The following is a 214,689-nucleotide window of genomic DNA, read 5'->3' as shown; positions in this document are numbered from 1 at the left end:
GGTTCTTGTGGTTGTGTGATATTTATATTCCTCCACCTGCTCTCTTCCAGCTCACCTGACTGGACCGATGCATCCTTAGGATTCACTGATCGTGTTTCTGCTGCTACTGAATTAACAGGTTACAAATGTGACCACAACACCTTGGTTATGATTCTACGTCCAGTGTTAGCGGCGCTTTCCTACCTGCTGCTGTTGCGTTTTCCCTTTAATTAGATCATGTAAATTATCGGTTCAAAGAACAATATATCTAATATTTGTTCTTGTATTTTTCTGTTTCTGCAGACAATTAATGCAATATTTTAGATTATTTCACAAATTCCTATAAGAATCAGAGCGTGAGTCTATGTTTTTAGCCTATAACCTGTGTGACCCTTTTAATTTATAACCTGTCTATACAGCTGCATCAAACCTACATCAAAGTAAGTAGAGTATGTTTGCTGTTTTTCTTGGTTTGACAAATAAAACACATGCAGAAATTGGTTTAGCTGATATTTTTTGCTGTTCGTCATTGCCCCCTGGTGGCTGTGTGTGAATTTGCATGTAACTAAAAAGGGCAGTGAGAAATCAGTCTGTTTGTATTTTAGAGTTATTCAAATGTATGCAATAAAAAAGAAAAAAACTAAATGTATATAGCAAGTGCAATACCCAGTTTAGCAGTTTTCTTCCCCACATTATCCACGTATTTCTTGTTTTATCATTTTTAAATGTTCATCTCTGACTAACACGGTTTCGTCTCAACATCTCACAGATGCTTGTGGTTGTTTTCAGCAGCTAAATTAAACCACTGCAGAAAGACCAGCAGAGAAACACATTTGCAGACTCTTTAAAAGAGCACATCTGCAATAGGAAACAATCAATAGATCTAGTGTCGTTTTGTGTGACAACGATAACAGGTGCAAAAGAATCGCCATGCATAGACATCTCTTAGATCCAACGGGAAATATTTTTATGTTTCCTGTTCTTTTCTGCTGCCTCGATGACCCCCAAAGCTGAGCTCATATTTTGACAGAGCAGTCAGCGGACACATCAACATGCCCCAGATGAAAGCCCTTCCTTCCTCCATCCTGACAGCAGCTGCCTTGAAGAGATGCACACATGTAAAAGAAAAAAAAAATGGCATTAATGCTGCCAAAGAGCAGATTTACACACAAACAAGTGTGGTCTGGTGCTTTCCTGGAAATGCCAATGGGGCTGGTATTTCTAAAATAACAGCAAATTCGCTAGAATAAGAGAAAATGTGATGGACTTCCTTCTATTGTTTCAACATTTCTCAGGAAGTTGCAGTAAATGGTATCAGCTTTTTAAGACGTGACAAATAATCCTGCAATGCTGTTGATAAAACTGACTTTGTAGTTTGACAAAGAGCAGAAGGGAAAATTAACATAATCACTGTGCAATGAAACTAATCCCTGTAGCACAAATGTAGATGCTCGACAGCTGTTTGTTCAAACGTGTGGACTGCACCGGATTTCAATCACACCAAACTGATTAAATAATCCTCTCAAGCCCACTCACATGGTCAGTTTCACAAATCCAATTAAATAGGTTGATTTAGTTTGTTTTATTGTGCTGATGCGTTCATCGTTCTCGCCTCTTCTTCTGCCTCCTTCTGCAGGCCCACTTCCACAGCCAAAGAGCGCGTGCACTGTGTGGGTCGGAGTTTCTGTCTTGTACAGTACCCAGCATTAGTCACCCAGGTTGGTAGATGAGGAGAACAAGCAGCTCAGGTGGGTGGAAATGCCCTCATATTGGATCACAGTAAGACCTCAACAAAACACAGAACAACAATGCTTTGGAAATAAGATCAGTTCTCAAAAACGTGGCCTTATAAATAGCTACTAATGCCTCTTAAAGTAGGCCTACATTGAAGTTTTCATCAAGAATAACATAAAAAGTCTTCTAGAAAGTACTATATGTAATTCTGGTGCTTTTTTATTAGACGTTTCTTTGAATTTAAGGGGTGCTTTTACACTCAACAAAAATATAAACGCAACACCTTTGTTTCTGCTCCGATTTTTCATGAGATGACGTAAAGATCTAAAATTCATTCCAGATACACAGTATTACCATTTCTCTCAAACATTGTTCACAAATCAGTCTAAATGTGTGATAGTGAGCACCTGTGCTTTGCTGAGATAATCCATCCCACCTCACAGGTGTGCCACATCAAGATGCTTATCTGACATCATGAGTAGTGCACATGTGTACCTTATACTGCCCACAATAAAAGGCCACCCTGGAATGTGCAGTTTTTTGCTTTATTGGGGGTCGGGGGACTCAGAACCAGTCAGTATCTGGTGTGACCACAATTTGCCTCACGCAGTACAACACATCTTCTTCGCATAAAGTTTATCAGATTGTCAACTGTGGCCTGTGGAATGTTGGTCCACTCCTCTTCAATGGCTGTGTGAAGTTGTTGGATATTAGTGGGAACTGCTAGATGCTGTCGTATACGCCAGTCAAGCACATCCCAAACATGCTCAACGGGTGACATGTCCAGTGAGTATGCTGGCCATGCAAGAACTGGGACATTTTCAGCTTCCAAGAATTGCGTACAGATCCTTGCAACATGGGGCCGTGCATTATCTTGCTGAAACATGAGGTGATGTTCACGGATGTACTGCACAACAATGGGCCTCAGGATCTCATCACGGTATCTCTGTGCATTCAAACTGCCATCAATAAAATGCACCTGTGTTCTTCATCCATAACAGATGCCTGCCCATACCATAACCCCACCACCACCATGGGCCACTCGATCCACAACATTGACATCAGCAAAGCGCTCATCCACACAACACCACACACGCTGTCTGCCATCTGCACTGAAAAATGTATACTGAGATTCATCTGTGAAGAAAACACCTCTCCAATGTGCCAGATGCCATCGAATGTGAGCATTTGCCCACTCAAGTCTGTTATGGCGATGAACTGGAGTCAGGTCAAGACCCCGATGAGGACCACGAGCATGCAGTTGAGCTTCCCTGAGACGGTTTCTGACAGTTTGTGCAGAAATTGTTTGGTTTTGCAAACCAATTGTTTCAGCAGCTGTCTGAGTGGCTGGTCTCAGACGATCTTGGAGGTGAACCTGCTGGATGTGGAGGTCCTGGGCTGGTGTAGTTACACGTCGTCTGCAGTTGTGAGGCCGGTTGGATGTACTGCCATATTCTCTGAAACGCCTCTGGAGATGGCTTATGGTGGAGAAATGAACATTCAATTTACGAGCAACAGATCTGGTTGACATTCCTGCTGTCAGCATGCCAATTGCATGCTCCCTCATTGCTTGTGGCATCTATGGCATTTTGCTGTGAGACAAAACTGCACATTCCAGGGTGGCCTTTTGTTGTGGGCAGTATAAGGTACACCTGTGCACTGCTCATGATGTCGGATTAGCATCTTGATGTGGCACACCTGTGAGGTGGGATGGATTATCTTAGCAAAGCAGATGTGCTCATTATCACACATTTAGACTGATTTGTGAACAATGTTTGAGAGAAATGGTAATATTGTGTATCTGGAATGAATTTTAGATCTTTAAGTCCATCTCATGAAAAATCGGAGCAAAACAAAGGTGTTGCGTTTATATTTTTGTTGAGTGTATGTTGAAAGACATTTTACTTGGAAAAACCAATAAACTTTGGATCAAAACATCTGAAAATCAGTAGATATCAGCTTTTATTTATGCTTTTCAAACAACACGAAGTGCCCCTTTTTAAAAACATATTCAGGAGCGTATTTATTTGAAACTAACTCCAATTTCATCGTTTGTGATTTAAATCAACAAAATTATTGTATGCATTCCTTTCTCCTAAAAAACAAAACAAAACAGGAGAGATCAAATTTAATCTGGAACCACACAATAGATTTCATAACAGATGTAAAAAATATAAAACTTCTAGATAAAAACAGGAGTTCAGTGAAAGGATGTTGGTAATCTAGTTCTGAGTCTACAGCTGAAAACTTCACTTAAATATAGTTTTTCTACTATAGGAATTAGAGAAAATTCCTGGGAGGGGTGAAAGTGATAAATGCGATGGCTCTGTCCAGTCTGACCTTGTGTCGCCATACAAAATCAGCCCTTTCAGGACTTTTCTAAGATGTCAACATTGTTGCGTCCGCTTTGTTGCAGGGTTAGAGTTAGGGTTAGGGGGTGTGTGACACACAAAAATGGCGTTCAATAACCAGAAGAGTCATGGTGCTCTGTAGACCACAGAACAGCGTAAATGGGGTTTATGCCACAAACCCTCATTATGATGTTTCCTGACTATCTAGCCAGGTTGCAATAACGTTTGTGTTCTCTAATGCACTTTAATAAGCGATCGTTGCAGGACCTGATAAGGATAATGATCAACAGGATCATCTGGCTCACCTTTAAGACACATAAAGACAAAGGTTTTAAATAGTAGGTGTCCACCAACATTCATTATGAAGGTGAGTTAACAAACTTCTGCTTTGGGCTGCTAAATAGTGAGCCTAAGTTACGCCCACCTTCTTCCGAACCATGGGTCCCCGGAAGAATGAAAAAAAGGAGTGCGAGTCAATGGGGCAAAAAATGCTATTTTCTAATTCTGCTTGTTATGTGCCATGGATTTCACATATGATGTCCGTCAATTTTAAAGACGCATTTTGATACCAAGAACACACTTATTTTTGAACGGGGGAAACGCTATTTTAGGTTTTATGTGAAAATAAGTCCAGGACTACAAATGCGCATCACGAAAGTGACGTAATCGAACCAGACACAGAGAAAACTGAGGGAAAAGGGCTGTAAGTTCAGCAAAATTCAAATCCTTCCCAAATCTGGCCATGTGGTAAGTAGCAGCTATGCTAGGAGAGAAGAGATTATGTGGTGACGTTACTTATGCGACCTGCCAATGTACTCATGCTAATTGCAAACTTTTACAAGCTGATAAATCTCAAAGTACGTGACTGGCATGGCTGAAATACCCATCATTAGTTTTCATTTAAACTGCAGTACAACATATGTGCGATCCAGGGCGTAAGGCTAAGCGGATTAGAAAATAGCGTTTTTAGTCCCATTGACTTGCATTCATTTTTTTCCTTCTTCCGGGAACCCATGAGCCGACCGGAAAGGGAGGAGACTTAGGCTCCCTATACATACATGCTAGCTCTTTACTAGTCAAAGTTAGCGATAGCATACAAATACCATGAAGAACAATGTGACCCAGAAATTATTCAGCTGGTTAAAATTCAAGGAATTTCAAGCCAGGGGTTTGTGGCATATAGCCACAAACCCCTGCTTCCGCAGCATTTACCAACATATAGAGTTTGGAAATGGTGATTTTTTTTCCTTCCATTTGGCTTCACTAGCCATTCTTCCAATTTAGCAAATGTCGGTTTCTTTGATGGCATTTGACAACCAGTCAACATGAGTTACTAACAAGTCCCGTGTAGCAACTCTACAAGCACTTTCCTTAATACAGGTACTTGGTTGGTTGCTGAAATGACATAGAAAATGGTTCATACAGGCTGGGATGGTGAAATGGAGACAAGCATGTGGTGTGAAGGTCTGGTAAAATTATTCGATAGTGGAAACGGGCCTATAAGTAATGGCTTTTTGTCATTTTTGATTTTAACAAGTCATTGGAAACAAAATAACTCAGAAGCCAATTTTTTTTAGGCTAATTCCATATTAGAGTGAGTTTATGTTCAAAGAGTGCAAGCAACAAAAGACAGGTCCAGCCCATCAGAAGTCCGAGGTTTTGCAGGAGAAACACAACACATGGTCTGTCGGTCTTCACTCGACACATCTCTGGAAGCTGGTGATAGAAAAGAGATGGTAGTAAAACAAAACCTTCAGCTGTTAAACAGTTTGATGGAAGCAAAGTAGAAATTTTTGTTCAATTGGCTCCTTTGAACTCCCTAACTTCACCAAAAACCCACTGGTTCCTCCTTGAGTAGACCTGACAGCTGAATTGGTGAAAAGGTGTTTCTTTCTTAGACAAATCAGGGCTATATTGAGAATTGAACACAAGTCTTGCAAATCCTTTATTTATTTATTTTTTATTTTGATCAAATAAAAAACAAATCAAGACCTGGTAACCCACTGAAGGAAACTGAATCTCTGTAAATGATTAGAGACCCTTTGTAAGCTCTTGTATGCCATTCAGACTTTTTACAGCTGAAGCCCGGGTCATAAGGCAGGATAATCATGCCAATCCATGCCCTTTCTGACTATTTTTAAGATGGCGCACAACTACCGTGATAGCTTTAAAATTAATCTTATCAGATGAGCGTACCTTTTGTGGAGTGGTAAGCCTAATTTATATTTCTTCGTCAGCTCCACGAGGGAGGGACGCACACGCATTGACAGAGACGTTTTGCTTTCAGACTTCTCCGTCAGCTAGGGATTGTTGCAAAACAATTCCGTGCCAGGACAACAGAGGGCGTAGTGCTATTCTGAGATATCCCGCCACCTTTAGAGTCACGTATCAGGTCCACGATGGTTTATTTACTGTTGTGATTACATTGTTTTAATGTATTTCAGAGACTTTTGAAGACGGACAAAGTTGTCCTTCATTCCTATCCACCTCTTTCCCCTCCACCACGTTTTGCGTCTTTTCCACAAATAAAATGCTTGCTACATATCTTTGTACTCTTCTGGCACGGGTGAATAAACGTTCATATTTTCAGACTTTTTCCACAATGCGTTCTTCAATTGTCACGGTATGGAGGGAAAGTGAGGGAGGAAGAGCGGATTATTCAGGCAGGTAAATCAACCCAGGCAAAACAGCAATAGACATTTGGTTCCTCTTTAATGATCAGGAGTGCAGACACAACAGGGTAGACAGATGTGAACACAAACTGACATGTAACGAGCATGAACCGACAAACTCACAAGCAACACACAAGGCTTATATACTAGGCGTTGTATCAGCTAGTCGACTAGTCGACTTCACTGCTCTGTAGTGACTTCTTATGCCTTTCATAGACTAGTCGCTGTCACTTGATAATGATCGACAAGATGCAGTCCTCGGAAAAGACAGCAGGTGATGAGCCCCTGCGCGTTGGGAGGCAACGCGCTGTGCCAGAGCGTCGGTATCTGATGCCCGCCGTAAAACGGACATTTGACCGAATTGTGACCTTTACCCTCTTGGAATGTAACCTTCCCCTCACCCCCATCCTAACCTTAACCAGCTTGCGCATGCAAAGCTCTGATCGGTGACGCGCTCCAGACATCTGCATTTTAAGCACGGCCACAGTAACATTATCAAATTAGGTGTCGCCACCTCAAAAACTAATTTAACACGCGATCGTTCATGTCAGCTCATTTCCTTTTATGTTTTCTGTCTTTTATTTGTGCCTAATGCGTTTCGCTGCTGTGGAGTGGAGCGCATCACCTGTTTTGTCCTCCGGTGATGCACCTCACTGATGCGTCCGGCGCGAACCCTGCTGACTTTGCGGTCGGTAGATCTTTTAGAACTACAGTTCAAAGGTAACTCATAAGGTGAATATATATGAAGTCAGGTAGCAGTTTTTCTTTTGGACTGAGATGAGATGCAGGAAGATAATAAACAGAGACAGGACATAAAAATTGTCAAATAAAAACAAGTTAGTTTTTGTACCTGGTGGTTGCAACAAACAGACACCATTGAACGTAATCAGAAGTGAGGAACAGAAAATGAAATTATTATTTTAACGTTTAGAGCAGCAGGAACTCTGAGAGGCTGCAGGCGCATCAGTGAGTTTGCGGCCGCTGTGCAGGGGGAGGGGGGAGAGGGCTCAAGCAAGATGCAGAAACTACCATTGTTAAAAGAGATGTGTTTAACTTAGAAAATGTGGGCGCAATTTTAATTGTCAAAAACTCCAGCGAAACCTCCCCCACCCCGACCCCACGTCGGAAAAAAACGCTTGGTCACCCATCGTCAGTTTTAGCCGCTTCAGGTGTATGACCTCATCAAGATTAGTCGAAGTCGACTCAATTTTCATTACTTGACGGTTGACTTTAAAAAAAATTAAGTCATGCAACCCCTATTATATACACTGGGGTGGGTAATCAGGTAACAAAAGACAGGTGGACACAATTAAGGTAAAACCCAAGGCACAGGGGAGCAACAATGTGACAAAACCCCCTTCTCAAGGGAGGCTCCTGACGCCCAGCAGCACCCATTCACGGGCAACACACAAAAAATAAGAGTCACTGAGAGTCAGGGGACCAGCATCCAAGGGCGGGGCAAAGCCATGGAGCACAAGGTAGTGATGTGACGTTCACGAAAAAATCAAACCTTTTGAACGGGTTTTCAAAGTGAACGATGAGAGCCAAGTCCCTGTAGGGAGCCGTTCATCTTATCTTCCGGTAACAAACCTCCCCGGAAGTCGGTAAAGCGCACCCACTCAAACCCCACCCACCGCTGTGAAGGAGTAGGAGGAACCCTAACCAACCCTGTGCGCCCTCATGGACACCGCAGGAACACGTTACTCTTAATACCTGCTCACCCCCCACCCCCCAGATTTGTGGCTTCAATCTGTTCTGTGTCAGCCGCTAAACATCTCTGAACGTCCTGACCAATCACAAGCTTGCGTTCTCAGTCTCTTTTGACGGATAGTTAAAAATTGAGGCATGTTTCCGTCTTCCTCTGCGACCCATTTGGCGGGCTCTTGCGTTGAAGCATAATGGCATTGCGCGTCTCCATCCCGATGGAGAAGTATAAATTAGTCTTTACGATTGCCCTGGTCTGCTCAGAAGGTCGTTGGGACCTCTATGATTTTAAATCAAGGCTTTCAAACATTTTCGATTGCCTTATTCTTACTTTGGAGGAGAAACGAACGTTGGATGATACCTGTAGTCAGAATTTTCCACTTCTCCCTATTTATTTACTTTGAAGTCACGATTTACTGTGTGATTTCCCATCTGAGTGGAGAATGCTGTTGAGGGTCTGCCCTCATGAGAAAATTACTATGCAGTAATTTCTTCAAAAGACTGTGTCATCTGCGCTCTGAAAAAGCAGATCAAAAATCAGCGCCAGCAACAACTTCATTTCCCATGAGTCTTTGCACCCGGAAGCAACGTGATGATGTCACCAAAGCGATGCCGAACCCCGGAATGAGCTGGAACCACTCAGAGTCCAGCTCGCCAGACCGCCGAGTCTATAAAAGGGGAGACAAACTGAAACTTAACTCGTCTTTTGTTCAGTTCAACTGGCGTGAAGACGCACCCGTTTGCTACGGCTCCGGACAGCGTGTGCACGAGGCCTGGCGGCTGAAGTGAACGGAATGCCGAGCCGCGGAAAGCAGCGGAAAACCATCAAATCAACGGAGAACGCTGATTGAACACTGAGGGATGCCTTGCTGTTTGCTCGTTCAAAGTTTTCTCTCTCTTTCTCTTCCCGTTTTCTAATATAGTTCAAAATAAGCAATCAGACCGCGCAATTTGCTTTAAAGTAACACCAGGCTCTCCTCCGTACCCAAAAATGCCATTGGATCATCTCAAAGTAAGATCCTTCCTTACATTGTAATATCTAAGTTGTTTTGAGCTGTGGCCACAGCATAAAACAGATCGATAGATATTTAATTTGCCTTTGAGTGATCTTTTGTTTGTTTATTGATTTTTGTGAAGCGGTTTTGAAGTTTAGTGTTAAGTTTTACTGTGATTAAACGTGCTTCGGAAATTTAAAGTGCAAGTTGCCCACACACACACACACACACACACACACACACACACACACACACACACACACACACACACACACACACACACATTCTGGTTTTCCGTGTTTGGGGGGGGGGACACACACATACTTGTTTTTAGTGTTGGTAGGGGACAAGACTAAAACACACACTTATTGGGTCAGATTGTTCTACATTATCATTTCATTGTTTCATTGTTTGTATTCATTTGATAAAATTTGTTGGTTAATATTGATTGGCTAAACGCTTCAGAAGGAGCTGAAGTGAATATATTAGTTAAAAAGGTATTGCCAATTAAGATTTTGTCTCGGGAATTTGTTTGTGTGATATAAATTCATGACTGCTGCTCATTACGATTTCACGGAAAGTTCAGACAAGATTGATAAGAGGTGTGGATTCATTGTTCCCCTGTTAAAGGGGTGGTGCCCCGTGGATATCCTAATATCCTAATGAATTAATAAATCTGTAAATATTTCCATATTTATGAATTTATTGATGAATCCAAAAAGTAAGTAAAAGCTTACAAATTAATTATTCGTTACCATATATTCACAACAATGTCTATGAGGGAAACCATTTTTGTGGAGTGTGTAGTATTTGCAATGAGCTAACTGAGCTCATAACAGAAGTTTGTAGGCGCTTTCAGCCAGAAAAACACGATTTAGTGACTCTTAACGCATGCATTAAGCACGCGCCCTAAACGTGTCAATGGGAACTTGCTCTGTTTTGGAGCCAGCACCTAATGGATGAGGGGGGCACCGTGATTTTTTTCACTTCCACGCTCGTTTCACTTTTGACTGAGGGAGTTTGTCCCTTGAGTGTTTGTCATGTTTCTCCACGACACACACCAAACCTGATATCTGTCACTATGTGTGTCATGTCTCATGCTTAGAAAATTTGCTGACAATTTATAAACCCTGCCACGTGAGCTGAGTTATAGTGAGACAGCAGCTTTAAAAGAGTCCCTTACCATTTCACCTAGGGACAAATAGAGAAATATCCCAGCTGTCACAGAGAAGATCCACTGCTGTACTTCTATGTCTGAGGAAACAAAAAGTCCGATGTAGAGGCCCACGAAGGCTGTCAGCGCACTGAGGAAGTTCATCAACATCGCAGTTTTTACTGAAAGTCCGGAGCTGAGTAACACTGCAAAGTCTCCTAAAAGACAAGAAATAATTTAATTAAAAGAAGACATTGGCATGCATGTCAATAAAAGCTAAAGGATGACTTCTCACCCATCTCATGTGGGATCTCATGGCACAAGATGGCCACAGTGGTTGCCATGCCAGTCTCAGAGGAAGAGGAGAAAGCCACCCCGACAACCAGGCCGTCTGCAAAATTATGAAGACTGTCTCCCACAATTACCATCAGAGCCAGCAGTGGAACCCCTTGTTCTGGACACACAGACCGGGACAATCGCTCTGTTGTGCCAGAAAGCTCATTACAAAACTGTGGAGCTCCTTTTGCTGGAACTGATCAGCTTACTCTGCTGTGGAAGGCTCTTGGAGTTTGTGTGTTCAGGAGGTATTTCTGTGCACTCTAAGTCCTCCACTGCTCCCTTTAAAATAGACACATCTGTTAGTTATCCGTTTCTTACATGTGCCTGTTTTAGGCTTTATAGGTGAGGGTCTTTTGAGACCCATCTTTGTCCAAAAACATCTCATTTTGAAATTTTCATTGAATATAAAACAAGCATTATAGACGGTTTAATCCTCATTCTCCAACATCCTACATGTTTTGTTTCTCTGCTCCCTCCCACGATGCTCATTGTGCGCTGTTATATAACAACAGCGCAGGAAGTGAATTTCAGTGTTTATTGAACATGAATTTTGTATGTTAGTAGGTAGAAGCATGGGTAATCTCTTTATTTGATATGTGGTCTGGTTTTGTTGCTTTTCTGATAATCTTCCAAGAGTGGCCATGCCCATGTTCCCCATTGCCTGTTTGGTAATAATATAAATAGAAGGGATGATGACAGGAATAAGGGGTTTTCTGCCAGGAATATTTAGCAAAAGTTCAACGAGAGTTGTGCGGAGACTCACTAACTGGATGGTGGAAATGGACTTGCCCCTCTGTGACTGACCATTACAGTTTATCTCCAAGGGAAGGTCACTGAAGTCACCCTGTAGACAAAATATCAGTGGACCATTGTTACTCAGTGTGCAATGTCATGATTTAAGTGTTTGTTTTTTCCTCAACACTCTCACAGTATAAAAGATAAAGGAAATCAGCTACAGCTTCACACTTTCCCTCACAAGACTGCAGTCCACTTACATCTGAAGGACAAGGGACACACTTTTGAAGATTACAAACACAGAGGAGATAGTTGGTTTGAGACAGGATTAAAGGAAGCTTTCTATATGAACCTACATCAAACAGAGGAAGAGGGCTCAGGTTTCACCTTTCCAGTACCTACAATGCATCTCTGAACCTATAATTCCCAAACAGTTTCAGTATAGGTCACACCCTCCTACATCTAATAAATACAACAATTCCACACAACAGAGGAAAACGATCCTGACGACTCATCAGGAGGTAGGGAGGAGGGGTGTTTATAAGTAGTTTCTGCTCGTTAAGCAGAAACTCTTAAGAGTAAAACTCTTACATGGTTATGAGAAGGGACTAAAAAAGAAAATATTTTCTCAATGAGAAAAAATCCATAAATCCCAGCTATCAGGCCCAGAATCTTCCACAAATACTCGTCTTCATTGTAGAGCTTGTCGTTGTGACCATGAGGACCATCATGAAGGCCGAGGATCTGTCAAGAAATGAAAGGAAACAAAATTTACTTCAGCAATACATTTGATTTCTTTTATTTATATTTTTTTGTGCTGCAAAGGTGTGTATTGTACCAAAAGGGTCAATTTTCAGCCCTACACTGTAATAAATTGTAGGCCAGAATAACTTCAAAATGAAAGTTCAACAGCTGCCTTAAAAACTTGTCATGTCAACTTAAATGAACACTTTCTTTCAGCTCTATATGCCAAGTTGTACAAATATCGTAAATAATAACTACGCTTTGTTTGAATATTATATTGTGAGTCGAAACAACAAATCTTATACAACAAATCTTATTAGATTACAAAGTGGAAAAATCATTTTATCTTGTTAAACATGCACACAATTCTACATTATGTCAACTTATAAATTAGAGTTAGACATGTATGGTTGTCCATTCAAATGAAAAGTTTTTGTTAACTTAACAAATGGATTAATTGTTTGAACCCGTGTTGTCAAAACGGCAGCTGTCATGCCAAGACAGGCAAACGGTGAAGCAGGAAGCTAACAACACTGAAAAATGCTGACTAACTCACGCCACTTACACAACACAAGGAGTTGACTCCTGAGCATTTAGTGAGAACTACAACTTTATGCAGTGCAGTGGAGTGAAACGGCACAACGTTCTTATTCCTACGACCGCCCTCCTCACTTTCGCTGCCAACATGACAACAACAAATAACTCCACCTTCGGAACACTAAACAAAGCAAAAACTAAGAACAACACAACCGCCCACAATAAATGTGCAGAAACACCTCAAATTTGAACAAAATAACTAAGAACATGACTACCCACAATGCACCTCACCTATTGCAGCTTTCACAGTGGGTGGGTGGGGGTGGGAGTGTCATTTTTTAAATCTATAAATTGCAGTTTTAAGTTGACTGAACACACGAGAATGAGAAAAATATAATCATTTGTTGAAATAACAAGCAATTTTAAGTTTTCAATATCAAAACACATAAAATTGAGTTTAACAATTCAAACTTGATAGGTAGACTTAGGTGAAGTAGGAAAAATAAATTGTAACAACTTTTTGAGGCTGTCTTTTTTTACAATGTATATTGATCAACATATCCTTTCATCCACAAAAATAAATCCACTTTCTATGTGGCCATCTAAATCCAGAAGGTTCTGCTCGGCGCGTGTTGACATTCCATGAAGGTAAATCATTCAAACAAACATTCTCTCCCAAGGTTCCTCGTACTCTCTGTGAACGCCAGACGTCAACATTCTTCACTCTGAATAAGTGAAAACTCCATGATTTTACAGTTATAAGTTAAATAATCATATCTGATGAATGAACAAGATGTTTAAATGAAATGTTTGAATAACCTGTGCTTAAATCAATGAATTTTAAATGAATTTTGTTCTCACAATGATCCATTTATCTCACAAATAAGTATGTTTTGATTTAACAATTTAATCATTGTTTACACTCATACACATTACAGTAAGATACATATTAAGGTCAAGAATTTTGTATCTGAAAGAAGGCGTGGCTTTCTGAGGGATGTTGGTAAATACTCAGAAACGTGTCAAATTCTGATTTGCCAGAATGGCCAGAAATCATAACAAAGTAGTTTAATAAAACAAGAATTACTTCCCGAGTAATTCAGTTTCTCGCTGACCCTCGAGCCGGCCAATTCGGGAAAGAAGCATTTATGAAACCATCTCTCCTTTGACCTCCTGTCAAAGCCTCTCTGCAACAATGCGGCTGATACCAGACAACCGGCTCTTCTAAGAGCCACGCAAACATCAATCTTATACGTAAATAAGCATTCTAGCTTCCTGCCTTCACCTCGAGGGATCTCAGACTGGATGGGTCTAATCGGAGCGGTCTACAGGTTCCTGATATCAGAGGTTCACTCTACCGGCAGTGACCATCGACCCCCCGGATCGAACAAGAACCTCCACACCAAGGGTGCATAGACTTGGCAGGACAGATTGCATCTGATGATGTTTTTAATAAACAACTCTAGTTTAGAACCAAACAACAAATTCTTTTACACCCAGATTTCATGCTTTCTCTCAGATACAAAGAACAGTTGCTACAACATCTAGCTTCCATCACAATACCTCACATCCACCACACAACATCTCATTATTCATATCTTGTCATTTATAAATTATTAGTTTAGGAAAAAGAATTAAATTCATTTTATAAACCATATACCTGACTCTGTCTGAATTAATACGAAGTGTGTTTATGGTCCCTAAAGAAGCAAAGAACCATAGAATCTTCTGATTAAACATTCAAAGATCAATCAGATTGATATTTCATATTTATATGGAATCATCACATCTTATTGGTCATAATTAATATGTATTAATTGCTACAGGTGTACCTGTGGAATGAGGTGCAGGAGAGCGTCTCCTGAGAGAGTCCCCACTGCCAGGCCTACAAAGAGCTGCAGGATGAGTGTGTATGTCTGCTGGCAGGAGTTAAAAAAGACCAGACAGATACCAAACATGGAGCCCACTGTAATGACCAGAACAGCTGCTGTGCTGTAGCCGTACTCTGCAGAAAGGAGGAAACGTCAGAAAAATCAGTTCTCTGTTTAAACTCTTTCTATAAAATTATCTTTTTTCACATCTGAAAACTGACCAAATGTCAGTTGGTAAAATTAGAGATGTCCGATATTAACGGCCTAGCGGGCATTGAAATGTAAAATCAGAGATTATCGGTATCATAAATTAAGTGTTAGACTGTAAAAAATGTCCATAAAAATTACAGTGGATTCCTGTGAAATGGCAACAGTAAATGACCATTAAATCAAAAAGAGTAAAAATTTTTAAAATATGTTAAATTACTGTAAATCAAGAAATGGTAAATTGCTTTAATTATTTACAATGCTATATTGTTAAAAAGGCATTAATTTATCGTAAAATGTCACATTTTTTATTAAGAAAACAGGAAGTTTTCATAACAATATTTGCAATGAAGCACCATAAAATTAACAAAATCCAGTTACAGTTAACTGTATAAAATAATATGGTATTTAATTAAAAATGTAAATATTATGGTGACTATCTGGCAGCTGCGGTTACCGGAAAATCACCGTAATATTTACATTTTTAAATGAATACCATTTGATTTAATGCAGTTTAACTATATTTAACAGTGGCAGTGGTTATTTCTACTTGAATCACATTAAACAGTTTTACAATATTTAATGTAATTCTTAAAAAACAACAGTTCTCTGCTGGGAAATTTATGATTACCAAAATATAGTACTGGTGTTTTCTTTACATTTCCACTGTAATTTTCACAGTGAAATTCTGGCAACCACAGCTGCCAGTTTTTCACCGTAAATGTAAATTTTTTTACAGTGTATGATTAAATCAGATATCAGAAAAAAATATATATAAAAGCTGATTTCGAACATCCCTAGTCAAAATGAGATTTTATAAGTGTGTCTTACTCTCTAAAGCGGTTGGTGGCGACCCTTGTGTTTTTGTCTTTGCTGGTACGCAGGCTTTCCCTAGCAGTTGTTGAATGATGGCTGGGCAAATGTGTCTGAATTGCTCCTTAGAAATAGGAAACTGAGGGTCCAGAGCAAAGATATCCACCAGCTGATTGGCTGAAAAACAAACCTGATTGGGTTAAAAGAAAACGTAAATTGGAATGAGCAAAAAGCTATCAGATTCAGGTTTTGACACACTTACACCTTTTATTCTACATCCTGTTTAAAATTCCTTTACCTGTGCCCAGTTTTCATGCAAATTCTTGGCAAGTTTCTGTGAACTTTCTGTAATCCTCCGCCTATTCCTCTTGTGATGGTGCATTGCTCCTTCGTGTCCTATTCCTAATTGATGAAGCAGCTCCTGCAGGTCTAAGTGGAGAAACAGCCACTTGGTCAGCTCTAATTCTTAAAAGTTTGACAAATGGGATTTATATTGTTAAATCAGGTCTGGGTAGTAAGTATTCATTAATTTTGGGATATTGTCTTCTTGGTCAGGGGGTTTACCTTCTGACATATAATGGAACTCATCTTTTTTGTAACAGGACGTACTTTCTTTTCTACTCACCATTAATCTGCAGGTGATTTGTACAGTTCAAAGACTGAAATATGTAATCTGTAAAGAAAGCAGGGAGTGGGAGGTTCTTCTGTGTGAAACAGTGTCCCAGCAGGATGTGGCTGATTATGGCTGCTGCTACTCTGGGTACTGTAGCACCTGATTTTCCCTCTACATCATCATCTTGTAGAAGATGGGCTGAATCAACACACTGAGGATTCAAACAAAAAAACAAGTTCATGTGTGTGTATGTGTGTGAATAGGAAACATCTGTCTGAAAACACTTCCTTACTTGTGTATCAGAAGCATCCTCTTTGGAGGGGTGATAGTGCTGGTTGATGAGCTGCAGAACACGCTCTGCCTCATTGTGTGACAGGAAGTTATTTTCCTCAGCTGGATGCAGATTTGCGAGGGCCAGAAGGTAGAGCTGCAAGTTCCCAGACGAGGAGGAACGGGATGAAGTTGAGACAGTATTTGAAACGCACAGATCTTCCAAGTTTAATATGTAATATAGCAGAACAGTTGAGATTTGCTGGTAGTCTTCCTCATTGAGGTACATTTTATCATCATCCTCGAGGCCTGAGAGGACTGTGTCGGGTGTCAGGCACTGCAAACAGAGGATCAAGATGTAAAGATTCAACTATTGGACAGATCGGAAAAGACAAAATGTTCTTATGAAAGTCTGTCCCTTCTTTCTTGGAAAAAGGCGAGCTTTGTTGTAACATTTAGACATGAACGTTTAAAAATGTAAAGGTGCGTTATGTAAGAATGAAGTTCGAATGACATCCTATGGTCAAATTTGGGATCTGCAGCCCATTTTTCTAATACATGAGACACTTTCTCTGTCCTGAATTTCACGGCTGTTGCATTTACAGCTCAGCACCAGAACATTCTAGATGGCAAATGGTCTTACACAGTAAGATGATACTTAGATACAGTAAATACATTTCATTTTAATATCGAGTTGAAAAAGTAACTTGAGTTTTAATATATTTATTTTTTGCTAATTCACCGTTAGCATCGATAGCTCAACATTAGCCTTTAGCCTCCTTTATCCATAATTTAGAGTAAAACAAAAAGATGCCGTGCCTTCTTAGGGGTTCAAGAAATGACTTCTGGGTCGCTCCTGTTTTCTGGCTTTGGATTTTAAGCAACTCTGGAGCTTTTTGCTTGCCAGTGTTGATCTACAAATGCCAGTGTAGCAGCGTTAGCTTGCGTAGACTCGGCAATCCTGCAGGCTCACAGATAGTAACCAAAGACGTCTCTTTTTGGCTATTTTGAAAAGAGGAAAACTGACAACCCCCAGCCGGCTGAGAAGGGAATCAATTTCAATGTAGCCTTCCTTCCAACATGATTGAGATGTTGGACGTCGTGATTATTTTGCTGTAGAATTCATTTATGTTGTACCTTTAAGGAACATGTAACATCCTGGTCCTGGTTAAAAAAGTTGCTTTAATGATCTCTACAATTTGCTTTCAAGGCTTGAAGCACATCATCCCATTGACCAGCTACCTAAAAACAAGCTGCACCTTTAATCCACTCTATGGAGTTTATTAATGTCAAACCAAGGGATGTCTAAATCCACTTAACGTGAATAAAGGTCAAGTTTTTAAGCCTACACACACACACACACACACACACACACACGCGCCCACACACACACACACACACACACACACACACACACACACATTCCACTCCCAACAAGTATTTTTAGACAGGACATGAAAATTATAGTCCTTGTCGTACTTATTATGTCTAAATGAATTAATTGTTTACATCAATAATGACATGGGTCTTACTTTTTTACACATGTTCTGAGTCATGCCAGTCCTCTCTGCACAATGTACATCTCGAAGCAGTTTGTTTATCAGGAGGCCAGTTTGGTTCCTCTGGAGTCCAAGCTTGTCGGCTCTCCCCAGGGAAAGGTCCAAGGTCCTGAGGGCTTCCTGCAGATACTCCTGGTCCTGTGCTTCCCCCTCTAGCATACAAAGATGCAGCAGCAGCACCAAACATGGAGCCATGCTCCTAAAGTGCATGTTCCTATCAGCTCTGTCAGACTCCCTCAGACTCCCAGGACTTAGAAAGGGAGAATGCCCGGACAAGAAAATGAAGGAGATTTTAGAAAAGGATAAATGACAACATCAAAAAGCTTCGGAAAGGGAAGAGCAGCGATATATTGTTGCTGAAGGAGGCATCAACAAGGGCTTAGCGATCGGTCCTTGCAGAGTCTAACAGTTAGTGAAAGCCTGGGCCCCTCTGTGCACAACAAAAGGATTAGTTCAGGCAAGTGAAAGAGAACAAGGCTGAAATTGGGGCCCATAAAGAGACGAGACTGAACAGAAATTAATTAGTATTGAGAGAAAACAGAGATAGGGAGAAGCTGTTAATCATATACAGTGATTATTTGGAAGTCCACATGTGACACGTGGATGTAAAAGCCCTGTGCAGGTGACAGGAAGTGCATTCTTTTATTAAAGTTGTTTGATTTTACTGTGAAATGAAAATAATTCTGCAGCAATGACATTTTAAAACTACATGAGCTAGTTTGAATGACTAAATGTTATTTGAGCCTCATTGATGCTCAGATCTCAGCTTTGTTAGTTTGGTTTTACAATCTGTGACTCATCAAGGGTTAAACACACAGAGCAAAACTACCCGAGCTTACCGGTATCTTCATGGGATATCCCGCAGGACAAACTGGCCCAGCAGGAAGAAGATAAAAAATAATCCTGGAAACTGCAGCAGCACCTGATATAGAGTGAGAACACCAGTCTGGTCTAACTGCCTCCCCAATGCCCTTTTCCAGCTGCTAGGTTTGTTTTCCTTTGACGGTTGACCTCAAAGGACAAACAAAAGTTCCAGCTCTTGTTTGGGGAAAATTCTTGAGGATTGATGTTGTTGGTAAAACCTTCTTAAAAGAAAAAAAAGTTTGATTAAGCTCCTACGGATTAGCGGCGACAGCCGGGCTGCTGTTACCATGGAGATCGCAGCTTGATTTTCAAACGCAAGGTGATGGGGGTGGCTACTGGCTAGCCACTAGCTGTCACTTCTACTTGTATCTTGTTTTGGTTGTTTGAGTAGCAATCAGAAGTCCAGGAAAAACGACCTTCTGTTCACTTCTTCTGGTATGACAATGCAGACTTTTAGTCCTAAATAGGCTTTGAGTTAATTGTAAAGTCACATAACACGGACCCATGATCCATTAAAGACCAAGCTCACTAGTTCTTTTGCAGTGGTCTCTAGTCTAAATGCATGTATTGTGAGTCTGAGTCAATCTCTGTGGGGAAAAAAGTTCTGGCGCTGCTGTTTCAGGAACTAGAAGTGAGCCAGAGGAGAGAGAGAGCAGCAGTTTGGTTTTCTGATGCGCATGTAAACACACTGACTGACTCTGCTTTGCAACATTGATGTTTTAACAACTAGCACAAGCCTGAAAGACTTCTCCCGTGTTATGGAGTTGCTGTTGCTAACAGTTAGCTTTTGCTAGCTCTCTCCTGGACACTAAACCAACCTTTGCTGTTGTGAGCCAAGATGGGTGAGTCCATAAATGTTAACATTAATTAATCTAATCCAAAAGTTTCCTCGTCTGTTTTCAAATGCTGGAAATAAAGGTAGAAGACTCAGAGTGACCGATCATTTTTCAAAAATAACAAGTAAAAGCAATAGATAAAGCAGTCATGAAGCTCAATAAACAGTTGTGTCAATAGAAACAGAATTAAACAGACAGATCAATTTATTTTAACTTATTTAACTTTTATTTACAGAATCACCAGGAAATACGAGAGTGGCAAACAGCCCCTTGAGAATATTCACAACACTTTAGTTTTGAAAGATCTGTTGATTTGTAATAAAACAAGCTAACCTTTGGTGAGTTTAAACATGTACACATACGTTCTTGGTTGCACTGATTGAAACAGTCCCAACAAGTTTTTGCTAATTCATTAAACTTATTTTTATTAGTGTGCTTTTAAAAACATCAGTATGTAAAATCTTGTGTTTACTTAAGTACAACGTCAGACTTATAATTTTTATTAACATCTTTTTGCTTCTGAAAAAGATGAAAATAACACTGGAGCATTTCTTTAAGATCTTTTCCAAAGTCTTTTTAGTCTCATGTTTTCTATGCTTGTTCGTTCTGCTCTATGTTGACCACCAAGCCTTTAGTGTCCACAGGAGCTCGGTTTGGATTGTTGAAGTAGAGCTTGTTGTCAAACGTGCACTCTCCCAGGACAGGTGTGGGTATTTGTATTCGATTACGGAACAGGAAGAAGGCCCCAAGTCCAACTAAAGCAATTATAATTAACACTATAGCTACAGGGATGCCCGCCGATCCATGTGAAACCTCTTGAAAAACAGGAGCTAAGGAGACACAAGCAGAACTTCAACTTGAGACATGCCTTGGAATAAATTTGGTTTCATGTACATTTACTTACCAGCAGATGGAGCCTTTTCTGTGGGGTTTATAACTACAAAAATAATGCAAACAGCATAAGAAACTGTTGGGTCAATGAATCAATCAAACTTTTCTATATAAGACCTTCCACTTCCGTTATGGAAGCCCAAGGTGCTGAACAACACATATCCAAAATGACATGTCAAGAGATTAAAGAAGCATTAAAACTAATTAAGATGTGATCAAAAGGCATTAACACAAAAATTAAACATCATTAGTAAAATTAAGATATATTAAAAACAATTAAAATAAAAGTCAGATGCTAAAAATGGGTCTCAAAGACCTACAATGATTGTGACTCATTGCAAAGAGTTGCAGACAGATAAAACCAGGAACCTACTTTTAGGTCTTTTGCAGATGTAAGATTTATATTCGAAGCAGGGTCTTGTGCTCCACTGTCCACTGTCAGAATGGATGGCGACACACATCTCTGACTTTGGAAACCCTGATTTCCAGTTTGTATAGTCCAAAATGCTGTTATCAATCCACATCCAATCACCTGAAACAAAGAAACAGGACTAAACTGAGTAAGACAGTAGCTACATTAAACTTCAGCTCAGAAAATGTACTCTCTTTATTCAAGTACAACAATTAAAGGTGTGGTTCACTGAAAACCCCTTTTTATGATTATTTCTGATTATAATCTGTCACTCTGAGTTTTTCATGCAGGCTGAACATGAAAACAGTCTCCTACACCTATTTCCTGTGTTAGCTTCTGATAGAAAATAGATGGTGAAACTCTAGGATTTGGAAAGCCTGTCCACTTGCATTACTTGGTTCTTTTAAAAAATAGAAAAAAAGTTGTTTTTTATCTTGTTTTGCTAACATTTAGGCTAATTACTATAGCCATCCTCAGAACTACAACAAGCAAACAACAACAGAAAGAAAGAAAATCACAACAAAAACAAGAAACCAGAAATCCAGAAAAACAAGAATCAAAACCAGTGATAACTCTTCCTTACATCAAAGGCATCACAGAAAAAAATAATAGCGACAATGAAAAAACACAACATAAACACACCAACTAAACCCACACTTAATAGTTAGAAAAAGACTAGTACACCCAAAGGACAAGATATCAGCAGGACATAAATCAGTCAGAGTCATATACCAAATACAATGCAAACTGCAATAAAACATACATAGGAGAAACCGGACGGCAACTCAACACATGAACAATAGAACATAGAAAGGAATGTGAGAAGGAAGCACAACCGAAGACACACAAGAGCAGCAAAACAAGAATCAGAAATCACAATAAAGAAATCAGCCGTAACAGACCACTGCACAAGAGAAAATCATTATATGGACTGAGACAAAACAAGGATCATAAACAACAAAAATACAAAAGCTGGATTAAAGAAGCCATAAAAATAAGGACACATGGACCCAGGACCATGAAGAGAGACGATGGAGTCTACACATTAGATCACGCGTGGGACTGTCATTGAGGAGGAGGGTGCGGGCAGCAGAGGGTGACATCGTCCTCTAACGCTTGCGAATAAATGTAGGAGGTGGCTATAGTAATTAACCAAAGTGTTAGCAAAACAAGGTAAAGAACAACTATTTTTTCTGTTATTAAAGAACCAAGTAACGCAAGTTGGCAAAATAACAGAAGCCTGTCCACTCTGTGTCCCGCTGACCCTTTGCTGAAACTTTTATTGCACCGATCTTGACTCACGATGGGGAAGGCTGTTGTTGTTTTAACGTCCGGGAATCAGCAGTGGATGTCTTGCCTAGTAGAAGCTAACCAATAGCATTGGCAACATCACCACACAGCAGAAGCTCCTCCAGGCTTATGTTATTTGTGAAGATAAAACATAAACTTTGCAAGTTAGTGGAAGAGTGTCATTGCTGTTATCCAATCCGAGGCAAGTTGTCCTAATATCAGGAAATAAGACTCCAAAACCTGCCGTCTGAAGCTCAACTGTGATGTGAACAACTTTTAGTTCCAAGAAATGGTGCACTGCTGTATTTTTCCCCCTCGAGTATGATTTACAAGGCGTTCATTACTACTAGAGACCACTGCAAGTACACTGATTAAATTAATGAACCACACCTTTAAAGGAGACATAAAATTATTTTTTTTATTAAGTCTTATGGTCCATACAAAGCGTGTTCATGATGTTCTTTGCACAAGATCAATCATACATTCTGTAAGTGGTTAAAATGACTCGTTTAGTCACAAAATTGATGTTTTGTCTTTGTTATTATTATTTTTTTCCAAATTAGGAGTGCCAATAGAGACAGTAGAGAACCACATGGCAGCTCAAAAGACTGTAAAACTGGAGTTTTGCATATGTCCTCTAAACTTCAATCCAGTATACTCACCATCATAGGACTTGTGCAGACCAATCCAGAAACTTTTTACACCGTCCTGCAGAATGTCCAGATTCTGTTGTATGAATGTCCCCTCAACAGGGTCCTCGATACTCACTAATGATGCACCTGGTAACCGCAGTGACACATTGTTACAGTTCATGCAAACAAAAATGTATCAATAAACCAGCAGTGTTCTTCACAAACATACCCATTCTTATACAAGAAACGGATGCATAGGCCCAGTGTTCTACCATTGAACTAAGAATGGAATAACAATGGCCTCTGAAAGGAATCCAGTTTCTAAAACCCTTTCTCTCTGGACAGTTCCCAGGAAGTTGTGGTGGTTCAGTTGGAGGTACCTCTGAAATAAGAGAAAGACATCCCCCCCAGTGTCATGAACTATAAGTGAACCATGTGCATTATTTGTTCTAAAAGGCAAAAAAGTTACAAAGTGATTGCCTGACCTGGCGACCTTTTGCAAATAGAATAGTAGGTGCTGGTGCATGGCGCTGTCTTCCATGCTTGGTCCACGTCTATGTACACACAGCCATAGTTTCTTTTTGGCTCATTCTCACCCCATTTGGTAGACGTAAGAAGCCAGTTGTCAACCCACTTGAAGCGTCCTCCAGTCTGAAAAAGATACGAGTGACAATTTTTTTATCGTAGAAACCTTTAGAGCTTGATGCTCTTATTTAAAAGCAGATGAGTACCACATTGTTGTTGAGACCAATCCAAATTGGTTCTTTGTGCTTGGAAATCAGCAGAGTGATGAATGCCTGGATCACAGGGTTCAGTATACTGGCCAGATCTGCATCATCTGCCTGGCACTCTCTTCGTGCTTCATCCCATCTCAATTTCTGGGTCACCAGCTTGTAGGAGTCATTGCCAATCTTGTGAAAGGTCTTTGATGACACAGTAGTGGCTGGTACTGCAATCTGGGAGTCTGAGAGGACAAGATTCTGGTACTTTAGTCAGTGTCTAAAGGTCTAGTTGTAGTAAGGCAGTGAAAGAAAAAAAGAAAACATTTATGGTGGCATTAATAACAAACGAGCTATACCTGGCTAGCATTTATTGTAACATGCTTATCATAATGGAGCCTCCGAAGAAACAAAGAAAACATTTATCTGATGAAGCTAAAAAAAAGAACGTCTGACCACATTAGGTGTCAAACAAGAGTAAACATCAGGAGTTTTCTGAATCACTAGAGTTCAGACACACGAGTCCTGCTTGTTTTAGATCGTGAACACTGCTGACTGTGATGAACCGGTCCAGTAGAAACTGATGAAGGCTGAGGAGACATTTCAGCAGTTAGATTAAAAGGGCTTTCCTCATGAGATGAGAGTGAGACACACGCATCTGACCCCTTCACATGCTCTCATGGACAATGGAGTGAGGTGAAATGAGTGTCCCCCCCTTGTTCACGAACAGCAGAGGGTGGTGAATACATGGGTCATCCACCCCCACTCTCCCACATGGAAAGCTGCAAAAGTTGGTAGCTCTGGATGAAAGCATGAAAACATGAGCACACAGGGAGGAGAGTTTCAGGTTCGTTTTTTTGACAGTGAATGCAATGTTTCGCTTTAAAAGAACACTCAGCAATTTTGGCTTGCTTTTAGTAGCCCCTGGAGTCAGTTTTAGTTCACTGTTATAAAAATGATGCTGAACCTCTCTTTCCCACTGTCAGTTTGTGTTTTTAACATCTTAATCTAACAGCTTAAATGTCTCCTCAGCCTTTATTAGTTTCTACAGGAGCGATTCGTCACTAAATCAAACAAACCAGCTGTGTTCACAGTCTAAAGCATGGAGGAATTGTGCTGGAAGCAAACTCCAAAACTAGAATGTTGGCTAGCCACTTTACAATTGACTAACTGAGTAAATATGACAATGATCCTGTGAGGAGGAATCATATGACCACAGGGAAAGGCTGTAGCCTGTCGGCAAACCCAAACACGGAAGTATGAGCGTTGGGTGATCACAAACATTTTCGAAGACATTGATCAATATAAGATGTCCTTGGGCATGTTAGTCTACCAGCTACAAGTGGCTGGTTCATAGGACCATGGGCAAGACTGCTGGCCGGTGGCGTCAGCTGGCTGGCAGCACTGCTCAGCGGTAGCCAGGGTACATGTGGCACGCTTAGGATTCGACAATGTATGATACAAGAACCTCGAGTAGAGATGAGAAAGCATCAACGAATGAGGTAAGAAGAGAGCTTATGTGGGTCTAGGGTGAGTGATTGATCAGTGATGGAACGGGGTGCGGTCACTACCATCTGACAATCATATTTAGCAATAATTACAAACCCAGAGAAAGCTAAAACATGCACAGACAAAACATATTAAAGTTGTATTTTTAAGCACAATAGAATCATCATTAGGTTTGCATCCAATTTGAATCCTTATTTGTCTTTGGGCTCTCGCGATTCAGAAAACTTCTTCATTGACTCTTGTTTGACTCCTATTGTGATCAGATGTTTGTTTTATAGTTTGTTTTAGCTCCATAAGATTGACTCTTCTGAGGCGCCACCATGATAAACATATTACTATAAATGCTAACCAGGTATACACAGAAAGAGACTGAACAAGCTAGTTTAAAAAGGCTAGCTTGGTTCTAGGCTGCCAAGTAGATTCAGTTGAGGAGATGTGTGAAAGGAGGATGCTGGTGAAGATGACCTCCATCTTGGAATACCCCTCCCACCCACTGCATTCCACTTTGGAGACCATGGACAGCTCCTTCGGAGGCAGACTGAGACATCCCTGATGTAAAACAGAATGCTACCGTAGGTCATTCTTCCCCTCTGCAGTAAGAGTGTATAGTTCCTCCGTTTAATTGGTACTGGCGTTATCCTGGTACACAGTAACATCAATGCAATACTCAGTATGTGTTCAATAAATACCTGATTTTAGTATGTCTGTGTTCCTTATGCTGCATAGTTCTGGAAACCCAATTTTTCTTTGTATTTGTTGCTTTTAGTGGTTGAAGTTTATAATGACTCTATTACGCTTATTGCCTTTGTGCGTTTACCTGCAATCTTGTTATTATTTAAGTGATTCCATTTCTCTATATGTGGTGCTGGAGCAAGTGAATTTCACCACTGTGGGATTAATACATTCTATTCTATTCTCTAGCATATCTGTCCTGAGGTGTAAACATGGATTGCTGTAAAGCATTACTGCTTCACGCAAGAAACTGTGAGTTCTCACCAACATTTTTTTTACAAATGAAGCCACGTTTTAGACCACAGTCTTCCACCTTCCACTGTCCTTTCAGTTTATTGGTGCTCCCCACCATGATGACACAGTCAAACACCTGTCAAATACACCATTATTTAAACTTTAAAACTGGTTTAAAATGCACAAAATTGGTCCTTCATAGTTTTTTTATTGATTAACCAGAAGGAAAAGACAAGAAACAACAATAACCTCATTGAAATAACCCCCAACAGGCATTGATGTGGGATGGCCTTTAGCCCAGTTGGTGAATGTGATGGCTTTGCCGTTTGTCCACACAAAATGCATCTCCCGGTTCATATCATTCATGCCAATCCACACATCATCATTGTGATGTAACAACTGGGTTGTTAAGAATGCTGTACAAAAACACAAAAATTGTATTCGTTGTGTGAAATGTAATACATTTTCAAACAACAAAATTTATGAACTTAACAGTAACATGCATCAACATTGATAGTACGTTTGACCTTGCTCCATTTCGTTGGCTATGGACACCAGATTTCCTCCCTCTTGGATGCAATACGTCCTGGCATCCCTCCAGTTCTTGTTGTTATTGCCCGTAAATAATTTGTAGCACTATGTGAAGAAGAAAAATGTATTGTATTAGTTCCCAATGCCCATTAAAGTGTAGAGTATTTCAACACATTTTACTAAGTATAAGAACTGAAGCCAATCTAATCTTTTCTTGGTATTAGCCTTTGATAACGGTGACTAAAGTCACTCATCACTGACTGAGACAATAGGTCTGTTTCCACTTTGACAACTTCCAGATAATTTTACCAAACTTTGTGGTAATGTATATTTCTTCATTTTACCTGACTGGCCTAAAGGGACAACTTTTCCTTTCAGGAGCCAAGTACCTCCCTGAAATAGGAAGCCCAAGTCACGTCTATCTATTTTATATCCTTGGATGTCAAAAAAAAAAAAAAAACAGTAAATGGCCTGTATTTGAAATAGTGCCTTCTAGCATCCAGGAACCCCCCAAGGTGCTTTGCAACACAATCAGTCATTCATCCATTCACACACATGTTCACACCCTGGTGTTGATGAGCTACATTGTAGCCACAGCTGGCCTGGGACATACTGGCAGAGGTGAGTCTGCCGTACACAGGCACCACCAGTCCCTCCGATCACCACCAGCAGGCAAGATGGGTTAAAGGTGGTTTTCCAGGAACGCTACTCAGCCTAAAACAGCTCTGTACAGCGTGGTTTAAATCAGTCCATCTGAGTATAGTTTTGTTCCCATGCCAGCTCCATGACCCAAAGGGGATGCGCCCCTCATAGATGCAGAGGGAGGGGGAGGGGGGGGGGGGGGGGGGATTTTTCGCATGACAAAATAACATGAGGTGATCAGTTAACAGTGTAAGGTAACTTGTATGCTCCACAGAAACACAACTGAGCTGAAAAGTGTTGCTGTTGCTGGACATTTTGCTCAGTTTTATGGCTTTTTGTCACACTCTGAACCAGGAAATGGCTGCAGGCAGAGAAACAGAAAGCAAAAAACTCTGGAGCAACCAGTGACTCTGCCCCCTAGCCAGTCAGCAGCCATAATTACGTTGCCCGCCCTACTCAGCCTTACCAGGTCAACGGAGCAGGGACTTAAAATAGGGGACAAAGTAGAGGGAAAAATACCAAACCGTGCCCTTGGAAACAGTGGTCGGGTCGAGCTGCATCGGTCCAAGTTGCTCTGAGTAGCGTTCCTGGAAAACCACCTTTAGTGTCCCGCTCAAGGACACAACAACAGCGACAGACTGAGTGGGGCTTAAACCAGCAACCTTCCAATTACAGTGGACCACTTAACTCTTTTACCAGCATCGTCCCATGAATGAATGAATAGGATAAAGGTTATTTTCTTATCCTGTTTGATATGTGCCACATGTTTCACATACACTGTATGGCAAAGAAAACGGGGTCACCACCTTGTTTTAACTAACTAAATAGGTACGGGCCTCCTATTGGATAATTACTGCATGGATGATTATCTTTCAGCAGTTATTTAACCCTGACTGGTACAATGAGTTGCTTCTCATTTCTTAAACAACCATGCGGAAAGACACATCTGGTGGCTGTGGAAAAGATGGTCTGTTTGAGAAGAGTCAAATCACTGGCATGCATCAAGCAGAGAGAACATCTAAGGAGATTGCAAAAACTACTGAAGTTGGGTTAAGAACTGTCCAACGCAGTATTACAACCTGGAAGTATAGTAAGTATGGTGAGTAGGTAAAGGGGCATTATGGAAGTTTGACAGCCAAAACATGTATAAAAATAATAAATTTCTTCTTAATACATTCTCCTGCAATGCCCTGGTACTGTAGAATGAGCCCTGGCATTTTTACTGTGATTGCCTGTTTTTCTGTAATCACAGAAAAAGAGAGCTGCTTGGGTCGAGCAAGCTGCTTCATGCGCGTTCACGCTCAGGCATAGCCCTTCGAACCGTTCTTAAAAGGTACAGATACAAGTAATGTCCCTGGCGTGTTAGCTTGCCTAGTTGGATGTGGGACCTTCATGCAGAAGACCCGGGTTCGATTCTAGATGGGATAATAGTTTATTTAGAGTTTCTTTTTTACATGCCCAAATTTTTATTTGAGACTCGCCGAACGGCATTGCATTCACAGATAAAAAAGATGTGGGTTCAACTTTCATTTTGGAACAATTTTTCAAGAGCATGCAGGAGGACTGACCCATCTTAAACCTTTGTTGGCTGTGCTGAGAGAAAGGTACTGAACCAAATTATTTTATTAATTAGCTGCGCGTTCTCCTGTCCTCTGTCCTCTGGGCCACACACACACACACACACACACACACACACACACACACACACACACACACACACACACACACACACACACACACACACACACGGAGCTGACTGTCTCAGCTGTTACATTAAGGAGTGTGCACGTACAGCATGCGCGCCTCGTGCACAAGCCTACTATAGAAGCTGCCATTACGCTTTTGGCCTGAGGGGGCAATCGCGAGCATGAAAATGCAAAACTCCGTAAAGTCCCTGTAAGTACATTTTTAGTGGAAACCTATCGTCTTTGAGGAAGAAAATTGTCAAGAAAAAAACCCTGAATGATTGTGATTGGTGATCACTTAAACGTTTGAAATCAAATAGAAGACAAATCAACAGTAGAACTCAGGGCTATGTTTAATTGTGAAGTAAGAGCATTTCTACACGCACAATGTGAAGGGAACCAAAGGGATTGGGACACATCTGTGTAGCCGTAAGAAAACTGCTGATCAGTGAGGCAAACTAGAAAAGGCTTCAATTAGCTAGGGAGCATAAAGATTGGACACTGGAGCAATGGAAGAAGGTCATGTGGTCTGATGAGTCCAAATGGACCCTGTTCCAGAGTGATGGGTGCATCATGCCTAATGCCTACAGTACAAGCCTGTGGGGACAGTGCCATGATCTGAGGTTGCTGCAGTTGATCAGGTCTAGGTTCAGCAACAGAATGTGCTCCAAGAACTACGTGAGTTCAGATTTTAGAATCTGAGTCCAGATCAGTAAAACTTGGTTTTAAAGTATCAAAAATTAATTGGTCATAAAAATAGGCATGCTGTGCTTGGTGTCCATCTTTGCTGGATGCTTTTGTGTATTACCTTTCGTTGGAAGGAAACCCACTCAGGTGAACATCCTCCTTGAGGGACTGTTGTTGGTGCCATAGTTGTGTTGACAAAATTGTTGCTTCTTTTGCAGATAAAGGGATGCTCTGAACCACAGTTAATGTCGTTCCAGAACCCTAAAGTGTAGTTTAGTTATTAGTTAATACCTACAAAAACAACTGATTATCATAAGTTTCTGTATTAGACCCACCCATGCTCTTGTACATAGTCACACAATTTTCTTCATTGTTGGCAAAGTTGGGCTCATTGCGTTCCCAAGCAGTGTAAGTCACTGGTGTCCCATCCAGCCAACTAGAAATAAGAAAACCTTACAATTTCTACTATGCACACAGACTTGATTGAGACCAAATGCCAGAGGTGGGACATTGTGGCATCATCGAGTCATCTCCATGTCATGTTTTTGTTCTGCTCAGCAATTAAACCAGGTGATTTCAATCAGCACAGTGAATTAACCTGGTTCAGTTGCTGAGCAGAACAAGAACATGGAGATGACTTGATGATGCCACAATGTCACACTTCTGCCAAATACTGAAGACCAATATTCTGAGTTTTTCACTTTAATAATCCTGTTTGACTTACCTGAAAGATTTATCCAGATTCACAATCATGCCAATGTAGTACTGGTTTTCTGCACCTTTGGCTATCTGTATGGACATAAACACAATGGGCTTTACATTTGTTAAAACCCACATGTTAACCATTTGTACCAGTGGGCTTTGGTGTATGAATAGATGCAACATCATTTTGACCTAGTCTGTTTTATAATGAAATGTATTTCTCACTTGTTTCCAGAGGAACCTCCTCTCACTTTCTCCTGTTATGACTGCAAGTTCACCAAAGTTTTTTTTGCAGTAGGTTCTGGCAGCTTCCATTGGTAAGGTGTCAGTACTGATGAGGTAATGACTGTCGTTGTATATGAGCCATCCATCTTCTGTGGTGTTGTACTCTGCAAGGAGAATAAACAGCTGACAGGAAGTCATAACCTATGGGGGGTGAGGGCGGCTCAGGGGTCAGGAGTTTGCCCTGTAATTGGTGGGTTGCCAGCTCAAACCCAGGCTCTGTCAGTATCAGTTGTTGTGTCCTTGCCTGGTGAAAGTGGCTCCTATGTTCGGCAGCGTTGTCTCTGTCAGTGTGCCCCAGTGTAGATGTGGCTGTATTGTAGCCCATCATCACTTGTGCTTGAATGTGGGTGTGAGTGGGTGAATGACTGACTGTATGGTCCTTGCCTTGTTGTGTAAAGCATTTTGGAGTCCTCTGACTGAGCAAAGGCCTATACAAGTCATTTGTCATTAACTATGCCAACGGCTGTCTGGTGTTGAAGTTGGGAACAACATCATAATTGGTAAAATGCTAACACCAGACATTTTTTATTCTCTTCTTGTCTCAGTATTATAGTGGAAAATCATTCAGACCATCACTGAAACCTACCTTCAACAACCAAGGCAGGCTCAGGTTTGGGTGTAACTCCTGAAAACACAAAAACCGTCATCGTTACCAACTCAAACAGAATTTCAAAGTATGTATAAATCACCTCAGTTTGTGGAATTCATTGAGGTTTTACCTTTGCGTATCTGGCAAATCCAGTCATTATAGACCTCACAGTGCCGATCATTCCAGTGACGTCCGTAGAACTTGACTTCTGCACAATGTTCGTTGTCATTGTGGTTGTTTGGTTCTCCGAAGCCCCAATTTTGATAGCCAAACTAGGTCAGAGATTTAGGAAAAGCACATAGTAATGCTTAAGTTTAAAACAAGAAATCAGCAACCAAGTACATTATTTGTGGATTAAAATCAGATGCCACTTACGTTTGAATCATCACTCCAGGCATAACCTTCATTGGTACCCTTTAGTTTGGCACCTATCCATGCTGGGTCAGACATTTGATATCTTTAAGAAAGTAGAAAACACAAAATCACCTAATTTCAGTAACAATGCCTGATAGTAGCTTTGACATATGCAAGATGTTAATGGAAGTAAGCATACGCTAAATATTCCAGGTCCAGCAAACTGTGTATACTCATCAGGTGTCCACCCATGGCCTTGCAGAAGTCTTCTGCTTCCTGCCAAGTCTTCTTGTGTTCTTTCATCTCCCTGTAAAGCTTTTTGATGAATGCGGAAAAAAGGTATTTTTCAGGTTTATAAAACAGTATGCATATCATTTGAAAGCAGTTTGTCCTCCTACTTTGTAGCAGACATTCCTTTTGGCAGCAGGGGTCCATGTAGATGGACAGTTCTGAGCTGGGGTGGTTGGAGGAACTGTGGTTACCGGGGCCCCCTCTGCCAGCTTCTTACAAATATACTTCTGCTTGTTGTTGCAGCTGATAACATCCCATAATCCTGCAAAAATCCCAGTGGTCATGGCAACACATCCCTGTTTCCTGCCTTTAGTTGAACATGTAAAGAAAGAGAGTAAAAAGCACAATACATTAAATAAACTCATTAATGAAGAAGTGAACCACAGTATTTTTGAAGCTGTAGCTAACAGGAGGGATGTTTGCTTTACCTGGCATGCCCACGTTGAAATGAGTGAAGGTGACTTTTCTCATGGTTGTCCATTTGAAAGTATGTATGTCTTCCACGTTGGACAAACCTGTCCAGAAATACTTTTCTGGTCTCAGTCCTACCAAACTGATGAGGAAAGCGTTCTCAAATCTGAACAAAAATAAAGCCTTTGGTTTATTCCTGAGGTCGTTCATTTGTTGTCATTTGCAACCGTTGGTTTGTAGAAAACTGATGTAAACCCTTTAACTCATTACCTATCATTGATGTCCAATAGGTTGGCGCCAGCCACTGAGCATGCCTGCTTCGCCTCTTCAAAGGTTTTTGTTTCAGCTCCTATGTTATAACAATAGGAGCCAAATCGGACAGAACCCTGTAAAAACAAACCACTGTGAACTTCTGAAGCTGATACAGTTTTTATGTTATAGTCCAGTGTTATCAACAGGAAAACAATAACTCACAAGCTTGCATCCTGGGTTGACTTCCTGCTGGGCACCTTCAGATGGTTTAACAGAGGCCTTCTTCTTACAAATGTACCCATACGTCTTCTCACACATGTGGTCCGCCCACTTTCCGTCCTGTTTGAGAGAAATTAGGGAAATTAGAAAAGTAGAGCAGCTGAATTTTTTTGACATTTGAACAACGATGGACGTTACTTTTCCCCGGATGAGGACACAGTCTTCCAGGAAGCTGTTATCATGGGATGGCTCGTCACTCTGCCACTGAGTGAAGGTGACGTGGGAGTGATCGGACCATTCAAACAGCATCTGGTTCTTCTGGTCGTTCAGGCCGATCCAAAGCACATCTGTCTGTACTGAGATGTAAATAATGCAGATGAAAATAAAATGGTTCATCTTTATTCCTACAATAACATTTTCAATTTGTTTTCCTCCTCAACATTTGTTTTCTTTTATTGATCTCAGCATTTCAACTTTATTCAGAAACTAATATTTTTTACATTCTTTTCATCACTTTTACCCCATGTCTCTAATTTTTGGAATAGCATTTGGACTTTTCTCTGGAAATATTATATGGACACTTTTCCTCTACACATTTTCAAATGTTGTCTCATATTTGTTTGGAAATAACTATTTGAAATTTTTAGGGTTAGGGATTTTTTCGGAAACAGATAAATAGCTGTAAAATCTACCGATAACGCCAGGGAAAGGTTCCAGTACGCTGAGATGTATGCCAATTTAAAAGTATCGCACCACATAAAGAGTTGGCTCCTCCCATATTTCTGTCACAGTGGCCTATTGCAAGACAGCAAACCTTGAAACTATAATTCATAGAGAAATTAGCAAACAGAAAACTAGCAAATAATGAAAAGCAATAATTGAACTCCACAGAGGGTCAATGGCATTTTAACTACATACAAAGATAGTTTAAAATAAAGAAACCCTGGTATGTTCGATTGTGGGAATTCGTGTGCTTACGGTAACCAGACTGGGATATGATGAAGCTCTGCTCCTCTATATTGTGTATACTGGCCAAATCTGCTCCATCCTTGTGGCACGCAGCCAAAGCATCCTTCCACATCTTCTTAGTCCTCTCCAGGTAGTAACAGTCTCCTCCATAAGGAACCCAGTGACTGGGACAGAAGCTGGGTCCTTTACCTCCAGGAACAAAATCAGTTAACTATGACCATGACTTTAACGATTAACCAGATTCTTTGCATTTCAAGTGTGAAACTTACTTGGTGGTAGAGGCAATCTGGTTGAGTTTCCTTTCCGACAAATGTAACCAATTCTTTTGTCGCAGGACTTGCTCTCCCATTTTGATGCTTTTGCAGCATTTAGAGCTGCACAGGTGAGCCCAGGTGCTGAGGAGGGATGGCCTGTTGGATTCGTGTAGAACATCTTAACTTCATTTTCTCCTGTGCTAATCAAACATATCATATACTAATGTCCTCACTAACCAGGAGCCCAGTTTAAATATCTGAATGGGTTCCCGTTGCTCCACTGCCACCCGCTCTCAAAATCCAAGCTGTTCAGCCCGATCCAGAGAGAAATTCCCAAATGATTCGTCAACCCTGAATGAACACAAGCATTAAGGAGAAGATCAAATTCAGAAGCATCGTTTATGTAGATGGCAGAAGGTCAGCTCGCTTCTTACCTGAAATGAACGACTGTTCATGGAGCTCTACGATGCTGAGGAGGTCAGCTCCCTGCTGCTGGCAGCTCCTCCGGGCCTGAGACCAGGTCAGAGCTGCTTGTGAGTTCATCTGATACTGAACTCCAGTGACTGGGTCTGTGTTCCAGCCAGTCGATGCTAAAGAATACATAGCATTTACATCCAGTGACACTACATGGTCCTTTTTAACAGCAGACATGTATTTTTTTGATGTAAACTATGTAGGAATTAGAGGTTGAAAAGTTATGTTGCACATACTTTTGGTTGCACAAAACCCCCACTTCTTCTCTTTGTCGTAATCTCTTGTTGTTGCACACCACATCTGTCCATCTGAGTGGCCATCCTTTGTGCATTCAGCGTACCATTTCTCCTGGTACCTAAAGGGGAACTGACAAGGTCTTCCGAATGCGTTCCCCCCAATAGTGAAAACCTCTGAGGAGACAGATTTACAGATGGAAAGAATCATCACAGTTCGTAGGACATTTCTACCTTCATCTTTTGCTTTTATATAGCTTTGCTTTAATTTGACTTCCAGGCTAGTTTTTTACTTTCCCAGCAGATCCTTTTCAGAAATCTTGGAAAGTAAAAAAAAATCAGGAAAGTAGTCTTCATTCTGTTTGTCACTGAAAATAAAGTAAATTTACTATCAGATTGATTCTAAAAGACCTAATTAAATATTAAATACCTTTTAATTAATGTAGAGACATCTTAAAACATTTCCAGATTTGGAAAAACCGAAGGGTCCTCCAGTTTAGCAACCACTGCAGAAGCATAATTCAATTTGTTTATTGCAGACGCAAGACACCTACCTTGAAACCCCTTTGAACAAAGGTCCCCCTGAGAGCCAAAAATCCTCCAGCGACTCCACACCCCCGAGCCTTTATAGATCATTACATTTTTCTCTTTACGGTTGCCATAGTTTAGGTGCAGGTCCTGGTCTTTAAGACCAAAAAGGGTCTCGTTCTTGCATTGCCAGTGCTGAAGAACACTGCTCTCGTTGCACTCGAAGAGGAGAACCTTCACCCAGTCTTTAATCTCTGCGGCGCCCAGACACAATTTGAGGGACAGGCTGAGAAGGCGAGACTCAGAGGCCCAGCGAAACTGCTGCTCCTTGGCGTGGGGATCACATTGATCCAGAGTTACCGATGTGGCGCCCTCTGCTTTTATGCACTTGTTGTGGTCCTGGTTGAAGATGAGGAAGATGCCATTGTCTGGAGAAGAACACAACCAAAGTAATGTACATCACCATTGGAGTAGGAATGTGCTTAAGACACTTACCTATGTCAGCAGAGATGGAGACAAGTTGCAGGAGACAAAGAACCAATGGAAGTTCTGACCTGGATGACATCCTCAGAGTGTTGTTTAGACTTAGTTTGAAGATAGTTTTTCAGTAATGAGAGTATGGGACTGGTGTGTGCAGAGGTGCACAACAGAGAGCGGTAATGACACAAAGTCATGGTGTTTCTCTCCTCTTAACTACAGTGATGGATATCCTGTCACATGGTTAGCTGTGGTTGGTTGGATGTCTACAACTTCCAAGAGCTTTCACTACACTTTTTGGGGAAGAGGAGGAACGACGATTTCACCTCCAAGTCATAAAAGTCAGCTTAGGGTGTTTGGTGGGGGGGAATCCAGAGAAACACAGAAATTTGAGGAGAAATTTCTAAATAACTTTATCGAAGCACTTTTTTCCAGGTTTAAAAATGTTATCAATACGTTATCTGAGATAAACCCAGAAAGCTTACATCATTCAACAAGAACTTTTGTTGTCTTAAAATGTAGCTGTGAGGAGATTAGACAGGATTTTTTTCCAGGACCTGCTCTCAAAACGTGCACCGGGCTCCAGGTTAAGATTAAAATTATTTAAGTCAGTAGGCTGAGAGCTGGAGGAAATCCTGCTTCCTACTGGAGGAAGTGAGTGAAGACCTGACCACTGTCACATTACAGCTGCAGAAAAGCTCCATCTTTGACAAGATCTCCAAAATATATATATTTTTGGGCCTTCAACGCTTTTACATCACCCTGCATCCATGGTCTCTAGGGAATCGCTTTACTGGTGAAGAATAAAGGCACATTTAAAAACATTGATATTTATAAAGCTTTCAACCATCAACCTCTCATTGTTGAGCTTAAATGCTTTGCAGGATCCGTCTGTAAGAGTGGATGTTAGCCGATCTAGAAGGATTTCTGAGTCGCTGCTACTGAACCAGGTTTCTGCTAAAACTAATACCTAATTTTTAGAATGAAATGATGCATTTTAGACCTTAGACATTTGATTATTTAAAGTGTAAAATGCAGATTTTTTTAAATGTGGGGGTAAGCAGTTTGTTTGAATTAGTCATTTTTCAACTTAATAAAAAATATTACAGTACAGAGAAATTGCGTCTTCTGAAGAGTTTTCAGTGGGATGGGAATGTTCTAGAATGACAGGAAACTGTTGTTCCTGGGAGTAGTTTGGAAGAAATGGGATAAATTCCAGTATAACGGTTTTAGTAGAGGTAAAAATATATATATATATATCCACACAAAATTACATTTTCAAAAGAAAAGATTCTTTATTATATAGATATATATTTTTTTAGCAAAATAAACATATCATCAATAAAAATGAGCAGTGTTCTAATCAAGTTAACTTAGCAAAAATAAAAAAAAATATCTCACAAACAACATGGATTTATTATTTTACATATTCACTGAACTTTATAATGGTAGAATAAATGTGCAATTAATGTTAAAGTGACATCACAGGTTTATTCTCAAAGTGCCATTTCTGTTGAGGGTATTTAAAGATAACATTTGTACATAAACATAATGGAAAGTAACGCAAATGTCATTTAACACATACGTTCAATTAGCTAAGAGCTCCTAGTCGGCTTGGGAAAATAATGTTATGTGTTTAAAGATCTTGTAGTTTTTTTTTCTTTTGCAAATTCAAATTTGGTTATATTTCACCGGAAAGCTTTAGTAGCAGTAAGTTAGATCTAAAATGCTTTAATTATTTTGAAAATGAATGTTGGAAATTCTAGGCCTGTTTAAATTGTTTTCATTTATTAATTTTGTAAATTTAAAAATAAAAACACAATCAGAATTTGACATTTTATCATTTTAGGAGGATTTCATAACAAATGTTTGAGATAAACACAGTTGGATGCAAAGGTTTGGGCAGCCTTGTTAACCTTCATTATTTTCCTTTATAAAACTGTTGGTTATTACAATAAAATTTTTAGTTAAATACATCATATAGGAGAGACACACAGTGATATTTGATAAATGAAAGAAAGTTAATAGGATTTAAATTGTGCAATAATTGTTTAAACAAAATTAGGCAGGTGCATAAATGCGGGCACCACAAAAAATAAATTCCTCCTTTTGCAGAAATAACAGTCTCTAAATGCAATGAGAGTCTGGATTCTGGTTGAAGGTATTTTGGACCATTCTTCTTTACAAAACATCTCTAGTTCATTCAGGTTTGATGCTTCTGAGCATGGACAGGTCTTCTTAACTCACACCACAGATTGTCTATAATATTCAGGTCTGGGGACCGAGATGGCCATTCCAGAACGTTCTACTTGTTCCTCTGCATGAACGCCTTAGCAGACTGTGAGCAGTGTTTAGGGTTGTTGACTTGTTGAAAGATCCAGCCCCGGTGCAGCTTCAGTGTTGTCATTGATACCTGGAGTCTCCACAATCTGATAATATTAAGTGGAATCCATGCATCCCTCAACATTAACAAGATTCCCAGACTCTGCCCCTGCCACACAGCCCACAGCATGATGGAACCACCACCGTGTTTTACTGTAGGCAGCAGGTGTTTTTCTTGGCATGCTGTGTTCTTTTTCCTCCATGCATAACATCCCTTGTTATGCCCAAATGACTCAGTTTTAGTTTCATCAGTCCAACACCATCCATCCATCTTCTGGACCTGCTTAGTCCACGTAGGGTCGCAGGGGGGCTGGTGCCTATCTCCAGCAGTCAACGGGCAATTAGGCGGGGTACACCCTGGACAGAGAGCCAGTCCATCTCAAGGCAACACAGAGACACACAGGACAAACAACCATGCACACACACTCACACCTAAGGACAATTTAGACAGACCAATCAACCTAACAGTCATGTTTTTGGACTGTGGGAGGAAGCCGGAGTACCCGGAGAGAACCCACGCATGCACATGGAGAACATGCAAACTCCATGCAGAAAGATCCCAGGCCCAGGACCTTCTTGCTGCAAGGCAACAGCTCTAACCACTGCGCCACTGCGCAGCCCTCAGTCCAACACCTTATTCTAAAATGAAGCTGGCTTGTCCAGATGTGCTTTAACAAACCTCAAGCAGCTCTGTTTGTGCTGTGAGTGGAGAAAAGGCTTCCTTTGCATCACTCTCACATACAGCACCTCCTTGTGTAAAGTAAGGAGAGTTTTCTGTATCCTTCCCCTAAAACATGATGGTGAACAATCTGTTTTCAGCTCATGTGAGTTGTTCTGAGACCCCACGTTGCTACTCCTCAAAGAATATTCAAAGATGAGGAAACTTACAATTGGCCCCTTAAATACTTTTTCTTAACAGTGCCCAAATGTATGCACCTGCCCAATTTTTTTAAACAATTTTTGCACAATTTCTGTAAATCCTATAAACTTTGTTTCACTTCTCAAATATCACTGTGTGTGTCTCCTATATGATTCATTTAACTGAAATATTTTATCTTAATAACCAACGATTTATACTGGAAAATCATGAAAATTTACAAGGCTGCCCAGACTTTTGCATCCCACTGCATTTGGTGATCTCAAGCTGGCCTCTGCAGTTGAAATATTTAGTCAGAATAAAACAGACAGATGAATTTATTTTAACATTTATTTACAGAATCACCAGGAAATACGAGAGTGGCAAACAGCCCCTTGAGAATATTCACAACACTTTAGTTTTTATAGATCTGTCGATTTGTAATAAAACAAGCTAACCTTTGGTGAGTTTAAACATGTACACATACGTTCTTGGTTGCACTGATTGAAACAGTCCCAACAAGTTTGTGCAAATTAATTAAACTTATTTTTATTAATGTGCTTTTAAAAACATCAGTATGTAAAATCTTGTGTTTACTTAAGTACGACGTCAGACTTATAATTTTTATTAACATCTTTTTGCTTCTGAAAAAGATGAAAATAACACTGGAGCATTTCTTTAACATCTTTTCCAAAGTCTTTTTAGTCTCATGTTTTCTATGCTTGTTCGTTCTGCTCTATGTTGACCACCAAGCCTTTAGTGTCCACAGGAGCTCGGTTTGGATTGTTGAAGTAGAGCTTGTTGTCAAACGTGCACTCTCCCAGGACAGGTGTGGGTATTTGTATTCGATTACGGAACAGGAAGAAGGCCCCAAGTCCAACTAAAGCAATTATAATTAACACTATAGCTACAGGGATGCCAGCAGATCCATGTGAAACCTCTTGAAAAACAGGAGCTAAGGAGACACAAGCAGAACTTCAACTTGAGACATGCCTTGGAATAAATTTGGTTTCATGTACATTTACTTACCAGCAGATGGAGCCTTTTCTGTGGGGTTTATAACTACAAAAATAATGCAAACAGCATAAGAAACTGTTGGGTCAATGAATCAATCGAACTTTTCTATATAAGACCTTCCACTTCCGTTATGGAAGCCCAAGGTGCTGAACAACACATATCCAAAATGACATGTCAAGAGATTAAAGAAGCATTAAAACTAATTAAGATGTGATCAAAAGGCATTAACACAAAAATTAAACATCATTAGTAAAATTAAGATATATTAAAAACAATTAAAATAAAAGTCAGATGCTAAAAATGGGTCTCAACGACCTACAATGATTGTGACTCATTGCAAAGAGTTGTAGACAGATAAAACCAGGAACCTACTTTTAGGTCTTTTGCAGATGTAAGATCTATATGTGGTGCAGTCGCTTGTGCTCCACTGTCCACTGTCAGAATGGATGGCGACACACATCTCTGACTTTGGAAACCCTGATTTCCAGTTTGTATAGTCCAAAATGCTGTTATCAATCCACATCCAATCACCTGAAACAAAGAAACAGGACTAAACTGAGTAAGACAGTAGCTACATTAAACTTCAGCTCAGAAAATGTACTCTCTTTATTCAAGTACAACAATTAAAGGTGTGGTTCACTGAAAACCCCTTTTTATGATTACTTCTGATTATAATCTGTCACTCTGAGTTTTTCATGCAGGCTGAACATGAAAACAGTCTCCTACACCTATTTCCTGTGTTAGCTTCTGATAGAAAATAGATGGTGAAACTCTAGGATTTGAAAAGCCCGTCCATTTGCATTACTTGGTTCTTTTAAAACATAGAAAAAAAGTTGTTTTTTATCTTGTTTTGCTAACATTTAGGCTAATTACTATAGCCATCCTCAGAACTACAACAAGCAAACAACAACAGAAAGAAAGAAAATCACAACAAAAACAAGAAACCAGAAATCCAGAAAAACAAGAATCAAAACCAGTGATAACTCTTCCTTACATCAAAGGCATCACAGAAAAAAATAATAGCGATAATGAAAAAACACAACATAAACACACCAACTAAACCCACACTTAACAGTTAGAAAAAGACTAGTACACCCAAAGGACAAGATATCAGCAGGACATAAATCAGTCAGAGTCATATACCAAATACAATGCAAACTGCAATAAAACATACATAGGAGAAACCGGACGGCAACTCAACACATGAACAATAGAACATAGAAAGGAATGTGAGAAGGAAACACAACCGAAGACACACAAGAGCAGCAAAACAAGTCAGAAATCACAATAAAGAAATCAGCCGTAACAGACCACTGCACAAGAGAAAATCATTATATGGACTGAGACAAAACAAGGATCATAAACAACAAAAATACAAAAGCTGGATTAAAGAAGCCATAAAAATAAGGACACATGGACCCAGGACCATGAAGAGAGACGATGGAGTCTACACGTTAGATCACGCGTGGGACTGTCATTGAGGAGGAGGGTGCGGGCAGCAGTGGGCGACATCGTCCTCTAATGCCTGCAAATAAATGTAGGAGGTGGCTATAGTAATTAACCAAAGTGTTAGCAAAACAAGGTAAAGTACAACTATTTTTTCTGTTATTAAAGAACCAAGTAACGCAAGTTGACAAAATAACAGAAGCATGTCCACTCTGCGTCCCGCAGACACTTTGCAGAAACTTTTATTGCACCGATCTTGACTCACGATGGGGAAGGCTGTTGTTGTTTTAACGTCCGGGAATCAGCAGTGGATGTCTTGCCTAGTAGAAGCTAACCATTAGCATTGGCAACATCACCACACAGCAGAAGCTCCTCCAGGCTTATGTTATTTGTGAAGATAAAACATAAACTTTGCAAGTTAGTGGAAGAGTGTCATTGCTGTTATCCAATCCGAGGCAAGTTGTCCTAATATCAGGAAATAAGACTCCAAAACCTGCCGTCTGAAGCTCAGCTGTGATGTGAGCAACTTTTAGTTCCAAGAAATGGTGCACCGTTGTATTTTTTCCCCCTCGAGTATGATTTACAAGGCGTTCATTCCTACTAAAGACCACTGCAAGTACACTGATTAAATTAATGAACCACACCTTTAAAGGAGACATAAAATTATTTTTTTTACTAAGTCTTATCGTCCATACAAAGCGTGTTCATGATGTTCTTTGCACAAGATCAATCATACATAAGTGGTTGAAATGACTCGTTTAAATCAAATCAAATCACTTTTATTGTCACGTCACATGTGCAGGTACACTGGTACAGTACATGCGAGTGAAATTCTTGTGTGCGAGCTTCACAGCAACAGAGTTGTGCAAAAATACAGTAATGTAAAAAGAAGTAAAATATAAAAATGGCTAATCTAAGTAATAATATGTATAAGTTGTAATGTATATACATTACTAAATGTTTATGCAAGTATATTATTTATTTATTTATTTTTTAATTTTTTTACTATTATTTATTTTTTATATATTGTTCTACGTGTGTGCGTGTGAGTGTGTTTGTGTGTGTATAGTGTGTATATACGTGTTTTACAAATGAATAAAGTAAACAATAAAATAAGAGATATAAAATATACAGAGGTTGGTTTGTGCAAAACAGTGCCATTAATGTACAGTATGAAGTGTGTAATGTTGGGAGTTTCAGTAGTGAGGGTGAGGTGTCTGCGCCGTGTTCAGCAGTCTGATGGCCTGATGGAAAAAGCTGTCTCTCAGTCTGCTGGTTCTGGACCGGATGCTGCAGAACCTCCTTCCTGATGGAAGTAGTCTGAACAGTTTATGGCTGGGGTGACTTGAGTCCTTGATGATCCTCCCCGCTTTCCTCAGGCACCGCTTCCTGTAGATGTCTTGGAGGGAGGGAAGCTCACCTCCAATAATCCTTTCAGCACATCGCACTACTCTCTGGAGAGCTTTGCGGTTGTAAGCAGTGCTGTTGCCATACCAGGTGGAGATGCATCCAGTGAGGATGCTCTCAATGGTACAGCGATAGAAGGTCCTGAGGATGCGGTGGCTCATGCCAAATCTTTTCAGACTTCTGAGAAAGAAGAGGCGCTGCTGTGCCTTCTTCACTGTATATTCCGTGTGCACTGACCACGTAAGATCCTCTGCCAGATGAACGCCAAGGAAACGGAAGCTGCTCACCCTCTCCATAGCGTCGCCGTTGATGGTGATGTCGGTGTGTATTCCTCTGCTCCTCCGGAAGTCCACTATCATCTCCTTTGTCTTTGTGATGTTGAGGGTGAGACTGTTGTCCTGACACCAGTGGGTCAGGGCGCTGATCTCCTCCCTGTAGGCCGTCTCATCGTCGTTGGTGATGAGACCCACCACTGTGGTGTCGTCCGCATATTTCACAATGATATTGGAGTTTCTCGTGGCTGTGCAGTCGTAGGTGTAGAGTGAGTACAGGAGAGGGCTCAGCACACACCCCTGCGGAGCACCAGTGTTCAGTGTGACGGGGGATGAGGTGGTGCCGCCCAGTCTGACCACCTGGCGTCTGTCAGACAGAAAGTTAAGGATCCAGCTGCAGAGGGAGCTGCTCAGTCCTAGATCCTGCAGTTTCCTGTCCAGCTTCGAGGGAACAATGGTGTTGAATGCTGAGCTGTAATCTACAAACAGCATTCTCACATACGTGTCCCTCTTCTCCAGGTGTGACAGGGCAGTATGAAGTGTCAGGGCTATAGCATCATCAGTGGACCTATTGTGGCGGTATGCAAACTGTAGAGGGTCCAGTGAATCGGGCAGTGCAGAGCAGATGAAGTCCCTGACCAACTTCTCGAAGCATTTGCTCACGATGGGGGTCAGGGCTACAGGTCGCCAGTCATTCAATGTGGAGATGGTGGAGGATTTGGGTACAGGGACAATGGTGGCCATTTTGAAGCAGGCTGGGACTACAGACAGAGAGAGGGAAAGGTTGAAGATGTGTGTAAACACTCCAGCAAGCTGACCCGCGCATGACCTTAGGACGCGGCCGGGAATCCCGTCCGGACCAGTAGCTTTGCGTGCGTTCACCCTCCTGAAGCACCTCCGCACATCCTCTTCAGACACAGTGTGCGCACTGACGTCATCCGCGGTGCGCTCACTGTCCGGTCTCATGGTGTTCGCTGTGTCGAATCTGGCATAGAATGCGTTTAGATCCTCACACAGAGGCCGTGGTCTGCGGTGTGCTGGTTCTCCCTCTAAAGTCTGTGATTGCGTTTAGTCCCTGCCACATACTCTGGGGGTTGTCAAACTGTTGCTCCACCCTGTCTCTGTACTCACGTTTGGCTGCTTTGATCGTCTTCTGGAGTTGGTAATGTGCGTGTTTGTAGTCTGATGTGTTCGCGGAGGCAAAGGCGGTGTTCCGCGCCGCCAGCGCCATTCGCACACCTCCATTAATCCAGGGTTTTTGATTTGGGAAGGATTTAACTGTTCTGGATGGGACAACATCTTCCACGCATTTCCTGATAAATCCGCAGACTGAGTCTGTGTACTCATCAATGTCTCTAGCAGCCGCGTGAAACATTTCCCAGTCCGCCCGATCAAAACAATCCTGCAGCGCAGACTCCGATTGGTCTGACCAACGATGCACCGCCCTCAAGGTTGGAGCTTCCAGTTTTAGCTTCTGTCTGTAGGCAGGTATAAGCAGGATGGAGCGGTGATCTGATTGGCCGAATGGGGCGCGGGGGAGGGCTTTGTACACATCTCGGAAAGAGGTGTAGCAGTGGTCGAGTATCCGATCTCCACGTGTATTGAAATTGATGTGTGGGTGTAGTTTTGGTGAGACTTTCTTCAGGTTACCCTTATTAAAGTCCCCGATCGTAATAAACGCCGCCTCTGGGTGTACGGTTTCCTCATTGCTGATCGCGCTGTACAGTTCTCTGAGTGCTCGGTCAGTGTCAGGCTTGTGGGGGAATGTAAACAGCTGTAATAATCACTGCTGTGAATTCTCTCGGTAGCCAAAATGGCCGGCACTTAATCATCAGGTACTCAAGGTCCGGAGAGCAGAAGGATTTGACCTGGTGCACGTTCACATAATCACACCAGCTGTTGTTGATCATGAAACACACACCGCCACCTCTGCTTTTCCCAGTAAGCTCCTGTGACCTGTCCGCGTGGTGCACGGAGAACCCCGGTAGTTGTACTGCGGTGTCCGGTACTTTGTCCGATAGCCAGCTTTCTATGAGGCAGATCGCGCTGCAGTCCCGCGTCTCTCGCTGGAATGAGATCCGAGCCCGAAGCTCGCACAGCTTGTTCTCCGGGGACTGCACATTAGCCAGTAGTAAACTGGGTAATGGTGGTCTGTTAGTGCGCCGTCTAAGTCGAACCAGAACGCCAGATCTTCTCCCTCTGCGTCGGCGCTTGCGGCCTCCACGGGCCCAGAACAAAGGCGTCTCAGGTGAGATGAATGGGGGATCTGCAAACGGCGGGTCCGTGATGAAAGACCTGAACTCCGGGAATCAATGAGAAAATCTGTCTTTTATGTCCAGTAGGGTTTGTCGGTCGTACACAAGGATACATGTGCTACTCGTGAAAAAATAAAGAAAAAGAAAAAGTAGTAAACACAAAAAACAGCTGTTGCTTGGTGGAGCTCGCGACGAGCCAGCCATAATCGGTGCCATCTTGTCTCCTTGATTAGTCACAAAATTGATGTTTTGTCTTTGTTATTATTATTTTTTTCCAAATTAGGAGTGCCAATAGAGACAGTAGAGAACCACATGGCAGCTCAAAAGACTGTAAAACTGGAGTTTTGCATATGTCCTCTAAACTTCAATCCAGTATACTCACCATCATAGGACTTGTGCAGACCAATCCAGAAACTTTTTACACCGTCCTGCAGAATGTCCAGATTCTGTTGTATGAATGTCCCCTCAACAGGGTCCTCGATACTCACTAATGATGCACCTGGTAACCGCAGTGACACATTGTTACAGTTCATGCAAACAAAAATGTATCAATAAACCAGCAGTGTTCTTCACAAACATACCCATTCTTATACAAGAAACGGAGGCATAGGCCCAGTTTTCTGCCATTGAAAAAAAAAAGGCATAACAATGGCCTCTGAAAGGAATCCAGTTTCTATAACCCTTTGTCTCTGGACAGTTCCCAGGAAGTTGTGGTGGTTCAGTTGGAGCTACATCTGAAATAAGAGAAAGACATCCCCCCCAGTGTCATGAACTATAAGTGAACCATGTGCATTATTTGTTCTAAAAGGCAAAAAAGTTACAAAGTGATTGCCTGACCTGGCGACCTTTTGCAAATAGAATAGTAGGTGCTGGTGCATGGTGCTGTCTTCCATGCTTGGTCCACGTCTATGTACACACAGCCATAGTTTCTTTTTGGCTCATTCTCACCCCATTTGGTAGACGTAAGAAGCCAGTTGTCAACCCACTTGAAGCGTCCTCCAGTCTGAAAAAGATACGAGTGACAATTTTTTTATCGTAGAAACCTTTAGAGCTTGATGATCTTATTTAAAAGCAGATGAGTACCACATTGTTGTTGAGACCAATCCAAATTGGTTCTTTGTGCTTGGAAATCAGCAGAGTGATGAATGCCTGGCTCACAGGGTTCCGTATACTGGCCAGATCTGCATCATCTGCCTGGCACTCTCTTCGTGCTTCATCCCATCTCAATTTCTGGGTCACCAGCTTGTAGGAGTCATTGCCAATCTTGTGAAAGGTCTTTGATGACACAGTAGTGGCTGGTACTGCAATCTGGGAGTCTGAGAGGACAAGATTCTGGTACTTTAGTCAGTGTCTAAAGACCTAGTTGTAGTAAGGCAGTGAAAGAAAAAAAGAATACATTTATGGTGGCATTAATAACAAACGAGCTATACCTGGCTAGCATTTATTGTAACATGCTTATCATAATGGAGCCTCCGAAGAAACAAAGAAAACATTTATCTGATGAAGCTAAAAAAAAAGAGTATCTGACCACATTAGGTGTCAAGCAAGAGTAAACATCAGGAGTTTTCTGAATCACTAGAGTTCAGACACACGAGTCCTGCTTGTTTTAGATCGTGAACACTGCTGACTGTGATGAACCGGTCCAGTAGAAACTGATGAAGGCTGAGGAGACATTTCAGCAGTTAGATTAAAAGGGCTTTCCTCATGAGATGAGAGTGAGACACACGCATCTGACCCCTTCACATGCTCTCATGGACAATGGAGTGAGGTGAAATGAGTGTCCCCCCCTTGTTCACGAACAGTAGAGAGTGGTGAATACATGGGTCATCCACCCCCACTCTCCCACATGGAAAGCTGCAAAAGTTGGTAGCTCTGGATGAAAGCATGAAAACATGAGCACACAGGGAGGAGGAGAGTTTCAGGTTCGTTTTTTTGACAGTGAATGCAATGTTTCGCTTTAAAAGAACACTCAGCAATTTTGGCTTGCTTTTAGTAGCCCCTGGAGTCAGTTTTAATTCACTGTTATAAAAATGATGCTGAACCTCTCTTTCCCACTGTCAGTTTGTGTTTTTAACATCTTAATCTAACAGCTTAAATGTCTCCTCAGCCTTTATTAGTTTCTACAGGAGCGATTCGTCACTAAATCAAACAAACCAGCTGTGTTCACAGTCTAAAGCATGGAGGAATTGTGCTGGAAGCAAACTCCAAAACTAGAATGTTGGCTAGCCACTTTACAATTGACTAACTGAGTAAATATGACAATGATCCTGTGAGGAGGAATCATATGACCACAGGGAAAGGCTGTAGCCTGTCGGCAAACCCAAACAAGGAAGTATGAGCGTTGGGTGATCACAAACATTTTCGAAGACATTGATCTATATAAGATGTCCTTGGGCATGTTAGTCTACCAGCTACAAGTGGCTGGTTCATAGGACCATGGGCAAGACTGCTGGCCGGTGGCGTCAGCTGGCTGGCAGCACTGCTCAGCGGTAGCCAGGGTACATGTGGCACGCTTAGGATTCGACAATGTATGATACAAGAACCTCGAGTAGAGATGAGAAAGCATCAACGAATGAGGTAAGAAGAGAGCTTATGTGGGTCTAGGGTGAGTGATTGATCAGTGATGGAACGGAATGTGGTCACTACCATCTGACAATCATATTTAGCAATAATTACAAACCCAGAGAAAGCTAAAACATGCACAGACAAAACATATTAAAGTTGTATTTTTAAGCACAATAGAATCATCATTAGGTTTGCATCCAATTTGAATCCTTATTTGTCTTTGGGCTCTCGCGATTCAGAAAACTTCTTCATTGACTCTTGTTTGACTCCTATTGTGATCAGATGTTTGTTTTATAGTTTGTTTTAGCTCCATAAGATTGACTCTTCTGAGGCGCCACCATGATAAACATATTACTATAAATACTATCCAGGTATACACAGACAGAGACTGAACAAGCTAGTTTAAAAAGGCTAGCTTGGTTCTAGGCTGCCAAGTAGATTCAGTTGAGGAGATGTGTAAAAGGAGGATGCTGGTGAAGATGACCTCCATCTTGGAATACCCCTCCCACCCACTGCATTCCACTTTGGAGACCATGGACAGCTCCTTCGGAGACAGACTGAGACATCCCTGATGTAAAACAGAATGCTACCGTAGGTCATTCTTCCCCTCTGCAGTAAGAGTGTATAGTTCCTCCGTTTAATTGGTACTGGCGTTATCCTGGTACACAGTAACATCAATGCAATACTCAGTATGTGTTCAATAAATACCTGATTTTAGTATGTCTGTGTTCCTTATGCTGCATAGTTCTGGAAACCCAATTTTTCTTTGTATTTGTTGCTTTTAGTGGTTGAAGTTTATAATGACTCTATTACGCTTATTGCCTTTGTGCGTTTACCTGCAATCTTGTTATTATTTAAGTGATTCCATTTCTCTATATGTGGTGCTGGAGCAAGTGAATTTCACCACTGTGGGATTAATACATTCTATTCTATTGTCTAGCGCATATCAGTCCTGAGGTGTAAACATGGATTGCTGTAAAGCATTACTGCTTCACACAAGAAACTAAGTTCTCACCAACATTTTTTTTACAGATGAAGCCACGTTTTACAGCACAGTATTCCACCTTCCACTGTCCTTTAAGTTTATTGGTGCTCCCCACCATGATGACACAGTCAAACACCTGTCAAATACACCATTATTTAAACTTTAAAACTGGTTTACAATATGCAAAATTGGTCCTTCATAGTTTTTTTATTGATTAACCAGAAGGAGAAGACAAGAAACAACAATAACCTCATTGAAATATGAGTTGGGATAGCCTTTAGCCCAGTTGGTGAATGTGATGGCTTTGCCGTTTGTCCACACAAAATGCATCTCCCGGTTGATATCATTCATGCCAATCCACACATCATCATTGTGATGTAACAACTGGGTTGTTAAGAATGCTGTACAAAACACAAAAATTGTATTCGTTGTGTGAAATGTAATACATTTTCAAACAACAAAAATTGTGAACTTAATCAACAGTAACATGCATCAACATTGATAGTACGTTTGACCTTGCTCCATTTTGTTGGCTATGGACACCAGATTTCCTCCCTCTTGGACGCAATACGTCCTGGCATCCCACCAGTCCTTGTTATTGCCCGTAAATAATTTGTAGCACTATGTGAAGAAGAAAAATGTATTGTATTAGTTCCCAATGCCCATTAAAGTGTAGAGTATTTCAACACATTTTACTAAGTATAAGAACTGAAGCCAATCTAATCTTTTCTTGGTATTAGCCTTTGATAACGGTGACTAAAGTCACTCATCACTGACTGAGACAATAGGTCTGTTTCCACTATGACAACTTCCAGATAATTTTACCAAACTTTGTGGTAATGTATATTTCTTCATTTTACCTGACTGGCCTAAAGGGACAACTTTTCCTTTCAGGAGCCAAGTACCTCCCTGAAATAGGAAGCCCAAATCACGTCTATCTATTTTATATCCTTGGATGTCAAAAAAAAATTAAACAGTAAATGGCCTGTATTTGAAATAGTGCCTTCTAGCATCCAGGAACCCCCCAAGGTGCTTTACAACACAATCAGTCATTCATCCATTCACACACATGTTCACACCCTGGTGTTGATGAGCTACATTGTAGCCACAGCTGGCCTGGGACATACTGGCAGAGGTGAGTCTGCCGTACACAGGCACCACCAGTCCCTCCGATCACCACCAGCAGGCAAGATGGGTTAAAGGTGGTTTTCCAGGAACGCTACTCAGCCTAAAACAGCTCTGTACAGCGTGGTTTAAATCAGTCCATCTGAGTATAGTTTTGTTCCCATGCCAGCTCCATGACCCAAAGGGGATGCGCCCCTCATAGATGCAGAGGGAGGGGGGGGGGGGGGGATTTTTCGCATGACAAAATAACATGAGGTGATCAGTAAACAGTGTAAGGTAACTTGTATGCTCCACAGAAACACAACTGAGCTGAAAAGTGTTGCTGTTGCTGGACATTTTGCTCAGTTTTATGGTTTTTTGTCACACTCTGAACCAGGAAATGGCTGCAGGCAGAGAAACAGAAAGCAAAAAACTCTGGAGCAACCAGTGACTCTGCCCCCTAGCCAGTCAGCAGCCATAATTACGTTGCCCGCCCTACTCAGCCTTACCAGGTCAACGGAGCAGGGACTTAAAATAGGGGACAAAGTAGAGGGAAAATACCGAACCGTGCCCTTGGAAACAGTGGTCGGGTCGAGCTGCATCGGTCCAAGTTGCTCTGAGTAGCGTTCCTGGAAAACCACCTTTAGTGTCCCGCTCAAGGACACAACAACAGCAACAGACTGAGTGGAGCTTAAACCAGCAACCTTCCAATTACGGTGGACCACTTAACTCTTTTACCAGCATTGTCCCATGAATGAATGAATAGGATAAAGGTTATTTTCTTATCCTGTTTGACATGTGCCACATGTTTCACATACACTCTCTGGCAAAGAAAACGGGGTCACCACCTTGTTTGAACTAACTAAATAGGTACGGGCCTCCTATTGGATAATTACTGCATGGATGATTACCTTTCAGCAGTTATTTAACCCTGACTGGTACAATGAGTTGCTTCTCATTTCTTAAACAACCATGCTGAAAGACACATCTGGTGGCTGTGGAAAAGATGGTCTGTTTGAGAAGAGTCAAATCACTGGCATGCATCAAGCAGAGAGAACATCTAAGGAGATTGCAAAAACTACTGAAGTTGGGGTAAGAACTGTCCAACTCAGTATTACAACCTGGAAGTATAGTAAGTATGGTGAGTAGGTAAAGGGGCATTATGGAAGTTTGACAGCCAAAACATGTATAAAAATAATAAATTTCTTCTTAATACATTCTCCTGCAATGCCCTGGTCCTGTAGAATGAGCCCTGGCATTTTTACTGTGATTGCCTGTTTTTCTGTAAAATCACAGAAAAAGAGAGCTGCTCGGGTCGAGCAAGCTGCTTCATGCGCGTTCACGCTCAGGCATAGCCCTTCGAACCGTTCTTAAAAGGTACAGATACAAGTAATGTCACTGGCGTGTTAGCTTGCCTAGTTGGATGTGGGACCTTCATGCAGAAGACCCGGGTTCGATTCTAGATGGGAAAATAGTTTATTTAGAGTTTCTTTTTTACATTAATGGAATATTTTTTTACAGTAAGATGCCCACATTTTTATTTGAGACTCGCCGAACGGCATTGCATTTACAGATAAAAAAGATGTGGGTTCAACTTTCATTTTGGAACAATTTTTCAACAGCATGCAGGAGGACTGACCCATCTTAAACCTTTGTTGGCTGTGCTGAAGAGAAAGGTACAGAACCAAATTATTTTATTAATTAGCTGCGCATTCTCCTGTCCTCTGGGCCACACACACACACACACACACACACACACACACACACACACACACACACACGGAGCTGACTGTCTCAGCTGTTACATTACGGAGTGTGCACGTACAGCATGCGCGCCTCGTGCACAAGCCTACTATAGAAGCTGCCATTACGCTTTTGGCCTGAGGGGGCAATCGCGAGCATGAAAATTCAAAACTCCGTAAAGTCCCTGTAAGTACATTTTTAGTGGAAACCTATCGTCTTTGAGGAAGAAATGTGTCAAGAAAAAAACCCTGAATGATTGTGATTGGTGATCACTTAAACGTTTGAAATCAAATAGAAGACAAATCAACAGTAGAACTCAGGGCTATGTTTAATTGTGAAGTAAGAGCATTTCTACACGCACAATGTGAAGGGAACCAAAGGGATTGGGACACATCTGTGTAGCCGTAAGAAAACTGCTGATCAGTGAGGCAAACTAGAAAAGGCTTCAATTAGCTAGGGAGCATAAAGATTGGACACTGGAGCAATGGAAGAAGGTCATGTGGTCTGATGAGTCCAAATGGACCCTGTTCCAGAGTGATGGGTGCATCATGCCTAATGCCTACAGTACAAGCCTGTGGGGACAGTGCCATGATCTGGGGTTGCTGCAGTTGATCAGGTCTAGGTTCAGCAACAGAATGTGCTCCAAGAACTACGTGAGTTCAGATTTTAGAATCTGAGTCCCGATCAGTAAAACTTGGTTTTAAAGTATCAAAAATTAATTGGTCATAAAAATAGGCATGCTGTGCTTGGTGTCCATCTTTGCTGGATGCTTTTGTGTATTACCTTTCGTTGGAAGGAAACCCACTCAGGTGAACATCCTCCTTGAGGGACTGTTGTTGGTGCCATAGTTGTGTTGACAAAATTGTTGCTTCTTTTGCAGATAAAGGGAATCTCTGAACCACAGTTAATGTCGTTCCAGAACCCTAAAGTGTAGTTTAGTTATTAGTTAATACCTACAAAAACAACTGATTATCATAAGTTTCTGTATTAGACCCACCCATGCTCTTGTACATAGTCACACAATTTTCTTCATTGTTGGCAAAGTTGGGCTCATTGCGTTCCCAAGCAGTGTAAGTCACTGGTGTCCCATCCAGCCAACTAGAAATAAGAAAACCTTACAATTTCTACTATGCACACAGACTTGATTGAGACCAAATGCCAGAGGTGTGACACTGTGGCATCATCGAGTCATCTCCATGTCATGTTTTTGTTCTGCTCAGCAATTAAACCAGGTGATTTCAATCAGCACAGTGAATTAACCTGGTTCAGTTGCTGAGCAGAACATGAACATGGAGATGACTTGATGATGCCACAATGTCACACTTCTGCCAAATACTGAAGACCAATATTCTGAGTTTTTCACTTTAATAATCCTGTTTGACTTACCTGAAAGATTTATCCAGATTCACAATCATGCCAATGTAGTACTGGTTTTCTGCACCTTTGGCTATCTGTATGGACATAAACACAATGGGCTTTACATTTGTTAAAACCCACATGTTAGCCATTTGTACCAGTGGGCTTTGGTGTATGAATAGATGCAACATCATTTTGACCTAGTCTGTTTTATAATGAAATGTATTTCTCACTTGTTTCCAGAGGAACCTCCTCTCACTTTCTCCTGTTATGACTGCAAGTTCACCAAAGTTTTTTTTGCAGTAGGTTCTGGCAGCTTCCATTGGTAAGGTGTCAGTATTGATGAGGTAATGACTGTCGTTGTATATGAGCCATCCATCTTCTGTGGTGTTGTACTCTGCAAGGAGAATAAACAGCTGACAGGAAGTCATAACCTATGGGGGGTGAGGGCGGCTCAGGGGTCAGGAGTTTGCCCTGTAATTGGTGGGTTGCCAGCTCAAACCCAGGCTCTGTCAGTATCAGTCGTTGTGTCCTTGCCTGGTGAAAGTGGCTCCTATGTTCGGCAGCGTTGTCTCTGTCAGTGTGCCCCAGTGTAGATGTGGCTGTATTGTAGCCCATCATCACTTGTGCTTGAATGTGGGCGTGAGTGGGTGAATGACTGACTGTATGGTCCTTGCCTTGTTGTGTAAAGCATTTTGGAGTCCTCTGACTGAGCCAAGGCCTATACAAGTCATTTGTCATTAACTATGCCAACGGCTGTCTGGTGTTGAAGTTGGGAACAACATCATAATTGGTAAAATGCTAACACCAGACATTTTTTATTCTCTTCTTGTCTCAGTATTATAGTGGAAAATCATTCAGACCATCACTGAAACCTACCTTCAACAACCAAGGCAGGCTCAGGTTTGGGTGTAACTCCTGAAAACACAAAAACCGTCATCGTTACCAACTCAAACAGAATTTCAAAGTATGTATAAATCACCTCAGTTTGTGGAATTCATTGAGGTTTTACCTTTGCGTATCTGGCAAATCCAGTCATTATAGACCTCACAGTGCCGATCATTCCAGTGACGTCCGTAGAAGGCCTGGACTTCTGCACAATGTTCGTTGTCATTGTGGTTGTTTGGTTCTCCGAAGCCCCAATTTTGATAGCCAAACTAGGTCAGAGATTTAGGAAAAGCACATAGTAATGCTTAAGTTTAAAACAAGAAATCAGCAACCTAATACATTATTTGTGGATTAAAATCAGATGCCACTTACGTTTGAATCATCACTCCAGGCATAACCTTCATTGGTACCCTTTAGTTTGGCACCTATCCATGCTGGGTCAGACATTTGGTATCTTTAAGAAAGTAGAAAACACAAAATCACCTAATTTCAGTTACAATGCCTGATAGTAGCTTTGACATATGCAAGATGTTAATGGAAGTAAGCATACGCTAAATATTCCAGGTCCAGCAAACTGTGTATACTCATCAGGTGTCCACCCATGGCCTTGCAGAAGTCTTCTGCTTCCTGCCAAGTCTTCTTGTGTTCTTTCATCTCCCTGTAAAGCTTTTTGATGAATGCGGAAAAAAGGTATTTTTCAGGTTTATAAAACAGTATGCATATCAATTGAAAGCAGTTTGTCCTCCTACTTTGTAGCAGACATTCCTTTTGGCAGCAGGGGTCCATGTAGATGGACAGTTCTGAGCTGGGGTGGTTGGAGGAACTGTGGTTACCGGGGCCCCCTCTGCCAGCTTCTTACAAATATACTTCTGCTTGTTGTTGCAGCTGATAACATCCCATAATCCTGCAAAAATCCCAGTGGTCATGGCAACACATCCCTGTTTCCTGCCTTTAGTTGAACATGTAAAGAAAGAGAGTAAAAAGCACAATACATTAAATAAACTCATTAATGAAGAAGTGAACCACAGTATTTTTGAAGCTGTAGCTAACAGGAGGGATGTTTGCTTTACCTGGCATGCCCACGTTGAAATGAGTGAAGGTGACTTTTCTCATGGTTGTCCATTTGAAAGTATGTATGTCTTCCACGTTGGACAAACCTGTCCAGAAATACTTTTCTGGTCTCAGTCCTACCAAACTGATGAGGAAAGCGTTCTCAAATCTGAACAAAAATAAAGCCTTTGGTTTATTCCTGAGGTCGTTCATTTGTTGTCATTTGCAGCCGTTGGTTTTTAGAAAACTGATGTAAACACTTTAACTCATTACCTATCATTGATGTCCAATAGGTTGGCGCCAGCCACTGAGCATGCCTGCTTCGCCTCTTCAAAGGTTTTTGTTTCAGCTCCTATGTTATAACAATAGGAGCCAAATCGGACAGAACCCTGTAAAAACAAACCACTGTGAACTTCTGAAGCTGATACAGTTTTTATGTTATAGTCCAGTGTTATCAACAGGAAAACAATAACTCACAAGCTTGCATCCTGGGTTGACTTCCTGCTGGGCACCTTCAGATGGTTTAACAGAGGCCTTCTTCTTACAAATGTACCCATACGTCTTCTCACACATGTGGTCCGCCCACTTTCCGTCCTGTTTGAGAGAAATTAGGGAAATTAGAAAAGTAGAGCAGCTGAATTTTTTTGACATTTGAACAACGATGGACGTTACTTTTCCCCGGATGAGGACACAGTCTTCCAGGAAGCTGTTATCATGGGATGGCTCGTCACTCTGCCACTGGGTGAAGGTGACGTGGGAGTGATCGGACCATTCAAAAAGCATCTGGTTCTTCTGGTCGTTCAGGCCGATCCAAAGCACATCTGTCTGTACTGAGATGTAAATAATGCAGATGAAAATAAAATGGTTCATCTTTATTCCTACAATAACATTTTCAATTTGTTTTCCTCCTCAACATTTGTTTTCTTTTATTGATCTCAGCATTTCAACTTTATTCAGAAACTAATATTTTTTACATTCTTTTCATCACTTTTACCCCATGTCTCTAATTTTTGGAATAGCATTTGGACTTTTCTCTGGAAATATTATATGGACACTTTTCCTCTACACATTTTCAAATGTTGTCTCATATTTGTTTGGAAATAACTATTTGAAATTTTTAGGGTTAGGGGTTTTTTCGGAAACAGAGAAATAGCTGTAAAAACTACCGATAACGCCAGGGAAAGGTTCCAGTACGCTGAGATGTATGCCAATTTAAAAGTATCGCACCACATAAAGAGTTGGCTCCTCCCATATTTCTGTCACAGTGGCCTATTGCAAGACAGCAAACCTTGAAACTATAATTCATAGAGAAATTAGCAAACAGAAAACTAGCAAATAATGAAAAGCAATAATTGAACTCCACAGAGGGTCAATGGCATTTTAACTACATACAAAGATAGTTTAAAATAAAGAAACCCTGGTATGTTCGATTGTGGGAATTCGTGTGCTTACGGTAACCAGACTGGGATATGATGAAGCTCTGCTCCTCTATATTGTGTATACTGGCCAAATCTGCTCCATCCTTGTGGCACGCAGCCAAAGCATCCTTCCACATCTTCTTAGTCCTCTCCAGGTAGTAACAGTCTCCTCCATAAGGAACCCAGTGACTGGGACAGAAGCTGGGTCCTTTACCTCCAGGAACAAAATCAGTTAACTATGACCATGACTTTAACGATTAACCAGATTCTTTGCATTTCAAGTGTGAAACTTACTTGGTGGTAGAGGCAATCTGGTTGAGTTTCCTTTCCGACAAATGTAACCAATTCTTTTGTCGCAGGACTTGCTCTCCCATTTTGATGCTTTTGCAGCATTTAGAGCTGCACAGGTGAGCCCAGGTGCTGAGGAGGGATGGCCTGTTGGATTCGTGTAGAACATCTTAACTTCATTTTCTCCTGTGCTAATCAAACATATCATATACTAATGTCCTCACTAACCAGGAGCCCAGTTTAAATATCTGAATGGGTTCCCGTTGCTCCACTGCCACCCGCTCTCAAAATCCAAGCTGTTCAGCCCGATCCAGAGAGAAATTCCCAAATGATTCGTCAACCCTGAATGAACACAAGCATTAAGGAGAAGATCAAATTCAGAAGCATCGTTTATGTAGATGGCAGAAGGTCAGCTCGCTTGTTACCTGAAATGAACGACTGTTCATGGAGCTCTACGATGCTGAGGAGGTCAGCTCCCTGCTGCTGGCAGCTCCTCCGGGCCTGAGACCAGGTCAGAGCTGCTTGTGAGTTCATCTGATACTGAACTCCAGTGACTGGGTCTGTGTTCCAGCCAGTCGATGCTAAATAATACATAGCATTTACATCCAGTGACACTACATGGTCCTTTTTAACAGCAGACATGTATTTTTTTGATGTAAACTATGTAGGAATTAGAGGTTGAAAAGTTATGTTGCACATACTTTTGGTTGCACAAAACCCCCACTTCTTCTCTTTGTCGTAATCTCTTGTTGTTGCACACCACATCTGTCCATCTGAGCGGCCATCCTTTGTGCATTCAGCGTACCATTTCTCCTGGTACCTAAAGGGGAACTGACAAGGTCTTCCGAATGCGTTCCCCCCAATAGTGAAAACCTCTGAGGAGACAGATTTACAGATGGAAAGAATCATCACAGTTCGTAGGACATTTCTACCTTCATCTTTTGCTTTTATATAGCTTTGCTTTAATTTGACTTCCAGGCTAGTTTTTTACTTTCCCAGCAGATCCTTTTCAGAAATCTTGGAAAGTAAAAAAAAATCAGGAAAGTAGTCTTCATTCTGTTTGTCACTGAAAATAAAGTAAATTTACTATCAGATTGATTCTAAAAGACCTAATTAAATATTAAATACCTTTTAATTAATGTAGAAACATCTTAAAACATTTCCAGATTTGGAAAAACCGAAGGGTCCTCCAGTTTAGCAACCACTGCAGAAGCATAATTCAATTTGTTTATTGCAGACGCAAGACACCTACCTTGAAACCCCTTTGAACAAAGGTCCCCCTGAGAGCCAAAAATCCTCCAGCGACTCCACACCCCCGAGCCTTTATAGATCATTACATTTTTCTCTTTACGGTTGCCATAGTTTAGGTGCAGGTCCTGGTCTTTAAGACCAAAAAGGGTCTCGTTCTTGCATTGCCAGTGCTGAAGAACACTGCTCTCGTTGCACTCGAAGAGGAGAACCTTCACCCAGTCTTTAATCTCTGCGGCGCCCAGACACAATTTGAGGGACAGGCTGAGAAGGCGAGACTCAGAGGCCCAGCGAAACTGCTGCTCCTTGGCGTGGGGATCACATTGATCCAGAGTTACCGATGTGGCGCTCTCTGCTTTTATGCACTTGTTGTGGTCCTGGTTGAAGATGAGGAAGATGCCATTGTCTGGAGAAGAACACAACCAAAGTAATGTACATCACCATTGGAGTAGGAATGTGCTTAAGACACTTACCTATGTCAGCAGAGATGGAGACAAGTTGCAGGAGACAAAGAACCAATGGAAGTTCTGACCTGGATAACATCCTCAGAGTGTTGTTTAGACTTAGTTTGAAGATAGTTTTTCAGTAATGAGAGTATGGGACTGGTGTGTGCAGAGGTGCACAACAGAGAGCGGTAATGACACAAAGTCATGGTGTTTCTCTCCTCTTAACTACAGTGATGGATATCCTGTCACATGGTTAGCTGTGGTTGGTTGGATGTCTACAACTTCCAAGAGCTTTCACTACACTTTTTGGGGAAGAGGAGGAACGACGATTTCACCTCCAAGTCATAAAAGTCAGCTTAGGGTGTTTGGTGGGGGGGAATCCAGAGAAACACAGAAATTTGAGGAGAAATTTCTAAATAACTTTATCGAAGCACTTTTTTCCAGGTTTAAAAATGTTATCAATACGTTATCTGAGATAAACCCAGAAAGCTTACATCATTCAACAAGAACTTTTGTTGTCTTAAAATGTAGCTGTGAGGAGATTAGACAGGATTTTTTTTCCAGGACCTGCTCTCAAAACGTGCACCGGGCTCCAGGTTAAGATTAAAATTATTTAAGTCAGTAGGCAGAGAGCTGGAGGAAATCCTGCTTCCTACTGGAGGAAGTGAGTGAAGACCTGACCACTGTCACATTACAGCTGCAGAAAAGCTCCATCTTTGACAAGATCTCCAAAATATATATATTTTTGGGCCTTTAACCCTTTTACATCACCCTGCATCCATGGTCTCTAGGGTATCGCTTTACTGGTGATGAATAAAGGCACATTTAAAAACAATGATATTTATAAAGCTTTTAACCATCAACCTCTCATTGTTGAGCTTAAATGCTTTGCAGGATCCGTCTGTAAGAGCGGATGTTAACCGATCTAGAAGGATTTCTGAGTCCCTGCTACTGAACCAGGTTTCTGCTAAAACTAAAACCTCATTTTAAAAAGGAAATGATGCATTTTAGACCTTAGACATTTGATTATTTTAAGTGTAAAATGCAGATTTTTTTTAATGTGGGGGTAAGCAGTTTGTTTGAATTAGTCATTTTTCAACTTAATAAAAATATTACAGTACAGAGAAATTGCGTCTTCTGAAGAGTTTTCAGTGGGATGGGAATGTTCTAGAATGACAGGAAACTGTTGCTCCTGGGAGTAGTTTGGAAGAAATGGGATAAATTCCAGTATAACGGTTTTAGTAGAGGTAAAAAATATATATATATATCCACACAAAATTACATTTTCAAAAGAAAAGATTCTTTATTATATAGATATTTTTTTTAGCAAAATAAACATATCATCAATAAAAATGAGCAGTGTTCTAATCAAGTTAACTTAGCAAAAATAAAAAAGAATATCTCACAAACAACATGGATTTATTATTTTACATATTCACTGAACTTTATAATGGTAGAATAAATGTGCAATTAATGTTAAAGTGACATCACAGGTTTATTCTCAAAGTGCCATTTCTGTTGAGGGTATTTAAAGATAACATTTGTACATAAACATAATGGAAAGTAACGCAAATGTCATTTAACACATACGTTCAATTAGCTAAGAGCTCCTAGTCGGCTTGGGAAAATAATGTTATGTGTTTAAAGATCTTGTAGTTTTTTTTTCTTTTGCAAATTCAAATTTGGTTTTATTTCACCGGAAAGCTTTAGTAGTAGTAAGTTAGATCTAAAATGCTTTAATTATTTTGAAAATGAATGTTTGAAATTCTAGGCCTGTTTAAATTGTTTTCATTTATTAATTTTGTAAATTAAAAAATAAAAACACAATCAGAATTTTACATTTTATAATTTTAGGAGGATTTCATAACAAATGTTTGAGATAAACACAGTTGGATGCAAAGGTTTGGGCAGCCTTGTTAACCTTCATTATTTTCCTTTATAAAATTGTTGGTTATTACGATAAAATTTTTAGTTAAATACATCATATAGGAGAGACACACAGTGATATTTGATAAATGAAAGAAAGTTAATAGGATTTAAATTGTGCAATAATTGTTTAAACAAAATTAGGCAGGTGCATAAATGCGGGCACCACAAAAAATAAATTCCTCCTTTTGCAGAAATAACAGCCTCTAAATGCAATGAGAGTCTGGATTCTGGTTGAAGGTATTTTGGACCATTCTTCTTTACAAAACATCTCTAGTTCATTCAGGTTTGATGCTTCTGAGCATGGACAGGTCTTCTTAACTCACACCACAGATTGTCTATACTATTCAGGTCTGGGGACCGAGATGGCCATTCCAGAACGTTCTACTTGTTCCTCTGCATGAACACCTTAGCAGACTGTGAGCAGTGTTTAGGGTTGTTGACTTGTTGAAAGATCCAGCCCCGGTGCAGCTTCAGTGTTGTCATTGATACCTGGAGTCTCCACAATCTGCTGATATTAAGTGGAATCCATGCATCCCTCACCTTTAACAAGATTCCCAGACTCTGCACTGGCCACACAGCCCACAGCATGATGGAACCACCACCGTGTTTTACTGTAGGCAGCAGGTGTTTTTCTTGGCATGCTGTGTTCTTTTTCCTCCATGCATAACATCCCTTGTTATGCCCAAATGACTCAGTTTTAGTTTCATCAGTCCAACACCATCCATCCATATTCTGGACCTGCTTAGTCCACGTAGGGTCGCAGGGGGGCTGGTGCCTATCTCCAGCAGTCAACGGGCAATTAGGCGGGGTACACCCTGGACAGAGAGCCAGTCCATCTCAAGGCAACACAGAGACACACAGGACAAACAACCATGCACACACACTCACACCTAAGGACAATTTAGACAGACCAATCAACCTAACAGTCATGTTTTTGGACTGTGGGAGGAAGCTGGAGTACCCGGAGAGAACCCACGCATGCACAGGGAGAACATGCAAACTCCATGCAGAAAGATCCCAGGCCGGGAAGCGAACCCAGGACCTTCTTGCTGCAAGGCAACAGCTCTAACCACTGCACCACTGCGCAGCCCTCAGTCCAACACCTTATTCTAAAATGAAGCTGGCTTGTCCAGATGTGCTTTAACAAACCTCAAGCAGCTCTGTTTGTGCTGTGAGTGGAGAAAAGGCTTCCTCTGCATCACTCTCACATACAGCACCTCTTGTGTAAAGTGCGTCAGCCAAGGAGAGTTTTCTGTATCCTTCCCCTATAACATGATGGTGAACAAACGGTTTTCAGCTCATGTGAGTTGTTCTGAGACCCCACTTTGCTACTCCTCAAAGAATATTCAAAGATGAGGAAACTTACAATTGGCCCCTTAAATACTTTTTCTTAACACAATTTCTGTAAATCCTATAAACTTTGTTTCACTTCTCCAATATCACTGTGTGTGTCTCCTATATGATTCATTTAACTGAAATATTTTATCTTAATAACCAACGATTTATACTGGAAAATCATGAAAATTTACAAGGCTGCCCAGACTTTTGCATCCCACTGCATTTGGTGATCTCAGGCTGGCCTCTGCAGTTGAAATATTTAGTCAGTTTTTTGTTTTTGAAGCACTTTGGGACTGAAAAAAGATTGATGAAAATAAACATGCAGTTGAAAAACGGTCCTTGAATATCCTGACAGTCATCAAATGTAAATATTTATTACCAAAACTTTTGCAGTAACTCATTTATGAGCATTTCATTCCTAGGTCCAGACTCATAATGAGCTGATACCTGCATTTCCAGTGTGTCACCAACTCCTTGTGTGTTGTTTTGTTTGGTCTCAAAAGAACATTCTCTCCGTGTTGAAGACCCTCAGTTTGGTCATGAAGTTGAAATAGACAAAGGCCAGACAGACCAGCAGGTTCTTCATCAGATAGAGGATGGGAGTGACAAAGCCAAAAAAGGCGATGAGACCAACACGAACAAAGAAGAAGGGTAAGTCCTGTAGGGCCACCCCAAGAGAGGAGAGCAGGGGCGTGTGGGGCATGACCACCACACGAAGGCAAGACACGTAGCTGAAGATGTAGATGGGAAACACCCAGCCTGAGTAGTACACCAGAGGATGCCCCGCCACTCTCACCATCTCCACTGTGTCCATCCAGAACATAAAGCTGTCCACAAAAACATCCGCTCGAGCATCACTGACGCACAAGAACCTCAGAGGGCCTGTGTAGGTGTACGGAGATATACGATATGCCGCAGTGCTCGCTGACTGTGAGCTCAATCCAGAAACATTAAATGGTCTGCCGGGGACCGTTGGCATTCCCGGAACTGTACCGTTGGTCTCTGGTCGAGCTCCATTCTGGTTCCTGTCATTGAGTTGGCCTGTTGCACCTGGCTGCAGTGAAGTCGGTACTCCTTGTCCTGGTATATTCTGTCCGGGTACAGCTGGCCCCGAAACAACTGGGGAGATGGGAGTTACTGGTGTTATCTGCTCCACGTGTGTGAGCACATTGGAAGGAATTTCAGCATCTCTTTCTACGGTGTTAACTGGAGAGAGAAGGAAAACAACAAGTAGGTTAAAGGTCTCCTTCACTCGCTTTTTCAATGCATTTGCTGTGGGCTCCTAGCCTGTCAAGCCATCCGACGTATGTGAATTTATAGTTTGGCCCATAGACAGAATTCAGTCGTGGGCAAAAATATACAGTAGTCTTTCAAACTATCTCCGCATGCTATTGGACAACAAACAACGTGATGTACTCTCCACTATGGATGTCAGCCAACAGGGCAGTCTACCATACATTGTAGAAGACATAAATACATCCTTTTTCTAAATAAAGGACTTAATTACCTCTATCTGCTCTCGACTCAAAGTACAGTACAAGTCTAAATAGTCCAAAGTTGATGCCAAAGCCATTTGAAATGAGCCCTCTCCATCTTGTTGTTTACCTCAGTTGCATCATCCTGCCTAACACACCAATATAGCATTGTGACTGGCATAACACAATACTGATCGGGCCAATTGTAGGCCTGCTGAGGCTCCAATGGAGTGTGGCTAGACTATCATGCAGAGCCAAACCATTTTGCTTTGGCTACTGTCTGTCTAGCTGTCTAGGCAAGCTGTGCAAAGACCTAGTTTGGAGGTCCTACAGACATGGTCTGGACCAACGGACTCAATATAGACATGATCTGTACGTCCATGTGACGTTGACTGGTTTGCAGGGAGGGGTCTCTAGTATGAGCACTTAACTTTATTGCAGAACAAAAGATCTCTCATGCCTGTTTCGAGGGATAGAAGTTTGTTGGGGGGGGCAGGATTACAAGTTTTACTCATTGTTATTTATGATATATAAACGACTCGCGTCTAATAGGCTAACAGCAATGCAACTCTTCCTCTACATTCATTCACTCTCTTTTCTTGGGGAAAAATACAACACAGATGTGTTATCGCCTCAAATGACACAAACCAATTTGTGTTCTGCCCTGTTGTACAATTGTTAATTGCTTAGCTTCTACTAGCTGAGATGTATTCTGCTCTCTCCCGGTCATTAAAGCAGTACTGTGTTCTGTGGTCTCAAGGTGGGTCAGTCCATGAATGCTAATGTTCCAGTTGACGTAGGAGACAGATTTTTTCTGACCCAGTCATCATCAGGTATTATGGGTTAAAGAACATTTTCACGTTCAGCATGCATGCAACTCAGAGTGATTCTGAATTTGTATTCCAAAATGAACAAGTATGACAAGCCTTCTCGGAGAACAAGAAATATCATAGGGAAGCGAGCAGAGTAGCACAAACTATCAAAATCTCATCATCTAAAATGTTGAAATAAGGGTACTTGGTACTGAAAAAGTGTTTTATTATTAACACTAGTTTCAGATCTTTGTCAGTGAGTGGTGATGCGTTTGTAGACACCCTCACCCTGGCCAGTCAGTCGACAGTGGCGCATCCTCTCCACAACATCAATGCAGATTAGTGTAAAGAAGACCAAGGATACAGGGACCTCTGTGAATGTATCGTGTTTCATGTTGTTGTTTATCTGAACCTGGACAAGCATGGAGATAAGAATTAGATATAATGCAATACATATGTTTGACCCAAATACATCACTGAAAGCTGCGTGTTTACACCATGCAGCTGTGGTTTTTGCCTGAGTCAGTCACTGACAGGAGAGAGAACAAAGCAGAAATTTGGTCATCGTAGCAGAATTGATGGCTTCTTTGGGAGATAAGAATGGGCCAACGGGTCAACTCCGACTTTACGAGAAAGCTACATGAAACAGCAAAATGAGCTGGGGCTGCAAACAGCGAGGAAGTGAAAATGTGCTTAATGGACAGATGATTTGACACCGTGGACAGGAAGAGGAATCAAGCTGCTTATCTGCAGCTTCTTATCCACTATGTTCCTCAGAGAACCAAGAGGATTCTCACAAATCATCACTTTTCATTCGCTGACATAAGCTTCTAGCTTTTAGAGTACAAACACAATCCTATGAAGGTATGTGCATCTTTAAAGGTGAAAAAGGGAACTTTGATGTATGTCCTGATCTGTTCTTTTTTGCTTTTCTATTTTTGTATGCAATAGTCAAATTATCTAAGCTGTTCGTGTTCAAAGGCACACAAGCAATTTCAGTCTAGACTAGAGAAAAACACTCACCAACACGGAGAAAGATAAAAGTCCACTTTGCAGTGAGACAAGGAACCATGTTTTCTGTATAGTTTCAGATGTATGTGGGGGAATGAGACGCAAAAGCAAAAGTGCGAAGTTCACACCAAGACAAGCAGCGGTTCATTACCAGGTCTAGTGAAGGGTAGAAATCTTCCTAGCAACACAAACTGACGGTACTCTGCAGCTGGTAGACTTCATACCTACACTAAACAATGTGTGTGTGTGTGTGTATGTGTGTGTGTGTGTGTGTGTGTGTGTGTGTGTGTGTGTGTGTGTGTGTGTGTGTGTGTGTGTGTGTGTGTGTGTGTCTGTGTGTGTGTGTGTGTGTGTGTGTGTGTGTGTGTGTGTGTGTGTGTGTGTGTGTGTGTGTCTGTGTGTGCGTGTGCGTGTGCGTGTGTGTGTGTGTGTGTGTGTGTGTGTGTGTGTGTGTGTGTGTGTGTGTGTGTGTGTGTGTGTGTGCGTGCGTGTGTGTGTGTGTGTGTGTGTGTGTGTGACTGCTTTATCCTTTGCAACATTAGTTTGACATTGATAATTTTTTGTCTCACTTGGGCCATTGGTGGTAAAGATATTAATTAGAGCAGATATCAAATGACATAATTAAGGATTTAAATGAGAAATAACCTTCTGGATGTTATACCTCAGAGCTGGCGATGAGAAATGCAAAGCTGGGTAAGGTGGACAGGATCACATATACAAGAGCCACGGGCCTCCTGATGTCAGGGCAAAGGACAAGAAAGATATCAAAACGTAAGAGAGGACCTCGCTCACTTTGTCAGGTGGTATCCACCAGTCACGGGCCTGTTCAGACTCACACAAGCTGCTCAGGTGATCGATCACACGAGGCAGTGAACTTACCACTTCTTCCTTCCAACGATGAACCGCTTCTTCACAAAGACCAAATACTTAAGCGGTACCCAGATAAACAGGGCGGTGGAGGTGACGTAGGCGATGGAGGAGGCCACGATTAGCCAGTAGGCCGTGCTGCCATCCCCCCGGGGCTGCGCAGATGTTTTCACCTTGGCTACAATGACGGCAAACCTCTGCATTACGATTAAGAGTGGCACACACAGGCCTGCAAACTGCAGCACCTCGCAGAGGGCGAACTTCAGCACGCTCCCTGAGCCCATCCTGTGGCAGGTCACAGAAAGAGAAAGAAGGGAGGGAGACGGGGGGCTGTTGTCGCACTGAGGCAACCCCTGTCCCTCTGAGGGCTGGTCCAGCCTCGGGCTGCTGCATTGTCTTCCCCCACCAGCATTTTCCACACACCACAGCCCTGGACTCTCTGCTTACACTGCACTAGGCTTTGTTTACCTAGATGTTGTGACTTACCTTTTTGTCCCTTCTGATACACGGTAGATACTAAGCTTCTAAGTTTCTCTCCACCTTGAAGGGAGCTGCTTGCAAAGCCCAAATCTGACTGGAATCAATATGAGGCATTTTCCCAGTAAAAATTTCACCACATTAACATTCAACTTTTATTCTTTATAACTTTATAATCTAACTTTAGTGTAGGAGTTTCCATCCAAAATAGTGTTCAGAACCATTTGCTTCAGTTTAAAAATGCTCTGAGAAAAAACTGCCATCACTTTGATCTGCTGCCATCTAGTGGACATTTATCATTATGACGCATAAGAAGTTGGAGACTGATGTTGGAAACTCTAAAATCCCACTTTTCTGCGTTGATTCTGTGCCTTTGTATTAAATGGATCTGTTTCACACAGCAGATGGCTAAGACTCTTCCATAGAGACCTGGAGACTTGACTAAGTAACTGGTTAAGGGTTAGGTGGTCTACACTACATCTGAATGTGTCTTTAGTTTACACACAAGTCTGCATGGTGTCATTAGGAGGGCTAATTTTAGATTCTGCAGCAGTGTACTTTCTCGGGGAGCGCCTCATGAGAGCAGAGCTCAGTCTGATATTTGTGGACCAGTTATGCACTGCCCTCCTTTGTCTCACAGATTCACTCCTTTTGCACTTGCATCATTGGCCTTGTTATGTACCAGGTATACCAGAGATGTACAATCAGCCGGCATACATTGCGGTCGATTAAGCAATACTCCCTGTCTCAATTTGGGAATTATTTGCACATATGTCTACCACACACTCGAAGCCTTGCTGCACACTTTCTCCAAGTGCACTTTGTTGAAGACTGCGAGTATTGGGATTGAGCCAAAGTAGCTTCAGATGGCGGTCTCCTTTCCTTATATCTGGACAATCTTGCTCCTGATTGGGTAACAGCAACATGACTCTGACTCTGCTCTGCAACGTTGATGTTTTATCTCCACCAATAACACAAGCCAGAAAGAGTTCTGCTTCATGTTGGAGTTGCTAATGCTAACGGTTAGCTTCTACTAGTTGAAACATTCTCTGCTGTTTCCTGGATACTAAACCAACAACAGCCTTCCTCACTGAAGCCCAATGTTTTTGCATTACCCCAGACTTATATTTTTGAGTTATTCAATGTGTTTCTTAGAATCAATATAGTCATTGTTGTGTTTATGCTGTAGAAGCCATCTTGGATCAAGGTAGTATCTAAAAATCAATCAGTTGTGGACAGTGGTGCTCCCAAGGGGTGCCAAGGGGATCCACGGGCACCCCAAGAAAATTGCTGGTAAATAAATCCATTCTCTACAATGACAACATAAATGTAAAACCACATAAAAGTGTATGATTGAGTAAATTAAAAACAAGTATATCGATCGCTGCCTCTCATCATTTTCTAAACAAAAGCATAAATTTGTAGTTTTTGTGAAAACAGCAACATGCAGTAAACTCTATCCTTAATCTAAACCCTTAATCTAACAGCTGAAATGTCTCCTCAGTTTTCATTAGTGTCTACAGAAGTGATTTATCACTAAATTAAAACGAATCAGCTGTGTTCATGATAGAAAATACACAGGAAACATCCTGGAACCAGACTACAGTGCCAGGTATGTAAGCTACATTTTCTTCTACGTCCAGTTGACTGGACCGACACTCTGAAGTTGCAAATGCGGTATTCTGGGGCAGTGTGGGTCTGAGTGAAATTCCATTAACCCTGATTATATAAATTAATCAACATTAATTTTATCACATACTGTCACATTGCGAGCGCAGGAGGGTTGGACCCAAAATGCAGAACACCACACAACTCAAGGCTGGAGAGGTTGTATAAACAAAAAAATCTTTTTATTAGGAGGATAAACTCAAAAACAAAAACTGCAGGACTCAAAGCCAAAATTCTAAAGTTCAAAAAGTAAAAAAAAAACATAGGCTCACTCATGAGCCAGAATCTATTGTTACTAGAGAGGGGTACAAGGCATCGCTGACGAAAGGCAATGAACCGACAAACACTGGAGACACAGACAGGGTTATATAAACAGGGCTGGGGTGATAGGAGACGAGGGGCAGGTGCGTGAGGAACTGGGCACAGGTGAAACAAATAACAGAGAGGAGGAGCAGAACGGAGCAGGGAAGGAAACCAGACCTAACTGGGGAAAGGGAACACACACACACACACACACACACACACACTAAAGGAGACTAAGGCCTAGTCCACACGTAGCTGTTTTTTTTTAAAAACGGATATCCGCCCCTCCAAAAACTTGTATCCACACCACCTCGTTTAAAAAAAAACTCTGTCCACACGTACCTGGATAAATACGTTGTTAAGGTCATGCCAGACCTGTAGGCGGCAGTATTTCCCCCGTTCTTAACCTCGTCCTTCTTCTGTGGTCTTCCGCAAGGAGCAGTAACTCCGCTTGCAAAAACAAACAAGCAAAAAGCGCTTGGACCATTGATAAAGCGAGCGCAGCTCTAAGAGCATCCACGCTGTCGGCTAGTGCAACACAGGTCGCACACGTGATGTCAACATTTTTTTGTCGCGGAAAGTGACGTTGCGGACCTTAAAACTCCGGTTTTGTTTGTCCACACGCAGACACCCAAAGCGGAGAAAACGCAGATCTTCACTTTGGCCGGAGTTTTTAAAAAGATCCGTTTTCGTGTGGAAAAAACTCAGTTTTCGTGTGGATGACAGGCCAAAACGTAGAAAAAAATCTACGTTTTGGCAGATCCCCGGCTACGTGTGGACAGGGCCTAAGGAACTGAAAATATTAACCTATAGAAACTAGGGGTTGTATGAACTAGTCGACTAGTCGAGTTCACGGCTCTGTAGTGACTTTTTATGCCTGTCATCGACTAGTCGCTGTCACGTGATAATGACTGACAAGATGCAGTCCTCCAGCAGGTGATGAGCCCCTGCGTCGGGAGGCGGAGGCAACGTGCTGTGCCAGAGCGTCGGTACTGACACCGGTGGTAAAACGGACATTTAACCAAACTGTGACCTTTTCCCTCTTGCAATTTAACGTTCCCCTCACCCCCATCCTAATCTTAACCAGTTTGCGCATGCAAAGCTCTGATCGTTGATGCGCTCCAGACATCTGTGTCCTGAGCACCGCCAAATCAGGTGTCACCACCTCAAAAACAAATTAAACACGCGATCATTCATGTCGGCTCATTTCCTTTAATGTTTTCTGTCTGTTATTTGTGCCTGATGCGTTTCGCTGCTGCGGAGCGAGGCTCTTCACCTGTTTTGTCCTCCGGTGACGCACCCCTAAGATTCCACTAGCTCCGCTCCGCTCCGGCACGAACTCCGCAGCAAAAACGGTCCCGTTGTAGTCGGCCGGTGAGCAGCACGCACTCCGCTGTTTTTGTGGTCGGTAGATCTTTTAGAACTGCAGTTCAAAGGTAACTCATAAGGTGAATATAAATTAGCTGTTTTTCTTTAGGATTGAGAGGAGATGCAGGAAGATAATAAACAGACAGGACAGAAAAATAGTCAAATAAAAACAAGTTAGTTTTTGTACCTGGTGGTTGCAACAAACAGACACCATTGAAGGTAATCAGAAGTGAGGAACAGAAAATGAAATAATTATTTTAATGTTTAGAGCGACAGGAACTCTGAGAGGCTGCAGGCACATCAGTTTGCTGCTGCTGCGCAGGGGGGAGAAGGCTGAAGCTGAAACTACCGTTGTTACAAGTGATGTGTTAACTTAGAAAATGTGGGTGCAATTTTAACCTACCGACCCCCCCCCCCCACCCCCCCGCCGCTTCAGGTTATGACGTCATCAACGACTAGTCGAAGTCTACTCGATTTTCATTACTTGACTGTCGACTTAAAAAAATTAAGTCATGCAGCCCCTAATAGAAACTACAGTGGGGAGACTAAGAGAACATGAGGAAAACCTGGAGGGAGCTGGGGACAAAAAGGGCTGGGGACTACAAGGACACAGAACGTGAGGGGACACCTGGAGGGGGCTAGGGACCAAAGGGACACAGAACACGACACACACTGAGTAAAAAAAAATATTTTAAAATATAATAAAGTTATAAAGTATCCCTTTTATCAAAGTGTTTCTGAAAGCTGAGCCTAGAGTGTTGGGGAAAACATCTGCATTTCTGCCTTAGAAAAACCAAATAAATCCTTGTTGGTTTTGTCAGCTATGTTTTTTTTATTTATGGTATCGGCTTTAGGAAAAATCCACACCGGTGAACCATTTTAAACCAACTCAGTCATGATTTGACTTTGAGTCCGCCAGCAGGCCACGCACTTGCCTGCTGAAGTGAGAGGGGATCTCTATGGGCGGATAGATGGATGGGTGACCCCTCTGCTCCCCTCCCTTTCAACCCCAGCTGTCAGCTCCCTTCCTGACTTCCCCTCCCTGCCCCCGGTGCCATGGCGTCCAGCGAGGAGGACGGCACGGTTGAGGAGAAGGAAAACAACAACAAGAAACGCACGAAAAGCGCCCTCGTAACTGCATGGCTCACCTTCTACAACATCGCCATGACAGCCGGGTACGTGCTGTCTATTAATAAAGAAAGCAGGGAGGTTTTTGCTGCTCCCTTATAAACCTGTAAGAGTGTGTTGCTGTTTATAGGACCGTGTGTGTGTCCAGCCGGGAAAAGTGCCTGTTCAGCTCTGAGGGGTTTAGCTGCAGATCAGCGTAAGAGTTGGAGGAAACTTGAAAGTAAAAGCCGGACTGAATTGAAAGCCAGAGTTGGGTTGGGTGAGAGTTAGAAAAATGAATGAGCGGTGGGTTTGAAGTGACAGGCTGGCGCTGCTGCCGTGTCCAAATAGGGCTGACTGCGTGCTGTCAGCGTCAAAAGGCCCAGTGTGCGTCCGACAGTTGCAGTGATAAGTATAGCCGGATCGCGCTTCTGACACTGGAGCTCAGGTCTGGGACTGTGAAGTGCTCAATGAGCAGATTTTTAATAACAACACATTTGTGAGGCAAAAATAGGCAAGTGGTGCTTCTAACTAAATAAACAAACCACAGAATCAGATCAGTTATGCGGGACAGAAACTGTCAGATGTTTATTTTAAAACTTGATGAGTGACTAAGGATGTTGTTATTGTTCTAATCACACCTTGTTATCTTTTACGAGAATCAGAAAATCTTTAAATAATTAAAAGCAAATTGTTTTTATTTTAATGTGTAAACTGTAAGAAGTGGGAGTTAAAGTAAGGATCCCCTAGGTCTATGTGTGTTCAAAAAAAAAAAGTTGATCTAAAAATTTTTTTCGCATGTCTCCTTAGGGGCTCCGTACTACCCAAGAGGGAAATCCCAATTAAAGCAGGCAGTAGCGCACACAGCTCTTAAAATCATGTTCATATCAGTGGAGAGACTTTGTGGAACAGCCGAGATGAAATAATATCTAATTAAAATATCACATAATTAAAGAAAAAAATATAAAGAATAATATAATTGATAATACATAATGAATGAGATCACTTGTTTCCTTTGTTTATAAAAAAGTTCAAATGATTCATTTTTGTATCTAGGTAAATGTATGAGTAGGTGTACACACACGTGTATGTATGGGTAAAGAGCTATGTATTAATATATTTATGTGTATTTTTCTGTGAGCAAGTATAAATACACTTCAAAATTTTTGATTGGATATTGGCTTTAAATTTAGGGGCATGAACTAGATATGCCACTGCTTCTTCCTGCTCCCTGTTAAAAAAACATTTGTTTTTGTTACAGACAATTTTGTTGACATTTTTTTAGTTAAATGTTGTTTATCTTTATATCTTTTATTCACACTAATTATCCAAAATGAAAATAAGAAAAGAAGGAAAGAGAACAAAGATCCAAAGAAATGTTAAACCTGCTGCTGCTTGTTCATTAAGGTTTCCATGGTAACCATATGGGTCATATCCTAATTGATAAATGATTTATTTAGTAAGTAAGTAAGTAAATTTTATTTATATAGCACATATCACAGCCATAGAATCACAAAGTGCTTTATACAGATCAAAACAAATTTTACCATGAAGTCATAAAATCATAAAGACCTCAAAACAGGAATAAATTAACATAAAAAATTAAGTAATTAAATCATAATGAAATTGATTTACATCAGAAATAATTAAGTCATAAAATTATACAGTTTCATAAACAGATGAAAAATGACAGTTTTGAGTCAAAAATAAGAAAATAAAAGATTTAGGTAAAAAGCAACGCAAATCAAACAGTTGCGGTGAAGAGCTACAAGTTTGATATCTTAAACCAGTGGTTCCCAACCTGGGGGTCCACAACCCCCCCAAGGGGTCCCCACAATTTTGTACGTGCTTTACATTTACAAAATCCCAATAACACACACACAATAGTATAATCAACTCTGTATGTCTGTGTAAAGTTTGTTATTAACCACTTTTAATGCCGGTAGGAGTTGGGGGGCCCTGCTTGTCTCGTGAAAAACAGTTTGGGAACCAATGAGTGACAGAAGGCTCTGGTTGTCAAGAAAACTGAGCTGGTGTATGAAGCTTGACAGATCACCAAACACTCCCATAAGATACGATTAAAAACAAATCTTATAGCAGTGAGATATACAGTTAAATAAGGCTAAATAATGGGGGGGTCAACCAATTTAGAGATTCCAATTAACTTTTTCTTTCTCATTGTTTCTTTTTTTATTTAAATGTTTCCTTTTTCCAATTATAATATATTTCAAATTATTTTTTATGTATTTTTTTGTTCTTGTGAAGCACCTTGTGATTTTTATCTTGACAGGCGCTATCTAAAAATGTTCTTCAAAGTTGCCTGCAGTGAAATTATGATTGAATCATAAACAGGAGGACTGCTTTGGTGCTAATGCATTCGCTCCTTTAAACAGACTCGGGGGTTTGAATATCATTATTGATCATTAATTCATTTTTCCATATTTATCTTTGATGTTTTTATGATCCGAAAGAGCACCCAAGACATTTACAGAAAATGTATCTACATCATCCCCAATGATGTGCTCACTCTTATTCACTTCAGCTCAAAGGTTATATTTATTAAACGTGAGAAAAAAGAGAAAACTAGGTAACAAAACAGGATTGATCTAAGAGTTTCTGAACATGAAACAGGTTTAGTGACATTAGGGAGGAAAGTTCCCACTCAACATCCTCACTCAGACTCATTGGGATTTAATTTGCTGATTAAAATTTACCATACAAAATGTATTAATATGGCGTATTTAAAAACAGCATGGGAGCTGACCAAAGTGCCTCCCAACATAAAAATAGAAACATGCAATTACCGATATAACAGACAGAATACAGCAAACAAATAAAAACCAACAAAGCCAAATAAAACCAGCAAAAGAGGGAAGATAAAAACCACTACCTAAAAGCCTTATTATAGAGGTGAGTCTTCAGGCGGGACTTGAAAACACCAATAGATGGTGAGTGGTGGATATGTGGCAGTGCATTCCAGAGTATGGGAGCTACATACATGAATGCTCGCTCCCTCCTTGACTTGTAGCGCATTTTCGGGGTGCAGAGCAGTAGTTGGTCAGCTGAACGTAGCAAACACAGTGGCACATAGGGCGTGAGTAAGTCTGATAGGTAGGCTGGTGCCAGATTGTTCAAAGCTTTATAAGCAAACAGCAGGATCTTAAATGTTGCTCTAAATGCTACTGGTAGCCAATGAAGGTGCGCCAACACCGGGATCCTATAGCTACGTTGGTCAGCGCCTGTCGAAAATCGTGCTGCAGCATTTAGCACAATCTGCAGATAATTTAGCTGAAGTCCCGACCAATAGTGCGTTTGCATAGTCCAGTCGTGAGGTGATGAATGCATGTGCCACAGATTCTAAATGTGCCTTTTTCAAAATCGGCTTTAGGCGAGCCAAGCGCCGAAGTTGAAAGAAAAAAATTTTGCTTAGATTAAGCACACAAACATTTTACATCACGTAATATTTCTCTTTCGTTATATTGTGTAAAAACTTGCTTTTTAGGTTTAGTTGGATACAAGTATCTTTTATCTTAAACATAGTTTAATCTAGAGTAGCAGTAGCTCAGGAGGTAGAGCGGGTTGTCCAGTAATCGGAAGGTTGCAGGTTTGATCCTGGCTCCCACTAGATAATGCTGCTGTTGTGTCCTTGGGCAAGACACTTAAACCACCTTGCCTGCTGCTGCTGGTCGGAGGGACCGGTGGAGCCAGTGTTTGGCAGGCCTGGCCTCTGTCAGTGCGTCCCAGGGCAGCTGTAGCTATATTGTAGCTCATCATCACCAGCGTGTGAATGTGTGTGTAAATGGATGAATGACTGATTGTGTTGTGAAGTGCCTTGGGGGGTTGTAGAAGGCGCTATACAAATACAGGCCATTTAACATTTCTGATAGGAGCTATGGAAACAGGTCAGATTTAACAAGGCGGTGTGTTTTCTGAGTTCATGATTACTGTGGTTTATGATTGCCGTTTTTATGTCATTTTGGTTATGAAGTGTGTTCACTTGATTTAGAATTTCCTGATAGACTGTTAAATCACAGAGATTTGTTGTTCCTGTGCACCGATTCTGGTTTGGTGGGCGGTTGCATTTTTGATTGCTGCTTGCCAAAGTTTGTCCATAACAAATCCAACTGATCACTCCCTTTATAGAGCAACCCTGAATTATTTTGAGTGCATGTCTTAAATCTACGAACAGCACATTTTTCATCACTGTTAGGCCCAGCTCACCAGAAAGATAATTATGCCTGTTTATTTATTTTTTTTACTTCTGACATTTTTGAGGACACCCTTGATTATCATAATGGCTCTAAAACACATATCAGATATTCCTGCCGTGTGTGGTGTGCTAAGAGCGCTTTAGTGGGCTCAGAAGGAATTCGGGACTGCTTAGTTCAATTGGTAATATTCAACAAAGAGTGATTTTGAGGACATTGAGGTGTTTGTCACGTTTTATCTTGAGAGGTTTTGCGAGATTTTCCATTTATTCTTTGATGTTTTGAAAACTGTCCACAATTTTTTTTATCCTGCCATGTGAACTGGGCCATACAGGTGCGATGGCAAGAAGTTCTCACATACTTCGTCTGAGGCGGTGTTGGTTATACCAGCAGCTTACATTTACGCTTCTAAAGGAATTTGTGTGTTTTAGGTTTGTTTATGTGGTTTTCCTTCCTGCAGGTGGCTGGTTTTGGCCATAACAATGATGCGCTTCTATATCCAGAGAGGCACACACAAGGGTCTCTACAGAAGTATAGCGAGGACTCTCAAGTTTTTCCAGACTTTTGCATTAGTTGAGGTAAGACTGTAGCACCAGTCTTCTTTATTTCTGAACAGACGGTTAACTTTATTTGTGACTTATTGTGTATTTATCCTCCAGGTGGGACATTGTGCCATTGGTAAGTGATGATTGTGTTCATTGATTTCCTTGTTCATCCCATTTTCAGACATTCTTACGTCTGTTCCGGTGTTTGCATTCCTTTTAACATTTGTAGGAATTGTGAAGACTTCTGTGATTGTAAATGGGGTTCAAGTGTGTTCGCGGATTTTCATGGTTTGGTTCGTCACCAACAGCATCAGACAGGTAAATATTTAGTCAACTATTTGTGACCTGTTGGTAGCATTTGAAAGTTTTTTTTATACCACTTGTCGATTTTATGGATTTCTACATGTATAATTTGCCAAAAGATCCAAAATGAAGAGAGCGTAATCCTATTCCTGGTCGTGTGGACGGTGATGGAGATTAGCCGATATTCCTACTACACCTTCAGCCTGCTCCACCACCTGCCGTACTTCATCAAATGGGCCAGGTGGAGACGGTGTTTGTGTTACCGTGTTGCTTTTTGTTTGTGAGCATGAATCTATTGATTCTTACCTCTGGCATGATCGGGTTGCTGTGAAACCATTAGGCTGGTTTTTGAAACAAGAACTGGTGCAGCATGCTTGTATTGTATATCAAGAAGCATGTTTGTGTTTTCTTTTCCGGCACTGTTGGTGGACGGAATAACAACAACATTTAGATCCTGACTTTCGTTTTAAATCAATCCAAAAACACTTTCTGATTTAATTAAGCTGGATTGTGTAGTTTAAAAAGTTTAAGTAATTTTAAAGGTGCTTAAATTTAACTATCTGACCCTGTTCTATGATATATAAAGTTAGTTATCTTTCATAATAAAGTTTCTCTTGAACAGGTAAATACTATGTTCCCTGTATAAACACTCACTGGCCACTTTATTGGGTACACCTGTCAAACTGCTCGGTAACACAAATTATTAATCAGCCAATCACATGGTAGCAACTCAATGCATTTAGGCATGTTGACATGGTCGAGACGACCGCTGTAGTTCAAACCGAGCTTCAGGATGGGGAACAAAGGTGATTTAAGTGACTTTGAACATGGCATGGTTGTTGGTGCCACAGGCTTGTCTGAGTATTTCAGAAACTGCTGATCTTCTAGGATTGTCACGCACAACCATGTCTAGGGTTTACAGAGAATGGTCCAAAAAAGGGAAAACATCCAGTGAGCGGCAGTTCTGTGGGCAAAACAACCTTGTTGATGCCAGAGGTCAGAGGAGAATGGCCAGACTGGTTCGAGCTGATAAAAAGGCAACAGTAACTCAAATCATTACAACCAAGGTATGCAGAAGAGTATCTTTGTATGCACAACACATCTAACCTTGAGGCAGAGGGGCTGCAGCAGAAGAAGACCACACCGGGTGCCACTCCTGTCAGCTAAGAACAGGAAACTCAGGGTAAAATTTACACAGGCTCAAAATTGGAAAATAGAAGATTGGAAAAATGTTGCCTAGTCTGATGAGTCTCGATTTCTGCTGCGACATTCAGGTGGTAGGGTCAGAATATGGTGTCAACAACATGAAAGCATGGATCCATCCTGCCTTGCATCAATGGTTCAGACTGGTGGTGGTGGTGTAGTTGTGCGGGGGACATTTTCTTGGCACACTTTGGGCCCCTTAGTACCAACTGATCATTGTTGCAATGCCACAGCCTATCTGAGTATTGTTGCTGACCACGTTCATCCTTTTATGACCACAGTGTGCCCATCTTCTGATGGCTACTTCCAGCAGAATACTGCACCATGTCATTAAGCTTTAATCATCTCAGACTGGTTTCTTGAACATTTCAATGAATTCACTGTACTCAAATGGCCTCCACAATCACCAGATCTCACCCCAATAGAGCACTTTTGGGATGTAGTGGAGCGGGAGATTCGCATCATGGATGTGAAGCCGACAAATCTGCAGCAACTGCTTGATGCTATCATGTCAATATTCCTCTCCGAGGAATGTTTCCTGTACCTTGTTGAACCTACACCACTAAGGGTTAAGGCAGTTCTGAAGACAAAAGGAGTCCAACCCGGTACTAGCAAGGTGTACCCAATAACCCAGTATATATATATATATATATATATATATATATAAATATAATATATATATATATATATATATATATATATATATATATATATATATATATATATATATATATATATATATATATATATATATACACACACATATATGAGCCATTGCCCATTTTGAACACAGTTTCAAAGTTCACAATCATTCCGAACAACTGTTGTTCCACAAAGAGCGTGTCAACGTGATACGAGGCTGGTAGTCATAAACTGTTGTTCTCTACTGTGAGTTAGCAAAATATTAATTATAATAACGGAAGCATTCACGCCACCAAAACTGTGCATGCAGCCAGGGGCACGGTGGTGACAATGATCTCTCTTCCTGTCCCTCTCTGAAGACTTTGGTCATTTGGGTCAAAGATGAATACCATGGAAAACCAACCCTGACGCAATTAGAAATGAACAGATACTAGGTGCTATATTTCAGTAAAGTCACTGGAGGATTGTGTAATTATTGTGTTGAGAGAGTTTCTCAAAAGAATTCCAAAGAACATTTTTATAAAATTCTTTTTTTTGCCTCTCTTTTCATTTATCATCCCACACTTGATGAATAAACAACAACTAAATTAATCAAAAAGCTAAAATGAGGAATAGTGAAGAAATAAATACCTCTTATCTATTAAGCAAACAAGTTATAAACAGTCATTTACCTGGAGTGGATGCTGGCGCGTTTTTTGCAGCCGCTGCTCACTAAATCCTAGAAAAAATAATCTCTGTTCAACTCCATGCACATCTCACCCTCAATAGCCTCTATGAGCCCTTCCAGTCTTGTTTTCACCCTGGCCACAGTACAGAAACTGCACTCATAAAAATCACTAACGACCTCCTCACTGCTGCCGATGCTGGACTGCTCTCCATCCTCATCCTCCTCGACTTGAGTTTGGCCTTTGATACCATCTCTCACACCATCCTCCTCCATAGCTTGTCTTGCCTTGGCATTTCTCATACCCTGCTTGATTGGTTCCGTTCATATCTCTCTGGCCGTACTCAGTTTATTCAACTCAAATCCTTCACTTCCCGTCCCTTCCCTCTCACTACCGGCATCCCCCAAGGCTCTGTTCTCGGTCCACTCCTTTTCATCACTTACCTTCTTCCCCATGGAAATATTTTCCGTAAATTTGACATCCATTTTCATTGTTACGCGGATGACACCCAGCTCTATGTATCTTCCAAACCCTCCTCTTCACTCCCTCCTTCCTCCCTCACCAATTGTTTATCTGAAATCAAAGACTGGTTCACATCAAACTTTCTCAGACTTAACAGTGATAAAACAGAAATGTTACTTGTTGGCACTAAATCCTTACTATCCAAAATCTACAGTGTTACACTTCCTGTCGACAACTCCTTAGTTTCCCCCTCCCCTCTGGTCAAGAGTCTGGGTGTCATCCTCGACTCCTCACTATCCTTCCAGTCCCACTTAAACAATATTACCCGGTCTGCCTACTTCCATCTATGTAACATTAACCGCCTACGCCCCTCCCTCACTACTCACTCGGTTGCCATCCTTGTCCACAGCCTTATCACTTCCCGTATTGACTACTGCAACTCTCTTCTCTTCGGTCTTCCTCACAAATCCCTCCATAAACTCCAACTTCTCTAGAACTCGGCAGCCTGCATCATTACCAGAACTCCCTCCTTCCACCACATCACCCCTGTTCTTCAGCAGCTCCACTGGCTCCCAGTCACTTCCAGAATCCAAATCAAAATTCTGCTATAAACATTCAAAGCCATCCATAACCTAGCTCCCCCGTACCTCTCAGACCTCCTTCATCCTTCAACCTCCACTCGTTCCCTCAGGTCCTCCTCCTCCATCCGCCTCTCTGTCCCACCTTTCTGTCTGGTCACTATGGGGAGCAGGCCCTTCAGTCGCTCTGCTCCCCAGCTCTGGAACTCCCTCCCTCCTGACCTCCGTAACATTGACTCCCTCACTCTCTTTAAAACCAGACTCAAAACCCACCTGTTCCATCTAGCATTCCAATAATTACTCTCTTTGCTCCAATCTGTCTTGTTTGTTTTATTCTGTTCTATCTTTTATTGTGTATTTTATCTGTCTGTAAAGGGTCCTTGAGCGTTTACAAAGGCGCTGTTGAAATTAAATGTATTATTATTATTATTTAAATGTATGCCTGGTGGAACAAAGGGCGAGTCGAGATGATGACTGTCACTATCACATGACCAAACAAATACCACATGACCAGTCTCTCCTGAACTAGATGGGTATAAACATCGGTCAAGTTTAACTTATCGGACCGATACTGATACGTCAAATAATGACCAGTACCGATGTTAAAGCCAGTTTATCGTGCATCCCTTGTTATCATTCGTTTCATCAGTATAACACTTTTCTTGTGTTATATTTAGTGGCCATACATGAGCTTTGCGTCCTCATTTAAAACTTGTTCTGTATTTAGATTGTGCTGCCAGACTTTACCGTGAGAGAACAGCTATAAGGTTTGTGGAAAACGCCGATAACCCATGCCTTCTCTCTGCCGTGTGAGTACTGGTGACGTCCGCTCTCAGAGGAGCTCACCTGAAACCGGAGACGTTTGGAGCTGCTGCACACGCCGACGGCAGTCCAGCACACATGTTCTTCATCTTACAGCTCACAGAGAGCCTTCAACATCCTGCACAGAAGTGGACGTCATTTAATTACATCACGTGAGCTTCAGAGGGGTCGGTCCAACTCTGTTCCCACTTTTGTTTCGTCTCTGATCTTGATACTCGGTGGCCCAGCGACCCTGTCCCTCCCCCCCCCCCCCCCCCCCCCCCCCCAACCTTCACATCTTTCTTTAAGCATGGAAGAGACGCCAGGCCCCCTCGGAGAAGGGCTCATGTTTAGCTGCTCCTGTTTTAAAGACCATCTGTTTTGGTCATGGAATGCTCACTCAACTTTTCTCTCACATCCGCCGAGACGTTCCCTCCGGCCTTGGCTAAACGCAGGATCCCTGCGGAGCTAGATCACAGAATGTTGTGTTCAGTGTTTGTGCTTGACAGCGCTGTCATTGCAAAAGTTAGGACTCGCTCTTACAAATGAATGGAAGATGGCAGGAAGTTTAGTGGCTTTAATTCCTGAATCTTTGTCACCAATGTGTGAACTGCTCTTTGGTGCATCCTCATCCATCCAGTAGGACACCTACTCTGTTAAACAAAAGAAAGTTACTCCGATTTACCAAAGTTATAGACGCTCTTGTTAGTTACAATTGCAAACAGTTGTCTGAGTTCAAGTTACGATGATCCACCTGCTAAAGCAGTTCTCCAAGGTTTTGGTTCCCACACATCATCAGCTGATTGTTCCTCCTCCAGATCACAAATGAGCTTTTTTTTTAATCAGACAAAGAAGTTTAGAACAAAAAAGTTTTTCTCTTTGCAGAACTCATCTGATTATCAGTCAAACGTCCACATTATCTTCAGGTTTTCTGACCCTTGTTTTCAGATTTTGATCGCTGTTTTTTTACCACTTATTTGTTGAGTTTGAATTCCTGAGTGGTCATTTATTTCTACAACTATGATACTCATAGGGAAAACAACACTTTGCTGCAGAATCTGAGGTCTCTAAGGTCTGGGTGGTGCCAAGTTCAGATTGAGATTTCTAAGAAACGCAAACTCAGATGACAACGAAACAAGTTGCATAAGTCGGAGCTTACTTCACAAAGTTAATAAGACTAAAAATGTCACCTAATTTCTAAATTCCTTTTTTACAGACGTTTTTTCATGTACAATAAGATAATAAATGAAAAGCATTTCAAATAAGCTCAGTTAAATAAGTAATCAAAAAAAGGTGCTTTAAATTCAACACTAAAAGAACAAAAACATCATCTTCTGTTTGCACGGAGTCAGGTCACAGGGGCAGCAGCCAGAGAGGCCCAGACTTCCCTCTCCCCAGCTACTTGGGCCAGCTCTTCCGGAGGAATCCCAAGGTGTTCCCTGGCCAGCTGAGAGACATAGTCCCTCCAGCGTGTCCTGGGTCTTTCTTTAGGTCTCCTCCCGGTTGGACGTGCTTGGAAAATCTCACCAAGGAGGCGTCCAGGAGGCACCCTGACCAGATGCCCGAGCCACCTCAACTGGCTCCTCTTGATGTGGAGGAGCAGCGGGTCTACTCCGAGCCCCTCCCGGGTGACTGAGCTTCTCACCCTATCTCTAAGGGAGAGCCCAGCCACCCTGCAGTGAAAATAAATGTTGGTTGCTTGTATCCTCAATTGCATTCTTTCGGTCACTACCCAAAGCTCGTGACCATAGGTGAGGGTAGGAACGTAGATCGACCGGTAAATCAAGAGCTTTGCCTTCTGACTCAGCTCTCTCTTCACCATGACAGACCAGTACAACGCCCGCATCACTGCAGATGCAGCACCAATCCGCCTGTCCATCTCATGCTCCAGCTTTCCCTCACTCATGAACTAGACCCAGAGAAACTTAAACTCCTCCACTTGAGGCAGGACCTCATCCCTGACCCAGAGAAGGCATTCTACCCTTTTCTGACTCAAGACCATGGTTTCGGATTTAAAGGAGCTGATTTTCATCCCAACCGCTTCACACTCGGCTGCCAACCGCTCCGGTGAAAGCTAGAGATCGTGTTCTGATGTAGCCAACAGGATCACAATAAGCAGAGATTCAATCCAATACCTTGGATGCACCTAGAAATCCTGTCCGTAAAAGTTACGAACAGAATCGGTGACAAAGGGCAGCCTTGCTGGAGTCCAACTCTTACTGGAAACGAATTCGGCTTTCTGCCGGCAATGTGGACCAAGCGCTGACACCGGTCATACAGGGACTCAACAGCCTGTGTCAGAGGGCCTGGTGCCCCATACTCCCAAAGTACCCCCCAGAGGACTCCCCAATGGACGAAGTTGAACGCTTTCTCCAAATCCACAAAACACATGTAGATTGGTTGGGTGAACTCCCACACACCCTCCAGGACCCTCCTGTTAAGAGTTTTGAATGATGTAAGAATAAATTATGATGCACAGAAAGTGAAGGTTCTGGTTCTACTGGATTCAAGCGCTGCCTTTGACAGTGGACCACAACAATCTTTTAACCCGGTTAAAACACATCGGCCTCTCTGGTGCTGTCCATAAATGGTTCCCTCCATATCTCACCGACAGGACTTTTATGGTAAGTCTAAATACCTTCTGTTCTAAGACCCGTGAGATTACTTATGGTGTGCCCCAGGGTTCGATTTTAGGCCCAGTACTTTTTTATCTGTATGTGCTTCCACTTGATGGCGTCATCGTGCGACACAGAGTGCAATTTCACAGTTATGCAGATGATACACAGTTGTACATCTCTGTCTCCCGATGACGCACAACCATTGGATGCCCTTTTTAATTGCATTTTGGATATTGAATCCTGGATGTTAGAACACTTCCTCCAGCTTAACCGAGATTAAGCCGAAGTTTTAGTCATTGGTCCTGAGACCCAGAGAGAAACTTTTTCCAAAGCTACAGTCACTAACTCTTAATTCGCCTTCTCAAGTGAAGAACCTGGGTGTTATTTTTGACTCTGAGCTAACTTTTATTCCCCACATTAAGAATATTACAAAAATTGGTTTTTATCACCTGAAAAACATTGCCAGAGTCCGCCCCTTTCTCTCTCTGCCCGATACAGAGACGCTGATGCATGCTTTCATCACCAGTAGAATTGATTACTGTAATGCCCTGCTATCTGGTCTTCCCAAAAAGAGTACCTCAGGTTTACAACTACTACAAAATTCAGCAGCTCGTGTCCTGACCAAGACCAGGAGGCAGGAGCACATTACACCTGTCTTAAACAAGCTGCATTGGCTTCCTGTACGTTTCAGGGTCGATTTTAAGGTTGTTTTAATGGTTTTTAAATGTCTTAATGGCCTTGGGCCTTCTTATCTCTCAGAACTGCTTCATGAATACGAGCCTTCGCGGTCCCTGCGCCCCTCTGGCAGCCATCTCCTCATCATTCCAAAAGTCAGGACACACTCCCCAAGGCGAGGCATCTTTCCAGTTTTATGGCCCTAGCCTCTGGAACAGTCTGCCAGAGGACCTCAGGGCCGTAGAGTGTTCTTGTTTTTAAGGCCAGGCTGAAGACTCACCTTTTTAGTATAGCTTTTAAGTGATTTTGATCTATTTTAGCCTGTTTTTACCATCTTTTATATATTTAATCAGTGTTTTATTACTTACTCTTTTAATTAAATAACATATTTTCTTACATATTTATTTTAACTTGTAATAATTATTAGTTTTAACCAGTCTTAATACTTTGTTGTACAATATTGTATAAATTTAATTATATGTGTTCTACTTGGTTATCTTTTATCACTGTGCTTTATTTAGATTTTTATTTATCAGCTTTTTATGTTTAATTTGTTTCTTAACTTGTTATCTTAGTCTCATTAGTAAACTAGTGTTTCCTCTGTGGGAGCTGGCTGCCCTGGGGGCAGCGGTGGGCTGTGGCGGCGAGGGTGCTTCCCATGTCTACTCTATCCTAGGCTATTGCTGCCAATCTTGGTGCTCCCGGTGCAGTTGGCTCCTTTGATGGCATTTTCGTCTTCTTTGTACCTACTACATCTGCACTCAGCCAGCTGCCCTTTCTCTGTAACGCGTGTGTGTGTGTGTGTGTGTGTGTGTGTGTGTGTGTGTGTGTGTGTGTGTGTGTGTGTGTGTGTGTGTGTGTGTGTGCATGCGGGAGTTTGCATCTGCTTGGGACGGGATTTAGGGTGGGAGGAGGGAGAAACAAATGGGATCTCTTATGTGAATCTGTGTGGGAGGGGTGGGAAACCGACTGCTGTCTGGTTGTTTTTAATATTGTAAAGTGCTTTGAGCTGCATTTGCATGAAAAGCGCTTCATAAATAAATTTTGATTTGATTTGATAATTATAGAGTTGGTCCAGTGTTCCACCGCCAAGAAAAAAAAAGTTAACCTTAAAAAGAGAGTAAAATTCAACTTAGCTCTCTTTGTGTTGCATCTCCTGCAGGTTATATTTTAAAGGGAATGCTCTGTCCACTTTTTGCTGCAGATACAACTTCTTCATCGTTTTGTACCCGCTGGGAGTCGCCGGAGAGCTGCTCACCATTTATGCCGCCCTGCCATTTGTACGCAGATCAGGAATGTACTCCATGAGGCTCCCCAACAAATATAATGTGTCATTTGACTATTACTACTGCCTCATCATTGTCATGCTGTCCTATATCCCACGTAAGTTCTTGTTTGCTTTTCTGTGCTCAGTGGTTTTGCAAATCTTTTAAAGACCAAGTTCACTTGTATTTTCAACACATTTGATGTGGTCTCTAGAATAAATGAATGCCTTGTGAGGTGATCTCCGGGGGTAAAAAGCTCTTGCTCTCCTGTTTCAGGAAGTATATGTTAGCCAGTGGCATGTTTTGGAATCTTATTTTCTGATATTTGGACATCTCTCATCTGATTGGCTAACAGCAAAGCGACTTTACCACTGTATGTTTTTTCTCCACAAATGACTCAATCATAAAGAAGTTCTGCCATATTTTATAGTTGCTAATGCTAATGGTTAGCTTCTACTATCTGAGATGTAAAATCAACACAGCCTTTACCGTCACAAACCAAGAGGGGTTAACGCTAATTTGACATGAGTGCAATAGTCTTGCTTTTCTAATCCAAGCGTTTTCTTGTCTATTTTATTTCGCTATCTAATGCAGGAAATAGGTAGGAAACAATTTTCACGTTTAGCAATCATATTTCTAAAGTGTGATTTAAGAGTGATTTTGGTCTTTAAAGGAGACATATTCAATTCAAACAAAGTTGTTTGCACTAAATCCCTCTCACATAAAGCAGCAGATTCACCAGTTTATTTTTGACGGTTTCAGTACCTTCCAGAATGAGCCATTTCAGGGCTCTGTCACCTTAAAAGTGCAGTATGTGAGAACATAGTCAGAATTTCATAGTGAGAAAATCCAAAAAGAGTCTAATGTTTCAGTCATTTTGGAAGAAAGGTTATACTGAAACATGCTTCATATCCAGCTGGCTGCCGGGATTATCAGTTTTTCTCTTTTCAAAACAAAGGAAGGTGGAACAGAACTACTGTTTACCATCAGTGAGGGTGGGGGTGCCGTGTCTCCTGCAGTGCCGACAATTGTAATTTGATGACGGCCGGCAAATAGCTCCAGAGTTGTTTAAAGTAGTTGCAGTAACCAAATTTTACCACAGGATGTAATTTTTACTTCATTTCCCCATTTGTGACATTACAAACAGGCACATTTTAAAACTCCTCGTTTTAAGCACATCATTTCTAATACCCAAACACTGACAAAAAACCGATGGACGGGTGTTTTCACGTTTGAAGTGTTTATAGAGGCAGAACCGACATGACACCACAAAAGGATGCAAAAGGTGGTAAATGCATAATATGTCCCCTATGATTCTCCTGCATTCTTAACTGGGTTGAATGAACACATATTTTTTGTGAATTTTCATTATTTTCTCCAGTTTTTTCACTAATCCCACTAGTCTTGGCTCAAATTCAGTGTTTGTTCTTTTTTCCCTCACTTTTCTCAGTGGGATTCAACCAACAAATATAATGTGTCCTTTGACTATTACTACTGTCTGTGTGTGTGTGTGTGTGTGTGTGTGTGTGTGTGGTGGTGGTGGTGGTGGTGGTGGTGGTAGTGCTCCAACACAATGGCATGCTCTCCACTATCCCTCTCGTCTTCCTAACAGGACCCCATATGTGTTTTTTTTTCTCTCTCGATTTTTGAGGAATGAGCACCACCTCACCCCTGCCATGTTGACCCCAAGCGATACCCTGCTCAACCATTCCCTGTCCTGGAGCGGTCACTTTAAAGGACAACATGACTTAATCTAAAATTAAAAATTAAAAAAGGGATTTTTAAATGTCAGAGGTGTTTTTTATCTGGGTCTGGATGAGCATGGCTAAAACAAAAATATCAGAAATTTCATCTGCAAAAGGAAAAAAAAACATTTGGTTATAATTTAGATCATAGTTTGAACTTGGTTTAGTTTGGAACCAGTAGCATTCACCATCATCACCTGCAGCACAACTTCCAGCAGAGGACTCATTACCCACCTAACAGCATCACCCTCAGGCAGGAAGGAGCAGTCACACTCACAACCAGAACTGTCTTTTTCAGGGACGACCGTGCTTTTTATTCTCAGCAATCCATTTGTGACATCAAAAAATATTTAACCCTTTATTTTAGTAACTGATGTGTCTTTTCATCTGTGGATGCTTTTTGTATTCCTCCAGTGTTTCCTCAGCTCTACTTGCACATGCTGCGACAGAGGAGGAGGGTGCTTCACGGGGAGGTCATAGTGGAGAAGGACGAATAGACGAGCACCACCCGATGAGTTAGTTTGAGACAGCCCGCCTCCACCTCCCCTTTCTATCTTTTTGGCCGTCAACATTCTTAATTCCACGGGACCTGAAAAACAGCTGACCTGGCTGACGATCAGACCAGTGATCAGAAAACAACAAGCATTAATCAGCACAGAGTCCTGACGTTTACAGTCCAAAAAAGAAGTTCTGGAGCTTGAGACAAAAGTTTGATGCCACATCTCAGCACTGATTCCTCATCTCACCCATCAGCCTTACATCACTGAAGAGAAACAGAGCCACACCACCAAGCAGGAACGTGGAAAGGAAAACATGGAAAAGGAAGTGTGGTCTCAATCATCCTCCATCCCATTAAATTACCAGATCTATTGTTTAAAATGTCCCCCCACCAAGACATTTCAGACACATAGCTGCACGAAACAAGGTTCAAACAAAAGTCGGTTTCCCCATACCTCAACAATAAACCTATATTTGGACAATGTGCTGCTGCTTTTGTGTATATTTGTGTAAAATATGAAATGAGCGGTTAATACGAAGCCTTTCTCTCTTAATCTGTCTCACTTAGAGCAAGCAAGGCTCAAACTTAATGCTTTGTCTGCTTGGCTCAGCTCCTGCATTCTTTCATGTTTTGATGTTTACGGTGTCGAGTTCATTTACCGGAGTCTTTGCAGAAGTTCAAGCCAGCAAGGCTGACGTTTCTGTGAGTACTCGCAGTCATCGGTCTGTGTTTTGTTTTGTTTTTTAAAAGAACCGTAGAAAGGTAGTTAGACTCCCTCCTACCAAAGGTGCTATCATAAGATCTTCTCAATCTTCTGCGCAGCTGACGGAGCGACTGGGATTGGCCTAGAGCAGGAAAAAAAACGTAGGATGTGAAAGGACTGAGTGAATGGATTGCATAGTTAAAGGGAATAAACAGTTCTGCTTGTGATCTGAGAAAAACAAATGTTCAGTTTCACTTTCTGGGAGAGAGGAGAAAAAAAGCGATAAAAATGTGAAACTTTTTGTGCAACGTGAATAAAGTCAGTTCTTCAACAGTGAATGGAGTTTTGTGATGAACTTCGCACTATGAAAGCTAATTTCCCCCAAAAAATCAAAATAAGCTGAAAATTTTGTAATTTATTTGTTTATTTTCCTTCATTTTTATTTATTTAAACCTGAGTGCAAAAAACAGCACAGTTTCTATTCTTAGAAAGAGAACAGCTTTGTTTCCACAAATTAGAAAAGTGGAATAAGTAAACGGAGCTGATTGGGAGAGTTTCCTAAGATTATGTAAATGTATTCATTCTTATGCATAATGAAATCAGAATGTAGACCAGGCATGGGGAACCCTGGTCCTCGAGGGCCGGTATCCTGCACGTCTGTGCCCCAACACTTCTGATTCAGTGGTTGATTCAGCTGTTCAGCAGCTCATCAGGCTCCACAGAAGCCCGTTAATCACCTGCTGATTGAAATCAGGTGTGATGATGCAGGGTTGAAACTAAAATATGCTGGGGCCCTCGATGGACCAGGGTTCCCCACCCCTGATGTAGACATTCATGAGGTTAGATAAGTTTCCTTCAAGATCAACGTCGTGTTTTAGCACGCCATTTTGCATCTTTTCATTTCTTCTTAAGACAAGAACGAACAAAATTACAGTCCTTCCGGCTTCATAGCATTTATATTTCCCTACAAAAGTCACCTAACTAAAAACATTCAGATATTTGGTTGTACAAAGAGTACAGACATATAAAATGTGTTTGGTAACATTGAAATAGATATAAAAAATTTGACAAATAAACAGTTTCCCCTCCTTTTTATGCCCTGTTGTATTGCACTTGGCTGACAAGGATGGACTGGCTTCGGTCCGGAGGAGACGGCATCAGGGAGATGTTTACTGCTGCAGCCCTGGGCTTGTCCCTTCACGCTTTCTGTCCGGACTGTCCACATGCTGCGTCACCCGGCGCCACTCGGACGAAGAATTAGCTGCTCGCTGTTAGCTTTCATTCACCGTGTCGCTATGTTCTTGCTACGAAAGACAGGAAAATAGTTTGATACAAACAACAGTCGAGTTGTTAAAACTGACCAAAGAAAAAGAAAAATGTCAGGAGCAGACGTACAGGTGTTCATTTCCTTCTCACAGATGTAGCTTATGAGATCTTCACAGAAGAAATCGTTCCATAACCCTTCGTGGATGAAACCAGCGCAGTCTTCTCCTGATTCGTGGTTGTGGCCCCAATTGTCTGGCTGCCCCGGCTTCCACTTCCTGCAAGAAGGCAACAGGGGACAAGCGCACATTGTATTTACAGCCTCAGCTACTGCAAAAAGCAAGTGAACGTACTCATTATGTATTAAACCCATGCAAACGACCCTAGTCTTAAAGAAAGAAATGCTCCTGTTGATGTTTTAAACTGACTTGAAGGTCGGTTCGGTCCCGTCCACCCAACGCCACACGTTCTCCTCCTCCCTGTCCGTCAGACCCATCCAGAAGTAACCTTTTCCAGCCGCCTGCTTCTCCAGCCATTTCTGACAGAGAACGGCAAAATCAAAAGATGCACTCACAGCACAGCGTGGATTCCCCTCACCTGGCCAGAAAGACACCTCACCTGCTCCTCCGTGTCACTGATGATCAGCAACGATGCAGATCTCGATTCACAGCTCTGCGATGCATCGTCAAAACTGAGCAGGTCTTTTGAGAAGAAGTAGCAGTTGTTTCTGAAGTTCACCCACCCAGCAGGGCACCCTGCAACACATTGATCAATCTTAATGAATACTTGACAACAGATACCAGCTGATAGAGTAGAAAAAGTGTGATGTCTTAGATCTGATGATGAGAGTGTAGTAAGTCGTACATGGAGCCCACAGAACAGGAGCCAACGTGTCATCCTGCAACGACACTGGTCCAAAAGGTACATGAGTTTGCAATGGGATTCCTGGTAGCCCTGGTGCTCCCATAGGTCCTGGAGGCCCCACTGGCCCAGGTAGTCCCCTTGGTCCTTGCTCTCCAGCTGGTCCATTTGGTCCACGGATGCCTGATGGGCCTTGTGGCCCTTGAGGACCAGGCTGTCCATCTCTTCCAGGTAGGCCAGCAGCCCCTGGTTCTCCTTTAGCTCCTGAAGGTCCAGCCCTGCCACCCGATCCCCGAGAACCTTTTGACCCGGGGCTTCCAGGCACACCAGGGAGTCCCTTTAACCCTGGAAGACCTGGTGGTCCTTGGCTACCCGGCTCGCCTTTAGGTCCTCTTATTCCTGGAGCTCCTTTATCTCCTCTTTCTCCCTTTTGGCCCCTTTGACCAGGTAGTCCTGGAGATCCCCTGTCCCCCCTCGACCCTCTGGGACCAGGTGGACCTTAAAAACATTGTGGAGAAAACTCAGAATTAATTCATGAAAAAAATAACTCGGTAGAAAAATATTCGCCTTTTGTAGCGCTGTTTTTTATTCTTCTCAACCAAAAATCTAACAACTCGTTTGCATCACACGTCTACGGTACCCATTAAAAACTCATCTTCTGTACAATTCACAAGGCAACCATACATCACTCACCCTGTAAAATGGTAAAGTTGGTGATGAGCTGTGAGTGCTTGGTATCCACCAGCTTCATCTCCTCCATGATAATAGAAAGGCTGGTGACCTCCTTGTCCAAACGGGCTGCTAGCTCTTCCTGTTGTGACCTCAGACTGGAGGCATCTGTCCTCACATCTGCCACAGTGCTGTTCAGGCTCACCAGGAAGTCTGAGTGACGACCAACAGTCTCTGAACAAGTGCGCAGGTCATTTAGGTTAAGGTTTATGGCACCAAGGAGCTGAGTGGAGAAGCTGATGTTGCCTGTCACACGGTCCATATTTTGCTCCAACTCATCCAACCTCACCTCCAACCTGTCAAACTTAGTGGAAGTGAGGTTGTGGAAGTCCCTCTGCTGGTCCATGATCTCCCTCAGGGTCTGGTCCTGAACCTCAGTCAGGCTGCTGGTATTCTGGAGTTGGCTGGTCATAAAAGTGAGCTGTGCCCCCACATCCTCCAGGGTGTCGTTGTTGGCTTTCGCTAAAGCTGAGGCATTACTGGCCATGACCTGCAGGTGGTCCATTTTACTACGAAGCCACTCAGCATCAGAGCGTGTCTGTCGGGCAGTCTGATCCAGGTTCTGGTAGTCAATGCGCAATTTCTGGATTGCCCGGCTGGTTTCGTTAACTGAACGCTGCAGAGTTGCGATAAGGCCTCTCTGCTGGGCTTGAGTGACGTTGAGATTGCTGATGCTAAACAGCGCCTGGTTTTGCATATTGACCTGCTTCTGAAACTCCTTCTGCATCCTGCCCGTGTCCTCCTGTAGACCTTTGATGATACTGCCATGGGACTGCAGAGAGCCATTGACAGAGCGCAAGGAGGCACTGTTACTATTGAGCAGTCCCTGAATAGAGCCTTGGTTGTTCTGAATGTCAGAGTCAGTCTTCTGTAGCTGATTTAGCTTAACTTGACTGCTCTGGATGTGTTCTTCCACCGCAGACAGTCGTCTCTGTAGAGCCCAGATGTTGTTCTTAAAAGCCTGGATCTCTGTGGTGGTATTGTCTGACTTCTCTCCTGCTTGATCATCTGAAAGTGAATATATGCTTAACAAATTGCACAAATCGCGCTCTAGCTTTCTCTCAGAAGCTCAGAAAAGTACATACCAAGCTTTTTTAAATCGGTCTCTACAGCAGTTATCTTTCCTCCATAGTTTGCGATACCTTCGGATACGCTGTCGACTTTTTGCACCACTGCAAAAACAAGAAAACATAAAAGGTGAGTCTTCTAAAACAGCACATTTTATTACAGGACCAAACATGCTTAGAAGTGCCTGCAACCACAGACATTGTGTTTTAACAGGGCTCAATGAAAATCTCAGACAAATACTAGAAGAGATGTCAACATGTCTTGTAGGCATGTAATAAAAGTAGACTCCATTAATGTAATCTCTTGGATTAGACCAGATTTAGTCTGTGACAGAGGTCAAGTGGAGTTTGTGCATTTAAATGAAAGAAAAAAGAGTTTAGGTAGTCAGCATTACAGATTGGGGTGGGGACATATGGGAGGAAAACCACATTGCTCCTCCTCTGTGAAGTGGCTGGGATGAGGATCAGCACCTCCAAATCTGAGACCATGGCTCTCGACCGGAAAAGGGTGGCTTGCCACCTCCGGGTCGGGGGAGAGGTCCTACCTCAAGTGGAGGAGTTTAAGTATCTCGGGGTCTTGTTCACGAGTGAGGGTAGGAGGGATCGGGAGATCGACAGGCGGATTGGTTCGGCGTCTGCAGTGATGCGGACGCTGACCCGATCTGTCGTGGGGAAGAGGGAGCTGAGCCAGAAAGCCAGGCTCTCGATTTACCGGTCGATCTACGTCCCAATCCTCACCTATGGTCATGAGCTTTGGGTAATGACCGAAAGAACGAGATCGCGGATACAAGCGGCCGAAATGAGTTTCCTCCGTAGGGTGGCCGGGCTCAGCCTTAGAGATAGGGTGAGGAGCTCGGACATTCGGGAGGGACTCGGAGTAGAACCGCTGCTCCTCCGGATCGAAAGGAGCCAGTTGAGGTGGTTTGGGCATCTGGTCAGGATGCCTCCTGGACGCCTCCCTGGGGAGGTGTTTCGGGCATGTCCTGCCGGCAGAAGGCCCCCGGGTCGACCCAGGACACGTTGGAGAAGTTACATCTCCAATCTGGTCCGGGAACGCCTTGGGGTCCTGCCGGAGGAGCTGGTGGACAAGGCCGGGGAGAGGACGGCCTGGAGCTCCCTAGTTGGGATGCTGCCCCCGCGACCCGGACCCGGATAAGCGGAGGAAGACGAGAGAGACGAGAGAGACATATGGGAGGACACTGCAGGGCCCTGGGGGACAGGAAGTGACCAGATGGGGCTCTTCTGTAAACAGATGGATCAAAGACAACCCACTGGAGACAGACACTGTTGCAGGGAGGATCTTTGCGCCCCCACAGGCGACACCAGTATTAATTTCCTTTGGAATGTGTCTGGGATTCCAGGGAAGCAGCCCACTTCTCCCACCAGCCTCGCCAGGGGGGGCAGCCTCTAACTGGAAGAAGCACGGGCTCCTCTGCTGGGAGACTGTTTACCCCAGTAGCTAAGACAACAACAAAAAACAAAGGCTTTCACTTTGCTACAGAAAGACGACATCATTTGTAGCATCCGTGCATCTAGATGGGGGTGGACTATGTTTTACTGCATCAGCTTGTTCATATCTTACCCAATAGCACCTTAAACCCCAGGAAACAGGAAGGAACACAAAAGGAACAAAAAATTTTAAAAATCTACATGAACATCATTAAAATAATACATAAATGACAACCGGACAACAATAAATCCCCCAACAGCGCCCCCTAAGCTGTGCCTAATCATCTCCAGGTGAGCATGGGACACAACCTCAGTGATCCACTGACCACATGCTGGTGGGCGAGAGTCCCGGATAATATTCGTTTTTTAGCCAGTAAGCAAGACATGGCAATCAGACTTAGCTGACATGTGTCCAAAGGAACATTCACTGCGACATCTTCAAACCCTTGTGTGGGTATACATGTTCTTATGTGTTTTTTATGTATTTTATTCTCATTTATTGTAGTTGTTGTATGTTTTAGAGAGCGAACATCTACCGAAGCTAAATTCCTTGTAAATGTAATTTTACTTGGCCAATAAATCTGAAATCTGAATCGGAACAGCAGTCAAGGAGTCCAGGCGCACAGTGGCACCACAAATCCTGAATCCATCAATGATAAACTCCCAACATCCCTGCAAGTTCAGGTACGTCTAGACCAGATGAAAAAGTGTAGCAGGTCTGCAATGCTCACAATTTGGGTTCAGGTCTGTCTTTGGACCAATGCAGACGGTGGACCACCTTGAACTGGACAACTGTCTTACACAAATCAAAGATTTGTGAATGTTCTTTAGAGCCTTGTGCCAGACCTCTGACAATCCTCGCTTAGATGTTTGCAAGTATCTCAGATTAAGTCACAATACTATTTCGGTTTGATTGGATCAGGCTCCACTGATCAATACGAACTGCTCTGGAGTGGTTCTCCTGTTTTCTCTCTGAGCGTTCCTTCTTGGTGGCCATCTCCAATTTTGGACCTCCCTCACCTCCCTTGCCAGTGGTGTTCCACAAGGTTCTGTGCTGGGGCCTCTACTGTTCCTCCTCTTTCTGCTTCCTCTTCAGCACATCCTGAGCTCCTTTAAGGGAATCTCCTACCATGTTTACACAGATGACATCCAACTGTACATCTCCTTTAAACCTGCACATCTCCTTTAAACCCCATGAGATGTCTAAGCTGCAGCTGTTACACTCCTGCTCAGACTCTATTAAAACCTGGATGGCTGGGAGCTTTCTACAGCTGAATGAAGATAAGACTGAGACCCTCATCTGTGCCCCAGACAAGCTGGTTCCCAAAGTCAGAGACTCTCTTGGTCAGCTTTCGTCTCACATCAAACCCTCTGTCAGGAACCTTGATGTGATCTTTGACCCAGCTCTCACCCTAGATTCTCATGTCAGTTCTCTTGTTCTCTCTTCCTTCTTCCATCTCAGGAACATTGCTAAGCTGAGTCCCATTCTGTCCCGCTCTGAACTTGAGACAGTTCTCTACACCTTCATCTCCTCACGCTTAGACTAGTGTAACTCTCTTTTCACGTGTCTGAGCAGAACCTCCCTGAACCGTCTACAGGTGGTTCAGAATGCCTGTGCTCGGCTTCTGACCAAGTCCTCCAAACACACCCACATCACCCCGCTTCTCCTCCAGCTTCACTGGCTGCCAGTTAAGTTCAGGGTTCATTTGATTTTTATCTTGATAGAGTATATAAAAAATAAATTATTTATTATTCTTCTTCATTTACTTTTCAAATACTCAACATTTTCCACACAGAAACCTTGGGATCCAGTATTATGCAGAAGTTAGCACATAATGTCAAATTGTACCCCATGATGGAAACATTTACTTCCTCACACAATAAACAAATTTTAATGTTCTACAGAAGACCACCAGTGCATCACACTGTAGTGAAATAATTCATTTCAAACATTCACATATAAAATGCATGACTTTGTCCAAATGTTGCAGTAATGAGTTTGAAATATATCTAATTTTTTTGGCTTCTCCAACTTAATTTTAAAATGAAACATATTTTAAAGTCAAGCAAGCCAGTTAGCTCTAGGATACATAGTTTTATCAATATTAAACAGGCTCATTTACTAATGACCACTTTTGTTGTTCGTTTTTTTACTACATGACCTGTTGAACGGTCCTTAGCGCACCACTGCTGCTGTGTATATCAGCTCATTTTCACTCATCAGAGGAGGATCTGCAGCTTGGGAGCTAGCATTAAGTCCACTGGTGTCACAAGGAAGTAAGGACTTTGGGTTTCCAAAACTCAGTTTGCTTGCATATATGAATTCCAGCAATTCTTGAGGTTAAACTGCATCAAAACAAAGCAGCCCCACCAATGTGGTTAGCGTGGGTCAGTGATGGAGAACAGAGAGAAACACACATGTTAAGTGCATACAGGGGTCTGGGTCTCACTGCATAACCATCTGGAAGTGGGAGTGTGTTTGAACTGTGGTTCCCCTGACAAAGCGACACGTCAGTGCAAGTCAAAACCCAATTTCAGTGTGTTCTTCTCGAGTTGCATCGAGTTCACCCGCTGCTCATCTGGGATCAATTAGGCCTGCAAGAAAACATGCAGCGTAGACCAGGAAGAACTGACTTTGCTCGAGATGTAAGTGGGCATCATCAAGCAAAGATGCACACAAAGATAACTCCTAAAACATGCTAACTTCATGTCATTTTCTGCAAATGAAATTATAAGGGGACATTACATAGACAGGCGGAAATGTTTAACATGACAGTAGCAAGAAAAAGATAATGGGATCCAGTTTTGAAATGGAAAAATGAGGAAGTTCAGCACCAGATCGAGGTTCTCCAGAGGTGTGAGCTGTGGGGGGTAATGGAAAAATACTGAGAGAAAGTTTTGGAGTAGAGATAATGAAAAAAGAGGAGCCAGGCGGTCCCATGAAGCTGAAATTCAAAGGGTTTGTTCCCTCAAATGACAGGAATTCAATTCCTCCTCGTGGTTTGTTACAGTGTAGACGAGTTTTACGGATGTAGTGAGGTTTTAATTTTTTGTCCCCACATCAGTACAAGCACAGTAAATAAACTTGACTTTGTGGAGAGTAGATTTAACTCACTTCTACTGTCGGCTTCCTTTAAAACACAGGCAGGAAGTCTAATGAAGGATAATAAACCATTTTAAATGTTTTACTGCAGTCAAACAGAATTCTTCACAGATACATTAAAACCAACTCAAATAAGAGGAAAAAGTAATTCATGTAGGAACATATATTTCACAAATACTATTTATGCCTTGAATTATTTCTGATCACTCATTTTAAATGATAAAAATGAAGAAGGCCAGTGAGGCGATGGTGGCACAGGAGTTAAGTGCTCACCTCGCAATCGGAAGGTCGCAGGTTCGAGACCCGCTCAGTCTGTCGCTGTCGTTGTGTCCTTGGGCAAGACACCTAACCCACGTTGCCTGCTGGTGGTGGTCGGAGGGACCGGTGGCACCAGTGCTCGGCAGCCTCGCCTCTGTCAGTGCGCCCCAGGGCAGCTGTGGCTACATCATAGTTCAGCCCCACCAGTGTGTGAATGTGTGTGTGAATGGGTGAATGACTGATTGTGTTGTAAAGTGCCTTGGGGGGTTCCAGGACTCTAGAAGGCGCTATATCAAATACAGGCCATTTACCATTTACCAATACATGCAGAAGTATTTGCACATGCTCTATATTCAACCTCAGCCCTTTTATCGACTCATTCCTAATTTATCCAACTTCTAAATGTCATTTTCCTTTGTTACAGTAATAAAAATTAGATTTATAGGAGGAAACTGGATACAAAATGGGAAATTTGAATGTTTCCACAAAATGATGAGAACATAATTCTGCAATTTCTATTAAATCTACCTTTAAATGTTTCCCTCTGTCTGTTTACTTGGCTGGATGTTTTCTATTGTGCCAGAAATTTGATAAAGTTACACAACAGAGAGAGTATCTAGGACTCTTCTCGATGTGCAGAAACTCTCTGTAGTAAGGCACTCTAACCTACCATTTAATGTCAAAACAAACCATATCAACAAATAAGCATAACAAAAAATTCTTACATAAACGGCTTCATTTGATCTCTTTTACAGGTATTGTTGACTCATATTCAACAGGATAAAAAGCATGTGTATGCAGTGCACTGTGCATTTTATAATAACAGAAATGACGAACTACACATGCACCAACATCAGTTTCTAATCGAAATTCATCTTTTGATATCCAAAAGTCAGATTTGCAGGCAAGTAATCCATCACATTGAGTCATGGCAGCAATTATTTTCTTCTTTTGTAGGTCTGACAGACTTGTTGTCATCATTTCCATTCCTGATCTAATGTGTATAAAGCCGTATTGCAACAGAAGTCCTACTTAGCCCTGACGAAGGACTCTCCAGAGACAAGAGTTACGTGTCTGGTCTCATTGTTTTCACACAGATCAGAAAGGATCTTGGCACCATGCAGGGAAACCGAATGATATGTTTGGATGCTTTTTCATCATAAAATGAATCATTGCAGCATTTAAAAAAACAAAGGGCATCGTTCAGCACAGAAATGTAACTAGATCTTACCTTTGTACCCCAGCACAGCGACAGCAATAGTTAGGAGAGTACACAGCACATAAAGCAGAGCTATGGAGGTCTTCAGAGCCCATTCGTTCTTACACTTGGTGCATTGGGTGGCCTCCTGGATCCCTGTGTGAAAAGAGTAGATACCACATGGTTTATTTAATGCCTACTGAGACTTTTACCTGAGCAGAAACATTAAAGGCCATCTTTCATGTTCTTTAAAATGGCAAAAAAGCATAATCTAATGTAAAAAAGTTTGGTTATACTCCCAGGTTTCCATACAACTATTATTGGTGTTTAAAATACTAAATAAAGGGATGAGAGCAAGCTCCCCCAAAAAACGCGCGATTTTAGAGTCACGTGACACGTGACGTGTCCAGAGGTAAACGCAGAGGCAAACGAGAGGACAACGACAAATCGGTCATTTTTAGTTGCTGAGGTAAAACCAAGTGAACTAGTTCAAATATGGTTAATGTTTGTGTATGTGGGGGGTGTACAAACTCCAGTTTGTCTGGACATCGTGTTTTCCGATTCCCAAAGCAGAAAAACCCAGCTTTCCGTGCTTGGGTGATATTTGTTGGGGTAAAAGGGCAGGATTTTACCAGCAGTAGAGTCTCGAACAACTCCGTGATTTTTGGTGTGCATTTCCACGAGGCGGATTATTTCGAGGGAGACTTGATTGAGCACAGGATGGGGTTCAGAAAAATGGACTAAATCAGACTGAAATCCACTGCAGTACCATCGATACATGGAAAAGGCAACAAGGGAAAAGGACCGGGAGCAGCCGCGCCTGGAACGACAACAACAATGGCGGCTCCTTCTCCTTCCAGCAGCAGAAGAGACTCAGGAGCTACATGCAGGTCAGCAACTCACAAGCTGGAAGTAGCCAGAGTAAGTGTTGTTTAATTTCTAAAAACCGTTAATGACAAAAACATTCAATGATAGAAACGTGTTTATACAAATAATGTCTATATTTAGCCGTGTTAGGCTATAATTGCGCAGCTAAGTGAGAGATAAACCGACCACACTTCGTCGTTACATAACAAATAAATTTTCTCTAAAATCACGGTGAGCAGAAAAATAACTGACACGGTGATTCTGGTTAAAATCATTTGAGCACCACGAACAACCCTTGCTTGCCTCCGGTTTCAACCAGCTGCTTCACCAGTTCATAACGTTGGTTACATATTGTAACCCCAGATTCTATGAGTCTAGTAGCAGCCCTTAAGCTAGCTGCTATTGGAAGGGTGATCTCAGCATCAGCCAATCATGAAGAGCTTAAATGTACGCCCACCAATGGTGGGCACCCCTGTGGGCATATAAGTGGAGCGACTCCACTGTCCGCCTCCGATGGCTCTTGGTCCTAACAGAACCAGTGGGGCCATTGGCTTAAGGGCTGCGACTTGACTCATAGAATCTGGGGTTACAATACGTAACCAACGTTCTATTATGTCTAGTCTTAGCCCTTAAGCTAGCTACTATTGGAATAATGCACAACTAGATGGGTTTACGCTACACTGGTTAGCTCAACAAAATGGACACACCCAACATGTCTCCTTTTAGCGAGGGTCGCTCAGCCTCAGCCCAGGGCTTAAAAGGCTGAGGCAGCCAGAGAGAAAAGTGGGGCCCCCACTAAAAATATCATCCACAAGAGGATGAAATTCATTCAAGTAGGGCTGATGTGGTGGCATAATGCTTTCACTCAGCCTGCTGAGGTTTAAGCACTGAATGAGTGATGGATCCTGAAGACACGTCTTGTAAATAATAACGAGTAAAGGAACATGGGGAAGCCCATGAAGCAGCCTGACAAATGTCTTCCATCGACACACCACTGTGGAGCGCCATAGAAGAGGAAATCCCTCTGGCTGAGTGAGCCCTGAGCGTCTCAGGAGGATCCCGCCCTGATGAAGTGTAAGCGAGTGAAATGGCGTCACACAGCCAGTGTGAAAGACGCTGGGTCGACAGCGCTTGCCCAAGGGAAGAGTCTCTGTAGTGCACAAACAGGCTTTGTGAGCGGCGAATCCCTGAAGTGCGTGACACATATCGTGCGAGCGCGCACACTGGGCAGAGGAGGTGGGAAGCCGCCTCCTCATCAAAATTATGGGGAGGAGGAAAAAGTCCAGCCAATGAAATTGACCTGGATTTGAAGGAAGTATTAATGTTTTTGGGCACAAAGGCTGGGTTGGGGCATAAAACAGCAGACCCGCCATCTTCCCGGATCCTGAGGCATGTGGGAGCCACTGAGAGGGTGGTTAGGTCGCTCACACACTTGACTGATGACAGTGCCAGCAGCAAAGTAGTTTTGAGTGACAAGAACTTGAGTGAGACCTTGTCAAAGGGTTTAAATAGGGCTTCAGATAAGCCGCGCAGAACCACCGTTAGGTCCCACTGGGGAAATAGCGAGTGGGACACAGGTCTGTTCCTTCTGAACTTTTAGAAAACGTTTTGTGAGGGGATGATTGAAAACAGATTTATCTCCAAAACCCTGGTGACAGGATAAGATAGCTGCAGCGTATGTCTTCATAGTGCTGAATGTGAGGCCTCTGTCCATCAGTATCTGACAATGATAGGACATCTGCCACCTGGCAGGAGAGCGCTTGAACATTCCGCTCTGTGCACCATTTCTGGAAAGCTGCCCATTTAGCAGCATAAGATGTGAAGGTAGAAGGAGCCCCCACACTCTGAATCGTAGCGACCACATCATGCGGCAGCCCAGAAGCTTCTAAGCGTGACCGCTCAGTGGCCAGACCCACAGCCGTTGGCCTATTTCTGGAGGATGTTTGATTATCCCATCTGCCTGGAGAAGGGCGCCCGCCCTCCACGGGAGCCTCCACGGGGAGCCGGACACCAGCGCTTGCAGGTCTGGAAACCATGACGCGGACAAGCTTCCGTGAGCTACCAGAATTACCGAGAGCTGTTCCGACCGAACTCGGTCCAGGAGTATGGGAATCAGTGGGACTGGCGGAAACGCATACAGGAGCGTCTGAGGCCAGGGCTGGTGTGAGAAGGCATCTGCTCCGAGCAGGGGGGGGTGGTCCCGGGGACTCAGGGAAAACCACAGGCTTTGATGGACAGCAGGTGGACATGTGCCCAACACAGTAAATCTGTGGCTACGCACAATAGTGAGAGGGATCGAACTCCCCCTTGGCGATTTATGTAGGCTGCCGCCACCTGGTTGTCTGTGTGAACTTCGACATGACGGCCCTCGAGAAGGGCAGCAAAGTGTCTGATCACATTCCTCACTGTCATAAGCTCCAACACGTTTATGTGCTCGTGCATGTGGGAGGGCCAGCGATCGGCCACCATATGGGACAAGCACGTGCCCCCCCCCCCCCCCCCCCATCCCAACAGTGACGCATCCGTAAAAACAGATACGCGTGACGTAGGACGTCCGATGGGGACCCCGTGTGAGAGGATGCAGGGATTCCCCCAGTGAGCAAGGTCCCCACACACTGAAGGGGGAACCCTCAACATACGTCTCTTCTGACGTATCGGGTGTACCCGGAGGCAGATGAACCAACGCTGTAGGCGTCTCGTGTGCAGTAAACCTAACAGCACCACAGCGTGGGCTGCAGCCATCATGCCCAAAAGTTTCATAACTAACAGGGCTCTCACAAACTTGCGGGGTTGCACGCGGGAGATCACCGTGGTGAGATCTGCTGCTCTCACCAGAGATAGTTGTGCTCTCATTAGGGAAGCGTTCAGCTCCACCCCGAGACCCACAATCGACTGGGATGGAAGGATGGAGGTCTTTTCCCAGTTTATGGAAAATCCCAGGGTTGACAGATGCTCTGTTAACTTCCTGGTTTGCTCTGACGCCTTGTCCCTTGACCGGGCGCATAGGAGCAGATCGTTCAGGTAAAATAAAACCTCATTCCCGCCATGCACAATGGCTGCAGAGCTGTCTCCAGACATTTGGAGAAGATGCGTGGGGATAGCGAGTAGCCGAAAGGGAGATGATTGAACTGGTATTGAACTCCCTTGAATGAAAAGCGCAGGAACTTCCAGTGTTTGGGAATTACTGGGATGAGGAAGTATGCGTCTTTCAGGTCAATCGACGTGAACCAGTCCCCGGAGCACACGTATTCTAGGACTTGTCTCATTGTTAACATGTGGAAATGCATCACTGCCATAGAGCAGTTGAACAGGGAAAGGTCGAGAATTGGTCTCATTCCTCCCGATTTCTTCAGTACTACGAAGTAGCGGGAGTAGAAGCCCGAGAGCTCTTGCCCGCGAGGAACTTGGGAAATGGCGTCCTTGACAGAAGTTCCCATAGCTCCAGCTCCAGGGCCTGAGATTGTTCCTGTGACGTGAACGTCGTCTCCACGATCCCGTTGAAGGGAGGAGGAGCGGACTGAAAATGGAGTTTGTGACTGTAATGACTGGTGTCCGATATCCATTTGCTCATGAGATAAAGGTGGCACCATTCTTGCGCGCGCTCCAACAGCGGACGTGTGTTCGAGGTCACGTAAACGACGTCTGAGGACTGGGTTTGCGCCCTTACCGCCGTCGCTCGCACCAGAGAACTGGGAGCGACCCATGGAGGGCTACGCTCGAAAGGGCGAGTGTGAAACAGCTGGAAGAGGCTGATCCGCACCGCGGAGCGTGGTGTCCAAAGATAAAGGACGAGTGGGAGCCGGACCCGTGCACGGGGATGACAAAGTGCCAGCGGATGGAGCCGCGCACTGTCGCTGCGTGTGGTCGCAATAGCGCCATGACATCCCATCCCACCCTACGTTGTGGGGGGAGTGGGATGTGTTGGGCCTGGCAGCAAGATAGGGCCTGTGCGCAAATGGAGTGCACCCGTACAGCTGGCTGTGGGCGTGTAATATGAATGACTGCGTGAACATGCAGGTGTTTCGCAGTGCTTGGTGTGGGGAACGTGTGAGGATTTGGCAGAAGAGTCTGCAGAGGACTGTAGGATTGTGCTCTCAATGTGACATTTTTTGGGTTTTATTTCAAAACCAAAATCATTCACAAAGTTAACATTACAGTCAGAAACACACACATTCCCCCCAACATGTCATTTTCATGGTTGCTTTCGGCGAGGTTCTTGCGACTGTGACGGTCAAGACGGTGTCTGCTGGCTCTTTTGAAACTGTTGGCTGCCAACTCTCTGGTCCCGCTGAGGTGGAGCCGAAGCGGGAGGCCGGCTCCGTGGCGCGGGCGGAGCAGCTGGGCGTCTGAGGCTTCCGCGCCGTTCGTCCCATCCTCTGGAAGAACGGCCGGAGTGAGAGGCGGACCGGGGTGGACCAGGTCTTGCACCGTGGCTGACAGTTCAGCTGTCTTCTGAGCCCTCTCGATGGCGCTCCTAAGATGGGGACCAAATAGAACGTCAGAGGTGATGGGGCCTTCCAGCATCTCTCTGTGCAGGTGTTCAGGAATGGAGGGCAGGGCCTTGAGCAACAAGGCTCGCTGGATAAGGGTCTGCCAGGCAGCAATACGAGCAGAACCGGTAAGTACAGCAGCGCACAGATTGAGAATGGCATCAGCAGTTTTATTAATGATGGTTTTCGACTCGTCAGGAGCGTCAAGCTCTTCCACCATTTTGGAGATGCCAAAGGCAAAAAGGGTGATGTTATTTCCTGCAGCGCCAGTCTGGAAGGCGCACTGGTGTGTACGATCAGTGAGCTGCGCCAGCAGATGGTCATGCTTAGAAGCGGGAACTGCTCGCTGGCCAGCGAGGTGGTTCTTGGCGCCAAACAGCAAGGCCAAGTCCGGCTCCAGTGGGGGAATAGATGGCCAGCCCTGGTCGGAGAAGCCCTCGACTTTGGTAATGGGCGCATATGTGGAAATTGGCGCTATGAGCTTAGCAGGTTCGGAGAACGAGGCGGACCAGCAGCTCATGGCAGCGGGGAAGCGCGGCCAGATGGGGTCTGGACAAAGTGCTTGTGTTGCCCCGAAAATTCCCGCCAAATCATCTGCTTCAGGCGGAGCCAGTTCTGGCACGGCTAGCCCCTTGCGGACCGCAGCTGCGGAGATGATGGCAGGTGGCTCCTGGAGCAGTGCTCTAACTGCTGGCAGGGAGCAGCGAGAAGGCACTGGAGCAGAGGAACCCGCTGAGGGAGGCTTGTCAACCTCCGTGTTGTCCAGGAGGTAAGAAGGGCTATGGCAGCCAGCCTCGTCGTACTCCTCACGGTCGATGTCATCGTCCAGTCGGTTGGAGCCAGTCGGCTCCTGGCCAACGTTGAAGAACTGTAAGGCCTTGTCCAGCGAGTACGTGTCAGCCACCGGAAATTCCTCGGCGGCGGCGCGGGTGAAGTACTCAACCCGACGGATCTTTTCAGCCATGGGCAGAGCGGCAAAAAACGAGCATGAGGCCTGGGGGGTCAAGGCCAGGCCAGCGTGATGAGCCCCGAGACAGACCTCACATTTGGCGTGCAGGTTGCCGCTGGAGATGTAGCCGGTCTGGCAGGCCGGGCAGGTCCTGACGTCGCTGGACATGGTTGGCGAGTAGATTAATGCTCTTGGATGGTGATTTTTTATCTTGAGAGGCGCTATGGAAATGATATTTTCTTCTTCTTTTCTTCTTCTTGGATAATTGCTCTTTAATGAAAGCTCTTAAGCTTGGCTTGAAGAGATAACGGAGGCGAACAGTGGAGTCTCTCCACTTATATACCCACAAGGGGTGCCCACCATTGGTGGGCATACATTTAAGCTCTTCATGATTGGCTGATGCTGAGATCACCCTTCCAATAGCAGCTAGCTTAAGGGCTAAGACTAGACAAAATAGAATGTGATTTTGTACTGCTGTGCTCACTTGAGGGGCTCGCACTAATGTTTGTGTACGTTGTTGTGTTTTTTTAGAAAACACTCAAATATCTCTCCTACTTTAGTGTAGTTTCCAGGTGTTATTTTGAGATTCATGCTGGGCTATTTATCAGGGCTCACATCCCCATGGCAATCTGCTGACTCCTAAAATTATGAGAGGTTCTGACCCAAATCAAGCATTTGTGATATTGTATGCATTAAACATTTTTATGTCTCTACATTCATCTTTAATGATGAGTAGTTTTTTAATGTATTTTAATTTTTTTCACCCTAAATGTTCTTGATCTTTAAATTCAAGTACATATTTGTATGCTTGCTTTGCAGATGATAGCAGATCTGTCACAAGTCGAAACAACAGAACAAACTCCTGAAGCAGCTGCATCTCCTGTGACATGATGGATGACTGCATGTCTGGTTAGAAACCCTCCTCTACCACAGTGAATCATGCAACACAGTGTGGATTCAGACAGCTCATTCCTTATCGTTCTACAGGTAAACTATAACATGCAGAGCACAAAATGTCTTCACAATTTAAACTGAAATTTCCAAGATTTCCATAAAACTGTTTAATGATTCACAAACTACGTTGTGATGGCTAATGTAACACAAAATCATTACATTAAAAATGTCTATTCTCAGCAACACAGGTTGACCTACATCCATCCACCAGGGACATGGGGACCCAGTATGAGGAGAGTGATGTGTTGTGGCACTCAACACCTTTATCATCGCCAGTATCGTCACGTGAGCCCCTAGATGACCAGGATGTGAGCTACGATCCACTTGATGAATCTGAACCACCCACCCTCCACTTGTAGGACAGGACCAGAACAAACAATGGCTAATTCCAGGTAACTGATGGACACACCCTAGGAGAAGTTATATAATTATGTGTGATTTATTTCAACATATCTTTCGGTGACCAACAGGATCAAGTGCAGCAGTTAAACTGGAACAAGTAGCATGCCAGCCGTTGTTTGTGAAAGATGTCAGACAGCTGTCACCACAGCATCAGACATATTCACTCAAAGCATTCCACTCCATGATCCTGAAATTTGCTCCGAAGCATACGGGGTTCTCGTACCTGGGCATGTACACTAGGCAAGTATTATTGAGTGTGTGTGTGTGTGGACTTGTGACCATGTTTTTTTTTTTTTTTTCCTGTTTCTCTATTTCAGATTGCTGCTGGCTGCTCTTCATTATAACAGCAATGGTAACAGAAACATCGCCAGAACCAAAGCTGGTGGTGTGGACAGATATGCAGTGTGCTATCCACGCTTTAAAAAAGGTGGATGGTTTATGCAGCCAGTCAAAGATAAACCGACTTATGGTAAATGTTTTTTTTTTCTGTTTAGTAAATATTCAGTTTATATGTAACTGATTCTTAAATTATTTTGATTACAGAGTATGCCACAGCTCTACTCAGCAGGCTGCAGGAGAACTACAACACGAACCCTCAGCTACTGAGCTCCTCAGTAACTACAACGAGGGCTGCAGATCCTGGACCCCTGGCAGCTCTGTGTGACAGAGTAGAAAAGCAAGAGGCCATTGGGCAGTACATCAGGAAGTCAAGGTTTTCAAAACAGGTAGATTTTAAATTCAATGTATTGACCTAAGTTTTTTTTTTGGATCATTTGCAGAGTCGAGTAAAATTTCCAAATGTACTTTTAGAACTTGTTACGGTCTCTGTAAATTTGCTCCAGCCCTCCGGTCATGCTGCTGCTGTTTTCTCCCGTGTCCCTGCCATTCAGCCCCAGTCACAGCTCCAGTTCCGCCACTCCTCCTCCCAGCCGGTTCATCACCAGAGCGAGAGCCGCAGCAGCAGCAGCGGTGCTACGTCACCCGATCAGCAATCGGCCTTCACCTCGGGCATAATTAAGCAGAGCAATTCAGGGAGACACAGACCAAATCTGGTGATCTCCTTAGCTGTGACTGTTTTAAATTTAGTAATTGATCTAGATTGTAGCTCTTTAGTTTGTCATTTGTAGTTTAATTTGTTTATAGTTATTGAGCTGTGGGCCAATTATTTATTTATTTATTTAATTTTTTTTTTTGCTTTAACAGTTTTCATATTTAAATTTAGGTTAGTGTGTTTACACTCCCTCGTTTAACAAGAGGGAGTTGTTTTAACATTTTGTATAAACTTGTATATATAAACCTTTAGTAAAATAAAACATTCATACCATCACTAAACACCTCATTATTTTGCTCACACTGCTTATTTTTCACTATAGATTAACCTACCTTTTATTTTCTCATCTCACTCTGTTGTACTTACACACACAAACAGCTAGACTGCCAGTGGGGTTGTAAAAAAAACTTTACAATTTGTAAAAACTTTGTCAGTCAGAAGATGTTTTGCAATGACCAAGATCAGGAATGACATCATTTAATGTCTGTTTCAAGTCAGTGGATTACAAGCAGCAAATACTAACATTTTCCTGTTGGATTATGTGTAAAGTAATAGTTTCTAAGCCACACTAGTCCAGACTAGTCCACTGGAAGCCTTTGTAGTGTCCGGCTTCATCTGGGAAGGCTGCTCTGATGGCGTTCACCACACAAGATGGCAGAGGTTTGCGGATGTGTCGCCCAGTGACGCCATGTGTCCATCGGATCATCCGTCTATAAGCAACATAACAATTCTGTCTGCAAAATGAAGAAGTGGAATTGTCTGCAATGTTACAGATTTGTCTTTTATTGTTAGCAGGAAATTTTTAATGACTATTTTCAGTAGCGTTTTGTCAAATATGGATGATGACAGTGATGCACCCGATAGCCCGTTACACAGAGGAGATGTGGTACTGGTGGGTCCAGAATCAACAAGAGCTCCCTGAATGGTTCCAGTTCCTGACAACAAATGCTGTGAATAATGCTGTCCATTGGCCCACACTGGCCACACCGACACCTAATATGCAGTAAAAAAAAAAAAAAAAAAAAAAAAAAAAAAAAAAAAGTAAAATAAGCAAATGAAATAAGAGAATGATCATGACTGATTCTTGACAGAAAACTTTATCCCACAGAGCATTACATTATGGCCAATTACTGTCATCCATACAGCACAATAAGTTACTTATTGTTAAAATGTCAAATTAAGTAAAGCTACAATAAGTCACGGTTTTAAGGTGGAGACTTTTTGGGACATTAGATCTGCAACGTTTCATTTGTACAACCAGAATCCCAAACTATATGAAAAGGTTTGTGGAGGAATTATGAATAATGCCATCAGCCTAGAATCTTTTTTACGGAATCACAATGATATTTTCACATGGATGGCTTACCAAGCTAGGCTAATGTAATAACGGCTAACGAAACAAAGCAAATTTAACAAAGGGGTGCTAGGGCTATGAAGAACTTTGACCCAAACTTTGTATAAATTAACCATTTTTAATTTGAGTTTAGTTTTTCTTTAAGTTATGTGGCTAGGTATTTGATGTAATCTGTCAGGACATTTTCTGTCAAAATATCTTTAAAAATAAAACATCTCTTATCTAGCATTTCCAAGTCTGTGTGCATTTTGAAGTTCCCACATTTCTATAGCTCATCTTTCACCATTTAAATTACCTCTGTTTTACCTGTTCTCCTTCCCTCTTGCTGCTGGCTCAAAACTGTATGGCTGTGCACCTTCAGTATTATAAATTACTGTAAATTCGTGTTCAAATTCTGATGCCTCGTCCTGCTGCTGTGAATCCATTGCTTAGTAGAGTCGGAAATGTTTTCCTCCGTGTGCATCACTTCCGGTTTCCAGCTAGAGGCGCCGTTTTAAACCGGATTAGCTAGGCAAGCAAAGTTGGATCACTAATAAATCATTTTATTTTCAAATTTCTTCCTTTTATTCAATGAAAATATAAAGTTTAGGCATATTACTATATAAGCACTTCAACATGTGTCTAAAATGAAAGATGGCCTTTAAACATGTTTGAAGACCAGCAGGAACTCTTGGGAGTCCCACATCTGGAAAAACAGCCCTGGAGTCCACGTTAAAGAGACCATCTGTCCCCTAAGGGACTGAGTGGTGAAGGGGCAGGGGACTGACCCGTTTACTGTTGTTTTCCTAAAATCAGGTTTTCGCTCCACAAGCTCTTTTTCAGTCACAGAAATTCTTCATTTTAGTGCACTGTTGTGCAGCGCGAGCTGCCATGCATCCTTCCAAAGCCTTTGGCTTGTAGTGACACTCTGGAATATTCTTCCCAGAGGATAGGTTTTTTTCTATAACAGATGAATGGCAAGATCTACAGAGCTAACAGGAACACAGCTGTGTTTCATTTTCAATCCAGGAAGTGTGAGGGAAAAGGTTGTGGAATGCAGTGTGTGTGTGTGTGTGTGTGTGTGTGTGTGTGTGTGTGTGTGTGTGTGTGTGTGTGTGTGTGTGTGTGTGTGTGTGTGTGTGCACCTGGAATGAGACTTTCTTCTGATTCTCATATAGAGTATAAAGATGTCATTCAGCATTGTGAGAGAATCCTAAACACAGATGAACACCAGGCTTTCACCATTAAACTAAACAGCAAAATCAGTTTTAAACATCTATTCACGTGTTGTTTTATGTGCTGAGGTCATGTTTAAATGGAACAAAGCTGCAGCTCTGGTTGGCTCTGCAAGGCCCCACCAAGAGTTTAGATGCCAAAGTTAAAAGCCTGACTTGTTCTTATAGGTGTAAAGGGACTGTAATGGCTGCTGAGAGTCAGGCCCTCCAGCTGGAAGGAAAGTGGAACGTAGGCTTATGGTGGTAAAACTGGAGAAATAGAAACAGGTTTACTTTTTCAGCAAATGATACCAGCTCACGAGAAACTGTTGCATTTGTTGTCTTTTCACTTTAAGAAATTGTGATTTGCAGATCAGCCAGATGGAGGAAGCAAATGCTTGTCCTGAATTGACCAACAAGCAAAGATGGTGAATTTTTCAGCACCACAAAAATTCACGTGGGTCTGTGATTCAGTTATGCATGAAGTAAAGAATAACTCAACAATCCAGTTAGTAGCAATCGGGACACTGACAGGACACTCACACTGTCACATCTTCCCCCCTCTTTCCACAGGCGCATCCTCGTGCGCCCGCGCAGGGTGCCACAAACTTCACATCCACAGACCTACTTGACAGTACTACATGGATCCTGCCAACAACGCCAAATGTGGCAAGGTGGAGAAACGAGGGCCCGGGCGTGATTTGATCCCCAGACTTCCGGGTGAGAGCCATACGCACTAACCAGTCAGCCAAAGGGACATCCCCTTGGCCAAGTAGCCAGGGCGCATGATCAATCGGGACACTGGCAGGACGCTCACACTGTCACACTTCTTAGAGATTCAAAGCACTGTTTTAGATTGCTGATGAACTGCATTCTTTGTCCCCATTAAAGTAAAGTAATACATAAAAAGTGTATTCTGATATGACACAAAATTTAGAAAACTAAATATGTCAAACTAATAAATACAAACATGAGATCTCCTTTGGTTTGATGTTACACTCCCAGTGGCAAACGTTTTATTTTTTTTAAATAGTCAAAATAAATGAAGAATAAAACAAATCAAAAAAAGATCATAACTATTACGGATTCTTCATCTTTTCATCTTGGCCTTCAAAATCAGATGTGGTCACATCACACTGACCACAACTCGATAAATAACCAGGGTTTTAGGCTGGTGAGACCACAGGCTGACAAAAACCCTTACTCCACATCGGGAGACAAACATGAACCTAAAAAGCTTTTTATTCTGAAAAAAAAAAGAAAGAAATTTCTCAGAGCTGGTTTTGAAATAATGAATTCCTTTTGTCACTGTGTGTTTTGGCTCAGAGTCTCTCATTGTTTCTGTGAAACCACCATGTTGTTATTTTCCTCAGACAGCATTCTACCTTCGTGGTGGAAAAGCGTCTCCACGCCTGTGTCATTCATCAGCCTCATTTCCCTAAAGCAAAGGAAAACCCAAACAACATCTTTTTCTGCGCTACATAGACCTCATTTATTTAATTATTTACAGTACATAGCAGCAGTGATGCTATAGAAACGGCTGACAACACCACATTATGAGCTTAGATCATGAAAACTGTGATCTGGACCTCAGCGCAGCCAAGAACACTTTCCAGAAACTAGAGTGTGATCTACACCAAACGCAGTGAAGGGAATTACATCTGGCACAAAAAACAGAGGAGTTCAACTCAAAACTCAACAGAAGAAAATCCTTTCGACCTGAGTGGGAGCTGCAGCAACACAGGAAATATTATAAAGAAATTATTTATTTCTCCTTTAAATTTCTACTTGAAAACCAAAATACAAGTCATATTATTTATTTGTTTATTTAGCTAGTGATCTCACCCTGCTCCTAGAATAAAAACATCTAAATCCAACATGGTAAATGGTGCCAATTTAATCACTCTGACAAACTCAACCCAGTCATGAATCAGCTAGAATTGTATAACACATAATATCTTCTGCCAAACCTGAACTTGTCTGTTTTCTGTTGTTGTTTTTATATCAGCTGCAATATATCAAGCCCATCTGTCCTCCATTACTTCAACACAAATAAGATGTTTTACAAGATTTTTCATGCACTGTACTCTAAGCCAAGCCGTTTTACAGTCACAGAAGAGACGATGAGCTCATAAATGAGTCATTCACAGCACAAATTTCTCAGTGGAACATTAAAAAGGCTTACTAGTGATCCGCTGGTGGACTTTGTGAGAGAGGAAGTGGTCTCTGTGGGCTTGAGTGGCTTTGAGTTTATTCTTTTAATAAATGTTGAATGTTTGTGATGTTTAAAGGTGCAATAAGTAAAGGTGAATAAGAATGACATCACGTGGTTGAATTTGGTCACTGCAATCACTTTCACACTGATGTTGCATGAGTTTCGTGGCTGTTGCCAGTTAGGGATCAACACTAGAAGATTCTATATGACAAGAAAAGATGAATCATACACAGTTAATTGGTAAGTAAATAAATGCAATGTCATATCTGGTGTTAGCACTCTTGGGTGTTTTACAGTAAGGAGCACTTATTACACCTATTATGGTAATATGTCTCAGACATTTGAAGAAGTGCTGATGTTTGCCGTCTTGCCGTTAGCTTGCTGTTTTAGTTTTGAATAACTCATTAAAGGAATTAAAATGCCAAGACTGACTCATTATTCACTTCACACATACATTTCACTGTAACATCAAATTGTTGGTAACTGAAAAGTTACTTGATATATTTTTAGAGCCGACTACTTGCTACCAATTCACCGTTAACATTGTTAGCTCAATTTTTACTTGATATATTTTTAGAGCCGACTACTTGCTACCAATTCACCGTTAATATTGTTAGCTCAATTTTAGCCTTTACCTGATACTAGAATAAAACAAAAATATGTCGTGGGTTCTTAGGGGTACGAGAAATAACTTCTGGGCTGCTGCTATTTACTGACTTTGATACTCTAAACATCTCTGGAATTTTTTTGCCAGCGCTACCGGAGACATGGCAACCTCACAAAATTACTGATTATAAACAGTACCTAGGGCCCTCTTTCATTTTTTATGAAAGGAGAAAAACTGACAACCCCCCAGCTAGTTGAGAATTAAATTATTTTCAGTATAACCTTCCTTCCAACAGGACAATAGACTGTTTTATTATTAAGTCACTGTAGAATTCCTACACAATGCTCATTTAAATGGATCAGCATAGAATCATTTTCAGATATATTTCATTAAGCTTGATCTGTTGAGTTAAAATTTTCAATACAATCTAAAAGGATTTGACACAAAACAACAAGATGCAATATGAAATGGCGCGATACAAATATGCATTGTTTTGCTATAACTCGAAGCAATACAATATGATTAAATCCCGGGATGTCCAAATCATGATTTATTTTGTCGCCAATACCAACCCCAGTCAATTAAATGAATTACAGGTCCTTCTCAAATAATTAGCATATTGTGCTAAAGTTCATTATTGTCTGTAATGTACTGATGAACATTAGACTTTCATATATATTGGATTTATTACACACAACTGAAGTAGTTCAAGCCTTTTATTGTTTCTAATATTGATGATTTTGGCATACAGCTCATGAAAACCCAAAATTCCTATCTCAAAAAATTAGCATATTTCATCTGACCAATTAAAGAAAAGTGTTTTTAATACAAAAAAGAGTCAACCTTCAAATAAGTATGTTCAGTTATGCACTCAATACTTGGTCGGGAATCCTTTTGCAGAAATGACTGCTTCAATGCGGCGTGGCATAGAGGCAATCAGCCTGTGGCACTGCTGAGGTGTTATGGAGGCCCAGGATGCTTCGATAGCGGCCTTAAGCTCATCCAGAGTGTTGGGACTTGCGTCTCTCAACTTTCTCTTCACAATATCCCACAGATTCTCTCTGGGGTTCAGGTCAGGAGAGTTGGCAGGCCAATTGAGCACAGTAATACCATGGTCAGTAAACCATTTACCAGTGGTTTTGGCACTGTGAGCAGGTGCCAGGTCATGCTGAAAAACGAAATCTTCATCTCCATAAAGCTTTTCAGCAGATGGAAGCATGAAGTGCTCCAAAATCTCCTGATGGCTAGCTGCACTGACCCTGCCCTTGATAAAACACAGTGGACCAACACCAGCAGCTGACATGGCATCACAGACCATCACTGACTGTGGGTACTTGACACTGGACTTCAGGCATTTTGGCATTTCCCTCTGCTCAGTCTTCCTCCAGACTCTGGCACCTTGATTTCCGAATGACATGCAAAATTTGCTTTCATCCGAAAAAGGTACTTTGGACCACTGAGCAACAGTCCTGTGCTGCTTCTCTGTAGCCCAGGTCAGGCGCTTCTGCCGCTGTTTGGTTCAAAAGTGGCTTGACCTGGGGAATGCGGCACCTGTAGCCCATTTCCTGCACACGCCTGTACACGGTGGCTCTGGATGTTTCTACTCCAGACTCAGTCCACTGCTTCCGCAGATCCCCCAAGGTCTGGAATCGGTCCTTCTCCACAATCTTCCTCAGCGTCCGGTCACCTCTTCTCGTTGTGCAGCGTTTTCTGCCACACTTTTTCCTTCCCACAGACTTCCCACTGAGGTGCCTTGATACAGCACTCTGGGAACAGCCTATTGGTTCAGAAATTTCTTCCTGTGTCTTACCCTCTTGCTTGAGGGTGTCAATGATGGCCTTCTGGGCAGCAGTCAGGTCAGCAGTCTTACCCATGACTGCGGTTTTGAGTAATGAACCAGGCTGGGAGTTTTTAAAAGCCTCAGGGATCTTTTGCAGGTGTTTAGAGTTAATTAGTTGATTCAGATGATTAGGTTAATAGCTCGTTTAGAGAACCTTTTCATGTATGCAAATTTTTTGGGATAGGAATTTTGGGTTTTCATGAGCTGTATGCCAAAATCATCAATATTAGAAACAATTAAAGGCTTGAACTACTTCAGTTGTGTGTAATGAATCTAATATATATGAAAGTCTAATGCTTATCAGTACATTACAGAAAATAATTAACTTTATCACAATATGCAAATTTTTTGAGAAGGACCTGTATGCTCAGATTCGGAGTCTTAATCTGATATTTGTTTTGTTGTAATTAGATTTAGTGGCACTAAGCTGAACTCATTCACTGCCAATGACGACTACTGTGTGGGCATCGGAACGAGCCCCCGCACCGTGAGAACAAACATCCCAGCTCCAAAGCCGATCTTCATCTGCATACGTCACGTGATCAGGAAGCAGAAAATCCATGAGATCCAGGAGATCATTTTGGGCCGCTGCTGTAAAAAAAGTGAGGCGAGAACCGGAAAAGCTTCTGCCGATCACAATTCAACAACGGATTATGAAAGAACGGATAACGCTTGAAACGCGCAGATTCTTCCTGATGTAAGGGGTGAGTATCCGCTTTGTTTTAGTTGTTTTGGCATCGACATCATCCTAGCGCGCAACGTTCTGTGACTCTTAAAAAAACAGTAAAAACGGTGAGAAACGCTGGCAGCGAAGGGCTTTACAGATCAGGAAACGGCTGGCAGTGAATGAGTTAGTAAAGATCTTTTCTATACAGATCACAGTAGTCTTGTTATTCCATCTTAATATCAAACAACGCTGGATAAACAAAACTGGTCAAATTAAGAGATATTTAAAGAACCAAAAATGGTGTTTTAACAAGGGAAAATGGTGACAGTACAGGCAGTTTTATTACATGACTGGCTACTGGTGTATTGATTCACCATTTAATCGATGCACTGTCATGTGACATGTGTTGATTCAAAATTGACTTGTACACATTCTCAAGTAATCCTAAATAAATTCAAAAAAAACAAACAAAAAAACCCTGCAAAGTGTGTCAAGAACACAAAAGTTTCGAGTGTCACATGGACACTTAAGGAGACGGAATGGCAAAAAATAATAATAATAATTTTAAAATACAGCAATGGCAGCAGTTTATTTCTCAGCTTCTGTCATTGAGTGTGTGTGCCAAACTCAGATCGTAATTGTGATTAAAATTTGATATATATCAAATGAGCAGCCCTACAACAAAGAGGATGGTAACCTGTGGATCCATCATTGATTCATAGTCCTGATATTCCCAGTAGATCCTGGATCGTTTGTGGTACTCCAACATTTTTACACGTTCTTCTTTGTTGTTCTCCTTTTGTCCAACAAGGAGATTAGTGGTAGCTCAGATTAGTGTTAGAAGCAACAAGCAAGCCCCCCACAATGTGGGACAGAAATTGAGTCAAACCCGGAAGTTCCAAAAATTGCAGTTCCACTCTCATCCGCTGGGGGCTGGTGTCAGAAGTGAGCAAATCCTCATTGACTCCCATGTTAAAAATACCAATTTCACAGCAGAAATAAACATGTTTACAGCCTGGTACCAAAACATGTTTTTTATTTAAATGATCTAGTTTACACTCATGACAACTCTGAGGGGGGTGAACTTTTTTTCTCACTCTTCTGTTTAAGTGTATTAAAAGTCTAAATTTCTGTGTAATTAATGAGCATCCGACACACGTGACCGCAGAGCTAGCTCTGGGGAAAGGCCTCAGTAGAGCCTCGGCCTCGCCTGAAAACTGTTCCGTCAGTTTCAGTCTCTCAACTTAGACCATTAGTTGTGCCGTTTGTGTATTCTTTTTTGGATATTATTTGTGCAATTGTTGGACAAAATGACTTGCTGTGACATTAACTGCACTAATAGAGTGTCCAAGGAGTCTCCACTTCATTTTTTTCGGTAAGTAAAATTATATTTATGTATTTTAGGTCACTGCCGAGCTGAGCTTAGATTTTAACATGTACTGTTTAACCACAAAATTTAAATGTAATAGGGTAAACCCAGTGCATTTAACATAATGCTGCACTTTAGAAAATGGGTTGAAATATAACATGTTGGTGGAGCTGGGTTCCGACTATCGGCTTGTGGAGCTCTCGGGAGACCGATGTTTTCCACCCGGTTCTCCCCTCCTCGCAGCTCGGCGCATCTCTCATCGCCGCGGCTCCTGTCTGCTGCGCGGGCTGCCGGCTTGTGGAGCTCTCGAATGGAAACCGATGTTTTCCACCCGGTTCTCCCCTCCCCGCAGCTCGGCGCGTGCGGCTGCCGGCTTGTGGAGCTCTCGGAGACCTCTGTGTTCCACCCGGTTTTACCCAGCGGTCAGCCCGGCGTATCTCTGACTCAGAAGCGCTGGTGTTGTGCACAGTTAACTCCGGTTGTAGCTAGGTTGCTACCTCCGTTAGCTTAGCTCCCACCTCCGCATTAGCTTTGGGTTAGCTTCAGGTTAGCTTGTACTTAGTTCGACCGGGTGTCGTCAGTTGATCCCGCCTTACAGCCCCACCCTCAGCTCCTCCTCTCTTCCCTTTTGTGGAATTGTCTGGGCTTGACGGAACCTGTGACACGGTCAAAATGGCGGTGGTGGCCACCTACCATTTCTCTTCAAAAATGTGTTATTGCAGCCAATGGAAACCCATTGTCCATATATGTATATGTCGATGGTTAGAAGTAGCTCAGCCTAGCATTAGTAGCTCAGGCTAGGATTAGCAGTAGCTTGGGCTAACATTAGCAGTAATTCAGGGTAGCTGTAGCAGTGATATAGGTCACAGGTTAGGGTTAGCTAGTGCTGTTCTGTAGTTGGCATTACCACAGCTAATTGCCTGCAGTTGAAGTGGGGTGGGCCATGCTAATGGAAGGTGGTGTGTGTGATTATGACCTGTTTCACCAGCATTTTTCAGAACAAACCACTTCTCCTTGGCCAGTACAACCTTACTAATTTACAAAGGAAAACAGGCCAGAGACAGCAAAGACTTTTAGGTGCATTGCACCCCAAGCTGCTTACATTCAACAAGCTATATTTGGTTTTTAAATTCTAGGGCACCTTTAAATATGTGGACTCTGCAGGAAAGGCAGGAGATCATCCTCACATGGCTTTTTGTTTTTATTCAGACTCATAAAAACCTCTAACAGTCTTTTTACATGTACTTTTGTATTTTGCTCCAAAAGAACATCCAAAGAGAAATGTTGTGCATCCATGCTGAACACCATCCACCAGTAAGGCATTTCCCTGTCACAGTGGAGGTCCTGGCTCTGAGGACGCTTCTCCTAATAACAGTATAACATCATGGGGAGTACATTACATCCTGCAACATGCTCACTGTGCTAACTTCAAGGTTGGACCTGAAATATTACGCAATCGGAAGAAGTGCAGAATTAGGGCCAAAGTGTTCTGAGTTCATAAAATGGCTCTGGGGATTTGCAGGAAAACCAACACGATCTCAGCTTCTTGTGTGGTCTAATTTAGGCTCCTTCTCTTGTATCACCAAGGATGGAAAACAAACGCCTCCATCACATGAGACTAAAAGACCTAGTCTTCATGCCAGACAGTAAATGATGGGAAAACCAGGAAGATAGAGAAAATCAAGACCAAATTTTGTGCTCTAAAAAAACTAAAAAGATGAAAAACGGGAGAAAACAAAGGAATGGGGATACAAGAACTGGAAAGTGCAGTGATGGATGAAGTGGAAAAGTTAGTCACCCCTGCTGAATACACACAATTAGCCAAGAACGTCTCGGGAGCTGTGACCTTATGAAAACTTGAAAGGAAGAAAATCGCTCACACATTAGATATTAAAAAAAAGGTGTCATGTGGTCAAAATGTGATTAGATTTTTACATCCAGCACCTCTCAGATTTCCAACTGGCTGTCAGACCGCTGTAGGGGAAAACTTTTTCTTCCAAGTTCTTTTATTAGACGTGTTCGGATATAGAGAGAGATTTCCACTGATCCATATCAGGCGTATGTGTTTATCAGTTCTTTTGTTGAGGCCAAAAACTCAGTGGTGCCCCTTGTTGGTAAAAATTACCTGGGGAATCACCTGAAGTCAACCAAGGACTCTCAAAACAAGTTCACAAAACAAGTGAGCAAGTAAGGCAAGCAAAACTCCCATTCATTGTTATTGTGTCTAGAATCCCTCAACAAATGTCAAAGAAGGAAATTGGTAAAGGCAATAAGGCTGCATGTTGGATCAGTTGACAACACTGTTGTCTGCAGCAAGAAGGTTTCAAATCTGGCTGCCGCCTTTCTCCAAGTACTCAGTTTCCTGCTCTTTAAGGCCGGACAAATGGGCAACAGCACGTTTATCCAAGGCCTTTGCATCCTGCTGCTGGAAGTTGGGTTTCTGTGAATCGATTCTACAGCCTTTAATCAGAAACAATAAGATAAACTATTCCCAAATGCCCTAGGAACACTAAAGTCAACAGTGGGATCTGCAGTTTGATGTTTCGGGTTAGATTCCACGATAGTGCCCCAACAAAAGGAAATTATAATAATTCAAGGCAAAACCCGGCTTATTCAGTCTACAGGAGGTCATGTAAGCAGAAAGATTAAACAGGCCCACAAAGAAAACAAGAACTAAAACTCAGTCAACCAAAAAGAGCAGCTGATCCTGATTTTAGATATGTTCTAAAAGAATTATTTTGCGACGGCAGCGTCCACGACCTCCTGCACACTAAGAGGCCCCAGTCAGCTCTGCACAGACTCAGCTCTTGCTGCAGTTACACAAACAGCTCGTCTTTCTAGAAATTTTCATCTACAGAAGAGTTGGAAGCGGGGAATGGTCCTACTCAGCTTGGAGGTTCGGGACCCACGGATTGACTCGGGTTTTAGTTACAAAGCAAAACATCAGAGCTTAAGCTCTCCAAATGTTCCAGCTCTCGCCGAAGTGTGTGTGTTTTTCTTTGTCTTTGTGTGTGTGGCCCGCTGGTTAATGACCATCACATTAGCATTCAGAACCCCATAGCTAGCCCACGCTCAAATCTGAAGGAAATACAAAACCGTCGGAAAAGAGAAAAGTTAGATTCAACTGATTCCAGGAAAGCAGGAAGCAGTTTTTTTCCAACAAAGTGAAGCCCCTCAGTCAGGATTTTAGAAGTTTCTGCCAGATCTTTACCTGCAAGGGAAACTAAATGGAATTTCTTCCTGTAAAAACCCACGTTATCCTTCTCTGATCGGGGATCCTGCTGGTCTCTTCAAGTGCCAGCCCAAACTACAAAGACCCCCCAGTGCTGATGGAGCGCTGGCGAGCAGTTCAAACAAAAACAAATCTCTAAATGTCACTAGATGAAGAAAACCAGAAATAAAACAAATAGCATCACGTTATCCATCTGATGCGCAGCTGGAATAATAAACCACTCAAAACAGTACTTGTGCCCTTTTCCTCTCTTTCTGCTTATTCTGCAAAATGGTGAACAAACAAATTTAAGAAACTCTTGTATTTTTGTCATTTTTCCTACTCTTTCCAAGGATTTTGGCTGAAAAACACTTCCTGTCTCTGCAAACAACCAAGTTTTTGTAGATAAAGTATTTATAAACTTTTAATTTTCGTGTCTAAATGAATTAGCTATGTCTCTAAACTGGATTTTGAAGGTCAGTCAAAGGTCAGTCATGCAGGTGGGAACATTAAAGCCTCATTGTTCACCAGCGAAGGTAAAAAGCTGTTTTTTTTTACTAAGCTGTAAAAAAGGAACAAAGTAATGGATTATGAAGTTACACAGAACAAACGTACAAAAGAGTTCAGAATATTCAAACTTTCATGTCTATTTCGTCCCTAAAGGCTTATAGTCCGTCACATGGGAGCCAGGAGGAGGTCAGGACCCAAGATCCAGAAACCCAGAACGACACAAGGCAGGAGCGTAGTAAAATGTAAAATCCTTTTATTAGGAGTCAATGTCCAAAAATCCTAAAATCCAAGAAAGGTCAGGAAGCCAAGTCTAAAGTCAGTAACCCGACCGACAAAAACAAAAAGCTCTTTGATGAGCAAAACCAAGAGTTTCACGAGGAGGAACAGAACAACACTAACAACGACAATGGACCGACACACACTGAGAGACAAGACAGGGTTTTATACACAGGGGCTGGGTGATTAGGAAACGAGCAGCAGGTGTGTGGGGAGAGAGAACCAGAGGAGAGCCTGATGAAATCAATAAACCAAATGGGAAGGGAAAACTAAGCAGAGGAGGGGAATAAGCCATAACCTATGAGACTACATAAATAAACCTAAAAGAGTCAGGGCACAGGAGAACCAAAATATAAATAACTAAAGACCTGACGAGTGAGGGAGAAATAAACAAGTGGAGAAGGAAAACACCCACACTAAAGGAGACTAATGAAAACCTGAACCTATAGAAAACTACGGGGAGTGACTTCACAAGAGGGGAACATGAGAGGAAACCTGGAGGGGACTGAGGACCACAAGGACACAGAAACCTAAGGGGAACCCCTAAGGGGAAAACCTGGAGTGGGCTGGGGAACACAAAGGAGGCACCTGAGGGGGGACGCAGACAAGGAGACACACGAGGAACACAAGGGGACGCATAAGGGGAACGTAGAGAGGGATGGAGAACACAAGGAGATACATGAGGGAACCTGGAGGGGGCTGGGGACCACAGGGACACAGAACATGACATAGTCACATGAATTTTGGCACAATAATGTGAAATGTTTATGATGTTGTTGTTTTCCCTAAATTCTGTGTATTAATTTTGACCTTGTCATTGCTTCAATAGATTTTTCAGTCTTGTGAAGGTAGATTTTCAGCCAGATCAACAGTTAAAGGTTGTTCTGTTAAGATGTTCCTTTTAGGTGAAACGTTGATCGAGTAAAGTTAGAAAAAGTTACACATTATTGTAATTATTGCTCCAAATGAATTAATAATGACTTTTATTCTTACTTGTTCTATGACTAGATTTTTTCATGTGTTTGGTAAAATACATCTTGCCCAGGGACAAGAGTTGAAAATTTGCTCTGGAGCTAATACTGCCATACTTACAGAAATGTCCATTAATGTGTTTGATTCTGTTAAATAAACTAATAAGTGGCCGACTGTTGCTGGCTGGGCGCTCTATAGCAAGTGAAGGTGGGGGTCTATGCCCTCCCTCCTCTGGGCCAACTCATTCTCACACGCGTGGGGAGGCGACGCGCTAGCCTAGAGCGTCGCTTTCTGACGCCTGCGTTAAAATGGAGATTTTAGCAAATTGTGATTTTTACCCTCTTGCTATTTAACCTTCCCCTCACCCCAATCCTAACCTTAACCCACTTGCACATGCAAAACTTTATTTCTTGTTGTATCGTTCCTCTCAGTCACGATTAACGAGAAATTTAGAAAGAGAAACAGAGTTAAAGTTGGGGGCAAGGGGAAAGTTAAATCGCTAGAGGTTAGAGGTTAAATGTCGGTGAAATGTCCGTTTTACTGCGGGCGTCGGAAAGCGACACTCTGGCGTAGCGTGTTGCCTCCCAGTGCGTTGGGGCTCCCAGTTTCAGCCGCTTCGGGAGTGAGAAAGTGTTGTCCGGGCGCCCTGGCTCAGTTGCTGTGGTTGACCTGATTCTGCCGGGGCAGATGGCTCCACTGATGGCGTTTCCTTCCTTACCTTACTTGGCTCATCTGAACTCAGCTACATACAATTTTTACTGATGTTAGTGTGTGTGTGTGTGTGTGTGTGTGTGTGTGTGTGTGTGTGTGTGTGCGTGCGTGCGTGCGTGCGTGCGTGCGTGTGTGTGTGTGTGTGTGTGTGTGTGTGTGTGTGTGTGTGTGTGTGTGTGTGTGTGTGTATGACTGTTAATGCTTGTAAACTGTTATAGGAATTTGGGGTCATTTTAATTCTGTAAAGCACTTTGAGTCGCACTTTTGCTTGAAAAGCACTTTATAAATAAAATCTGATTGATTGATAAACTAAATAAAAATGGCTGATTACCTAACCTAAACCTAATAAATTAGCGTGAAATTTATATTTTTAAACAGGAAAGTCATTTTCGCTTTCACACTTATTTTAAATTAAAACAACATGTTAAGTTTTACTGGGAAGAGATTACCAACACAACCACTAAAAGGGAGACTTTCATGCTCCATGTCATCCTGACATTTAAGTGTACTGACCCACACTTCCTGTTCTGCCACATCAAACTCTGAAGGAGTGAAGGAGCCATGTGGATCTCTGGGAAGCTTGGCAGGAAACTGGTTGGAAAAATCTTTCTGCAACACATCTACAGACCGCACCTCCATCGGTCAAACCCGCCACCACGGTGACCACTAACACACCCCACTGGACTAACATTTTCACCGGAAGCAAGAGAAGACAGAACATGTGCTTGATGAGAACGGATTTTTAGCCAGACCCTGACCTGAAGGTAACATTGTGGTGGAATCAACTGCGTTGGGATTTTAGGTTTTGGTGTAATGATCATTTCAAACCAAATCAAATATGAGTTTGTGAGTTGTTAGGTGACTAAATCTATCATAAATGTATTTCACGAATGCATGTTTGGGATTTCTGCAAATGATAGAAATGCACTGATTCTGGATTTAAAGGCCAGTGCCGATTTCTGAATTATACCAGCTCTGATTTGTCAAAAATGCTAATTAACTAAATCATATTTAAAAAGATTACCTTGGAAAATTATGATTATGTGGGTAAAGTCCTTCGCAATGAAGATTTTCTATGATTCTCGTGATTTAGAAATGAGGTCATTTTATTCTTTCTTTCAACAAAAATAGAAAAAAAGTCAGATCTTTAGGATCGAGATTGATTGATTGATCACTTACTGAGCCAAAGTTGTTTTATTTAGGGTTTTTCATACATCATCATTAATGTGACAATGTGTAGTTTTTACTGTTAATCTCTGAAAATTCCCATCAAAATGTTGTAGTAAATGACCTAAAAGATGCCCAGTTGTTAGTGGTGTAACGGTACGCTAAAATCGTATTCGGTTTCATTCAGTGTTTTAAAGAGTTTGGTTTGATTAATTTTCGGTATATTATTATATTTATTTATTTCATATCTAAAGCGGCTCCTATAGTGAGCAGAACCAGGTGTCATCACAGGCTGCTGATCTAATGTCTTTAATTAGTTCACACTTTATTTGTGCAGCTACGAGTGTCACGTTCATACAAACACGTGTTGTGTTTGACTGTTGATGCTCCAAGTTTCTATTTCTGCAGCGAGCCTTAAAAACTCACCTCACACCGCCCAGACTTTCTTCTTTATAACTCGTTTTAAATAATGAGCTTCCTCCACGCCGTATTTTTCGTTGTAGGATGAAAACTTTACATCAATTGTTGGGAAAGTTCAGCAGACGTGTTCGTTTATACCGTAAATCCTCTAATACAGGCCGGTATTCAATTAAAGGCCGGGTCTCCAATTCTGGCCGGTGTCTGAGTCAGCGGAGGTAAATAATGGCCGGTCTCTTATTGTGGCCGGATGGCATGTGGTAACAAGCAAGTACGAGCGTCCCAGCGGCAGGGTTATAGTTCCCAAATCAACCAGCAGGAGGCAGTAGAAGTTCACGCAGACCTTTGTTAGGCCTTTTCTTCAACGCTTTGTAACGCTACAGACACGATCCTCTATCACGCTCCTACCACACAGAGTCACGGTGTCAGTTAACCATGCTAATTCAACCCCTCCACAGAACACACATCACCTTCCCTGTGGCTTACATAACACTCACACAACACGCAAATCAGCACATAGGAACTAGCAGAACGATAGGAAACACATATAACACAATACCCAGAATGCACCTGGCTTACAACCCCAGCCAGGTCATTACACTATCAAGTTCAAAGAGAACGTGCTGATTATGCTGCAGAACACTCTGGGGAGCAGCAGTAGGGGGTGTATGAACTACAGCAATCCCTCCGCGGTAGATGCGTTCCAGACCTGGCCGCGATAGGTGAAAATCCGCGAAGTAGGGACTCCCAGCATGCCCCTCGCTGGGATTCCCTTCACGTCGCACCTACGTCACAAACCGCGGCTATAAACGGAAGTCGCCTTTCCAGCTCACCACTCAGTCATCGTTTCTTCAGATTCACGATCAGAGTTTCCAACCTACCGATCAATCCAACGAACTATCAGCTCATAGTAAGTTATCTTACTTACTTCTGGAAAGCCCGGCATTTCCGTGTCACTTCGTTGACGCTCGAACGCTCGGGGGTTTCCTAGAGCACCGACGCTATCACTTCCGCGTCTGTGAAACCACGCTCCCTATTGAATTATCGTATGATCACATTCTCTTTTTGGGGGTAAAACTCAAGTGCCAGACCGTAGGTACTGACACGCGATCGTTCATGTCGGTTCATTTCCTTTAATGTTTTCTGTCTTTTATTTGCGCCTGATGTGTATCGCTGCTGTGGAGCGGGGCGTATCAACTTGTCCTCCGACGCACAGATCACAGCAGGGAGCGCTCAGCTGTTTTCGCGGTCGGTAGATCTGCCTCCTGAGCACGGCCACAGTAACAATCAGGTGTCGCCACCTCAAAAACTAATTTAACACGCGATCGTTCATGTCAGTTCATTTCCTTTAATGTTTTCTGTCTTTTATTTGCGCCTGATGTGTTTCGCTGCATGCTGTGGAGCGGGACGCTGCGCGCATCACCTTGTCCTCCAACGCACTGATCACTGATACAGCAGCCAAACAGCAAGCGCTCCGCTGTTTTTGCGGTCGGTAGATCTTTTAGAACTGCAGTTCAAAGGTAACTCATGAGGTGAATATATATGAACCCAGGTAGCAGTTTTTCTTTAGGATTGAGAGGAGATGCAGGAAGATAATAAACAGACAGGACAGAAAAATAGTCAAATAAAAACAAGTTAGTTTTTGTACCTGCTGTTGCAACAAACAGACACCATTGAAGGTAATCAGAAGTGAGGAACAGAAAATGAAAGAATTATTTTAATGTTTAGAGCAGCAGGAACTCCGAGAGGCTGCAGGCACATCAGTGAGTTTGCGGCCGCTGCGCAGGGGGAGGGGGGAGAGGGCTGAAGCAGGAACTACTGTTGTTAAAAGAAATGTGTTTAACTTTGAAAATGTGGGCGCAATTTTACTTGTCAAAAACTCCAGCGAACCATTAGTTCATTTTGCTCAAATATAAATAGAGGCCTGCCTCTAATACTGGCCCTCCTTCCAATAAAGGCCTGGAGCTTGATGAGCTTGAGTCAAATACAGGCCTGGGCCTGTATTAGAGGATTTACGGTATTTTTGCACCTGTGTGTCGACACAGAGGGAGGGGCGACTCGATGCTTCGTTCAGCATCTCTACAGGCTCCAGTAGCAGCGACAGCATGCTGGTTTGATTCGCTCTAAAAGGCGTTGATCAGAATTTGCAGATCACATTTTTTAAACAGAGATCTGGGGCGTGCAGCCATCATGCATCACTCAATACAGCGTCCGTGCCAAAACTCGCCTAGAAACTTTTATCCGCTGCTCATGCAAATAAAAATTCATTATTTAATGGAAATTTTACCAAAACGGTACGCAAGTGGACCAAACCGAAACGGTGCAACACCCCCCTCGTGAACCGTTACACCCCAACCAGTTGTTGAAAACTATTTGCAGTTTCATAACATATAACCATAACAATTTGTTCTAAAATACACGGAGCAGGTCTAAGTCTCTGGGCGACGCCATATTGGATGCCATGTTTCCTTCTACGGAAGTCTGAGAGGACAAAATGCATTTACTGATTTGTAACAAATGGTTTCAAAACTTTCACCATTAATAAATGTTGTTGCTTTACTCATTTACCTCTTCACTCGTTGCCAGTGGTGAAAGGGACTCTGATGTTCTTGTTATTTGACCGGAGGTTGCATTCCCAGGGATGTTTGACCCTAATGGCCATCCGTTGGTGAGGTCATATCACAAAAATAAAGCTTGCTTGCAGTGATTCGGGTTTGTACTGCCCCCTATCGCCAGGGAAACTAGACATATTATATAGCAATAAGAAGAATACGTTATGTGTTGCCAAGTGCTGTATTTTTATAAATAAAGTTGTTGGAAGTGGTATTTTCACGATAAAGTAAGGGAGAAAAAAGTAGGAAAAAATATCTAATTGTACGTGAACAGTTGCATGCAAATGAACTTCTATTCTAACTAGCTATGGGGGGGGGGGGGGGGGCAATTTAAAAACTTTAAACATATTTTAAAATGTTCAGAAACACCCAGAATCCACAAGTCCAAATTAATACGAGGAGCTGATTTAGAGAGACGGGAGGTGAAAAATCAATCAGCTGATGCTGAATCAGAGCTTTTCTACTGGGTGGGCCGCCACATCTTTGGGCAAGTTGGTGTGAAAGAAAACAAACTGCCGTGCTGCAAGAGAAGAGCTCATTTAGGAGGACACACTCCAGACGTGAGGGAGGCATGCTCCTCTACCGCCGAGGAGTCGACACAAAGCATCAGGAGGAGCTGACTGACGTGTGGTCGGTTAATCTCACAGAGGAGATAAGACTCACTGATAGTAGTAATCAGTACCAGATACGGGTGCTAAATTAGTCAGAACAACTGTTTATTTAGAACAATAAGAAGAGCTGGAGAAGGGCAGCATTCCTAATGAAGACTTTCACAGTTTTGTGAAAATGTTTGCACAGCTTTGTGCCTGTGCTGTCACTCATGGTCAGTGGCAGCGCCAGGGGGGCGCTATGGGGCGCTATAGCTACCCCTGGATTAGTCGTTGCACCCCCATAGCACCCCCAAGTACATTTTTTTTTTTACTATTTAATTTTAATTGTGGATGTGATAATATTTAACGTACAAAACAAAAATTATCTGTAAATTATCATATAGATAGTAAAAACTTAAACCAAAACAGGAAATTGATGTTAACCTTTGACCTCATTTTCCACCTGTGAACAAGTGAAAGGTAGAGCTAGTGATAAAATGGATCGGTTTTTGTTGCCCAAATTTCCACAGGTTCAGTCAGAAACGAATGAATCTTTGGAAGTGATCTCAGACCCACAAAACCCTACGGATCTGGATGAAGAGAGTCAACCCTCAACCGCCGCAGCAGTCGAGGGTTTTGCCACTGGAAATGCTAACACTAACGTTAGCTAACCTTGCAACACTATAGATGGTTTTCTGTGGGGCTGTATGTGTTTATGATTTCATGGAAAAGTCAGCGATTGTTCATATATTTATGATGTATATTAATGATTGATTCAGGTGTTGTTGAGGTTTTGTGCACGCATGTGTATCTGCTAGTGTTGAAGGTGTTTTAGGGAACAATAGGTACGCATGACCACTTCCTTCATAGCACCCTCAATAAAAGGACTAGCTCCTTCATAGCACCTGCAGAAAAAAATTTCTGGAGCCGCCACTGCTCATGGTGCTTAATTTGGTGATGTGGTGCAGCTTTATTTATTTCATAAAATAAGTAAAAGCATGAAAAGATGGTTGTCAAACCTGAAATGTTAGCTAACGGGGACAGGAGATCTTCCTCTGACATTAAGAAGAGTGCATGTCTGCACCTGCCTGGGACACTTATGTCACCATAACGGACCATCAGCATACCTGTAAATCTCCCATCTTTTATCCACCTTTTCCAACCTATTCCAATATTAGCATTTTTCCAAAAATGTCCTGTATTATGTTCATCCACAGAGAAGCCCCATCCCTCTCGTATTTTCAAATAAAAAAAATTTACAGATGAGTCCATCAGATGACGGAAAATGCTCTGGAACTGCCCTGGAGTGGGATTGTTATTCCATCTTCTTAAAAAAAAAACCTAACCCTATCCCTGACCCTAGATTCCAGAGATGTTTAATATGGACAATCAGTCACAACAGATTTATCATCTGGTGCTAAATAAGGAAACTGTGTAAATATCTTACCAAACACAGGTAGGCTACAAAAGTCAAGAGTAATCTCACGTGATCTGTTTTTGATAGGTTGTCGCAACAGTAGGCTACACACAAAATGGATGTAGTTGCTCAATCTGCTTGTGGGTTTGGAGAGTGCCAAACCCACACAATATGGCGATGATGCTGTGATGTTTTCCAGCGCCCAATGGCGCATCTACGTATTCATGTCTGTGGCGGTAACTACCACAAAAACTCCAAAATCAGGGAAGAAGGCAAGGAGTGCGAGCAGGAAAATGGTCCAATAGGTCATAGGTTGGAATAGAGGTGGTTTGTTTTGGCTGTCTTCATAAAAACGTGGTGTTAACATTGTTTTTTTTTTAAACATTATTTCTGAGACACCATAAGCTGATATAACATGAACCCACTCTCGTAAAAATATGCTCTTCTTTTAGAAAAGGTTCAAAGCTCCAAGCTTTTAAAGCATGTGCTCTGTAAATAAATGGCCTGTTTTTGACATGGCACCTACTAGGGTTCTACAACCCCCCAAGGCACTTTACGACACAATCCATCATTCACACACGTTCACTCGCTGGTGGTGAAGAGCTACATTGTAGCCACAGCTGCCCTGGGGCACACTGACAGGGGTGAGGCTGCCGAGCACTGGCGCCACCGGTCCCTCTGACCACCACCCGGAGGCAAGGTATAGGTTAAGTGTTTTGCCCAAGAACACAATGATTGCGACAAAGTGAGACTCAAACCGCTACCGACTATGGGGGGGACACTAAACTCATCTGCCACTGCCGCCCCTAAATATGAGCTAATTCACTCGTAGATCCGTTTCTACTATTGAGGTCCAGGTCATTTTACCAGACATTCACAGCGTGAGTGTGTCCACCGCTGCCTTTGTCAGAGCAAACGCCAGAGCAACAGAAATTCAAAAGATGGATCAAAGAAGTGATTGAGATAAGGTGACGTGGACCAAGGATGATGAACAGGGACAAAGGAGTTTACACGCTGGACCACTCATGGGACATGATCATCAACGGAGAAGGTGCGGGCAGTAGAAGGCGATATCGTCCTCCTCCGCTCAGCAAACGGAACTGAAGCCACCAACATCGGCATTTGCTCTGAAGAAGGCGGCAGTGAACGCCGAAACATGTCAGCAAAGGTAAAAACAAGCCTGTTTTGCTCTGTGTACTATCATGACCATCAAAAAATGAAGTTGGATTGAAAAAAGAACAAACATAACAAAGATGTTCATTTAAGCCTACTAGGACAGCAAAAGAACAGGTTGTCACCATGCTTCAAAGCCCATAGAATTGCTATTTATTTGAGCAATTAGCCCAGACATATTTTTATTTGATTGTTTTATTAAGACTTCAACAAACCAGTTCCGCTTTTGCGCCTCTAGGCTGCATAAATGTAACTATAATTCTACAGGATTTCTCATAACTGAATGCTTTTTTTGCAAACGGTACAAAATAGAATTACATTTGTCGTAATCACTAGTACTACTACAATGGGTTTATTTGAATTTGTAGACATTAAAAAGCTACGGTCAGCATTTAAAATGAAGGCAAAAACATTCATAAAGGACAGACATCTGGGACTTATCATATTGAGCATCATTAACAGATGTTTCTTTAAAAGTCTTACTGTTCAGGGAATGCAGACCTTTGCACACGTTCAGCCAAACTTCATGTTAAATTGTGCAACGTGGTATCAGGTAATCTGAGGAGTTATGGTACTGTAGCATATTTTATGCAGTCCTAATGTTTAGTTAAACCTACATGTGCAATAAGAACGGTGGAAAGGTGCCACTAAAGGAACTTCAGCAAATTCCACCAGTCTGCAGTCTGAGGCACACATGGAAAATGTGAGAGTCATTATACAGCTGACAAAAGTTTTGGAGCTGGAAACTGTTCCTCTCCGCTTCAACTCCCCTTCTGCAAACCAGGAAGCTGTTGGTTGATCTTGGCAAACCACAGACACCCCCCCCCCCCCCCCCCTTCCCCAACTCTTTTAACATTTTGGACCATGAAAACCAGATTTTAAAAGTTAAAAAGTTTTACTGCTTAAACTAAAAGAGGAAAACATGAGAATCCCCAAATAGCTGTAAAAACGAGCTTGTGTGTTCTACTGCTGGAGGTGTTGGAGACATTTTTGCTGTTTGCTCTAAAGCTAAATTCAAACATGCACGGAAAAGGAGCACACACTGGAGTTAATATAAATGTAAGAGCGAACGTAAGCGCGTGTTTCATGCAGAACAGAGAGTTACATCTTGCCAAGATAAAGTCTTTCTAACAGCAGGCGGTAAAGAAGCCCAGTAATGCATTTTCTCAACTTTAGCTTTTTAAAAAAAAAATTATTACTAAATCAATGAGTCAATCTCCGTGCTTGGGAGGCACTTTATAGGGGCTGCGTTGAACTCCTGAAACTCCCCTGACATCTGCATGTGGGTCACATCAAGGACACCCGGATCATTATGATGGTTGGGAGGAGGAGGTGAGTGCTGCTTTTCTTCACTCCTTAAGGTGAGTCAGGAAAGTCAGTGAAGCTCATGAGACATGTTGAAAACAGCAGCTAATTTCAGCTCATCTGGAAAAAAAAGCCATTACTTCTCTTTAGATTCAGCACCTGGTTTTCTTACTTTTTATTACGTGTTGACCCGGATATAGGACTAATCTTCAGGAAAAGACAAAAAAAATAACTTTTAAAATAAAGTATGTTTATTGAAAATTTGAGAACAAATACTGAGCAAAAACACTATTTTATTGCTAACTATCAGAACTTTGCTGACATGTGACATCAAAAGTCAAATGAGGCTGTACCATCAGATCGCTACACCTGCCGACTCCTCCCAGAACGTCATCCTCCCTGCCATCCAATACATCCCTGCATGCAATGTTTGACGCCTCTCCTGAATTGACCATCATCATCTTAAAATTCACACAACTCTGCCTTAGCATGTTAACTGCCAATGACAACAAAAGTCGTCATTTGCATTATTTTACTGTGTGGGCGTCAGAACGAGCCGCCGCACCGTGAGAACAAACATCTCAGCTCTAAAGCCGATCTTCATCCGCGTATGTCACACGTCACGTGATCAGGAAGCAGAAAATCCATGTGTTAGGAGATCGTTTTGGGCCGCTGCTGTAAAAAAAAGTGAGGCTCGATTTAGAAAAGCTTCTGCCGATCACAATTTCACAACGGATTATGAAAGATCGGATAACACTTGAAACGCACGGATTCTTCCTGATGGAAGAGGTGAGTCTCCGCTTTGTTTTGGTAGTTTTGGCGTTGACATCATCACAGAGCGCTACGTTCGGGGACTCTTAAAAAAACAGTGAACTGCTGTTACGGACGTGTAATGGTTAGACCCCGATTATAAGATGACTCCACATTTTAAATGATTTTCACAGAAAAAACCTCGTCTTATATATGGGTCAATAGGTACGTCTAATAAAGATGTATCAATGAGAGTAGCCACGCCCCCAAACAATCTGACCAATCAGCAGACTGAACGTTCTCAGCCTGGTTTGTTTCTATGTGAAAAGACACCAAACCACAGGAAAATACTACAAGTTACCAAATGAACTAAATGATCTGGAGCAGAGGAACCAAACTACAGGTGGTAATATACCCTGAGTGGCTCAGGATTCCCTTTGGTAATTCACCTGCTTCAGTATAAGGTAAGGTGATCCCTTTAGCTGTGCTGCCTTGTTTAAAAAACAAAGGAAAATCTGAGTTTTACATCTGAAAAATAAAAAAGTCTACTGAAGTAGCTTAAAGTTATTTTAGTACGGGTGTGAAAGTCATAGCAGAGAGGGAAAATGATGACATTCCTTCAGTGCTTGGCTGCCATTTCTTATATTAGCTGCTGGTTTCTACATAAATCCAGAGACTCCAGGCATCAAATTAAATAAAACATAAAGCACAGTGAAGACAAAAAACTGCAGCAATAAAGCAAAACTAATTTTACACATTAGGAAAGGAAAATTAAGCAAACATTGCAGCTAGGCCTCCTTCTTTATGATCCAACACGTCATCTTCTGAAGAAGACGCCTCCTCCGCACTCATCAATCTACTTCCTGCTCTTCTTCACTTTCAACCAGCTGCTTCTCCTCAACTTTCTTTCCCTTTCCTATCTTCCACGATAAAATAACACAGTGCCAGTGCTCCCAGCTTATCTAGCATCTATGATTTATCGTTCCTTCGTGTCTGTCCGGAGGTGTGAGACACTCCCAACACCAGATTAGAGGAGATCCTTCCTCCCCGGTCATCTTTTCGTAACTGACACAGACATTTGAAGACTTTAGCTTCGCAAGTCACATGAAACTTGATTGCTCTCTGGCTTTCATTTTCTTGCTCTTATTTATACAATTATTTAATTATCTTCTTTGTCCTCGTCACCACATTCACTTCTCCCTCCTTTGTTATGCGCTTTGGAGAAGCTCCCAGAAGATTCAATAATAGTTTTGGAACAGTTTTAGTCACGACTTGGGAGTTTTTGAGTTAATCCTCATCTGGTATGTGCGTTCTGTTTTAGATTAGACGACGGTTTTTCATTCTGCCCCATCTCCTTACAGAATTAAGGTTGTCAATAAAAAAAAATTCTTATTGACTTCCTCCTTGGTTTTACCTCAGCTCATCTGCCCATCACTGTTGAGGGCCTTCTACGAAGGGGCGGAATTCAAACATGAAACATTAAAGGATTTCTGAACATGTGAATGTGAACAATATAATCTAGAACCTCCCAAACATACGTGTTTATAACATGTTATAATGACAATCTAAATAAGCACTTCTCTGTGTATCGTGAAAGGGAGGGGAGAAATGAATTACTGAGCTGAGGAGAAGAGGTCCACTGCGGGAAATTTTAACATTCATTGTGAAGCACAACGCTTCTTGCAGGAACAATGTTAAAACAATGTCTATGTTTCATCAACGCATGATTGAACAGACCTGCAAGAGCTTTTGTGAGTTAATATTTACCTCATTTTACATAAAAACTGGATAAAAACCAGCACCTCTATAGGTCTGAGGCCATGGTCTTGAGTCGGAAAAGGGTAGAATGCCTTCTCCGGGTCAGGGACGAGGTCTTCCCCCAAGTGGAGGAGTTTAAGTATCTCGAGGCGTTGTCGACGAGTGAGGGAAAGCTGCAGCGGGAAGTCAATAGGTGGACTGGTGATGCGGGCGTTGTACCGATTTGTCGTGGTGAAGAGAGAGCTGAGCCAGAAGGCAAAGCTCTGAATTCATCAATCGATCTACATTCCTACCCTCACCTATGGTCACAAGCTTTGGGTAGTGACTGAAAGAACAAGATTAACAGGGTGTCTGGGCTCTCCCTTGGAGATAGGGTGAGAAGCTCGTTCATCCAGGAGGGGCTTGGAGAGACCCGCTGCTCCTCCACATCTAGAGGAGCCAGTGGAGGTGGGTCGAGCATCTGGTTAGGAAGCCTCCTGGACACTGTCCTGGTTAGGTTTTCCAGGCATGTCCAACTGAGAGGAGACATGAAGGAAGACCCAGGACACGCTGGAGGGACTATGTTTCTCGGCTGGCCATGGAGCCCCTTGGGATTCACCCGGAGGAGCTGGTCCAAGTGGCTGCGGAGAGGGATGTCTGAGCCTCCCTGCTTAGGCTGCTGCTCTTGCCGCCCGACCCTGAATAAGTGGATGATAATGGATGATGGATGGGTGGCTCAGTAAAAGAGACATTCACTTCTTAGACTTCACTTCTCTGCAGAATGAGACGTTCTGCAATAAAAATAAAAGTGATACTAGTTTAGATGAATTATAACCACAAAATATTATTAGACTGCCAAATCTGAGACAGTTAACTCTTCATTTGAGATGAAAGTTCATTATCATCACTGAGTACAAAAAAACAATGATAGCATTAAAGAGATGCATCGATTTTGATGCACTTTTCCCCCAAACTGTGTGCTAAAAAAGGACACAGGAGCTTTATGTAAAGGTCTATTGACTATACATTCCTAGAATAACTGTAACACACACACACACACACACACACACACACACACACACACACACACACACACACACACATTTTTGAATTTAAAATGACATTTTTGCAGAGGTCACTTGATTTTCATGCGGACCGAACCGTTGGATCATTAATGTTGTGCATGTTGTCCTGAAGCAGCCTGGTTTGTTTCTGTCATATCCGAACATTATGAATACACACACTCCTGCACAACTCCTTAGCTGCCGCTGTCTCTAACCAAAGATCAACTGAGCACTAAGCTTCACCATAATGAAATGGTAGTGAGAGTATATGTACATGACTGGTGTTGCTTAATCTTTAAACAAAGGTATTTTAAATGTTATTTTGAGGGGAAAAATACAAGAACAAAAGACTTTCTTGTTAGCAAATGACTAAATTATAGGGATGTAAGAAAATATTTATATCGTATAATTTTTCCTGCGATAATATATCAACATTCAAAAGCCGTGTGTCTAATTTTTGAAAGAACTTACATGCAAACATTTGTGTATTTTCTTTTCTTTAGCTGCAATTTAAACACCGACCGCTAATTGGCAGCAGTGTGCAATGAGTTTTGTTTCCACCATTGAAGTATAAATCCCTCTATTATGGTTCACATACCTCATGTTAAACATGTTAAGTATCAGTTTGGACTGTTTATTGAATTTTCCTAAAATAAATTCAGTTTAAATAATTAGCTAATATCGTCTGGCTGAACGAATCGCATTATATCGTGATACGTATCGTATCACCAGAATTTCACCAATACACATCTCTACTAAATTTGAAGTTTTCTTTTCACCCACATGAAAGAACGACCTGCCTTTGCTCCATGTGACTGTTAAATTAAACGATTTCATCATAAATAATCAATCAGCTCCTTCTGTGATGTCTGAGCATGACTTTACAACACTTCAGTTTTTGATTTTTACGAGCCAAAAACTTAAAAGTTTAAGAAAAAAAGGCGAGTTTTTACAGCTCCGTCTGTTTTGCTCCAACAGGTGACTCAGTAAGCGATTCTCCATTTCTGTCTTCTATCGACAACAGGTGTAAACCTGCAGAAAACTCAGATCAGGATTACAGATCCGTGTCTGGCTTCTCAGCTAATGTGGTCACTTTGAGGCCTTTAACTAAAACCTGTTGAAGTCATTTGGAGCCACTTGGCAAAGCAGAAAGGAACAGATGTAAGAAATCTGAGTTATATAAAAATAAAACATGGATTTAGAGGCTTTGGAAAGGAAATAAAAGCAATGCAATGTGAGATTGTTGAAAATAAAATGTAAATATTAGCAGCAAATGGAGGCTAGTTCTGACTCACATGCATGATAAATGTGTTTGCAAATGGAATCTGACAGCAAAGTCTCAGAGGGAAACGGTGGTATGGCACATGGGGGGAAAAGGGAGTGGTGCCCCTCACATGAATTTAAGAGATCACAAGGTGCCAAAAAATCCTGAAAAAAAAAGTTGAAGGAAAGAAATGTGGGAAAACCTGGATTTCACTGCTAATAAAAATGAAATGTTAACACCAGTGCGTGTGAATCGCTGTCAGCCTGGATGGATGAGGTGACATGTCGTTCCAAAGCCGGGGAACGCTCAGACCCTCTGGATTGAACCGAGCTGATCTGTGCTGACACAGCTGGTTTGAGGCACAGACACCTCAGTATCATGCTCAGCTCCTGGAATGTTTCGGGGCCTAGCTGGAGAAACCATAACAAGTGCAGGAAATAGGGCAATCGGGGTTCCCCACCAACCGCAACCGTCCCAAGCCATGAGTCTCTGAATCCACGTGTGTGGGTGCAGGAGACGGGTGGGATGGAGACCTCTATCCAAAATGTCAAAGAAGGTCACAGGATGGACTCCTACAGCCATTTATCCTCAACCAGGGCACCACATTTTTACTCTGTTAGAACACCTTGGAGTTTATTTCAAGGACTGCAGCACTTGTGTTACTCATCTTGAGCCAGGACAAATGTTTGTAACACTCCATAAGAGGTGGGGTACATCCTGGGCAGGTCATCCAGTTCATCACAAGGTCTTAAGTAGAAAAACACTCATTCATGTCCACCTAACATAGTTTTTGGGCTGGGGGGGAAACCCACAAAGGGGCGGCCTTATCAAGGTTTAGAATTTACATCCCGTTCTATCTTTGGAAAATAAAGAAAAATGTGTGAAGAACACAACAAAAAAAGGTGCCCCAACATCCAGGCAGAGCTTAGACTTGTGCCACTGTTCCTACTCATCAAAAGGAGTCAGCTGAGGTGGTCTTAGAGGTGTTCCAGTCACATCCCACAAGGAGAGGACCCCAAGGTAGACCCAAACCTCGTTGGAGGAAATATTCACCCAATCTGGCCTGGGAATGCTTCGGTCTCTCAGAGGAGAGGGTTGTTTAGACTTTCCTCCTGGATCTGTAACTTTCACAAAATAAGCAGGATGAGGACAAGCAGTGGAAGGTGGATGGATGGTTTGGTAGTTAGTCAGCAAACAATCAACGACTACAGCAGCACTAACAGGACTGGAAGAGTTGATCCAAAGTTCCAGAGAAGTTTGTTTTTGTTCTGGTGGCCTTCTAATGTCAGACCCTCACAGAAAAACATGTTTCAACGAGCTGCAAGGATCTGGCCTAGATTCAAATGGGCAAGGAGGAAAATATGATAACCATATGAGCTGGCTCAGTCAAGGAACGGGGAGTGTGTGTGAGGATACTGTGTTTAGACGACAGACAGAGATGGATGGATGGATGGATGGATGGATGGATGGATGGATGGATGGATGGATGGATGGATGGATGGATAGATAGATAGATAGATAGATAGATAGATAGATAGATAGATAGATAGATAGATAGATAGATAGATAGATAGATGGATAGATGGATAGATGGATAGATAGATAGATAGATAGATAGATAGATAGATAGATAGATAGATAGATAGATAGATAGATAGATAGATAGATAGATAGATAGGCTTAAACAGAAACGGGCCGTTTTCCAGCTGATCAAAAGATTGACACCACATGTCTTGAAAAGGCCAAATCTGTGCAAAAAGGTGGTTGTGTTGTTGAACTGCATTAGCAGGGTCAGTGCTGAGGTGGGATGCAGTGAGACAGTCATTTGGAATTTCTTAAATAATCCTAATGGAAGGTCAAGTGGAAGACCCAAAAGAAATTTCACCAGCACTGAGCTGGAGGACTCAATCAGCTGTCCGTCAAGATGCTGGATGACCCTCGACCCAACTTAAGGCCATTACTGGTGCCGGCAGCAGCCCCATAACCACCAGATGGCATCTTTAAAGGCCTTGTCTCCTTAAACACCACAGACCTGACTGAACATGGGACACTGAAAGATGGAAGAAATTTTTGTTCTTAGATAAGAATAAATGTAACCTTGATGGTCCTGATGGTTTCCAACATTACTGTCATGACCAGCAGATTCCCCCTGAGATGTTTTCTGCACACCACAGGGGAGGGGGCACCATATTGGTTTGGGGAGTTTTTTCCTTCAGTGGAACAATGGAGCTTCAGGAGATGCAAGGTTGTCAAAAGGCCGCTGACTATGTCCAGATGTTTCAGTGCATCCCTCATGAGCGAGGGCCCTCATCTATGTGGTAAATACTGGGTTCTTCAGCAGGACACAATGCATGCAAGACAAGGGACTTGTCTTTTGGACCATCCTGCTTTTTCTCTTCATCTAAATCTAATTGAGAACCTTTGGGGGTGGATGGAAAGGGATGTTTACAAAAATGGACAGTTCCAGACAGTCTTTACCAACTGGAGAAATACTCCAACTCACCTCATGGAAATGCTAGCATCAAGCATGAAGTGCTCGACAATAACAGATACATGAGCCGGGGTGAGTACTTCTCTCAACTTTCCACCTTGAGTTGTGTTTTGCAGGAGATGAAGTGTTCCATCTGCACCTGGTCTGCAATCAGCGGGTCTCCTACATAAGGTGGATGGAGAACACAGCTCAACGCCGGATGACTGCTACAGCCTGGTAGTTTCCAGCCTTCGTCATTTTTTTCTAAAACTTTTTGAGACTCTAGTGTTCTTGTGAGCTCTCTTGTGACTTTTGGTATTTTTGGCTACTCACCTCCAGGTTCTCTCGACACCTCAGGATACCACACTTATGCTCCATAGGATTTCCGGACCTCACTCAGGCACGTTCTCCATTCAACCTGACCGACCCCCTCGCCTACTCACCTCACGCTCCCTCTCCTGGACTCCTCCACTTGGGAACACCCCGGCTCACAACCTCCCCCCTCACTCAGGAGCGTTTCCCGCACCCCCAGTAAGTCTTTTCTCTGCACCTTCCTAGTTAAGACTTGCTTCCCTGGACTCACCTGTGTTTGCTCTCCTCCACTAGACGCTCCACTCCCGTTCCCATCCCACTGGACTTCCCAGTGCGCCTTCAGTTACCCAATTTATAATAAAATATATTATTTATCCATCTATCTGTGTACGGGTTTGTGATTCTGCATGTCTTGGGTTAGACGTATTCCCCAAACCATAACAAACAGTGGAGCTACACACTACTGAGTTCATGTTTGGAACTTTGATTTCTGTTTTTGGGGTTAAGGGTTTTATTTATTTTTTTTATTTTTTTGGACTTGCAGTGTTAATCTTTTGATCAGCCGTAAAACCACATGTTTTAGTTTAAGCCTTGTTTTCAGTGAATTGCTGCTCAAAAATGTTTCGTTTCACTCTCATTTCCTCTAGTTGCATGGTGAAGCACTACTTGGAATCTTGTTAAGATTCAACCATACAAAATATGTTTTTTGGCCATTTTTCAAGTGGTCTTAAACTTTTGACCGTGACTGTAATAACTTATGTAGAGAGAGAAATCTGAACAAATCATAGTTTGTTGGGTTCAAAGTGTCAAATATTCCTATAAGTTCGTCTGAAAATTTCCACACCTGGTCACTTTGTGTTACTAGATGTGTGTTGACATTACACACTTAATGGAACCCCTGTGGGATCTTTGTGGAACGCCGGGAAGTGCGCCAAACTTTCCTCAAGGATATAAATTTTGTCTTAACTAAATAAGGGGAAAAGTCAGTTACCTGCATTTGATCACAAACAGGAAGAAAAGCATTTTCCTAACCCTAACCCATTTATAAAACATTATTTACTCAAACCACTAGGAAATCTCTAAGGCTCAAAGTGTTTAAACATAGCTGCTCTTCCACTATAAGAATTCTAGGAAATTCCCGGTTAAACAGAGGACAGGGAAAATGTGATGCTTCAGTCCTCTCAGCCATTGTGTCTCTAAGCAAAAGGACTTTGCTAAGATGTCAGCACATCACTAATGTTTTTGCAGTGAATGATGTTACTGTTCAACGCCAATAGGAGTCCATGGACATTAACAACATTAAAGACTTTTAATTTTGTCAAAATATGCAGTAATTTCTCTGAGATCATGGTCTTGAATCGGAAAAGGGTAGAACGAGGTCCTGCGTCATGTGGAGGAGTTTAAGTATCTCGGGAGTCTTGTTCACGAGTGAGAGAAAGATGGTACGCGAGATCGATAGGCAGATTGGTGCTGCGTCTGCAGTGATGCAGGCATTGTACCGCTCTGTCGTGGTGGAGAAAGATCTGAGCCAGAAGGTGAAGCTCTTGATTTACCGGTCGATCTACGTTCCTACCCTCACATATGGTCACGAGCTTTGGGTAGTGACAGACAGAACGTGATCGTGGATACAAGCGGCCAAGGCTCTCCCTTAGAGATAGAATGTGAAGCTTGGTCATCTGGGAGGGGCTCGGAGTAGAGTCGCTGCTCCTCCACATAGAGAGGAGCCATTTGAGGTGACTCGGGCAGTAGGTTTGATTGTTTATCCCTTGAGGTCCATGTGGCAGGGGTGAGAAGTGAACACCAACTCACCCCTGCCACATGGACCTCAAGGGATAAACCATCAACCCTGCTCAACGGTCACCTTTCAAGGAGGGGTCACCCGATAGGACAGTGGGAGGGTTAAAGAACTTCTCAGCACTCATTTCTTTATTTTTTCTACACATTCACTCTATCAAATACTGTTAAGTAAACGGACCTAACGGTGAGGTATGACAACTCAGTCCAACATGGGAAACTTAGTTTACCTGCTGACAGCTCCTTATTCCTGTTTCAGTTATGTGCAGAAAGAGTTGCTGAACTTCAATAAAAAAAGTGGAATACAAAAATCAGCATATAAAAGTGCACTTAAATAAGAACCACTTGTTTGCATTCACTGAATAAAACCACCAGGATTAAGTGTTCTGTTTTTCAGTGAGACTTTAACAAACCAGAGACAGATTTGAACAACATTCACAGCTCCGACATGTCTGTCATTTAAACACCATCAGGCTCTGGAGAAACAAATTAAAGCCAAACATGTGAAGAAAACCTCAGTGTTTGATTCCCCCTGAGAACCACATTTACAGAACTTGTAGTGGAAGACTGAAGGCCTGAGATGGGCTGCATGCATGCACTTCGGTTGCTCAATAAACCCTCTGAGCCGGCAGTTCCCAACAGCTGCCCTGTCTCTGCTGAGACTTCAGCAGCTCTCTCCCTGTGGTCATACTAACGTGAAGTTTGAGTCGAAAAAAGAGTTGGCTCCCATCCCTACAGCTCTCTAATGGAATCCATGCACAGAAGTGGCACGCGCTCGTGGAGGAAGACAAACAGGATGCCTGGATTCGGGTGACTCGGATGAAAGAGATTGTGTTCCAACACAGTTTAAATCCATCATTGCTGGTGTGGAGTTAAACAATTTAGTCCGCCGCCTCACTTTCGCGGACTTTGGCTAGTTTTTTTTATTTTTTTGTGTGTAAATAAGTCATTCTGAAGAAACACCCTGCAAACAGAGACACAGAGGCTCCCAAATGACCCTTAAATCTGCTACACAGTGATGGAGCATGCGCGGTGTCTCCGAGGAGGATAATTATGATGTGTTTAAGTGTGTGCAAAGGAAAGACTGCCCTTAGGTCCCCCTTTTAGATCTTTATCCAAAATTATGAATGTGTTTGTTCATAGCCATAGTCCTGATCATTAATTTCACATTTCCTTGTTTCAGCATGAGGTCTTCTTTTTTAATTATAGTCACATTTTGGGTTAAAAAATGGCTAAATAGGATGTCATTTAGCAAGGTAATGCCATATAGTCATGAAATGTGAACATGTGTGGCATCCCAGGAAAATGTACCCCTCATCTTTCATGTTTCCCCTGAAAGAAAAGAGATTAAAATGCCTTAAAGACTCACTCCTGAACTTTGCGAACATGCTCTCTGTCGCCCTCTCATGGCTTGCTGTGTAACGTCACTGTCGTAACATCAAATCTCTCTGTCGCGCATAAGAGGCATGTGTTTACTGGCTGTTTTACAACTTGTGTGCCCAAACAAACACATTAAGCAACATTTCAGCAATTAATAAAGCTTTATCAGGATTTTATAACAACTTTATAACTTTATATATTATACAACGGGGCGACGGTGGCACAGGAGTCTGTTGCTGTCATTGTGTCCTTGGGCAAGACACTTAACCCACGTTGCCTGCTGGTGGTGGTCGGATGGACCGGTGGCGCCAGTGCTCGGCAGCCTTGCCCTTGTCAGTGCGCCCCAGGGCAGCTGTGGCTACATCGTAGCTCATCCCCACCAGTGTGTGAATGTGTGTGTGAATGGGTGAATGACTGATTGTGTTGTAAAGCGCCTTGGGGGGTTCCAGGACTCTAGAAGGTGCTATATCAAATACAGGCCATTTACCCAGAGGTGGAAAGTAACGAATTACATTTACTCACATTACTGTAATTGAGTAGCTTTTTTTGTATATTTATACTTTTTAAGTCGTTTTTAAAATCTGGACTTTTATTTTTACTTGAGTAAGTTTTTTTTTAAGAATTGTAATTCGCTACATTTTAAATCATATCCATTACTGAGTAAAAATAAATTATAGTCTTAATAAATTAAAAATATTGCGTGTAGCAGCACCGGAACAGAAAGAGACACCTGCATGAGCGCCGCGTCTAACCCGTGGGGGGGGTGGGTGTACACTTCTGCTCAAAGACATCCGTTCAGTCCTTCAACTCGCTGTTTACCTCCTCTCTCCCTCCTCTCCTGTGGGTTGGAACCCACACCTTCGCGCACCGGTGTGACGTCATCAGAATTCTGCTCGGTTCCGCTGTCGGACTCGGTTCCTTGTTTGAAATGTGTTTCCCTACCGCTCCGCACGGCAGCGGCAAAATAACGTTTAGCGCTCATAACAAGCAGATTATCAGGGGTTTGCTCATAAAACAGAAAACCTGCAGGCCTCTGTGAGTTAAAACATCCTGATACTGTTCAGGTGTAAACATCGTGCTCCATCCCTGTGTTTGAACTCAGAAGATGCTTCTTGATGCCACAGATATGTGATGATTTAGCTTGTTTCTTTATTTTACTCCTGAATAAGAGATTAAATTATTACTAAAGCAGTTCAATGTAGTTAAATTAGTCATTCAAAAGATTCTAACATGCTGCCGTGTGTGTGTGTGTGTGTGTGTGTGTGTGTGTGTGTGTGTGTGTGTGTGTGTGTGTGTGTGTGTGTGTGTGTGTGTGTGTGTGTGTGTGTGTGTGTGTGTGTGTGATCAACTGTCAGAAGATAACTTTGCATTTAAGACGTTGCTGTGCGGGAGATGATATTCATCTGCTAAAGGCCACGCCTACTGTAACATATTCCTGAAGTCTGCCGGGTAAAGGGTTAGAGTTAGTAAAAAAAACTAAATCTATAGCAGGCTGCAGCAGATTTCCACAGAAAAAAATCGCTGAGAGGGTTAATCTCAGGCTCAAAATAAGTTTTGATAAAAGGACGAACAGCTAAGTCCTTCAGGGGTACTTCTGAGTTAAAAAATGCTCATGAAATATGTATGTGGATTAACCAGGTAGGTAGGTTTTAACTGTTGCACATCTGCAACGCCTGCCTCCAGAGTGTTAAACTCCATCCTTGTTTTTCACAAAACAAACCCATAACTATGCTTTAAGTTTCAGGAAACCACATCGTGAGCCCTTAGACATGTTTATGTGAGTCATCGGGTTTAATCGACTCACTTTGCGTGGATAAATGACATCGTCATTCTGTGTGCCTGTGGTGACATGGACCTCACAGCCTGGTAGCTACTTTTTAATCATCATTTTTGGTGCCAAATATCAGAGATAAGACAAGCTTCTGAGCTGCTTCCACCAAACTAGTAGGCTGGATTTAAACAGCATGTCTTTTAATATCAGGTAAATCTGAGTTAGTAGCAACAGAAAAGGAGAAAGACTTAAGGCCACACACTTAGTGCCTTTTACCAATGGCAATTTATTTGAAAGTCTATAAAAGTTTAATAATCAGAGCTCCAACTGAGCTGGTTTCTCCTCCAGCTTCAAGGAAAACAAAATTAAACTCTCTTCTCATGCACTCACCGAACCTCTTGTATCCAAAAGATTGTACTTCCTCCTCGTCTCCAAAGTCGTCTGTGGGACAAAATCAGAAACACAAATTGTTAATACACACTAACTAAATGGGGTTTATTAAGATAAATGCAACCAGAATGATTCCATAATCCAAACAAATTCCTGACAACCAAAAAGAAATCAGAACCAAGATGATTTCATCCTTTGTCTTTGTGTGTTTATGTGTGGAGATCGCTGATCCAAGGCGCGCACCGGGCTGCGGTTTCACTGGTTTGTTGACAGTAAACCCTAATTACACTCTGCTCCTGCACTACAATGAAAACTGGAGCAAAACAAGGAGGACATCACTGGTAATGGTAGACAGATGGAGCGAAGAGGAGAGAGATGGGGGGCGGGGGGGTATGAGAGTGTGTTTACTGTTGGGAGGTCAGAAGGGGTTGCATCGGATGAAGAGTGGATCTCACATTCCTGAGTGTTAATAAACCAGAGTTTCTCTCAGATGGATAAAATCAAGATTTCAGAATCAAATTACAGTCTCTTTAAATGATTTCTATTAAACCCAGGTACAGCGAACTTTTTGCTACGATGCATAAATAATCTTTATGTAACTAAAAAAGTAACATGGTAGATCAACTTAAAAATAAATCTAGATGTGTTGGATTGTTTATTTTTATGGTTGCAGGCAAATCCTACATTTTAAAAATCAAACTGTTGAATCATTTTAATCAAATCTAATATTTCTTCTGCAATATTAAAAAAAAATACTGTAAAGACGGACTGCACACAATCAGAAAATGTAACTCCACCCCTAGTCAAGATTTGAAAAATGCCATGAAAGTGGGCGTTGCCAGGAGGCACAGAGTGGCATGGGCAAGTGTGGGGAATTTCCATCTTGGGAGGGAGGAGCAGTGGGAGGAGACTGTACCGATGACGTGAAATTGTACCAGCCCAGTCAATCACAAATTTTAAATGCAGTAGACACAGTTCAACCTACAGGGGGCAGCACTAAGAGATTTTTAGACCTAGATTCTAGATTTAATCAAGTTTACACAAACATGTCAAATAATGCACTGAAACTAAAACATTTCATTTGTAAAGACCTAATTATACAGTTAAATAGCAAAAAAGTTATTTTGGGGTTTAGTTACTCTTTAAAGGGACTTTACGGAGTTTTGAATTTTTATGCTCGCGATTGCCCCCTCAGGCCAAAAGCGTAACGCAGCTTCAATAGTAGGCTCGTGCACGAGGTGCGCATGCTGTACGTGCACACTCCTTAGCGAAAATAACAGCTGAGACAGTCCCGTGTGTGTGTGTGGCCCGAAGGACAGAGGACAGGAGAACGCGCAGCTAATTAATTAAATTATTTGGTTCTGTGCCTTTCTCTTCAGCACAGCCGACAAAGGTTTAAGATGGGTCAGTCCGTCAGCTTCACAGATCATTCCCTTCCCTTGCTCGAAAAATTGTTCCAAAATGAAAGTTGAACCTATATTTTTTATCTGTGAAATCAATGCCGGCGAGTCTCAAATAAAAATTTGGGCATCTTACTGTAAAAAATATACCATTAATGTAAAATATTTACTCTAAATAAATTATGTTCACTTCCAGAATCGAACCTAGGTCTTCCACACGAGAGTCCAAGGTCTTACTCAGTAAGCTAAAGGGCCAGTAATGTCTTTCGTATCTATTACTTTTATATCCTTGACAACAGCTGAAACAATGTTCAAGGAACGGTTCGGAGCAAAAATGACTATTTTGTAGGGCTGTAGCGAAGCCTCGACGAAGTCGACGGCTCGATTCTAAAAATGTGTCGACGTCAGATCCGGAAGTCGACGCACCGCGCCCACTTGTTGCATTCCCAGGAGTTTGTAAATAGAGGAGGAATCTGCCTGTTTTTCCTCTAGTTCGCCCTCTTCTCCGCCTTCAATAACATCTCCGCCAAATACCGAAGACCCGGAACAACGTCCGTCCTCTACTAGATTATTTTCCTGTTTTGCCCGCCTTCGTCTCCCGGCAACGGACAACAACTTCCGGGGTCAGATGCGCTGCTTCGTGTCTACCGCAGATGTAGAAAATCACCGGGAGCGCTTCTCCCTTCATCAAGGAGCTTCTTTCAGACATTAGGAGAGCTGTTTTGGTGGTAGCAGTCTCTCCTCCGTGCTGGTCTGTTTGCTGCTGGGTGTTTTTGGTTTATTTAAACTTGGTAACTTGAACTTAATGTTGGTAAAGCTACTGTTAGCATCTTCGCTAACAGCTTCTTGCGTTGGGATAAGCTGTTACGTTTTGGTTTAGAGTTCATCTTTTTTGTGGTGTAGATCTCCCTTTTATTACATTTAGAGTGTTGTGGGTTTTCGGTTTAGTGTAAAATATCACCTGAGTTTGGTTTAACCCGTAAGACCACTCGCCTCACGCACATACGGTGCTGGCCAGTAAATTAGAATATCATCAAAAGGTTGAAAATATTTCAGTAATTCCATTCAAAACGTGAAACTTGTACATTATATTCATGCAATGCACACAGACCAATGTATTTCCAATGTTCATTACATTTAAATTTGATATTCATAAGTGACAACTAATGAAAACTCCAAATTTGGTATCTCAAAAAATTAGAATATTCTGAAAAGGCTGAATATAGAAGACACCTGCTGCCACTCTAATCAGCTGATTTACTCAAAACACCTGCAAAGGCCTTTAAAAGGTCCCTCAGTCTTGTTTTGAAGGCACCACAATCATGGGGAAGACTTCTGACTTAACAGCTGTCCAAAAGACAATCATTGACACCTTGCACAAGGAGGGCAAGACACAAAAGGTGATTGCTAAAGAAGCTGGCTGTTCGCAGAGCTCTGTGTCCAAGCACATTAACAGACAGGCGAAGGGACGGAAAAAATGTGGTAGAAAAAAAGTGTACAAGCTCTAGGGATAACCGCACCCTGCAGAGAATTGTGACGACAAACCCATTCAAAAATGTGGGGGAGATCCACAAAGAGTGGACTGCAGCTGGAGTCAGCGCTTCAAGAACCACCACGAGGAGACTCATGAAAGACATGGGATTCAGGTGTCGCATTCCGTGTGTCAAGCCACTCTTGAACATGAAACAGCGCAAGAAGCGTCTCGCCTGGGCCAAGGACAAAAAGGACTGGACTGATGCTGAGTGGTCCAAAGTTATGTTTTCTGATGAAAGCAAGTTCTGCATTTCCTTTGGAAATCAAGGACCCAGAGTCTGGAGGAAGAGCGGAGAAGCACAGAATCCACGTTGCATGAGGTCCAGTGTAAAGTTTCCACCGTCAGTGATGGTGTGGGGTGCCATGTCATCTGCCGGTGTTGGCCCACTCTGTTTCCTGAGGTCCAGGGTCAATGCAGCCGTCTACCAGGAAGTTTTAGAGCACTTCATGCTTCCTGCTGCTGACCAACTTTATGGGGATGCAGACTTCACCTTTCAACAGGACTTGGCACCTGCACACAGTGCCAAAACCACCAGCACCTGGTTCAAGGACCATGGTATCCCTGTCCTTGATTGGCCAGCAAACTCGCCTGACCTTAACCCCATAGAAAATCTATGGGGTATTGTGAAGCGGAGGATGCAATACGCTAGACCCAACAATGCAGAGGAGCTGAAGACGACTATCAGAGCAACCTGGGCTCTCATAACACCTGAGCAGTGCCACAGACTGATCGAGTCCATGCCACGCCGCATTACTGCAGTTATTGAGGCAAAAGGAGCCCCGACTAAGTATTGAGTGCTATACATGCACATTCTTTTCATGTTCATTCTTTTCAGTTGGCCAACATTAGAGAAACAAACATTTTTTCATTGGCCTTTAGAATATTCTAATTTTCTGAGATACCAGATTTGATGTTTTCATTGGTTGTCACCTATAAATATCAAAATTAAACGTAATAAACATCGGAAATACATTGGTCTGTGTGCATTGCATGAATATAATGTACAAGTTTCACGTTTTGAATGGAATTACTGAAATATTTTCAACCTTTTGATGATATTCTAATTTACTGGCCAGCACCTGTAAGTGACCAAAACAAAGCAGCATGGAGACACTCCATCTTCTACCACCTCTCAGGCAGCAGCCTGTACTCCCAAGTTCTACACGTCACCAGAACATAACCAACCAACACAATAAACGCAGTGTTATACAAAATGGAAGGCCTATAGTGTTTATTCTCTTACAGTAAGAATTTATCAATTTTTTTGAGGAATTTATTTGAGATTTTCTGGTTTTTGTTAATTGTGCAATAGAAAAATAATCATTAGATTAATTTTCTAAATAGTCATTAGAATAGTCGACTATTCGATAAAATAATCGTCAGAATAATCGTTTTAAAAATAATCGTTTACCCCCAGCCCTACTATTTTGTTGCTAATTTGCAGGGAATATCTAGAAGAAAGTTGCTAAGGGTCCTCAGAAATGTAGCTAGGTTCATCACTAGGCGTTAGGAACAGCGACAAAGTCGCTGAGTTGGCACTACCTCACTCTCTGCTGCTAAAGCTACTGATAGCAAATGCTACGGGCGATGCCTGAGCGTGAACGCGCATGAAGCAGCCTGCTCGACCCGAGCATCTCTCTTTTTCTGTGATTTTACAGAAAAACAGGCAATCACAGTAAAAATGCCAGGGCTCATTCTACAGGACCAGGACATTGCAGGAGAATTTATGAAGAAGAAATTTGTTATTTCTATACATGATTTGGCTGTCAAACTTCCATAATGCCCCTTTAAAGTGTGATTTGGTTTAAGATATTTTGTAATATTTGAATCAACTTTGTTTAGTTTTGTTACATAATTATAATGTGTGTGTGTGAATACATATATATATATATATATATATATATATATATATATATATATATATATATATATATTGCTTCAAGTCACTTAGGTTTGTTTTGGTTTAGCTGTCTGTAATTATTATTTTTTTCAATAATGTTTTTCCTTTCAATTTTCAACTTAAAGCATATTCACTTAAAGATTTCAGATTACTTACATAACGTAGCACAACTTTCGCCTGAAAACTGTAAGAAAGCATGAATTGTTCTCTAAAATTCATTTTCATTCAGTGCATCAGTCACACAAAGTTCTAGTACCTTTAAAAAGAAAAAAGTGAGATTTCAAACAATTCTGGCAAAATAAAAATTTACAGGAAAACAATAATTCAAACAACCAATGAAAAATTATTAGACTCTAGGCCTAATTTAGGTTACAAAATCAATAAGTTTACTTAATAAATTGAGTATTATGTTAATCAAAAACTAATGTGTGAAATAGCTGTGAAGATAATGGCTTCTTAAGTTTATCTAACAATTATTTTCTTTATTGTACTTCCTAATTGTTCAAATGTGGTTTGGTCTTCAGTGGGATGCCAAAGTGTACAAATAATCTGAATATAAAGATGCGGTTCGTACCTTTCATGGCGTTTTCTAACTCGATGAGGAACGTAGAAGCGATGAGGATCCCGGTTACTTTCTGCGCATCGCAGCATCCAGCGGATTCGCGAAACTTTTACTTTTTTCTGATTTAAGCTTTTAAAATCTACAAGTCTGAATTCGTTTGTGTTCTCCTTAAAATCCCATCGTCGCCGTTCTCCTGCTCGCTGCAGACGAAAGCGCTTTTTGAGTGAGTTTAATGATCTCTGGCTTGTTCTGCTGCGGGGATAAAAGTTGCCACCACAATAAAGTTGAGCAATACACGAACTTCTACTTCTCGTGTGGCATTTCAAAATAAAAGCCCCATTCAAACTTTTGTTTTTTTAATTGTTCTAATTATGAATCATTAAATATATAGTGATTATTTTTCTATAATACACAGCACAATCGTAAAATTAGTTCATTAAAACAGTAATGTATCCAAGCCACTAAACATACGCTATACATTGTTAAATTTAGGAATTTCACACTTTGATTAGGCCTACCCCAGTTTGCTTCCACTTCCCATCCAAGACATTCAAAACATTTAAGGAAAAAGAGGAAAATCGTCTGATTTGGATACTGGCAGCTAAGCGTGAAGCCGCAGGGATGAGAATCAGCTCCTCTAAATTCGAGACCATGGTCTTTAGTCTGGGTAGAATGTCTTCTCCGAGTCAGGGACGAGGTCCTGCCTCAAGTGGAGGAGTTAAAGTATCTCGGGTCTTGTTCACAAGTGACAGAAAGATGGACTATATCTCGGCTGGCCAGGGAGCGCCTTGAGCTTCCTTCGGAGGAGCTGGCCCAAGTGGCTGGGGAGGGCCACCCTGCTTATGCTGCTGCCTCCATGACCCGACCCCGGATAAGCGGCCGAAAATGAATGGATGATGGATGGAAGGCATAAGAGTTTTATCAGGTGTCAATAGGGATGTAACTTCTCTATTTATTTATTTATTTTTTGTTAAAAAGCAAGACACCCTTCACATATTTTTGTCTTTTGAAACTAGAGTCTGCCCAGCATGTAGAAAGTCTGCTTACCAACACATAATCATGAGATTTTATTGATTCATTTATATGTGGACCCACCTAATCCTAAGTAAGGTCACACTCACAGGGAACTGCAATCACCAGGGTGAGGTGGGAAACACCCTGGACAGGTCATGTGTGTCACACGGGACAGGACACACAGAGGCAAACTAAACAACCAATCAGACACGCACTCACAGGTAGAGGCTCATTAAACTATGCATTATTTGGTCTGTGGGAAGAAGGTACACAACAAAACTACCTAGAAATAAATATGTGAGGTTTATTTTTATCTCTTAAAATAAAAATACTCCACTTATTTACCTAAAGAGGACAATTTCAGAACTTATTACTGCAACCAGCCACTGGGGATCTGTTTTTTCATTTTCAATTTCTGTGTTATATGTCTGTAACATATGTTTAAAAGTGTTTTCAAAGTTAAATTAAGTTTAATCATTTGAAATAAAACACTTTTATTTTGAAAGCCACAGAGCCTGATTTCCGGTGTTCATCTTTTCTCAGAAACTTTACTCCAGGGCTGGATTATGTACATAGCGGTTGTTTCTTCTTTTGTAGTTTCTCCTCCAGAGAGGACAGAGGACAGCAGAGGACATGGAGTAAGGATGCCTGCTGAATAATCCAACCAGAGATGAGACTTAAGCTTAAGCACCTTGTGAGGCGCTATAGAAATGATATTCTCTGTCTTCTTCTTAATTCCCGGAGCCTGAGTGGACCAAAACCTGCTACCCATTGTTGATCATTCAAAATGTGTTTAATTACTTTTGAGTTCAAAATAACACAACATTTTCCCCAAACAAAATAAAACATTTTCCAAGCACACAGCTCATCACTTCCAGGCTCATCCCCTTCAACTCTAACTGGGATAATCCCAACACTTCCTGTGTCTGTAATCACTCCAGCCTGCAGATGCATACCAGAGATCAAAGCTAATTCGAATAGTAAACAGCTGCATCCTCACAGAATGACACGTTCCCTCGCCTCCTGTCATGGTTTTGTCCAAGTGTTGCAACACAATAATAGATTTGACTCCGAAAACCTGAAAAAGCTTCCTTTCCTCCTCATTATTAAGATTACTCAGCCTTCAGACCAGTCTCGGGGTTAATAGCTCAAACTGGACCCAGAATGTCCCATAAATTAGATTCCAGACGGGCCTGTGATGATAAAGATGCTAATTACTTGTTTTTCTAAAGGCTTCAGAGCTGTTATTTTACTGTCAGTTATGATTGGAGCAGCAGGTTTGTGTTAGGGCCTCTGAAGATTGTGGCGAGCTGATAAAAAGCAGCTGCAGGTTGGGTATCTTACAGCGGGGCTTGTGGGGGTCCTGCTTCAGGGGTTGGAATCTCATTTGCTGGGTCAAAGCTTTCAGCATTGGACTCTGATTAAAATAGGGCTCAGGAAACAGGAATTTTAAATTCACCATCCAGCTTTTAGTACAGGATTTTTTAAAGTAAAAGCACAGTGGTTGAATCTTCCAGTTTCATGTTGCTTCAATTTGTGTCAGATTTGCATACAATTTCTCCTTAAAGGGGCGGAGGAATGACATTTGTTTAAAGAGCAAGTCACCACCGAATCAACTTTTTTGCTGATTAACTATTTAAATAAGTGTCTAATCATGCTGTATACACGTGCAGTCATCAATTTGGCATTTTAGTGCATCTTAGTTAAAATTAGAATTTCTTTTTTTAATTTTTTTATTAGAATTTCTACCTAAAACTGTCCATGTTGTGCCCTCTTCAGGTAAAAATTCAGCACTGCATTTGAATTTAAATCTGCCATTGCTATTGGCTAATATGTACCCTATGACATCAGCTGGTACCATATGATGTCACAATGCCGTTGTGAGCCTGTGTGTATTTGTTAGCGGCTCCGCCCTCTCGGCCTGCCAGGAAACAGTTGTTGTTTGTTGCAATTTTCAAACAGGAAGTGGGAGAGGAGTAATACTCTGGAGGGGGTACTTGCTTTTTAAATTTGGTAACTTATCTTTGAGCCTTCATAAAGCATATAAAACTTTAAATGTCTTGAAGGTGGTCTGAATTGTGTCAAATTTATAAATATCACATGCTTATTAATTATTGATTTATAAAGATAAGAAGGTATATTTGGACCTTTGCAACACTTTGATCAGCTGTAGATTTGCTGCTGCGTTCAAGATCCCTGTCCTTTTCTGTGACTCAACTTGTTCCAAACTGTAGCTATCACACCGGAATACTTGGTCCAGAAGAGTTCATGGTCTAGGAAGAAGCCCAAACCATCAGCTCCCCACCACCATGCAGACACCTAGAATGAGCTGATTGTTATCATATTTGGTTTGATTTTTCTCAAACATTATGTCGTGCATTGTGGGTAAACTCTTTTTCTCTGGACTCATCTGTCTTACGGACATTATTCTAGAAGTCTAGTGGGTCATTCACGTGCAGCTTTGTGAATGTTTATTTTCTACTCGTATTTTTTATTTCTGTAGTTGTATAAATTTTAACCTTTAACCTGGTAACTGAGGCATATGAAATCTGAGGTATAGATTAATTTTTTCTCTCCGTTTTTGCCCCAACTTTTCTGATTTGTGTGGGGAACTCGCTGGGATTTCCATTTTTGTGAAAATCTTCAGTTATCTTAAAAATTTTCTTCTTGGGAATGAAGGTCCACTCTGCAGAAAAGGGGCCAAAACAGAGTAGAAATTACGTTTAACCCTTCACAGATTTATGAGCAGCACAGCTGCTTCTCTAAGGTAATTGTTGATTTCTTTGCTACTTTTGTCAACACACGCCTGTATGCTCCAGACAAAAAAGTCTGTTTTTTATAGAAGCAGTCACACTGGTGACCTGTTAAAGGTGAAGTCAACTGAGAAACTTTAATGCTTGTTGTGTTTGAAATACAATCGATCACCCCTTCTGCACACTGGAAGCATCAGCGGTGCTGAACGGCAGCGGAAAGGTTTACTCTCGCCAATCGTTGTCCCCCAGTGGACACCGGGAGAGTCTCAGCCGCAAAGCGACTTGTCCGCTGTGCTCCTCGCTCGATTCGCAAGATCACAAAACCAAGAGTTCATCCGCCAATAAACCCAAAAGAAGGAAATCACCTTTGATATTGTTGTTTAATGTCATATATGATGTTTCTCTCCACTGCCAGGATTAAAGCCATGGAAAAAAACACTGCTGCACTTCTGGAACGATGCAGGGAGGAACTAAGCTGTTAGGTTACTTGTATTGATGTAATCTAGATAGATGTGAAGTCCCATTGCTGCAATATGTTAACTGAGCGGCAAAAAAAAAGAACTCGATCATATCTTTAGCAAAGTGGCGCAACGTGCTGCTTCTGGGATGCGTCTGAAAATTATCTCATCGCACCTGGTTTGATTCACCTCCATAGACGTGAATGGATTCTATTTGAAGCAGTGACATTTCGCTGCCGCTCCATGCCGCCGATGCTTCCAGCGTGCAGTAGAGGTCGCTCTGAGTTTCAACTGAAGATGATCCTCTATCCCTATTTCCTGCATTAGCAGCTGAAAGAAAGGCAGCAGCAGAAGAGTTGCGTTGCTGTTAGCGAATCAGAGGCGAAATGTTCACATATCATGAATATTAATGAGTAAGACTATAAAACCTGGCCCCTACTCCTCTGGCTAACTTCTAGTTCCTGAAACGGGAGCGTCCGAGCTTCTTTGAACAGAAAACGACTCACAAGGCATTAATTCATTCTAGAGACCACTGCAGATTCATTGCGGTAACGAGTGTGTGGCCTCTATCAGCTGCACCTGACTGATACATTCCCTTATAAATCCGGCAGAAAGGGTGGGCTCGTTGTTCTCCACATACAGCTTTTCCGCTTTGGCTCAGTATTTGTTGATTAAATAGTGGAATCTTTGTGTGGCTTTGGACATCTGAGGTTAGAATTCTGTTGTGTTTTTAGGTCCTCGTGCACAAAACTCTACATTTTTAAGACTTTCTTTATGGGCAAGATGACAGGAGGTAAAAACAAAGTGACTGAAAATAAAAACACTGAACATCAGATGTGAAGTGTTGACCTCCAGATCGACAGATCTGCCTCCTCTGGAGTTTATCTTTGGTGGTTTGAGTTATTTTAACATTTTTGTTGCAACACAAAAAGCTCAAAAACAATATTTAACCAGAGGATTTCATTTGTGGTTGTAAACTGTGACACGGCCCAGAACAGATCCAGGCCTGCTCCCGATGTGGATTGCCCAGCTCTGTTTGCCACTGAACATTTATTTTATATGTGGGCTGCCTGTAGAGGTAGAAAGACTGAAAAGACTTTAAAGAACAAGTTTCCATCTTTACAAGTAATACGTCTGGGTGAGTTTTTTGTTTTTTGGCCCCCAACACAGAGCTTATTAGCTGTCTGAGACAGAAGAAGGAGGTGCTGGGTCTCTGCAGGAGGCCGAGGCTTAACGTAAGTCTGGAGGAGATTAGAGCAGAAGGTTTTTACCTGAGGAGAGCTCTGCAGACAGGTATGCATGTGAGACCCGTCGTAATCCGATCTGTAAGGATGCAGTGACTTACCAATGGAAATAAAATAGGATCAGTGCTGCTGTACTGATTCATAAAACAGAATTTCCTTTGAGAAACAGGATGATCTCTTTCCTCAAACCCTGCAGCTTTCCCCGTGGATTTTGATATTTTCAAGTTTCTCAAAGGAAAAACTTACCTTACACTTTTTAATTTGAGTTTTGCAAAGAATCACATGATGGGCCTCTGCTTTATGCTTCTCTGAATGAGTTTTGCTGCACAACTGCACAACATTTCAAATGACCCCATAGGAAGCAAAGATACAAACAAATATTTACAAATGCTTCAGTTTAAACCACCCGCCCCATTAGCCAAACAAATATCCAAATGTTCATTCTTAGCATTTTACACTTATTTGTTATTACAGTAATGTGCACTTTTCCCCACAAATACAATTCACTTGCTGCATTAGTCATAATTAGTTTATTTTGATAATTGTGCGTGTGCACTTGAATGTTGTAATTCAACAGCTGCTATAAATCATTGCTGTCATTCACATCTGAGCTTTTGAATGTTGTAAACATATTAAAATTGCTTCCTAATGAAAGTTTGGGGACTTATGCCCCCTTGTGGACATTTTGTTCATAGAATGTTACATTAATGTGGTGCACTTATTTTTACCTCCTTTCAGCCTTTATATGTTTCCCGATTCGCCATTTTTATGATAAGAAATGGCTGCCTCCTTTATTGATATGAAGATCTAAGGTCGCTGGGGTGCAGACACGAGAAGGGATCACTCACAATTGCCAGTTTTTGACAATAGTTCACAGCAACCAGCTTGTTCAGGTTCAAGGTTTTGTGCACGTTCAGCAGAAGATTTTAATGTTAGATTATTATTATTATCTGTTCCTATAGTTTAATGTTTACCCCTGTTAGTGGTTTCATTTTCCATAATGTTTCAGCAGGTGCGGCAAGTTAAACGCTTCAGAATACAAAGTCAGGCTCTTGGATTGTTATCACTTTGGAAGGAGGAACTGATCAAAGAGAGCAGATCAAAAAATGATTTGATTAAAATTTGAACAATTAACTTAACATTTACAAACTTCCGCTTTGTTAAATTAACTATGAAAGGAGCTTCCGTTACACTGGTTGTTGCAACCATACAGGTGCTGGCCAGTTAATTAGAATATCATCAAAAGGTTGAAAATATTTCAGTAATTCCATTCAAAACGTGAAACTTGTACATTATATTCATGCAATGCACACAGACCAATGTATTTCCAATGTTCATTACATTTAAATTTGATATTCATAAGTGACAACTAATGAAAACTCCAAATTTGGTATCTCAAAAAATTAGAATATTCTGAAAAGGCTGAATATAGAAGACACCTGCTGCCACTCTAATCAGCTGATTTACTCAAAACACCTGCAAAGGCCTTTAAAAGGTCCCTCAGTCTTGTTTTGAAGGCACCACAATCATGGGGAAGACTTCTGACTTAACAGCTGTCCAAAAGACAATCATTGACACCTTGCACAAGGAGGGCAAGACACAAAAGGTGATTGCTAAAGAAGCTGGCTGTTCGCAGAGCTCTGTGTCTAAGCACATTAACAGACAGGCGAAGGGACGGAAAAAATGTGGTAGAAAAAAGTGTACAAGCTCTAGGGATAACCGCACCCTGCAGAGAATTGTGACGACAAACCCATTCAAAAATGTGGGGGAGATCCACAAAGAGTGGACTGCAGCTGGAGTCAGCGCTTCAAGAACCACCACGAGGAGACTCATGAAAGACATGGGATTCAGGTGTCGCATTCCGTGTGTCAAGCCACTCTTGAACATGAAACAGCGCAAGAAGCGTCTCGCCTGGGCCAAGGACAAAAAGGACTGGACTGATGCTGAGTGGTCCAAAGTTATGTTTTCTGATGAAAGCAAGTTCTGCATTTCCTTTGGAAATCAAGGACCCAGAGTCTGGAGGAAGAGCGGAGAAGCACAGAATCCACGTTGCCTGAGGTCCAGTGTAAAGTTTCCACCGTCAGTGATGGTGTGGGGTGCCATGTCATCTGCCGGTGTTGGCCCACTCTGTTTCCTGAGGTCCAGGGTCAATGCAGCCGTCTACCAGGAAGTTTTAGAGCACTTCATGCTTCCTGCTGCTGACCAACTTTATGGGGATGCAGACTTCACCTTTCAACAGGACTTGGCACCTGCACACAGTGCCAAAACCACCAGCACCTGGTTCAAGGACCATGGTATCCCTGTCCTTGATTGGTCAGCAAACTCGCCTGACCTTAACCCCATAGAAAATCTATGGGGTATTGTGAAGCGGAGGATGCAATACGCTAGACCCAACAATGCAGAGGAGCTGAAGACGACTATCAGAGCAACCTGGGCTCTCATAACACCTGAGCAGTGCCACAGACTGATCGAGTCCATGCCACGCCGCATTACTGCAGTTATTGAGGCAAAAGGAGCCCCGACTAAGTATTGAGTGCTATACATGCACATTCTTTTCATGTTCATTCTTTTCAGTTGGCCAACATTAGAGAAACAAACATTTTTTCATTGGCCTTTAGAATATTCTAATTTTCTGAGATACCAGATTTGATGTTTTCATTGGTTGTCACCTATAAATATCAAAATTAAACGTAATAAACATCGGAAATACATTGGTCTGTGTGCATTGCATGAATATAATGTACAAGTTTCACGTTTTGAATGGAATTACTGAAATATTTTCAACCTTTTGATGATATTCTAATTTACTGGCCAGCACCTGTATGTTGCACAAAAACGGACTTTGGCGAGTGAGGAGACCCATCTAATATGGCGACGAAGCTGTTACGCTTCCCAGCGTCCAATGAGGTGTCCACGTTTTGGTTACGCTCATGTTTTGTTTGGGTGATATATCAATAAAGGTTTTTGAAAAATCGACTAAACTCGCGCCCTTTCCCAAACTCACGCGAGATTTAGAAATGTGCTCTCAAAAACGGGGCGTGTCTTGTATCACTTTTCACCCGGGAAGGTGCACTAGCAACATTGTTGCTCCTGAAACAGTGATAAGCTTGTTACAAATGCCCGCCACTTCTGATATCCACACGGGAGAGATGCAGCGGGACGCGGCTTGTGACAATGCGGAGAAGCAGGCGGCGGAGAGAAGGAATAAATCAGGCTTTCTGTGCGATGAACGCGGGTACCTGGATTTGGTCGAGCACATAATTCAGAACGGCGGCAGGAAGGGAGACAGAACCGGAACCGGAGTCGTCTCTGTGTTCGGTGCTCAAGTCAGATACTGCCTTCGCGGTACAGCTCACAGTTTATCTGACAGATTTTCCTCTCATTGGTTAGAAATGCAACATAATGAGGCAAAACTAATCCTCTCGTTTGAATTCATAAGCACGTGCTTGAAATGGTTGCTAAACAGCATCTGAACGATCTGAACTGGTTTTGTATTTGTAGACCAGTTTCCTTTACTGACCACCAAAAGAGTTTTCTGGAAAGGGATCCTGGAAGAACTGCTGTGGTTTATTAAGGTAAAGCTGATGGAGAAATCCCACTTTGTTTTGCACATTAATCAGGCTTTAACACCGGCTTGTTGCGTGACAGGGGTCCACAAATGCCAAGGAGCTGTCAGACAAAGGTGTGAGGATTTGGGATGCCAACGGGTCCCGGGCCTTTCTGGACAAACTGGGCTTCACGGACAGAGAGGAGGGGGATCTGGGACCTGTGTACGGTTTCCAGTGGAGGCACTTTGGTGCAGAGTACAAAGATATGCACACAGGTAAGCACTTCCGGCGTTTGGTGTCAGTCAGGGTGTAGATCGCTGAAATTATTTTTTGCTTATTCTGTATTTGGAAAAGAATTTTCTTTTCGATTGATGGAGTTTACAGAGAAAATCTTTACACTTATATGCAGGTGCTAATTTACACCACTAGATGGCGTGGTTTTACCATTTAGTTAACCTTACCCTACACATAAATCATAATGTCCCAGTTTGTTTGGCCAGTCAAATCAAACATAATGCCAAATTATTTGCTCTGAATCCAAAGTAATCTTTTTGTTGTATTTTGCCCTCGATTTGTGTTGTGAAGTGCCTTGGGGGGTCGTAGAACCCTAAGAAGGCGCTATACAAATACAGGCCATTTACCATTTGATCTTGGTAAAGTTAAAACACCACGTTTTCTTACTAAAGCATTAAAAAGATAAGCTTACATCCTGTTTTTGACCCTGTTTATTCTTGTAGCATGGCTTCAGTCCCTCCTCCTGCATTGAGAGCATAAAGCTAAATTTAGTGATTCCCCCGACAGATTACACAGGGCAGGGTGTCGACCAGCTGCAGAAAGTCATTGATACCATCAGGAAAAACCCAGAAGACCGGCGGATCATCATGTGTGCTTGGAACCCTAAAGGTCAGAACACTTCCTGAAGTTGTTTTTAAACGCCAGATTCAGATTCTACGTTTAAACACGTGTTTTTCCAGACCTCCCCCTCATGGCTCTGCCCCCGTGCCACGCTCTGTGCCAGTTCTACGTCTGTGATGGCGAGCTGTCCTGTCAGCTGTACCAGCGATCGGCCGATATGGGTCTTGGGGTGCCGTTCAACATCGCCAGCTATGCTCTTCTCACCTACATGATCGCTCACATTACAGGACTCAAGGTAAAGCTGCTAAAGCCCCCTGCCAGGCTTAATCCTCAGTTACCAATAGCAATGGGTACCGAATTCTGTACTTTTTAAGGTACCGACCGAATTCCATAGTACCGACTGAGCCCCGATTCATGTCATTTGAAACAGTGCCTCGTTTCGGTACCCGTCCTTCATAACGAGAACTTGCCTAGACAGCTGCAAGAGCGTTATGTCGTCGATCGCGGCGAGCGAGTTGTAAACAGAGCAGCATGGTAGAAAGAATGCACGCTAAAGCTTGGGTCCACTTCACTAAATGTGATGGATAACTGGGTGATGATGAAACCAGCGACAACGATCTAAGTGAGACATCCTCATCTTAACCTGCTCCGGTAGGTAAAATGTGTAAGATAACGTTAGCTTGATTTGTTAGCTTTCCTTCCGCTAATGGTGCGTTCGCTTTCTCCTCGGAAATTCTAACTTCCCAGTAGGAAAAATCAAAGAAAAAGGGCGGCAAAAGGAATGAAGATTCACAGTAAATTTAGTTCACAGTAAAGATGTTTGCTTCAGTTTAATTATCAGCTTATAAAACTACAAGGACGATGTTAAAATACAAACAGTTGAATGTTATTTATCGTGAAATGTATCAAATATGGTTATATATTGAGAAAAATATATATTTTATTATAAAAGACAATTAAAATATTAAACACTCAAAAGTATCTCAAATTGGTACCGTTAAGTACCGGTATTGATTCCTAGGTACCGGGAATTAGTACCGAATTGATTTAAATGTCAAAGGTTCCCATCCCTAGTTACCAATGAACCTTTGTTTTCTCATTTTTCAGCCGGGGGACTTTGTTCACACTCTGGGTGACGCTCATGTCTACGTCAACCATATTGAGCCTCTAAAAGAGCAGGTTTGCATGAAAACAAAACAAAAAAAAACACTCTTTCTTTTGTCATTTGAAACTCACACAAACTTTGTAAATCTGCAGCTCCTCAGAGAGATACGTTCTTTCCCAACAATGAAAATCAAGAGAAAGGTTGAAAGTATCGATGATTTCCAGGCGGACGACTTTGAGATCTGTGACTACAACCCTCATCCCGCCATCAAGATGCAGATGGCAGTCTAAAACACACAAACTAGTATTATTATCTTTAAATGTATGGTCTTTTTAGCAAGAACTGCATGTGTTTGAAATGTTTTCCTAAGTTACAGGAAGTAGCTTAAGATCAATTTGTCCCAGAATGTTTTCTTCCTGCTGTTGCTTAAATGTCGAATTTTCTGTATTTTTTAATATAATTCTGTAAATAAAAAAACTGAATCTTGGTCGGTATTATTTTTATTTTTTTGCACATAATTTTTAGGAAGATTAGCTTTATGGTCAAACACTAAACAGGAAACATAATGTGGCAAGGTGGATAAACGAGGGCCCGGGCGGGATTCGATCCCCAGACTCCCGGGGCGGGATTCGATCCCCAGACTCCCGGGGCGGGATTCGATCCCCAGACTCCCGGGACGGGATTCGATCCCCAGACTCCCGGGACGGGATTCGATCCCCAGACTCCCGGGGCGGGATTCGATCCCCAGACTCCCGGGGCGGGATTCGATCCCCAGACTCCCGGGGCGGGATTCGATCCCTAGACTCCCGGGTGAGAGTCATACGCTCTAACCAGTCAGCCAAAGGGACATCCCCTTGGCCAAATAGCCAGGGTGCATGATCAATCGGGACACTGACAGGACACTCACACTGCCACATCTTCCCCCCTCTTTCCACAAGCACGTCCGCGTGCTCCTGCGCAGGGTGCCACAAACTTCACATCCATGGACCTACTTGAAAGTACTACATGGATCCTGCCAACAACGCCAAATGTGGCAAGGTGGATAAACGAGGGCCCGGGCGGGATTCGATCTCCAGACTCCCGGGTGAGAGTCATACGCTCTAACCAGTCAGCCAAAGGGACATCCCCTTGGCCAAATAGCCAGGGCGCATGATCAATCGGGACACTGACAGGACACACACTGCCACAATAACAATGGTTTAGAAGGGATTCTTGCTTTACTAATTAGTGTTAAACATTTTGTCCCGTGACTGAAACTGAAGCAGTCATTGATGTTGCCGTAGTGGGGGTCACTATAAAGGCTGTGATGAAAAGCTATTTGAAATGAGTAGAATAATGTAAGAAACGGTGAACGTAACAAAGATGAGTTGAACACATGTTAGAATTGTTTGTATGCTAATGCTAAGGTAGGCTAAAAGCTAACGCTCCTGTAGAGCTGGGAATAAACAAAAATGTATTGAATAATGTGACAGCCCCATCTAGTGCACAAATTTTATTGTGCATACACGGATTTATTCATTGATCATCATCTAGGTAAACTATACTGTGGAGGACAGAAGACGGGAGTTGCCCGATTCTGGGGGCATGGCGACTGGACGCCGGCTGGTGCTTGTCCGGCGTAATGAGGCCGGAGAGGAGAAAAGGGTGGCAGATCTACCAAGGCGTGTGTGTGGTCGACCTGTCATTGTGGCACCCGGTTCTGGGGGGTGGGATCGTTCGCAGTTGGTTAGGACTGCTGGCGATGAAGACAGCCGAGTAGGTGGGCAGTGTTCCAGCGCTAGGAGGGGAGGCTTGACGCCTTCTTTAGGTAGTGAGGGCTGGGAGTAGTTGGGTGCCGAGACCACGCCGACATCTGCCGCCGCAAACTCTGGCAGCTGGACCTGAGCCGTGGACTCACCCGCCGTCCTCGCAAGTTGAACCCCGGGGCGTTTGACGATGTCAGAAGCTCAGACCCCGGGGAGGGGTTCGCATCGACTGGGCCAGCCAAGTACCCGCTTGCTTGATTTTACTTATGCTGAACAGCTGGTTTACTCGTGAAGGAACTCAGGCGTAGTGTTTTATTGTTGGTTGTGTTAATAAAGGATACTTTTGGTAAATTGCTGCCTACTGGTGCTGTTTTTAGGTTCTGACTGGAGGGTAAGATATTCTGCCCGTGCTCCCACTGAAACTTATATTACAATACTGTGATGTTGTTTATAGGGAATGTTGGTCAGTCCTACACTCCTGTCTTAAAACTAGTTTCATCCTTTTAAAAAAGGATTCATAAAATTCATTTAATTCGTTCTGTGCATAGCTGTCAATTTTATGTTATGTGATTATTTTAAAATTTGTGGTTATTTGCAAATGCTAATAGTAGCTGCTACTGTTTGCACTTCCTGTTTAGCCTGGGGAAATCCCACTAGAGGTATTTCTGCTGGAATGACCATGTAATGTGAAACTAATATGATAAAAGCTAGTAAAATTTTTATTCAACATTTGTTCAGACTACAATAAAACTCTTGAGATTAAAGATGGAAAGTTTGTTCCCAGGCTAGCCGTTAGCTTGTCAATCAGGTCAAAATGAATGTTTCTCCAAAATTAAAAACGCTTTTTGCATCAGATTAAACATTAGATCACAAAGATCTGAACAATGTTTTAGTAGCCCATCTTTAATCCTCTATTTGAACTTGCTTCCAAACTTCTCCTTCAGGGTACTGGTGTGTCTTTACCGACGTCTCCATCATCTCACAGGAATATCCCGGATCCTAAAATCAGAAAGCATTACACACACACACACACTCACACACACACACACACACACACACACACACACACACACACACACACACACACACACAATACAGTTTAATCTGAAACAGAATCTGTAAATAAATTTGTGGGGTTTTAGTAATCCCCACCTTTGGGGGCATGTAGTGAGCGTTCTGTATCACCACTGGACTGGTGAAATGCTCATGAAGGTGGTCTACATATTCACACATTCTGTAAAAAAATTAAAAACATTGTGGGTTGGTGTAATGAGTAAAAAATGCGTTTTGGGTATTAAACTCATTCCTCCCACTCTCACCGGTTGTTGAGATTCGCCGACACACAGATGTAGTCGAACAGGATCAGATGCTGGACGAGCTCACACAGGCCGACTCCGCCGGCGTGAGGACACACAGGAACTACAGAAAAAAACGCATCATAATTACTTTACAAAAATAGCATCAAAACTACAAAAGAAATACAAATCCACTAATCACTGTTTAAATAATCCAAAATATTCCAATATTTATTCTTTTGCTGTTTAGTGGGGATCTTTTTAATTTTAAGGGCAAAACTGTGTTTCAACAACCCGTGTTCTTGAAAAAAATCATGAAAAATGTTAATACAAAGAATTTAGTCAACAGGAAGAATAAACCCACATAAGTCCTTAATAAATTCTACATTTTCAACAAATCAAGTCATTTCTTTTTAATGGTAAAATCAAGTGCATACATTTACTGTGTGGCGCCTTATGTACAAAAGAAAAATGTTCTAATATGGAGTGTTTGCATTTCTGTGACATTTGACCTTTGAACTTGTGGGCCATCAGCAGCACAGCAAGGTTTTCGTTGACACTGCCCAGTCTGCAGCTGTCTATCTGCACAAACTGCAGCGCTGAAGCCTGGAGGAACTGCTTGAACATCACCCTGTTGTGACACTGAAGAAAAAGCTTGATTCGAACCAGAAATAAGTTAAGTCAGTAATACTTGAACCATGAAGGTACCTGCTCGCCTGTGGCCACTCCAATCCCAAGTGGAGCCAAAGCCTGCAAAAATAAACCCAGACGATTAAAAGACTGTTAGAAATGATGAGAAATTAGAAAGATAAATTCAACAGAAGCTACATTTGCACAAAACCAGACTCAAATTAGACTTGGACGTATTTTATTGAGGCTCTTTTTTTAAATCTGCCCCTCCAGGTTCAGGCTGTTACACAAAAATCTTAATAACTTAGGCAGGGCTCGAATTACACACAGGCTTCTGGGGGGAGCCCCTTGAGAATGCCGATGTACGTCTGTTCGATCACTGTTAAAACTCCCTGATGGGGGGTGTTGCCTGTCTCTGTGAAAACTGCAGGGAGGGGGACTTGATCATTTTTTGGGCTCCCCCTAGGTGTGTCAGTCAAGGGATTCTGGGGGTGCCCATAACCCTATCAGGGGAGTCGGGCTCCCCTAGCACCCCCATGCTCCCCCTGATTTTAGAGCTTTTTTAATCAGCTTTTTTTTTACTGATGTCCAATATGATATAGTCACATTCTTAATTTCCAATGCCGACACAAACCAATAACATAAACTATGCGCCCCCATAAGATCAAATGAAATTACTTTAAGTAACTAACATCACATATCTGTCATGAGTGGCAGCTGTGGCTACATTGTAGCTCATCACCATCAGTGTTTTAATGTGTGTGTGAATGGATGAAAGGCGCACTGTAGTGTAAAATGCTGTGAAGTGCTCTGACTCTGAAAGGTACTATAAAAGTGCATGTCATTTATCATTAATATCATTTATCACCTCCTATCATGCATACTAAAACTTTAACTTCAATTTAAGTCAGGCCAGTTGGGCCAAACAAACACAAATACTTCAAAAACTAGCCCTCAGCTCTGTCATAGTTTGACATTTTCAGTCAGAGGAGATGTAGCTGAAGGGTTTGATGTACGATATGTGCATGGTATGTAAAAGTTGTGTCATTTAAAAAAGTTTAAAACCGATACCGATAATTTCTGACATTACACATTATTCCCAATACTAGTCAGAAATATCGGACATCCTTGTAAAAACTGATATAATAACTTCTGATATCACATTTTAAAGCCAATTTTCACAGATAATATCAGACTTCTCTAATTAACACTAACCTACAGACTAAAACCTTCTAACTGACCTTAGAAATAGCAGCGTGACCCAGGATGTCATCTGGAGATGTGGGCTCCTCAATCCAAAGAGGTTGGACCTCAGCAAGTCTGGAAACCCAGCTGATAGCCTCATTTACATCCCATCTCTGGTTGGCATCCATCATCTAGCGCAAAAAACAAAACAACCTGGTGAATACTTTTCAAACTTCATTCCAAGAATGAGGTGAAACAATCCTTACCAAGGTGTTATTTGGTCCAATCATTTGTCTGATTAGGCGACATCTGCGTATGTCGTCCTCCAAGTCAGCACCGACCTTCACCTTAAACCTGGTCCAACCATTTTTAAGTGCATCTGTACAAAGCTACAAAAACCTGTCTACCATTAAAACCCAAATATAAGGTGAATGCAGCATGTGTGTTTTATAGAGACCTGTCTGAGCTGCTGGTCTGAGTATCCAAGCCAAGCACAGGAGGTGGTGTAGGCAGGATAACCCTCCTTCAGCATCTGATCCTCTGGCAGGTGAGAGAAATTATCCCAAGGGAGGAAATTAGCTTTAATGGAGCTCATTTGGGGCTTTTTGTGTTGGCCAAAAGCCCTCCAGTTAGCATCTAAGTAGGCTATTAATTCACTCAAATCCCACTTGGACATGAAATTAATGATTCCTCAGTGTACCCACCTCTCTGTTGTCTGCCCTCCTTTGCTTTCACAAGTATGTCTGGATCAGTAAAGAATAAGTTAGATAATGCATGAAAAATGATGTTATCTGCTCTAAAATTAAACCACAAGGAAGTTGTACCCAGAGCTTCCTCCTCAGTAAGTACATCAGTGATGTATCTGAAGTCAATGCAGGAGACGATCGTCTTTGGATCCTGAAAGGACACAAGAGACAAAGACGTTTCCCTTCCTGTTAGCATCCCGGATGCAAATTCATGAGATAATTTATTTATGACTCACCATGTCAACAAGCAGCTTCCACAGCGGCTGCAGGAAAATATTGTTAAGTCGTTATTCATGAGGAGTCAAACTCGTGAAAGAAACTTATATATACAGTATATAAATAAATTATAAATAATTGTCCCACCTTGCTCTCCGTTCGAGCCCAGAGGTCCCAAACAGCGTTCAGGACAGCAGCAGTGGCCAGGTGGATTACACCTTTCTCTGGACCCAACTGAGAACACATTTCTGTAGCTGCTGTTAGCATTTCTTTAAAGGGATACTTTGCAGTTTGGGCTTGCTTTCAGCACCCCATAGTGTCCAGTTAGTAAAACCAAAAGAGAAACTCATCTCCTCGCCGTGCTTTTGTCTTTTTAGCACCTCAGTCTAACTGCTGAAATGTCTCCTCAGCCTCCGTTAGTTTCTACTGGAGCGATTCATCACTAAAGCAAACCAATTAGCTGCGTTCCCAACCTAAAAACATGCAGGAGACATGCTGGAAGCAGACTCCTGCGACAGGCATGTCAGCTCCACTTTACTAAATCCAACAGGGACCGCACTGGTACTCTGAAGTTGCAAGTGCGGTATTCTGGACACAGAGGGTGGTAGGGGTCTGACACTTCATTAATCCTGTAAATGGACATTTTAACACAAACTGGCTAAAGAAAATGATTTAAAATATGAAAAAGTTGCATACATGCCTTTAACTGATTCAATGTTCCAGTATTTGAATTGAAAATATCATACATAGTTTGGTTTCATAACGATTTGTGCAGTGAATAATTCTCATATTTCCAGGTGGAAATTTTTAACAAGGAGTTCACCAAAGTAAAATACTGAAAAAGGATAAAAGTAACAGGCTGATTAGACTAGAACTCTGTAGCATTGTTAGCAATTTTACAACATTGATCTTCAATTGTTGTGAGTGGTAAAGTTCTTTTCTATGCTTTTGTACAGAACATGCATGTGCCCAGTGCTTTTATTATAACGTATTTTTCCCAGTTTCCTGTTGGGATAATAAAATCAGCAGCTCGACTCATTGAGCCAAAAAGCCTTGCGTTGTAGCATTTCTCTTTCCTCACAATGAGCAAATAGTTATCCATCATAAATATTACCTTCAACGCTTTAATAGAGTTTAAAGTTAATATGTAAATTACTATGTGATATAGTATCACACATTAACTAGATTCCAGAAAGAAGAGGACACCTTGCAGTAAATAAAGTATTTTAATAGAACATTTATGCAAATCTAAACCTTTTAATCTTTTTGTGCTGCCACGTGTCTCTCTGCTGCCTCTATAAACACTCCCAATGTGAAAGAAAAACATTCATCCATGTTCTGTGAGTGTAATTTTAATCTGTTTCAAAAAGTCCCTGTTTACGATGTCACAAATGGGAAAATCAGAATAGAACCACCTCTCACGTGCAAGACAGAGCTGCTGCTGAGGAGCAGCGGCTCTACTGCAGCCTGAGGATGTGATGAGTGGGTGTGGCCAGCTCCAGCTTGATAGAGCCCTGATCGGCTCATTCCGGAAGATATTGCAAATGTCAAGAATAAAATTCCAGTAATTAATTTACATGAGAAAGATTGTGTGTTAAAAAACATGGACATGTTTTGTATCAACCATAGAATATTATAACTTAAATAAAAAGTCATAATATGTCCCCTTTAAAACATAAATGAGGCAGGACTTTCTAATCTAAACCATAACTAAAAACAAATAAAATGCTTTTTTTAATCTTTCAATGTAGGCTTGAAACTCTGAGCCTGGAGGTTGATTAGGACCAAATCAAAAGTCCACCCATCTGCTCTTACCCATCTCATTTGGCCATCACTGGTCAGCAGGCGGTAAAAGTCACGAAAGTTGCTCACAATCTCCTGCAAAGATTTCCCAACAACCAGTCCTTCCAGAGCCTTGACGGCACAAACCACTGTAGCGTTCAGGCAAACAAAGACAACATCTGCCTTTAAAGAAGATACACAACTTCCACATAACCATAAATATTCAATACACGATCTCACAAAGACAACATTTATAGAAGTACTGTTTTATAATACTGCATTCATTCATACATTCAGAGAGGCTCTAAAGTTCATTATTCAACAGTCTGAAAATAGAATAGGTGAAATTCCATTGGTTGACCACCAGATGGGGGTGTAGGCTTAGTATAAAATCAGCATAAAGACGGTAAATGTGTCCTTTAGGGTCAGTAATAAATAAATAACTGCATTTTAAGGAACTTGGATATGGTTTTATTTAGTACTGGAACAATTGTTTGTTGGTCAAGATGACAATATTTTATGTATTCTAATTAAATGAAGGAGGTATATAAACATACACCATTTTAAAGGTACAATCATGAAAACTAAAAGTGGGAATAGTTTAAAAGTAAATAAAAATCACATACATTTATATTGTATTTATTCTTACTTAGCTCTCATGACCCTAAAATATATTTGTATTATTCTTTCAGAAGCCTCTATTTTAACTCATTGAACTAGTTTTGCATGTCCTTTTGGTATTTGTTGGTAATTCAGATTTCAGATCAGATTTGTTGGTAATTCACACTACCTTTTCAAAGTTAATGATAAAGTGATTTTTTTAGAAAAATAAATTATTATTATTTTTTTAGAAAAATAAATTATAATATTATTCAGCAAATAATTGATGTTATTTGCATTTTAGTTCATTTTAAAACAGGTCATTATGTTCAACATGCGTTATAACTTATTTTGACACCAAATGTTTGAATCAAAATAGTTTAGTTTACAGTTTTGTCTCACATTTGAAACATAGTTGTTACTATTTTTAGTATTTTTCTTGATGTTGGGTCAGATAGTTGTTCTGTAGACTCAATTTGTCTTTGGTTTCAATAGCTATAAATTCCGAGCTTGTGCTGAGTCCTTGAACACACCACCTAGAAGCTACGCGGTGGTTTGCTTCCCGTACCGGATCTCTTACCGATTTCTGTTCCTTTCCCCAAAGTGAACGTGAGGCCGAACCCTTTCAGTCCGCTATCCGTGTCCAGAACCACATACGCAGCAGAGTAATCCGGATCTGTGTGCTGCATTGACGGACACAAAAACCAAGAAGACCTCGTTTCTGTCTGGAGAAACACTTCTTTCCACTCGTTTATTTTGTGCAGAAACTTCTTACCATCGCATCTGAGCCGTGCTGCTCCAAAGATGTGGGAAAGCGCACATCTTTCACACTCAAATTAATTATCTTGTGCAACATTTTTTTAATAAAACACTAGTTTGGAACTTCGGAAACACATCTGATCAAGCTGACCCCGCCCACTTCACGTGGTCAGGGCAAACTAAAATTAAAGAAACACACCAACGCACTTCTAAACATGGTAAAATCACGTTTTTATTGTACAAATTCCACATAATTCCCACAATTTCCCCCTTAATGCATTTTACATGTTTTATTTTCAATTATATCAACAATCATATATAAAAAATGATGATTTTATAATGTACAAAGCCATTTTTCAGGCTCTATGTTCAGTTCTCATGGTAAAAAGTCCCGATTACATCATTAAGGAGCAAAATATAAACAAAAAGTTTTTAGAATGGCCATCCTAGAATTTGTAGAGTCCATTTGATTACATGAACAGATGAGTCATAGTGTTCTGCAGCAAAGATGCTGATAAAAAAAATCAAGTTTTTCCTAACTTGAAAAATAGTTGTCCATAAATTCGTCTTCGTGCTTGTCTGGAAGCAGCTCTGCATGCCACGATGTTCTGACGAATGGTCATAAATCCATTTGTTTAATTACTGATAAAATAATGAAACAAAGTAGTAACACTATAGAGTGACTGTAAGGATAAAAGTGGGAGACACAAAAGAAATGACAATGTCCATGTGTTACAAACAAATATGTTGAAATAAACACAGATAAGACAATGTCACAGTCGCACAAGTTGCACATATGAAATGCATTAAAGGTATTATTCAGTCATCTTGATGTGTCATTGTGTATAATCATGAATAACTACTAGGTAGTTTCCTGAACAACCTCTGTTTGGAGAAATAGCTTTTACATCGCACCGGACTGATGAGCTAATGGCTAGTCTGAATACAGCCATGACCAAAAAAAAAAACCTGTTTTCAGAATTTCATGCAATTGCTCTTAATTTCAAAGTAGCATGGAATCTTGTTTTTAAATATCACCTACAATAAAAAATGTTGCATCAAAAGAACATTTCTCTATATTTTTCCATCTAGAACCAACTAATTATATTTTTTAAAATTCCTTAGAAAGCTCTAAAAGTAAAATTATAATCATTGAAACATTTACACAGAGAAACGCTTCAAAATGGCTAAAAAATCACTTTAAATGTTGCAGGATTTGATTTACACTTTCCAATCGTTTGTAGTTAAAAGTAAAAGCCACCTTTGTTTATCAAAATATTTTGAATAATGATTTAATTACTGACATTTCCTTATTATTGGAAAATGAGCATAAGATTTACACAATAAATCACATAAAAGGCCAATTTAGGCTTTTCTTGAAGGCTAAATCACAGCTTATTGTAAAGAAACACAGCATGATATTATGAAATATGTCCCACATGAAATGTATTTAAAACAGGACCAGGTGTGGCCGAAACCACAACGGTTTAAGCTGTCTTTTCCAAATGCACATATGAAGCTATAAAAGTCCACAGCAACTGTTTGTAGTACCAGCAGATAAAACAAAAATAGACAAATACGTGAAACTTATAACTGAACTGGAAAATAAACCCAAACAAATGTGTGAAGTGAGACTGACACAGACTTCTACAGACTCGTGTGCACTTTAAACCCTCAGGCTATAGGTTTTCTCCAGGTTGGTACTGAGGCTCTGTGGCGGTGAAATAATCCTCCAGGAAGGACTGCAGGTACTCGAAGGTGGGCCTCTCGTCTGGCTCCTTCTTCCAGCAGAGCCCCATCATGTCATGCAGAGACTCAGGGCAGCCCTGAGGGCAGGGCATTCGGTAGCCTCGCTCCACCTGCTCCAGAACCTCCCGGTTCACCATACCTGAGGACAGGAAGAGATTACAGTGAATGGAGGCTGCTTATTAAAAGAAAAAAATCAACAAAAAAAATCATTTAGCCTAATTTAGCTTCATTTAGATTATTCCTGAGTACTGAAAGGTATAAATTTAAAGGGTTTCGAGGGCCAAACCCAATTTCTGGTTCTTGTGCAGATCTGAGCTGCTGATGCTTGTTATTCTCAAAAAAATAAGATAAACAAAATAGTTAAATTTTTTTAGATTCTGGTTCTCTTTAAAGGTGCATTATGTAGGAATGAAGTAAGAATGCCATCCCGTGGTCAAATTTGAGTACTGGAGCCCATTTTCAAAACTGAGTGAGTTTCTCACTACCGTTCCTTGAGTTTCGTAGCTGTTGCTACAGATCAGCCCCAGAAGATTGTAGGTGATGTTCTACTGGCAGGAGGCCCCCGGGTTGACCTATAGGACTACCTGGAGGAAATACATCTCTAAGTTGGCCAAGGAACGCCTGGGTGTTCCAGCTGAGGAGCTGGTAGACTTGGCCGGGGAGAGGATTGCCTGGGAGGCCCTACTTGGGATGCTGCCCCCACGACCCGGACCCCAGATGAGCGGAGGAAGGTGAGGTGAGGTGAATTTAATCACATCTGTGGTCTTTTCCCTTGTAATTCTAACAAAATTATTTTTTACGATTGACAGTAAAGGAAAATGTAGAACTTCACATGTTAAAAGATTGAACAAGCAAATGTTTTCTTTACATAAAAGAATGACAAAAAATTGATTGTGTTTATTATTATTTTTTACTTTATCGTTTCCTGTCTGACTATTTCAGCACTCAATCAGAAAAATAAAGGAGTTTTGTGGACAAAACTACAGGAGCTAGCAGCAGATGGCCAGAGGTGTTCAGTCTCCTGATCGTCCGCGCCCTTGCTTCGCCCCACCAGATGGTTGGTTAATCTCAAATCTGCCCATTTGTGTGTGTAAATGTGTGTCAGTATCTGCCATGCAGAGGCATCAAACAGAGGTTCAGACAATGTCAGACAGCTTCTCTTCATCCTCTGACATAAATAACCACAGCAGCATTTAAAACACCAGACAGCTGTCATGAACCACAAACACCCCCAGCTCTGTCTCTGTGTGTGTGTGTATGTGTGTGTGTGTGTGTGTGTGTGTGTGTGCGCGCGTGTGTGTGTGTGTGTGTGTGTGTGTGTGTGTGTGTGTGTGTGTGTGTGTTAGCTATGCCACTCACCTGGGTAGGGCACTCTGCCTTTGGTTACAAGCTCGGTGAGGAGGATCCCGAAGGACCAGACATCAGACTTGATGGTGAAGCGTCCGTACAGCGCCGCCTCTGGCGCAGTCCATTTGATGGGGAATTTGGCTCCTTTGTGAGTGTAGAAGAGGGCGGTTGTTAGAATCCCATCATGACTTCATTCGTATTTGAAGTCAATAATAACAGTTTGGATTGAGGAGGTTAAAATGGGGGGAAATCACTAATAGGATTGCTCGAGCTATTTGCCTTAATTTAAAATTTGTTTAAAATGTATTTATTTTATTTAGTTATTTATTATTATATTATTATTTATTATGTAATTTATTTTAGTTCACTTATTTTTCAAGAGTATTAACCGCTTGAGATGTATCGTCTTGTTTTCGAGCGGATCCTCTTTCAGTACAACAATTAGAAAATAAGGTAACGGGTTTGGATTTAGGAGGGTATAGTGGGGGAAATCACTAATGGGATTGCCTGAGCTATTTGCCTTGATTTAAAAGTTGTTTGAAAAGAATAAAACATGAATAAGTGAAGTCAGTTCACCTAAAACCTCGGAGATACCTAGAAACCAAGAGACCAGAAAACATCCTAATCAGAAACCAGATCCACCTCAGCTGAGTGCTTTTGATGAGAAGGAGCAGTATCTCTACTTTGAGCCCATCCCCCACTTGCTGAGATATCTTATCTTATCTTTAACATGACTTAGTGCCGTTTCAGTTAATAACTAAGTAAAAAGTAAAAAAACAATTACATCTCAGATTAGCTGAGCTATGACTTGGGCACTCCCCCTTCTGAAAGTGACAAGACCGCAGAAGCTGATATCATCACCATAATCTAACCCATGTTGCACCATCAAAAAGGGCAGTGCGTACCAAACAGTACAGTCTTCAATTGTTGTGAACGTCCAGCTTTTACTCTGTCTGCTGCACTCCTGTCAGTGTTGGTTTACTATTTGTGGGACTCTATGGGCCAACCAGAAGAATACCAACACAAATAGGCGCACATTGCCACCTACCGTCGCAGAGTTTAATGCATTTATCTATTTCTGATGGACATGTAAACTAGAATAAAGACTCCCATTTTGGTTTGGGTGTTAACTTGACTAGTGCCATAGCTCGACTTAAATGCTCATGTCAAACCACACTGACTGACTGGCTAAGGGGCGGAGTCACTGGTTGCTCCAAAGTTTTCGTTCTCTCTGCCCATAGCCTTTTCTGGGTCTCTTCATTTAAGAGTCTGGCAAAAAGCCACTGACTAAGCAAAATGTTCAACATCATCATGTCCTCCATTGCTGCATTTTGTTGTGTTTATGTTGTGCACAGATCACCTCATGCGACTTTTCACACTCTCTGGTCTGCTTTGCTATGACGAGCTTACCCATTAGAACCATTTCTCAGCTGTAATGGAAAATCACCCAAACCATGTAGGGTAGATTCGAGCCACTCTGAATATGTACTTGAGGAAAATCAACGCCCTCATTACAGCAAGAAAAGCCTTGATCCATCATTCCACCTCCTACTCTGTCAGTCATGAACATGACACCAGGATATTTATCCTTCTCTGGTGCAAAGACTCATTCGAAACATGGAGGGGGCGGTTTTACATTTTTACCAATGAAAACGTTAGCCTAAGCCTCCTTCTTTATGGCTGAAATCGTTTTTAAAATGCATTTAGAATTTTACGAAGGGATTGAAAGAGCCCAGGTTACTACTTGCACCTGTTACATAGAACCTCATATCATCTGCAAAAGAGTACAGTCAGAGAAAAGAAAGGAATATGCTGCTTGTATGAAACATGTAGCTAGCATTTGATGCATTTTAGTTGATTGTTACAAATATTTTTCTACTGAGATGTGTTAAAACACAATTTCAGGGCTGATTTTGTTTACTTTTTCTAACAACAACAAGTCTGAGTGTAACTAGTGTCTTCAGCTGTGATATAACAAATGGACTGGTACGCACCAATACACAGTCCTGGCACTTGTACATTTTTCCTCTCTGCCTACCGTGACTACTTCTTAAACTCCAATGCATACCGGTAGTTTTTATGGCCATTTATTAGTCCAAATATCTGGAATTAGAGAAAAAATCTGTCTGTATTCAGATAAAAATGCAGCTTAAATTACTTATTAAATGATAGGGATGGGTATTGGCAAGAATCTAGTGATTTGATAAATATTACAGTACAGAAAAGATGATACGTTAAATAGCAATTCTAAAAGCCAGACGATATTTGCAGTTTTTAGACTGAATTAAATTAGAAAACTCAGGCCAGACACTTCCATGACACTTCCAATATTTGTGTGAGATCTTGTTGTTATATCAGAATAAAGTCGGCATAAGCTACTGCAACCTCGCAGTCAGAGTTTGAATTGCACCACACAAAAAGAAACAGTAAATGTTTGCATTTAGATTCTCAGTGAAAAGTTGATAAACTGCAGTATCATAACTCAAAAAATTGCAATAATTCAGTGCGTATCAATATTTTCTTACATCTCGTTTAAATGTATTTTTTGTTAATGCTTATTGCTAAAGAATTATAAACAAAAGTGTTTGAGTCGGTAACAAGTGAGATGAGCCCTGAGTGGAACACATCAGAGCAAATAGAAACATCTGGTTTCCGCTGTTAGCCTGACTCACCATGGCAACTGGGATTGAACCTATTTGTGAGGTCGTGGCTCTTTTCCATTTCTACTCTGACACCTAAATCACCAGTGACCTGTCTGTGTGCATTTATTTGTACAAACCTTGCCTCGCTGTGTACTCGTTGTCTTCTATCAACCTGGCCAGACCGAAGTCGGCGATTTTACACGCCAAGTTCTCTCCCACCAGTATATTTGCTGCACGCAGATCTCTGTGAATGTAATTCATCCTCTCAATGAACGCCATCCCATCTGCAATCTAAAAATAAAACATTTGACAAGCAATCTTTAGCTTCTCATGCTTTGAACTTTTGTCTGACAAAAAAAAAAGCAAAAAAAAAAAAAAAAATCAAAGAAAAGCTGTCAGGGGAGAAGATGTTGGAGCTCTGCGTCTTTTTATAAAACCCTGAAGCTTTAAATAGATCTCTACACGACATCACAGATAAAATAAATCAGTACTTATAAGGAAAAAATGCAAGTATTTGTTTCACCTTTGCTGCCATATCCACCAGCGTGACAAGTGTCAAGAATTTACCATCACCTTCTTTAATGAAGTCAAGCAAACTTCCTGTAAAATAAGAAATATTTAAGATTTTACAAGATATTTATGTGTCACAATGCCTCAGATTTTATTTGAGCACAGATGGATCGCTGAAGTAGTGTAGCTTTAATTAAAGAGGATAAAACACGGACTCTGACAGTGATTACCTCTGAGATTCACAGCAATAACTAATCCAAACCACACGCTTTTATACAGGAGTTTACGTCATTTCTTCACACACAAATCTAAATACTCATAAAACTACAAAAAAAGCATTGCAGCAGAATCTACGAACAGCTTGCACAAAACTGCTGCAGTTTTTTTGTTCAAGACGTAATGGAACCACAAGGGATACCCAAAGACCCTCAATCTGTGCAGCATATTAACTAAAATGCCCATAAAATTTACAATTTTCAGGATCATCTAGTCCCAAACAGCTGAGCTGTTATCTTCTGAAGGATAAAACTCTTAAACATGCAAGTTTGCACTGTAGCTCCTCAGTAGGAAGTCAGGTACCTTTAGACATGTACTCTGTGACTATATAGATGGGTTCCTCGGACACGACTGCGTAAAGAGGCACAAGTTTGTCGTGCCTGAGCTTCTTCATGATCTGAGCCTCCTGGAGGAAGGCCTCGGGCGACATGGTGCCCGGCTTCAGCGTCTTTATGGCCACCTTGGTGGTGCCGTTCCACGTGCCTGAAGAGACAAAGACAGGAAGTAGAAAATCCCAGCGGCCACAGGGGGAATCAGTGTAAGTAATCATCTGGGAGTGAGAGAAGATCTTTAATTAGGTCTGGTAATTTCTCAAACGTGTGGCGTCATGCATGCTCTAGTTGTGAAGAGGGGTCTACGGGTTCTTAGATGAAGACAAATACATCATATCAGATGTCTTCCTGACAGAGGCCAACTCTGGAGATACAGAGGACACAACAAACATAGGAAGCAACTGCAGGAAGAAGATAACTCCTCAGTTTGGACAAAAACAGACATGATAAATAAAAACACATGGTGTGTGCATTACCTCCATTAACATGGATGCATTTCCTGTATTCGTACAAAGCTTTGTCTTCAACATATTGTTCATAATCTTTCTTTCTTGAAATTATTCAGACTATCCCTTTAAAGCAGAAATCCAGAGTTTTTGCCACAGGGCACCATCTAGAGATGGAAAAATGTACTGCACCTTAAGCCCCTCTCTCTTCTTCAATGATTACGGCTAAAAGCAACGACTCTCGTTTGTGAATGCTCACCTCTAGCCAACAGAGCTAAAACAAATTGCTGTTTATTCATTACTTTAAAAAAATAACTACTAGCTAGCTAGCTACTTCTGCAAATGCTCAAGAATGCTCTATTACTGACATATGTATGTAAGCTGATGTCTAACACTAATGCTGAGTGGTGCTCAATTCAAATTGCACGTGGCTCTAAGGCAGGGCTATTCAATTCTGGTCCTCGAGGGCCGGTTTGCAGCATGTTTTAGTTTTAACCCTGCTTCAAGACACCTGGTTTCAATCAGCAGGATGTTAACAGGCTTCTGCAGAGCCAGATGAGCTGCTGCACAGGTGACTCAACCACTTAATCTAATGTGTTGGACCAGAGAAACCACCAAAACATGCTGGATACTGGCCCTTGAGGCCCGAACTTGAATAGCCCCGCTCTATGGGATGGAGTGGGCTTAGCTAAGAAAAAATAACGTATTGCCTACATTTTATTGCAGTAAGTCGTCACTTTTACAGATTTCTAAAAAAAATCTAAAAAAAAATACTCCAGATTTCTGCTTTAAGGCAGAGGTATCCTAACCTCTCAGCACTGGGGCCAAAACCATCAAGCTAAAGGTCCTTGAGGGCCACTAAATTGTATTTTTTACGAAACACAAAAACAGACATAAAGATCTCTACATAAAAATGTAAAAAGCTTTCAATTTACATCAACAGACTTTTGAAAACAAATTTGTGAATTTCGAGAAATGTATTTGGGGGGCCGTGCAAAATCAGTCCGAGGGCCCCATATAGACCCCCAGCCACACATTGGACATGCATACTTCAAGGTTTTTGAGCCAGACCTTACCCATCCAGACCTCTCCAAAGCAGCCCTGGCCTAGTTTGACCTCCAGCTGCAAAGAATCCCTTGGAATCTCCCAGGCGTCTTTAGCGAGTCCCTGAGTCTGAGGCTTGACGGTGGGGCAAACCGTGGTTAGTTTGTGACAGAGTCCGTCAGCATGTTCTGTGTGTGAAAATGACAGAACGACACACTCAGACCCAGACGGTCTGAAGCAGCAGCAGAAAGAATTTTAAATCACATGTCTGGTTAAGCAGCTCTTCCTGAGACGCACTTAAAGCAACCATGATCAAATGTAAATAAAGTGTTTTTTTCTGTAATCTCAGGAAAGACCTCTCAAGAGTCACGCAGAAATCAAGTGGAATCACAGAGACTTAACCTCAAGATGAAGTGGGAGGCGCAAAATCCTAACTGCACCATGAACTGTTATTAAAATTAAAGAGCATTCATCTCCCTTAGCAACGCAGCAAGCAGGATGACAGCATGATTCTCCAAGGCCTGGCGAAAGACTGCGATGGATAATGAGACGAGTGTTTCAAACCTGTATAGTGTTTGACGAGCTTCTGCAGCGTGTCAAACTGAGCTCGCGTGGTGATGTAGTAGCCCCCGCTATCCAGCTTGCGAATCTTGTAGTGTTTCACATTGTCTCCTTTGGCGTCGTCCCAGTCTCGTATGGAGAGAGAATAAGCACCTAAAGGGAGGAGATGTTTGTCAATTGATGCTTTGGTTTGACTGTTGTGTGTTTATGAACGATGGAATTTTAGAGCTGGTTTCACGAGCATATTTAAACAACAGAAACATGCCACAGACGCATCTACTCTTTTATTCCTTGATAAAGATGCATTTATGTTCCAAATTTAAACAACTTTTCTACTTTTTATTTGTAATTTTATTCTAACAGCATCAATATAAGTAAAAGTATAGACCAACACAAAAGAGGCACACTATTTTGATTACCAATTTTCCATTTTTGTCCAACTTTGGACCTCAGTCAGTGCTATTGTACCTTTATATTTTTCACATTAGACATTTTTTGTGTTTGTTGAAACAAACACAGTTTCTAAATGACAGACTGCAACTCTAAAGATAATTTTTAACTGAATACAACAGCATTAAGCAGCTCCCCTTCTTCCCCCTCAAGCTGATTGCTGCTTTCGTCACAATTTTTCACAACAATGTATTGTTTCCTGTGATATCAACAAATGTCGAACCTAGTTCATGTCATACATCACTGATCTTTTGTTTGTTCAAGACAAAGATTTCTAAACCAGATGGTCAAAACCATCTCTCGTTCCATGTGGTGTTCCACAGGGTTGAGTCCTTGGCCCCTTTCAGCAAACTAGATTCTATTTCACTTTTATTCTAATGACACCCAGCTCTACATCTCAACTAAACGAACAACTATTTTGCTCAGAAGTTTTAAATAAAGCACAAATTTCCTTGCCTATTTTACAAATATTAATCTAGACACTAAACCAGCTTCTGAAATTCTTTTCCACTATATATCCAAACCAAAGTTTTTTTTTCCCATATGGTAAACCTCACTCAGAACTAGATTAACCGTTAAAACCTGACTCTCTTTAATCAAATTTTCTCGATATGTTTTTGTTTTCTTTTTTTCATCTGTCAGTTCTCAGTCACTTGTCTGGTTTTAGGCGTTCTTGAATGTTTTGCTTACTTATAAATGTTCTATATTGTTATTAAAAATACGTCTTTGAGCTCAAGAAAACTGAAAGACCAAAATTTCCGTTCTTTGTGTGAGTTTCTCCTGATAGTAGATATATTTTTTCACAATCACCTTTAGTTGTTTCACTTTCTCGCACAAGGAAAGTGCCTTGATTATTCCCAGGAATGAGCAGTAACCTTTCAGCATCTTTACGTCCCATTTTGCCAAAGTACCACCTGTGAATAGACAGCACATGAATACACTCTTGCAAAACCACCAAAACACAATGCAGTCCATTCAGAGATAGTATTATACTGACAAAAATAATAAATGTGCTGTTTTAAACCATCAAAGCCACATTGTGGAGCTTCTTCCAGATTGGGAAGCTGTAAATGATGGCCCACATTCAGCTTTATCAAATGTTAGCCACTGATACAGACTCTGTGGAAGTAATAATGAGCTTATAAGATGCAGCAGCAAGGTCTTACTCTTCAGCCTGAATGGAGTCAGCAGGGGCCACATAATTGCTGGGGATGTAGCCTTTCTTCCCTGTGTTGATGGAGCGAGCCTCCCACCAGTCTCCTTCTCTGCAGGAGAACAATGAAACGAGAGAAATGGCTTGTTCATTTAACTGTCAGCACAAGACTGGCACTTCTACATGTACATTAAATGTCAGTTGAGGGAAAAGTAAGAAACAAAAAGACTGCATCAGCTTGTTTAAAAAACCTTTGGTTTAATTTTATGAATATTAAAGCTACAATAACAAATCTGCAAAACAGGCTAGCTTAAAACATTTTGTAACACCTCTTCACAACATTCTAGCAAAGTATAGCTATAAATATTTTGTGAAGATAAAAAATAACTTTAATGATTATGCCAGTGGTTCTCTCACATTTGTCTTAAAACCTCTGCCAATTAAACTGCTCGATCTGAACCAAACGATTGGACCAACTGGTTGTCTATCTCACCGAACCACCGCACTTACCTGGGTCGTCCACTAACTACGCACTCGCACATTTTGCAACAGAACACCACTGGTGTGAGAGGATCTCGGCTCAATAATGTCAGAGAAGGACAAACAGCCGGCTGCTACCACTGCAACTTCAGAACAAGCTACCATAGAAAAACACCATTTGAAGTCACGGACAACAAAAGACATTTGGACCTAGAAAATGGCCACTGGTGTTTAGCACTATCTTGTTTACTGTGGCAATGTGGGTTCCTATATCAGGCGGACGTAGCCTCGGAATGATAGCCAACGGGAGGGGTGAGATTTCTGTCGTGAACATGTTTAAAAGCTAGCTTGTTTAGCAGATTTGCCATTGCAGCTTTAACTTGCATCATCTAAGACATAGTCTATATTGGTTCCTGCAAATTTTAGCCTTACAACTTTAATCATCAAATATACAACTGAGTCTGAACATTTACGGTTCCAGATTCCTGATAATACTGAAATAAGTGGTCTAGTGGGGCCCATTTACTTAGTGGACATTTTCTCTGTAGACATTTGCTGCCAAATCTTCTTAATTGTATCTTCATTTCCTCCTCTGTAAATTTACGATTCAAATTTCACTGACTTAAACATGTAGGAACTCACAAATAATAAGTTTGTGGTGGACGCTCTATTCTTTGTCAAGACTGCAGAAACACCGTTCTTTACATCAGTGGCATTAGACCCGACTGTAGGTTACCAAGAGCTGGGGAGTCTTGAGATGGTTTCCAAAAATCTCAATGAAAAAAAATTAAAATAAAAAAACATTGCTGAAGCTCTATTTCTAGCATATATTTTACTAAAACTCAACTAAAATATGACAAATGGATATACATATTAGCTGAAGCATTTTTTGTGCCCTGGCAATGTGTAGTTTTTACCATTCATCTCTGGAAATATTCATGGAAATGTAGTTCTAAATGAATGAAAAGATGCCCCGTTGTTGAAAAATACTGGCAGTTTCATAACATTTAACCATAAAAATCAGGTCTAAAATACATGGGAGCGGGTCCAAGTCTCTGAGCGATGCCATATTGGATGCCATGTCTCTTTCTACGGTAACCCGTGAGGACAAAACACATTTACTGATTTGTAACAAATGGTTACAAAACTTTCACCATTAATAAACGTTGTTGTTTCACACATTTACCTCTTCACTCCGTGTCAGTGGTGAAAGGGAGTCTGACGTGGTTGTCATTTTGCTGATGGTTGCACTCCCAGGGATTTTTGACCCTAATAGCCATCTGTTGGTAAGGTCTTACTTGAACACAAAAATAATGCTTGCTTGCAATGATTTAAGTATCTAATGGCCCCTATCTCAAGGGAAAATACACACTGTCACTTTAAGCATGTATGTACTGTCAAATCAGAGATATCTGGGGTCTATGAGGGCTATCTTGAGGGTTTGAAGCTTACATGTTTGGGAACTGTTGCTCTAAATGATGTGTTCTGCTTGTATGAGGTGTTGTGCCACCATATTGCTGGAACAGGAAGTCATTGTAAGGATCCAAAAAGTGACAGTCAGGGAAAACTCCACAAAAACGGCAGTCAACCACTTTTTCAAGGAACATCATGTAGGACAAGATCCGGTTCATACATAAAGATACGTAGCTGAAATTTTTGTGTTCAGTCCCGATTCATGATTTTTTCCCCCAAATCTGCTTTGCATAATAATTGTGTGAAATTCAGATGACACCTGTGCAACAAGAGCATAAAAGCATCAATCAAACCCATTCATGTGACACACAAACAGGCACAGCTGAGTGACAGGATCTTGTATTAACCACAATACCCTCAAATGAACATTAAAAAAAAGAGAAAATGAAGGGAGCCTTACGTGTTGTTGATGATCTGAAAGCGATCTCCTTTTTTAAACGTAAGATCGTCTGATGTTCTGGCTTCGTAGTCGTACAAGGCAACAAAAAAGGTGACACCACCTGGAAAAGCAACAATGAGACCCAGATTCATAACTAGTTGGCTGATTTGTGGCTACGAGAACTGCTGGGTTAGCAAACAAAGTCAGATGAGACAGATAGGGATAAGGATAGAGATGTCCTGTTTACAGGTGCACCAATCTACCGGCCAACTGAACTATCAGACCTGATCTCGGGTTTTTGCCAAGATCGGTGATGAGCCAAAAACTGCAATCGGTGCACCCCTAGTTAATGTTAAAGCAAATCATTGCTATAATTAATTTGTTTGGACAAGTGTTTTCAAAATTAGAAAAATGAAAGTCTAAAGGAGAAAATATGATTTTGTAGTTCAGACAGCAATGCTAAATATGTTCATTTATATTTTGAGAACATTACCTCATGTCCAGTTGAAAATGGTGTTGTTTCATGAGTATTCATATTGAAACATTGACGTAATCTTCTTTTAGTTAAGGCAAAATCGGTATCGGAAAGTCAGGTTTTTCTCAAGATCGGTGATCGGCCAAAAACGACAATCAGTGCACCCCTAGTCTTGTTACAACATTTTCAATTCCAATATGATACAGATTTTACAGCCTTCAATATTGACCGATACCGATATCAATCTGACACAATATCAGCACAAATCACACATACTTATACCTATTCCACAGTGTGGAATGTATGAAGTGATATTACTCAGAGAACAAAAGCCAGCAACAGTAAATGTAAAAATAAAAAAATAAAAAAAAACCTATGTAAAAATTCTCATGCAGTGTTTTGTAAACTTCCCCAGTTCTGTTCCATCACGAGGGACTTGTGCATGAAAAGTGTTGCACTGAGGCACACTGAAAAATACTGCTAGGCGGCCAACATTGCTCTTGTTCCTTGCTACTTCGCTAGCATGCACTGTTCTTATCACACGGTCTTTGCATGCTGGATCTGAGCACTGCTGGATAGAAATACTGGAATGGACTGTGTATATCAGAGATTTTTAATGAAGTCCGATATAATCCTATACAGTTTTTTTGAGTCGATATCGGACCTATTTCAGGTGTCAATACAGGAACGAGACATCAGACAGATGAATCTGTCTTTCCAAGGTCTTTATTGATTTACTTTAGCCTGGGATTTAATTGTGTATGCTCTGCATGCAAACATCCTTCTGACCAAGCTTTTTAAAGGCACATGGTAACATTTTTGTATGGGCCAAATAAATCACAACAAACATCAAATCAGTTTCTAATAAATTTCTTTTTACTGACAAAACGATTCAGATCTGGCTAATAAGCGAGCTCATCTTGCTAAACACAAGGTGCCTTCTGAGCAGCAACACTCCCACAAGGATGACTTTCACTGACAAAAACGCTGTCAACAATAATCCCATTATCACCTGCTGAAAGCAAACACCACCACAGTGCCACCTTCGCCCCCCTTTAAGAGCAGATCATCCAAACGGAGGAGGATTACAACCTAATCCCACAAAAATAAGAGTGTACAATCTCAGCTCTTTGCTTTGGATTTCTGCAACAACTAACAACAAATAAGAACAATGCAGGATTACTGGCTAAAGATGCAGCAGCCTACCAACATCTCCAGATTGAAAAGTAGATCTGAATTCTATGAAAATATTCACAGTTTTGTTTCAGTATCATAGATGATTGTGATTAATTGCTGATGCTAACCTAATTTTTACAGTTGTAGTCAGAATTCAAAAATAAAAAAATATTGTGAGCATCAGGATGATCGAATACGAAGAAATATGCTCATCATAGCAATATATAATAATATCAAGAATGTTGCGGTGGTTACGATCGAGCGGTCTCAACTAGAAATCACAAGGTATGTTCGATTTAGGCTTTTTGACCGATGTCCGATAAATCAATATAGTCCTAATATCCGAAACTGATATAAACTACTACCGATACATGCAAACCTCCATAAAAGAGAAAAACTAATAAATAATTTTAGGTGACTAAGAGCACATCTGTGCAAAGTACCACAAATGCTTCCATTTAAAGACCAAGTTCACTGTTTTTTTTCTACACATTTGCAGCATTCTCTAGTATAAATGAATGCCTTGTGAGTTGATCTCTGTGGAAAAAAAGCTCTGTCGCTCCTGTTTCAGGAACTAGATGTGAGCCAGGGCATAGAGGAGCAGAACATGGCAGGATTTGGAGTCTTATTTCCTAATATCTGGGCATCTTGCCTCTGACTGGCTAACAGCATCTCAACTCTACTACTAATTTGCTCTGCAATGTTGATGTTTTTTCTTCACAAATAAAACACGCCTGAATAAGTTCTGCCATGTTGTGGTGTTGCTAATGCTAATGGTTGGCTTCTACTAGCTGAAACTGGCTCTGCTCTCTCCTGGATGCTAAATCAACAACAACCTTTACCGTCTCAGGCCTAGGTGGGTGAGCCATAAATGCTAATTTTCAGTGTGACGTAGATCTGAATGGCTTTTTCTAATCCAAGAGCTCCCCGTGTATTTTCTATCAGCGGCTAATGCAGGGAATAGGGGTAGAATTTTCACATTCAGTCTGCATGCTGAAGTCAGAATGCTCAATAATATTTAAAATGTAACACGTAGAATTTTTTTCTCAGGGAACTTGGTCTTTAATTTGGCCAGTTCTACCAAATAAACACAACTATCTCATAAACCATAGCTCGGATCTATCTTTTTTTTATTTTTTTTTTTTTTTTGACATTTTGAGAGAGAGGAGAAGGAGCAGAAAAGATTGATGTATAATGAGTGCATGCATAAATTGTTTCATAAAAAGAGTAAAAACAAAAACTCATAATTTCCTATACTAAATGTTAGTGCCAATTTGGGTGGATAATATTGGACATCCCAAGCTTGGGAAGCCATCCAGTCTAGGGTTTTGACTGGCCATGACCCATAGACATATCTCAGTCCTGGGGCGGAATCTATGGCTGTCTTTCAAACTGTCTCCGTATGCTATTGGACAATGAACAACATGACATACTCACCATTATAGATGTCAGTAAACGGGGAAGTACACCATACATGAACAAAAAATACATCCCTTTTCTAAATAAAGGACTTAAGTACGTCTATCTGCTCTTGACTCAAAGAAAAGCCCAAATCTAAATAATCCAAAATTGATGCCAAAGCCATTTCAAAGGAGCCACCACCATCTTTGTTGTTCCTCTCTATTGCATCATCCTGCCCACCAAACCGATAGAGTGCTGTGATTGGCTCACCAAACTGAGGGCTGTGATTGGCCCACCAAACCGATAGAGAGCTGTGATTGGCCCACCAAACCAACAGAGCTCTGTGATTGGCCCACCAAATCAATAGAGTGCTGTGATTGGCCCAACAAAATGATAGAGCGCTATGACCGGCATAGCACAAAACTGCACATGCCAATGGTAGGCCTGCTGAGGCTCCTGCGGAGCGTGGCTAGCCTGACATGCAGAGCTAAATATTTTTGGCACTGCTAGATTTATAGGCTACACCATCCCTAGAAAACGTACTACAAAAACCTGACTAACTACTCATTAACTGCAGTAATAAATAAAACAATACTATTTTTGTGTATGTTTATTGCATCTAGTATAGTGAAACATACTGTAAAACCAAGTTTAGGATGAGATAATAAATTTCCACTCACTTGAAACAGCACCAGAGAAGGAGTTGGACACTGGACCCGAGAAGGAAGTGGATGTTCCACCAAAAGGAGTTATAGCAGCAGAGGAGCCTCCAAACGGTGCGAGGCTGTGGTTGAAATTCACAGCTCCAGAAGCAGCTGAAGCCTGGTTCTGCAGTGGCTGTGTCGGATCCGGCCCATAGTGCCCGGCATGAGGCATAGAGGTGGCAGCACTGGCGTCTGAGCCCAGGGAATTGTCCGTCTGGTACTTCATGGTAGGACCTTTGTCCTCTTTGCTCTTAACACAGCCCATCGTCTCGCTCTGCCTGGACACAAACAAGGGGGATTCGCTTCATTTAATATACACAGAACAACTTCTTTGACATAAAATTAAATGACATAATTTTAAACAATTTTTGTTTTGATTTACATTTTTTTTATTCATTTGAGGAAATGAGGGTTGAAATGTATTTTAAGATAATGTAAAGATAATAGTATTAATATTGAGGTAATATTATTGTAAGATAATAAAGGTTAACTTTATATTCAAACATTCCCATAATTTATTTATTTATTTTTTGCGTAGCAAGATAGTTGATGTTTGAGTAAAATATGGAGACAAAGATATGGCCCACCAAGCAGATGACCTGCCAGTTAAGTTAACGAGTGGTAACCACAATTGTTTTTATATTTGTGGGGAAGGGATGGGAATAAGGGTTACATTGGGTCATTTGCACTTTGAGCTGCTTTTTCTTTTGTATGAAAAGTGCTATACAAATAAAGTTGTATTGATTAATTGAACCAGTGTTCATTTTGACAAGATATTTAGTCCTAGTCATTTGACAAAATTTTTTTTTTTTTTTTTTTTTGTCAGAATTTAAAGCTGAGTGGGGCATTGGGTCTCATTTTTGAAGTATTTGGTATGACCCAACCAGATTTGAACCCTGACGTCCAAGGCTCAGGATGGACACTCTACCACTAGGCCTCTGAGAAGGTATGGTAGTTGTTCTGCTCCGTTATATCCTCCTGCTCACCAAACCAATAGAACGCTGAGACTGGTGTAACACAAGACTGCTCGGGCCTGCTGAGGCTTCTATGGAGCGTGACTAGACCAAAATGCAGAATAAAACCATTGTTGCTACTGTCTAGATTTCTAGGCTACCTCGGGACTGCTCAAATCATAAATTTGAGCGTTGAAAAATGTTGGATTGTCTTGCTCTGATATTTAAGGACAAATTAATGTGCTGCTTGTTGAATGTGACATGTAGCCAATCAGAAAATGGCCTGTATTTGTACAGCACCTTCTTAGGTTTCTACAACCCCCCAAGGCGCTTCACAACACAATCAGTCATCCACCCATTCACACGCTGGTGAGGATCAGCTAAAGTGTAGCCACAGCTGCCCTGAGGTGCACTAACAAAGGCAAGTCCCGCCAAACGCTGGCGCTGCCGGTCCCTCCAACCACCACCAGCAGGCAAGGTGGGTTAAGCGTCTTGCCCAAAGACACAACGGCAGCATTCTCTGGTCAGAGCCGGGATCGAACTTGCAACTTTTCGATTACTGGACAACCCACTATAACTTCTTAGCTTCTGCTGCCCCTTACGCAAGCGAGCTGATGGAAGAGCTTTGCACCCTCCTCTTCCCCATGTTTGTTTACTTCAAATTCGATCTCTCATGATTTACTGTCTGACTGGGAAATGTCTGTATGTGACATTGGTTTATGTGCAGTCATTTTGGCCATCTCGCCGCACACCAAACACTAAGACCAAAACTGTTCCATTATTTTTCACTGCCCCATGTGCAATGTCTCATGTTTGAAAAATTGTCACAGAAACTTAAAAACCCTCCCATGTGACCCAATCCTAGGTTGAGTTTGACTTCTCTCCCACATCAGAATTCCCACTGAGGTCAATTGTATGTGATTTTAGATGTTTAAGAGATGTCTAATACCTAACTGGGACTCAAACTCAGGAACTTTGGTAGAATCTACATCACAAAAAATACAAGTTTAAGTTGGACAGTAGCACTTTCAGCGAAGAATCTGCTAAACACATTAGCTATCACGCAGGAGAGAAATAGACAATGGGACTTGTCTCTTCAGGTGGAATGTTCTGTGAAGCCTCTGTTCATGCAGGTCTGGGTCCGTTTCACTGTGAAGAATCTCTGGAATGTGAGACAAGAGAGTGAAATGGGTGTTGTTGCAGATTAGAGAGAAAAATGTCTCCATAGCAGTAAACTGCTTTGTCCTCAAGCATTAGAATCCACACGGTATTCCTCCTGGTGCCGTGTTTATATAGTTACTCTGCTGTAGAACCAGAACCGAGCTGATCTGATGGTGTTTAACATTTACGGTTGTTCCACACGAATGAACTCCTCATCACTAAGCTCTAACATATGATAAACATTAGAAATCGGAAAATAAATCTTCTGTTAATTATAAATTGTTGAGATAAATGGGAATTGCCCCAAATTAGTGATGGGTAGATGAGGTGTTTCGGCTCATTACCCAAATGTTGGTCTACTGACACCTACTGGATCATAACCATCATTGCAGGCAAACCTAATAGCGAGACTCTATTGACATCAAGTCCCAATAAGCCGTTCTGGTGTTGTGTGAAGAGCACGCACGCCAAAATGTGCATGCCCTGTCGCCACAAACTGCAGAAGTAAACATTATGCACGATGAGGCTATTTTTAATAGATTCAGAAAGTGAACACGTCTCCTTCTGAAAATGTTTTGTTTTTGACTGACAATATGATTAAATAATTTAGGTTTTTGACACTAATGTTTTTCTTAGGGATGCACCGATACCACTTACCGGTATTTCCAAACTGATTCGATACCGATACTTAGTTCTGAGTACTCGCCGATACTGATTAATGATACCGATTACTGATACTGATACTTCTACCACACAAAAAAATGCAATGAAAAGGAATACAGGTTTTGTTTTCTTCTCTGCTCTCAACAGGAAAAGACTGTGAGGTAGATAAAAATAAAACATATTAATAGAAATAACAAAACTACAATATTAGGTGAATAGAAATGACAAATTAGAGTGAAGCCACTTTAAGGCAATTGAATTCAATTCTATTCAGTTCAAGTTTATTTATATAGCGCCAAATCACGACAAGAGTTGTCTCAAGGCACTTCACATAATAAACATTCCAATACAGGTCAGTTTATTAAGCCAATCGGTAAAAAGTTTCCTATACAAGGAACCCAGCAAATTGCATCAAGTCACTGACTAGATGACTAGTGTCAGTGACTTGACGCAATCCTCATATTAAGCAAGCATTTAGCGACAGTGGAGAGGAAAACTCCCTTTTAACAGGAAGAAACCTCCAGAGGATCCTGGCTCAGCATAAGCAGCCATCCACGACTCACTGGGGATCGAGAAGACAGAGCACACACACACACACACACACACACACACACACACACACACGCACGCACGCACGCACGCACGCACACAGGAACTGCATTGGTATCGGTTAACTTTTACCAATACCGGTGGTATCGGTGCATTCCTAGTTTTTCTTATATTGTTTTTTATGCTTGCTTAAACTATTTTGCTGTTGGTTTAAAAAGGCAGCATTGTGACTCAAAATTACAACCCTTGTGAAAATGTATTATCATTACTTCAAATAGAACATGTTATAAATAGTAATTTATTTTATTTATCTACCCATAAATCATCATTTTGTAAGGAAGCTCGCAGATAAGAAACATCTTAACAACACAATGTCATTAAAAAGCTGCCTCATTACTCATATGCGTTTTCCCAAAATAGGGCATGCAAATTTGGGCACAACACCGGTCCGTCAAAGACGGGCTGCACAAAAATCTGAAGGTGGTGTTAGCCCTCAAATACAGAATTGGTGGATTACAGAGAATAGCAGAAAAATACGAAAAATAACAAGAAATCTTAAAGACACAAAAATACATTTAAACTGTCCACAAAGAGACATAAAAATGACAAAAATGACAAAAGAATCTAAGAATAAGACAAACTAGACAAAAGATGACAAGAAAGTAAAATAAAAGAAAGATAAAAGGACAAAATTTCCAGATAAATAGGATTTAACAGTTACTGATAGAAAACTGTCAACAAATAATAGCAAAAATATATGAATAATAATAAAAATAATAAGATTCCTAAAAACACCTCTAAGGTATTAATACCCTCATTATTTAAAATAATGTATAAAAGAAAACATGATTGCATAAGGTTTACTAGAGTTCTTCAGTTTTTGACTTCAGTCTTCTTTTTGTCTTTTTCGTTAACCCTTCCATCGTCCTAATGGGTGAACTCGCGAGGAACGTTGACCATTGAGCAGGATTGATGGTTTATCCCTTGAGGTCCACGTGGCAGGGTCCAACTTTCCTCGCGGGGTCACCCATTAGGACAGTGAGAGGGTTAACAGAGACGATACTTTGACCCTAACTTGGCCATAATGCTAGATGTCACTGGTTACATGTTTACCGTTTCTCTTTTAAATTGATTCTGGACAAAGATGCATCAAAAGACACAAGCAGGAGGAGATTCGAACAAAAATATTGGCCGCAGGAGAAAATACTCATCATCTAAAGCAAATCCTTCAGAGTGATGCACATCTTTCTCTGAATCTGCAGCAGTGACCTTGATGTGGGGAGGTGGGTGGAATTATTTTTCATCCTCAAGGGAGGCCCATAATAAAGAGTTCACCAAGTTCTCCAGATAAAAGTGCTGAGGAGAAACAAAACGCACAAACACCATGGAAACCTTCGACTGATTTAAAGCACAAATAAAACCCCAAATAAGGGCTTAAATTGCAGGTTGCAACTCATTCTCGGCACCGGCCGTCTTTTATGAAACAGTTTTAGGAGTAATCAGCCACTGGAGACGTTTTAAAACAGCAGATGTCTCATAACAGATTTGTACAAAACACTTGAAACGAGTGCGCCAATAAATGGAGCCTCAGACGACAGATCGGCAGCCAGCGTGCTGAGAACGTTGGCACAGAAAAGGAGACTTTCTGTTCCAGAGCCAAGCGTTTGGGATGAAATCACTGTCATGGAAAGCTGAGGACTTCTTTCAGTGGCTTACTGCAGGGGGTTTCATGTTTAATTATCCAGCAGATGAAGGTCTGTTTTGAACTGGTCATTGGGGACCATACTAAGCTGTAAAACACGAGATCCTGTCTTTAAACGGTTCACCAACAGTTTTGTTAAACCGTGGTGTTGCTCAGAAATGTCCCAAATCCACAACTCTCCGTTAGGAGCAAATTGAACGTAAAAGACTTTGACTTTTTGTTTTTCCATGTTGTAAACTCAGTCTGCCTTGTACCAGGCAGTGAGAACGATAAAGAACTCCACTCATATCGGTTAATATTTGACTGATGTTTATGATTCCTATGACCCTTGTCTCACTTCCTCTAATCTTTCTCCCTTGACCACATAACTCAAACAAACCTGCCAAACATCACAGAAGGGACGCAGCAGTTCAGATCATTTTATTTGGTTTCTGTGGGAAAACTATTAACAGTTAATATCTTACTTGTTACAGATGGTTTTAATAACCTCGGTTGGGAGAAAGAGAGATTATGTCAGACTGAAAAATCAAAGCATATGAACTCAATCTTTAATTCTTTGAGGGCAGCTAGCCTTAGCATTAGCTGGGCTAGTGAACGTCTAGTGGGAATTTAATACATAATAACAACCATTTCAAGGAAGGACTTTTTTTTTGATATAGGAAATTAGTTCCCTAAATGGGCCCTGATCTGAATAACTGTTACCTCGACTGCTCATTTCATCTTTTGTCTTCTGCTTATCTAGGTCTGGGTCACGATGACAGCAGCTCTAGCCCAAGGCTCTCCCAGGCCACCATCCGGTGTGTCCTGGACCTTGAGGTCTTCTCCCAAAAGGATATGCCTGAAACACCTCTCCCAGCAAAGCTTCAAACCACCTCAGATGGCTTCTCACGATGTGGTGTAGAAACTGCTTAAATTGCAGATTGCAATTCCTCCTTCTGATAGAAAACTCAGGAGTCGGCTTAAAACTCGACTCGTTGATGGTTATCAGTTTACTGATTATCAAGAGTTTTATTGATTTTTAAAAACTGATTCAATGATAGTTTCATTTGAGTCATTTTGTTATTTAATTAATGTCTTGACCATGTTCTGTATTGCATTGTCTCTTGTGTGTTCTTTGTGGGACAACAGATTCTTGCTACTCAGGCGTATTTGTGTCAAAATGTACGTACTAAGGTTGGACGATGCGTAAACATTTTTTAAGGTGACACATATTCTGAGTTTCTGAGTGGTTTCAATTGAAGTCTCTACTATATCAACAAGTACGGTTGAATCCTTGATTGCTCATATCATAAAGAAGCTCTAGTGCCTCGTCTCACCTTGTCCCCCAAACCCCTGGTGGTCATCTTGCAGAGGAAACACATTTAAGTTTTTCTAACAGCTTATTCCTGTCTAGGGTTACTGCACGCTGGTGCCTATCTCCAGGTCATCAGGTGAGAGGTGAGGTCACACACTCCTCACATTGGGACGAGTTAGGGTCCACAATTAACCTGACATGCAGTCTGGAGTACTCACACACACACAGGGAGAACACACCATCATGCCAACTCAATGCAAAAAAGCCACAGCTGGGATTTGAACCTGCAACCTTCTTGTTGCAGTCCTACCACCCGTGCCCCAATGCAGTCTTTGACACTCATTTCAGTCGCATGCACCCTTGTTATTTTGGTCGTTCCTCAAAGTTCATGTCCATCAGTGAGTATTGGATCATCGATCAACCAAAAGTTTCACATCTTTGCCTTTTATCTTTGCTTCCTCAATCTCCCGTCCCACCCTAACTCACCCTCCTCTTGAGGTTGGACTTCTCTGACCTAGAGTCAGCAACTGAATCTTTACTGATTGGGATGAAAATGTCTCATGATTCTCCACACAGAGAACACTCTGAGGTTTGCAGGGAGGACCCTCACGCTTGTAGAAGTTTGTCTGATTACTGACTTTATAAGAATAACTATTGAAATGTGACCACAGAACACTGAACCCGACTATGTAACGTAAACAACGGCTGAAAATGGCTTTGGTACACTTTACGCACAGCATGAACATATTACAACACACTTTAGAGCTCACCTGTCACCTGGGAGTGTTTATGAGCCAGCTTCTGTAATCAAATCAACACTGAAGACTTTAAAGACGAGGTTTGTCACGTTCACCCAAAAGATAATTTTTAAGTACATTTCAGAATGCCGGACTGATATTTCTTCTGATAAATGATTCATGTTAACCCAGATATACAAATCCTGAGTGACAAGCAAAGCATTGCTGAGATAAATAAAACTCTAGTCTGCAGGGAAAGAGCTAGACAGCAGGCCGGATGAATGTGTGTGTGCGCGTGTGTGTGTGTGTGTGTGTGTGTGTGTGTGTGTGTGTGTGTGTGTGTGTGGAGGAGACCTGCCATACAACACCAGCTTTACCAGCTGGAATGTGGATTACAAGGGTGAAGGATTTACACTAAGAGGATAATAACAGAAAACAACAAAAAGAGTGACCACCGGGGTCTACGGACAGATGTGTTGTCCTGCAGCAAGTTTAGAGGATTTTCAGCCTCTCCCGGCTATAATGATACAGAGTGGACCGGCTTTACCTGGAGCTCAGCCCAGTTAACTCCCCATCAATCGCATTAATCTGCCATCCATTACATAATGACTCTGGTGTTTTTGTGTACGTGAAGGCACTGCAGAGTCCAGCACTGAAGGAAGACTCTGGGAATGTAAGGACACTGAACAAGTTGGAAAGTGATGCAACAAAAACACCATGTCTACAGCAGCTTTGGAGATCACAAAGTGCAACCAGGCCATATAGGCAACAGATACGACTACCAAGCCCATGTATTCCCCCTGACAAGTTTTGTACAAATTCAGAGAAAGGCAGAGTGATTAATTGATTCATTTATATAATACTTTCCAAGGACCCACATCTGACCATACTCAGATGATTAAAAGGCAGGCATGTTTGTGGGTAGCACACTTGACAATGTGCCCTTTTGAAAGGATCTTTTAAATTCAGTACACCACTGGAAAACTCCACAAGATGGATTTTTAACAAGAAAATTGATTTATTAGCTGCTTGATAATTACAAGTAAAATCATAATTAACACAATCACTCATTCAATAGAGAAACAATATCAAGAGTTCATACATCAGGCACCGATTTATACCAGCGGGTGGAAGAGCTGCACTGTTCAGTGGTGATTAAAAATTACTGTGAGACCAAAATTACTTTCATCATACACTCCATTGAGACAGCTATAAATATTCTTAACACCTGCCCCTTTAGGGGAAGAAACATGTTTTTTGTAACATTCAAATGATGCTTTTAATACTACATGACTGATCGGCCAAAGGAAACGTGCTGCCATAAAATCAGAGATGTCCTACGGAAGCCTGCTTGGCCAAGCAGGAAGTATGTGTGCAAGAAGGTTTTTTGTGTTTGTTGGCAGGAGGAGTGTAGCAATCCACCAGCTACACTGGGCTCACCCACACCACTCAGACCACACAGCTTGCAGGTTTTCAGTCTTTATTAGGCTCTTCCGGTCTGACCTTCGCACTCCCAACGCTTGTCCCAGATCTCAGAGTCATCAGACCCTTCTCCTCTCCTTTCAGTCTTCCTCTGCATCTCTAGCATCTGTGACTGGCAATCAGCCTCTACTGATCCACTCTGCTGGGGGTTCAGAGCAGCGCGGGGCAGGAATCGGCCATCCCGTCATCCCATCGTTGTCCTGGTGTGTAGCAGCAGCCATCTCAGTACACTCCTCCTGATCACTTTCCATCACCTGTGGTGTATCAGGAAGGGGGCGGGGTCCTATGTTATAGCAGCCGGCGCTATATTCCGGCCCGGGCCACCAGCTGCCCCGGAACCAACAACCGCAGCTCCGCCGGTCTTTGCAGTCTCTCCAGTTGCAGGCTGTAGCGGGCCTCAGCCTCACAGGTCTGCCTGGCTATGACAATCAGCACTGGTCCCAGGATTGCAACCAGATCTGGGGTCGTTGCATGGCGGAACTGCTGTTCCATGGGACATCCCGCCTTCATCTGGAGTAGATGCTGACTGATATATCGGCCGGCCAAAATAATAAATTTTTTTCAATATCAGTCATCGGCCGAAATTATTTTAAAAAGCCGATTAAAATAAAATAAAAATTCAGGCACCTGTGTGGACAACTGCCGCCAAACTAGACTGAAGAAAGGACCCAAAGGACCCCAACACACCATTTATTTTAATGTTTTGAGTTTGTTTTATATTTGAAGTTCAATAAATATTAATAGATGTATTAACTTATTTCATTTATATTGCACACAGTGAGTTTTCAGTTGTCTTTCACAATCAATGTGCTGCTAAAACGTATATATATACTGTATATTTATAGTAGTATATATATATATATATATAGTCAGCTTTAGATATTGGCCATCAGCAACAAAATTATTTAAAAATCGGTATTGGCATCAGCCTTAAAAAAACCTCATCGGTCGGCCTCTAATCTGGAGGTTTGTCATCTGTGCAGGTGGTGCAGAGTCCCACGTTAGGCACCACTGTAGCAGTACACCAGCTACACCGGGCTCACCTACACCACACAGCTGTCAGGTTTTCACTCTTAATTAGGTTCTCCTGGTCTGACGTTCACACTCCCAGCGCTCGTCCCAGGTCTCAGAGCCATTAGACTCTTCTCCTTTCCTTTCAGTCTCCCTCTGCCTCTCCAGCGTCTGTGCTTATGAAGCACTTCCTGCTGATTGGCGATCAGCAATCGGCATGCTAAAGAGTATGTAGTGACCATAATGGAGATGTTTTTAGATGTGCTACCCTGGCTTTCCTCTAGACAGGAGTGGACTGGCCATCTGGTGTACTGGGCACTTCCCAGTGGGCCATTGCCCAAGTTCCCATGTAGACATGGTGTTAACCCCAAACCCCCCTGCCCACCCTTGCTCCAATGGCCGGCGTCACGGAGAGTTGTCCCCGAGACCAGTCCAATGCAACACTACGCTTCTTGAATGCATCCATGGCCGGGGGAAACACACCCATCAACTATAATGGCGGCTACAGTTAGTGGATGTTACACAACACTTATGCATCTTGTGGAAAGCCGGGGTCATTCACTATCAGTGTGTTTTGCAGTCTGCCCCATATTTGAATTCCCTGAAATTTAAAGATACCTCATGATGCGCATGAGTTTAGCCTTTGGAGGTGGGGAGATGCACGCCATTCAGAAATTGAAATAAGAATGTGCTTGCGAAGTGAAATGTGACAAAATTGCAGTTGATTTTAATGATTAAATTGTATTTGTAATTGGTGCAGAAATAAACTGTTTCATGCAAATTTGATCACACAATTATTAGTTGTGAATAGGGATGGGTACCGAATTCGGTACTTTTTAAGGTACCGACCGAATTCCACAGTACCGACCGAGCACCGATTCACTTCATTTGAAACGGTGCCTCGTTTCGGTACCCGTCCTTCACGAGAACTTGCCTAGACAGCTGCGCATGCGCAAGAGCGTTATGTCATCGGTTGCTGCAAGCGAACAGAGCAGCATGGGTAGAAAGAACGCACGCTAACGCTTGGGTCCACTTCACTAAAAATGTGATGGGTAACTGGGTGATGATGAAACCAGCGACAATGATCTAAGTGTGAGACATCATTGTTTAAATCTGCTCCAGCAGCTAAATAAACTGTTTAAGATAACGTTAGCTTGATATGTTAGGTTCCTATGCCACCATTGTTATCATCTAATGGTGCGTTCGCCTTCTCCTCGGAAATTCTAACGTCCCAGTAGGAAAAATCAATTGAAAAAGGACGGTAAAAGGAATGAAGATACACAGTAAATTTAGTTCACAGTAAAGATGTTGGCTTCAGTTTAATTATCAACTTATAAAACTACAAGGACGATGTTAAAATACAAACAGTTGTATGTTATTTATCGTGATATTTATCAAATATGGTTATATATTGAGAAAAATATATATTTAATCATAAAAGAGAATTAAAAATATTAAACACTCAAAAGTATCGAAAATTGGTACCGTTAAGTACCGGTATCGATTCGTAGGTACCGGGAATTAGTACCGGATCGATTCAAATGTCAAAGGTACCCATCCCTAGTTGTGAAGGTGTTATTCTATAAATTTAAATGCTTACATAGAAAATGTAAATTTTGAAGGAAATTTTGGGTTATTTTACACCTTTGTGAATTGTAGCAAACGAATAAATCACAAAATCTAGAAAATTAAAGTTATTTTTTCCTTCTTTTCCAGAGTGCTAAAAACAATCCAAATTAGCTGCAATGATTTCTTAAAAAACTGGAATTGAAACCGGCCACCAAAAGAGTCTAAACAGGCGACCCAGCTCATTAAAGATCCTTAACAATCATTAAACCACATGGAAAGTCTGCCATGAGACTAATTAAAGCAGTTTATAGTGCATGTGGACCATATTTCTCTGCCCCAGGATGATAACATGACCTACAACAGCAGCTTGCATGAAAACAGCCAGTTTCACCAGTCAGAGGGAAAAAAAACAATGACAGAGGGAGACAGGGAGTAAATAAGGACGTTTTAATGAGGACAAGCACAAACAGAGACACACTGAAGCTCCTTCAAGATCCGACAGGAAAAAAAGCTGCTTTATTGTCTTTTTCTTGACTACATGGAGACAGAAAATCTGATCTTGTGAAGCAGTTAGACAAAATAATCAGCTGCAGGCAAAGATTGCTCACTCAGTCAAATTAAACATCAAGTGAAATATTTGTAGTCTCTTGGCTATTTTATTACAGCAACTCGGTGCTGCCCGGAGTCTTTGATTTGTAAATGGAGAAAAAATATTCACAATACAAACAATTAATCATTTTGTCATGGTTTAGTTTAATCCTACTACAACGGCCACATTTGTAGTTAAAAGTGAGACAAAACTAGGCGATATTTTTGTTTTATGCTTTTCTTTCAGCAAGGTCGGGACGATAGAGGCTGAAGTGTTTCGCTCAAGGACATTTACGAAGCACAGACATGCTGAAATCTGCCTGCGTTTGAAAGAATTTACACTCCCATGGCTGCTCCATTGTTGCATAACCCTCTTTGTCAAGTTTTCAAGGAAATAAATTAAAACAAGACAAAACTTGATCCAGCTCCAGATGTTCCCCCAGGGGACAGAATTTTCTCCGGGGTATCTTGTGACTTTTAACCTTTTGTTTTTGGTGCTTGTACTAATTTTCACAGGAACACTCTCACGCTCTAACTCCATGAGTTTCAATGCAGAATTAAAGCTTTAGAAGAATTTAAACTGCAGCTCTGAGTTAACCGGAAACATAGCGTGGTGAATCAAAACCCACCATCTGCTGAGGCAGACAAATATTCCTCAAAGAAGCAGAAACCTCCGCGCTCTAAAAGCTATGAAATCACTCTCTGAATATTCTTGTGTTAGCGACATAATTCGAACCTTCGAATGCCTGTTTGATGACCTTCTGGGAGTTTCCTTCCATTACTCAATGGCATTTTGATCTTTCCATAAAATATTTACAAAAAGCTGATAAGACGGTAAAGAGCTCAACTTTTTTTATGATTGAAAACAAATAATAATTAAATCTAAGGATGTTCAATATCTGCTTTTTTTTAACCGATATGTTCCACCTCTTAATTTCCGATACCAAATAAACCGATACAAATGCATGTGTGGTCCTTCCCCCCAAAAAGAAAAACTAAATCAGTTTGGGTAACTGATATCACGTATCTTCTATCATGCGAACTTAAACTTTAAAGATTATCTGCTCAAAATATGACAATTACTTAGATTTTACGTACGCCAGTTGTGCCAAATAAACTACATCTCAAAAACTGTACCTCAAATTTTTCATTTTTTTGAATTTTGAGTGAGAGAACAAGTAGCTGAAGAGTTTGATGTATAACATGTGGATGCTGTAAAGGTTTGATCCATTAAAAAAAAAATAAAAGAGTAAAAACCAATGTCGATAATTTCCAACGTTACATTTTCATGCCAAGATTTGGTGATAATAATGGTAGGCCGATAATATTGGACCTCCATAGTTAAATTACATTTTTAAATGGCCAATTTATTTCTAAATAACAATTAGTAAAAGAAATAATTATATATTTTTGTATTTCTGACTGGAAGGACAATTTAGAATCCAAAGGTAAAAAAAAAACTCCACATGGAAAATCTGTTATTGCAAGAATTAGCACTTAGCAGAGGTGTATTCACTGACATAATTCAAGTTTGTGCTGACCATTAACCGATTCCAATAAACAGATAATGTTTTTTACCAATCTCTAATTAAACCTGACCAGATTGATGGGCTAACAGCTAGTCAAGGTCAGGCAACATTCTAATCACTTTAGTGTCATCTTAAAACAAGTAATTGCCCAAAACATTCATAGTACTTAATGAAAAAATGACTGTAAACTTTTAAACCAACATTATTGTTAAATTCCCATTTTTTACATGGAAATATGCTGAAAATCGCCACTGGTTAAACTAGTAATACAGCTAGCTTAGCTGTTAATTAGTGCTGCAAAGAACCTTAAAATCGAATTTAAATAGCTTACAACAATGTTTAAGTTTATAAAATAGTTTTCACATTAATTACTGACATTATTGAGAATAGCCACATTTTTTCCTAATTTAAATGATCAATCTGTAAGAGTGAATCTCTAGTTCTCCAGACTGAGGTTGTTCAATGATCTAAAACAGGCGATATAACTGTAAACAACATTTCAACAAGAATCAACTTTACTATTATTTACAAACACTATTGGTTAGATTAGCTTTGTTTTGTGTTATGCAAACTGGTTGCTTTTGTGCTCTTATAATGAAAAATGACACCTTAGGACATCAAGTTTTCTCAGATATCTGATTCATAGGTGAACTGCTGCGACATGGCACTGTTAAGAAATTCATCCATGAGGGTGTGTTAACTTGCACAGGAATGAACAATTCATCTTATGAAGAGAATACCTTCAGCTGATGAAGAAATATAGTTTCTGCTTAAATACTTTAACCCTTAAATTTCCACACACCCCCATAAAATCCTGAATACAAAATTTTTCTTTCTCACATATTTTTGTTAACGTGGAAGCAGTAACAGCTGGCCATGCGGATCACCAGTTCCCAGGGGCCTACCCGCCCAGCTGGCCCAGTTAGTTAGTAATATTTTAAAGCAGCCTTGATCAATAACTCTTCGGGCTTTCTGAAAGTATTTCAATATTTAATGGACTTTGGCTGCTTTTTCTCTCATTTTCTCTGCAGGTATTTAAAAAGTGCCAAGACTTTAGAAATGAAGGCATATTAATGTGGATCTTAAAGTGATCATGTGTGTTTTCCCTGGTGATAGGGGCCAGTACATACCTAAATCATTGCAAGCAAGCTGTATTTTGGTGTTCCAGTAAGACCTTACCAAAACCCTTTTTATAAGACACACTGTGCCGGCAAATCAGCGTAATATTACCACAACAGCGTGTCTTATAAACGTACCATGTCGGCATGGCGATGAGCAACTTTTACGGCATTCGTTCCACCTTGCTTGGTAGTAATATCGTGGTAATTGTCTGTCTTATTAACGGCAATTGCGCCTTGATGCAACAGATGGTGATGTCATGATCATGTGGGGAGTTACTGCTGAGCTCCGGCTGGCAACTATATTGACAATGAACGTAAACGGGCCGTAACTTTCACTTTTGTAAACATAACAAGCTGAGATGATAATCTGGAGCAATGCAGCACTCCTGGAGCTTCTCGCCGTTGGAGCTGCAGGTCAGATCACCTGAGGGAATGTGGAGGACAGACACCTTTAGGAGCAGCTTGTTGAAAAAACGTAACGATCGCGGCTTTGATCGCAGAAGTCCGCGCAGCGCAGGGACCACCCCATACCCCCATTTTCTAAAAAGGTCAAAATTGCACCATATTACCGCCACAATCAGACCACTCATAATATAACTAAGGCTCCTTGATGCCGTCACGGCGTTGCGGCAAATTGATGGCATTGTTTTGTAAAAACAGCTCAAGATGGCCATTAGAGTAAAAATCCCTGGAAACACAATTTTCGAACGAGTACTTTGCCAGATCTTTCAACCTCCAGCAAAATGACAAGAACATCAGACTCTCATCACTGGCAACAAGCGAAGAGGTAAATGTGTAACACAACAACATTTATGAATGGCGAAGGTTTTGTAACCGCTTATTACAAATCAGTAAATTTGTTTTGTCCTCACAGGCTCCCGTAGAAGGAAACATGGCATCTAATATGACTTAGACTGATTTTATGGCTATATGTTACAAAGTCACAAGCATTTTTCAACACCTGGGCAACGTTAAATTCATTGTCAACAACAATTCCATGGAGATTTCCAGATTATCATGGTAAAAACTACGCATTGTCTCTTTAATGCATTTTGCTGCCAGCAGTTCTGTCATTCCTTCAGTTGAATCTATAATCTACGTATGGGTACGGCTTTAAAAAAACTTTTCATGTCTTTGGCTCTTGTAATAGTTTTTGGCTATCCCCTCTCCGGGAAGTAAAACCTTACTCTGACAAAATGTTTGTAGGGGTTTCTTTCAAACCTAGGCGTGAGGAGATGTAGTGATGATGCCTGCATGGCGTGCATTATTAATGAGCTGACATCCGATTCTAAAATATTTTAGTTTGAACCAGGCTGCGCTCCTCTGTGGCTTAGATCTGTAGACATTTGGCTGGATGGCGGCCAAGCGGCCGAGCTTGAAGGAAGTAGTTCCTCCATCCATCAGCCAGCAGTCCGACTGAAAGCGTGCCCAGCTGCGACTGCAGACAGGAAGGGTCTGTGGAGCCACACTGTGAGCTTCAGATCTGCAGCAGATGCTGGCTGCTGTGGTGCACCACATTACTTTAACGCCAAACAGCTAAAACTGGGTCTGAAGAGCGTCATGTGACCTCAGAGCGTTCAGAAAAACCATCAGTAACCGGTTTATTCAGAGATTTATGCTGTTCTGGTTTGGGATTTCTGCTGAGAGATGCGGGGATGAAACAAATCAGGATATTTGAATCATCACCAGCTTTGCTAAATAATGTGTAAAGATGATCAAATCTGAGAGGAAAGCATGTGGTTGAGTTTATTTTTAAACTATTGTGCAGCCAGATTAGAAACATCAAGTATTCTCTCATGGCACGTCCCACGGGAATGCGTGAACGGAGAAATGTAGGCAATTTTAGGAATTCCACCATTCAAATACTTTTTAGGAGGAAGTGGTCAACATCTCATGGAGTTAATGTGGTCCTTACTTGTAAAGAATAACAAAGTCTGGGAGAATTATCAAGTTTTGACACCTAGAGTTTTTGTAGGCGTGGTGTAGCGCCACTCCTGAGCCTACACAAGGAAAACAGTGGATGTATGTTGTATCCTCTCTTTTGCATTGTAATATATATATATATATATATATATATATATATATATATATGCCTTTCATCGACTAGTCGCTGGCCTGACACGTGATAATGACCGATAAGATGCAGTCCTCAGAAAAGACAGCAGGTGATGAGCCCCTGTGCGTCGCGAGCCGACGCGCTGTGCCAGAGCGTCGGTCTGACGCCCGTGGTAAAACGGACATTTGACCGAATTGTGACCTTTACCCTCTTGCAATTTAACCTTCCCCTCACCCCCATCCTAACCTTAACCAGCTTGCGCATGCAAAGCTCTGATAGGTGACGCGCTCCAGACATCTGCGTTCTAAGCACGGCCACAGTAACATTATCAAATTAGGTGTCGCCACCTCAAAAACTAATTTAACACGCGATCGTTCATGTCGGCTCATTTCCTTTTATGTTTTCTGTCTTTTATTTGTGCCTGATGCGTGGAGCAGAGCGCATCACCTGTTTTGTCCTCATTTCACCTAACTGATGCGGCTGGCGCGCACTCAGCTGTTTTTGCGGTCGGTAGATCTTTTAGAACTGCAGTTCAAAGGTAACTCATAAAATGAATATATATGAACCCAGGTAGCAGTTTCTCTTTAGGACTGAGAGGAGATGCAGGAAGATAATAAACAGACAGGGCAGAAAAATAGTCAAATAAAAACAAGTTAGTTTTTGTACCTGGTGGTTGCAACAAACAGACACCATTGAAGGTAATCAGAAGTGAGGAACAGAAAATGAAATAATTATTTTAATGTTTAGAGCAGCAGGAACTCTGAGAGGCTGCAGGCGCATCAATGAGTTTGCGGCCACACACACACACACACACATATATATATATATGTGTGTGTGTGTGTGTGTGTATATATATATATATATATATATATATATATATATATATATAGTCTCCACTGTACATATATATATGGAGACTATAAATATGTATATGTGTATATATATATATATATATATATATATATATATATATATATATATATATATATAGTCTCCACTGTACATATATATATGGAGACTATATATATGTATATGTGTATATATATATATATATATATATATATATATATATATATATATATATATATATATATATATATATATATAAGTATTGGTAATTTCTTGCCAATACACCCCTATTTCTTTTTAATCGAGAGAAAACCCGATAAAGAGCTGAATGAGCTACAGAACTCCTGCAAAATCCTTATTCGTCTAAACGTGTTTATATCTGTGATGTATTCCCATATTTTAGGATCATTGGGAATACTGGAACTCCTCCTTTAACCCTCCCCTGACTCCAGGTTCAAACAGCCTTATAAGGTGTCCAGACTTGCCTTATTAATGGATCACTTTTACTAAGTTTCATTCCAGCTTTAACAGAACTCCAGCTGTTCCTTCAAAATAAAATAAATCTCCATCCTGATGCTATCTTCTCTTTTTACCTAAAATAAATCTGGTCATTTAGTTAAAGACAAAAAATATCAGAAACGGTTTAAAATTTAAAATAAGAATATTCTCTCCTCTGAGATTTAAAACACGTGTTATTGTATATGTCCTTATATTTATTAATGGTTGAATACGTGCAAATTAAACTCAGCACAATCAGAGATCTGCTTCCTTTGTTGGATGACAGCTCAGACAGGCTGAGGAGCACTCGGCCCGTCCTGTTCTGTTCATGCTCCTCGGACAAAAGACTCGTATCATTTTTACCTTCTTAAATCCGCGTCGTTTCTGGGTGTCTCCCCCTTTTATTCCTCCTTGAAACAGATCGGGACAAAGTAAATCCGATTTATTCCGACCGGAACCGAGCCGCCTCCTTCATCCTCACTTCATCCATCCAGAGGAGCAGCTGTGTGGTTTTTTTTTTTCTTAGTTCAAATCAAAGTAGATTCAAGTGTTGCGGTCTGGAAAGCTTGGAGATGGAGGGACGCTCATAGCTGTCAGAGAGGACAGGAAGTCCGGGAGGATGAATCCGTCATAACACTGACAGGAAACAAAAGGACGAAAAGTAAAAAAAAAAATCAAAATCCTGGAGTATCCCGGAGAGATGGAGCTTCTACTTCCTAATACTTAACTTCCATCAACCCCCACACAACAACATGGCCGACCCAGCCTGCGGGACTGGAGCCCCACAGCTGGAGAAACGGAGCCGTCTGTTGAGCTGGTCTGAGTTCAGCTAGAGCCAGAGAATTGCTTCCAGACACGCGTGATGTAGCTGGTCTGAGCTCAGCCGGAGAGTGGGGAGCATGCTTTTCTAGGGAAACTGGTCTGAGGTCAGCCGGAGCCGGAGACTTGGTTACAGATACGTGTAGTGTAGCTGGTCTGAATTCAGCCAAAGAGGAGTCAGACGCTCGTCCTTACCGGTGTTGCTGATTTCAGAACAGTGAGGCAATCTTCACAGTTTTGTCGAAAATCTTCTTTTCATAAAATATTTTCGACGAAACTGGTAATACCAGTAACAGAGTAAATAATGTGAAAGATGAAAATAAGCTGACCATGTCGTGAAGTTTAGTTTTATTAAATAAAAAGGAGAAGATGAAGAACCGGTCACGTTTCATCCACAAATTCAAGTCTTTTTTGCCACCTGGTGGTAATTCCAAGATACTGCAAGTAGGGGAAATTATTTTGCCGGTGTCGGTAGTTTGGGGTTGCTTCTGATTAATTCTATTCATAAAAAGTAAAAATACATTTCAAATACCACAAGTATTTTCAATATTTTGGATAATAATTATTTTATGTTGTAGTGTGAAAGAAAAAAATATCTTAGAAAAGTATTTAGCCAGACGAGTATTACGATAATCAAACAAAAATAAAATTGTCAGGTCATTCTTTGTATTTTAATCTTTGGTAAGAAGTCAAACTTGATGAGAGATGTGTAACTTTTTCCAATAATAAAGCAGTGCTGAATGTGAATCAAACTAACTCAAAAATACAATCAATATAACTTCCGTAAGAATTAATTTATGTGAGCATGACTGTATGACGCCGGTTTAATTAACTAACATTTTTTGTGTACAGTGCCTGGTTTGGTTGTAATGCCTTGTTGAATGCGCTTTATAAATAAAATGGTATGGTATGGTATGGTATGGTATGGTATGGTAACATGCCTTTTGGAGCTGTTTGCTTTAATTTCCTGAACAGAGAAGGCAAAGCCCTCCGCTGGCGAAATGCTGAAACTACATATTTGATGGTTAACTGATTAGATAAGAACATTTTACCTTCTCTTTGTCAATGAAGCTTAATTTAGAAAACGAACATTGTTTATAACCTCTTGTAAATAGTATTAATAAAGATGATAAGCAGAAGATGCAGCTATATTAACGTTAAAAATAATCTTTAATAGCTTTAATGAGGAAGAAGGGCAATTGTCCCCATCTGCTGGCAAATGCATGGAACTACACACTTCATTTGGAAAAGAACATTTTAGGCTCGTATTGTCAATTAAACTGAAATTAAAATCCTAAAATTAGTTGATGCTATTTTGGGATTATTAATATTACAGAGAAGAAGCAAGAGGATAAGGTTGAGAAGCAGAATATGAAATTAGCACTGGAAACTTAGCTTTTATTTCCTTAACATGAACAATGAGGACAATGGTCGCCCTCTGCTGGTGAAAGACGGAAACTGCATATTTGATCTATCCTCTCTTTGTCAATAAAGCTAAAATAAAATTCCTAAACTTTATGACCACATGTGAATATTAATATTAAGGAATAGAAGCAGGGGGAGGAGGAAAAGCAGAAGATGGGGCTATGAACATTACAAAATTAGCTTTTATTTTTTGCCTTAAAACGAACAAGGAGGGCATTTTGCGCCCTCTGCTGGCGAAACGCTTGAATGACGTCTTTAACATAAATTAGATTAGAAAAAGGTACCTTCCTATTATGGACAATGAAGCTAAAATAAAATTCCTAAACTTTCTTTATTACTTCTTGTGATTGGTTTTTATCTGTGTGCTTCTTTACAAATAATGCTTTATTGGGCAGACAGATAAAAGAAATGACATTTTTAACACATTTTATTTGAAAACATCAAGGCAAATCTTTAAAATTTTCTTTCTAAATCTTTTTTTTCTGCTCCCTGGTTTGTAATTTTGAGTCATATCCCTGTCTTTTTTAAACAACGGCAAAATAGTTTAAGCAAGCAGAAAAATATATAAAAATACTTACTAAAAATGTTGTGTTCAAATAAAATGTGTCAACACATCAATTATTTGATCATGAAGAAATCAAAGTTGTCATATTTCACATAATGAATAAAATAAACTTATAAACACGTCAGTTTAGAGAGAAAATAAAATAAAGAAAAAGAAAAGAAGAAACACAGAGAAAGAAAATGTTTATATTTAAAAGTGAGACCTCTGATTGGTCTCTTACATCAATTACCAGTTTAGGCAATACTCCCATTGGCCAGTAATGAAGTTAACCCATCACTGATGAAACACAGCAACATGAGATGTAATTATTATGATATAAATGTAATTGTGTATTTAACTTTTATTATTGTCACACTTTGATGCAAACAATTAAAAAAACACCGTCTACAGACCCATGTGCATAAACAGGTTTCATATAGATTTAAATTTTGACTTTTATCTCTCAGGTTTTTTTAATTCATTCTCCATTACTCTGATATTTTCATCCTCCTCAGTGGAGCCTATTGTCCGACAACCCTTCAATTCTTTTACATTACATTTTATAAGCATGTTTAATGTGTTTACAAGTCATCACACCCATTCATTTACTTACCATGAACCCAATTTTAAATTATAATGCACCATTTATCCAACAATGTTAATTAAAGCCTTGTCTATCCTTAAGGTTTTTATCTAAATGCATTGAATTACAATTTTAGTTGCACTGACAGCTGTTTATGTGAACAATCTTAGAGATTTAAGTCATTTATATATGTATTAAATAAATAAAAAATGATGTTTATAATATTTACTAAAATAGACAAAGAAATTACATTTATGGTAAATCTGAATATTCTGAGTTATTTTTTTTCTAGTTTTCACTCAGAAAATGGTTCACGCTTTTCCTGTCTGCAGACGTCTTTGGTAAGATGTGTTTGTTTTTTGCTACAAACACAAGCTAGACAGTGTACCAGTTCAGGAGTAATGCACGCACGCACGCACGCACGCACACACACACACACACACACTGTCATCATTTCAGCCATCAGACAGTAACATCAATAAGGGCCTTCAACAAACTAGCATCTATAAAAAGCAAACAGAGCTATAATTAGACTGACTCATATGTTCCTCTGCCACCCCGTTCACGCTGATAAAAGCTCTGCTTGTTTCTGAGGTTTATTATGATTACTGACAGCTCAGCCTCAGAGAAACACATATGAAACGGTAAAAGCATGAAGGCTCCAGTTAGCAAACACATGTCAGCAAACATAACCTCAGTCTATTTACCTGATACCAATTTATTATCATCAACCTAGAAAGAACTTTCTGATACCATTTCACAAATCATTCAACAAGAAGCAACAAAATTACATAAAAAAATAAAAACAATTACAACTAATTAAAACTTCTGTTCTCATTAAATAATAAACTTTACATTTGGTGTAATGACAGATTTATTTACATACTCATCATAAAACAGACTTGAAAGTTAGTTTGAGAGATCTGTTTGTTGTAGTTATTATAGCATGATGTAGTATCTGTGTCTGAGGCGGCGTGTAGGAAACAAGCTCAGTAGCCGGAAACCAGAAAGATGTTAGGAGAATTTAAATAGATATACACTCACCTGAAGGATTATTAGGAACACCATACAAATATGGTGTTTGACCCCCTTTTGCCTTCATAATGCCTTAATTCTACGTGGCGTTGATTCAACAAGGTGCTGAAAGCATTCTTTAAAAATGTTGGCCCATATTGACAGGATAGCATCTTGCAGTTGATGAAGATTTGTGGGATGCACATCCAGGGCACGAAGCTCCCGTTCCACCACATCCCAAAGAGGCTCTATCGGGTTGAGATCTGGTGACTGTGGGGGCCGTTGTAGTACAGTGAACTCATTGTCATGTTCAAGAAATCAATGTGAAATGATTGGAGCTGATGACATGGTGCATTTTCCTGCTGGAAGTAGCCATCAGAGGATGGGTACATGGTGGTCATGAAGGGATGCACACGGTCAGAAACAATGCTCAGGTAGCCCGTGGCATTTAAATGATGCCCAACTGGCACTAAGGGGTCTAAAGTGTGTCAAGAAGACATCCCCCACACCATTACACCACCAGCAGCAGCCTGCACAGTGGTAACAAGGCATGATGGATCCATGTTCTCATCCCGTTTACGCCAAATTCTGACTTTACCATTTGAATGTCTCAACAGAAATCAAGACTCATCAGACCAGGCAACATTTTTCCAGTATTCAACTGTCTAATTTTGGTGAGCTGGTGCAAATTGTAGCTCCTTTTTCCTATTTGTAGTGGAGATGAGTAGTATCAGGTGGGGTCTTCTGCTGTTGTTGCCCATCCACCTCAAGGTTGTGCATGTTGTAGCGTCACAAATGCTTTGCTGCATTCCTCGGTTGTAACGAGTGGTTATTTCAGTCAAACTTGCTCTTCTATCAGCTTGAATCAGTCGGCCCATTCTCCTCTGACCTCTAGCATCAACAAGGCAGTTTCACCCACAGGACTGTCGCATACTGGATGTTTTTCCCTTTTCACAACATTCTTTGTAAACCCTAGAAATGGTTGTGTGTGAAAATCCCGGTGACTGAGCAGATTGTAAAATACTCAGACCGGCCCTTCTGGCACCAACAACCATGCCACGTTTAAAATAGCTGAAATCATCTTTCTTTCACATTCTGACATCAGTTTGGAGTTCAGGAGATTGTCTTGACCAGGACCACACTCCTAAATGCATTGAAGCAACGGACATGTGATTGTTTGATTAGATAATTGCATTAAGGAGAAGTTGAACAGGTGTTCTTAATAATTATTTAGGTGAGTGTATTTATGAACAAGAGTCAAGTCAACAACAAAAACAACCCAAACTAGCATTCAAAACTCTGAACAAATGCAGAAATCTGATGTTCGGTTCCTGCAAAATTTTTGCCTAAACTATGAAGTAAAGGTTGACAACGGGGCAAAAAAAGCTATATTTTTAAAGATAATACCTCCATAGGGCATTTAGAGGTGTGCAGAATGAAGGTATTTTATTTAAAGATAATCAAATTTTTATTTTAACAGGCACGGCACTGGGTTTATGTTTACATCTACCAGCCAATAGAGGGCACCATAGCAGGGTGGGAACAGGCCCCCACAATGCGGCTTTAAAATTAAGTCAAACCCTGAAGTACCAAAAATTGCAGTTCCACCCTCATCCGCTGGGGGCTGGTGTCAGAAGCGAGCAAATCCTCATTGACTCCCATGTTAAAAATACCAATTTCACAGCAGAAATAAACATGTTTACAGCCTGGTACCAGAACATGTTTTTTGTTTAAATTATCCAGTTTACACTCATGACAACTCTGAGGGGGGTGAATTTTTTTCTCACTCTTCTGTTTAAGTGTATTAAAAGCCTAAAAATCTGTATAATTAATGAGCATCAGACCCACGTGACCGCAGATCTAGCTCCGTGGAAAGGCCTCAGTCTGAGCCTCGGTCTGGCTTGGAAACTGCTCCGGGATTTTGAGTCTCTGTGTTTGTGTATTCTTTTTTCGATATTATTTGTGCAACTGTTGGAAAAAATGACTTGCTGTGGCATTAATTGCACTAATAGAGCGTCCAAGGAGTCTCCACTTCATTTTTTTCGGTAAGTAAAATTACAAGATCAAAGCTGAGCTTTGATTTTAACATGTACTGTTTAACCATGAAATTTAAATGTAATAGGGTAAAACCCAGTGCATTTAACGTAATGCTGCACTTTAGAAAATGGGTTGAAATATAAGAAGTTGGTGGAGCTGGGTTCCGACTATCGGCTTGTGGAGCTCTCGGGAGACCAATGTTTTCTACCCGGAATGCCGGCTGTTTCTCCCCGCAGCCCAGTCCATCTCTGTCTGATCATGGCTCCTTAGCTGCGCGGGCTGACGGCTGGTTCTCCCAGCAGCTCGGCGCATCTGTCTGATCGCGGCTTCTGTGTGCTGCGGCGGGCTGACGGCTGGTTCTTATGGCAAGCCAGAACCGCCAAAATACGCCACTTCACCCTGCAGCTCGGCGCATCTCTGTCTGATCGCAGCTTCTGTGTGCTGTGCGGCTGCCGGCTTGTGGAGGTCTCGGAGACCTCTGTGTTCTACCCGGTTTTACCCAGCGGTCAGCCCGGCGTATCTCTGACTCAGAAGCTCTGGTGTTGTGCACAGTTAACTCCGGTTGTAGCTAGGTTGCTACCTCCGTTAGCTTAGCTCCCACCTCCGCATTAGCTTTGGGTTAGCTTCAGGTTAGCTTGTAGCTAGTTTGACCGGGTGTCGTCAGTCGATCCCAGCCTTACAGCCCCACCACACAACAGTGGTGGGTCTCATAAACCACAGGGATGAGACCGACTATAGGAACGAAGTGAGCCGCCTTACCACATGGTGTGCTGACAACAACCTCTCTAAATGTGAAATGTGGAGAAGACCAAGGAGATTGTTGTGGAATTCAGGAGAGCACACACTCAACATGCTCCTCTGACCATCGACGGTGTGTCTGTGGAGAGTGAGCAGCACCAAGTTCCTGGGTGTGCACATTACAGAGGATCTCTCCTGGACGAACAACACCATAGCATTGGCTAGGAAATCACAGCAGCGTCTCTTCTTCCTCCGCAAACTAAGAAGAGCAAGAGCACCAGCCCCCATTCTGTACACTTTCTACAGAGGCACCATCGAGAGCATCCTGTCATGCGGCATCACTGTGTGGTTCGGAGCCTGCAATGTATCCTGCCTTAAAACCCTCCAACATATAGTGAGAGCAGCAGAGAAGATCATTGGGGTCTCTCTCCCCTCCCTACCAGACATTTACAACACCCACCTCACAAAAAAGGTCCTTTGCATTGTGGCTGATCCCACTCACCCAATGCAAAGCCTCTTCGTGCTGCTGCCATCAGGGTGGAGACTGCAGAGTCTCAAGGCCAGGACCAAGAGACTGAAGGACAACTTTATCCATCAGGCAGTTAGGAAGCTAAACTCCCTCCCGGCTCTCCCCCCTCTCCTGTCTTTTCCCCCACAGTATCTCTGAACTTGGTTACTTTTTTTTAATACTAAATGTTTATTTGCTATCTAGCGAGAGTTTGAGAGTAACGTAATTTCATTTCTCTGTATGTCCTGTACATGTGGCAGAATTAACAATAAAACTGACTTTGACTTTGATGATCTGAAACCAGAGTTTAGGTGAAGCCTCCAACAGATTGACCCAATTAAAACATTTCACGTACCAGCAGCAAACCTGGTATCCTGACGCATACACTAAATGTTGGTTTGGTGTTCGTGTTTGATATTTCACTTTTAAGGACTATTTCTTGGACATTAAGAAATCTTGTTAATGCAGCAATATGAGTCTGAGAACACACCCCTGAGAAACTCCACAAGGCATGGCTGAAGATGAAGCAAAATCTCAAACACTCTAAAATGACAGGAAAGAAAAATAATGTGGTCCAAATGAAGAAGAATTGCAACATCTCCTAATTAAATATCTTTTGTGTAGTTTTCGTGTTGAAAAAAACTTTAACAAACTGAAACACTTACAATGTTATTTTCCTTTAAAAACAGACTATAACCAAACAAAATTGTTATTTATTGTGTAGGTTTTAAAAAAAAATTGAAAAAAAAAGAGAAATGACCTAATAACTGCTGGTTTTGATGCCGTTCTACATTGAGAAAACTGATGGATGCTTTAAATCTAAATATTGTGATGCATCTGGTGATCAGGTCAGCAGGTTTATCAATATTTGACGTTGGGTTAGGGCCTTTAAAAGCTGCTCTGAGCCAAGCAAAAGATGATTAAAGATAAACATTCATATCTGCTTTATGCTCAGTAATTAGATTTAGATATCCTGCCACAATCAGAAGAAGTGATTATTAAGAGATGATATAAGCTGAATGAGTAATCACCACTTTACGTGATTACACTGATTCACTTCACTATGACACAGTCATGGAAATGTAATTATTAAATGCTTCAATAATAACTAGAGGCTTATGTGTCTGAAGAGTGCTCAACCTATTTAAAAAGAAAACGTGTTTCAAGTCCAAATAATGACAAAGGAAGCGAGTTCATTTATGCATGTTTAAACTATGAGTGTGAAATGTGCGCTAAGCTTATTTTTATTCTCTCATTCTACAAAAATGGGAAATGAAAAACCTCTGAAGACAAATCTGCATTTTCCTTTCAGAGCCACTGGGGTGCAGCGCTCACCCAGAGCAAGAAAATGCAAAGTTTTTTCCTCCCCTGTCTCTTAAGAATTCTGTTTCTTTGCACCAAGCAAACCTCTACATGACGTCAGAGAGTGAAGAAGAGTGAAGGGTCTGAATCACCCACTAAAGATGCAACACATGGTCCCGAAGCCCTCACGGACCAGACACGTCGGACTCTTAATGAACAGAAAAGCTGAGAGAAAAACATCAGAAAGGAAAATTAAAAGTCTACTTCAGTCCCAGTTAGAGTTTGAGTCTCATGCAACTTTACTATTTAGCGTTGCAACACCTCAGAGAATAATATTTCATGCTCAAGGCTGTTTTCTTGATCTAGCTCAACAACTGAAAAACAATAATCTGATTTAAAAAACATTTCTGAGCTCTGTCTTATGTAATGAAAACAGATCATTTAGAATTACACAAGATTTGGATTACATTTGTTTTGTTTCTGACAGTTGTCACGCAAAACTTTACAAAACTTCTTTAAATTACCTGGAAAAACTCAACACTGGATTTCAGCCAAGCGACAAAAAAATAAAGACAAATATTCTTATTTTGTTGCATTTTTAAAATCACTTGGTGCCATGTGTGGTTGTACAATAATGCAAGGTAATAAAATGTTGTACAGTCAAAATATTTTATTATCTAACAATATTTTATGGTAACATTATTTTAGTTTTTATTCAAAAAAAATTTAAAAGACATTTTTTTCTGTACCTTTTAGTTGTGTGTATGCGCCAATGATATTGTGGCTAAAATGGGCTCTTCCAGTTGGTTAGCAACTTTGCTTGTTGAGTAAAACCAGTAAATGGGAACTTGAATGTGCCCAGTGAGTCATTTAAAAGGCTAAATGTTTCAGAAGAAGCAGAAATATGTAAGAATAGCATTTCAGTGCAGGGTTATATTCATAGGAACTTTGTTTCAGCACTGGAAGCTCATTCGGTAGCTGCACTTTTTTTCCCGTTTTCCAGCTTTTATGGGGAACAAATTTCCGGTTTGCTCACTGGAAAATCATAAATGGGTGTCATCACAAAGATACAAGCAAACAAATTATAGAGAGTTCAAATAATGACGGCAACCATTCATTTTAATGAGGCATAAAGGAAAAGACTAAACACACAGAGTTTAATTAAACCACCTGTCTAACAGACATGCTGGCGGTGCCTCAAAAGGAGCACTCTTCAAATCAAAAGTCTTTGGCTTCTATAGAGCAAAGGTTTCACGCTACGCCATGTTTCTTTTACAGCGGGTGCAAACATTTGGGCAGCCTTGTTAATCTTCATGTTATGATAAAAATTTCTGTTGAAATATTATAAAGGAGACACACACATTATGCATGGAGGAAAAACAACACAGCATTACAAAAACAACACCTACAGTAAAACACGGTGGTGGTAAATCATGCTGTGGGCTGTGTGGCCAGTGCAGGGACTGGGAATCTAGTTAAATTTGAGGGACGCATGGATTCCACTCAATATCAGCAGATTCTGGAGACCAATGTCCAGGAATCTGTGATTAAGCTGAAGCTGCACCGGGTGCACCGGGGCTGGATGCTTCAACAAGACAACGACCCTAAACACTGCTCAACATCTACGAAGGCGTTCATGCAGAGGAACACGTAGAACGTTCTGGAATGGCCCTCTCAACAACTATCGCACACTTTGCAATAAACTTCTATAAACTTTGTTTCACTTCTCAAATCTCACTGTGTCTCCTATATGATTGATTTAACTGAAATTGGTATCGTAACAAGCAACAAGCTATACAGGAAATCCATGAAGACTAACAAGGCTGTCCAAACTTTCGCATCCCTCTGTAGTTTGCTGGCAGTGAGCCAATGACTCATAGCTTTTAGGGGACTTTGACTGCATTTATGCTTGTTTTCTTTAATCTGACAGTTACTGCATGCTTTTGGTTTTTTAAAAAATGGGGAAAGTGGACAGAACAGAGATGCAAAATCAGAACTTAAAATATCTAGAAAAAACAGATGAACAATATAGGAAAGGCACGCCCTTAAACAGAACTTGAAATTAACACATTTAGTTTTTGCACTGCCTTCCACAGCCAAACTTCATTCTCTTTTACTGCCTTTTGTTTGTGCTTCTTTTGTTTTTGCTTACCAATTTTCAGAGGTGTGACCAAGTCACAAGTAAGTCACAAGTCTTTCCAGTCAAGTCTCGAGTCAAGTCCAAGTCAAAGACAACCAAGTCCAAGTCGAGTCCAAAGTCTATGATGTGGAAGTTCAAGTCAAGCCCAAGTCCTTGACTTTGAATTTTCAAGTCATAATCAAGTCATTACTCACCTCAGACGAATCCTGAAACGGAGGCATTTGGAGTCAGTCATTCATGCCTTCATTACCTCTCGCTTGGACTATGCAAACGCCCTCCTTGTTGGTGTTCCAGACTCTGCCCTGAATCGGCTGCAGGTTGTTCAGAACGCTGCTGCCAGGTTCTTGACGGGTACACACCGACGTAGCCACATTACCCCTGTCCTGGTACGTCTTCACTGGCTCCCTGTCATTTTCAGAGTGCAGTTTAAGTTACTGACTTTTGTTTTTAAAGCACTCAATGACCTGGCACCTCCCTACCTCTCTGCCCTTCTCACCCAATATGTGCCCACCCGCACGTTGAGGTCAGCTGACCTTTTGCTGCTGTACACGCCGCGGATGAGACTCAAATCGCGGGGGGATCGAGCATTTGCGCATGCTGCCCCAAAGCTATGGAACTCATTGCCAATTGGAGTTCGGCAGGCTCCATCTCTGGCAGTTTTTAAATCTCGTTTAAAGACCCACTTTTACACTTTGGCTTTTAGACAGTGACTCGTTTTCGTGTTTTATTGTATCATTG

The 214,689-nt window shown here is 41.6% G+C and overlaps 9 protein-coding genes across 11 annotated transcripts; 2 read left to right on the top strand and 7 right to left on the bottom strand.

The window, feature by feature from the left end:
• Positions 1 to 3,657: 3,657 nt before the first annotated feature.
• Positions 3,658 to 20,034, bottom strand: LOC107382505 (zinc transporter ZIP12). 2 transcript variants are annotated; one of them, XM_015954661.3, is made up of 13 exons: positions 19,116 to 20,034; positions 18,250 to 18,526; positions 16,740 to 17,054; positions 16,460 to 16,658; positions 16,133 to 16,263; positions 15,853 to 16,024; positions 14,776 to 14,948; positions 12,254 to 12,406; positions 11,691 to 11,771; positions 11,134 to 11,206; positions 10,884 to 11,042; positions 10,619 to 10,806; positions 3,658 to 5,780 (listed from the first exon to the last, which is right to left on the bottom strand). In XM_015954661.3, the coding sequence occupies exons 2-13, from the start codon at positions 18,484 to 18,486 to the stop codon at positions 5,643 to 5,645; spliced, it is 2,019 nt and encodes a 672-aa protein (XP_015810147.3). In that variant the 5' UTR covers positions 18,487 to 18,526; positions 19,116 to 20,034; the 3' UTR covers positions 3,658 to 5,642. The 2 variants fall into 2 exon arrangements, with proteins under 2 accessions (XP_015810147.3, XP_070409232.1); XM_070553131.1 differs by lacking the exon at positions 11,134 to 11,206 and having other exon boundaries at positions 10,884 to 11,067; positions 11,670 to 11,771; positions 18,250 to 20,034.
• A 149-nt stretch (positions 20,035 to 20,183) lies between these two features.
• Positions 20,184 to 36,188, bottom strand: mrc1a (mannose receptor, C type 1a). The gene is made up of 30 exons (XM_054751481.2): positions 35,997 to 36,188; positions 35,528 to 35,929; positions 34,977 to 35,150; positions 34,701 to 34,856; positions 34,504 to 34,617; positions 34,282 to 34,422; positions 34,022 to 34,201; positions 33,242 to 33,399; positions 33,047 to 33,163; positions 32,843 to 32,958; positions 32,590 to 32,738; positions 32,269 to 32,468; positions 32,070 to 32,185; positions 31,892 to 31,973; positions 31,647 to 31,788; positions 31,514 to 31,552; positions 30,868 to 31,031; positions 30,665 to 30,729; positions 30,276 to 30,376; positions 30,062 to 30,201; positions 26,923 to 27,031; positions 26,645 to 26,811; positions 26,426 to 26,531; positions 23,933 to 24,165; positions 23,687 to 23,852; positions 23,431 to 23,583; positions 23,232 to 23,348; positions 21,241 to 21,399; positions 20,881 to 20,913; positions 20,184 to 20,806 (listed from the first exon to the last, which is right to left on the bottom strand). The coding sequence occupies exons 1-30, from the start codon at positions 36,064 to 36,066 to the stop codon at positions 20,568 to 20,570; spliced, it is 4,308 nt and encodes a 1,435-aa protein (XP_054607456.2). The 5' UTR covers positions 36,067 to 36,188; the 3' UTR covers positions 20,184 to 20,567.
• A 3,361-nt stretch (positions 36,189 to 39,549) lies between these two features.
• LOC129167187 (macrophage mannose receptor 1) lies at positions 39,550 to 58,921 on the bottom strand. The gene is made up of 30 exons (XM_054751482.2): positions 58,732 to 58,921; positions 58,263 to 58,664; positions 57,712 to 57,885; positions 57,436 to 57,591; positions 57,239 to 57,352; positions 57,017 to 57,157; positions 56,757 to 56,936; positions 55,977 to 56,134; positions 55,782 to 55,898; positions 55,578 to 55,693; positions 55,325 to 55,473; positions 55,004 to 55,203; positions 54,805 to 54,920; positions 54,627 to 54,708; positions 54,379 to 54,523; positions 54,246 to 54,284; positions 53,600 to 53,763; positions 53,397 to 53,461; positions 53,008 to 53,108; positions 52,794 to 52,933; positions 49,679 to 49,784; positions 49,413 to 49,564; positions 49,194 to 49,299; positions 46,697 to 46,929; positions 46,451 to 46,616; positions 46,195 to 46,347; positions 45,996 to 46,112; positions 40,606 to 40,764; positions 40,246 to 40,278; positions 39,550 to 40,171 (listed from the first exon to the last, which is right to left on the bottom strand). Exons 1-30 carry the CDS (start codon positions 58,799 to 58,801, stop codon positions 39,933 to 39,935), a joined length of 4,293 nt encoding a protein of 1,430 aa, XP_054607457.2. The 5' UTR covers positions 58,802 to 58,921; the 3' UTR covers positions 39,550 to 39,932.
• Positions 58,922 to 62,329: 3,408 nt separating this feature from the next.
• On the bottom strand, positions 62,330 to 66,627 carry LOC107382507 (transmembrane protein 236). The gene is made up of 4 exons (XM_015954664.3): positions 66,149 to 66,627; positions 65,931 to 66,003; positions 64,547 to 64,670; positions 62,330 to 63,177 (listed from the first exon to the last, which is right to left on the bottom strand). The coding sequence occupies exons 1-4, from the start codon at positions 66,418 to 66,420 to the stop codon at positions 62,468 to 62,470; spliced, it is 1,179 nt and encodes a 392-aa protein (XP_015810150.3). The 5' UTR covers positions 66,421 to 66,627; the 3' UTR covers positions 62,330 to 62,467.
• A 4,298-nt stretch (positions 66,628 to 70,925) lies between these two features.
• On the top strand, positions 70,926 to 87,751 carry hacd1 (3-hydroxyacyl-CoA dehydratase 1). 2 transcript variants are annotated; one of them, XM_015954666.3, is made up of 7 exons: positions 70,926 to 71,127; positions 75,728 to 75,845; positions 75,927 to 75,945; positions 76,042 to 76,130; positions 76,235 to 76,356; positions 84,964 to 85,142; positions 87,184 to 87,751. In XM_015954666.3, the coding sequence occupies exons 1-7, from the start codon at positions 71,009 to 71,011 to the stop codon at positions 87,264 to 87,266; spliced, it is 729 nt and encodes a 242-aa protein (XP_015810152.1). In that variant the 5' UTR covers positions 70,926 to 71,008; the 3' UTR covers positions 87,267 to 87,751. The 2 variants fall into 2 exon arrangements, with proteins under 2 accessions (XP_015810152.1, XP_070409229.1); XM_070553128.1 differs by having other exon boundaries at positions 76,208 to 76,356.
• A 1,293-nt stretch (positions 87,752 to 89,044) lies between these two features.
• On the bottom strand, positions 89,045 to 148,771 carry LOC107382508 (collectin-12). Its single transcript, XM_015954665.3, has 10 exons — positions 148,559 to 148,771; positions 143,151 to 143,201; positions 97,933 to 98,055; positions 91,910 to 91,996; positions 90,789 to 91,832; positions 90,099 to 90,593; positions 89,853 to 89,989; positions 89,663 to 89,772; positions 89,367 to 89,512; positions 89,045 to 89,275 (listed from the first exon to the last, which is right to left on the bottom strand). Exons 1-10 carry the CDS (start codon positions 148,563 to 148,565, stop codon positions 89,265 to 89,267), a joined length of 2,211 nt encoding a protein of 736 aa, XP_015810151.1. The 5' UTR covers positions 148,566 to 148,771; the 3' UTR covers positions 89,045 to 89,264.
• Positions 148,772 to 157,046: 8,275 nt separating this feature from the next.
• Positions 157,047 to 160,010, top strand: tyms (thymidylate synthetase). The gene is made up of 7 exons (XM_015954667.3): positions 157,047 to 157,360; positions 157,517 to 157,590; positions 157,664 to 157,838; positions 158,365 to 158,466; positions 158,538 to 158,713; positions 159,526 to 159,597; positions 159,676 to 160,010. Exons 1-7 carry the CDS (start codon positions 157,132 to 157,134, stop codon positions 159,811 to 159,813), a joined length of 966 nt encoding a protein of 321 aa, XP_015810153.3. The 5' UTR covers positions 157,047 to 157,131; the 3' UTR covers positions 159,814 to 160,010.
• A 1,956-nt stretch (positions 160,011 to 161,966) lies between these two features.
• Positions 161,967 to 168,657, bottom strand: enosf1 (enolase superfamily member 1). The gene is made up of 15 exons (XM_015954669.3): positions 168,498 to 168,657; positions 168,303 to 168,405; positions 167,156 to 167,271; positions 165,488 to 165,574; positions 165,361 to 165,387; positions 165,203 to 165,275; positions 165,083 to 165,121; positions 164,836 to 164,918; positions 164,645 to 164,767; positions 164,435 to 164,569; positions 163,272 to 163,313; positions 163,076 to 163,205; positions 162,588 to 162,687; positions 162,421 to 162,502; positions 161,967 to 162,267 (listed from the first exon to the last, which is right to left on the bottom strand). Exons 1-15 carry the CDS (start codon positions 168,576 to 168,578, stop codon positions 162,172 to 162,174), a joined length of 1,317 nt encoding a protein of 438 aa, XP_015810155.3. The 5' UTR covers positions 168,579 to 168,657; the 3' UTR covers positions 161,967 to 162,171.
• A 1,326-nt stretch (positions 168,658 to 169,983) lies between these two features.
• Positions 169,984 to 203,421, bottom strand: LOC107382512 (tyrosine-protein kinase yes). The gene is made up of 12 exons (XM_015954668.3): positions 203,205 to 203,421; positions 185,056 to 185,357; positions 181,345 to 181,444; positions 179,005 to 179,103; positions 178,649 to 178,752; positions 177,392 to 177,541; positions 176,860 to 177,015; positions 175,309 to 175,488; positions 174,743 to 174,819; positions 174,357 to 174,510; positions 171,590 to 171,721; positions 169,984 to 170,369 (listed from the first exon to the last, which is right to left on the bottom strand). The coding sequence occupies exons 2-12, from the start codon at positions 185,342 to 185,344 to the stop codon at positions 170,161 to 170,163; spliced, it is 1,650 nt and encodes a 549-aa protein (XP_015810154.1). The 5' UTR covers positions 185,345 to 185,357; positions 203,205 to 203,421; the 3' UTR covers positions 169,984 to 170,160.
• Positions 203,422 to 214,689: the final 11,268 nt, after the last annotated feature.

The sequence above is a fragment of the Nothobranchius furzeri genome, chromosome 7 (assembly GCF_043380555.1).
Source record: "Nothobranchius furzeri strain GRZ-AD chromosome 7, NfurGRZ-RIMD1, whole genome shotgun sequence".
NCBI lineage: Eukaryota > Metazoa > Chordata > Actinopteri > Cyprinodontiformes > Nothobranchiidae > Nothobranchius > Nothobranchius furzeri.
Note: the sequence above shows the minus strand (reverse complement) of the source record. Positions and strands in the feature narration are given on the sequence as shown.

What these genes read in the sequence shown, in the direction of transcription:
- LOC107382508 (XM_015954665.3), bottom strand. An exon ending in TCCTGTTCTGTGGGCTCCAT is followed by an intron (nt 89,990 to 90,098) that starts GTACGACTTACT and finishes AATGTGTTGCAG; the next exon opens with GGTGCCCTGCTGGGTGGGTG. An exon ending in GGGACCGAACCGACCTTCAA is followed by an intron (nt 89,513 to 89,662) that starts GTCAGTTTAAAA and finishes GCCTTCTTGCAG; the next exon opens with GAAGTGGAAGCCGGGGCAGC.
- LOC107382505 (XM_015954661.3), bottom strand. Translation starts at nt 18,486, where the DNA reads ATGCACTTTAGGAGCATGGCTCCATGTTTGGTGCTGCTGCTGCATCTT. An exon ending in TGCATGAAAACTGGGCACAG is followed by an intron (nt 16,025 to 16,132) that starts GTAAAGGAATTT and finishes TAACCCAATCAG; the next exon opens with GTTTGTTTTTCAGCCAATCA. An exon ending in TCCTGCACCTCATTCCACAG is followed by an intron (nt 12,407 to 14,775) that starts GTACACCTGTAG and finishes ATTTCTTGACAG; the next exon opens with ATCCTCGGCCTTCATGATGG.
- hacd1 (XM_070553128.1), top strand. Translation starts at nt 71,009, where the DNA reads ATGGCGTCCAGCGAGGAGGACGGCACGGTTGAGGAGAAGGAAAACAAC. An exon ending in TCACCAACAGCATCAGACAG is followed by an intron (nt 76,131 to 76,207) that starts GTAAATATTTAG and finishes TCGATTTTATGG; the next exon opens with ATTTCTACATGTATAATTTG. An exon ending in CATGCTGTCCTATATCCCAC is followed by an intron (nt 85,143 to 87,183) that starts GTAAGTTCTTGT and finishes GTATTCCTCCAG; the next exon opens with TGTTTCCTCAGCTCTACTTG.
- LOC107382507 (XM_015954664.3), bottom strand. Translation starts at nt 66,420, where the DNA reads ATGGGCTCAGGGAGCGTGCTGAAGTTCGCCCTCTGCGAGGTGCTGCAG. An exon ending in TTCTCATCGCCAGCTCTGAG is followed by an intron (nt 64,671 to 65,930) that starts GTATAACATCCA and finishes ATGCTTGTCCAG; the next exon opens with GTTCAGATAAACAACAACAT. An exon ending in CTGTCGACTGACTGGCCAGG is followed by an intron (nt 63,178 to 64,546) that starts GTGAGGGTGTCT and finishes TTCTCTCTCCAG; the next exon opens with TTAACACCGTAGAAAGAGAT.
- LOC129167187 (XM_054751482.2), bottom strand. Translation starts at nt 58,801, where the DNA reads ATGTTATCCAGGTCAGAACTTCCATTGGTTCTTTGTCTCCTGCAACTT. An exon ending in CATCTGTAAAAAAAATGTTG is followed by an intron (nt 46,930 to 49,193) that starts GTGAGAACTTAG and finishes TTGTCCTCTCAG; the next exon opens with ACTCCCAGATTGCAGTACCA. An exon ending in CATCTGCAAAAGACCTAAAA is followed by an intron (nt 40,279 to 40,605) that starts GTAGGTTCCTGG and finishes TTATTTTTGTAG; the next exon opens with TTATAAACCCCACAGAAAAG.
- enosf1 (XM_015954669.3), bottom strand. Translation starts at nt 168,578, where the DNA reads ATGTTGCACAAGATAATTAATTTGAGTGTGAAAGATGTGCGCTTTCCC. An exon ending in GGAGGGCAGACAACAGAGAG is followed by an intron (nt 164,919 to 165,082) that starts GTGGGTACACTG and finishes CTCACCTGCCAG; the next exon opens with AGGATCAGATGCTGAAGGAG. An exon ending in TTGGACCAAATAACACCTTG is followed by an intron (nt 164,570 to 164,644) that starts GTAAGGATTGTT and finishes TTTTTGCGCTAG; the next exon opens with ATGATGGATGCCAACCAGAG.
- mrc1a (XM_054751481.2), bottom strand. Translation starts at nt 36,066, where the DNA reads ATGTCATCCAGGTCAGAACTTCCATTGGTTCTTTGTCTCCTGCAACTT. An exon ending in TCAACCCAGGATGCAAGCTT is followed by an intron (nt 32,959 to 33,046) that starts GTGAGTTATTGT and finishes TTGTTTTTACAG; the next exon opens with GGTTCTGTCCGATTTGGCTC. An exon ending in CGTTTCTTGTATAAGAATGG is followed by an intron (nt 23,349 to 23,430) that starts GTATGTTTGTGA and finishes TGCGGTTACCAG; the next exon opens with GTGCATCATTAGTGAGTATC.
- LOC107382512 (XM_015954668.3), bottom strand. Translation starts at nt 185,344, where the DNA reads ATGGGCTGTGTTAAGAGCAAAGAGGACAAAGGTCCTACCATGAAGTAC. An exon ending in TTTCAGATCATCAACAACAC is followed by an intron (nt 179,104 to 181,344) that starts GTAAGGCTCCCT and finishes GTTCTCCTGCAG; the next exon opens with AGAAGGAGACTGGTGGGAGG. An exon ending in GCTCGTCAAACACTATACAG is followed by an intron (nt 177,016 to 177,391) that starts GTTTGAAACACT and finishes TTTCACACACAG; the next exon opens with AACATGCTGACGGACTCTGT.
- tyms (XM_015954667.3), top strand. Translation starts at nt 157,132, where the DNA reads ATGCCCGCCACTTCTGATATCCACACGGGAGAGATGCAGCGGGACGCG. An exon ending in GTGTGCTTGGAACCCTAAAG is followed by an intron (nt 158,467 to 158,537) that starts GTCAGAACACTT and finishes GTGTTTTTCCAG; the next exon opens with ACCTCCCCCTCATGGCTCTG. An exon ending in CTCACATTACAGGACTCAAG is followed by an intron (nt 158,714 to 159,525) that starts GTAAAGCTGCTA and finishes CTCATTTTTCAG; the next exon opens with CCGGGGGACTTTGTTCACAC.